Source organism: Ambystoma mexicanum, chromosome 1p (genome assembly GCF_040938575.1).
Source record: "Ambystoma mexicanum isolate Mex_15411 chromosome 1p, UKY_AmexF1_1, whole genome shotgun sequence".
In the NCBI taxonomy this organism is placed as follows: Eukaryota; Metazoa; Chordata; class Amphibia; order Caudata; family Ambystomatidae; genus Ambystoma; species Ambystoma mexicanum.
The window spans coordinates 193,149,129-193,423,394 of NC_090921.1; the positions used below are offsets into that span (position 1 = coordinate 193,149,129).

General features: G+C 44.5%; 1 protein-coding gene across 1 annotated transcript; it reads right to left on the reverse strand.

Annotated features, from left to right (window-relative positions):
* Positions 1 to 47,537: 47,537 nt before the first annotated feature.
* Positions 47,538 to 217,124, reverse strand: LOC138463764 (extracellular calcium-sensing receptor-like). Its single transcript, XM_069607213.1, has 8 exons — positions 216,976 to 217,124; positions 216,459 to 216,753; positions 211,187 to 212,002; positions 196,535 to 196,762; positions 174,558 to 174,681; positions 172,559 to 173,465; positions 108,997 to 109,291; positions 47,538 to 47,615 (listed from the first exon to the last, which is right to left on the reverse strand). The coding sequence occupies exons 1-8, from the start codon at positions 217,122 to 217,124 to the stop codon at positions 47,538 to 47,540; spliced, it is 2,892 nt and encodes a 963-aa protein (XP_069463314.1).
* Positions 217,125 to 274,266: the final 57,142 nt, after the last annotated feature.

A 274,266-nucleotide genomic window follows, 5' to 3' on the forward strand; every position in this document is an offset into this window, starting at 1 on the left:
CTTTAGGCCCCTTCGACATCAACAACACAACTAAGAGGCAGTCCAAACCCTAAGAAGAGAGGAGCCTTATGCTCAATAGTACATGTAGTGCAATCGCACCCGGTTGTTCCAATGGGCAAAACAGGGTATCTTCAGGGGTCTCTAGCAGCTCAGGAAGGTGGATGAGGTGATGAAGAATAAGTTCCCACTATTCAGGGAGGACCTCCACTTGAAGGCAGAGGCAGTTCCAGAGTGCGGGATGGAGTCGCTAGTTCGCAGTAGCAGTGGAAAGGAGAGGGACCCCCAGGGGCCACTTGTGCATAATAATGGATGGAGACGCTAGGGGACACCGGTTAAGGTTAGGGTTACTCACCGGCCCCAGGCGCACTCTGGACCAAACCTCTCCAGTCAAGTCCACTTCGGTTGCGGGTTCTACTGCGGCAATATGACGGCTCTGCGGCTTTCAGTTCCAAAGCTACAGTGAGGATTCCCAAACGGGACAGTGGTGATTTCTCCGCTCCGGGTGGATGAATCCCTCTAGGTTCACTGCAGCACGCTTAAGGGGCAAGAGGGGCACAAATGCAGCGCACCTGCAAAGGTCATTGCCGCGGCAGGGCAACACGGTAACCGCGTATGCTCCAGTCCTGGCGCACTCATCTCACTTCATAACTGGGAATGCCAAGTGTACACAATTCGGTGTGAGGGTGCCGGGGACTAAGAGCTAGCAGTATACCAAGTTTCGAGGGCCTCCTCGAAATGAGTGCGGAGACAGAGCAAAGTTCCTGCATAAGCTCGTCAGACTACTGGTTGGCCCAGGGACACTTCCGAGAAGGCTTACTTGCAGGTTTTGTTGAAGGTGCCAAGAATAGTTGGTCCCACTATTCTAATGGGTCAAAGTGTCTTCACAGACCTTCTAGGATGATCAGATGCAGAGGGGTCCCACAGGACGAAAGCGGGCTCAGGGTGCCAAACCTTCCAGCGATTGCTCGACTCAGCTTCGTAGTTTCAGGATACTTGGACCCTATCCTTCGTTCAGTGAGAACTCCAGAGAACAACATGGTATGGGTGTTTTTGGCCTCCTCTTATCCAAAGTTCCCATTGCGCCAAAACGAAGAGGACCCAACGGTTGATTTGATCAAAAACACACGCTCCATACATAGACCAATCACGGACCACGGTGGTCCCAGGCATTCACAGCACTCCAGACTCTCTGGCACCCAGGATGTGTATTGTAGACAGACTCCCCAGCCCACATCCTGGAGGCACACACACAAGGCATGCAGAAGCCCACGAAAGATTGGCGTTTCGCGGGAAACTGCATGTCCAAATAAGGGCTGACCTGGGTTGGCTCGCCCTGGGGAAGGGGCAAGATGCCCAAAGGACAGGCGAAAGAACCTTGTGGCATGGCCATTTTGGAGCCAGGCCACCTATTTGTGCCAAACGCGGTTAACATGGCAGGGAAGGGTTAAAAATAATGTGAAAAGATAGCTGCCACCAGTCCTCTCCATGACACATCAGCACATCTCACAAAAAGTCCATTGAGAGTATCTAGGGTCATTGTAATTGACTAGGAGACGCAAGCACACTGTACTGAAAGGTACATTGTGTACTTGTTACATGTTGCACGAAAGGTTGCAACATTGGAAAAGGACCAAGATAAACAAAGTCTCCCAGTACTGACTGTCTTAAGGGCATGTCAGTGTCCCCATTAAAAGTGAGCGAAACCCCAGAGGAGTTTAGCTGAAGGCTGTGCTTCTCTGGCAAAGTCAGTCTATGGTATCTAAACAGCAGCAAAAAGTGTGGGGGTGTACAACTGGAGGGAAAATTACCTACAATTATGAAATCTTTCCTAACCCTAACACACAGAGCGTGCCTATGCTGATAAGCAGGACCGAGGGAGATGCCTGCTACCATGGTACTGGTCTTGACTCCCGATGCAAGGAAAGCCAAGCGGTTCAACACAGCTGGTGAGTTGAGGGGAGAACCGATAAGAAACCGAACTGTGTTGAATGAAAATCGCAAAGTGGCACATTGAGAAAGGTTAAAAGAACTGCAAATTGTTAAGGGAAGACTAGCTGCAGAGGGGAGCAGCACCACGTGGGTGCGAACTCGAGAGACTCTGTTTGGTCCTGTGTTGAATGAAACTACTGAAACCAGAAGGCCGTAGGAGAGCCATCAAAAATGGTCAAAGTGGTCATACAGGGGTCTAGCAAAATCCCTGTACATTCGAAAGTCTTTGACCGACAAACCATTGAGAAACGCAAGGGAAGTGAATCCTATAGCAAGAGAAAGCAAGAGGAATTGTGAAGTGGCAAGAGTGAACTCGGCAAAGGGATGCCAATAAAGAGGGGCAAAGTCTAAAGTCCCAAGAAACAGTGTGTTGATAAAGGTGAACCCGGTAGAGGGATGTCCACGTGGAACTGTTTGAAAGGACATTAAGATTTGTGAGTGCTAAAAGAGAAATTGATTTGTGAAAAGCCATAGTTGAACCCGACGGGAGTGAGTCTGATATTCAAGAGGGATCTATGCCCGGAAGAGGGGGACCCAGTGGTGAAGAATCATCACCTCAAGTGCAATCAGAAAGAACCTTTTGTTTGTCATTTGAACCTATCAGATCCTTGGAAGCAGGAGAGACTTAACCACTGAAGTTTCTGATACGTGAACTGGTACTGTTGTCTCGTGCTAGGAAAGCTTGAGAGTGTGCTGTGTTCAGGACTCCCGTCTTGTCCTGTGCTCAAATCGTGGGGAAGGCAGACCCCTGGCTAACGCATCCTGACTTATCATTTGTGAACACTTCTTTCTTTCTTGAGAACCACTTCCCACATTCTTATGTATTTAGCGTAAGGACTGGCAATAGTTTTTCTTATTATAGGCCCTTTTTTTTTATACAACGCCATTAAGACTGCCTTACTATTATTATGTGATGGTCGAAGCATGCTCCCATCTTAGATTTAGGTTTAGATTAGGCGTTTTTCCAACCTACCTATACAGTTTAATAAACACAGTTGGACTGTGATCACTTTTGTCTGTCTATTCTTGATACCATGCATTCCTTATACATTGGCACCCATTGGCCAGTGGCACGACAGGCCTGCACACTTATTTATTGGCAGTTGACCACTCTCACCAAGACACTTAATAGCTGCTTACTCCCTAGTACTTCCCCTGTGGTACTCCTAGCACTTACCCCCCACTCCGTCATCCCTTCCCTCTCTCTGCACTCGTACATTCTGAATGCTCACAAGGCCTAGTAGGTCTGCCTATATCGTTCATGGTTATATTTGCATTTCATTCCCATGTTCCCTCCCTGCTGCCAATTTACTTGATGTATAAGCCCCTTACAAATGCACAATAAATAAATACTAAATAAATAAATAAACATGACACAGGGGTCGTCATCAACTCAAAGCAATCAAATTAAGACAACTGTAACATACTGTAGAATGTTACATGCTATCAGAACAGCATTACGATTAACATGGCCACGACTGAGTTAGCTCAGCTTTGTAAACACAAAATGCACAGTCAGCGTCACATGGGTTTCTGCAGAGTGAGGATTCATTGCTTAGCAGCAGCAGACACTGGGTTCAAAAGTGTAAGATTTCAGTTTTTTAAACCATACACGATTTGAGGCCCCCTTGCTAAGAAGAGCAGAGGTGGTCATACATATGGCTTCCGGAACAGAAAGGTAACATGAGCCAGATTCCTGGTTTAGCCAGCCTTTCTCAGAGCTCAGGCATTCCGTTGACAGTTTGATTTAAACTACTGTTTGTTAGCCAATGTACCGAGGCACAGGTTATCTCCTTAAGGGAAGATTCAGAATGCCCTCCTTGTTGGTAGACCAGGCCGTTTCAGGCCGGTTGCAGCAAGATGCGATTATTTCAGGTTACATAGGTTCCAACTCTGATACAGAAGGGAACATATGACCTAATGACTGTTATGAATGGACATATTAATGTTCAAACTTACAGGGCAGCCATTTTCTGTTAGTTACCTAAGTATATGTAGGCTAAGCCACACAAACACACAGAAATGGAGGTTTAGCAGTCTTGCCAGCACGAGTCGCATCACAGTCAGGAGGACTGGGGAGAGGGAAAGGCGAGGAAGCAGGAGGCAGCTGTCCAGAGCTCATAGGCGAGGGTAACAGATGCCGGTGGAGCTCAGAGAGGACCCCATTGGTTTTGACACTGTTTTTCTTTACAACGTGAGTACAATGGGTTTTACGCTGTGTGTTAGACGAGGCGTGTAGAATAGGAGAGAAATGTTTTCCTTGCAGTTAAAGTAAAATTACTTTGTTCTTTGATTCATATTCAAAATGTTCCTCGCTTACATGATATTTTTTCTGATAGGATTGATGGTGTGCTTTTATTATATTTTCCTTCATGTGTGCTTGCCTAATGAGCATACCAGCTTCTAGGAAACAAGGGATTATATTAAAATGCATTAAAAATGCAACTCCTTGTCATTGTAATTTATGCAACAATCAGAGCTGTTATTGTCAAGTGGGTTCTGAACCATCATTTCACATGCTACGTGTGCCTGATCATGCTGAAAGCACTGTGAACTAGGCCTCACATGCTTAGCGCTGGCATTAGGCTTTCTGTGTTTTAGACATGAATGACTGATGAGCAGAAGGGATTCGTCACAGCCTCGTAAGGAGGTGGAGATGAAGGACTACTGATCACACCTAGCAATAGGTAACCAAGACACTATAAAAAGCATATACATTATTAACAGATATATGGTTATCAATCCAACATGACCATTCTGGTACACTCCTATTGTACCTTTTCCAAAATACCCCTATGAGGAAGAGGAGGAGTACAAACAACACCAATAAAAGTTCCTCTGCATAAAATTCAAAAAAACATTTTGGGAACATTAGTATGCTCCTAAGATATTATCTATCTATCTATCTATCTATCTATCTATCTATCTATCTATCTATCTATCTATCTATCTATCTAACTAATAAAATGTATTGTATATAGCTTTCTCATCTCCATAATGCAGATCTCACAAAACAATATGTTTAAGAAAACCGTGCTCAATTGTTGCATGGATGTTACGTAAATTAAACATAAAATGTATTTGAACGTGTGTGACAAAATAACTAAATGCCATGTGCACTATGCTTTATGCATACTTAATTACATTTATTAATAAGGCCTATATTATCAACTGATTAAGTAAAAGTACACCATAGCATGTCTTTCCAGTTGCATGCCATGTACAGAAATGGTCAAATGCAACTGAAATCTGGCCATGCTTAGTCAACCTAGTTCCCAAGACAAAAGGTTTGAGGCCAGTTCTCTGGTATAACACATCCTACCATTAATCATGAACAAATCCATTAGCTTAACCAAACAGGTACAGATTGTGTATATAAAGCATATGGTAATTCTTGAAATACATCAAAATAGTGCCTTTTTGTATCATAGAGATATAGGTTTTGTCCTGTTTCACAGTTTATGAGGGACGGTGGGTCAGCTTGGATCAATTAAGCAAAAGACCCAATTTCTATGCAGCCCTCAACCTGTTGACAACAGGCAGAGTCATATCCCATTAGCCAGTGTGAGATTCCTTCATGGCCTGGGATTTCAGAGGCCTTAGTTCAGCATTTAAGTTAATTATTAATTCCTATAAAAACATGCAATGCACCCCTATGGAAACACAGAGAAAAAGGTTCTTTGATTTAACTGACACCAAAATTAAGTTACATTATCAGGCATAACCTCTGAATGGTTTGCTTGATTTCAAAAGCAAAAACAGATTTGAAATGAGCAATGCGACCCCCATTTTACACTTGTACACATGATAAATTAATATGTGCAAATTATTATAACTAACATATTTTAATAACTGTCTCAATGTTACATGTTAACAGTTTTCTTGCAATTTCGGGTATGTAGACATGAATAATGGTACAGTTCCATAACAGAAATTATGGAAAAAATAGTTTTCAATACAACTTTGGATGGGAGGAGAAAAAATCCTAATGTTGTTACATGGAAAAAATACCTTGGACCATTTAAAATAAAGAAGAAGATAATTGGGAGAGTCAGTAACCCAGGGCAACATATCGGAGGCACCGTCCAAGGAGCAAATGTTGTGTAAAATGATGCTGCCTGGGTGGAGTTCATCAAGTATTTAAGGCCAAACATGCAGGAAATAGGATGCATTCTTGTGAAATTTGCTGATGAAGGGATTTTTTCTAAAAGTTCTGATTTGGGATTCCACCTTGGACATAGCTGATGTAAATCCTCCTTGAGAAGGCTTTTTCCTAAGGGAGCCTGATGTAGAAGCCAGGCCCAAGATAGAACCAGACTGTTTCAGAGGGATTTTGAACGCAGGGGCCAGGCAAAGAGCAGAACCTACTTGGTGGGCTGCATGGGGCTGTTGAGTTCCTAGCTGACCTCCGACTTTAAATGAACAACCGAAAATGAGTACAATATACCCCAAAGCTTTTAAGCTATATGTCACACAAACTAGTTCATGCATGATAGCACCTAAATGTATTTTAGGGGGATCCTTTACAAGCTATACCGCTGAAAAGGCTCTGGGCTGTAAGGAAAATATTTTGGAGGTATATTTAAAATAGTATACCTCCGAATTAATAATTGCACTGGGTGAATAATATTGTCTGACAGTAGACACATTAATTAATGAGTTTTCACCAGGGCATTTAATGCCTGGATTTGTGATGTGGTGTTCAATTTGTTTCACATATTTGTAGGAATTGTTAGACTTCTTGACCTATGGAAACAATAGTTTACATAAATAAGAACTCTTGAGTAGAGCTATACCTATCAAAGTGAAATAGGAAGGAGGTTAGTTTGTACACGCTATACTAAAGAAGGTAATGTTAGTTTAATAACCAATGTTATTTTTCCAAATAGTTTCAGGCAGAAAAAAAAAAGACTTTGCCTTAGGTTGCCACCTAACACCAAGTAAAATGTAGTGTTGATTCCTTTGGAAGCATAAATGTATACTCTCATGTTTGAGCAACCCTTTAATGAAATAAAGACTTTGTGCTCACCAAGAATAAAAGCTTCAATCCTAAACCAAAGCCTGTAGACTAATACACCAACATCTAGAATACTGTGTACGTTATATACAAGTGGAAACTAAAAACAAACAGTACCCTACATGTAGAGTAGAATTACCCTCAGAATAAGCAAGTTATATGTGAATCCATTTTTTTTCTCCCATGGCAAATATTGTTGATGGCATTAGAAACTATTTAGTGAAATATATATTGCCAATTTCTGATGAAAATATTTGATGTTTTTATTAAATAAATTATGATGACAAGTAGTCGTAATTAGAATGTTTGCATTGAAAACATAGATTATTGTCTAGAATAGCTTTTCAGGCTTGATTTGCAATGAATGGAAGTGCAATGTGAATGTAAAATACTGCTCTCCAAGACTACAGCATTTGAATCTAATCACCCACATCTAATTGTATCTTGGGACCAACTACTACGATTTGAACAACACATAATCGAAATGGAGAACAATGCTAAAACAAGACATTGAAGAAAATAAGTTGGGTTCAGATTCAGCAGCTAATGTTCAGAGACTGATTAGTTTCATGGAAGAAGGGAGACTGTCTCCTATCCCCAAAGCTACCTCTCCACTCTCCACAGATGAGAAACAGGAAAAAGAGTGTAATCTCTAACTAGCGGTTTATGAACTCTACATGAGTTATCTAGGTTTAATAAGTACTTGTATTTGAGTGAATTTGCCAAATTGTCAAGGCATGGAGCTTGTAATATTTCGAAGTCCCAACCAAGGACTTTATAGTATCCTGTGTAAAAATCAAGGCTGCTAGAGGGAACCTCAAGAAATTCCCCTTCCCTAGATTTCAGTGCATACATATTACCCATGTATTCACCATTAAGTCAAATAGAAAAAGAAAATGTCTGAATAGGTAATTTGCTATAACCAGAAAGGCAGGTATCACATAGACCAGAGGCAACTCAGAAATAAAAAACATATGCTGAAAATAGTAGTGCCTATTGGAAAAATGTAAACACACGGATCTAGAGACCCATGTAATCATATAATAATGACTATTAGCACACATGCCCAATACAGACAGCATGGCAGAAGTGTTATCTAGAAATGATAAGATTAAAGAAATAGGAACACTGTAAAAACACAATTGTCACAGAACTATTGTGCACATAATTACATTGAAACACCAACAAATGAACAATACAAGGTCAAGAATACATCTTGCACATGATAAGAAATTACATCAAAATAAACAGTCAGTTTGATAGAAGCAAGTGCACACAATCAGAAGTGCAAACAAAAGATAATGCAAAGTTAAGAATGTAAGCTGAAACTGAATGATGAATGACAGCATCTAATATTGGAGGGGTTTATCAATATATCGAACCATTTCAAATAACTTCACTGACATCTCTGAAAGAGAGATGTAGGGGACATTAGGGCTCCTTATGGGTATGCCGGTACACAGTTAAAGTGGCAGTAATCCCGGTTACCACCACTTTTACTGAACCAGCAAATCATGAATCGCTGACAATACCATTGCCGGGAATTCCAGTGCCGGTAACACTTGTGCAGGTGATACCAGCATCGGTATATCCGACGATGGTATAACCAGAGTTGGTGTTACCGGCACAACTGTATTAACGGCGCATTACGAGTTGGGAAATGGCAGTAACACTGCCGTTTCTTGCCGGTAATACCAGCAAAAGCAAGGTGGAGATACCTCCTCCTGAACACAGGAGGTAAATGCAAACAGGTGATGCAAATGAAGCCACAGGTGCACACAATGCATCCAGATGCACCCTACAAAAGGGCCACACCTTCCCTAACCACACATGCTGCCACTGGTGTGTGGGAGCAGAGACATGCAACTGCTCCAGCTGAACCCTGAGCTGCAGGGGCTGGAGGACCAACACAGGGAGCAAAGGAGATGAGCAAAGATGGTGAGAAGGAGGGTGAGGAGGAGACACCATGCAAGTCGAGCACTCATCACCTGTGTCAGGGCGCCACCATGGAACCTCACATACAGCCAGATAATCACACTGTATCGGCTGAACAGGGAGACAATCGCTGAGCAGCTGACCCTGATCCAGGAGGAAATTCGAAGCAGGATCAACATTTGGACAGCCATACCACCGCTGGTGAAGCTGGTGTCGGTCCTGCACTTCCTTGCAACAGGCACATTCCATAACACTGTGGGCACTCTGTATGTCATCTCCCAGGCCACATTGTCGAATGTGCTCAATAAGGTGGAAGCACAACCTGCGCAATGTGTCACGGCATATCGCCTTGCCCACCACCTCACCACAGGTGAATGCCATGAAGGCATTGTTTTATGCCTTGGCACACATGCCCAATGTGCTAGCAGCCCCGGACTGTACCCATGTAGAGTTGGTGGCACCCCAGGCGATAGAGGAGGTCTAATGGAATCGCAAACAGTTCCACTCGCTCATGTCCAGGTTACCAGTGATCCAGAGCTCATCATCATGCACTGCTGTGCCCGCTTCCCAGGATCGACCCATGATGCCAGGGTCCTGCGGAACAGCCTACAGGCTTTTTTGTAACTGGAGGGACAGCCCTGGTACCGGACAGGATATAGTGGGCTGAAGTTCAAAATGTATGTACACAATGGGTGGTCCTGTCCTCTGGAGTTTTGGGGTACTGCACGTGGTTTAAGGCAGTAAATTCTTTTACCTTCCTGGGTTACCCCTGTGAGGCTAAATTAATCCCTAACACGAGGGGAGAAAACAACCGTAAACATTTAGTAGGTTTTTTGTGGTAGCCTTTTTATTTCTTAAGTGGCTTTTTTTCTTATTAAAGATTTTTAAAGTACAGATCAAACATTCAATTCAAAAAGTGAACAAGCATGTGAAAACATGCATAGTGAAGTGCCAGGATTTGACATTTACATAATATGTCTAAAGGCTGGTCTAGAACGCCTTCCCCATTCCCATTGAGCCCTATGTGGCAAAAATGGGAATGGGGAAGGGCCCATGGTGAATGGGGAATTACCGCCCCGCCAACCTTGGAATGGGGCGGTAATTCCGCCATTCACCATGGCGGACCCCGGCATGGACCATGGTGCTAATAGCACCATGGTTTAGCGCCGGGGTCATAATGAGGCCCATTGAATCAGTTGGAATATATTTTTTTGTGTAGAGGTAAATTGACCTTCCCCAAGACGTCACCCACCCTCCCACACTTCCCAACAACTCCCCAACAACCCCACACCCCCACCAAATTCCCTCTCAATATGCCCTTGCACTGTCCAACAGTTATTTCCTTCCATTCTTGGGTATGGGGGCCTTTTTCTGCTCCTTGGCAGTGAGGTGGTGCTGTGAATGGCACCTTGGGGTGCTGTGAAAGGAGCCCAGTGTGGGCATCCCAGCAGTGGAGGTCTCTGACCCCTGGGCCCGGGCGAACTGCAGGGTGAGCTGGATGGCCTGGCTGAGTGACACCTCCGCAGGCAGTTGATGTGGGAGAATGGAAGAACAGGCTCCCGCCAATCCCCTCTCGCGCTTGGCCTAGAGGATCACGGCCTAGACACCCGCCACGAGAGGAGTTTGCCTATCTACCAGACAACCAAATACCCTGGTACAGGAACATACGGATGTGCCCACCCACCTGCCCAGCAGCCCGACCTGCCCATGACGACACCTGCGGCATAGATCAACTCGACTAAACCAACACATCGTTAGAGATGCCATGACGACCTAGCCAACGGTCAGCACGCCTGTGCAAAACATACACACCGGACACTCCCACACCAATCCACATGAAGAACATACTCAGTGCTATGACGTAGGCGACGGACACACCCACGGACGTGCATCTTTATTATTTTCCACATAGGCTCTCAAAATGCAGAAACGCAAGATGCATAATAAACGTATCTAAAAAGGCTTGCTCACGCTTCTTCTAAAACCATGTACCATAATGAAGAATATAACGAAGACACGATACTGGGGATAGAGCAATATGATACCGTAACCTAAAGCGCAGTACACCAACGGTTCCACCTATGCACCAGGCCCAAGTAGGCCGCAAGCAAAAGCTCCCATGAACATTAAATGAGCAAGAGCTCAGTTGCTGACCCTGCAGAATGAGCCCGGCGAAAGCACACCACTAAGGGTACAATGTTGCAATCTCGCACGCCGCAAGCCGACGTCAAGGTCGCACCTGCAAACTAAACCAGGCACACAGTGGAAAAACAATATTAATTGTGCAGAATTCTGCCTCAAACTCGGTCCCACCTCACGTGACAAAGCCAAACCTGACAGGATGCCAAGCCCAGGAGGAAGGAGACGCCTGAATCCCACGTTTCAAGACACAGGCAGATACAATTAAAAGACTCAATGGACATCTGCGACAGTGGGAGTAGTCGGCCTTCCAGCATATGAATAAATCCTCACATTGTCTGCACCTACCCATAGTGAAACATTGTTGCAAATGACAGGTACACCGCAAGCTGGGAACAGCGATGGTCCCAGACTGGGAGGCTAGCGAGCGGACCAATCAGAACATGGGGCTCTTATCACTGACACCATTAATATTGACCAATCCTCAGGGGTCTTCATGTAACAATTTTCATGTATCAAACTGAAGGGACAACCCAAGTATATCACCTGACTAAACCTCAACCACTAACACCGTTCTCTATACGTATGCTATACTAACCCTACTACTCGAGTAACCAATCCAGAGTGGAGATAGGTTTTTTGCTAACTTTCTAAGGTGACGCAAGTAGCGCGTCATACTAAGGTAAAAAGGGCCTGCGAGCCCCACGATTGAGTGTGTATCAGGACGGACGCGTACGATCCTTGACCCATCCCTGCCGTTTTGTCTAATAAACAGCAGAATCACCTTGCTTCTTGCGTGTGTCTCATACTCTATCTCTTTTGGGATATACGGGAGGAGTTGGGGCCTCCCTGCCCGGAGGTCTGCGGACGGCCCGGCCAACCCCGGCAGAATTTCCCCCCGACAAATTGGAGGCACTGCTGAGATCTGTTTAAGATCTGCTTTTTATTTTTTATTTTTCCAGGTACTCCCGTTGCGAGGAGGCCCGGCGGCGCGGCCCCCTCTGCCGCTGCCCCCTTCTGAGGACTACAGGACCATCGCGGAACTGTGAGAAGACCGGACAGCGCATTCCGGATATTGGCCTTCGGGAGCCGGTTGAGAAGTATCGCGCCCGCGGTTGGCGAGTGTCCAGGCGCGGTCCAGACGAGGGGAGGTGGCGAGCCGCTTGGAGGGGTGCACGCAGTCGAGCGGCCCCGCATCAAGAGAACTTGGTGAGCATGCCACGCACAACAAGCAATGTGAAATTGTGAGGGAGGGGGGAGGAATTAAATACGGGAGGTGGGAGGTGTTGCACAGGTGCGCGGCGAAGGTTTGACAATTTAGTGTTGGCAATGAAATGAATGGTAGCCGAACGAGTACGAGAGCAGTCGGCTACGTTACGCGAGAGAGGGGGGCGGAGCACGAAAACATCACGTGCGGCCGCTCGTAGACACTGATTGGCCTAGGTCGCGACTACGTGTAAGGGTGTGTGCGTGTGGTTTCCTACGATTTGGCATTTATTGATCAATGAGTAGATGAGGATCCCTATTGTTCGAGCAAGAAACTCGATAGGTAGATGACGTTTCCCTGTAGGCGGTAGCTAGCTAGTTGCCCAATACGGAAGATAATTGGCTGGTTAAGCCCTCCTGTCGAGGGGCGTATCACACGCGAGGCGACGCAGCGTGCGCAGTCCGATTATATTATTGATTACCTTGTTCCAGGCGAGACAGGAAGACAGTGGCGGGGTTAACGGGGGTAGATTGAAAGTGTATTAAGAACTTATCAGTAGTTTTGAAGAAATCGGTGACGTCACCAGTAGGGCTTTCATAGGATATCCCGAGCACAAGGCATCTTTCTTTCTGAGAGTGGTGGGGAAGAGAATTGTGGTAAGGGAGTGGAAACGGAGATAAACGGTAATGAGTTGATCGGGGGACGGCGAAACGGGGGACGTGGCTGCGCACGGAGAACGCCGGCCACGGCAAGTGTAGAAGAGGGAGGAGGAGCAAATGAAAATAGGACGGCTATATAAGAACGTCACAAGGGGTATGCAGCCGCAGGGGGCTACGTGCGCCTCGGCCGCAGGGGGCCGTAAGGGTGTTCTCTAAAGGAAGAAAAGAAAGAAAAGAATATACAAATGTAAATACTATATTTTAATAATTTTCCTCAGTGGACTATCGCAAGTCCCCAAACTTACGGGGCCAGGAAAAGGTATAAGGCTGTGTATCGTAAGTGTTAGTAAGATAATAGCTACCAGATAGGGGAAAGATAACAAGTGGAGCGCTGCTATGTCATACGGGGCAGGATCGGGAGGGTGGGGAACACCCTCACTACCCCACTACAACACATATGTAAAACACTGCCACCCCATAGGGAGAAACTGATCAAGTATAGTATAGAATGGACACAGGGGACGGACAACAAAATGACAACACCATGGCCGCCTAATGGTAGCTTCGATCCATATACCCAACATTCACTATTAAACCATCTGCATAACACATACAAGGGGAAGAAGTTGACACACCACGTGGATGTGTTTAACTTATGGAGGATGTTCCAAGGGTCCCGACCAGGACCAAATGGAATGTTCACTGTGGGGGAAACACCGGAAGAAAAAGAGATCAAGGAGGAAGGAGAGAATGGGGAAAAGGAGAGTGAAGGCCCAAAGAACACGGGGAACGGACAAGAGGGAGGAGAAAAGAATAATAACTCAAAAGAAAATGAAATAAAAAAGGAACAGGGTGACGATATACCCCTAGCGAAGGTAGTGAAAACAGAGGGAGGGGGGTTGTTCCCTTTAAGAGAACTAGGAGACATAGAAAGAAAACAGTTAAGGGCGGCTGAGGGGTATTCGAACCCGGCATACAGCCCGCCACCATATGCAGCTCATAGGAAGATGCCAGCAGGGGAGGGGAGGACTGGAGAAGAACAAACTGCAGAAATAGGACATGATGAGTGGGTAGCTGCGCAGATACTATTAAAACTACGAGGTTCATTAACGGGAGAAGAGAAAGAGGTAGTAAGGAAAGTGGACGAGGATAATACCAGGGAGAGTGAAATGAAAGGGGAAGAGCTGTTACGACAAAAGGAAGATATTTTGGAGGAGCGACTAGCAGACTTAAGGAATGAGCAGAATGAACTGATCAAACAGCTCGAGAGGGAGGAAAGAGAGAGGGCGAGGGCAAGGAAGGAAGGCAAGGACGAGTTGGAAAAAATAAGGGAACAAACTGAGGAGCAAAGGAGAGAAGCCGAAAGGGTAAAAGCAGCAGCAGAAAGGGTATCAAGAGCAGTACTACGAGAGAGGAAAAAGGAAGAAGAAGAGAAAGAAAAAGAAATGGCAATGTGGAAGAAGAGATTACTATCAGAATCGACTAGGAAATACGAAGAAGGAAGGGTGATAGAGAGTATATTAGAACGGGAGAGGGTGAGATGGGAAAGGAAGAAAGAGGATGAAAGAATATTAGAAAAAATGAGTAGTGAAGTAATGGAGGAATTAAAAAGGAAGAGGGAGGAAATTGGTAGAGAGATGGAGGAGAGAAATGAAGGGGAAAGAGAAGATAGGAGAGGGGAGAGTGAAGTAAGAAGGTATGTATATAGAGACACAGAAGTAGCAACAACGTCAGCGCAAAGGGGAGCGGTTGGTAAAGAAGAAAAGGGAGAACCGGACCTAATAGACTTAAAAACGGTAACGATCAAGGGGAAAAAGACAGAGTGGGGGCCGCCATTTACAATTGACTTTTGTAGTGAGGAAGAAGAAGGAATGGAAAAGGAAGGAATAAATAGTGAAAGAGAAAGTCTAGATAAACTATACACCACCCGGACCAATATAGACTCACCATGGATTTGTAGGAGAAAGGATGAACTGGAGAGAAGTGAGGAGGAAGAGGAAGGAATAGCGGAAAGACAGACACATGAACCCACACCGTCACCATCCCACCCTACATGGTCAACCACCTGACGCCCATTACGTACAACCAAACTCGCGGCCTTTACAAAGAAATTAACACCCTATGCAGGTAGGCTTAGAGACCTCCCTAGACGCAGGCAGGAAGGACGAATACACACGCCCACACTAAATACAGGAAATGATGAAAGAAGGGGAAAAGATGGAGAAGAAAGAGTTACGAGCAGGGGAAACACGGACGAAATTGACGATGTAGGAGAGACGGAAGAAGAGGAGGGATGTGGGGACTCGATTGTATGGAACCCAAGGGGTAAAACGAGACACAATGTAATGCCACTTCTGGAGAGGAGAGGGGTTAGACCACAATACGTCCCTTGGAAGCATACAGACAAAGAAAATATAAAGTGCAGGCTCCCATCATTAAGTGGAGGTGCGGGTAAATGGATATATGAAATGGAAAAACACACCGCAGGACAGAAACTGGCAGTGGGAGATGTAAAGGGCCTTCTAATATCCATATTAGGGGATGCAGAGGATGACATTTGGAAGAGAGCGGGATTCACTGGGGTAACAATAACAAACACATCGCATGATGGGGCACCATTCGCAAACTGCAGACATGCACTATGGCAGGCACTGAGGGTACAGTACCCAGACACATCAGACATAGGAGCAATTACCTCACGCAAGATGCGTGAGAACGAAGATCCTGTTGATTATATCCAGGAAATCCAAGAGAAGTGGCGCATGGAAACTAGAGAACAATGGGACAAAACACCAGCAATATTCTATCATATACTAGTACAAGGGCTCCCAGAAGGAGTTCAAAAACAACTGAAGAAAGTAGTGGGAATGGAAGCAAAAGCATGGCCAGAAATACAACTAACAATAGTGCATCATTGTAGGACATGGCAAGGAAAAATGAAACAAAAGGAAGAGGACAGGAAAACGGAAGAGGCTAAACTAGTACAGAAAAAACGTACTAAATACACAATGGAAGGGGCACTAATAACTACACCTACAACAATGACCCAAAGCCCCACACAAGTAGTGGCTGCACAAGATCCCTCCCAAGTACCATCCTCACAGACTATAACACAACAGGTGCCGCCACTCCAACCATACACGACCAACATGGGAGGAGGATACTCAATGCCAGGAGCTGGGTATTATAATTACAACAGGGGAAGAGGAGGAATAATGAGAGGGAGAGGATACGGATATAACACAAAACAGCAGGTGGGAGGACTTAGAAATTCCTACCCCACCGCGCAACCAGTATACCAGGACAACACAGGAAGCTTTCCATGGCAGAGTAGGGAACCACCGGTGTGTTGGAGTTGTGGATTAGTAGGGCACATGTCACGCACGTGTAGGGTAAGACCAGGAACACCATCATGGAGCGAACAGGGACAACTAAGGCCAACACAGGAACAGCAGGGCATACAGCAACAGCAGACGTTGCAACAGGGAAATGAACAGCAACAACTAGTATCACAACAACAGCCACAGACATATTCACCGCCACAACAACAGGTAGCGATAACACAACAACCCCAAGCACAACAAACACAACTGGGAAGGGTGACGGTCCTGGGACATAACCCTTACACAGGAAATGGTCAATCATTGTACCCTCAATAGGACAGCCCACAGACGGCCTTGGTGTGTCCCATCCTGTCAGTAACACCTAATAGTGCGGAGGAACCACGCATAGAGGTAACGATAGGTGACAAAAAATGATCATTCCTTGTTGACACCGGGGGGACCCGGTCTTGCATAAGGGAAGGTAAATTTAAGATGTCAGGCGAAGCCATGAACACCCAAGGATTCTCTGGGGCTAGAGGGTTGGTTCCCTTTACTGATAACATTCCCTTATCAATAGGGGATTACGACATGTCAGTCCCACTTTTATATTCTAGTGCCTCACCAGTAAATATACTGGGGAGAGACATCATGAACAGGTTGAATATGACGATCTCCTCTACGGAGGACGGCATAATTTGCTCTACTCCAGGAATTAACATGCTCACAGCACGACAGATTATGCAAGCATACTGCGGACAGACAGCGATTAGGGCTGAGCCAGTAGATGGTGAACTATTCCAGTACGGGACAGACATGGCATTTGCATGGATGCCAGGGATAGAAGGAAACATCTGGAGGAGGCCAGCAGCCTATTTGTTCAGACCAGAAACACCAGCCAATGAACCAGAAGGAAAGGTGATTTCAGTTGACATAGAAAGCATTATAGCAACAGCTGATTACATTGCGGTGCATGCCCAGGACAGAGAAGGAAGAGCATGGAGGGCAGTGATAGCACTAGCAGAGGGATGTAGACTCACCCAGGTGTCAGATGAGGAGCTGTTCTCAGAAGAAAAGGAGGAAGGTGAAATGGTGATTATGATGAGTGTGGAAATACGGCTAAGAGTAGCGTACAAACAAGTGGCACAGAAAATGGCAATGGCACTTGAGGCACCCACTTCCACCCCAGTTCCCTTCTTTAAGGAGGATATGTCAAAAGTACCCACATCATTATGGACTACCAGCCCCTATGACGTGGGGTGCATAAAAAGTATAGGGGGAGTAAGGATAAAATTGAAAAAAGGTGCAATACTCCCCAGAGTGAAACAGTACCCACTACCAAAAGAGGCAGATGAAGGTATATATGAAACAATAACGGCCCTTATAAATAATGGCATATTGGTCCCCTCAGAATCACCATGTAACACGGCTGTATACCCAGTGCGCAAGGCTAAAGGAGGGTCTTGGCGCTTCATACAGGACCTCAGGCCCTTAAATAACATAGTGGAAGCAGAATATCCCATAGCCGCAAACCTGGCCACAATATTGTGTGGCATTCCAGCAGAAGCATCACGATTTACAGTTATCGACCTCAAAAATGCTTTTTTCTCAATACCATTGCACCCAGACTCACAAGATCTGACAAGCTTTACTTACAGAAACACAAAGTGGAAACACACCAGATTGCCACAAGGGTACTGCGAATCACCCTCAATATTCAACAGAGTAATACAGATGGATTTGGGTAACATTGAAGTGGAAAGCACAGTGTTGCAGTATGTCGACGACATAATAATTTGCAGCGCAAACGAAAAAACATGCAGAGAGGACTCATTAAAGATGCTGACAATATTGGCTGAAAAAGGTTACAAGGTAGACATGGAAAAGTTACAGTACTGTCAGGAACAGGTACTTTACATTGGTCAGCTGATATCCCAACATGGAAGAAAGATTGCACCACAAAGGGCACAGGCCATTTCAAAAACACCAGTGCCACAAACAGTGAGGGAACTGCAGCAATTCCTAGGTTTGTGTAACTACTGTAGAGCATGGGTATTTGATTACAGCTCATACATAGGACCCCTGCTTGAGGCGTTAAAGGAAGCTAACAAAGGGGAGAAAAAGTTGGGGTGGACAATGGAAATGGAAGAGGCTTTTGATGAACTAAAAGATGCGATATCAACTGCTCCGGTACTGGCAACCCCAGACTATTATATTTTCACATTGCGACTCAGCAGTAATGAAAGCAGTGTTGGCTCAAAAAACAAGCATGGGCTACAAACCAGTTGCATTTTACAGCGGCCACTTAGATCCTGCGATGTTAGGTCATTTCCCTTGCGAACAAGGTCTCGCCGCAGCTGCTTTTGCGGTAGAGAAAGCGTCAGCAATCACCATGGGGTGCCCAACCACGCTATTTGTGGAACATGCACTATTTGCTATATTGAATAAACCTAAGTCCACCCTAACCACGCAGAGGGCATCAGGCTATGAGATCATCTTATCTAGAGCTGAACTATCAATTGTTAGATGTAGCACGGTCAACCCTCCAAGGTTTTTAGCAGAAGTAATTGAGGAAGGAGATTATGCACACGATTGTACACAAATCATTGAAATGTACTCATGTACTAGAAAGGTTGAAGAGAACGCACTAGAGGGTGGTGAGCTACTGTTCATTGATGGGTCATCAACAATTGACCAAAGGGATGGCATAAGGAGGATTGGGGCAGCGGTGGTAAAAATGATGGAGGTACCGGTGTGTGTGGCAATGAAATGTGTACAACTACCACAGCATTACTCTGCCCAAGCAGCGGAGTTGGTCGCACTGATTTTGGCGTTGAAGGAAAGCTTTGACAAACGAGTGACCATATATTCTGACAGCGCATATATTACGTCCACTGTCCACTCAGGGCTGTCGAAATGGAGAAGAAGAGGGTTTAGGAGAGCTGACGGCACTCCAGTGCAACATGCTCTCTTATTGGCTGAACTAATTGAAGTCATAAATGACCCCCAAGAATTAGCTTTGGTCAAATGTACCGCACACACTAATGGTGAAGACCACATTTCGAGAGGGAATGCAGCAGCAGACGCACATGCGAAGTATGCTGCATATTTTGGTGAGATATGGAACCCCCCAGAGTCAGAGAGAGGGAGAGGGAGGGGAATGGCTAAGGAGATGTTGATAAGAGAAGGGTACACCCATCTCCCAGCCACACAGATAATGGAGCTACAAGCGGCTGCACCAATGGCAGAAAAAGAAACATGGGTAAAAAGAGGATGCACAATGTCACCAACTGACGCACTATGGCGCCAGGGTAACACTGGAAAGATTGTAATGCCACTGGCACTATTGAACACCGCCTTGAGCCAACTACACCACCCAGCCCACACAGGCAAGGAAGTAATTGCAGCACGAATTAGAGAAGATTGGTTCTGCCCCGAGTTAAATTCCCATGTGTCAAATTTTACCAGCAATTGTCTCACATGCCAACAGTTCACGGCCGGTCACACGCTGAAGGTGATAAAAGGTACTATACCCCGGCCAGAGGGACCCTTCCGACATCTCCATATTGACTATGTTGATATGATCAACGTATGTCAAGGAAATAGGTATATGATTGTAGTAGTATGCCCATTCTCAAGGTGGATTGAAGCAGGGCCCTGTTCACACCCAGATGCATTCAGAGCAGCTAAGTTCCTAGTGAGGGAGGTCTTCCCCAGGTGGGGAGTGTGCGAGGTACTGCAGTCAGATAATGGCCCACATTTCGCAAACGAAATGTTCCAGCACATCACATCCTTGCTGAACATCAAACATAAATTTGCATGTGCATACCACCCACAGGCCAACGGTATATGCGAACGCCTGAATGGCCTACTAAAGGAGGCAATTGCAAAAATACAGCAAACAACAAAGAAGAGTTGGTTGTATTGCCTTCCGCTAGCCCTATTTGAGCTAAGAAATAGACCAGGTTCCGACCACCACCTCACTCCTCACGAGGTGATTACCGGACGTCAAATGCACCTTCCCCTAACACCAACATCAAGAGCATTCACCGATCACGAGAATACTGCAACTGTTCTTGGTGATTAAATGTACCAATATGTGTCTTCTTTGATTACTAGTGTAGTGTTTGTGTCTCAACAGCTCGAGCGCACGCGGGGCGGGTCTAACAGCGATCAACGAGAAGACGCGGACAAAGAACTGGAAAAGGAAAGACTGTGCAAAGTTGCTAAAGGTGACCACGTACTACTTTGCAATTTCAACAGGAAGTGGAACAGCCCACGCTTCACTGGCCCTCATCTGGTAGAGGAGGTATCAACAAGAGCAGTAAAGCTACAAGACAAACGTGCCTGGAATCACCTACATGACGTAAAGATCTACAAACTCCAGACCCGCCCCAGCGCCACCGACAGGGCCACTGGAAGAACAACAACAGCGTCACCAACGGAGGAAGAGACTTCTACCACAACTAACGGCCAAAGTGTCCCCATACCCTGCCACCCCCAGATTCCCCAGAGACAACTACCAGAAAAGAAAGGGGTGATCCCCATACCGCCCACCCCATGGTCACACGATCAAAGAGTAAAGAAACTTCTGTCAGTTGAGCCCAAACCCTCTGTCCCAAACCCTCTGCCCATTGCCCCCTACCCACTGCAGTAATAACTGAACTGAAGGACCCTGTCTTGCACGTATACACATGTAAACACTTGAATGTTCTCTTTCTTTTCTCTCGCACATGCAGGTACAGCGTATTATTGTACTGCTAAGAAAGTAGATAAATAACAAATTCACTGCCCAGGAGTAGATGGTACCCTCAGATGATAACTACCCAGAAGAATTGTCACACCAATTTGTATATGAAATAAAAAGGCCAACGTACCTGAAAAGAAGGAGGGTACGTGTCTACTACACAACATTCCTCTTGGCCATAGAACATTCAATGCCCCACCTCCACCCATACTTGCCTGCCCTAAGAGATAGATCGCTTAGATTGGCGTGGGAACAGCTCTTCGCCTGGGCACTGAATGACTATTTGATAGGGAGAGCTTAAAAAACAACAACTAACACTAATAACAAGCATATTGAGAATTTTCAGGCGGGCAACTTTAACGTCGCAAGAATAAGCTGCCGGACTGCAGCAAGGTAAGAGCAAAATGCCGGTGAAATTAGCATATGTAATAAAGTTGATAGGGATTTTAATGATCACCGGGTTCTTGGCTGCCTCTGTATGGCAGTACAGCTATGCTATCAATATTATTGCTGTACCCAAACCTAATGCACCCCCACCCCCAGCTGCAACAGGTGTTACGTCAGGTGGTACTAGTAAAATCCCACACAAGGGAAATAGAGTTAAACGCAGCACATACTCAGATAATAAAGGTATTGACAACTACATACAAGATTCAGCACACATCTCAAACAACATATGGTACCAACACATGACCCACATAGGTAAGCAGACAACAGAAGACAGCTGCTACGTTTGCTCATTGATCCCATACGCCATGAGCGCTTCTCGAACATTCGTTGCCACGGAAATAGATGAAAAGGTAGCACGATGTATAATATACCTGGCACTGTTCCAGACGAAAGGAAGATTTCAAGGGACAGTGGTGCAGCTGGTGTGGAAAACACGAGATAAATATCCATATGAAAACAACTTCCTCAAGACTTATTTGAGTTACCACAAGAGCAGTTTACATGCTGAAGCATTCAGATACATAACAAGTGGTCCTGAAAAAGGAGAAACAAAGAAAGTAACACTACAGTACCTACCATGTGATTGGTACGCCACTGAAGTTCCTGGTAAACAAGGATGTTGGGAAAGACCACTGGTGACAATAACAGGGAAGGTGTACATGGACAACAAATGGGACATAGGAGTGGTTGGCAGCAACATGGTAACAAGAGAAAATATTTCAACTATTGATAGACACAACCATAGGTGTTGGATGACTTGGGTCAAGTACGTACCCATGCTCACGTGGATAGAGAAGGATGAAGACCCAATAACAATACTGCCGCTAACTGCGCCTAAGGTATGCTACCAACATAAAGGAGAGGTGGACGTAGGATACAACACCAACTGTGCAAGCGTGATGGAGTTACCTGAGGGGGGAGCAGGAACAGCAGTAATAATGGACCATTACTGGGCCTGTGGAGAAAAGGCATACCACACACTGCCCCCTCTGTGGAATGGTATATGCACAATGGTGCACATTAATGTACCATCACTAGTGGTACCCCAGAAACATGTCAATGTGGCGAACTTCCCCAAAATGGATGAAGGGAACAAGAGGAAGAAGAGATCTGTACAACCTCAGAAGGGGCCAGAAAACAAAAACAACGGCAATAATACTGTCCTGAATAGAAAGAAAAGACAAGGAGAACCTCTGACAGGAAATTACCTATGGGGAAGGTCGGAAACAGCACTCACTTCAATTCCGCCAGAACACAGACTATTCAGCAGAGCAGCAATGTTCTTCTCCTCAATAATACATCCAGGACTGCAGGCTTACGCAAACGCAAAGTGGCTCCAGATAACTCGATGGGAACTAATGATGACTATTAATTCTACAGTAAATGGATTCAACGCAATAAAAGAGGAACTGTGAGCTGTGAGGATGGTAGCACTTCAGAACAGATATGTACTGGACCTCCTCACAGCAATGGAAGGAGGAGTTTGCGCAAAGATAGGACAATCATGCTGCACATTCATCCCTGCCAACGATGCTGACAATGGTACACTGACAGAAGCAGTTTCACAATTGGCCCAGATGCACTCCAAAATGATGGATGAAAGTAAAGGTGTGAAAAAGGATGAGAGCTGGTTTTCAATATTATGGTCATGGATGCCATCTTGGCTGTCAGATGGACTGAAGATTATAGTTGGATGTACTATTTTGGCTGGAGCTACACTGATCATAATAAGATTTTGGAAGGCCCGGAAGGCACGCACCACAGACGAGATGATCGAAATGGTTGGTATGCACTCCTTGATGCCAACAGATGACGGCCAGCACACAGGCACTATCATAAAAGAGAGAGAGAAGTTGCGCAACCAGATCATCACCAACCACCTGGACCCACCATCTGTGAAGCTCGAAAACCCAAGAAACCCAAGGAGCTACATAGGGAAATGGGTATACTGCACTCCTGGAGGAACCTGTGCATATATGTATTGGTCATTTGAAGACCATGTTAACCACTATGGACATTTGGGAGGAAAAACTAAAATATGGAGAGTGAGAGGAGATAAAGAAAAGGATATCTTTGTGGTCGACAGGTCGACCAGAGGGGGGACTGAAGTGGGAGAATGGAAGAACAGGCTCCCGCCAATCCCCTCTCGCGCTTGGCCTAGAGGATCACGGCCTAGACACCCGCCACGAGAGGAGTTTGCCTATCTACCAGACGACCAAATACCCTGGTACAGGAACATACGGATGTGCCCACCCACCTGCCCAGCAGCCCGACCTGCCCATGCCGACACCTGCGGCATAGATCAACTCGACTAAACCAACACATCGTTAGAGATGCCATGACGACCTAGCCAACGGTCAGCACGCCTGTGCAAAACATACACACCGGACACTCCCACACCAATCCACATGAAGAACATACTCAGTGCTATGACGTAGGCGATGGACACACCCACGGACGTGCATCTTTATTATTTTCCACATAGGCTCTCAAAATGCAGAAACGCAAGACGCATAATAAACGTATCTAAAAAGGCTTGCTCACGCTTCTTCTAAAACCATGTACCATAATGAAGAATATAACGAAGACACGATACTGGGGATAGAGCAATATGATACCGTAACCTAAAGCGCAGTACACCAACGATTCCACCTATGCACCAGGCCCAAGTAGGCCGCAAGCAAAAGCTCCCATGAACATTAAATGAGCAAGAGCTCAGTTGCTGACCCTGCAGAATGAGCCCGGCGAAAGCACACCGCTAAGGGTACAATGTTGCAATCTCGCACGCCGCAAGCCGACGTCAAGGTCGCACCTGCAAACTAAATCAGGCACACAGTGGAAAAACAATATTAATTGTGCAGAATTCTGCCTCAAACACGGTCCCACCTCACGTGACAAAGCCAAACCTGACAGGATGCCAAGCCCAGGAGGAAGGAGACGCCTGAATCCCACGTTTCAAGACACAGGCAGATACAATTAAAAGACTCAATGGACATCTGCGACAGTGGGAGTAGTCGGCCTTCCAGCATATGAATAAATCCTCATATTGTCTGCACCTACCCATAGTGAAACATTGTTGCAAATGACAGGTACACCGCGAGCTGGGAACAGCGATGGTCCCAGACTGGGAGGCTCGCGAGCGGACCAATCAGAACATGGGGCTCTTATCACTGACGCCTTTAATATTGACCAATCCTCAGGGGTCTTCATGTAACAATTTTCATGTATCAAACTGAAGGGACAACCCAAGTATATCACCTGACTAAACCTCAACCACTAACACCGTTCTCTATACGTATGCTATACTAACCCTACCACTCGAGTAACCAATCCAGAGTGGAGATAGGTTTTTTGCTAACTTTCTAAGGTGACGCAAGTAGCGCGTCATACTAAGGTAAAAAGGGCCTGCGAGCCCCACGATTGAGTGTGTGTCAGGACGGACGCGTACGATCCTTGACCCATCCCTGCCGTTTTGTCTAATAAACAGCAGAATCACCTTGCTTCTTGCGTGTGTCTCATACTCTATCTCTTTTGGGATATACGGGAGGAGTTGGGGCCTCCCTGCCCGGAGGTCTGCGGACGGCCCGGCCGACCCCGGCAGAATTTCCCCCGACACAGTCATGCATGGTCTGCATTTCATGCAGGTGCTGGCTCACAAGTGCCATTATTAATGCCTGGTGGCACTCAATGGCCTCCAGCCCCCCCATACTGTTGACATGTTGGTCATGGGAAGAGTTGGTGCGCTGTGTGCGGTTGTGGGTGGCCCTTGGCTGAATCATGAAGATGCATTGGCCATGCTGTGTTCCTCCTCCCTGTGTTCCTTGTCGCTGGTAGGAACATGGCCCCTGCCATGAATGACTAGTGGCTGTACTGCATGTGATGGAGATGAGGGCGTGCTGGAAGCCTGATGACTGTGCGCCACTACTGGGATGGCAACAGTGTGTGCCACAACAGGTGGTGGCTGTGGCATGGCAGTGGTGACTGCAGTGACGGCTGTGTCACCTGCGTGGCTGTTGGATGGGCCCCTGTGCATCACTGTACGGATGGTGTCCTTCTAAATAGTAGATGGTGTTTCCACTGTGGTATTGGGTGGATGTGGCGGAGGTATTGGTGGTGGCCTTGCAGCCCTGCTGTGCTGCTTGCCCCCACTGGCAAGGGGTCTGGCCTATGCAAGGGTGGTGGCAACTGATGTGCCTGCAGTGGAGAGTACTGCCTCGTCACTCTCTGTGGACTGTGTTCCTGTTGGAAATAGAATGATGTGCTGTCAGTCATCTTGAGGACTTGTTTGCGGGCTTGCAGGACACTCATACAACATTTCACGTGATTGGCATTTTGTGGTATTGGTGCAATAGGTGCTGCCACTCAAATGTGATGGTAGTGCCTGCTGAGGGTGTACACGGTGCATGCATGTGCTCACTGTTGGATGGCCTGCAAAGGTGGCATGTTGTCGTGTGTGCAGTGGGACATCACTTAGCGATATGGACTTACATGGCACGCACAGGTGCTTCTCATGTGCCCACAATTTGGTATACATGTCTCATCTATAGTGCATGTACATGACTACGTTTCCCCGCCTTCCCTGGGACATGTTTGTCCTCACTGCGCATTTGCTGTGATGGCCATGTGGTGACCCATTCCCTTGCCCATGTTACATGTCTCTGCTGGGAGATGCATGCTCATGGCATTCACAGGTACATGGGGCCAGATGGACTCACTTGCATCGCTGTGGGTCCAAACTCCTGCCTCCATACTGACAAATCATTCGATGCCCTCAATGTGGAGGATGAAACTGGCTGTCACCTCCTATGGCATGAGTTTGAGGGGTTCCACCTTGCCATCTACTGTGGCAGAATTCTCCCTCCTGTGTCGGGCTATGATATTGTGCACCTTCACCTTTAAATCATCCCAATGCTTGTGGCAGTCCCTGGCAGTGCAGGATACAGTGCCCACTGCTGACACCCTTGACATGATCTCGAACAAGATAGCCGTCTTCTTCTGTGTCCCAGAATGGGGCTCATTATGAGTATGACTGTAAAACGTCAGTAATAGAGGTTTGGCAGAATAACCGTTAACGGCAGAGTGGGGTATGGCCGTACTTCCGCCGGTTACCCAGCTGGTAATCGTAACACCACTGAACTGGTATTACCACTGTAATGAGCCCCATTATTTTACATGTCCTCAAAATAACACCTAAACCACCAACTGGTTTCAACGTGTACAGCAGATGTTTTGCACGCCTTTGTCATGGTGCAAAACAACTATACGAAAAAGAAGAAAACAAAACAAACCTTAGAGAAAAGCCAATCTAATTTGCACCAGCTATCTAATAATCCATCTGCTAGAAATTAAGGGACATCATTTAAATACTCACAGTCATTCGAAGTCAAACAATTTAATTATTGCCTGTACAAAAGAATAATAGGAAAAATAGCATCAATAAAGTGTACAACTACCAAGGTACTCATAGCACGGCCGAATGGCTGAAGGCTGCGAATAAGGTACAGAACATAAGCAATAGTCAGTAAGAAAAGCTAAAAACATGTTTTGGTCAATAAATAAATCAAATACATACTTGAGAATAAACTTGGAAGTGAAGTTAAATGAAACAGATCCAATATGATAAAAAGCGTGCAATGGCATACAAGCTTTGAAACCATGTCTTAGCACATAGTAGGCTGGGGCAGGTGTAGTGAACTCTGAAGATTGGTGATGTAGGAAACGCATAGAGATAGAAAGTGGACCACGAAGCCTACCTTAAGTGTGCAGCCATAAACAGCGGCCATATTGGCATTGGTAACACACCTAGAATTCAAAACCGGTTGGTGATTTTGGTGTTCTTTTGAGAATGTATAAAATAAAGCTCCCCTTATCTCACTTTCAGAGATGGCATTGAAGTTATTTGGAATGGTTGGATATATTGAGAAACCCTTCCAATATAACATGCTGTCATTCATCAATCAGTTACAGATTAAATTTTTATTTTTTGCATCATCGTATGTTTGCAGTTGTTGCGATTGTCTGTACTTGCTTCTATCAAACTAACTGTTTATTTTGATGTAATTTCTTATCCTGTGCAATATGTATTCTTGACCTTGTATTTTTTCATTTTTGATTCTTCAATGTAATTATGTGCACAATAGTTCTGCGACAATGTGACAATTGTATTTTTACAGTGTGTCTGCTTATTTAATCTTATAATTTCTGGATTATGTTTATGCCACGCTGTCTATATTATGAATTGGTTCTAATATTTATTATAATATGATGAAATATTTTGTTATAATTGTGCGTTTGCATTTTTCCCATAGGGACAACTTTTTTCAGCATGTGTTGCATAGGTCATTGTACAATATTTTGCAGCATTCCCGGGCTTCCCATTCCCACTCATTCTGGTCCATATGTTGTAGAGCTGGTATGTTTCTATAATCATTATTTTAAAAACCCTATACTGGTTAAAACATTTTGCATACACTTGGAGCATGGTTGGCAGCCCTCTTGTGCAATTTTGAAATAATGAAGAATGAAAACTATGCAGATAGGCACTGTGAGAGGCCTTGTTAGCTCAAAACTCCAACAAATATAGGCCCATATTAACTATTAATCTGACTGTACCTGAATAGAAATAAATTGTACTTTTTTCCCTAGATTTACTATCCGGTCTCCTGCCTCAGATATTCTGTTTTCTCGGGCTAGTATTCATTTTGTAATCTCTTTCTTATCAACCTTCACGTATGTTATGGCCTCACTGACCCTGTTCATGGATAGTTGGACTTCTTCCATGTTTGCTACCAGTTTGCCTTGATGAGACAGATGGCCTCAACACGAGTTGGGCCGAGAGCCCTTATGCGGCGGTAACGCTATTACCGTCGCATTTAAGTGTCTGCCCAATTTCGAGTCTGGCAGCGTTTACCCTCAGTTCCAATGCCAATTTTCAGGCGCAATTAGTGTTGCGAAATTAGCGTGCGCTAATTGTGCCGAAAATGCCCCATTGGGTCTAATGGACCCAATGGGGACTAGGGAATACCCATTACCGCCCAACCCTTGATCCGGCGCTAATAGCGCCAGACCGGGTGGCGGTAACGCTATTAACACCAGTGGTTTCCCGGCGGTAATACCGCTAGGATACCATCCAACTCATGATGAGGCCAGTGTCTAAAATCCCTTGCTCTCTATTAAGGTCATCCTTTTATCTTTTAGCTGTATGAGTCTATTGCTCCCGCTCAGGTCATGCTTTCTCTGTTTTCTCTGAGGTAGTTGTAAGTCGTACACAAGGATGGTTCTGACCCAGTGGTGACATGTTTGTTGTTATACAGTTTTATTAAAGTAAAAATGAGGGTTTGGAAAAATGCCTCTCTGTCCCTCTGTACTAAGAGGGGTTTCCCTGCCCCAAAGGGTACCAGTGAAATTGTCAGGATGTCAACATAAAGACCAGTTACTGTTGTTTCCCAAAACCCTACTTCTGACCCCAAAACTAATAACATGAATCTAAAGTGCAAGGATATGTATGATCCTTCGTAGTGTTTCCTTCTCCCTATTTCCGTGTCCCTGAGCCTCTGATTCTCTCTTTCAAATGTGAGTGCGAGTCCCAGCCTCGCAATACAGTTATTTGACAGCTGGGTTCACTCTCCTGCCAAGGCTGTGTTTCTCCCGTATTTACTTCTTTCTTTGTTAGGGTCCCTGACCATCTTGCTGTCAGGTTTAAATGTGGGTGTGAATCCCAGACTCGCAATATAATTCTTTGACAGCCTGGTTAACTCTTCTGCCAAAGCTGTGATTCTTCTATATTTCTGTCTCTTCCTTTTGGGGTCTGCAACACTCTTATTCTCTGTTTTATATGTGAATGTGAGACCCAGACTCGTAACTCTTCTTTTGGATAGCTTGGTTCACTCCCCTGCCAAGCTAACCTTTCTCCTGCCATTGTTTCACTGTTAACTAGGATATCTAACCCTCTCTATGTCCATCTTTCTCTCAGGGTGTCAGCCTGTGGTATTTTATGACTTCCAGGCTTCCCAACCCTCTCACTAGATTCTCTGCGTGCTTCTTCCAGCTTCCCCAGACCTCCTGTCCCTTCCACCATCCCACCATCCCACCTACCTTTGCTTTCGGTTTACGTCTTATGGGCACGGGACTCCTTCTCAAGGCTCCGGTAGCGTTCAGGTTTATTTTCTAGTCCGTCACCTGTCAGCAGCGTTCTGCATCCTTCTCGTGGTCTGCTCTCGGCTCAGCGTGAGACGCTCCGAGGGTCTACTCGTGAAGCAAGTCTCATAGTACCCAAGTCTTGGGCTACGCTCTCTCCTTGATCGGTAGACAGCATCTCCGCTCTCTGCTTCACGGTTATCGGGTCAGCTCCCGACAGCTCTTGTCCTGAGTATCTGTTTGACAGCTTTGGTTTTCCCTCGGCTATTTTGTATCTCATTGACCCAGTGAGATACCACAGAGGACTAGATTGCTCACCACATCTTAGCGGAATGATCTTCGTACTCCTTAGCATCTTTCCTCTTCCCAGTAACTGAGTTAAAGGTATATGCTTGGAGAGTCTGATTTTCCTGAGGCTCTCTGTTACAGATGGTGTTAGCTGGATTGACCTCACAAAAGTACATAATTGGAAGTGAATCTAATGGGTCTGCTTCTGTGTGGGCAGGAGAGATGGGCAAATATGTGGTACAGTACATTATCTGGAGATGGTCCACCCTCATCCCATATGAGGCTCCCTCTGCCATGCGATCCACCCCTGGTGCACCACTTCCATAGGGCCATGGCAACTACTGTACTGTGGACTCACTGCCCTGGCCCCCTGAGAAAGGGCTCCCCCTAGGGGAGAAGGTACGACATCCGAAGATTCATCATTTTCCCCTTACGCTGGGTTTCTCTATGTTCCATCGGATTGTGTGACAGAAAATCCATGTTAACTTGTTTTTTGCCTTAACGATGATTGACCGAAAAACAGTAAGGTTGAAGATCGCGAGACCAGTGCATAATTGAGGGGTTTGTATCTTTGCAAAGGCTCATCCGTGTAAAGGGGGAGTGATCAGTAATTAGTCAAATTTTCCAACTAGTTAGATAGTATTTTAGACCCCCCCAGCACACTTTATGGCTAAAGCCTCCAATTCCTATGGTAGCGTAGTCTTTCTCTCGGGGGGGGGGGCAGAACTTCTCACTGATGTATAATATAGGATGCTCTACCCCATTATAGCCTTGTGATAAAATGCCCACTAGGCCGACCTGTAAGGCGTTTGTTTGGAGAATGTATTTATTCATTTTTATTTTTTTGCATTGATGTAGCGCCCAAACCTGGAGGTTTCACTGCGCTGGTACAGCATAAGTAGGTACATACAGACACAACAGATATCAGATTGTATATATTTGTTAAATAGCCACGTTTTCAGGTGTTTGCTGAAGGCAGTGTGTGATGTTTCAGTTTTCATGTGGCCAGGGAGAGCATTCCAAAGGGTAGGCACAGTGGCGCAGAAGCTGGAGTCCCCAGCTCACTTACAATTGAATCTAGGCATACACAGCTGAAGACTGGAAGAAGAGCAAAGGGGCAGTGCCATGATTTGACCGTGGACAAGGTAAAAGGGAGCATTCTAATACAAGCATCAGTGTGTAATCGTCAAAGTTTTAAAATTTTGATTCTTGCTTTGATCATAGCCAATGTACGTACATTGGCTATGATCAAAGCAAGAATCAAAATTTGTGGAAGAGATGTGGTCTGAATTTTTTAGGCCCAATGCCACCCATAATGCCTTAGTTTGTTGAAGTTGTAGTTTATCAAGGTTCTTGGCGGAGGTGCCTGAAAGAAGTACATTACAATATTCAGGTTTGCTGCCTACAATGGCTCATGTGAATCAGGTAATTCTTTGGGGAAATACATTTTCTGCTCAAGTTGATGAGTTTAGCCGTGTAAGCACTGGCAGAGGTGTGAGCATTGAAGTGGCGGGACATGTTGAAAATGGCATCGAGGTAGAATCCCAATGTCTTCACACACATTCGGAGACTTTGATGTGAGTTCCGTCAATGGGGAAAGAAGAATAGGTCAGGTCCAAGGCGTTTAGGCGGTGAGGGGAGCCCACAAGTAGTAGCTTGTAGTTTTCGTTGTTGAGGCTGAGTTTATGGGCGGACATCCAATTCTGAAGGAGGACACTGTATGTTTGGTTAATTGTTATGACATTCTGATTGTCGTTCCCTGAAATTGGTAGTAAGGTTTGGGTGCCATACCCAAATACCAAATTATTTTTATAAGAGATGCCCAAAACATCCAGGTAATCAAAAAAGGGGTTTAGTATACATTTTGCAGAGGGCAAGGGAGATGCAGGAGCCCTGAGGGCCCCCTTATAGGACTGGGATACGATCAGCTTTAGGGGTTCAAATGAAGACCCCTGAATTGCGCTCCCTCAGGAAGGATTTCATCCAAAGGGCAGCATCCCTGGTGAAGTAGAAGTTTGACACAAGATGTTGGCAAAGGGTGTCATGATAAACAAAGTCAAAGGCTGCTGAGAGGTCGAGGAGGAGTAGGGTGGCAATGTTGCCAGAGTCTCTGAAGCTGTCCAGTTGGGTTTTGAGTGCTGTTTCTGTACTATGCTTTGGTCGGAAGCTAGATTGTCTGTACAATGGAGTTGGAGTTGTTCAAGATAGATTGGGATCTGGGAGTAGGCAATACAGTAAAGGCATTTCAGAAGCATGCGCACTGTAGGTATGGGTTTGGTAATTTGTGAGGAGGTTGGGGTCCAGGGAGGGTTTCTTGATGATTGGGGATACCCATGCAGCTTTGAGGCAGGTATGAATGCTATCGGCCATAAAAGAAGCATTAACAAAGTCGACTACAGCAGGTGCCAAGGTGGTAGCACAATGTTTGATCATGTCTGCTGGACATTCGTTCCCTTTGCATGATTATGCTAGTCTGGCATGAGGAATCACAAGTGGATTAGTATTTTTTGTTAACTTTCACATGAATTCTCACAATAACTGTTGGATGTGTTGGTTTCTTGGTGGCAACTGATAGACCAATTGGTGGAGATGAGAGATAACACACAAGCTGGAAATGGTGAATTACAGCACTTTTGAGATTAGTGCTATTTACTTGTTTTGTAAAATATTGCATTTGAATTTTCTTTTCTTTTTCTCTGTTTTGCTCCGAAACCTCAAACCATTGTTTGGACCAGCATTTGGCTTGTTTTATTTTCATGTTTTATCTTGTATTATCTTTTATGTTTGTAACAACATATGTAATTTGTGTATGCACATGTTACTTTGGGCACATAAAACCGTATGTAATGACTAGGGTATTTGGGTATGAAACATATGTGGACAATGTGATCATGTAAATGTACATATGCCTTGTGCGGCATGTATTATTTGTGTTTAACATTATGATTTTGTTTGATTGTTATTGTAGCCCTGAAGAAGACCTTTTTGGGGAAGTCTAAATATGTGTCGGCGGCAAAACCAGTAGAAGATACATGTCAAATCTGAACCTTGTCAGAAGTTGTTCATTTACTATATTAATTACTCAATATTAATAGGGTAGGGCACAACTTGGTCTAGTGTTTGTTGGTACGAACATAACAATGAGGTGAATTGCATGAAGGCCTGTAACATTTATCTTCATACTTGAATACCGAATACCGAACTGAAAGAAAACTGTTACATATGAACATTATTAATAAATGGAGCTTTAAAATTCGAATAAACCCATCATGTTCCAAGCTAAATGAAACTTTAAATGCAAGAAAAATTCTTATACGTTGAATCTACAAGTCAACAATGCTTTGAACCAAAGAAACCAACACACATTGAACCTTAAAGTGAACAGAACGTCAGCAATATAAATGAACCCAATAAATATGGAATTGTACCAAAATTTCGACCTGACAATTGCGACAGGCTGAAAATCCGGATTTTTTTTTTACCCCCCCTTACACCACATATATATCTGGGGGGTATATAATATAATATTAATATGGGCAGGGCTGCGGGGGGTCTCCCCGCCTATATATGTGGAGTGAAGGGTTAACAAAAGTCAGCATTTTCGGCCGTCACAATAATCACATATATCCATAAATATTGGACTGCCAAGTGAATGGAACATTGGAGATGAATTTTAACAAATGAATGACTTGCAACTTTCAGTCAAGACATTTTAGTACAAAGACCAACCATATAAAGAGGACACAAGTGTTTCGCAAAACTTTAAGAAAGCAGGAAAATATCCTTGTAACATTGAATGTGAATCCTGGGGAAGGGAACCCTGAGGTTTGACCCACTTATTAACTTGAAGACTGAATCTCAAGATATTTTGCGTTTGGAACTGTGCTTTGAAACTTGGGGAAGGGTACCAAGAGTGTTGGTTAATTCTATATAATGTCAAATTTAAGGCAGTCCTGAGATCTTTGTTTGAACTGCTTTAAACTTGGGAAAAGGAGCTTGAAGAAAGCTGCGACGTGGGTCAAAGCTTCGAACTTTGTGTTGAACACTGTTTTGTTGGTTGCTAACATCCCTACACACTGTATAGATTAGTTGGCTGGCAAGTATAGGTTTTGGACACAGACAGATTCCTAAATTGAACTCTTGGACTTTGACTTTCCTTAGTTTTCATTTGGTAAGGAAAATCTACTATAGTATAGGGCAAGATAGGTGTTTTTCTATCCTGACTTTTAAGTTAATAACATTTTTTGTCAATTCAGAATCTGTTTTATGTGTTTTACTCCATGATGCCTTCCCAGTATGCTCCAAAGAATTTGAAAAATGGGCATAGGACTAGGTCCATTCATCTCTGAAAGGTGGCTGGGGCTCCGTGTAGGCCAAATGGTAATACCTTAAAGTAAAATAGTCCAACTGGGGTGGGGAAGACATTTCTTTCTTCATCCTATGGGTTCACTGCTACCTGCCAATAGCCCTTGGTTAGATCACATGTGGAGAAAAATACTGCTGATCCGAGTCGATCTATAAGGTCATCTATCCTAGGAATGGGATAATGATCAAACTGGGATAGTGCGTTGACATTTTGGAAATCAGTTGAAAACCTACACAATTGATGAGGTTTAGCCAGCAGGACTATTGGGGAGCACCATGGGCTCTGTGGAGGTTCTATAATATCTAAGGCTAACATCTTCTCCAACTCCTGTTGGACTATCTCTTTAAAGGCTTTTACGAGCAGTTGCTTTCCGATCATAATTTGTTTTTTTTTTTGGTGTTCTTGAGATTTGCTATGGTGGGAGATTACGATGGGACGATCTGTGGCCATATATTCTTTTAGATATTGTGCGATTTGGGTTAGAGGTAATATGGCTTCTCTCTCTTTCCAAGTTTCTTTTAACATATCATATCAAGAACATCTTGGGTTCAAAAGGGGAGAAACCGGGGGAAGCCTCTGGAAGTTTACGAACAGCAATCAGGACCCATGGTAACATCATGCCCCAATTCTTCCCATTCTCGTCTAACAATTTACTCAGAACACTATTTTCAGTTTAATCGAATTGTTCTACTAACCCATCAGTTTGGAGATGGTAGACTGAAATTCTGAAAGTTTTTATCTCTAAAACTTCTTTTACATCTGTGATAAGTCATCTCATAAAAGTGCTAAAACAAAAGGGGGTGAGGTGCACACTCCAAATCCTGGCCAATATACTACCTGAAGAAAGAAAAAGAATAACTGGGATAAATCCCAAAGTGTCCAATTCACTGGGTTAAATCCCATTTGTTGCAAAAATGTTCACATGGTTGGATCCCTTCTGCTGCATTTGTACTGCTGTTCTCCTCCTCCTAGCGCTTTCGTGTCCCAACTCTCTTCAGGGAGGCTGTGTTGCCATTTTTTTCAGGTGAATCCAATTAAATTGCTAATGCAGTCTTTATGGATTATGGGAGCTGTAGTGAAATCAATTGTTCAATTCAGGTGACCAAGGAAAGACACCCCTCCAGGAGCACACATCTTACCCTTAGCAGGGGGAGTGGAAAACCATAACTGTGGTTCTACACTGTAGGGCAAAATATCCCCACTGCTGCAGCCCCTGGAGTCCGGATCTCCACAGATTACATGTAAAAACAAAAGGGGGTGAGGCGCACACAAGAAAAAGAATAACTGGGTTAAATCCCATTTGTTGCAAAAATGTTCACAGGGTTGGATCCCTACTGGATACCATTTTGTAACCTGGCTTATTTTACCCCTTTCCTATGCCACCTGGCAGCTACTGAACTGCATCAAATCGTTCCATGTGAGATTGTGCAGCTACCCAGTTTATGCCAAAAGATTGTTTTTGATAGGAGTACACAATCTTGACATTTTGGAGAGCCTTTTGTTAGGCCCTGAGTCTAGAATGTGCCCTTTTCTCTGGTTGGCTGTTGCAAATCAATAGTCAGGCAGAAAGAGTGAACAAACACTCCAGCAGTATTTACAGTGTTTTGTCCAATACCACTGGGACTAATTGGAAAATATTGTTACCAACGGTAACATTTGCATATGATGATTCTGTGCTTTCTGCTATTCTGATATATTGTTTCTTTTGTTTGTATAGTAAGTATCCTAAAATGTTCAAGATAATCTCCCACCCTACCTGTCTCTGCCTATTTCTGATATTTCCTTCTGTGTGTAACTTGATACCTGCAACATGTCAGTGGGTGACCTTAATATTGCAACAGATGTTTTGAGAGGTCTGCATTTACTTGTTCAGTGGTAGATGTTGTGTCGCGGCACATAGACAGTAATCAGCCAGGGAAGCAGTGGCTCATGTAGGTGATTTAGAAGGAGCAGCGAATAGGATTGTGCCATTCATACGCATGGGTGTTGGCTGGGGGAAGTGAAGGAAGTTCAGTTTGTCATGCAAGAGAGTAATAAAGCGCACCTATGTATTCACGTCTCTGCATAGTTATTCAGTAAAAGTACGAACTGCACTCGTACACAAAATGGGTAGAGAACATCTGGCAATGAGGATGGGAGTCTGTCATGAAACAGCGACGGAACAAAAGATCCTCAAAAGACACGAAGTGCAGATGAAATAAGAGGGCAAATGCACACATTGATTGATTCCCTCTTACAACATCACAATGCTAATTCTGCATGTGCATCTCTACCACAGTGTTGTAGAGTGCAGTCCTCAGAATGTCAGACACTGAGAATGTGGGAGATGAAGTGGCAGGTGCTGCAACATTCAGGCGTCCTAGCCCCATCAACATGGCAGATCAGAACGTCTTGGACCCCTCTTGGGAATGCTCATTGAGATGTTTCACAAATCACATAGCAGCCTACAGTGAAAATGCCTCTGATAAATTTGCCAGAAAATTACTCTTCAACTTGGTAGGAGATAAAGTTGAAGACCTTGTACCCATGTTCCCTCCAGACCAGATTGATTCTTACGAGGATCTGAAAGGAGCGTTAAGTTCCTACTTTGACCCACACTGCAACATAGACCATGAGTGACACACTTTCAATACTGCCACCCAGCTGATACGAGAATCCATGGACACATTCGTAAGCTAGTGGTTCACTGTGACTTTTAAAGTACACTGATGAGTATGCCATCTGATTCAGTATTATTGGTGGATGCTCACCATCCTCAATGAGAAAATAATTGCTGAGGGAACCCCTTCCACTTGCCACCATACTAGTGATGGCAAGAATAGATTTTGTGCCGAAGCTCAAGTCACTCAATTATAGATAGGGAAAGAGCTCAAAGGGGAACAGGTATGTCAAGTGTTGCATGAAAGGAGAAGCAGATATTGAGCAGCATGGTAGCAAGAAGATACCGATGGAGAAGAAGATGCTATCAATGTAGTTTACCATTTCCACACGAAGAAGGTGTAAAGTGTCCGATTGTAGGCCAAATGTGCAGCAACTGCGAAAGGGAAAAAAAACTTTGCCGGTGTGTGCAGCTCAATACCAAAGACATAAAGATGGCAAGTACTTTCCCATTGGTCAGGCAAGATATGCATTCCTATGAGCTTACACCAGCAAGAAGAGATACAAATGCGAGAATAAACCTGGTCAATCATGTTCGACAAGTGACTAGGAGGTCTCTGTCACCTACACCATCCCAACATGAAGGGAGGGATGATTAGGCATACATGATGGCTGACCTCGTGGACACTCCTGTGACTGACGTTGGTTGACTAGTTGGAAATCACCTAGCCAAGGTCGCCATTGATATGCTGGCAACGCTGAACTTCATGTGTGAGTCGAGATTCAACGAAATGTCTCCTTCAGCACTGTTGTCAACATCTGAATTGAGTGTTTCAATGGACTGCTAAGGGACCTGTGATCTTTCATGGAAAGTTTCATACAACACTCCAAAACAAAGTTAAGAAAACAAAGGCAGGAATCGAGGTTCTTCAAGGTAAAGTGCCAGGAAGTAACCTGATAGGGCGTTTGACAGCCATGACAATTGCGGCCATGGTGTACACATCTGATAAAACATTAGGTGCCTCATTACAACCTTGGCGGAGGACCATGGTGCTATTAGCACCATGGCCCATGCCGCTAAGGTTGCAATTCCGCCATGGTGGATGGCGGAATTACCGCCCCATTCCAAGGTGAGTGGGGCGGTAATTCCCCATTCACCAATGGCCCCTTCCCCATTCCCATTTTTGCCCCATAGGGAATAATGGGAATGGGGAAAGGTGATAATTACGGCACCGTAAATTACGGTGCCGTAATTATCGCCAAGGTCCCTTTGCGGCATGGCTTTTAACGCCTGCAAAAAGCAGGCGTTAAACAGCCATCCCGCAAAGGGAACCTTGCAATCAGGCGTTAAGGGTCGGTGCCGTTTACGGCGCTGTAAACCCCTTAACGCCTGAGTCGGAATGAGGCCCTAGATTTCCAATCTATTTCAAGATTTAGGACGGCTCAAAAGAGAGCTGGCGGCCCTTCATATTGATGAGTCAATCACTCCAGTAGCACAGCATCCTCGGTGGAAATCTATTCATCTTCAATCACAAGTGGAGAAAGAAATACAATGCCTGCTGGCAAGTAACATCATTGAAATAGCGTCTGGTCCCTCCCCATGAGTCTCACACCTAATGGCCGTCCCGAAGAAAGGTGATACCTGGAGAACAGACTATGAGTGTACAAGGGACAAGTCAACAAATCAATGGGTCATGAGAGACACCAGGAATGCACCTAGATGACATGATAGGACTACTGAACCTTGATCTAAATGAGGGCTACCATCAGCTAGAACTAGAAGAGCACTTCTGATATGTCACCATGTTTACCACGCACCAAGGTCTATTCTGCTACAAACGGTTAAGCCTTGGCATCTCCTTGGCCGCAGAAATATTCCAAAAGAGCATATGAAGAGTGTTATGACATGTTCAACACTGTTTCAACTACAGTGACAACATACTGGTTTTCAGCTGCACAAATGAATAGCATGATTGAGCACTAACGCAGGTATGTACTGTACTACAAGAGGCAGGACTGACTCTCAATCTGGAAAAAGTTGCATTTCACAAGTCGCATCTGAAGTTCTTTGGGCACATTTTCTCTGAAAGAGGAATGGGTCCTGATCCTGGGATGGTGAAAGCTATCTCGGAAATGTCACCTCCGGAAGATGTCAGTGATGTTTGTTCTTTCCTAGAATTGGTCAGTTATTGCAGCAGATACATCAGAAATGTTGCCACCAAAAGCATGCCACTGCAAAATCTTACGAAGCAAGGCAGTCTGTTTCTATGGTCATGAGCGTGTGAGGAGGCGTTCCATCAGATCAAAAGTGACATCACAGCAGCGATTGACATGGCGTACTTTGAACGATCACTTGACACAGAGCTGATGGTGGATACCAGCCCTGTTGGAGTGGGGGCCATAATCACACAACTCAAACTGGGTAGAGACTCCCCAAGAGCTGTGATGGCATACGCCAGCAGGAGTCTTTTGGACATGGCAAGATGATATTCGCAGACCAAAAAACAAAGACAAGTAGTTGTCTGGATCTGCAAGCACTTTCACATATTTTTACTTGGCAAACCCTTTACGATTGTGACCAATCATCAGGTGTTGATCAACATATATGGCAGCCTCAAGTGCAAAATGCCTTCAGAGAATTGAAAGATGGGGTCTGTGGCTACAAGAGTATGATTTCAACGTAGTACACAAGCCTGGTAAAGAATACAAACCGGACAACTTCTTGCCTCAACACCCGCTCCCCTATCTAATGAGTCACTCGTCCATTGCAGAGGAATACATCAACTTCATCACTCAGATGCTCCGGTCGATCCTGATTACTTTGAATCTCATGAGTGAACATATGTTACATGACAGTACATTACTTGAAGTACAAGAACTGATTGAGTCCAGGAGATGGGGGTCTGTCTTTCCTGCAAGAAGGCACTGTTTCAGTGGCAGATGTGTGTGCCTTCTAGCTCTTCCAGCTGGAGAAAAGTGAACTCCTATCGCGGGAGGGCCTCATCATTAGCGGCACCGGAGTAGTCATTCCCCCTAAGCTTCAACAATAAATCATAGCTGTAGCTCACAAAGGTCATAGTGGTGTGGTTGACACTAAACGTCGGATAAGAGACACCATGTGGCTTCCGGGCATTGATACAATGGTGGAACGCACCATTAAAGCATATCACTAATGTAAAAGTACAGCTGGATAATTCGGAACCCGTACGAATTTCTGATCTGCCAGAGACAGTGTAGGGCCATCTGGCCACTGACTTCTTCAGGCTATTCACAGGAGGTCATTAGTGGCTTGTGATCATGGACAAATACTCACGATTATCCAATTTGCAGATGGTGTCCTTTACTGCCACTATCACAATAATACCTGAGCTAGATAGTATGGGGAATCCCTGATGTGCTGAAATCTGACAATGGACCCCCGTTCAGTAGCATGGGGTTTGCTCGATTCATGTAACATGTAGGAACTCGACACAGAAAGATAACTCAACTGTGGCCCCAGGCCAATGGCATGATCAAAAGGTTCATGGGCAGTCTCAAAAAAGGATTACAGGAGAACGAGCTAAGCAACATGTCACTCAATAAAGTGCTATGCAAAAGGTTGCAAGACTATCGGAACTCGCCACATGGTACCACGGGCAGATGTCCTGCTGACTTTATGTTTGGGAGGAAAGTGAGAACCCGTTTTCTACATCTGCCTAACAAGGATAGTGAATCTGATCGAGAACTGGCTTGTGTGCATCAAAGCCGGAAACAGAGTAAGAGAGAATATACCGATCAGCAGAGTCATGTAGTGAAGTCATCAATGCAGAAGGGAGATCAGATGTTGGTGTATCAGCGACAAGAGAGAAGAGCAGAATGCCGATTTTACCCAACACCAATGACAGTAATTCACGTGAAGGGATCCATGGTGACAGCAAGGTCTCCCCATTGCGTGATCACTCGGAAATGTGTCTCATTTCAAGAGGTATCAGAAGACAAAAACCGAAGAAGGTAAGAACAATGCACATGATGGGATAAGGAAGAGCGAGAACAGGTGATCTTGTCACCTCAACCTGTCAGATGCATTAGAAGGCCAGTGCAGCTCGTTGAAGAGATATAGAACCAGAGACTATACACAGGCATGTTTATGTTTTTCGTTTGCCAGGGGTATATGTCTTGTCCTGGCATGCAGGCAGTTAAGGGAAAACAGTGGCTGACGTTGGCGTATTAGGAGGTGTGGCGAATAGGATTGTGCGTGTGCGTTGGAAGGATGAAATTAAGGATAGATGTTCCCTTCACGTGCAAGAGAGTAATAAAGAACTCCTATGTATTCTCGTAATTACCCTCTGTAGCAGTACCTTTTCACACTGGTACACAAAAGAGGGACAGAACCGTAGATGGGTGTGGTTCAGCGCCTGCTAACTTTTTGTCAGTTTGTTCAAACGTCATTTTTATGTCCCATTTCTTGCTGATCAGATTGCAAATTTTGTTGCGTGTGTTTGCTGGATGATTAAAATGATTATTTTTCACATTTCGCAAGTCAAACCCATTCGATTCCTCAGATCAACTGGGATCCTTTTGATCATTACCTTATGCTCGCATGTCTTGTTGACTATCGAAGTACTTGGTTTATTGGAAGAACTTAAGTCATTGGATGCCTACAGTTCCAGCACTCCTCAGCAGGGCTTCTGTACTTTTCCCAATCCAATACTGGCCCTTGTTGGCAGTCTCAGCGGAGAGTCCAAGATCAAATGGTCCATAAGTCTGTACTCCTCCACCTGACCAAGCGTGTTGCACACTGGAGCCAGAGGTACAAGGAACACTGGTGACCACTGTGAAATGCTTCCATTGCGGATTGGGTCTCCACCAGGAGAACGCCACTGGGAGAAAGATTTGGCGGTGGCCTTCCCTTTCCAGGAGCACCAGGAGGAAAGACTGGGAGTCTAGATGCTAGCTGAGGGAGGACCCAAGTAGTTTGGTACGTGGGGAGGACCGCCTGTGAAAAGAAAGTTGATGCTGGCACATGCTTACTGGCATAAAAACTGGGGTCTGAAACCTCTGATTTTCTAGATGTTTCAGACTACAACTCCCACCAGTCTCATCGGCATAGTAAAAGCTGAGGGTTCATGGGAGTTATAATTCAAAATATCTGGAGAGCCTCTGGACTACTGACGTAGAACGTTCCATTGCAACAAATCTGCCGTGTTTCTTGCCTTCTTCATCTACAATGCATGAGTTCAGTCTCAAATATTATCCAGAGTGAAAGCCCTGTTGTCTAAAGAAATTCTGAGCAGTGTCTACGGAGATAGTTCTGAAGTTTGCGCATTTCTGAGATCTGTGTAGCTTGAAGCAGAACACTGAAGCCATTAACAGTTGTATGAGCTACCTTGTTTAGAGGAAGTAATATTTGTTAACCTACAAAACATGAAAGGCTGTGTCAGCACAGCCATCATTTCAGCCTGCACTCTTGTAGATCGTCTCTGCCAGTCTCAAGAAGAAAGAAGGCAGCACAGAAGCACCAGCGTCCCCCAGACATTTTTACCCCCACAGCACACTGAGGTGCTCAGGGTATCTAAAATGCCCGCGACAGTTGCAACAGTAAGGAACAACAACAGTCTGCCAGTCTCTGTCTGTGATGCCCAGATGAACCCCCCTACCCGCAGCACTACCAACAAGACTATACATGGTCCCAAAACAAGAAAGCAGCTGACCCTCAGTCATGCTTGCAGCCTCTAAGCCCACGCCACCCCTGCCCATGTCCCTTCACCCTCCAGTGCTCTACACGCATCTCGATCCCGCCCCCTGATGCCTCCTGACACCGGCCCATCTCCCACCCCCAGTAACACCGATCGCAGCACCAGCCGCTTTCCTATGTCCGGAGCCTCACACTGCAGCGGCTCACCACAAAAAAGCACAGGCCGTTGTTCAAGCCCCCCATCCGAGCACTCCAGCTGCCTCAATTCTCTACCCACAACACTGCCCCGCCCCTACCCACTTCAAAAAATCATCAGTAGCCCACACCCAAGCAAACCAGGCCCGCTCTCAACAGTGGCACCCCCAACCGGGACCCACCGAGCCAGTGGAGTAACTTTGATGAAAATGTTGGGGGGGACATGACAACTGAAAGAAAGGGGCACGGTGGAGGAAAGGCGGACAGTGGCTCTGAGGGATAACACTAAACTACTACACCACAAGAGTCCATTGCCGTCGCTCTGTTATAGCTTTCCTAAAACTGGTGGCGTAGCTTTAAAATTAAATTCTAAAGACATGCCAGTCTTCTGAAACTTATAACACCACAGTTGGTCTTTAGAATTCACTGCATTGACAACAGCAAAAACGCCTGCTCCCCCTCTACCTAGAGAGGGCCTGAAAGTAGGCTGAGGGGAGCTGGTGTTTGATTATTGTCACTGGGGCAATGACTCAAACAAGCATATAGACATAATACAAAATGGATGCCTGCAAGATTTAAAACAGCACATTAGGTTGGTTATTCTGATTTAATGAATTACTTGCAACATTCAGACTCTAAAATGAAGGTATGTTTTCCTGTGTTCAAATTACCCCAAGCAGTAGCATACTGAGTGGGAGGCCAGACCGGGACATTTGTCATTGGGACACCAATCCCATTCAGCACCTAAAATAGGGTGCACAAAGAGGAAAGGTGTCCCACTGGCAGGACAATGTGTGCAGAGCAATTCCTACTCAGCACGCCTATTGTCCTGGCAGCAAGACACCTTACCCTTTCTGAACGGCAGAAGTGTCCCACTGCCAGGACAATGTCCCAAGGGGCTCCTGGAAGCAGAGGGTCCTCACGTCGCTCTGTGTTAACAGAGCATTACACTGTGAGCCATTAGACACTGATGCAGGGGGAGTGACTAGTAGCAGGGACTTTTGTCCCTTTAGAAATGTGTATGGGAGGGAGTGATCAGAAGTGAGAAGGGTGCATAATGTTGCATGCTTTATGAAATAATGACTCTGGCTTTAAAACCCAAGGGGGATTTGTTAGGCTCACATTATTCTGCATGATGCTGTTGTGACTTTGCATGCAGGATGGGGAGAATAAAACTAAACCTATGCTCTCATTCCTCAACATATTTCTATGACAATGTATATAGTGTACAGTTATTTTACTACGAAAGACTAGCGTATTATGTAATGGGGTTTGCTTCCAAGGCATTGCCAGAAATAAATATTTAAGCACATGAAATGTAAAGCAAAACCTTAATGAATATCTATATCAACTAAACCTGGGAAGATGTGCACAGTTGCTTAAATTGTCCACATCCCAGTTTCACCATTTAAAACAAGTGTGTGATCCTGGGCAAGTCATTTAATCACATTGTCTTATCTGAAGCTCTGTACTTGATTCTTATTAACTTTCAAAGCTTAGGTTAATATATGATGCTATTATAATTAAAAAAAAACTAATGGCTATAGAGTTGCTCCATATAAAACAATAGTGGAATTTAGGTATTTTGCGTCACAAAGTCATTTGCCACTTGGCTTACTTATGGCAACTTATTCTAAAGTCACTTCAATGGTGCCTCCACGTATCAAATACTGGTGATGCTCATTGCAATGTCCTTTTCTGTAAAGTCACTTCTGTTGGTGCAATCCATATTCAAATTAGGAGGTTTCCAGGGATTTTGCCCCAGAGGGCTGGCCAGAGCTTTAATAAATGAGTTTCCTGCATCTGCAACGATCTTGCAGTTTTATTCATTTTATTATGTGTAAAAATGCCATCTTCCACTAATGTTACCAAAAAGGTAAATTGGGGCAGGGGTGGCCAGTTTGGGGGTGTGAATGACACATACTGCATTTCGTGGCTCACCTCACCCCCGCCTCCAATGTTGCAATGCTGGATACTCCCCTGAACCCAAATGTGATTGTACAAATGTGACCCCTCACTAGCGTCAGCCTGCAGCCCAGCCCTACAACAAACATACACGCAGCTGAGCGCAAGCTCAGCTTTATGCAATGAGACAGCGCAAGTCTGGCTGGGCACCTCAGCCAGGCTCACACTATCAAATTACATGATCTTGAATGCGGCGGTCACAATGTGCCACCCCTGGCCCTCCCACAAAAAGATGGAGGGGACAAAAAGGCATGCCTCATAAGTTGGGGGGGACTTATCCCCCTGTCCCCCCCTATAATTACGCCCATGCACCGAGCACCGACCATTCAAACCCCGGCATTCCCACCAGCTTCCGTTAATGCAGCAGCCTTGACTCGGCCATCCATCTGGCAGCTCACTCGAAATTACTCATTGAGAGCACTCACCAGACCGCTTGACTACACCTCCATACAACAAACACTCACCAAACACAACCTCCTGCTAAGATTGCGCTCCACACTCATCCCCCCGCCCCATAGCCAACTGCCCCCCGGTCGGCTCCAGCCCATCTTCCAGCATAAGAAACACACCTCTGGTAAAATCATCTGGCCTGATCCACAAAGTAGATGCTCAGGAAAGCAGCTCCCAGCCACCAATGACCAACAGATGCCCCACCCTCACACTCATCAACGAATATGCACATATGGTACCTTCCTTTATGCCCAAAACTAAGGTCTCCTCAGGTCATCCCGCAGCCACATCCCCGTCCTCTCCAGCGTAGCAAAACATCAGAGGCACACTCACTACCTTGCCACCTACCATCAAGGCGAACATTATGACTACAGCTACCTGCCCAGAGAGCGCAATGCTGTGCACTGTTGCCAAAAATGGCTCTAGAAACAGAAGTCATAGCATGCCTAGAGAGGTCACACCACCCACCAAATGTGTCCTTCATGATACAAATGTCTTGGCTTTAAACTGTATCATGCATTTTGTGAAATATGTCAATACTGCATAAACCATTCCTAGTCATGACATCACGCCCACGAATACCAGCACTAATAAGGCCCTTTGCACTATAAATGACCCCAAAACTAGCTCCTCCTTTAACAGTTTCTCCACCCATCGATACTATTGGCTTTACTGCCTCTCCACTTTCAATCTCCCCAATCTCTCCCACCAAGGACTCCTCCATCCTCGTCTCCAAAGCCACTTCGGTCGAAACCTATGCCTCTAGCACCCACAACCACCCCCACCCCTGCCTCTACTTCCCTGCACCCCAACACTAAGAAAGTACAGGAACAAACCCCACCACTACTGAAATGTTCCCTCACCAATGCCTGTTCACTCCCAGCACATACACACGAACATCAACAATCTCCTCATCGTTCACGACCTCATCGCTCTTGCCATCACAGAGACCTGGCTCCAAGATTCCTCTGGCCCCACACTAGCACTAGCCCTCCCCTCCTGGCTACACTATCTTTCGGAAAGTCCAATTCACGGACAGAGGCGGCGGAGTAGTGCCTATTGCCAAAGTAACCCTCCTGATTAGACAAATCAACACCTCCCCCGCAGAAAACAACAACATTATGTCCCTTAGACTGTCCACCACCCCCTCATTTACCTTCACCTTTCACATCAACTATCTCCCTCCCAGCTCGCTAGTCAGCTTCCAAGAAGATCTCCTACACAATCTGGGAGAAAATATCAAGAATACCTCCAAAATCATCCGCATGATAGATTTGAACCTGGGCTTCAATGATCCAGAGGACATGAAGGCCTCATCACTCGCCAAAGCCCTCGAAACCCTAAGGCTCAAACACTGCATCTACAATCCCATCCACTCCAAAGGTTGCATCCTGGACTGGATCGCTGACATCAACTGCCAAAGCTAAATCACAGCCAACACTCCATGCCCTTGGTCGGATCACCATTTGATCCTCTTCTCCATCCCCCAACCCACAAAACTGAAGCTCCTGGCACCATCCCTGCCTCCAGCACTAACTCTGAGCTCTCACAAACTAATCAAAGAACACCTACTGCCACTCCTGGACACAGCCAACCTCAATCCACCCTTCTCCAAGGATCCCAACATCCTGGCTGACCTATATACCTCTACTTTAGCAAAGGCTGTTTACACCATCGCTCCCCCTCACACCACAATGCCAAAAAAGTCAGACATACCAACTCATGGTATACCCCTGAAATCCAAGAACTACGCACCATAAAACGCTGAGCCCTAGCAACCTGGCAAAAATCACCCTCCGACTCTACCAGGAGGGAATTTATCAAATCCTCCAACACCTACAAGCAAGCTATCATAGCAGCCAAATCCGCCTCCTTCAGCCTAAGAATAGCCATGGCCAAGTGAAATATTAATGAGATCTTCTACATCTTCAGGGAACTTGAATGCCCAGCACCTTCTCCACAGCCTCTCACCAAAGACAAAGACTGGTGCACCAATATCCAAACAGCCATGCTCACTAAGATAAAACATCTAAACAGAAAAATCCTATCCAAACAAGCAAGCCTCAATGCACCCAGCTACAAAGCAGACACAGCCACCGCTGCTAACTCACCAGGCCTAATCGCCCACCGATTCATATTCAAGGAGGGCACAGAACTGGATGTACACTCTTTTCTGAAAAATGTAAAGCCCTCCAAATGCCCTGATACCAATTATTACTGCATTTATAAACACCTCATTCACCTCAGGAGTCTTACCCTCCAGTCTCAAAGAGGCCTGAGTCCTCCCGCTCTTAAAAAACCCAACTCTGGATCCCACAATCGCAACCAACTACAGATACATAATGACAGTCCCATTTCTACAAAAAATAGACAGAGCTGCCTATCTGCAAGTCCAACAATACCTAGAAGCCACCGACATATTTGGCCTGCGCCAATCCGGCTTTCGTCCAGGCCACGGCACTGAAACCGTGCTGTTGGATCTGAAAAATCAAATGGATGAGATTAGAAATGAAGTCAAGCCTGCGATCTCCTCCTACTGAACCTGTCAGCTGCCTTTGATCTAGTAGATTACCAGATCCTGTGTCACCGCCTCACCTCTTCAGCCGAATTCTTGCCAGAAGCATCTAAATGGATAGCCTCCTTCCTAGAAGGCAGAGGTATTGGACTCTTGGCAGAACATGCCAGTGCCCATCCCACCCCCATTCCCTGCAGGGTACCATAAGGTTCCTGCCTATTCCCCACCCTCTACAACATATTCACCAGACCCCTCTTTGACATACTGGACGCACTCGACATAGTCTACACCAACTATGCCGATGACACGCAAATCCTTCTCCTCCTCACAGACACCTACGCAGACAACTCTAAAACCCTGAATGCAGTTTACATAATTATTCAGACATGGGTGGCCTCCAACCGCCTCTGTCTAAATGGAGATAAAACAGAAATCCTGCTGGTTGGCTCCCAAGGGGTACTAAAAAAGCAAAACTCCCAATACACAATATTTACCATTGATAAAATCCAGATCCCAGTCTCATCCTCAGTCAAAACTCTGGGAGTTCACATGGACGCCACCTTCTCCATGTCACAGCAGGTCAATGGTATAGCTTCCTCAGCAGCATATGCTACCAAACTGCTGAACGCAGCCAAACCGTTCCAGTCCACCGACAGTTGGCTCACCATTGCGTGAGTGGTGATAGGATCTAGACGAGATCACTGCAATCTCTCTTCACAGGCACCTCTGTAAAAAAATATCCATAAACTACAAGTCATTCAGAACAATGCACAAGTCATTCAGAACAATGACCTATGAGTAGCACTAAACATTCCAAAGAGGGAACACATCACGGAGTCAAGGAAACCAGTCCATTGGCTTGCCATAAAAGAGAGGGTGTTATTTAAAACCCTAGCCATTACTCACAAATGCCTCCCTCTCACAGCACCCCCTAACTCTCTCAGAAAGTTACAAAAGCAAGCCCCCCAGACCTACCAGAACCCCATATGCTCACCAACTACTTCAACCTCAAGATAGCCAAAGGTGGAGGGCCTGCAGCCAAACACTTGAACTCATTGCCTCCCTCCCTGAGAGCCGAACCTTCCTACTGGACCGTTCGTAAAGCACTGAAAACCTGGCTGTTTAAATAGCAACCAGTACTGTCTGGAACCACTTGTGTATAGGCGCGTTACAAATGCCATATCATATCATATCATTATTACTATTGTCGTTGAGCCTCCATGCAGGCCTCTGTAACCCTTGCCATTTGTAATCTCAATTAATGTTTGCAACGTACCACTGAATGTATGTAACTAACTTCTACGACAGCGCCACGATGCCCAAGGGCTGATTGTGCACTTTACACATGAAATAAATAAATAAATAAACAGATGACATGCAGAATATTCTCCTCTCCTAAAAAGCAGATTTACCACCCTCGTTACTTGATAAAACACAACACACCAAAAAACAAACTACATAAGCAAGTACGAAAGGCACGTTTTCATATTCAAATATATACAGCTGTATGGAGTAGTAGAGCTGTATATGATAGCAGTTGTTATTAACTATTTCATTATTTCAAGACAAAGACATTCTCTTATTCTTGGAAGGATAAAAGGATGAGCTGGCTGATGAGGATTCATCCCAGGCTGCACACGTATCACTGAACTAGGTTATTTTGCCATGTTCATAGCTATTAGGTGCTGCCTATAAACTACAACTATTGCCATGGGAAGTGAACATAGTAGAGAGATGGGATGTGGCCTGTAAGGTAGCTCAGCAGGTTGTGCACTTACTGCAGTGATTTATGTGTGATCTGTAGGTCACAGGATTTAGTCCTAACTTGGTCAACTCAGCCTTTCACCCTTCTGAGGTTGATAAATGAGTACCAACTTCTGTTGAGATGGTTAATGTTTGCAAATATGTTTTATGTACAGCGCTTAGGCGTTAAGTGCTATATAAATAACAAATCATGATCTTCATTATCTTTAATTGAGGAGGGACACACAACCTGTGGGGGTTTAGAGTTTTTACTAACTCATTTAACACCCATGGCTATTTACACCACTGTCTGGGATCCATGTGTCTTCCCCAAATTCCCCTAAATCTGCGCATGCCACTGATGCTGTCCCCCCAGCCCCCGAATCCCATCCACCAATTCTCTTTTCTGCGGTCCCTCCCAGCTAATTAAGGTTGACAAAGTGGCTCTTGTCTACCGCGTCATCTTCTGCGACCCATTTGTCCTTTAATGCAGGGCTCTGCCCTCCATACCGACATCCAGTGCTGTGTGTAGTCGTGGACCAGGAGGGCGGTTGCTTGGCCGCAGAAAGGGGAGGGGCACAAAAGAGGCAGGTGTCAATCTGCCCCCTGGCGTGCCAGAGAAGGGCTCCCCATAAACACATGCACCATTGATGTGCGGTGATTACGGAAAGCGGGCAGCACGCTGGCTGAAATGTCTGATGGGAAGTCAGGGCCTGGTTGGGTTTGAAGAGGGTCTAGTGGACACACAGAGAAATAAAGCTGCACACTGTGAGGCCCAGGCTCAGCAGCTTACAGGAACGAAAACGTGTAACTGTCTGCACGATCGCTCCAATCGCCTTATCTGCTTCCTCTTCATTCACTGTTCCTTCCTGCTCTCCCATTTTCGCGGCATGAAACACCTCTGGGAATACAAAAATGCATTCAAAACACACACATATAAAGCACCGTCCCCTATTTTTCAGGAGGTGAATTATAGTAGCTGATTAATGACATTGTTATTTTGTGTTCGTTTTCAAGAACAGGGGCTGAAGGGTGATGGGGCAATGCATTGGGACTAAAGGGGAGAAGAACAGGGATTAAAGGGGGCAAGAACAGGGGCTGGGGGCGACAGGAAGAGGTTAAATGGGATTGGGGTCAAGAAAAGGGGCAAACGGGTCTGGGGCAGCTAAATGGGTTAAGGAGCAAGAAAAGGGGACAAAGGGTACTGGGAGGAGAAACAAGGGTGCCGATAGCACTTACAGGAGCACCCATGCCTGACTTCCTGTCCTGCTGTCAGTATTGCACGAAAGATCAAATAAAAAAGACTAAATGCACAAATAGTGTGCATTCAGTCTGGTTAAAAAAACTGAATACCGAGGGTCGTGGGTGTGTCCCCCACATACATTACTTGTGTGATGGGGAAAGCATTTTATTTTTAAAGATCGAGTTACAAAATGCGAAAAAGTGGTGTTTGTAAATTTGTGACTTAATCTTTTGGTTATCGATTTTATAATGTACATCCCCTGCTGTCTAACTTCATGTCCTGCCCCAGCTAATCAATGAGTGTCTTGGGAGGGACCGGAAGTCAGACAGCCGGGATTCCACCTGTAAGTGCTTAAATCTAAGGAGTGGGCAAGCATCCGGTGTGGCTCGTGGCCGGCCCCTGCTTTGCCCGGCACTGGCCTGGGGGTCCGGAGGGCTTTCAGGCCAGAGCCCTAGCTGTGGCTCAGGCCAGCCCGAGATCCGCCAGACTCGCCCAGCTCTACCCCTTTCAAGGCTGCATAGTTAACACCACTTTTAAATCCAAACCTGGCCCTGCTTTATGCTCTTGTGGATACTGGAGTTGTGCACAGAATTAACAAAATAACCAATTGCAAAGACAATAGGCTTTGTCAGACATGGGTCAAGTGCCACCTTAAACTCTCTAATGAATGCCACCAGAGGCTATGGTATAACCATCACCTGTGCAGGCGCCATCTGTGAGGGAGGCATGGTATCACAATTAAACACTGATGCAAGAGCTGCAAGTTTCAAAACCTTTATTGATGGGTTAAAAGGGTTTGGAAAACTCCTATCTTGACCTATAACTAAAAGGGGAGTATTCTCGACCATCAAAGAAAGAGGAAATACAAACCTAGTCAGTCCTTAGTCAAAATAAAATCGCCTGTACTAATAAACCTAATGCCTGCCCTCTTTTTAATACAATAAATGTGTAAAGGGAATATGTAATGCAAAAATGAAAATCAGTGTTCAAAAGAAATGTCAGTGTGGCTGAGTAAACTTCCTTCCCCATGTTTTAAAGCACAGGTTAAGGTGGCACACTATGACCTTGCAACAAACTCTGGCTCCGGACTGTGGGCTACATTGACCCACTCAGCAGAATCCCCAGCCATAACCAAGCTGTGCTTCTGCAGTCAACAGCAAAATGGCTGCGCTGGCTCCTTGGAGCACCATTGCATCAAAACTGCGTTTTGCAGCGACAAAAGGATGGCTGCCCCATCTTGCCAAACACCATTAGGTGAGTTGGAACACCCTCTGGGCCTGTCAATTTCTGTGCATCTGTGGTTCAAGCAAATTGCTGTATAACAGGAACTGACTATGGCTGCAAAACAATCTTGGGAAGACAGATGGAAGAACCGAATTTAAAAGGGAAATCCTAGCAGCTTTTACCATGTGTCAAAATGGGCTTTTGCAAACCAAAAGAAAATGCCTGTTTTAAAAGTACAATGTTGAATAGAAATGTGTCCTTGCCTAGCAATGTGAAGGGGGTTTTGCTGGGGAACATGTATAGGATGTTTTATTCAACAAGCTTGTTTTTGATTCAGAACAAAATATCAGAAAATAAAGGAATTAAAATGCATTGGCTGGATTTGGCAAGCTCCAGAACAGTTCTTTCTGCTGGCTACACAAAGGTTTTCCCCCACGAAAAGAAGCCACCATAAACTTCTAGGACACAGCAAGCTAATTGCCACCTTGAAAACTTTGAATGGACCAAGAGCACTAAAACATCTGCTGCCAAGTAGACTTTTGTCTGTGCTTCGCGCTCTGAAACACCTGAGTATTAGCGCGATATAAATAAAATATCATATCAATACACCTGGAACACCTACGTGCGAAGTGGCAATAAACATTCAAACTGGGAAACCCCCTTCGCCACCCTGGGAGGAGCTGACAGTTGGTGGTAGCTGAAAAGAAAATGGTCCCAGTTAAAGGACAAAGGCTGTCTCAAAATACTATTTGATGAATACACTTTTAAGACTTGTTGGAACAGGGGGCACACCGAGAAAGGTGCCAGTGTGTTCTTGGGATCACCCAAAAGAAACGAATCAAAGCAGTGCTGCTCTGCTGCTTGCAAAAAGTTCCCATTGAAAAGGAAATCTTTTACACTAAAAAGGATGCTGCCCTGATGCTATTTTCACCAGAGCTATTTTCATAAAAGCATGTGATTCCACATCACATTGCTTTCATCCAAAAGGCCCTGCCATGCCCATCCATATCCACATTGTGCTTCAGCAGAAGAAAGCATGATCCCTGCATGACAGGCTATGCCAGCCAAAAGAAACTTCACTTTCAGCAGCAGTAAACTCTTGACATTTGAGTCACAAAATGGCAAAAAGATCAAGGCTTCAAAGAAATTCTAGCTCTCTGGGCCTATAATCAATTTCTGTGCATCTGTGGTTCAAGCAAATTGCTGTATAAAAGGAACTGACTATGGCTGCAAAAAAATCTTGGGAAGACAGATGGAAGAACTGAATTTAAAAGGGAAATCCTAGCAGCTTTTACCATGTGTCATAATGGGTTTTTGCAAACCAAAAGAAAATGCCTGTTTTAAAAGTACAATGTTGAATAAAAATGTGTCCTTGCCTAGCAATGTGAAGGGGGTTTTGCTGGGGAACATGTATAGGATGTTTTATTCAACAAGCTTGTTTTTGATACAGAAAAAAATATCAGAAAATAAAGGAATTAAAATGTATTGGCTGGATTTGGCAAGCTCCAGACAGGTCTTTCTGTTGGGTACACAAAAGGCCTTCCCCCACGAAAAGAAGCCACCATAAACTTCTAGGACACAGCAAGCTAAATGCCACCTTGAAAACTTTGAATGGACCAAGAGCACTAAAACATCTCCTGCCCAGTAGACATTTGTCTGTGCTTCGCGCTCTGAAACACCTGAGTATTAGCGCGATATAAATAAAATATCATATCAATACATCTGGGACACCTACGTGCGAAGTGGCAATAAACATTCAAACTGGGAAACCCCCTTAGCCACCCTGGGAGGAGCTGACAGTTGGTGGTAGCTGAAAAGAAAATGGTCCCAGTTAAAGGACAAAGGCTGTCTCAAAATACTATTTGATGAATACACTTTTAAGACTTTTATCTCTGCAACAGGACAGCTCAGAAATGTAAAAGTTGTACAGTTTAAATGTAATTTCCGTTGCTTTCAAATAAGACATCTTGGCTGTCAATATCATGTATGGGACACAAACGCCAGAAAAATGTGAATCATGGGGAAAGGACATACGATGGAACGTTAAAAATTAACAAAGGTTTGCCCTATGATAATATGTACACACACCTAAAGTTATAGAATTTTAAGTAAAATATTTCTCACTAAAAAGTGCAAAAAACTGGTAGAAGGGCGAAACAGCCTGATAAACTGTAGAGTTGAACTGCCATGCTCAGCGTGAAATATGTAACCAGGTAATTTGTAAAGATGCCAAAATTGTGTAAATGTGTGATTTATGTGAAAAATGATTTTAGTTAAAGTAACTGTTGGATGATCCTATGCATAGTAAACCCACATCATAAAGCTGATGTCAGGTTTCTAAAAGTCCAGTCAATTGACAGGGAGGCGGTAACAATCACCCCTGACCAATCCAGTTGTGAACAGGCGTGTTCAGCTAAGCCTGGGCTACCTTATAATTCTATGATGTCACCACACTTTATATAAAGGGTGGCTGACAGAACTCTAGACAGACTGTCTCCTAAATTTCCAGTGCCTGCGTTCCTGATCTTCTACATCCATCTTGTCAGATTCCAGATTCCACTGCAAGGCCAAAGCAAAGCTGACCCTATCCCAGCAAGGCCTAGATTCAGAAAATCCCACTAAAATCCCATTAACCAGGGGAAAAACTGTGGTACCCTTTTTGGGGGGGGCACCCTGAGACCAGACCGGCTTGTTGCCCGCTGTATGCATGCCACTGCACCTCTGCCATCCAGCTGTACTTGTTATCCAGTGACCAGAATTGCCCAGATGTTTGCTACCTGGTGACAAGAGCTGTGCAGTGACCAGATCCCGTTTGACTGTTCCAAAATCCCAAATTCAAGCATGGACTGTGAGTATTTCCCATCCCATAGAACACATAGCCTACCTCATATTGACCCTTTTGTCTTTATTCCACTCTCTAAGCAATCCTATCCATGCCTTGGTAACTTGTCCTACTGATTCCCTAGTGTTAGCGACCACTCTTTCATTCACCCCATCTTGTAACTCCTTAGCAATATCTAGAATAATTTTATTAATTTCCAAGCTAAGAGAAACGCGGCATGGAGCAGGTTAATGCAGCCGACTTAACCTGTTTCATGGGCGGCGCTATCTAGCCTTGATACTCTAACTTAAGTACAACTTGTCTTTCTTTCCCAGCCGATTCTCTCTCTTTCACAGCAGCGTTTTGCCAAAATCGAACCTCCTTTTATCTTGCAAATCTCATCCAAATCTTCAGCTACAACCCTCCTTTCACTTCTATATTGTCCTTGTGATGTGCATCTATCCCCCAGCCCAAAGACTGCATTCCAAATCTGAGTATTTCACCCATTTTTCATAGAAATCGTTTGTGTTATTTAAAACGGCAATTGAGGAAAAAGGAAAAAAAATGCAACATTCCAACATGTGATTTCGGCTGCATCGTGTTCTTACTTTCAACTTGTTTTTGAACTGTATGCCTTTTGTTGAGAACTTGCCTCGTGGTTGCCAGTGTTTATATAGTCCTGCTATTGTGAGAAATCATATTTGCTTCATAGATTTAACCACACATTAATTATTTATTTGTCAATTTCCGAGTGTCATTTTATGCCATTGCAAAAGGTTTTATGCCTTTTATTTTATAAAGGGAAAGTCCGATTTTGATTCTGTTTGCTGCACAATATCCCTGACTCCCCGCTGCTTCTTTCTGTCTATTCCAAATATGATTCCCAGGGGTTTGGGAGAGCATAGCAGGGTAAAATCTTAACTCAGTTGCTATCTACCCAAAGTGAAAAGGTGCTCCTACTCATTTGTGCTTTATATATGTTCTTGTAGGAGGTTAACCAAGTGTGTTGCTTCAGTTTCCATTGTAATTATCACCCCATTGGTGATTGCTGGCCAATAATAAAATGTGGATGATTTTCTTTGAAATTTAAAAATAAATGAATTTTGCATTTTTCCCAACCGGCCTGGGTCATGGTCCATGGTGACCCAGGGTATTTGAAAAAGGGTGTGTGAGACAGGTTGTGTGCCATCTCAAAATGAATTCATAGAATATCACGAGAAAGCATTCCAATTGTGCATTACATACTAGGCTAATACCAAGGTGTGTCGCCCAATTGAAATCCTTAACAGAACACAAGGATGCAGTTCATTTCGTAGACCAGGGCCCACTTGGTCATCCACGAAAAGTCATTTGTTTATCCGCTGGACATCTCGGCTTTCTCTCACTCCAGCCCAGGTCACCTTTTAGCTTGTAATACAGTTCAACTAAAGTTTTTTTCCTTCTAGTTACCACAATTTAGTACAGGGTTCCCTCTGCCAGGCCTAAACCATTCAATCACAATGTGTGGGGGTTCCCTTCCCCAAGCTTCAATCACACCTTCATAGGTTTCCCTACGTCGGCTCAAGCCTCCTTTCACTGTCTTTCCTCTGTTGAAGACTTTTGAAACTGCAAGTCTTTTGCTCTTACCTCGGCATGTCCACTTCGACCTTCTTTCCTGAAACGTCACTTTTCCTCTCCTACACCAAGGCCTCTTGGTAAATGTAGTTTCAAGCATAGTACTTATTTCAAAGTTCAAAGATATCTCTCACATCCAGGTTTCCCTCTGCCGGGATCAAACAGAACAACCTTTTAAATCTTGCATCTCAGTTTCTTTCTCTTCCCGTCACTTCTACGGCATCAGACATTTCACAGATACTTTAGATTGGGCAATCTTCTTTCATTGGACTACTCTGTTACTTTGTATCTATAATTTACAGTTCTTTACAATGCTTTGCGTTCTCTCGCCTCTTATCGGTACTGGCACAACTTTCATTCATTGGAAACTGTTGCCATCAAGTTTCATTTAACACAGACCGCACTTTCATTGATTTAATCAACTCACCGGCTGTGTTAATTCTTTTTTGCCTTTTGCAGCTTTGATCCTGAAGTCAAGGCTGATACCACAACTGCTGCTGCACCTCCCCAACTCTTCCATTCACCCAGGAGGTTGGCTGGTATCCTTGAAACACGAAAGAGGTTTGTATCTTTTCCCTGGCCTGGCTTTCTTGAGCAACCTTCAAGGCTCTTCAGAGGTAACAATCTCTCGCCGGGTTGTCCAAGGTTTCTCCGTACCTCGGTTCCATCCCTTCGCTTGTCGCTCTGCTCCGCCTGGGTCGCTGTTGCTTTGGAAGAACTACTCCTTTGAGTGCATCGCCTTGTTTGCCTTGCTCAGAGTGTGTCTGTGTTCCACCTTTTAACCATGTGGGGAGAGCTAATAGATACCAGGTGTATTGTATTGTATTTATTTATAATGCGCACCTAACCCAGGGGTAGCCAGGCGCAAAGGCAGCAAGAGGGTTGCAAAACTTAGTTACATACAGTGGGGTGAGGTTCAGCTGCGGTTACAGTGTCACGCCGAATAGGAAGGGTAGAACATATACATTATAGGCAATACTATATACATATTTACATTCAATGAGGTAAGGAGCCACATGGTAGTGGCGCATCTGGGCATCGGAAGGTCGTTATGAGTCGAGAGTTCTGAGCCAGTGGATAGTCCTGGCTCTGAACTGGTGGCAGGGTAGGTCCTCCCTGCAGGTAGGAGGAAGGGAGTTCCAGAATTGCGCTGCTTTTACTGGAAAGCTGTTGCCTTCAGACATTGTACGTTTGAACCTGGGCACCAGAAGAAGGTTGAAATTGGCCGTTCTTGAGGGGCGAGAGAGGGTGGGTCTAGTAAATCTGGAGATGAGGTATTGAGGGGCTGCTTGGTGGTGGCATTTATGAATCAGAGACACCGATTTAAGGAATATCTTGTCCTTGGTGGATAGCCAGTTGACAGATCTTCTGGAATCAGAGATATGGGCTTTCTTCGGGATACTGAGGGCCGCTCTACGGCAATTATTTTGGAGGATTTGGATTTTGTTTGAGATATATTTGTTACAACCTACATATAGAGCGTTGCAATAGTCCAACTTGGACAGGATCAGCGCCCTGGCCAGGGTGGTACAGTTGGTGGGGGAGAGAAAGGGTTTGGCTGCCCTTGTTAAGGAAGGATTGGATCCAATTGGTTGCTTCTTGAGAGAAGTGGGCAGCTTTTTGTAGGTGGTTGCACAAGATCACATGGTCAACCAGATGGAAGGCCACTGAGAGATCAAGGAGTAGCAATAGTGCTGTCTTACCCTGGTCTCTCAGCTCGTCTATCTGTGCCTTGAGATCTATAAGTGCAGTTTCGGTTCCATGCTGTGGCCTGAAGCCCGATTGTCGGACGCCTAGGAGATGGAAGTGCTCAAGGTAATGTTGGATCTGTTGGTATGCTATTTTGTCGAGGATTTTAAGAAGGAACGGTACTGTGGTAATGGGGCGGTAGTTAGTTGGAGTGGATGGGTCTAAATTCGGTTTTTTAAGCAGAGGGAGGACCCAGGAATGTTTTAAATTATTAGGTACGGTGCCTGATGTGAAAGACGCATTTATTAGTTTGGTAATAAATGGTGCAATATCACAGGCTGCATCCTTAATCAGTTGAGCGGGGCATAGGTCTCCGTGACAGTTTGAAGGTTTGAGGGTGAGAATAGTATTTTCTACCTCTTTGGTGGATACTTTATGGAAGTTAAAGGGGGGGGTTGTGCGCTGTGATTGAGTCAGGTGAACCTTTTTATGGGTGACGGTACTCGGCTTAGTAGAGGAGAGCAGAGATTCTTTTTTAATGCTTATCTTAGTCTTAAGGGAGGAGATTTTGTTCGCTAGGGCATTTTATATGCCCGTGCACCAGTTTTTATCTTTGATACACGAGTCGGGCACTTGGATCGGGGATTCAACCTCTTTAAGTATTGTGAAAAGCTCTCTAGAGTTAGATTTAGCTTGTGAGATTTGCATACTATAAGACGTTTGGCCAATATAATTCCTTTTATATATTGGGAAGTTAGACTGTTCAAATTTTTTTTGTTATTTTCTGAGGGGTGAGCTCGCCAGGTTTTTTCACAGCGTCGCTTTTCCTGTCTGAGGGCTTTAAGATGAGGCGAGAACCAGGAGTTGATGTGTTTCCGGGGCATGCTCTTTTTTAGCTTCAAAGGGGCTATGGCATCAAGAGATGAGAGCATGATTTTATTATAGATGTCCACCATCGTGAATGGATCTGTGTGATCCTGGGTGGCATTCAAGGTTGGTGTGATTAGCTGGATCAAGTTTTCGGGGTGATGTTTTTTTTATTTCGGGATTGGACAGCTGGAGCTATGCTGTTAGCTTGTGCTGGGGTTGCCTCTAGGGTGAACGAGATCAAGTAATGGTCTGTCCAGGGCTGTGGGAGTATGACAGAGATCAGAACTGGGCAGTTGTGCACAGCTAGCCAGTCCAGAGTTCTCCCTTTGATATGGGTGGGCTCAGTGATCTTCTGGGTGAAGCCCAGTTCCTCTAGGGTGTTATTGATTGTACTGGCATTGGCATCTACGGGGTCGCTAAATCCGAGGTTAAGGTCTCTAGTAAGATGCGTTGTGAGGAGTTTTTAAGATTGTTTGATAAGATGTCTGTGAGGTCTTCTTCAAATGACCCTAAAGGGCCCGGTGGTCGGTAGATAAGGTGAATGGAGATGGATTGAGTATTGGATAGTGTTAACTTGGCAGTTAGAGATTCACAGGAGCTAACATTGGTGGGTGATTCGATTGTAATAGGGAATTTAGTTTTGGCTATGATGGCAAGACCTCCGCCTCTAGAGGTGGTACGATCAAGTCTTAATAGCGTGTAGTCATCTGGTACCGCTAGCATAATTGCAGGGCCTGCCGTGGGGTGGCGCCAAGATTCAGTGACCGCTAAGAAGTCCAGCTTCGTTGTGTAGCAGGTCGGCAATGTCTGATGCATGGGCTGCCATGGAGTGGGCATTTATTAGTGCACCCTTGGTCCCAAGATCTACTGGGTTTAGGGGTGGTGGCACATATTTGTACGTACTTTTCTGGTCACGGATGGGCTCGCGGTGGAGTCTACTGTTCAATTGAAGAGGGTGTAGGGATGGATTCCTAGTCACCTTGTTTTGGGCTGGTTTAGATAGAGGGTCATAAAGCCTTGGGAGCCTGGCACATAATCTAAGGTTCCTCATGAGAACAGGGCAAGGTGTGGAGGTCATTTCAATTAGTGTGTATGGGTTATGTGCGGGCTCAAGCACTGGTAAATTGGGTAGCATGGTTGGGTATTGACTGTTCAAAATGTGCAGTATTGATTTCAGTAACACTGTGTAAAGCGCATGGAGATACATTGTGATATTGGGCAAGAAAGGGCTAGTACAGTGTTGTTGTTGTCCGGTAGCTTAGGGTCTAGTATCATCTAGGTGGTGGTGGGCCACAGCAGTGTAAGGGATGGCAATTCAGAGGCAAGGTAATAATTCCCTAAATTCGATGTTAGCACTAGGTCTACCGGAAGACAGTCTGGTACAGTGATGTCCCATGGGGTAACACGCCTAGTTTCCGTTAGTTGTAGCAAGAGAGTCTAAGATATAGGTGGTGGCCTATCACCAATGTTCAGCATTGATTAGCATTAGAGCTGGAAGCATACGAATAGAGGGAGGCAGCAATCAACAGTGTTAGCACGTGGGTACTAGGTAACAGCATAGGCTAGGCGGCGCACAGTGCATGGGATGCAAAGGTGCGTATGTGAATTACACACTGGATAAAGTTGCATAGCGTCACTAGGATTAAACATAGCTAGGCATGATCTCAACAATAGGTAATGACCAGGCGGTGCACAGTGCGAGAGTTGCAGGAGGTCAGGTACTCACGGTTAGAGTCAAGGGTGTAGTAAATAGCCTATCACCTAGGTTTAGCATTAATTAACGTTAAAGCTGGAGGCATACGAATAACGGCAGGCAGTAATCGACAGTGTTAGCACATGAGTACTAGGTAACAGCATAATCTAGGCGGCACACAGTGCATGAGATGCATAGGGTCTGGGATTAGACGTGGCTAGGAGTGAACACAACAAGTCTTGTTTGTACATCGTAGGCAGATTAAAGCAGTTGGGGAGTTTGTGTGGGTGTGCTAAGCACGTATCCACGAGTGGGCTAACTATGTAGACCACTGATTATGTGGCCTCGAGATGCATTTCAATAGCGCTGCTCGAGTGAGAGCGTAGTATGTAATTAAGATCAAGTGACTGACCCTGCCTGATCTTATTAGTGGCACATGTCCAATGTATTGCACGGGTGTTACTCCTTTTAGTCTCAGAACTGCTCTTCCTCCGCTCAGTGTTTGTGTAGGGTGGGGGGAATCTGGGAAGTTGGAATATCTTATAAAATAGGAAGGGGCAGGGGTATTTGTAAAGGGGGATACCAGATCTCGCCTACAGGCGTTCCTCCCCCACCCCGAGGACCACTCAGCCAGATGATCCTCGTGCACTTGTCCACCCGCAGGGTCTGGCTCTAAAGGGAATGGCCATGCCCATGTCACCTGAGTAAGGGATCCCTGGGGTCTAGGCAGTGAAACATTCACACATTGCAATGCAAAGTGCAGTCATGAACTCACCGGTAATGTCTTAACATGGCCTAGTAAGTCACCAATGAGTAATGTGTACCTTCGCAGAAGCTGCCATCATGGGCCACAGCCAACCTCTAATGCCCTTATGTCATCACGTTCCCCCACATGTCCAGGTGCGGTCAATATATGCCACATCGACCGTCAAATGCCCCACCAAACATATAATTTTCCAGGAATAGACACCCATGTGCAAGATGGACTTAACCATTAATTTTTTCATTTATTGAGTGCATTCTATAAATTAAAGCACTGCTTACTAATAAAATCCTTCCAACAACAAGCATTGCACTCTGACCCAAGTTTACTGATGGCATTAACTGATCCTGTCAGCTCAGCTAAACTATCAGTGATTCTTCAGGAGTGCATTACAAGAGAACATTCAGCTAAAGGAAACAAAGAATACTAGTACACTTTAAGCCATTACTAAATCACAGCAAAGACGCTTACACCACTACAAAGTCATAACACACATTGATCATATTTAACACAAAACATGCACAATAATCAAATAAAAAAGGTGCAGCTAAACAAACCCTATTCTGCCAAGTCTTGGGCATCTAGCACTCTTCATTAGCCTGCCATCACAGGCAACCAAGTGCACCCAATGTGCACACAGTCCATCCATTTGTTCAGAAGAACTCAAAGCCCGAAAAATACAAAAGGAGACAACAATGGCAATGTATTGATGCACATTTGCCACTCAGCAGCCTACACATTAAGCTTGTCTAAAGGGTGAGCCACAAATGAATGAATGAGCGGGTGCAATATTTGTCACTGTCCCTGGGCACCACATTGTCTAGAAACTGCCCTGCCCACATCTGCTCGCTTCTTTTTTGTCTGCCTCCCGTAATGGGGAGATCTGCCCTTCGTAACACCATTCCTCTTAACCTCACTGGACGGCCGCTCTTACCCCCCTAGAACCTCATTCTTTCTACACCAACCCCTCGACTCCTGGTGCCACCACCTCGTAGACCGACCCCTCATCACTTGTCCATTCAACTCCCCGCCCGCGTTTCCTACTTCGACGTAGAAAGCAATCAGCGGCTATATCCTCGGCGAGCAAGTGGGGTGTTCGCAGGCAGCATTGACAATCAGCGGCTACAATCCTCAGCGAGCAAGTGGGGTGTCCGCAGGCAGCGTTGACAATCAGCAGCTACATTCTCACCGAGCAAGTGGGGTGTTCGCAAGCAGAGTTGACATTGTCTCACATCGACCTTCGAACAAGGGAAGTCGAACAAGGTCATTAACCCTGTCAGTGTTACTGCTAAGCAGTCTTCTGAAAGTTAATGGATTCAATGCAGCTGTAAACCAGCTCCCTGTTTTAATAAAATTGTCTTAACCAAGTATGCCTTCTTCCACTTGCATTATACACAATATGAGTGTCTGCACATCTTTTCCTTGCATTTACCAGACACTGCCATGTTGTGCCCAGCCCATATGCTAACACCATTCGTCAGCTATGACCATCTTATGACCAAGTAGTACTATTATGGCAGTGCCTGTAAAAGGTATCGCGTCAACAAACCAAACTGCGAAACAACGAGGCTGAACATAACACATTTCTTTATTGCATTTTTGCGGGATTTTTGCACATTGTTTCTAAAAAATAGATGGTGTTAGGATAGTATACAAAAAGGATTGGGGGGCGTTGGGGTCTGCAAGGGTTCTGCGCCCGAATTTAAATACAAAACAATTTGCCCAAAAAAATCATTGTTTTAAAATTCGATGAAGAAAATCATTGTTTAGGCCTCTTTTTTTTTTGTTTTTCGTGTTTATAACGTAGAACCCCTGGAAAATGCTTATGACACCCCTACACAAATACCCAAACGTTTGTCTCCACCCATCCTTGTCTCTTTAGCAATAGCTGGATTTGAGAGAAAAACGTTCTCTTTAGCCAGACATGCAAAGGAAAAATTCTACGAGACTCTTTGAACCCATGTTAAGGCCCTCACATTTTAATAAAAAACAGGAGCATGATGAAGCCTACTTACTTTGTTTGGCCTTCTCCATAGGTGCTGTATTCCATGACAACCCTTTCCTCAGAAAACACCATCTTGGACACGTTGCCTCCGACTTTATGATCGGCTGTAGCTCTGTGCCTTCATGTAATGAATGGGGGTGTCTGTTAGCTCTGGAAGCGGATTAGGAGGTACTTTAACCGGTGCAACCCTGAACTCATATTGTTATCCTTTCAATCGACCTCAATTGCACTTTGTCTGACAGAAACTCAAAAATACCTAGAAACCGTTTTGTACACCAACACAATAGGGAGCAGCGCTGACACCTATTGTTCTCTTTGTATGAAAGAGAAAGCAAAGTGCTCATTCCGATCAACATAACCACAACCTTTGGAGCAGGGAACATTTTAAAGTCACGTCCGTGTTAATTAGTCACCTCTCCAGAGGCATTTCAAAGACTCCAATTCCTTGTGTGCCTTCTGCTAAATAACGTAGAGTCGAACTCCAACGGAGGACTCGTGAATGATGAGCTGTTAGAGAAGATACAGATGGTTTGGACTACAACCCCCATGATCCCTCGCCCTTGACCTTGAAGGCTAACATTGATAGGAATTGTATTCCAAAACCTCTGGTAAACCAAAGGCTGCAGAAACCTGTCTTAGAGTAACATTGCAACACCCGCAGAACACAGTTGCATTCTCTGTCAAGTTTGGAATGAAAACACGAGTATTTCCCTGCTGTCAAGTGGGGGAAGAATACATGTGTCATCGTACAGCTGAAAATGAGTGAGTCAGTCGTGCGTTCACAAGCATTCATTTTTATACTCTCGAGTCGTGCATTCACAAGCATTCATTTTAATACTCTCTTCATAATATTTTGTATTGTGTGCTTTGGGATCTCTAGAAATCAAAATTTGGGGAGAGGTCAAACTAGGGGGCGCTAATAGAACAAGGGGTGTGATGGCACATCAAATAAGGGTCAACAGGCCAAAACGGTTCAAGTAATCACATTTTAACAAGTTGATTAAAAAAGGAGACATCAGACAGGTTCAGAGTAGGTTTGAGACTATTCAGGGTTTGAGTCAAGTTAATATACACTCTTAAAAGTTAACACACGTTCAACAGTTTCAAAAAAGCCCTAAAGAAACTTCCAAAGCCATGTAGTTTAACAAGTGTTTTACTCTGTGTTTTTCATTCAACACATTTTATCATAATTTGTTGTTCTAGCTTTAATACAATGAATGAAAAATGACATAAAATGAACAAACCCCCTACACCTGCTCTTATCTTTCATCGAGGTCCTTCAGGGTCCAACTCACAGTCTTTATCTAATGCTTAATTAGGATATCACCCTCTCTTCAAAGTGCTGTAATAAGTGTTATTATATTCCAAATTCATGGTAATGTAGTATAACTTAAAGTTGTCTTGTATAGTGCATCTATAAATTTGTGGAGACCTTTGGTGTGTGGTCTTGCCAAAACAAAAGAGGTTTACCTATAAAGGGTTCCATGTGTTAATATCCCCGCAAAAATATTGCCATACAAAAAATTTGCCATATTTTTCAGCAATATTAAGGCATGGAACCATCGGGAGACACCCCCACAACCCCTGTATTTATTTTAAAAGGAGCGGGGCCCACCCCCGTAACCCCTGCTCCCAAAAACCCTAACATTATCCCCCCGTTCCCGACGACCATATATACGGCAATATTTTTGGTGGGGATAATATTACCTGATACCCTATAAAGGATACGCAGGTATTAAACATGTGGCATTGGTGAGTGTCGGACAGAAGTACTTGAGTCCTGAGTGCTGGTATGGTTCTTTGTTGTTTATGGCATGACACTATGTGCTCTATCTGCCTAGCGCATGTTGTTGAACGGTGCTAGCAGGCCTTACTCTACCTTGTGTAACATAGGTCTGTGTAGTTCAGAGGTGCTACTAGATTGAATGGTTGGCGAAGGGTGATGTGATCTGGGGCTCCTGAGGAGTGCTATTGGAATTTTAAGGATAGACTTAATCAGTAGAGTTCAGGTAGTGTCATTATCCATTTAGATGAGGTGTTGTTACTGTTCTTGGTTCCATTTTATGAGCACATGACAGTGATGCTGTCCAGAATGGGCAGTCTCCATTTTGTCATTTTTGTGAGAGTAGTGTTCTTATCAGTCTTTGTGTCCAGATTTCTGATGGCTTATGTATTGTCTAAATGCAAGTGGTCCATTCCTTGGGAGTCCTGGACCCTGTTGTTTAATCTGAGCGGTTCTGGTGGATCGTGGAGTGCCTGCCTGGCGCGACTAGAGGTTAAAAGGCTCCTTGCTCCCGTCTTTACAGTGTGCTGCATAGGTTGCTATTTTGCAGTCTAGTGAACAGTCAGGTTTTGAGAGATTTTCTGAGGACTAGGTGCTCATCCTCTGTGCGGAGACACCTGGGAATTGAGGTCCATAGTTTGGTTCTTAGGAGAGAGAAGGAGGATTTTCAAGGCACTCAGTTTATCAACCTATGAAGGGTGGAAGGCCAAGTCCACCCTGCCAGCATTTAAATATGTGACTTCTGGTTCCACTCAACTGTTTGTCAGAGACAAACAATTAATTAGTCTGAAATAGGGCAGCCAGGGATCCTTGGTTTGAACAAATATGCCCACACTACCCCAGCCCCTCAATCCCTATACTGGCTATGTGACTAACTCACAGGGGATACTGGGCTCAGGGCCCCAAATACCCATTGATTCTACAACCATTCTCAGAATCTGAGGTCCACGTTGGAAGAAGTAACTACTCTGGCATCATTCAAACAAACATTTAGGAGTAGATGTCTTCAGTGTAGATGAGTTAGCGGCATTGAAAAGAAATGCTACCAAATTTCGAAAGTGAAATAGAGGTGATATGATATATTTTATTTATTTCGCGCTCGTACACAAGTGTTTCAGAGCGCGACCAAGCAAAAAGGGAGGGGAACAAGGAGTACAAAAAAAGAAAAGAGCGATCTTACTAGGCCCCAAGACATTTAATAAAGTGCAAGTGCATGGAAAAGGGAAAAGGGGAAAAGTGCATGGAAGGGGGAGTGGAAAGTGCAGAGCAGAAAACAGAAATAAATATTAAATAGATAAAAAGTGGGTGAGAGGAGTGAGGTTAGCGGAAGTAGAGGGCAGAAAGGGGAACGTGTAGGTTTAGGTATTGCTTACAACCTATTCTGTATGAGAGAAGCTTCCACTTCTGCTGCCCATGCACTCATACTGCCCACTACGCACTAAACCACAGTTCTTTCATTTGGGAGCAGTGGGGGTTAATGCAATAATCATGACTATGCAGCAATTAATATTACCTTTTGTTAGCCGGGCCCTTCTACCCTCAGCTACCCTCAGAGGCTTCAGCTTAATTTGCATGTGTATACTGATTGTTATAACCAGTGGCCGCTGGTTATTTTAATTGCATGTCTGTAAATATTTCCAGCAAATATGCCAGAGAGACCGAGCACAGTCTGGGCAGTAAGGGAGCCTGAGCCAACCAATAGGGTATCAGGTGCATTCTCCCCTGAGAAACCTTTTTGAAAAATGTGTTAAAATGGTGCATTTTGCAGCACGCTTTCTGTTGAAATTTGGGTGAAAATCCAGACCGTTTGCAATTGGTTTTATAGGGTGACTTATTAGAATATCCAATAGATGCAAGTCACCAACAGTGCATAGGAGCATTTCCCAATGTATTTTCATCTTGCCCTTCTCCACAATACATGCCAGTATAAACACATTTTCACTCTGGCTGTTCCCATACATTTCCATGTTGGCTGCATCAATATATGCAAGTATTTCCACAAAAGGACATACTCATGTTTGTGTCAGAATCATATCCAGTACCCTTTGGGAACACCACACACAATTAAGACTACAAGTGCAAGTACAAATTCACCTTTGGTGCAATCCTGTACTACACAGTAAAGTGGTAGCGATGGCTGAGCAGCCAGACTTATCTCAAGAGCAAGTGAGCAGTATCAATAGTTACACAAAGGACAGCAATTACTATGGTTCAAACAAACACTCACTCAAGGTTTCTGAGTAAAAGAATATACATTTATTTACACATCAGTTGTAAAACATTTCACTAAAGTAAAGCAGTAGAAAAATCACACTCTTAATATACTACACACCAACCAATAGATTCTGGACAAGTTAAGCTCAAAATGAAGTGTGAGCAAAATGGCACTCCAGCAATTTAAAAAGGAGGGAAAGACAAGGTTAGACAAAAATTGAGCAGCACCAACAAGTAAGTAAGCAGGGCAATCTAGAAAGGCAACTACGGTGAAGAAATCAAATCAAGAGGCCTGGGCCAAAGTCAATGGACCAAAGTCGCTGCAGAGGATCACACAGTTCAGAGTAGTTTGCGGTTAAGTCTTTGCCAATAGTTTGGAACGAGTTGGTTGGAAGAAAAGTTACTTTAAAGGATAGAGAAGGACAAGCCCTCGGATTGGCAAAAGATTTCAAACCCTTTCACCGCGGTGGGACAAAACAAACATCCAGGTTTGAACAGTACCTTAAAGGGAGAAGAAGGCTGTACCTGAGGCAGACGTTCCTGGCAGGTCCTGCAGGTTCACTCACAGTTCCTGAAGCGACTGTTGGACAGACACGAAGTAGGAAGACTGGAGGGTCCTGCACTGCCCTGGGAAGAAACCAGCAGCAGAGCAAAGCAACAAATAAAAGGTGTGCTCCTTAAAACCCAAGCAGGGTCCGGTCCTCCTCGCTATCCGGTTCACTGTTGCTGTGTACAGCAAATTCAACCAGAGGAGGGAGGCCTGGCTTGCAGTTTGGCAAACTGGTTGGTCCCACCAGCTCAAGTCAGAAGATTCCTTGCACATCTTCCCTGTCTTCGAAGTTTGGAGATTCAGACCCGCAGCAGGGCTTCGCCAGGAGGTTCAGTCGTGGTAGAGGTCCTTTTCTGTCAGCTTCTCTTCGGTTCTGTCGATCCAGTGGAGACTCTGCCTTCTTAGTCCCAGAGACCTGATTTTTACGCAGTTTTCCCCATTCACACAGCCTGGCTGTCAATCACACAGCAGGGTGGGTGTCCCGGCGGGACAGTCACCACAGTCAATCATACAGAGTGCGACATGGGTCTCCAAGGAGACCCTGTACAGGGAGTCTCAAACCCCTCCCTCACATCCTGTCCCCCTCAGACATTCAGGCGCCTAAGGAGGGCTTCTGTACAGTGGCCTGCCAAAGGACGGCGAACAAAGGAACCAAACCTGGTTTGGCTGGCAGAGTAAAACATGAGAAAGACCTTTACAAAAAGAAAAATTGCAAATAAACCCAGACGGAACCAAATAAAAATAAATGGGGTCCAGCGAGTTTAAGTTCGAGGCTGCTAACTTAGCCTAAACCAGTACCATGCCTATTTAAATAGACCACGGTAGGAAAAACAGGGTAGATACCACTGCCACCAGCCAAATCTTAAAGAAAGGGGAACAAAATAACGTTGCATGAGAAACACACAAAAAGGGATAACTATTAACCCTTTCCAGAACTATATGTAAGATAGTTTGTACTGGGGTTGTGAATTTAAAAAGACTAATCAAGTCAATGGCAACTTTACATGTTCTGGGAGACAGTAGTCAGTCCCAGAAAATGGAGTTTAAAGTGGGAAGTCTGAAAAAGACAGCCCTGTGTCACTGCACTGAAGGTGCTGTGTAACACACTGTAAAAAGATGATGCCTATGGAGTAGGTGAGGCTCCACAGTCTATGAACACAAGAATGTTAAACACACACAGCAAAACACATGTAAGAGTGGGAATAAAGGCTCACACTCTTACCAAGTGAAAAAAATTAATCCTAGAAATCCAGCAAAGCTGCTGAGGGACTCAGTAGGTAAGGGAAATTAGCCATTCTGGAGAATTCTCCCTAACAGTTTGCTATGTCCAAAATGCCATTAATGATACTGTGGGATGTTTTTACCCATGCATCCGAGCCCTACCTCAAAAACTGTGCAGTACTGACATGGAAAACATCATGATGGCCAGAGATTCCCAGAAAATGCCCAGGGAAGTGCATGAAGAATAGGCTGCCACCCATTTGTGTCATCACACCTTATCATAAGAACGCCAAGTATTCTGTTTGGGAGCACTTAGAGTTGTTTGAGCAAATGATGGAGACTTTCCATTTGAAGGACAGCCAAAGCTGTATTCAATATGTAAAGTGGACCTTCTCCCCGGAATACTCCAGTTTCTTTGCGGGGCTGGAGGACCAAAATCATTTAAGATGGTCCACCTATAAGGCGGCCATCTTGCAACATTTTTCTACTCATAGAAATCCTCAAGAGGCTCGCAAGGCAGCCTACAATTTACAATGTGGGGAGGATCAGGCCCCACAAGAATTTGTGCAGGAGTTAAAGCGTGCTTTTGCACAGACCACAAGAAGGGTGCGCACGGATAGCAGAGAATTTCTTAATACGTTTTTCCATGCCTTGCCCAAATATATAATGACCCAGCTCGTGAAGGATTTTCACGAGAAAAGATCTTTAGACTGGGTCATTGAACAGGCGACCCGGATCTATGAGGTGCAGAAGCCAATAGAAAATAAAAATAATGCGCCCAAAAACCCCAAAGCCAACAACACCCCTGCTGCTGCCAAGGTGGCAGAGGTAAAGGTCACCCCCGTTTTAGAGTTGGAGATGGGGGGGCCTAAAAACCTACCTGCACCTAATAATGTAGGCCCAGAAGGTCCTCGGGCCAGTCACAGACAGGGAGCCAGGGAGGCAGCCCCACAAATGGGGTCCCTCGCTCTCCTGATTATGTAAGCCCCCGTTACAAGGGAAACAGACCCATCCTGGGTTATGTGTGGACTCCTCCAGCCCAAGGGGGGGGATCCAGCCAAGCACCTAACCCAGAGAACTTCCCTCCCAACTTCTCACAGGAGGGCAGAAACTCACCAAACCCTGGGCAGAACTTCTTCCCCAGGTATCCACCCAACTTCCAGCCCCAAAATCCTCCACCCTTCTTTCCCCAATTCCCTGAGCCCAGACAACCGAATCCGGGAGAGGGGAGGCCAAGGGCGGAGGGGTATCAAAATCTTCCCAACCAGGGGTACTACCAAAGAAGGGATAGCTACCCTTCCCGGGATCAGCCCAGGGGAGAAAACAGGGCCCCGTATCAGCCTGAGCGGGTTTCCCAGTTAGAGCGCCAGGGTCAAAACATGGCGCGGGATCTGGGTCACATACTGAGGGCTCAGCAGAACCCTCAGATCGGCATTCCAGCGCAGAACCCACCCAACTCTGGACCTGGTGCTCCAGAACAATGACGGGGGCAGCACCCCGATAACTCACCGGTTCCCAGGGAGGAGGCACAAAGGGAAGGGGGGTGTAAAGCCTTGGAGGAAGCTTCCTTCCTCACTTGTAAACAGCCCCTGGAAACCCAGGAACCGGAAACAAAATCTCTTGCCCCTGAAAGTCTGCCTCCTAAGGAGCAGAGGGGGGGTAGGAGAAACAAAGGACCCAAACAGACCCACTTTGTGGAGGAGGTACAGGTCTTCCAATTTGAGGGAGAGGGATCCTCAGAGGATCCTGGGGAAAGGACCTTCTCCTTCAGAGATGGGGGAACTCCTCCCAATGAAAAATGGGTCCCAAGGGATGCCAATTCAGACTTTGGAGATATGGAGACTGAGCTACCGCCGCCCATCATCTCATCCCAGAACCCACAATACCAAAATCCCCTGGTTCAAACCCATCCTGATGACTTCCTCCAAAAAGGGGGGGGCGGCCCAGAGCCGGAACCCGGGGAACCCACAATGGCTCTGATCTCCTGTTGCCAACTTTTTCTTTCAGATTCCCAAGGCTCTCCACAGAATTCTGCCCAAATTTCTTCTCTTGCAATGTCCAAACCAGAAAGTTAACCCACCAGTTGTCCAGAAATGCGCATTATCTGTGCCCCCTTGAGGAGAAGGAGGGAAGATATTATGCCCCGGTACAAGTACAGGGGCAGGGGATAATTTTGGCACTGGTGGACACTGGATCTCAAGCTACCCTTCTGTCCAGAAGGGCCTTTGACGAACTGAATGCAGGAAGGGGAGAGAATTACCAAATTCCTCTCACCTCTCTTCCTGGACAACTGCAGAACTTTGACGGGAAGGAAATTCCCGTTGAGGGGACTGCAGACTTGGACATTAAGATCGGGCGACACAAGGTGAAACACCCGGTCATAGTAGTGACTCCAGAGGGCACCCCTTGTTTACTGGGGAATTACCTCCTGAGGAGGTTGTCACCCTTAATAGATTGCGTAAACAAGGTCCTTTGGACCCAGACTAGCCGACTAATAAAATTAAAACAGAGTGTCAACCATGTTAGTTTAAACGGCACCTGCCACATGGGTGAACAAAAATCTGACCAAGTAGAATTTCACTTCCAGAATAGCCAAATTCCAGACGTGACAGTAATAGCAGTAGGACAACAGACTGGTGATGGGGGGTCCTCTCTATTTCTGAAAATCAACCTTCCTTCCAGTTTAAGGTGGTATTCCACACTGGAAGGAAACACCCTGAAATTCTTTACTAATCCACAATCAGAAACTCCCACTCCTATAGTCCAGAAAGATGTGAAATCAGCTCAGAGCCTGGCTGATATTCAGCAAATTGGAGAGCAGTTGTTCATCCCTGTTCAGTTAAATGATGGGAAGGACTCTGTTCTCGCTCGAGTGTGCGTGAACAATGGTAAGAGCTTCATCAGCGAAGCCATGTTTCGTCAACTCCCAAAAGGTCCAGCCATTCCCACCTTCAAACTGATAGACAAATGGGAAATGGACCTGGAAGCACCCAATTCCAAACATCTCCTGCCAAGCAGGTGTATGCTCAAAATCTCCATTGGCAACAAGAGCATAGTCCACAATTGTTGGGTCGTGCGAGACGTCACTGCCGCCTTTTACTTAGGCAGTGACATTCTCAATCGCTTTGCCATTAGCTTGGACCTAATAAACTTCAAAGCTTGGTCCCGATTAGCGGATAATCCCATGGGCTTTGATGATCCAGAAAAAGCATTTAGGTCAGCTCAATTGCTACCTTATGCAGTTGAAATTCAGATCAAAGAGGAATTCACCATCCCAGAAAGGACCCGACAATTCTCCCTGGAAGTGAAAGTTAAAAGAGGACAATATCTGCAAAACCCTGATGCTTACATACATCTAAACGCTTCTCTCCAACAGCAAGGGTTGGGGGTAAACCCAACACCATTAGTCAACATAGAACATGACACCATTCTAATAGAGGTGGATAACAGCGACTTAAAGAGTATTACTCTAGCCGCAGGCACCATTATTGGAATGGCGGTTGATGACCGACATTTTTACATCGATTTAGGTAATGAACTGTTAGGACCAATCCCCAAGGACTGTTTTGACAGTGACAGTGAGGACAATACAACACCCGACAGGATTTTTACCCGGCATGGGGGGAACTTCCTGGTGTACACTTCTTGCCCTTATGGTAAGGAAGATGTGACTTGTGACTTCAGGAGGGATGAGGTGATTTTCCAGGTCCATGAGGGCTGCCTTTCCCACCTGAAGCCTCCAGTCCAAATCAGCACTCTGACCAGGGACTTCTCCACCCAGCTGGAGGAGGCTGCTGAGATAGCCAAACCAGAAGTCTTTCCAGGCTTCAGGCAGATGGTGGAAGAGAGAGTCAACCTAGCTGATGCCTGTGTGACTCTGGAACAAAAGCAAAAGTTGAAACAAGTTTTCTTGGATTTCCAAGATCTCTTTGCGGTAGACTCATATGACTGTGGTCGCACTGACATCCACACAACAACATTCCCCACGGACCCTGGCATGACTCCAGTGTTTGTGAAGCAATATCGCTTGCCTCTCGCATCAATGGAGTCCCTTACTGAAATAATTAAGAACCTTGAGTCCCGGGGAATAATCCGTCCAGTTCACAGCACCTTCAATAATCCGGTGCTGGGAATATTGAAGCCAAACGGCCAGTGGAGACTCTGCGCTGACCTCAGGGAGCTCAACAAACGGGTCCATACTTCCCGATGTCCTCTTCCCTACATTGACCAAGGGCTGGCCCAGATTCAGGGGTCACAGGTATTCACTGCAATAGACCTGACCAACGGATACTGGACCGTGCCGGTCAGTAGGGAGGACCAATACAAGCTGGCTTTTACCTTTGGGGGCCAGCAGTATACATGGACCCGGACTCCCTTCGGATACCTTAACTCCGGTAATGAGTTCAATATTTTCCTACATAAGGCCATGCCCGACTTGGGTGCGAGGGGTAACCTGGCTTATGTAGATGATGTCCTCATTAAAAGTTCATCTGTGGAGGAACACATAGCAGAGATCCGTTATGTTCTGACCCAGTTGAGGGCCGCCGGAGCAACACTTTCCTTTCAGAAAGCACAGTGGTGTAGAACCCGTGTTAATTTCTTGGGGCATGAGATTACTCCTCAGGGTCTCTGTCCCCAGGAAAAGAAGGTGGAAGCACTCCAAAAACTGAAAGACCCCACAACTCTGAGGGAACTAAGGAGCCTCCTTGGACTGACTAATTACAGCAGAAAGTTCATTGAGGGCTACGCAGAGATCACCAGACCCCTGATTCATCTCCTGAAGGGGTGGGTCAAGTGGGAATGGGGTCCAGAACAAGCCGAGGCGGTAAAACAACTCAAGAGAAGCCTCTCAGAAGCGCCTTGCCTAGCTTACCCTGTCAGAAACAAGGAGTTCTTCCTCGAGACGGGGTTCTCTAATACGTGCTTGACAGCAGTATTATACCAAAAGCATGACAAGGTCAATAAAGTAATCTCCTATGCGAGCAAAACTGTATCCTCTGTGGAGGAAAAATTCAACGATTGTGAGAAGGCACTCCTGGCAACGGTGTGGGCATTGAAGAATTACCGCCCGTTTATCCAGGGGGAACACATCATAGTGGAGACTCCACACCAGCCTCTGCAATATCTCCAAAGTGACAGAATCCGGGCGGGAAATGTGAGTAATTCCCGAATTACTTCCTGGATTCTGTCAATGCAAGGCTTTCCTGTGGAGGTCAGATATGGCCAAAACAAGAAGAGTCCCCTCGCGCAAGGTCTGGCTGACTTGCATGATTGTGCCAGAGAAAACTGTCTCGAGGACGAAAGTCTAAAAATAAAGGACAACACGGAGGCATACCTTAATTCCCCACACAAAGTCTTTGAAGAGGACAAGTGTGAGGGAATGCCCACTGTCTATGTGGATGGATGCTCTTACCATGTTGACAACAACGGGGAGAAAGAACTGGTGGCCGGCGTAGGGAATGCATGGGTGAAGGAGTTCCCAGAACCCTCCGCTGGATACAAAATTGGTCCCCGAAGTAGTCAGGTGGCAGAATTGATGGCTGTGCATCAGGCCATCCTCACTGCTGTCCAGCATCAACTCCACGAACTGGTCATAATCACAGATTCGGATTATGTACGGAACGGGTTCGTGGAGCACCTGGTTAATTGGAAAACCAGAGGCATGTTATGTGCTAACAACAAACCGTTGAAACATGGGAAGTTGATCCAAAACATTGATGATCTGGTCACCTCGAAAGAGATGACCATCTATTGGAAAAAGATCAAGGGTCATTCCAAAGTAGAGGGACCAGACAAAATTGGAAATGACTTAGCTGATCAGCTGGCCAAAACCGGGGCCATCCAAGGGGATCTAATTGAGATTGAGTCCCTGTTGGGGGAAATCCAGGTCACTGCTATCACTAGGTCCCAGACAAATGCTCACAACGAACTTTCAATTGCACAATGGAGTAAGGAGACCCCTGATGCTGATTTGATTACCGCTGCTCAGATTGGGGATCCAATTATTGGTAAGTTTTACCAGCACCTTGAGGACCCTGAGAACTTTCCCCTGATGGATACCGATTACATTGGGAAAGAGGACCTAAGGGTGTTGATGAAATGTCCAAAAATGTTCCGGATCCAAGACGGTTTGCTGGTAAGGAAATCCAAAGCTGGCCACGATCAGTGGGTGGTTCCTACCTCATTCCGAAGCCTGATGTTAAGTCACGCCCATGATGCGGCCACCGCCGGTCATAGGGGGTTTCACACAACATTGGAAATCTTAAGAGAGGTTGCATACTGGCCACACATGTGCCAGGACCTCAACCAATACTTGAAGGGGTGTCTTGTGTGTGCACAATTTCAGCCATCATCCCTCACACACCGCGCGCCTCTCCAAAAGCGGGGGATGACACTGCCATGGTCAGATTTACAAATCGACTTTGTAGGCCCCATGATTCGCTCTGCTAGGGGGAATAAGTACATGTTGACTGTGACATGCTTGTTTACCAAGTGGGTGGAATGTCTCCCAGCCCCAAACTGCAAGGCAGAAACGGCAGCTGCCTTGATGATTAACCACATCTTTTCCCGTTTTGGTCTACCTCAAAGGATTGAGTCGGACAGAGGTAGCCACTTCACCAGTGAAGTAATGACAAAGATGTGGGAGATACTGGGGGTCAAAAGAAAGTTGCATATTGCTTACCGGCCAGCTTATTCTGGGGCAGTAGAGAGATATAACCGAACAATTGTGAGCATCTTAAAAAAGTTTGTGGCAGATTCTGGGCCAAGTTGGGATATCCGATTACCTCTGGTCCTAATGGCCATCAGATCTACCCCTTCATCTGCAACCAAAATGTCACCATTTGAGTTGATGACTGGGCGCAAGATGGTGCTTCCTCAGCATTTGCTCTACAGGACCCAAGAGCAGACGTTGATAAATGCCTCCACAACTCATGAGTATGTGGAGAATTTAAGGAAACACCTTCAGCATGCTTTTGCTTATGCTCAGCGGAATCTAGAAAGATCAGCTGATAGCATGAAGACCCACTATGACCTGAAGACTTCCAGGAAGGAATATCAGGTGGGGGACCGGGTCTATTTATACAATTTCCAAAGGAACCAGGCCAAACAGCGAAAATGTTTGCCTACATGGAAGGGACCCTTTGAGATTATAGACAAGATCTCCCCTGTGGCCTACAAGATCCGCATCCCCAAAGGCGGTTTGGCAGAGGGGGAAGACAAGTGGGTCCACATTAACCAGTTGAAGTGTTGCCATCCCAGGCACACTCTGCAACAACTGGAGGAATCCTCTGGAATCCTAGAGGGTACTGTCTCAGATTAATTCAGTTCTAACTTAAAATATCCTACATATCGCCTATCAAATTCTGAGTTTCTCGATGTGGGTGTTTTGGTTTTTGAATGCAAAAAGAAATGTGCATGTTCATATGTTTTGACTATAAATTTATATGCCACCCCACTATATCAATGGTGGGGGAGAAATGTCCATGAATAGGTATTTCCGCTCTTCCTTTGTCGTCCTAGGAGAAAGAAAACCTGGAGACGGGCCAAGGAGGACAATCCGGAGACCGGGAGCAGAGACGCAAGGGGCCCAGTGTACCGCCCAATACTCCCATCAGGACCGGCGAGGAGAGCCGATCGATCCGACCGGATGGAGGAAAAGATGCTGAACTGTGCCATCTATTGGAAGAAGATGAGGAAACATCCCAGGTCTTGCGAGTTCCATCAGTGAAACAGAATGGCCATCGCAAGAGGGGGGCTTGTGGGATGTTTTTACCCATGCATCCGAGCCCTACCTCAAAAACTGTGCAGTACTGACATGGAAAACATCATGATGGCCAGAGATTCCCAGAAAATGCCCAGGGAAGTGCATGAAGAATAGGCTGCCACCCATTTTGCCGATGTTATGGGCACAGAAGGGCACTGCCTAAAACCACCATGGACTACCCACACAGTAGCCTGAAACCATTGGGAATGGCAATGCTGATTGCCAAAAGCAACCTAGAATTGTGGGGAATTCATTTTCTTAAATCCCAAAAATGGGTGCAGTACCAGTACTCACCACTATCAGAAAGCCGGCGTTTTAAAACAACATCAGACCTTTTTTTTTGTTGTGTAAAACTGAATAAATGAACCCAAAGCAGGCCAAAGAAAGACTTACTGAGAGGTGGATACAATGTAAAGTTATATTCTGAAGTGACTTGAAGGTTTATAACAAGACTGGCTGAGCTGTGGATTTCAGCAGTTTAAGTAAATTTGGACTGAAGGACACTAAAAATCTAAATGTTTAAAAGAAATGAGTGACCTACTTTTGAGTGTCACATAGGTTGCAATTGTTTAAATGTCATAGTTTTAAACTTAGAATCAGCATTCTAGCTGCATATGTAAAATGGTTAGTTTTATTTGAATGCAGAAAACTGGGTAACTAAAAGTGACATTAGCTGGGGGCTGGCTTAAGGAACTGAATTCTGCCTACCAGCTACCCCCGACAGGAGTTGAGACTTGCACAACAGCTGTGTTCCCAGGCCTAGCTGCCTTTTGCTGCTCCCACCAAAAGGGATATGACACTTCTCTGATTGAATTACCTGGGCTCTGCAGGAAATTGAACAAAGCCCTGTCCTGACTCAGGCACATGTTTTATTATGGGGGCCGTAAAAGTGGCTTCCTCCTGGAAGGAAAGGGGAGGAGCACTGCCTGTGAGAGCAAGCTGGCTTGGCAGAACTGGAAAAACCAGAAATTCAACCTTGTGCTGGGGGGAAACCACACCCCTTTGGGGCCAGAACATAACTCTAAAAAGATGGATCATTCATAGAGCGGACTTGTGAAAATTATTTAAATGATACCATAATTCTTGTGATTTTTCTGCCCACATTTTAAGAGGTTTTTAGAACCGGTGGCATGATCTGGGGGCAAACTAGCAGTTAAGAGGGTATTACTTAAAATGTATGCATGTTAAAAATCTGACACTTCATCAAATAATGTCCATACTCCTTGCGCACATGTGTATAAATTTGGGGTAATGTCCGATATTACGAAACCAGTTAAAAAGTGCAAATGTTGCCATTTCTGAATGCAAGCTACCAGGAAGAGCAGATTTGGACAGGGTATACCTCCTGTGATATGTGATGGGTGCATGTAATTTTAAACAAATGTGTACCTGTGCAAATATGTCTTTTGGGTCAAAATATAGATTGTGTGTAATTTGACAGAGGTGGGTTCTCTGTACCATAAACAGACCTCCTCATGATGACACTTCATTTCATTCCCCCAATAAAGGGGAAGAGGATGAAGTGGCCAATGACAAGTGGAGAGGGGTAGGGCCTAGGAAGCTAGCCTCTCCACCCATTTCAAAACACATAAAAGCAGACAGTCAGGACAGATAGGGACATTCTATTCCATCTGCTGCGGGACGCTCTGCCGGGAAAATCCATACTTTACCTCCATCAACCTCCAGAGAGCCAACATAGAGACTTCAATCTATCCACCTTCAGAGACCAAGACTTTACTTCAGAATTTGTAGCAGAGAGGTCAACTACAAGCTAAATCCCTCTTTAGCAGGCCTCAAATCATTGCCATTATCACAGCCAGGCAAGCTGTTGGAATTCTTTGCAAGAACTCTTGCCATTTGCCAGAGAGCAGTGTTGTATCCAGAGAGAGACCAGCTGAACCAGAGACCGCTGTATCCGGACCCACAGACCTGATCAGAACCAGAGACCCAGACCAGCAGAGTAGAGCTGACCCAGACGCTGTGCGCAGAGACCGTCCGTGGCGAGTGAAGAAAACCTGACCAGATCCGTGGCGAGGCCCATTCTATTTTAAAATATATTGTGAGTACCTAGCAGAACTGTGCAGAACCAATCTCTTAGTTAAAATATTATAATTCAATCTATTTTAATCTAAGTAGAACTGCCTCCTAACTGTCATCTGTTATTTTGTAAAGCTGTCACCTGTCATTTCTAGTTGCTAGCTGTCACTTGTCACTTTGAACTTTTAAAATTTCAAATCGGAAAAACGACCTTTACCATATCGCTCATATCTCCGTGACCGTTTGTCTTAGAGACTTGCAGTAACTTTCCTCTGAAAGCTGGGAATCTTGGCTTTTCAACAAACCTAGAACCGCATTCCTATTGCATACACTTTTGCAGCAATCGCGAAAAACGCACTCGCGAATTTGCCGCAATTTGCAAATTTCTCCACGTGGGAAAACAGCAGCTTCCTTGCTTTCCTTGCTAAAAATTCGTTTGCCTCTTAAGAACCATCCATGAATCATTGCTAGAGTGAGCCTGGACTAATATTAACTAGATACCACTCACCCTGAACCTCTAGAGGGAATTAAAAGCATTTTAGCATATTTTTCACTTCATTGCCAGCACATATAAAAGCATTTTGGGCCTGTGTTTCAAACATCTGTAGTCTAAGCTTGCTGGGGTGAACTGAATTACATTTGATTGCATTTCTGAGAACTCTGTGCTTTCCTTTCATTTCCTTGCATTGCATAAAGGGGGAGGGGATTGCCAGAGAAAAGTGATTACATTGTTTTGTTGAAATCATATTGAGTATTTTCTGTATTGCATTTTCATTCAACATTACATCCATCTGAACTTATATAAAGCATTCTCTACCACCTTATTCTTCTGTTCCTATTCACAAGTGTGCCAGTGCCAGACTATCCATTATTGATTACTGCTCAGATTCAGTGTGATATTCAATTATTAATTTATTATAAAGCGTGATATATATATATATATATATATTGTTTAAATGATCAAATAAACCTTTAAACTTGCAAAACAGAACTACTTCTTGGCTCAGTGGGGTCAGGGGGATTCCAAGAGAGGGGTGTTATATAGGGGTAGTCATCCAGAACGCATGAACTGGACATAAAGATATATCAATAAGGGTTTCCATTCAGTATCCCAGACTAGGCATTGACTTAGCTGTAGTGTTGAATTGAATCCTCTTACAATACTATAAGAAATAGATGTCCACACTGGTTTTGCCAATATATGGCAGCACCCCGATGTAAGGACATGTTTCTATTGGTTTTTGCCATTAAAAATGTCATGCCACAATATGAAAACAGGCTGCACTATTGTAGGTCAGTCTAGACACGTAATAACACTTATCATGTTTGCTTTACCCATGTTTGATAGTAAATAATGGTATGAAAAAGTGAGAAATTAGAGCCAGTTTAGCTGCACCAAAATATGCCAGTGACCAAAATACCCAAGTCCAGCCAGTCAATAACACATATCATGCCTGTTTAATCATTGATGCCCAGTAAAAAAAAATGCCATACCACAGCAAGAAATAATGACACTGGCTGCACCAAAAAGCCTGTCTAGACCCATAATACACTTATTGCTTGTCTTACATATTGCTGCCCAGTAAAACATATCATGCCACAGTAAGAAATCGCTAGACTGGCTTCTCCAAAATGCCAGTCTAGACACATAATAACACTTATAATGCTTGTTTTACATATTAGAACCATGGACAAGTGAATAACCCTTTCCCATTGGCCAATATGCAGGCTATAAGAACCGGTATAGCTTGTAGTTTCATTATAGCCTGCAAATTGTCCTTTGCTGTCTTCAGATCGGAAAGTTATGCATTAACAGTGATTCGCCCTCCTCTAGTGGCCAAAGTGAAAATTACATTTTCCTATGAATACTGTCTTTTTCCCTTTAATAGTTTGTTAGTTAAAAGAATAGCTTACTGCATGTCTTATTTTTTATAATGCTATTTTCATGTTTTTTTTTACTTAAATATTACACAAGGAAACTTTAAGTCCCAAAAAACAATATAATAATTTTACAAATTATATTTTTAAATGAACTTTGTTCTCTTTGGCCCTGGGTTCCAATAGCTTTTTGTAATGTTATTTTTCATTTTTTTAAACTGAAATATTGCATAGGGAATATTCAAGGCCCCCAAAAAACAATGTATTAATAAAAATATCATATTTTTAAATTAACTTTTTTCTTTTTGCCCATGGGTTGTAATAGCTGTATAGACCACGCCCTCGGCCGTACCGTCGTTATCGCTCCTGATACCTCGTTAAAGGCCCTTGCTGCGCTCAGGCGTTTAACCCTTGCCTTCAGGGCCCATAACACCTGGTACGGCCCTTGGGCAAGGTCTATAAAGCTATATTGAGGCCCAGTAAAAAAAATAGCATACCACAGTAAGAAATAGTTACAATGGCTGCACAAAAATACCAGTCAAGACATGTAGTAACACTTGTGTGCCTATACATATATATTCATTAGAAATAACACGCCAATTGTCCACCCCTGCTTGCCTACCTGCTAACAAATCCTTGGCCAGCACACAAACTATTGCACACACAAAACAGCATTCACAGGCTCATTAACTGACTCATTCACTCACTCATTCCCACATGCACCCATACAACATACACTCATTCACACAAGCATTCCGGCACACACACATACATTAAAGTACAGTACTTAATCCCAAACTGAACACCTTGGTCGTCAGTAAAAATATCCTATTTGGTTTGCCTATTTTTGTTTTACTGCATTATTTTACCTCAAATAGGTAGATGGGTGTTTGCGGTTAGGTATATAGTAATGTAGGATATGAGATGGGTGGGGATATTTTGCAGTACATAATAGGTAAAATAAATTGGGTTTTTTTACTCATGATCAAAAAAGTTCACTTTTCTGACATAGCAACCTTAATTGTACCTTTTGCCCCAGTCTGGAGGCACCTCACCACTGGAGTCTCCCGGAACCCCTCCGACTCACACAGCATGCACAGGAACCAGGAAGCCAAAACACTTCCTGGTTCCTGTACACGCGTACAGGAGCAAGAACGCTCCTGATGCAGCACCCCAGGCCATCTGAATATGTGGGGAGGCACATGAGCACCTCCTATGCACATTCAGAGGTTCATTTCCTCAGTAACCATCCACAATGGGACATGCAAGGCTGTGAAAGCAAAACACTCCCGGACTTGCATGATCCATTGGACATGCGTGCTGGGGAACAAAACTGTCAAAGGGAAACCTTGACAGTTCAAGCTAGTCCAGGAATGAACCCTCGACTGAAGAAAGCAGCTGAGGGAGTGCTCTGTGTTTAAATGTGGCTTCCATGGCTCATCCATAACAGGTGAGGGTACTGGCAGGTTGATGCCCCCTCACCCATCACAGATAAACCACCCCTGGAAATAACATATATGTTATTATGTTTCTGTGTGGGGACAGGCTTTGACTAGAGTGTCCACATACTTACAAGTCACTGAAATGTCTTTTTTTCCAGTCCCTTTTTTAGTCCTGGAAATATCCCAACAATCTGGAGGAATGGCAATGGGGACAAACAAACTAGTATAACCAAGAAAAAAGGAAATATTGAAGTTCCATCAGAACTAACAATCAAACATATAGAAATTACAACAAACCTTCTCAACTTAGCAGAAGAGGAGCCCAAACACAAGCACACAAAATAGAACCCACTGAAAATGACTTATAATTAATTAGAGCACTCAGCGGTCACGTGACAACATGTTCAACATGACTGAAATTGTACCAATTATCTAAAAGAACTATGGGAGCATTTTTCATACTATATCTGGTTCATTAAATATATCTTCTACTACAATAAATGTATAAATGTTTCGATAGTCGATTCTATCTAATCATTAACGAAAGAAATCACTATTATACATTGCCCCAATCCAAAATGGAAGAATAGCGGTCACGCGACATCAAAGTTCCACGTGAAGGTGATCTCGTAGCAAAGCGGTCATTATTTTCTCACGTGACTGCGATCCGTAGCAATAGAAAGACGGGAGTTCTCGATTCAGTACGCAGGTTATCATACCGCGAGAAGCACGTATTCGAAAGGAACGCCGGAAATAAATGAAGGTAAGGCACTATCTAACATGATTATAGAAATCTAAACATTAGCGTTAATGCCGCAAAAGCGATTTCTAATGAAGCATAACCTAATACGTGGAAAAAAACAAATATAGTGAAAAGAACAAAGATTCATTTCTAATTAGAAACCACTTTGGTTTTCATCCTTTCTAGACTGTGCCTTGAAATCACCATTTGTGAAGTAAGAGTGTGAAAGAAACAACCATCACGGCACGCAATCGTTGTTTTCCCCAAACAAACAACTACAGCCTACTCAGAAGCAAAAAACTGCAATCTGCAATAGTAAAACAGTGAGTGCACTTTTCGAATTGCATCACCATTAGAGTCCTGCGCATTCATGCTAGTATTTCGACAATATACACAAAGTATTGGTTTTTCTTGTCTGATAAATGCAATGCAAATCTTCTTTGAAAATCAAGAACCAACATTATTAACAAATATAAGTTGTGAAAATGTTAAAAAAAAACAAATAATTTTCTTTTTTTTCTCGTTTCGTTTTTTCAGACATATGTTGATATTATAAGTAAGTTCCCTCCTGAAAAACTGTCTGACATGTTTAAAAGACAGTGAAACATGTGCCGAGGGTCTCGAATAAGTTGTGAACAATCTAAGCAAAAATCCAGTTTTGAAGAAAAAAATAGAAATAAAAAATATTGTTCAATTCAGCAAACCAGAGTTCCTCTCTTCATTTTTGAAATACAACAAAGAGCAATAGCAAAGGGCACAAATACAGGTTTCATTGTTTTTCTATCAAAGAAAAATGACCAATTAATGGGGGACAAATCGTGGACACTACTTTGTCTTTACACGATGTAAAAGAACATACAGAAAGAAAGCTCTTGCGTTGTGTCCTGTGAGAGCTCAGATGCTCAAGTCCTTGCTTTCAGCACACTTCATTCAGTTTTCTTGTACAGTAATTGTACATTTAGTTTCAGACTATGAAGCCAGGTTTATAAATATCATAATGCTATGTAATGATGAGAAATGTTTTTGCATCTCACACCTGACATGCAACAATTTGAGATGTCTTTAATGTTCCCTTTGGGCTATATATGTGATAGTCACCTAAAGACCCCCACATTGTGACAGATTGGCTTCCAGATAACATCCTATCAGGAGGAGTTTGTTGGGATACACGTGCTTGGGCACAATAAGAGGGTTTCAGATGAGAGTAAAATATTGTTTGATGAAGTCATGCAGCTTGTTGTTATGCATTATATGCATAAAGGCAAGAGACAGCATAGCTTTGATGACAAGACCCCCGACCTCCATTTTGCCCCGCTGACCCCCCTTCCCACCGCATCCCGCATCCCTTCCCCGAGCGTGTCCCTGCTCCCTCCCGCCTCCCAACCCGCCCACCGCCCGTGATTGGTTACTGGGCTTCCGGGCCCAGGGTCTAGCGACCCGCGCTGCAGGCGCCCACTGCCTCCTAAAAAATCATCGGCAGGTGAGTGCTTGCGGCCTCCGACCTCCATTTTGCCCCGCTGACCCCCCTTCCCACCGCATCCCGCATCCCTTCCCCGAGCGTGTCCCTGCTCCCTCCCGCCTCCCGCCTCCAAACCCGCCCACCGCCCGTGATTGGTTACTGGGCTTCCGGGCTTAGGGTCTAGCGACCCGCGCTGCAGGCGCCCACTGCCTCCTAAAAAATCATCGGCAGGTGAGTGCTTGCGGCCCCCGACCTCCATTTTGCCCATTTTGCCCGGCAGCCCCCAGCGGCTAAGTGCCCCGAGGCCAAGGGCGACTCCAACAGAGGCAACTCCAGGAAGTGTCAGCAGGTGTCTGCAGGGGAAACCACCCCAGTGACCAGCCGTCAACCAGCGACTACAAGGACCAGTAAGGTAGGAGGGCCGGGGTTGGGAGAGGTACAGCTTTACACCATGATACCTAACCCTGTTGCCCCAAACTGCATTTGATAGAAGGGCCGCCGCGCCCAAATTGCATTGTCTATTCTCCAAACTGCATTGATGGGCTTTTCTCCCACTATACAGGTGTCTCAAACTTAGCAGGGCCGCTGTGCCCAAAGTGTATTGTCTGTTCTCCAAACTACATTGATGGGCTTTTCTCCCACTGCACAGGTGTCTCAAATTTAGCAGGGCCGCCGTGCCCAAAGTGTATTGTCTGTTCTCCAAACTGCACTGATGGGCTTTCTCCCACTATACAGGTGTCTCAAACTTAGCAGGGCCGCCGTGCCCAAAGTGCATTGTCTGTTCTCCAAACTGCATTGATAGCCCACTCCCACACCGTACGGGTGTCTCAAACCTAGCAGGGCCGCCGTGCCCAAATTGCATTGCCTGCTCTCCAAACTGCACTGATAGGCTTTTCTCCCACTATACAGGTGTCTCAAACATAGCAGGGCCGCCGTGCCCAAAGTGTATTGTCTGTTTCTCCAAACTGCATTGATAGGCCTCTCTCCCACTATACAGGTGTCACTCAAACGTAACAGATAAAAGGGCCGCCGTGCCCAATTTGCATTGCCTGCTCTCCAAACTGCACTGATAAGCTTTTCTCCCACTATACAGGTGTCCCAAACTTAGCAGGGCCGCCGTGCCCAAAGTGTATCGTCTGTTCTCCAAACTGCACTGATAGGCCACTCCCACACTATACAGGTGTCTCTCAAACGTAACAGATAGAAGGCCGCCTTGCCCAAATTGCACGGTCTGTTCGCCAAGCTCCATTGACGGGCCTCTCTCCCACTATACAGGTGTCTCTCAAACTTAGCAGATAAAAGGGCCGCCGTGCCCAAATTGCATTGCCTGTTCTCCAAACTGCACTGATAGGCCTTTCTCCCACTATACAGGTGTCGCAAACTTAGCAGGGCCACCGTGCCCAAATTGCATTGTTTGTTCTCCAAACTGCATTGATAGGCCTCTCTCCTTCTATACAGTTGTCTCAAATTTAGCTGGGCCGCCGTGCCCAAAGTGTATTGTCTGTTCTCCAAACTGCACTGATAGGCCTCTCCCACACCGTACAGATGTCTCAAACTTAGCAGGGCGGCCGTGCCCAAAGTGTATTTTTCTGTTCTCCAAACTGCACTGATAGGCCACCCCACACTATACAGGTGTCTCAAACCTAGCAGGGCCGCCGTGCCCAAATTGCACTGTCTGTTCTCCAGACTGCACTGATAGGCTTTTCTCCCACTTTACAGGTGCCTCAAACTTAGCAGGGCCACCGCGCCCAAATTACATTGTCTGTCCCCCAAACTGCATTGATAGGCCCCTCTCCCTCTATACAGTTGCCTCAAACTTAGCAGGGCCGCCGTGCCCAAATCTGCATTGTCGCTAAGGGAGACGGAGACTAAAGAGAGCCACTGTTAGAACCCAACTACATAACTATACAACCCTTAACTCCACCCTTACACCCCGACCAAGACAACAACTAAACTAAAACAACTCAGAATCGTACAATGCCGCGCAAACGTCCCACCCAGAGGGAAAGAAGAGAAGAAAGAACAAACACCCCGAAACTCCAACTAAGAACCGTAACAACAGAACACACCCCCACAGACAGGTTCAAAGATCGGACCAACACTGAAAGAAGAGACAAATCCCTTTACCTAACTCCATACCTCACTGAGACCTACTCACCAGATCGAAACAACGCGACGCCAAAACCAACTACACTGAACAACCTACCAACATCACGAAGAATGACAAACTCCACCAGATACAACATGCGCACAACTGAAGCGATAACACCATACATCACCAAAGCAAGAAGAACCCCCAACCCACAACCATGTCCCCTGGAAGACGAACCAGATGAAAACAAAAACCCTAGGCTAAACCTAGAAGTACTACTTGAGAACGCTGACAACCCGAAACCTGCTCCTGAACAAGATCAGAAAACGACCCTAACAAAAAAAGGCAAACAAAGCTACACCTCTAAACTCCACTGCAATCTAATAAATGCAAGATCCATGTCAAAACACTCTAAAGAGATCTTCGACCTACTCGACGACAACGGCATCGACATCCTCTTCATCACAGAAACTTGGCTAGACGACAACTACAAAATCACACTCCAAAGCTGCCTCCCAGCAAACTTTAAATGCCTTCAAATAAACAGGAAAAACAGAAAAGGAGGAGGCATCGCAATAGCATTTAAAGAGCAGCTAACAATAAGAACAGACGAACCACTCAACATCCCCAACTGCGAGTCCATGGTCATACACCTAACAACTAGCCTAAAAACCAACATAACATTCATCCTGGTGTACAGACCCCCAACTTATGATGCATCCTATGTCGACAACTTCATAGAAGCCATAACCAACATAGCCATCAACCACGAACACCTAATCATACTGGGGGATTTCAACATCTGGTTCGAAGACAGTCATGCCAACTCCCAAAACTCACTGATTGAACAACTCGCCACCATGAAACTACGACAACTAGTAAAAGGGGCAACTCACTCGGCAGGACACACCTTGGACGCAATATTCGCAGAGGAAAAACTCATCACCATGGCACCGCCGATACAAATACTGTGGAGTGACCATCTCATCATCCCATTCGTAATCACTCTGCCTACTCAAGTCTACATCCAACCTCCCAAACTCACAGCCACCACAAAAAGAAACTGGAAAGACGTCAAAAAAGGCAACCTATTCGAGCAATTGGAGTTAACCAAGCCCTCAACAACAGAACTAGACCTAGCTGACCTAGACGGGAAAGCAGAGATACTACACAAATGGATTGCAGATACAATCGACAAGATGGCCCCAGAAAAACCATTCACACCATAAAAAAAAAGAGCAATGGCAAAATGGTTTACCCCACTACTAAGCACCATGAAAAAGGAAAACAAAAAGATGGAAACTGAATGGAGGAAAGATTACAATCCAGACAAAAAAACAATGTTCCAGAAGCACATTCACGCATACAAGAAGGAAATTCAAAAGGCAAAGAGAAAGCATTATGATGACAGAATCACAAATGCCACCAACACACAAAAAGAAATGTTCCGTATCATTAAAGAAATGAGAAACCCACCAGGCTGTGACAACACCCCAGCCCTCTCGGAGAAACTATGCAACAACCTTGCAGACCACTTCAAAAAGAAGATCAATGACATCCGACAAACCATCCAACAGAGACCAACCAGCAGCAACTTACAACCAAACAAACCCAAATCAGAACCGCAGCACAAACTCAATAACTACCCTCAAATATCAGCAGAGGCATTCGCAATGCTAATAAAACACAGCAAGAAAGCGGGCTCACCGATGGATCCCTGCCCCCCGGACATCTACAAATCAATCCTCGGACAAGGAACACCAGCAGAATACTTCAGAAACCTTCTAAATCTATCACTGGCAACAGGGACAGTACCAAGGATCTTCAAATCGGCTTACATCAAACCACTTCTGAAAAACACAAGCGTGGACGTAGATGACCTCTCCAACTACAGACCAATCTCCAACATCCCCTACCCAGCCAAACTCCTCGAAACCTACGTATACAAACTAACCCAAGAATACGTTGAAGAACACCACCTGCTAGACCAAGCTCAAGTCGGCTTCAGACCCACAAGAGGTACAGAAACAGCACTACTATCCATCTGGGATGACCTAAAAACAAACGCAGACTCCAACACAACATCTGCCCTTATCCTGCTCGACCTCTCAGCAGCCTTCGACACAGTTAGCCATGACACCCTAACCAAAAGACTAGAAGACATAGGCATAACAGACACAGCGCTACGCTGGACTAAATCATTCCTAGCAGACAGAACTGAAACCGTCTGGATCAAACCCTTCAAATCCACCCCACGAGTCAACGTCTGTGGAGTACCACAAGGATCCTCACTATCTCCATTGTACTTCAACATCTACCAAACCCCTGTAATCAGAATCTTCAAGAAACGCAACATCAAATGCTACAACTATGCAGACGACACTCAAATCATCTATAAGATCGAAGACACCCAAGCCGATCATTCAAACCTAACCGACTGTCTAAAAGAAGTCTTCAACTGGATGAATGCCAACAACCTGAAAATCAACCCAGGAAAAACAGAAATCATGATCATATCCAAAGACCAAGAGAAGGAAACCGCCATCCCGTGGCCAACAGAAATGGGATCTATACCATCACCATCTAAGGTAGTAAAAAATCTGGGAGTCCTGATGGACAACATCCTAACCTTAGAACCGCAAATAAACGCAACAGTCAAGAAATGCTTCTTCCTCCTCCACACGGCAAGAAAAATACTACCTTTCCTCTCCTTCACACACAAAACACTCACCATCCTCGGCCTCATCATGTCAAGTATCGACTATGCAAACAGCCTCTACCTCGGTATACCGGAATACCTACTGAAGAAGCTACAACGGATCCAAAACACTGCAGCCAGACTACTCCTCAAACTATCCAGAAGAGACCACATCACCCCGGCCCTAAAAACACTACACTGGCTCCCAGTAAAACAGCGGATCATCTTCAAAACAATGTGCATAACGCACAGGGCAATCAGCGGACAAGGAGCCGAATTCCTACAAAAAAAAATAACAATCTACAAGCCAACGAGACCACTCAGGTCAACCAACGAAATCCGACTGGAACAAAAACCTTACATCAAGAAGAAACTCGGAGGCACCGCTTTCTACCACTTAGCCGCGAAAACCTGGAACAACATCCCAAAATTGATAAGGAACACCAAAGACCACCTTAAATTCAGAAAATTACTAAAAACCTACCTCTTCAACACCGGAGACTAAAACCGAAACAACAATAAGACAAACGAATCATCAAAAAAGGACAGTGACAAACCGCTAGAACCGACAGAAGTACCCTGGGACCAGCAGGACTGACGCTGGACACAGGGGTCCACCCGCGAGACCCGGAGAAACGAATACAACTACTCCAGCCAACCCTTACCATCCCCCACCGCCCTCACAGCCACAACTAGGTCCCACGAGGCTGTGGAACAGACAAGATACCACCAATCACCACACAACCGGGTGTATGGACAATAGCAGCGGCACTAGTCATGTGGAGGGGGGGAGGAGCATGCAAAGTTATCAAAGGAGCGGGCGGAGGGGACAGCTAGATCCTCAAACGGCCTCGAATGGAAAATCGGGCACCTACCTCCTGAGGCTCAGGGTGTACAAGCATCCCGTCGGGTAAGATTACACGAGCCCAACGGGTTTCAGTCCAGGATAGAGATGACTAACGAATACCATTAACAATTTCCTTCTCTGCATACACCTCTCAAACTCCAAACCAAACACAACCACAAACCTCTAGCGCAGCAAACCGCACGAACTTCACTACACTGCAACAACAAAACAAAAAAAACACATAGACTCGCACATCAGCACACGACGACTGCCGGCCGCATGCACCCCAGGCCCAGCCGACGGAACCACCGGGCTGAGGCTGCCAACAGCACATCACTGCAGTCTTGCACTTTTCCAGCCTCCACCCACTAACCCACCATCCCCCCCCTCTTTCAGAGCCACCAGAGCGCCAGGGGACCACTCCGGTGGTGATAGTGCGCGGTACAAATGACCTTTAACATTAACATTAACATTAATAGTAGGCACTCAGTAAGATAATTAAAACAGAAATCACCCACAGATCAGCTTCAAATAATATTTAGTTAGAGATGGTAGCAGATGAGACATCACTCCCAGCTCACCTACAAATAATATGCAGTCAAAAACATTCAGTATACTAGAAGAGATATCACTTATAGCTCAGTTTCAAATGATAGCTAGTGAAACAGTACGACGTCCTTTCATCGCCTGCGTGTTCATCCCCAGGCATTTTAACTTGCACATTCCATCGAATGTGCTCATACATTTTTTTATTTTAGGGGGGTGGGAAAGGGCAAATAAGGGTTTTGGCGGGTAGGCAATAGCAAAAATAAGTGTGGGAGAAGGGTTTGGGGGGAGATCCCCCCTCCAAAAAAAAAAGCAAAAAAACCTTATGGGATGTGCATGTTAAAATGACAGGGGATGAAATTACAGGCGATGAAATGACATGGAACAAGTGAAGCACAGTCAGTTTAACAGAACAATAGATCAGGCATAGGTGGCAAGTACAGGTTGGAAAGGGAGAACCTGCCCCCTTAGTTCTTTTGCTCTGGGACAGGAACCTCCCTTTTCCCCCTTAGAGATGCTTACAATTTTCAGTTTCTGTCTGGCCATCCTAAATTAGAGGATACTGAGTGTCAGTATGGCTGGAGATGAAACACCATTCACTTTAAAGTCATGTGTATGAACTGCACTGTTATTAATGCAGTGACTTTGACAGCAACCAGGGATCCATCGCTGATGTTGAATTCCTTGAAGGCAGAGGGACACATCCTAGCTACCAAGCTAACTCAGCAGGTTGAGAGACTGTTGCTGTGATGTATTAAGTCTTAGGGCTTTTTACAAATCCTGAAAAAGTAGCTGCTGTAAAATGAAACCTTTGGCCAGGGGATGGGTTCGCCTGGGTGCCTGCTAATATTCAGGGAGGTAGGACAGGTTGTGGGAATTTCTGATCTCAGCAGAATTCAAAATAAACTACAGCGCAGTTTCCTTATAAATGCTGTCAGGAAAATAGAAGCATTTACTTTCGATTGAGCAGTTTGACAAGCAAAAACACTCTTTAGAAATATGCCCTGCGATAACATTAAAACGAAGGGTCACAAATATCGCTGGGTATTTGTGGGGGGAGTCAGAAAGCAATGATCACAGTTTAAAGAAAACTTGTCGATTTAAGTTTAAGAAGCATATTTTACTTCGAAAAGGTTCTTTTTTTGTTTGAATGAAATTGTAAGATGCACATTGTAAGATAACATTGAGGGCCCTTGCCCCGATTATATTCATGGCCCATCTATTCCCGTGGTGTCTGGTCATAAGAAAGGATGGCTAAGCAAACAAAGGCACTGTTAAATGGATGCATGATTGGCTGATGTTCAAAGGAGCAACCTTTAGACTCCTGAAAGTGCTCTTAGATGGGGTGGGGTGCACGGCTTGAATTAGGGGGGCAAAGCAGCAATAAGGGGGACACTTGCCCTCCATGAAGGGACGCCTATGATTGTGTCACTACACACACTGACATATGGACATTAAACATATTGGAATAATGTGGCCCTCTGAGCAGAGGCCACCAGACCCATCAGTCTCCCTCCGAACAATTCTTCTGCGCTGACCTCTTCTATATCCGCTTCTTATAGCATTCACCACAGCTTCCTTTTACTTTGCCTGCTTCTTCACATTGTCAAGGTGGTCATGGATATGGTTAAGGTTAGCTGTAAGGATGGAGATGGGATCAAGTAGTGGTAGGGTGAGGACGATGGGCTAGATAAGATAGATCTTTAAGGGGATCACCCCCTGTCATGAAGCAGTAAATCTTAGAAGAAGTCAAAGACAGAAGAAGTAAAAGGAGGACCTGCCGACAAGATAGCTCGGCGGGTTAAGCGCTTGTTTCTGTGATCTGTGTTTGTTCTGCAGGTCCTACCCAGGTTGATGAAATGAGTACCAATTCCAATTGGATAATAATAAATATTAATACATGCAAATACGTGCTATGTAAAGCAATTTGGATAAAAGCGCTATATAAATAAGAAATTATGATAATGATTATTATTATAGGTAAAAGTGACTAAGATAACGTATGGTGAAGTGAATGCAGAAGAGGTAAAGACATAGAGCCGACCACCCTAATGCTAGTCTGTGGATTCTGTGGTCCCTAGTGCTGCTCTAGGTTACCAAGTGCCCTCCAGCGATGTCTAGTGCATTCTGCACTACCTACTTCTGTTATGCCCTATGCACACTTATTCAATGCTGCCAAGTGCAGGTGTTTCAGCCTCAGTCAGACAGGGGGGCATTTTGTTTTTTAAAGTACCTCTTGCGGGGATAACCATTGGCACTATGAACATTAAAAGCATAATACACCATGGCAATTGGTGGACTTTTAAATCGATTAGTGCAGGTGAGCAAGCCAAATGCGGGAGCCTGAAACTAATCAGGAGGTACCATTTTTACCAAGCCATAGAAATAGAAAACATTTATGTTGTGGAACAAATGAGATGACACAATACTGCAGATGCCAGTTTACCAACAATAAAGAGCATCACTTCATTGCACCACACCGTGGAAGTGGCCCTCAGAAAAATGTGTGACCCACCAACATCTGCCACGAGCACACTTATTAAAATGTGAACACGTTTGCTTTAGAATGGCTTCATCTTAAACTGCAACTTCTATTTTATTTTGTGGTGTAAGATTATGATTTGAGTTGTTCATGCATGGTACCTGTGTTAAGCACTTTCCTTGAAGAGGGTTTTAGGCGTGGCACCCTTGTTATTGTATGTTCCAGGCAATGGGGATGGTTAATAGGTCATTTGGGACACCTCTAAGCCAAAACTATTGCATTGGAATACAGATAAGGAGGAACAGGGGTGAACTGGGAACCAAAAGAGGCCCTGTCCGGAGTGACATACGAGGAGGGAGACAGAGGGCCTCATTACGAGTATGGAGGTAGCCATGCCCTTAATAATGGCATGGCTGCCTCCATACCGGGTCCCAGTACCGGGTTCCTTCAATGAGGAAAAACTGGGTCATTCCAACTTTGGAGGACCCGGTAATTCCTCCTTGAAGGAACCCATCCCCATTCCCATTTGAACCCCCATAGGGCTTAATGGGAATGGGGAGGGAGCTAATAACGAGCCCGTTATTAATGGCCCGTTATTAGCTCCCTGTTCCCCTCTTGGGACCCTTTAAGGATGCCTGATTTTACCAGGTGTCCTTACCGGGTTCCGCAAAGGGAACCTCGTAATAGGCGCTCCCGTAATGAAGGGTGCCGTTCCCGTACCGGCACCCTTCATTACGGGAGCGCCTATGTTATAATAAGGCCCAGAGTCTGTTATGTAATTCTGTGTTGCAATAACTTATAAAGCGCAACCTACACCTTAAGTCCTCATGGCATTAGGGAAATGAGCAGGAATATCGATTTGCGACAAAGACATTTAAAAAAGATACGTTTTCAAAAGATGTCAGAATAGAACATGATTTTCTGAAGCATGCAGAATTCGAGGAATAGAATTCCAAAGGTTTCCCGCAGCTATCGAAAAAGCTTGGTTACCAATACGAGTGCGCCGGAACCGTGGGTGGGGATGAAACAAGCGTCCGCAGACCAAACAGCACGTGAAGGGATGTAGGGAAGAAATTTGACCAATATTCTGCCTCTTTCCTATAATAGGCTCAGCAGACTAGACAGAGTGATTTAAAAAGAATCTGTTTCCGTACCCGGAGCCAATATAAGCCATGGACCTCAGGATCAGAGACACAACCACTGGAGCCCGTAGATGAGATGGAATAAAAGGAAGGACCGTCTGCAAGATTTTTAACTGGAAGTGTCCCCTTTGACACACTGCACTCAAGTGGGCCTCTGCAGATAGAGATGACAATATTTGTATGCCAAGGTCCTTCACGATAGACACTGGTGAGGGAAACAGACCCAAAGAAGAAGGCCATAAAGAGGGAGTGCAGAGGGCAGATGCAGAGGGAGAGCCAACTACCTACACCTCTGTCTTGTCCCCATTCAGCCTGAGCCAGTTGTTACACATTCATGTCCCCACAGGAACGTAACCTGGCACCTTTGTCAGAAAGAGAAAGATCAAGATGAACAATGATCTGCATGCCGTCTGCGTTAAGAGTAACAGAGGAAGCCTTGTGATAGGATGAGTTTGACAAGAAGCTGAACGTAGACATTAAATAAGACCGATAGCTGACCCTTGGGGGACCCGTAAGTGATGTAGGTTGGAACCAAAGGAAAAGGGGGAAGGGAAAGAGACTGAGTGCGGTCTGACAAAAAAAGAGTGGAACCAGGCCAGAACAACACCGGAAAAGCTGGCCACAGCAAGACCACATTTTCGATCGTATCAAAGGTGGGGGAAAGGTCAAGCAAAATCAGGGCTCACACGCCGCCTTGGTCATACAGTTGAGCTAGATCATCCACAACTGTGACAAGCACACTCTCCGTGTCATGTTCTGGCATGAAGCCAGATTGGGAGGGGTAAAAAAAGAGTATTGTTCCAAAAAAGTGTTATGCAAAGGACCAATTTAAGATTCCAAGTATTTAATCATGAAAGGAAGAAAAGAAATGGGGCAAGAATTTGCTGGAATGTTGGGGTCCAAGGTTGGATTCTTCAAAAGTGGTACTACCAAAGCGTTTCAATGCAGGGGGTATGACACAAGATGAACAGATGCGATTAACTGCTTAGGTCAGTTGAGTCAGTAGCGGAGCCAATTATGAAATTGACTCTTTCACTATCAAGAGGGGAATGGGATCAGTCGGTGAAATCGACCTCAGTCTAGTAGTGGCAGACATATGGGGTCATTACGACCCAGGTGCTAAGTACGCCAACTTTACCACCATGGTGTAAACTGCGTTTACACCATGGTGGATGGCGGATTTACCGCCCCATTCCAAGGTGAGTGGGGCGGTAAATCCCCATTTCCCATTTTCCCTTCCCCATTCCCATTTTTGCCCCATAGGGCATAATGGGAGTGGGGAAGGCGCTAATTACGCCACCGTAAATTACGGTGGCGTAATTAGCATCATGGCGGGTTAGCGCCATGGATTTTAACGGCTGCTAAATGCAGCCGTTAAAATCAGAATCAGGCGTTAAGGGTTAACGACGGCGTTAACCCTTAACGCCTGGGTCGTAATGAGGCCCATAATGTCCGTAGGCAAAAAAAACAGGGAAGGAGGACCAGGTCTGAGTATAATTATCACTAATAAACCCAATTGTTGGCACCAGGGGCCTCAGACCGGAGGAAGCAATATGTTCAAGAACAGTAGCGATTTTCTCAGTGATGTAGGATGAAAGAGAATCGAAAAGAGATTGAGAAGGCAGGATTCCTTTAGAAGGGACTGCCGAAAGAAAGCGTACCAGTTAAAAAAACGTCCTTAGGGCAGTTCACAGAGAACTGAACCTGCTGTGTGTAATCAACCCATTTCGCTTCCACAATCGCCTTACGGTTAATAGCGTAAGATTGCTTAAATGTAGCCTTATCTGCTTTGCTGTAGGTGAGGCGCCATGTGCGAGCTTGCCTCCGAGCCAAAAGAAGAGATCTAAGATGGCCATTGAACCGAGGCTCCGAAGGTCGGGACCTTGGCTTAGATACTTTAAGATGATCAAGAGAATTCACTGTAACAATGAGAGCTTGATTAATACAATTTAAATCAAGATCTTGGTGCTCCAAACAGTAATCTGACATCAGATTAGTAATATGGGAGCCAGAGATTGTGCGTCAATTACGACAGGGTACAGGCCGCAGCGTCCAATTCAAAAGAGGGCAGCCTATGTTCAAGGTAAAAGGAACTATAAAGTGGTCACAAAAGGAAGAATAAACAGTAACAGTGCGATATTATGCAAATGTAAGATCCAGGGTGTTACCAAGTTGGTGAGTGGAACCCACTACCAATAGAGAATGCGAGAGATCAGTCATGGATGAAATAAATCAGTGAGACAAAGCCTCAGGGTGAGTTTTAAGTTTAAAGTTAAATCACAAAGAATTATAAAATGGGATTAGCGAAACTGTAAAGTTGCTGCTAATTCTAGGAAAGGCTTCTTTGGAGTGTCTTTAGATATTGATGACAGTAGCCAGTTTGCAGAGATCTCAAGTTGCTCCTTTACAGGCGTAAGGTGCTGAGCTAGCTTTGTTTATGACGTTTACAAGACTTTGCATTCTAGTACTTGTACTCCTATAAAAGGAAACTAACACTACAAGTAAAGTATTACTCTGTAGCAGAATAGAAACATGTTCTACTGCCAATCAAGTGAATTAATCGCTTCGTCTGAGTACACACCTATGTCCAAAAAGAGACAGGCATTACATTGCTGTGTGTTTGTGCTTTCCTGTGTCACTTCCGGAGGTATTGTACAGTCATTATGCTAATTTGTCACCCCACTTACTAGTTTTGGCCATTAGGTGGTGCTTACGCACCTCATATAGACTGAACTTATGGCATAGAAATATGAGACCAGCGATGCTATGATGAGGGGATCACCCAGCTTGTTAGCATTGTTTGTTTATTTACTCACTCATTGGTTAGCCATGGCCATGCTAATTCCTATAGCTGTTCCCACTCCCAGCCTGCCACTCCCCACCAAACACTCATCTTAGAGCTAGCTCTACCACGTAGTAACATCAAACTTTGTGCTGCAAATAGACCGACAGTGCTATTTCAAAGCAGCCTTCTAAGAACAAATGGCTTAACTGGAGATTTAAATGCACTACTGCTGTAATACACTTGTCTTAAACAAGAGAGCCCCTTGCCACATGATTTGTAAAATAATGTGTATCCTTGCATCTGTTCCTTGTACCAAAGTTCTGCTAAACACAGGCATTGGAAAAACACATCATTTTTTGCTTTTGTGTAGGTGTTGTGTTAACACCTGCTAGGCAGTGCTATCATGTACCCAGTTACTCGCGGCTACCTATGGGTATGCAGTACCATTATGGCAGCACCTGGCAAATGCCTATGCCATGCCTACTCAAACCTAAAACAGTTGGCTTTGTCAAAGGTTGTTATTTATGGACTTCTTCAATAAAGGTGATTTTCTCAGCCGCATGAGGAGGAATGTTGCATCTCTTGACAAACTTGGAAGGAGGCCGACACAACCAGCTAGCTAGGAGGTTTACAATTATCCTAGTATAAGGTAAAGAGACCTGAGAGGAGAGGAGTTCTGGCATCACATGTTAAGCTGCCACAATGAGCAGCAGCTGACACTTCACAGTGAATTGAAATAATACTCTTACTTTTTCTGATTATTTTCATGAACAATTTCTCCCTGAAGTTCACAGTCATTGGCCAATAAGAAAACACATATATCCCACCTTGTGCATTTATTGCATTGCTGCAGTTTTACACAAATAAAGACCTGCATATAGGCGTGCATATTAAAATAGGTGGTCAGCTGGTGATGAAATAGATTCATGTTAAACTGCTAGAAATATGAGGTGGCCCCAAATTACGGGTTGCATATTTGTTGATACAGTTCCGACATACAGGTTCACGTATGTCTATATAACTGCTCGAGGACATGAATTGTCGTTGAGGGTCCAATGACGTCGAGTATTAAAGGAGGGATGTGGGAATTGGGGACTGTTCTGCCTAATGTGGTAGAAATAAAGTGCTCAGCAATGCAGAAAGATATGGAAAGTCACCTCAGAGTTCCTTGACCTTATAAGGAAAGCCTTTTGTAACTTGCAATTGCCTTACCAAATACAATGGTGGGGAGGCCGGGGGTTGGCTTACTTAAATATAATAAATAATCTAGTGCGTGGACAGTTTAAGGTATTTTGGGCTCCATTGAACGCTTGGTGTTAATGGTAAAAACTAAGCATACTTTTAAAATTCACTATTTTTAAAATGCAACCTATTTACAGGTTGAAATCATATGGGATATTTATAGCAACGAGTATATAGAACATATTGCTTGGGATAAATATTGGACATTTACCCCATGCATATATTCACATATATATGAACTCTACTTTAGACCGCAATACATTTCAATATCAACTGGAAAAATAGAACATGTGGTCCTATTAGAGCCCCCACATTAGAGCCCTTGGTCGCATAAAGCTCAAGGTGCATGCCTAGTGTTGCAATGCCTCCAAACCTATGCCCTAACAAGCATGTTGTGGACTCTGCATCCCAGTAACCAATCCTGGCTTTCCCCATTTGCATAAACATGGGCAATCACCTTATCTTAGAGAGTGCACTTAGCTCACTTATTTGGTCAAAATGAACTTTGGAAAAAAGGTGATTCCTAATACTAAGCACCATATTAAATCAAACACATATTTCACAAAGGTAAGTCAATTCCTAGTTACGAGAGCATATTAAGTCTTAACTGTGTTAAACCAGAATGTTTTATTTTATCCTTATGATTGATGGCATGCTGCACTTCAATTAATGACTTATGTTATTTGTATCTGATCCATATACATTTGAATGGCTCTGTGTACAATTCTAATGCAGTTGTTTAGAGGTGCACAAATGTCTGCAGCCCTGGGAACAATGGACTGGTGGTGGCGCTCAGCGGTAGCAACTCACCTTTTGAAGTGGGGAGGCAGAAATATTTCCCTAAATACTGTGGATGAGCAAAGCATGGATCTGTGAACCCAACAAGAAGGCTTGAAAGGGTATTCAACCATGATGTTGTTTTAAGAAAATTGAATGAATTGATCCATTTTATAGCCCATTTTCTTTGAAAATTTAAATAAAAAGCCTTTCTTGCAGTCAGTTCTGGTACAATATGTAATCAAATACTTGAGATGCAAGGTCACTCCTATGTGGTATACATGTGGATGCCTCAAACTATGTTCAGCTCTATCATAACGTTGTGTGCACAAAAGAAACCAAAGATGCACAGTACAGACATATATATATATATATATATATATATATATATATATATATATATATATATATATATATATATGTGCTACATTACTGACAGTGCCTGATACAGTTTGCCACTCCAGCACTTTAAAACATGTCCATCAAAAACCATATGCAAGTAGACATTACATCATTTTTAGTTTAGGCTATTGGTGTCATAAACATGTCTTACCAGGCCTTGCTTCAGGAACTCGATTGACAAGTGCCTCCGTGTCTTTCACTGAAGTCATTGGTAAAGCCACTGAAGTCCAGTTTAAAACATGCATTGACAAAGCCAACATTTTTGGCTTGTGCGTACGTTTTAAGCTTTTGCCAGGCACTGCTTTAAGATGCCCAGGCACCCGCACCATTTTGCACCAGCTGCCAACAATGGGTGGTTAATACAACTTCGGCTGTCCTCGCAAGTGCTTTTCCAATGCCTACACCAAAGGCCAAACTGTTGGCATTGCCAATGCTTGTTGTGTATCTAGTTGAGCGCTGAATAATTGCTTTCTCACTTTATAAAAGGTCCCAAATTCTTATAGTGCACAGAAACCTATTGCCATTTGGTTTTCGCTTAAACGAAAGTAGCTGTTTAAAGGTAAGGTAAGGTTTCTCTGTCTTCATTTGGTTGGTTTCATTTTCACTCGTCACTGTGGTGTCCGTCATGCTTTAATATCCCGTCCTTTTCGACTGTTTTTCTCTTATAGTTCGGTGGTGCTCCCAGACGATCTGTGGATAATCAGTTACCGATGACAGCAACTTCCTCTCACTGTGTGGAAACGGAAGTCTGCGGTGCAGCAGAGGGTCCTTTTCTTTGCTCTCCCCTGTCAGAGTCCTTGTGAAGAGTGTGATGAAGGGAGTTTAGGGGCCGGATCTGGCCAGCAGGCCCTATGTTTGACACCCCAGACCTAGAGCCATTCTGTGCTACTCAGTTCCAAGATGTGCTTCTGTACATAGTGACAGCCAATGGTATCACAATGATATGCTATCCATTGCATGTTATTTGCTACCTACTGCCCTTGTGTGTTCTTCCTAGCATAATTCTGTGGTGCCTGCTGCCAAGGTGTGGCACCTTACTTTATTAGATGCTACACTGCGCAACCCAGTGACAATCTTTTGCCATCCTGTGGCAGCTCTGACAATCGTGTTCTTCCTAGCTCCATGATGCCATATCTAGTACCATTGTGTATTACCCATATCATTTGGTAGTACCTGATGCTGTTATGTACTTCCTAGTGCCATTCTCTGCTTCATAGTGGAATTCTGCACTGATCAGTGCCATTATGTAGTACTTAGTGCAATCAATTCTTGTATCATTCTGTAATGCCTTCTGCCAATTCATGCCAAATAGTGCCATCCAGTGAGAACTATCTACTGGCATTCTGTGTTGTGACTGGCTTTCTGTGCTCCTAAGTGAGCGACTGAGCGTACCACTGAAGTTGGAAATCTGAAAGCGGTGAATGTTGTGGTATTCCGATCCATGAGAACATCCAATGTTCTCTGCCACTAGAGAGTCAGAATTTGTTTTTTTCACTATGAATCTAAATATTTCAAATTGCTGGAATTTAAATAATCTGAATGGAGCATATGTTCAACATTCACACAGTCTATGAGTAGTTTAAGCCTTCTACTATTGCCACCGCTTGGATTCCCATATGTGCCCCTCAGTGATGCCAACTCAGTGGTATCACACGTCAATTGCCATTCCTAGGGTCCCAGGAACTTCTCTATATTTTTTGTCCACCAGGGCTCTCTATCACTGTGATCTAGGTAGTGAGACTTAGCCAACACTACCCACCCTCCAATAGGATGCAGGCTTCCCAGTGTGCTTGCCATTGTAAATGGATACCCATGTGGTGGCAGAGAAAACTATCCACAAGTTGCATTAGAAAGTCAGTGTGGAAGGATCTTAATGTGTTTTAGATAAACAACTGTACACATGTCATCTTTAAGATACATCTTAAAAACCTCTGAAACAACTGTACACATATCATCTTCAAGATACATCTTAAAAACATGGAAACATATAAAAATCTATATAATTAAAATAAAATAAAATAAAATCATACAGCTTTTATAAGACCTATACAATTCTAGGTGATTCATTTCATACAATTCATTAAACAAATCAACTAAAAACTCATTCAATTCAAATTCAGAATCATATCATACATTTAGGAACAACTTCGGCCCCTATTACAAACAAACAAATAAAAAAATATATTAACAAGTGTTTCATTCAATCTCCTCAGAATACATACACCCATGCTTTAATTGTTCAGCTGCTGCTAGCCACACTCTATACAAAGCTATAGGTAGGGTTTTGCTCTTAGTGTTGAGACAACGCTTCCAAAAGGAGGATCCCCTAATTGTATCAAGATTCTGCACTTATTCACCAAGGAAGTTCATATATGTGGGACCCAAAGCACAACACTCAGTCAAAATGTGTTTCAGCGTTTTCTGACAAATTCGTCTAGTCCTTTCGATTGTTGCGATCAAACGTTCGGGCCCAATACAGAGATTGATATGGAACAGGAATACAAATCTCCTAACATTCCTGCTGGGAGAGATGACCAGATGACCAAATACGAGTGTGGGTTCTTAAATGTATGGATCATCTCGGTCACATACGCATAGCTCTTTAGTGTGGCCAGATGTGAGACATTTTCACTCTAGTCCCATAGAACAATCTTACTCTACAGGGTCTTTGCTACAATATGGTACTCCTCATCCCAATTCGATGTCCACCCTATAGTTTCGAACAGATTAGCAATGGAACTCTCATATTTAGTGGTTTCTTCAACTTCTGAGAGTTGACAATCCAATGAATATAAAGAATGCCCCTCTAAACTATGTTTGATGTTAAGATACAGCAGGGCACGTTTCTTCAAAACCAACGAGTGCAGGGGAATAAGTCCCAGTTCCAGACGAATAATGGATATAGCGACACAGGAGGGAAGTCCCAGTAATTTCCTCCAAAACCTCCCTTCAATTCGTTGTAACCACATTAGATCCATAATTGTAAGGCTTTCTAACCCGCGTGCGATAGCTGGAACAAAACATTGCAGATACAATCTACGCACACCCTCATATGAAAAGCCACCAGTTCTTCTAACAAACTGCTCAATAAGAGAGGTCATCTGGACGGCTTTCGTCTTTTAACAAGCAATACAGACCTTATGACCCCTCTGCTGGTCCAGCTCAATGCCCAGGTATTTGTATTGTTCATTATAGTGAATTACTATGGCCTTTAAACAAAGCCTAGGGTGGGCAACATTCTTTGAGGTAAACAATATCATCTGAGTTTGGTTATGATTAAATTCCAACAGATTGGCCTTGGCGTAATCCCAAAGGGCAGCAGCTACTCGAATTAGACCCCCAAATGTATGGTCCATGATTGCGAGATCGTCTGCATAGGCTAGAAACCGGCAGTGAGCGGAACCAACTGTAGGGAGACAAACCCCAGCCACAGCTACTTAAGTTAAATCTGCCGGGTATAAGTTAATTAGCAAGGGAACCAACGCGCACCCTTGCTTAACTCCATGCACTATAGGGATTGGGTCCGTGGCCATCCAACCTCACCCGAATCACCGTATTCTCATGCAGAAGCCTTAAAAAGTAAAGAATGTGAGTCGGGCACTGATATGGTTCAGTTTTACCCATACCCACCCTATGCAGACTGAATCAAACACAGATTGAAAATCTATAAACAATGCGTGCAGGCCCAGAGAGTCTTTAGTACGAGCATTCTCAATCAGATGATCCATCAACCTGAGATTATGGGTCGTTGAGTAACCCTGAGGAAAACCACTCTGGAACCTGTCCAAAAGCCCCACCTTATCAACCCATCTCTGAAGTTCCCTCAGTATGAATAACGCACATATCTTTCCTGTTGAGTCACGCATGGATAATAAGCGATAGTTACTTGGCAGTAGAGGGGATACATTTTTTTTAATACTGCAACTAATATTGAAGCTTGCCAGGAGGTTGGTATTCTTCCCTCCAAGAGAACCTTTAAAAAGAAAACTCATTGGGAAGTGCATTTGGGCCCAGAGCCCTAGAGGATTTTAACCTACTTATTCTCAACTGAATATCTTCCTTATCAATAATGAAATCTGAGTCCGGAAAATAGGTACCAACAGCCCCATCCATAGAAAGCTCAATTACTGGGGGGTCTCCTCCCCAAATATTCCGTCCATTGATTCTCATTGATGGGATTAAGAGTCTTCCATTCAACACAACCCTTAGCTTCCCCCAATAGTGCCCAAATACTCTTCGAATTGCCACTAATCAGGACCCAACCATTCTCTGCCAATGGAACCCCGTGTAAGAATATCGCCACTTTCGGACCCTGTTCCAGCATGAATTCTTTACCTTTTTCATCTCACGGAGTTCGTCCCCTAGGGATAAACATTTGGCCTTAATTCTGCACAGCACTCTGTGCATCATTCGCTTCCTGTCCCTAACTACCTTATCATAATTCTTACACTCTTTACCAGTTTTAACCAAAGCAAGGGGATAATAATTTGCATGTTGCTCGGAAAATTTACAGAACCAAGCTCCAATTTCCTCCATGTCTTTCAACCTAATAGCTGCAGGGAAAAGTAAGCCAGCAGCAATTGTAAACTGCTTTGCCCGGTCAATGTTCTTACTTGACCACCTAATTCGGTTACCAGAATGCGTAACTTTAACTCTATCTATACCCCTTTCATGGTTAAACGGGCCACTCATCTTAAGGTTTAACTGAATACACACGTGATCACTCCGATCATTTCTAATCACACGCATATTAGTCACATCGGATGGTGCCTCAATATTTGTGAAAACGTAGTCTAATTTAGCATTCTTTTTCAGAAATTCCAATTGTAATCCCTGGGGTTGTCATCTTCTGTCGGCACCTTAACCATTATCAGATCCCAGCTGTGAGTAAACCTCATCCACTCATCTCCTTCCCCATTAGAAACGATTGTTTCATCAAAGTGCGACTTTCCGATGAACCTTCCACCAACAGCGCTCTTAACAAATACAATGACAGTTTAGGTCACCAGCTAACACTATAGTTTCATTATTAGTTTCCTTAAACCATGACATAAAGAGAACCTGCAGTGCATCTTGAAATGGCACTGTGTAGGTAGCACTTGGGGGATTGTATATATTTACAATAAATATGCGCCCAGCCCCCTTCACCTTAGATTTTATGACCTCAATGGGCAGAATATGAGCAGAAGCAGCCACCTCTATTCTCCCGGAGTCAATACTATGAATGGCACCCGTCAGCAGACCCCCATAGTAGCAGCCCCTTTCGCCTTACTTTAGTGCCACTTGATAGATGGTGTAGCCTTCAATGAAAACATCTGTTATTCTAAAATTCTGAACGGCTGAAAAGTTCGACCAAATCACGGTGCTGGGGGCTGCAGGGATGTCCCCCGCACTCTTGCTCACTATATTGTGAGCAGTGGTTGCCCCCACAAAAATGCCATCCGCCCAAAAAAGTAAATGTTAAAAAGAATGGCTGCATGGGGTGTCTCCGGCAGCTGTCCCAAAAATAAATAAAAGGAAAGGACCCTGCTCTGCCGGTTCCCGATCACTGAAGTGAAAGGGAAAGATGTTGCAGGAACGCAAGGTAAGTAGGGGATTAGGGTGTGTTGTGGGTGGGGGTATGGGCCGGGGTGGGGTTGTTGGCTGGGGTTTGGCCAAGTTAGAAATGTTCAGGGGAGAAAAGACCTAAGGTTATTTTGAAAAAATGATCTTATGTTTTTCTCATTCGAACATTTCTAATTCGGTCTTTGAACCCCGATCGCTCACACTCATGGGTAGTTGGTTAATAGAAGGCAAAGAAGGATCCTCCATGTTAATATCCTCCTTAGCCAGATCCCTTATACTATTAAGACTTGACTATTGCAATGCCCTCTTTGCCGGAACTTCTTCCAGTAATTTAAAGAAACTTCAAGACCACATCTCGACTGCCAGAAGGAATGCCCACTGGCTCCCTATCAGAGAGAGAATCCACTTCAAAAGTCTCACCATCACACACTAATGCTTAGCCAATAATTCCCCTAAATACCTCACCAAGAAATTTAAGAAAATGCAAGCGAACAGACCAACTAGAACTTCCCTGGCGAACTTGCTTCTGACATCCAAAATAAAAACTCCAAAAATTGGAAGGACGTAGCTTTCCTCTAGTAGCAGCCAAACACTGGAATGCCCTACCTGCCCAACTCAGAGCTCATACCTCCTACTGGTCATTCAGGAAAAAATTCAAAAACCTGGTTGTTCACGCTAGACAATTAACATTAACATAGCCCATGCCCTGAGGATGACACCGGGATACAGTAACCTATTTTTACTTCCCCCAAAGCAACTGGTGCATTGTTCCCTTTGTGACCTATGTCTGTCTGCAACAGCACCCTGATGCCTACGGGTTTGGTACACTATACAAATGCACAAATAAATAAATAAACTATCCACATCAATGTCTACTCCACAGCTAAAGAGATGAGCCTGAACACTTCAGGGAAGCATGGCCATGGGCGCCATCCTACAATGGATAGCGGTAACATTCGGATATGCACATTCCAAAGGTAAAAAAAACTCAACATCTTCCAAAACCGATACTCGGAATTGAGGAATTTGCCTTACGAGTGCCGAAATGAAGAAAGACTGAGCCACATATTTCGCTTATTCTGGTTTAAGTTTTTACCACCAGCTTGGTATCTTTCAAATCAGTCTTGGTTTTCAAGTGTACCTTAGCCCATTCCCTACTCAATGAAATCAGCTTTTTCGCCACTTCCCTTGAAACTGGATTAGGGGTGGATGTGTCTTCCAGCTGGCCCCTACCCTGGGCACTTTCGTTGCGTTCCAGCACTGAGTTGGCTAAGTCAGAATCCGAATACACAACTTCCGTCGGCTCATTCTCCACTAACCAGCTTGTCAATGTTCCCAGATGTTTAGAGCAACATTTCTTGTCACGTGCCGCCTTCCTCTGTAATTTTTTTGATCTTTTAGTTTTTTCAACAGTTGGACTCAAAGCCTCTACCAGGGAGATTTGTTTGCTGGGCCGCCACTCTCTTGGCCAGGTGCCTCTGTTCCATTGAAAACATATTTCAGATGAGATCGATATACTGATTGGGGGATCCTGATTGGCCAGCTCCTTGTCTTCTTGCTCCCTTTGAACGTCCTCACTGCCCCCTCAGTAGTCATCTCAGCAGGCCTAATATCTGTGGGATCTGGAACAGTCACCAAATTGTTCTGTCCAACGGAAGTGTTTCCTTGGTTCCCATGCTGAGTGACAGTATCGTGGATTCTCCCGCATAATTTTAACATAATTTTCATTGCAAAGTAAAAGTCAGACAAAGGTGATTGAATTTCAGAGATTGAAACTTCCGTATGAACAGACTCCACAGATTGAATATTCGAAGAGGAGTGAGCCATCAGATTTGGGGAAGCCGATAGTCACTGTGAAACCTCTATTATGCCCGGGCTGACCTCCGTTCTTACCACCTGCGCTTCCACAAATATAGTTGATCCAACACTAGGCACCACCATTTCCTCCGTACCCACCATGCTCTGTAGTAGAGCAAAGCAGAGGTCTAGCAAAGAATTGTTGTCAATGTTGTCCAATGATAGAGGATCTTGGCTCTTTGACCCTTGATTGGAGACATTGGTATGACTTGTTATTTCCGCTGTTACAACTGCATTGGTAACTAATTCAGTGTCAAAGAAAGAAGTTATCTTCCCTTAGTCTTTGGACATATTGCTGACTGACCTAGTCGACAGTGCTGGATGACTTTTGGACAAACCCTGAGTAGGAGTTGAGATAATATTATTAGTCACCACAGCCCCTTTCCACAGATTATAACTTACCTATTTGGACTTCATTTTGCTAGGCATTACCATCAGGATTATACAATTGTGTAAATTAAGTCATCATTCTAACGTGCCACAGACTTGCTTCTACTGAATCTGCAAGGTCCGCTGATCGCCAGACCACCAGACAGCCTGTCAGCACTCACCCAATGTACTCTGTCGAATGCGCGCGTGCCGAATGCACGCGCTCCACTGTTTTTATGTGGTTCTGCGCTGGAACGGCGGACTTGGTCTTCTAGCCAATAGAATGAATGAATGCCGTTGTATGAACGTTCCCGCAGTGAATTCATGTTGAATTAGCTCTGCCGCCCTGTATTAAAAATGTAGATCGTCGGTGCTAAACAGCCTGGCAGCACTGCAGCCTGACCGCACTCACCCAATGCACTCCATCCAATGTGTGCACATGTATCTTTATGGAATACACTGCACCTTTCCAACAGAATATAATTAAGCCTAATAGACCAACAGAGAGGTCACCATATTGGGATAGTGACACTGCGTAACTGACACACCTGCCAAGTTATTGCTTGAAGCCAAGCCGAGGGGTGTAAATAGGTGAAGTGCTGGGTCATGACCCCAAGTAACAAGTGTTCACTACCAATTGTGCGGTCTATACAACTATTTGCACATGGATTTCTGCAACTTAAAAGGAAAATTAATGATTTTAGTTCGCTGCTCAATCTGGAAACTTGGATAATGAGGTCTCAACACGAATTCCGAGCATTCTGATTGGCTGGTTTGAGGTAGACAAGTAAATCCATGTGCTAATCGAGATATAATGCAGGCTGGAGGGCCGAACCTGTTGGAAATGGCCTCCTGCATGAGGAAAGTGAGGATGCTTTATGAGGTCGGCAGTGATCTTACCAACAGTGGCTGCTGCCTTCAAAGCACCTGCAATGAAAAGATGCAAGAGATAAGGGTGATTTTTGGAAACGTTTTCCTTTGATGCAAGCACTGCTATGCCTGATGTCACACGTAGGATCAAAGGAACTCACTGACCCAAGAAAAGATGGCTGCCACAGGGGAAGTCACAGGGCTTTGTGTGGAACCACATCTCACTTTCATTAGAGTTTAAAGGGGAACCAGATCAGAGATGTGAGACCAGAGGCCAGTGGTGGTGGGTGGGTGAGTGAGTGAAGTTGTCTTTCCAGTAGGTACGGGTTGGTAGGCATGAACATGATATGATATGATATGATATGGCATTTGTAACGCGCCTATACACAAGTGTTTCAAGGCGCGACAAGGCAGGGAGGGGAAACAAGGGGAGACAGACAAACGATCCTACTAGGCCAGGTGTCATTCAGATCGCGCAAGTGCATTGGTAGAGGGGACGGGAAAAAGTGCAAGGGGGAAAGGGACAGGGGAAAGTGCAGTACAAAGTGATTAGTAAAATACAAGATAAATAGTAAGGGCCAGCTGGTGGCAAGTGCAGTATAAGTGCAGACAAGTGCTGGGAAGGGGGCTGTAGGGATACAGAGACAGTCCCGCAGTGCAGGGGTTGCCAGGGAGGCAGTGCAGGGGAGAGTGGCTGGGCCAAGGACCGAGATTTGTGAGTGGCCCAGTTGCTGATAACATAACAGAGGCAGTGCCGTGACTGTGCTTTGTGAACTAACTCGAGTGTTAGACAGCTCAGGCTTGTACCGGTGAAGAGAGACCGCGTTCTCTAACACCTGATGGGCTAAGTACACCAACCAGCATGCTAATTTGATTTATGAATGTAATCCCGTGCCCATGCAGCCATTCATTTTACCTGTGGAAGCCTGTAGAGTCCCAAGAGTTGGGCCATGGCCACTGTTTGGGCCATGCCAGCATCTCCAATGATGGCCAACACACGTGAATGGTAGTGCTGGCACTGGTAGTTGAGAACAGCTTTCCCTTTGCCCTCTCTTAGCCGTGCGATGCCATCCAGTGCCCTTCTCACAGTGTTGCAAGAATCGATGATGCCAAGTCCCATGGTGAGGTTGGGCAGGAGAGCGGGATTATGGTTAATCTCGTCTATGGTAAAAAGCATGGAGAGGACCCAAGGGTAGGACCTGAAGCCAAAACTGGGAAAATAGAGAACAGTGCATTGAGAACTCCAGTATTGGAAAATGTACATACATAGAACAGTAGCAGAAGTGAAGACCATTACAGATAAGACCCAACCCTAAAACGTATTTTATATATTAAAAAAAACACTTCAACCACAGGAGCAAAACACTGCATGCTAAGAGTTAAGAACTAGGAAAATGAGAAATTAATTGGTGAGAAAGTGATACAGACTCACAAAGATCTGCCACTTTTAATCTTTCTTACATTTAAAACATACTCCTTTGTCTTTTGTTTTCTGTTTGCCACTAATATGCTTCCCCTCAAGCAGCCCCCCATCTATATATTTTGCAACAATGGTCAGATCTATGTAAAAGTGTTGCAGTTCACAAGCGCTTGGCATTTTCAACTCTAACTCTTTTTAGATTAGGCTGTAGGAATCCTTCAGCCCTCTGTATGCTCTATGTGGTTGTGCCCATGTCTGTCCTGTTATCTTTTGGCAAGTTGCCAAGTAATGCTCCCGCATGCGTGGACTATAACACCCCTAGAGAAAATCTCATGTCAGTAAGAAAGAAAAAAGGTACTCTCAGAAATGTGAACTAAACGCGGTTTTCTTTGCAATTTTTATTGGTGCTTGCCTCTGATAGAAGGGAACATCATGCATGAAGTAGTCATGTTGGATACTGCATCCTTAGTATATGCAATCCAGGCATATGATAGGAGAAACATGTTTACACAGTTTGTAAGCAGTGTGTCGGCCATGGAACCTTTGACGATGACACCTCACCAAAACCAACATGGAAAAGAGAAAATGTGCTTAGCGAGGCACAGCTTCACCTCACTGATGAGGCCCAACAAGGCTGAAACACGTGTATGCGGTTGCTGTTGGTACTCTTGTTCAGAGAGGAATTGCCATAGAATTTGGTGCTGGACTGGCCATGTGGGTGGGTCAAAGACTGATATGCAAATGGATATTTCCCATCTGTGAAAGGTACAGTGAGCAAAAAGCATGTGCTGCAAACTCTCATCTCAGATCAGGTTATAATGCCATGTTCTTTCTGTGGAGGAGCTCCTGCTACCTTTTTTTAAATAAAGCTCATTCATGTCTGCACCTCTTAGGATATTTCTTTAAAAGGGAATGGGGTAAACATGTTCCATGGTGACATTTGAACTACAAAAAGCAAATTGATTTTGTGCTTAACACAATAGGAGATCAACATCGTTCACCTATAACACACTGGTGGCCATTTTGCAGTTAGCGGTTCGTAAGAAGGCAGGCATAAAACATGTATGCATGCATTTGACTAACCGGATCATTTTAATGGATTTGCTTTGTAGAGTGTGGGCATAGATCATAAGTTTTGAATCTGCCACTCCCATCCACATCCCATGCAAATCCTATAGCATCTCGGTCAGCTTCACCTCTTGATGCAGGTGGAGATGCTATCGATTGCCATGTCATCTGCCAGCTTTTTGCACCTACTCAAGGCTAGCTGATTCCTTACTTATCCAGGCAAAATCCCTCCACCCATCCCTCGCCATATGGGTTCTTTGGCCAGAGTCATTTAAGAGTGCATGCATTAAAAGGTGCAAAAAGATGCACAGTAAATCGGACTGCGCAGATTTCTGTGCATTGTTTGCACCTCATATAGCAAATCACATGGCATTGCAGTGAGGGGGGTGCATTCAAATAAGTGCATTTATTTTTATTTTGTTGTTTAAAGCACGGACCTAGCTCGAGAACAGCAGAGCGCTGTACAGTGGGTTGGCCTGCGTTTGGTCTGACATATTTGCCTGTATTGCACAAGGACTTTCAAAATTAGTTCATGTGCAGTTTTTCACATTTGGAGAGGAAAGCTATATTTATTCGTTTTGTTCCTTGTTACGTAAACAGTCAAATAAAAGCAAAAAATCAGCTTGAGTTCATTGCCCTGTTTCAGAACTTTGGCTTTAGTCCATTTTTCCACTTGCATGATAAGAAATACAGGAAATAGTGTGCCTCAGAGTGAGCTGGTGCCACATTACATACTCATTTATTTTTTCCCTAGAGCAGCCATTCATATGTCATAAGGATTGAAGCAACACATGTTTGCCCTGGCTGGCCCCTTTCATGAAAACAGCATATAGAGGGCTATACTACAGAAACGGTGCACTGGTTCAAGTGCAAAGTTGCACTGTATTTGCGATAGGGCAACTAGTGCAAAAAACATTGGGGCCACATTAGAAATAATTTCCGCAGTAACAAGTTCCCTAGTGCTAATACGGAATATTATTAGCACTAGGGCAAACTTTGCCCTGTGGAAACATTTATTGAAAGTCCATGTTTTTTGCACTACGGCAATTTTTGCACTTGTGCTTAAACCATGAAAAAGTGCACTTGTCACTGTGCAAATGTTTCCTAAAATGGCGCCTTTTTTTTGCACTAGCTACTGCGGTACAACTTTGTACTTGTAACGGTGCAACGTTTCTATAATTCGGCCCATGGTGGTAAATGCGTTGGCTACATTCTTAAGCCACATGCAAACTATGTAATTGTTCTACTCCAAACATTCAGTCTACAGCTAACATTTGGCGAACTCAATGTTGTGTTGCTTCAGTGTTTTTATGGACCGTCACAAGAACTTCAATGCCACAGAGCAATATCTCTGTGAAAGAAACGCTAGTGGGTTCCTCAGGATTCTGACCTAACTCTGACTTCATTTAACGTGTATATTGAACAGTTCATGAAATCCAAGCATGCATCCGTGTCCACTGTTACGCCAATGACACACAACTTTAGATTCTCCTCTGAGAAAGTCATGTTCCCAGTACTGAATACCTAAAATGTATCACTGGCGTGTCAGATGGAGAATAATCAAATGGTCTTCTGATGCTTGACAGAAGGAGACTCGACTCTTTCCCCAATAAGTCAACACTATTAACTGTATTCAACATACAATCAGATGACATTGATTCTATTACATATCCCCACCCCTTGAACCAAGACACTGTAGAAATAATCATTCTATCTAGGTTTTTGAAAAACATAGTCTGGCATGAGAGACACAATTTAAAACGAATGGGTCTCTAACTGGAAGACATAAACCACCAACTCCCGTGCAGACCATCGCCCAACAAGCAGATCTGCAATGGCCTTTGGAGGCTGACGTCAAATCCCTTTTACAGCCTTCTGAGCAACATTGTTGCAAATGTACCAAAGCAAATGCTTCCACAACCCTGCAACCAATGCAAGTAACTGAACCTATATTAAAATGGCAGTGAATCAACACAATAACGAATCGAGTGAATATTGCTACCTCACACTAGCAGGGAGATTCACCTCTTAGTCACACTTGTTTGATGGCAGTCTGGAACACAAGGGGTTTCACTCAGCTCCTATCAAACAAGGCACCATTTTTGAACGCCTTTGATGTGGTGCTGTTACAAGATGCCTGGCTCACTATTCAACCAATCTGGGCTGACCATAAAACTGTGTCGATTCTCGCAATAAAGGCAGCCAAAGGTCACCCAGACTCAGGCCTTATGGCGGCAGTCAAAACAAACTCTCAATTCCATCTTGAGTCATGGTTATCGCCTGATCCAGGAATCCAAGTTCTAAAAATCTCGACTGTGAATCCAAACCATCCTTTCTATCGGACGACAGCCATTCTGAATATTTGTTGGATCCCTCTACCCCCAATGAAGCTCTTTTTCCTTCAAAAGTAGAAACAATACTAGACCTAATTCTTCTTGGCCTTATATTAAGACCACCATTATTGCAGGTGATTTCAATATGAACTGTATCTACATCATCAATAGCCAACTCAAGTGTCGAGCAGTAGAATGGATGGCATTGATGAAAATCAGAATATTTGCCATGCTCAATGGCTCAACATCTGATGACTCTCATCTGGCGCACACCTGGGCTAGAGGTTCAAGTGTTTCCACACTAGACTACGTTTATATCTTGTCTAATGCAAACATGAACGTTGCATCCTTTAAAATCTTATCGAATTTGGCAAGTGATCATGACATGCTGGAAACATATTGGACCCCTCATAATCTTCAAATTCCACAATAATATGAAGCCGCTCTTGAACGAAATCCTGATAGAACCCGTCTTAAATGGAATCCACCTCAAATAGCAGCCCTAATACACCATCTTAACCAACTTCTTACATTGATTGTATCCAAATGATCACTCAATCTATGTCACTTACATCATGCCCAATATTTAGGCACAAGTACAGCTGTAATGTATCCATCTATGATCTTAAAAAAGAATCATGATGGAATCTTCGACTTTTTCCCTCTAGCAGTCATTCAAGTCAAAGAAGCAAAATCAAAACCAAATATGAAAATAAAATAAAACAAATATTGTCAGCCCGAAACAAGCAGATCTCAAAAACATGCTCAGTTCCTTGATGAAGAAGCCTGCTGGTGAAATCTGGTGTATAATCAATAACCAACCTACTAATGCACATAAAATTCTATCAGTGAATTAAAATAAACCACCCATTTTCCAGAGCTTTTTAACCCAATTACTACAACAACACCAATTCCCTTTCCCAGTACCTCTGACCTTACCAAATTCTTGTTTGACACACTAGACATAGTTTTAATAATCAAAAAGCGGAGCTCTTCCAGAACACCTGGGCTGGATTACCTGACTAATGCAACACTTAAAACCCACCCAGAAGCCTGGGCTCAAACCCTTGAATTGATTTTTAAGCAAGTTATCACCACCTCCCATATACCTCAGTCCTGGAAAGAGTTGATGATCATTCAGATTTTCAAACAAGGTCATTGAAAAACCCCAATAACTATAGACCAATAGCACTATTAGATGCGCAGGGTAAGATCCTGACCAGCTTGATTTTCTACCTGATATTTTACAGTGGCAATCTTCAAACAACTTATTTGATAAATTCCAATCAGGCTTTGTAACTGGAATTGATACTCTTTTAAATCTACTAATACTATCGGCTATCGAAAGACAGGCAATTACCTCCAAGCAACTGGTATTTTTAGCACTAATAGATTTTAAACAAGCATTCGACTACGTATTCCGCAAAATTTTATGGACCAATCATTTTAAAGCTAATTGCCCTTTGCACATAATTTATCTAATTTATCAATTCTATCCCAATACATCGATCAAGGTAAAACTTACCACAAATGGTCTACTAACTGGAGCTATCCCGATGAGCCGGGGATTACAACAAGGGTGCGCTCTAGCATCGATATTGTTTAATTTTTATATAAATTACATATATGCAATCTTAAAGACTGTTCAAGCATTCTCACCAAAACTGGGGTCAGCGGAAATCCTATACCTTCTTTATGCTAACAACCTGGTCATCTCTGACAAAACCCCCATAGGGCTGCAGAGAAAACGTACGTGCTCTCAGCTCCTATGCAGATACCAAACACCTCACTATAAATACCTTCAAGTCTAATGTTCTCATCTTTCATCACCATTTGCCCAAATTGGGTTATAAATGTAACTGGTCACTTGCAAACATATCTGTATCTCAAACTTTGCATTACAAATATCTGGGTGTCAATCTTAACACTCATGTAAGTGACCAACCCTACAAAACTGAATTGAAAAGCAGAATGAGACTCCTTGCTACAAAACGTAAAGGGTTACAGGGGAAATATGGGAAATTCTCTATCTCTCCAGCAATAACATTTTATAAGCAAAAAGTCCCTATGATCAGCTACGGAGCCCAGACCAAATGGTTAATCGACCCGCCTAGGTGGGATGCCCTTGAAGGCATGTATTGGAAAAAAGTTCTATCTCTTCCACTCAGCACACCAATCGCTATTATTAGATTTGAGCTAGGCCTCAATTCTTTATCTACCATAGTAACCTGGCAAACGCTAGCAGCCTATAGGAAATGCGTACTCTCAACAAGCAAATTGGATAGTTTATTCCCCATTCTGAAATCCCTCTTGGAAGCATCGTCCTCCGGTCCTTTCCAGACATGGAAGATATCCTGTTTAAACATACTGGCAACCGCCAATATAACAGTGGAATTATCATTACAAAAATCCTGAAAAAGCTAAATTAAAACTCTCCCAATGGTATTGGATAAACACCTGGGAAAAATTGAATACCTATGCAGCTTTTAAAGCTGGTGCCTTTACCAACAAATCTAAGAACAATCTGCCACCTTACTTAGCTAAATTTCCAGACCCTATTTATGCAAATTTGACTCTAGCAACTTTTAAGAAATATTTAGTTTCTGATATCGTATGTCGATTCTGCAAACAAGTGGAACATCCTGAAACTCTACAACATTTGATAACACAATGTACTGCTCTTACGGATTCCAGATACCGATTATTTCATAAACATTTGAAGTGCATAACATCGGTACCCAAAGAATTACTCTGGAATACTATTTTTAATGCAACTAAAACTTTCCTAAATATCAACACAGTTCAGTTTCTCTTGTCGCTTAATCTTACACTCACAAAAAATTAGACAAGTATAACAGGACTGAAACTCTAAGATTCTCAAACACTGTGATTGGTAGGTTTGATATAAACAGCCCTTGTTTTTTACCTATTGGCTTATGATATGAATTCACACTATTGTCAGTTGAAGAATGAGTCCAAAAAAGACAACCGACGTTCTTTATCTATTGCTTTTTTAAGATACGATTGTAGAGTTGCCGGTTGATGAATGAGTTTTACATTCGTTTTTTTTTATAAAATTGAGTTTTAATTATTTCCTAGACATATTGCACATTGAATCATCATCTAACCTGAAACTTTCTCCTTGTACATATATTTCTAAAAGATAGTTAATCTAAAATCTCATCTATCATTGAACTTTGTAGTGTAATCGAGACTAATCATTGAACCCATTTACTGTTCTATCAAATTCTTCTATTATAGAATAGTTTTTAGTGAACTTAAATCTGAAATGGTCTTTCCAAATAACATTAATGATTCACCAGAAGACACAATCAATTTAACAAAATGCATTATCCGAAACTGTCATAGCTGACTTTAAATGGTTTAGATATTTTACAAAGGAATAACATTATTATGTATATGTCCTCAATTCTAACTATGTTAAGCAAGATGCTTCCTAGCCAACTTCATGACACGATTTGACACAAGTTAGCCATTTAACTAATTGGTCATTTCCATGTTTTATGTGCTAATGAATCTTTAACTACTGTTTTTCCTGTTTAATATGTCCAAAGTTGTACAAGGCGTTTTCTTCTTTTCTTCTCTCTCTAATTTGGATTTATTTTGAAATAATCATTGAACTTTTTGTAGTCTACTAGATGTTAAACATACCCTAAGTATGCTACTTGCTCATTATCGTTTGAATGGTGATCATCTAAATCCTGATTCTGTAACAATTGAATTGAAAAAGTTGAAATTCAACTTAACCAAATAAAATAAAAACAAAACATAAATAAAAAACAATAAAAAAACAAATGGTTTTATTACCTCTGAAACCAGGGTCAGAAACCTTTTGCTCTCCAGGAGTTTCGGAATCCAATTCCCATCAGCCCCAGGCAGCATTTTCAGTGTTGTGGGATCTTGGCAGTCATAATCATAGTCATAGTCCAAACCATGTGGAGAGCTACAGGCTTCGGACATTTGCTCTAAAATAACTCATGATATCTGACTATGAATGCAGGAGAAAATCTCTGTTGGGTGCTCCTTGCCCAGACTAGAGAATGACCCATTGCCATTGCTAATCCAACAGAGAGATAAGTCGCCAGTATGCTACTGCAATGACAACATCGAGAGAGGACCAATTGTACTTAATGATGCTTTTCTCCCTGGTGGACATCTTGAAACAAATGCCAATGCTATTTTAGCAACAAAAAGTGAGTGTTACAGCTTCGACTGTACAGAGGTGCACCAAAACACGCCAGAACAAATTCCAAAACATTGCATAATTCTGCCACAAGAACAAACACATTACACTTACCCTTATGCAGAAACGTTATTGGGTTGCAGTAGTAGCAAAAATTGACCATTTACCAATTGTAAAATGGTATAAGAGTAAAACAACTCAACAACTGAAATCTTTGGATGAACAAAGTTTACCTCAACACCCTGTCGGTGTTTGGGGGATAGGCAAACATCCCAGGGCCCTGCCACCCCTAGAGAGGAGAACTAAATTCACACTTTTAAAAAGAATCTGAAGACAGGTTGCTGCTAACTCAATACAAGCATCCATCCTTATACAACTGCCCTCATGCATTCTCCATCCCCATCTATGCCAAGCACGTTGGATAGAGTTGGGTTAAGATTCTCTACCATTATGCCCAATACATTGATAAATAAATAAAAAACAAAGTAAAAATAAACTCTTAAATTCGCCTTGCTGTCAAAGGAGTGAAGAGAGGGTCTCTGGAATGGCCCTCCTGTCCCCCTACAAAGACAGCCCAAAGAATGAGAAACAAGAGATGCCAGTACCTATTTGGCCAGCCCCCAGGAGGGCCAGTATATCCTACATATGTGAGCAGATATTCTTTTAGACAACCATTCAAACTCTATCCAGGAGACGTCTTCGCGGATACAGGCACCACATCACAGGACCAGGTTGACTAATGATAAATATCCAGCCGTGCTCACGTCATTAGTGACACCACAACATAGTAACATTAGCCACAAAACAAACTCGCATCCCGACATGATGTTACACAGACATGCACATGCACACACAAAGAACATGCATACACAGTTCTGTAGACAGAGGACCGATACATGTACATACTGTCAGAAGCTTTTTTCTTTCACTAGCCAAAGGCAGAAACGCAAGAAAGCAAGAGTCACTCAAAGCAAGCTTGCAGCTGCTTATTGAAACTAACCATATGGAACTGCACGGACGTATAAGGAACATGTTAGAGCATAATACTCCTAACCTCGAGGGAAAACAATGCAATATATACATATGTATACCTCTAGAAAAACCATTGAACGACTATAGTGAAATTGCATGAAGCCACAGACCTCAGAATAAGGCACGGAGAGATGCAGATTCTGCAGAACAAAGCCAAGGGCCAGTGCTCCCAGCCAAGGACAAGGGCAGCTGGAACATTCCTGAATCCAGGGGCAAGGAACCACCTGCAAAATAACAGAATAAATCCTCACTAATTGCATCTCAGTTTTGTGGTTCTCACCCATGTGACTAAGCCAAGCAAAACGATTGCCCTTTACCCATTTTGGGAAGAGAAGCAGTTGTCAGCGAAGACAGACAGAATTGTTACACATGTTGCCCAACAAAGTTTTCAATCTGCAGGCACTCTCCCAGGCTAGGTAGCTACACCAGTGGCAACAATTGGTACACACAGTCTTTCACATTACCTTGAGAAGGTACACTGAGTGCTGTGAACAGAGCAGTGTCCCAGGCCTGGGGGGGGCACTCCATTCAATCAGGGAGCCCAAATCCTGGGGTTGTGTGTAATGGGCAAGGGCCAATGACAGTCATGCAACCCTGCAACAATGTAATAGGTCGTTTTTTGGGAAGTCTCAGGTGAGACCACCTGATATGGAAGGACTAGTTAGGCCACTGATATAGGCGACATCTATTGCTAATACCACCCACTCCACTCAATAGATTGGGCTCTTAGGTTTTTGGGGAAGGGTTAACACTTGTGAGCCATTGTGTAATAAAAGCTCTTGACACAGTCTCAGGAGCTGTGATTACTGGAGGATTCTATTTCTCCTGTATGATCTCTGTCTGTTTGGAAAATAAAGGAAGAGTTCTAGCTTGCCCTTCGCTGAGTCCTCTGTCGTTGCCGGGGGAGGGTTTGTTGGGCCCTGGGTACTCTGCTGAGCAGTGACTGTGTAAGCAGGAGTAAGCAATATTCTAAGACTTTTATGTTGGGACTCTATTAAGAAACTCCTTTTCTTACTGTAATGATCATAAGCATTCAGAACAATCTTTAATGCTGATTAATGCCTACTCAGCAATCTTACATGCAGCAGACATTTTGGACTTGATTTCTGCCAATTATCTCAATGCTATATTCATTACTGAAACCTGGTTTACACCAATCTCCTCCCAAGTCATTGATGTCTTTGTTCTGCTAAGATACAGCATCCAACATGTTGACCGGTTAGGGAAAACAGGAGGAAGAGTGGTAGGCATCCACAAAATTGATTAGCTTTGTAATGTAGAGACTCAATCACTATTAGATTCAATGGAAACTCTCACTTGTGAATTTCATCTGTCACACAAGGACTCAGTAATTTTCCACATCATCTACAGACCACCTAACTGGTGCATACCTTTATCAATGAGGTTACTGACTTACTTTCTTCAGCGTCAGTCTCTCATGCAACCAACATCTCCCTTGGAGACTTCAACCTCCCTGATACATAAGCAACCAAACTGACCAGAGTCACATTCCTGTCCCTGGTAGAATTGCTGGACATAATCCAATGTGTACTAGCTCCCACACAAATTAGGGGTGATACCCTAGACCTTATCTTATCCCCTTTCCCTTTTTCAAAGCTGTATGGACGTGAACACATTTGACTGGGTAGACCATGCAGCCATCACATTCGCCTTATCACACTCAGACCGCCCAAGGGTCAGTATAAATGCTAAATGGTGGCACGTCACTCCTTCACAGAGCTTCCAGGGGAGGTGCTGGGTAACAGTTTCTCCAAATTCCCTACCCCTGAAAACATCACCTTGCTGTTAGAAACATGTAGGCAAACTTCAGAGGAGTTAGAAGATACTTTTGTTCCAGAAAAATTGGGCCATGCCAGAATGAAACCATCTGCCTTGGTATACTCAAGAGCTCTCTATCACCAAATAGCCTAATAGGAGCAAAGCCCTTTTGCAGCAGTCAAACATTGCTCGAAGCCCACATCAGTCTCAGAGGTACCAGTATCTCAGGACATGTGTAAGGCTACAGATAAGTTGTATATCAACAAGATCATAACCATCAGACTTTACATCGAAGGTTCCCAATCCTTTGACCCACCCGACCCTATATCACTCCATGAGCCGTTCAACCCTGGACCGAGTTCCATCCCACTCGGCTGAGGACCTTTCAAACACGCTTGCATCCTTAAAATCAAGCTCTTTCACCAACAACATCCTCCCTGCCACCGTCCTTAAAAAACATAATGGTCTTGCCCTAACAGTTCTTAAGATAGTCAAGGACATCCTAAAAACAACCATACTCGACCCAGAAGACCTAGCAATCTACCCTCCTATCACAAGCCTCCTGTTTATCGGCAAAGTCTTTGAAAAGGTATTTGCTAATCAACTGCTTTAGGATTATCAATCTTGGTTCCACCCCAAATAAAGCCCTGAAACAGCTACCACCCAGATGGTCAGCTATGCGCTTCTATTGTTGATCAAGAGGACACATGTCTGCTAGTCCGCATGGACCTCTTTGCTGTGTTCAACATGGTCAATCATCCCAAACTACTCACCCTACCCTCCTTGCACACAGGATGTGCTTCTCTGCATTGCACTGAAATAGTTCACATTATTCCTCTCTAATAGACACCAGCTGTCCAGATGGCTACCTTAGGTCTGAAGGTTGATCCCTCAACTGTGCAGTCTCTCAGGATCCCATTCTCACCCGCTCCTCTTTAACCTCTATATGGAACTGTTGTGCTCACTCCGGTCATACACAGTTGCACCTAATGGTCAAGGACCCACTAGATATTGCTTTCCTTAGCTCATCCAAGTGCCTACTTCAAGCTTAATCCCACCAACAGTCAATTCATACTCCAGGGCCACCCTTCCATGCAAGAACCTATTCAAAGATGGCTTGCCAAAATGTGCCTGCACTGGTTCAAGCCTCAACTCACTCAAAATCCCTAGCCTTCAATGTGGATCGTATTTTACCCTTCCAACAACACATCAGTGAAAAAGCTTGAGTGGCTTATTATCAGAACTCTATGCTCTGCAAGATCAAACCCTTCCTTCTGGACTTTGACTTTTTACCATAGTGATCTTGCATATAAACAGGGGAAACAACATCCATGCAGGGCTACTGGCTGCTTACTTGTTCCACATCAAAACAGCCCACTACGATGCAGTTGACCTCATTATCTACTCTAGTAAATTCGACTACATAACCTGCACCATGCACAAATAACACTGGCTACCCCATCCTGGGTGGGATCTGGTTCATAACTGCGTGCCTCATATATAAGGCAACCAGTGCTGGCATACTGACTTACCTGATGGCCAACCTAAAAACATTGGGTGCTACAAGGTGATCTCACGGTACAGCCATCACCAGACTGGAAACTAGACTGTCTAGCAAGGTGAAAGCTAGGCAACTGTGCTTCTCGTGCTGTGCTCTGATCCTCTGAAACGCAGAGTGCGTTGAGTGTTTCCTGTGTTGAGAGATTCGAATCTTGCTGCTGGAACCTTGCTGCTTCGAATGTTTTTTTGCTGTCTATCAGTGAAGGAGGAGTTAACATCATAAAACATCACTCCGGATGTGGAGCGTCATGGAGTGCGTTGAGTGTTTCCTGTGTTGAGGGATTCGAACCTTGCTGCTTCGAGGTTTTTTTTGCTGTCTATCAGTGAAGGAGGAGTTACCATTATGAAACATCACTCCCGACCCAGAGCATCGCGGATTGTGTTGAGTGTTTCCTGTGTTTCCCTAGGTTGCCAAGGGGTGACCAGGAGATCAATGGAAACCTGGACGGTATGAGGAAATCCAGGAAATCGGATTGGTGACTGCATGCAAGCTACAACAACTTCAAACAAGGTTACAGCACGAGCGTGGAACTTTCACGTTTTCCACTTTGCTCGACACGGGGTCTGTTAGAACTCATGTAACACAAAAAACAAGTAAGCACACTGCATGACATAATCTCTGTTGAAAAAAACATATTTGGCACAGAGGGTCAAGAATGTCACTTACCAGGACGCCTGTGGTTCTCCTCTTGTCTCCCACTAATGCTATCAAGACTCACGGCATCAGAAACGATGTCTGACACTGAAAATGGTGTAAGCAAACATACACGCTCACGCATGTTACAGTGTAGAGATAACAACGTTATTAGTGTCACAAGTGTTGATAGTTGTGACTGTATTGCACCGGTCCCTCTGCTCCGTGTACTGGATTGGCCTATGGTGGAATCCTTGGGCTGTAAACTGGGTGATGAGCATGTTGGAAGTTGGCTAATGGTCCGGAACATGACTCGAGACACGACACGGGCGTGATGACGGGCCTGTCCTTGGTAACATCTTCTGCAAAAGAACGTGTGAGTGTGGCAAATGTCACGAGGGAGGTGCTGTGGGAGCATGAAGAATCTGTGGCGATTTGTACCCCACGTAGATCATTGTAATCTGAAGTTATGAACGCGGATTGTGGGGATTGTGTGCCAGAACCCTTAAACTGCCTTTCAGACTGGTTGTCCCGGAGCCATGTGCGCCAAAGTGAACACTCACCATTGCAAAATACATCTCAACAATTTTGCCAAGCTTCAGAGGAAGGGTCAGAAGACTTATTTTTGACCCCAAATCCTTATGATGTGGAGGCTGCACCACTTAGTCCTCCCCCGATGCCACCACGTGTAAATCCGGGAGATTTGTCAGCGAACCTGGGCAGGCAAACATCGCTGTGTGATGGGCAAACAGATGTAGAGAAAGAGGGGGTTTATTTCACACAGCGGCGGAATTCCTTAGCTGTGCTGACAAATTGTTATCTGACCTGACATTATTAAACCAGGAAGTAAATCTCAAGAGCAGAGATACCATACATAGCTCTAGAATTAACATCTGAACCAGGCATGTCACGTACTGAACCCCTTGAGAGAATCTTGTTCACTCCAGAACGTAGTACTTACAGTGCCTTCAGTGCTCAAAAACCTAGAAGAGTGGACTCTAGCACATCTCCTGCTGTAAGATGCTCGCAACAGAGAATCAATGCCAGGCTGAGGTTCTTGTACAACTAGATGCAATACCTTACGTTCCAGTAATTGCAAAAATAAGAGAATTTGAGGAGCAAGCTCGCAAGATGACCAGGCAATATCAGACGAGTCATCCTTGGATTCATCCTTCATTGAGCGAGAATATCCCAAAGTGAGTCGGACAACTTCCTTTGGTAATCTGGGCTTGTTGACTGCAAGAACAACTATGAAAGAAATTGTAGAAAAGGTGCTTCAAGATCTTAGCCCCAACATCATGTAAGCTTTATCAATTGCTTAGACACCTTTCCTAAAAATCTATGAGCAGATTAACGATAATTATAAGGATCAAAGTACCCTAACTGCCACGATGAATCAAAACTTGTCAACATTGACACAGGTCTGAACCTGCTTAAAGCAAAAATAACAGAAAAACACGAGAGAGCTGAGCAATCATATACACTCTTGTTGGAACACTAAAAAAACAGCGAGGACAAAAGACTTCTCACCGAAGTAGTGAGAGAAGCACTGGCACTGTTGAAACAAAACCAATCGCCCATTGTCGCGGGAGCATTGACCGAACCTGGACAGGAACCTCAAGTAGCCGTGCCGCAGTCTTTACAACTGCATGATTACCATGACAAGAGCGATGCAATGTCAGGTGTAAAAAATAAATCTCTGGTTTCAAGTGGCGGGAAAGAAACTCCAGAACCTGCCATCACTAGCATTACTGAAGATCTAACATGCGCCCCAAGTGAAATAGTGACTGTGTCTGTTGACTCAAGCATGGAACGAGAGCCTCAAAGTGACCCAGAGGAACCATCAACCAGACCGTCTAGCTTGACCAGGAATAGTAGGGAATCCGCCCTGTACCCAAAACACTGCTATGCCCAACACAAGCAAGCACAATGGAAATTATTCAATCTTTCAGACTGACAAAAAACGTCATTATAACATGAGAGACGCTAGATCTACTCTAAAGAAAAATAAATAAAACCCTAGCAAAAGTAAAGAGCTATAAATCAAACAGCTCCAGGACATTTATGCGAAATACCAAGTCTTTAAATACTCCAACCGAACTAACTAATAAGGCAAAGACATCCTTTCCGACACTGAATCAACCTAAAAATCATGCACCGCAGAACCCCAAAACAACAGCGGCAGATGTTGTGACCTGCCCGATGATTTCTGACACAGATGAGACCTCTCAATTGCTAAACCTTTCAACGCATGAAACTGATGAGGACAATTTAGATAATCAGCCTCAAAGTGATGCACAGGAAATAATCTGTGCAGGTTCTGAAGAAGAAGTAAGTCACAGAGTATCAAAGTGACACACAAAGTGAACAAGTCTCTCCAATAGTGCACTTGTTTGATAATAACATACAAGGGACCCAAACGTGGAGATAGCACTGAAAAAGATATGTGCTTAGTACAAGATCAAAGGTTCTACCCCCTAGCGGAGAAGAGAGCGCAGATCGAAACATAAAGACATACAAATCGTGCTCTCAAGAAACAGGTGCGACTAGAACCAAAGAGAGGGCAATGTAAAGTAAATGAGGTGGGCCCGGACATACCACAGACCCAAAATGGTGTTCCACATCGACTTGATGAAAAACAAGCTGCCACTAATAAAAACTATAACAAGCACACTTTGGTGCTCAGTCATCGGAAAAGGCAATACACTAGATCTGATACCCCAAGGAGGAGTTGGAAAACTTGCACCAAATACTCTTTGATATTGGAATGTATATTATGGGCCAAATATGATTTGATCTTGAACAGAAAAAATATACCATGACTGTTGCACCATGTGCCCTTAATAAGGACCATTGGCTCAGATGACATTAAAATCGTTGAATTCCTGGAAGAACCTCACCACGACAGAGTGCGGTTGCACATTCAATTAAGAATGATATGTGACTTACTACTAAGTGCAGTGCCCTCTCTCCTTCCCTTGGGCTTTGACATCACGGATGCAAGTTCTGAGGTGATGGCTGGAACAGGAAACGAACAATTTCAAATTGTGAACGACTTCAAAGACGACCAGGTTTAATCAATGAAAGTGGGATGCAAGACGAAGCACCGACACTTAAATTCTCAAACAGCATCAGAATCACCAACACAACTGAGGAAAATGCATTAAAAGTCCCTCAAACACTATATGCAGGGAACACGCAGAAGACCTACTAAGAATAACTGTCACGTGTAACAACAACGTGAATGTGGGAAAAAATTAAACAAATAATCCATCATGAACAGAAGACAATGAAGAAGACTGGAGCTGGATCGCCGGTGCACTGGGTGGCTGTAATAACAGCTAATTCCCCAAAATACATCGAGGCAAAATACTTAATTGGATCGTGGAATACTAGGGGCTTTGTTCACCTATTTAACATCTTTGACATATTGGGGGTAGTCATAGAAATCAGCGCACAAGTGGTGCACGCGGCTGGCGCACAGTGTGAACGTGGGGCAGCCTGCGCCAGCTGCGTGCGCCAAACCCCATTTCAGCGCACAGCGTATTCATGGATTTCAACATCCAGAACAAGCCATGGCACAGAGTGGTGCTGCGACCCTGCAGCAGCGCCAGTTACGCCTCCAACCCCACCCTGTGCGCCATGAACAGTGCACAAATCCCATACATGGCGCACATTCCAGTGGACCAGCATACAGCCCCCCCACCCCTCCGAATACACGTACCCCTCTCGTGTTAGCGAATTCACGTGTAAAACTCCCCGCGCACCCCCAGAATACACGTACCCCTCTTGCGCTAGCGAATTCGCGTGTAAAACTCCCCGCGCTCCCCTCCGAATACACGTACCCCTCTTGCGCTAGTGAATTCGCGTGTAAAACTCCCGGTGCACCCCAGGAATACACGTACCCCGCTCGCGCTAGCGAATTCACGTGTAAAACTCCCCATGCACCCCAGAAATACATGTACCCCGCTCGCGCTAGTGAATTCACGCGTAAAACTCCCCGCGCACCCCAACGAATACAGGTAACCCTCTCGCGGTAGATAATTCACGTGTAAAACTCCCCGCGCACCCCAGGAATACTCGTACCCCGCTTGCCCTAGCGAAATCGCATGTAAAACTCCACCCTGTGGTGTGGGCAGCCTGTGGGCCATGCACTGGGGTGATGGTCTGCCTGTGGTGAATGTTGAGGATGGATGGGCTGCATGCGTGTATTCCAAGGGGTGCGCGTGGATTTTAACATGCGATTTCACTGTCCGAGCAGGGTACGTGTATTCGGAGGGGTGTGCGGGGAGTTCAACACGCGATTTCGCCTGGCACGTCAGCGTGTAATTCGAGTAAAGGCCCTTAGCGCGTAAGCATGTCTGTGATGTTAAGCGTGCGGGCATTCCTCTCGTGACGGGTGCGTAGTGAATCAGCACGTGAAAAAAAGACATGTTCGCGTGTGAATGCGTGTGATCTGAGGAAAGGGCCTAAGCGCGTAAGAGAAGTGACACGGACGCGTGTCCCTCAGCATGGGTTAAAGGTGAGTGTGTCCCGGCAGTTCGCTGTACGTGCCTTTCATGGAGAACGACATGTGTGTTGCTACTTCGTGTTGTTTTGCGCACCATCACAACTTCACAGCAGATCAAGGACGTATCTATTCTTTTGGCGGGGGTATTGGCTACGCATTTTTTTCATTATCACGCTAGTCTGATGTGAGTCGCGCACGCTATTTTTCCCACTGCGGGTGCCCTGTGTATCGCGTACCTGTTTTCAAGGTCATAGTAGCCTGCGTGTCCCACGCGTACGTGTTTTTCATGTCCCTGGGTGCCACAGCGTACTGCGGGAGGTTAATTCCACACACGTGGGCTACCGGGGGTTGCGTGCACGGTTTTACAGCAGTTTTGGGGTGCCTGAGTGTTGCGTGACCCGTCACTTCATCACCAAGGTCACATACAGCCTTGCAGGTGCAGGTGTGCTGTTAACATCTTGTATCCCACCCCTTCACCCCAATTGCCCAGGACAATTGTCATGTACACCTCCCATTGGCACTACTCCATCTGTGCCATCACTACTCCATCTGTGCCATGGTTGGGAGGTCACATAAGGTGAGGGGCTCCTCAGCTGGGTGTACTCCACATGGTGGGCGTGGTCAGGGATGTGGCCGGGGTGACCAGGGAGTGCGGAGACTCCAGGGTGTCCAGGGTGGCTGCAGAGGGGGAAGAGGCAGGGGTGCGCCAGCTCAGCACGATGTTGTGCCACATGTTGGTGCAGTCATGCCACCACCCCCTACGGCTCCAGGAGATGCAGTTCTTGCATCTGACACTGTCGCCCATGTGACCCGGCAGTCCGTTTCATCAACTGCCGCAGGCCCAAGGGTAGTGGTAGCTGCAGGTGCAGCTGTGGACTCCACTACCCAGGCTCAGGGTCTGCCAGCGCAGGCTGCGTTGGCACTTGAAGAGTCCATGGAAGAATTCCAGCTGGTCAGGAGGCGCACCGTAGGTGCACGCAGGGCTGCCCTGACCGAGGCACGTGTCCTTGGGGCAGCAATGTCATCTGCTGCCTGACCAGCCAGGTGTTGGCAAGTGCAGGGGCAGATGCAGCCGACACCACCCCGGTTGTGAGTCTACCAACCAGGACAGTCCCGGTCAATGACCCTGGCACAGCGGATTTTGCTGTGCAGATCGATTCCAGGGCACCCAGCAGCCACTGACGCAAGTCAGGGGCTTACTCCATGTTCCACCTGCCATTCCCTCGGCTCATTCCACCAGCGCCACTGCCCATACTGATCAGGGCGGCATTTGCCAGCCAGGGTCCAGACCAGCATCCAAGAGGAGGGTGGTTGCACCAGCAGTAGAGACTGGGACCCCAGACACAGCTACGACATCCAGCACGTCGAGGAAGAAGCCTTTCTGCAAGCAGGAACTTGACTTCCTTGTGGACTACATGCGGGAACACAACCGTGACATACTAGTGGGACCGACGGCTGCCCATCGTACTACCCACTGGAAGCAAGTTGCGGATGATGTGAGTGCATTCGGCCATGAGGTGCGCACAGCGCAAGAGTGCACAAAGCGTTGGAATGACCTCAAACGCAGCACTAAGGTAAAGCGTGCCTCTAATTACAACATGACTCTGGTGACTGGCGGTGGGCCACCACCTGAGGAGGAAGACCTAATTCCGCACAAGGCACTCGTTGCGGAGTTCATACCCACAGAATTGGTCAAAGGAGTGGGAGAGATGCCGGACTTTGATGCCCTGTCCAGTGAGTGTTGTTGCCTGTTGGTCGACAACATGTGGGTTTTGCTTGTGTGATATGTTGTGCTTGACTGCCACAGCATGTCAGGTATACATGGTTCTCATGTGCAAGTAATGCAATGCCTCTATGATACGTGCCTGCTGTGCAGGATAGTGGACATGTAGAGCAGACAGGGACTGTCCTCACCACCACACTTGCACCCTAATCACATGCTAGTCACCCATCTGCCCCTACAGTCCATGTTCCAGCTCAATGGCCCTTCTGCATGAAGCCTGGGGTGTGTTTCCTCTCTGCACTGGGACTATGTCATTGCATGACTGACGTGCATGTGTCCTCTGCATGCATGCAGGTACTCCACGTAGGTATGCTCCCTTGTCCCTCCACCTACCCTGCGCCCCAATTTCAACATTGCACAGGTGTGCATCACATTGGCGTACTGTAATGGCATGTTCCAGACTCCTGTGTACATGCAAACTTCCACCAGCCAACCTGCCAGACACATGCAGTGGTGTACATCCTCTGCACTTCATGCAGATTGTCTCACTTGGACTGTGCAGATGGCAGATGCTCCGCTGGGACATGATTTCCCATTCATGCTCCATGTGTATTCCATGCATGCCCCTATGTGTCCTTGACTGTATGATCATTGTAGTACGTGTCCAGGATGACCTACATTTCTTTGCATTTGATCATCCATTCCATGGCCAATCTGGCTCAGTCCTGCACCACACACATGTTTAGGTTGTCACAGTCTGTCCAGGGCACAGGCCTCCCCCCGTTTCAGGCCCACTGACTCTGTTCAACTGGTGTATGGTCTCTGGTCGCCCTTTCGCTGTCATGCAATGCATCCCTAAATTTTCACTTGGGGGGGGGGTTTGCTTGTAGCCATGCAACACATTGCATGCACATTGCACGTGATGCCTGGACTTGCCCTTGCACAGCCTTCAAGTCAATTGATACACATCATGGTGTACTTGTTCATGTAGATCAGGCTTGTCCAACCTTTTTGAATGTGGGGCCGAAGCATTAGCTTTTTGTCACCCAGTGGGCCGGCGAGCCAAAAGTCAACACCCTCACCCAAAGCAGTATATTAAAAAGCGATATTGTGTGACCTTTGACACAATAGCATCACAGGCAATGATGCGCCATGCAGTTCCAAAGATAGCTTTTGGTGTCAGGGAAAGTGAGTATCTAAGGGAGCCCCTCGATCAAATGATCCGAGGTCAGTTGCTTGTGATTTCTTTCAGTGTATATGTGTTCATATTTTCCTGAAATAGCGGGGGCGACCGAGCGTAGCGAGGGAGCTATAAGGATCTAGGGAGGGTTTGGGGGGGTTCCCCCTCCAAGAATATTTTTTAAAATATTGGTTCGAAATATGCATTTTACACCAGAAAAGGTGACTAAAAAGCCATAAGTTCGCAATCAGTTCTAAAGGGGAACATGAAAATTCCATGTCACCAACAGCAGACAAGAACATTTTACAACACAACACATTTCAATGATCTATGTGTACACGGTGTAAGACCGCACTGTCACTGATGTGACACATTGTCATGCTGGTTGTGCTCAAAATATGCCACTGTAGCAACATGTCTATCCTGGCTGTTCCCAATATTTAGGCCAGCATTTCCTGTACAGAGCATGATTGATGCTGCCTGAGCATGTGCAGTGTACCCAATACATATGCCAGCTTATCTCTGTAATACACATTCATTACTTCTGTGTTAATGATTGATGCCTGTGCAGTGTTATGGCAATACATATGCCATCTTATCTCTGTAATACACATTCATTACTTCTGTGTTAATGATTGATGCTGCCTGTACAGTGTGCCCAATACATATGCCAGTTTATCTCTCTAATACACATTCATTACTTATGTGTTAATGAGTGATGCTGCCTGTGCAGTGTGCCCAATACATATGGCAGCTTATTTCTGCAATGCACATTCATTACTTCTGTGTTAAGATTGATGCTGCCTGTACAGCATGCCCAATACATATGCCAGCTTATCTCTGTAATACACATTCATTACTTCTGTGTTAATGATTGATGCCTGTGCAGTGTTATGGCAATACATATGCCATCTTATCTCTGTAATACACATTCATTACTTCCGTGTTAATGATTGATGCTGCCTGTACAGTGTGCCCAATACATATGCCAGTTTATCTCTCTAATACACATTCATTACTTATGTGTTAATGAGTGATGCTGCCTGTGCAGTGTGCCCAATACATATGGCAGCTTATTTCTGCAATGCACATTCATTACTTCTGTGTTAAGATTGATGCTGCCTGTACAGCGTGCCCAATACATATGCCAGCTTATCTCTGTAATGCACATTCATTACTTCTGTGGTAATGATTGATGCTGCCTATGCAATGTGTCCCATACATATGGCAGCGTATCCCTGTAAATCACATTCATTACTTCTATGTTAATGATTGATGCTGCCTGTGCAGTGTGCCTAATACATATGGCAGCTTATCTACTGTAATACATTCATTACTTCTGTGTTAATCAAAGAAGCATAATCCAATTCAACAGATAAAATGTGGAAAAGCGATCACCCAAAGGTGAACCTAATTGAAGAAACGCAATGTGAGCACAATCTTAAAGTATGAAGAACTAGACATGGCCGGGTACCCTCCTTTCCCAGGGCCCAGGGGCGGCCGGTGCTCCAGTACTCAGATCACTCCAGCCGAGCTGAGGGCCATGTTGTAGGAACAGGGGAGGGAATTGACCTCATGGTGTCAGCTGTAAAGCCCACAGTGTCTTGGATCTGGTGGGCTACAGTGGTATGCGCTCTGAAAATTCACTCCCCAGCTGGCCTTCCTCCAACAGGACATGTTTATTGAATTTCATTTAGATTTATTTCAATGTGTTAAAACACAGAATTAAATAGCTTACAAAAATCTGCAATGCATAAGGTTATATCATATGATTTAAGAAAATAAAGTGCATACTGTGGTAAAGTGCTAATGCCAATTGTAAACCTCAGAAAGATATACATATATATCAACAGGAAATAAATCAATCTGAATAAATTCCCACAAATGAAAAGAACAGGAGTGAATGGGGGTTATCCATGGGTGAATGAAGGGGATCACTCAACCGGGGAAGCCCGCAGAGACTCAGGGAAGATTCAAATGTGCAAACTGCAAATGGATGTCAACGGCACATTCTTAAACAATACAAAGAAATCAAAATAAACTCAATTATAATGATAATCAAACAAGAGGACCAATTGAACAAAAACTCAAAACCAGAGTAAAAACACATCTAAAAGACATATGCATAAGAATACAGGGAAATTTATATACAAATTATGGATGCTGTGTGTCAACTACTGCGATGTCATGCAAAAAAAACCAACAGTAATCAAACGAGCATGGCATCATGAAAGATAAAGTAGTTTCGATGGAAGAAGTGCATCTTGCAGGAAGGTGCAGATGGAATCCATCTTCATCAGGACAGAGCATTCCCATAAATTCAATCTTTTCTGAGTCGTTAAACTGCATCATAATAAACGTACTTAGGTTAAGAAAAACATTTGCATCTGTAATAAAACATATTATGTTAATACTACCTACAGTGAGAATGTTGCAAAATACAGCAGCAAAGGAAACAAAATAACATCATAAGTGACAAAGTTAAAAATGGTTAAAAAGTATGGTGATCCACAGAAATGAACGGACAGGGTTATGTCCAGATACCCAGGTTAAGGCACGTCATGTGAACTGGTGGGGAGAAAAGGTAATTACCATGATCTCTACCCTATCTGGGGCTGCTCTCAGGATCCTGTCAAAGAGTCCAGGAAATAACAGCTCAGCCACGCCACAATAAGATCTCATAAAAATCAGACCTGTAAAACAAAGTGTCACAACACAACTCAAATTAAGGATTGCCTAGAGTCTTCGACGGCCGAAATATAATTCCAAAAAAGGGAAGAGAAAGACAATAAAAACAAACAGGTCCACTGGTCCAAAGAAAGTCAATCTGACCAGAAGTTCAACAGATGATAGGTTCATATGGGACCAGTATATAATCAAAACAAAGCTGTAACACTAGACAGCCCAATATCTAAAGGGAAGCACAAAACTCACCTCCATATTTAGTCAATTGTACTAATGTTCAACAGCTCGCAATGCCAGCAACTCTCTCAAACATGGTGCTGAAGTGTGGCCTGAGATATAATTAATCCGTATATAGACGGTAAGCGGCATCTCTAAGGTTCCAAACTCCTACAATGTAGCCTAATAGAAATGGATAATCAAACAAAAGAGAGAGGGGACACAAAGCAAAAGCTCTGTTAAGTATATAAATGCTTAAAGGCTAATTGCCAAGGTCGAGCAATCAGCTCTGGCATATGCAAAAAATGCAAAATAGCAAAATGGCATATCAGAGGGTGTACAAAAGTGGATCAAACCTGCTGCCTCACCAAAACGTGGAATTAGCCAATACAAGGGCTAAATGCAACATAGAAAGTACCAACTCGACAAGTGCATGTTAGCCAGGCTAGCGGTAGCCCGAGTGCGTGGCCGTGAAAGCAACCCGCCGGCACGGTGTAAAGACACTAATGCCACAATAACAGCAGCACCGAGCTCAATTCACTCCACGCTCCGCGCTGAACAAAATATCATGTCTAACTGAAAACCACCATCGGCTTACCTCGTCATACAGATGCTGGCGCAAACCTTGCCCTCACTCGGGAGAAACCGGAAATCCCGGAACCGCGACTGCGCAGTAGATCTTGGTCTAGATATACGTTGTCAACGTGTAATACGTAATGCGCCTCAGATAGAACGACGCGCATAGGAGGAGCAACAGGGCACCGCGTAGCGCAACTCGATGGTTGTCTTAATCAAAAATGTAGTCCCAATAGCGCTGAAGCGAATGCGGATGCCGGGATGGCTCAGAATGAAGTAAAATGCACTACCATGTTGGATCGTGCTGCTAAACCAAAAATAAAAAAGGAAAGAAAAGTAAGAGAAAAAAAAAAAAGGGGAAAAGAACAGAAAGAATCTGCAAAAAGGAAATGAATAATAATGCTACAAAAAAACTCTTGGTCAGTCTCTGAGGTATCCATAACGCCCGGGTAGGAATTTGTGGGTAGGCTTTGCATTCTGTTACGCTCTGGGCAGGAGCGTGGTCTTCCGTGTGTTGTCGCGTGGCCAAATTGATACGGATGATTTGGCACATGAAAAAACTGCACGTCAGCGTGTAATTCGAGTAAAAGCCCTTAGCGCGTAAGCATGTCTGTGATGTTAAGCGTGCGGGCATTCCTCTCGTGACGGGTGCGTAGTGAATCAGCACGTGAAAAAAAGACATGTTCGCGTGTGAATGCGTGTGATCTGAGGAAAGGGCCTAAGCGCGTAAGAGAAGTGACACGCACGCGTGTCCCTTAGCATGGGTTAAAGGTGAGTGTGTCCCGGCAGTTCGCTGTACGTGCCTTTCGTGGAGACCGACATGTGTGTTGCTACTTCGTGTTGTTTCGGCCACCATCACAACTTCACAGCAGATCAAGGACTTATCTATTCTTTTGGCGGGGGTATTGGCTACGCATGTTTTTCATTATCACGCTAGTCTGATGTGAGTCGTGCACGCTATTTTTCCCACTGCGGGTGCCCTGTGTATCGCGTACCTGTTTTCAAGGTCATAGTAGCCTGCGTGTCCCACGCGTACGTGTTTTTCATGTCCCTGAGTGCCACAGCGTACTGCGGGAGGTTAATTCCACACACTTGAGCTACCGGGGGTTGCGTGCACGGTTTTACAGCAGTTTTGGGGTGCCTGAGTGTTGCGTGACCCGTCACTTCATCACCAAGGTCACATACAGCCTTGCAGGTGCAGGTGTGCTGTTAACATCTTGTATCCCACCCCTTCACCCCAATTGCCCAGGACAATTTTCATGTACACCTCCCATTGGCACTATTCCATCTGTGCCATCACTACTCCATCTGTGCCATGGTTGGGAGGCCACATAAGGTGAGGGGCTCCTCAGCTGGGTGTACTCCATGTGGTGGGCGTGGTCAGGGATGTGGCCGGGGTGACCAGGGAGTGGGGAGACTCCAGGGTGTCCAGGGTGGCTGCAGAGGGGGAAGAGGTAGGGGTGCGCTAGCTCGGCACGATGTTGTGCCACATGTTGGTGCAGTCATGCCACCACCCCCTACGGCTCCAGGAGATGCAGTTCTTGCATCTGACACTGTCGCCCATGTGACCCGCCAGTCCGTTTCATCAACTGCCGCAGGCCCAAGGGTAGTGGTAGCTGCAGGTGCAGCTGTGGACACCACTACCCAGGCTCAGGGTCTGCCAGCGCAGGCTGCGTTGGCACTTGAAGAGTCCATGGAAGAATTCCAGCTGGTCAGGAGGCGCACCGTAGGTGCACGCAGGGCTGCCCTGACCGAGGCACGTGTCCTTGGGGCAGCAATGTCATCTGCTGCCCGACCAGCCGGGTGTTGACAAGTGCAGGGGCAGATGCAGCCGACACCACCCCGGTTGTGAGTCTACCAACCAGGACAGTCCCGGTCAATGACCCTGGGACAGCGGATTTTGCTGTGCAGATCGATTCCAGGGCACCCAGCAGCCACTGACGCAAGTCAGGGGCTCACTCCATGTTCCACCTGCCATTCCCTCGGCTCATTCCACCAGTGCCACTGCCCATACTGATCAGGGCGGCATTTGCCAGCCAGGGTCTGGACCAGCATCCAAGAGGAGGGTGGTTGCACCAGCAGTAGAGACTGGGACCCCAGACACAGCTACGACATCCAGCACGTCGAGGAAGAAGCCTTTCTGCAAGCAGGAACTTGACTTCCTTGTGGACTACGTGTGGGAACACAACCGTGACATGCTAGTGGGACCGACGGCTGCCCATCGTACTACCCACTGGAAGCAAGTTGCGGATGATGTGATGCATTCAGCCATGAGGTGCGCACAGCGCAAGAGTGCACAAAGCGTTGGAATGACCTCAAACGCAGCACTAAGGTAAAGCGTTCCTCTAATTACAACATGACTCTGGTAACTGGCGGTGGGCCACCACCTGAGGAGGAAGACCTCATTCCGCACAAGGCACTCGTTGCGGAGTTCATACCCACAGAATTGGTCGAAGGAGTGGGAGAGATGGCGGACTTTGATGCCCTGTCCAGTGAGTGTTGTTGCCTGTTGGTCGACAACATGTGGGTTTTGCTTGTGTGATATGTTGTGCTTGACTGCCACAGCATGTCAGATGTACATGGTTCTCATGTGCAAGTAATGCAATGCCTCTATGATACGTGCCTGCTGTAAGGGATAGTGGACATGTAGAGCAGACAGGGACTGTCCTCACCACCACACCTGCACCCTAATCACATGCTAGTCACCCATCTGCCCCTACAGTCCATGTTCCAGCTCAATGGCCTTTCTGCATGAAGCCTGGGGTGTGTTTCCTCTCTGCACTGGGACTATGTCATTGCATGACTGACGTGCATGTGTCCTCTGCATGCATGCGGGTACTCCACGTAGGTATGCTCCCTTGTCCCTCCACCTACCCTGCGCCCCAATTTCAACATTGCACAGGTGTGCATCACATTGGCGTACTGTAATGGCATGTTCCAGACTCCTGTGTACATGCAAACTTCCACCAGCCAACCTGCCAGACACATGCAGTGGTGTACATCCTCTGCACTTCATGCAGATTGTCTCACTTGGACTGTGCAGATGGCAGATGCTCCGCTGGGACATGATTTCCCATTCATGCTCCATGTGTATTCCATGCATGCCCCTATGTGTCCTTGACTGTATGATCATTGTAGTACGTGTCCAGGATGACCTACATTTCTTTGCATTTGATCATCCATTCCATGGCCAATCTGGCTCAGTCCTGCACCACACACATGTTTAGGTTGTCACAGTCTGTCCAGGGCACAGGCCTCCCCCCGTTTCAGGCCCACTGACTCTGTTCAACTGGTGTATGGTCTCTGGTCGCCCTTTCGCTGTCATGCAATGCATCCCTAAATTTTCACTTGGGGGGGGGGTTTGCTTGTAGCCATGCAACACATTGCATGCACATTGCACGTGATGCCTGGACTTGCCCTTGCACAGCCTTCAAGTCAATTGATACACATCATGGTGTACTTGTTCATGTAGATCAGGCTTGTCCAACCTTTTTGAATGTGGGGCCGAAGCATTAGCTTTTTGTCACCCAGTGGGCCGGCGAGCCAAAAGTCAACACCCTCACCCAAAGCAGTATATTAAAAAGCGATATTGTGTGACCTTTGACACAATAGCATCACAGGCAATGATGCGCCATGCAGTTCCAAAGATAGCTTTTGGTGTCAGGGAAAGTGAGTATCTAAGGGAGCCCCTCGATCAAATGATCCGAGGTCAGTTGCTTTTGATTTCTTTCAGTGTATATGTGTTCATATTTTCCTGAAATAGTGGGGGCGAACGAGCGTAGCGAGGGAGCTATAAGGATCTAGGGAGGGTTTGGGGGGGTTCCCCCTCCAAGAATATTTTTTAAAATATTGGTTCGAAATGTGCATTTTACAGCAGAAAAGGTGACTAAAAAGCCATAAGTTCGCAATCAGTTCTAAAGGGGAACATGAAAATTCCATGTCACCAACAGCAGACAAGAACATTTTACAACACAACACATTTTAATGATCTATGTGTACACGGTGTAAGACCGCACTGTCACTGATGTGACACATTGTCATGCTGGTTGTGCTCAAAATATGCCACTGTAGCAACATGTCTATCCTGGCTGTTCCCAATATTTAGGCCAGCATTTCCTGTACAGAGCATGATTGATGCTGCCTGAGCATGTGCAGTGTACCCAATACATATGCCAGCTTATCTCTGTAATACACATTCATTACTTCTGTGTTAATGATTGATGCCTGCGCAGTGTTATGGCAATACATATGCCATCTTATCTCTGTAATACACATTCATTACTTCCGTGTTAATGATTGATGCTGCCTGTACAGTGTGCCCAATACATATGCCAGTTTATCTCTCTAATACACATTCATTACTTATGTGTTAATGAGTGATGCTGCCTGTGCAGTGTGCCCAATACATATGGCAGCTTATTTCTGCAATGCACATTCATTACTTCTGTGTTAAGATTGATGCTGCCTGTACAGCGTGCCCAATACATATGCCAGCTTATCTCTGTAATGCACATTCATTACTTCTGTGGTAAAGATTGATGCTGCCTATGCAATGTGTCCCATACATATGGCAGCGTATCCCTGTAAATCACATTCATTACTTCTATGTTAATGATTGATGCTGCCTGTGCAGTGTGCCTAATACATATGGCAGCTTATCTACTGTAATACATTCATTACTTCTGTGTTAATCAAAGAAGCATAATCCAATTCAACAGATAAAATGTGGAAAAGCGATCACCCAAAGGTGAACCTAATTGAAGAAACGCAATGTGAGCACAATCTTAAAGTATGAAGAACTAGACATGGCCGGGTACCCTCCTTTCCCAGGGCCCAGGGGCGGCCGGTGCTCCAGTACTCAGATCACTCCAGCCGAGCTGAGGGCAATGTTGTAGGAACAGGGGAGGGAATTGACCTCATGGTGTCAGCTGTAAAGCCCACAGTGTCTTGGATTTGGTGGGCTACAGTGGTATGCGCTCTGAAAATTCACTCCCCAGCTGGCCTTCCTCCAACAGGACATGTTTATTGAATTTCATTTAGATTTATTTTAATGTGTTAAAACACAGAATATACAGGCCGATTCATGGAATAATTAGCGCGGCACAAGTGGCCAAAAACGTGCGAATCGCAGTGGAATAGCGAAAATCGCAGTGGAATAGCGAAAATCGCACGAAAAGCAGCGCACATCGATTCATGGAAGGCCGTGCGCGAGAAAACCATCGGACGTGCGATAAGAAAGTGCGCGGCGCACGTTGGCGCACAGGCCATCTAACGGCATGCGCCAGGTCACAGCGAAAATCGCACAGTCCCCAGCGAAAATCGCACATAGCGCGGCGCACGCAACAAAAGTAGGCGGAACACGGGGCGTAACACTCGGATTGGGGAACAACTTGCCAAAATGTGGGCGTCACGGGGGAAGCACAGGGTAAAAGTGCGCAGAACGCCCACACGCTCGCCTACAACACGTATTCATGGAATAGAATAGGTCAAAAAAGCGCACGCTCAAACCAGCGCACAGGCACAAACACGACCGCCACAAGAAAGCAGGCGGTAGCGTCTCAGCGGCTGTAAGAAATGTGCGCCAAAAGGTGCGCCAACAAATAGCACCCATATACTGCCATAAAGAAAGTCCTATACTGTGGCCCTCCAGGACACATGAGGTGCAAAGGGGTACCCACAAACACGGACACGCTGACAAAAAATACGTGTGCGCGGGAAGTCTCACACGCGATTTGGCCGGGTACGTGGATTTCAGGGGTGCGCGGGAAGGTCCACACGCGATTCCATCAGGGTAGGTGTATTTCAGGGGTGCACGGGAAGTTCCACACGCGATTACAGCAGGGTACGTGTATTTCAGGGGTGCGCGGGAAGTTCCACACGCGAATAGGCTGGGCGCGTGTATTTCAGGGGTGCGCGGGAAGTTCCACACGCGATTCCAGCAGGGTACGTGTATTTCAGGGGTGCGCGGGAAGTTCCACACGCGAATAGCCTGGGCGCGTGTATTTCAGGGGTGCGCGGGAAGTTCCACACGCGAATAGCCTGGCCGCGTGTATATCAGGGGTGCGCGGGAAGTTCCACACGCGATTACAGCAGGGTACGTGTATTTCAGGGGTGCGCAGGAATTTCCACACGCGAATAGCCTGGCCGCGTGTATTTCAGGGGTGCGCGGGAAGTTCCACACGCGATTACAGCAGGGTACGTGTATTTCAGGGGTGCGCGGGAATTTCCACACGCGAATAGCCTGGCCGCGTGTATTTCAGGGGTGCGCGGGAAGTCCCACACGCGATTACAGCAGGGTACGTGTATTTCAGGGGTGCGCGGGAAGTTCCACACGCGAATAGCCTGGCCGCGTGTATTTCAGGGGTGCGCGGGAAGTTCCACACACGAATAGCCTGGGCGCGTGTATTTCAGGGGTGCGGGGGAATTTCCACACGCGAATAGGCTGGGCGCGTGTATTACAGGGGTGCGCGGGAAGTCCCACACGCGATTACAGCAGGGTACATGTATTTCAGGGGTGCGCGGGAATTTCCACACGCGAATAGCCTGGCCGCGTGTATTTCAGGGGTGCGCGGGAAGTTCCACACGCGATTACAGCAGGGTACGTGTATTTCAGGGGTGCGCGGGAATTTCCACACGCGAATAGCCTGGCCGCGTGTATTTCAGGGGTGCGCGGGAAGTCCCACACGCGATTACAGCAGGGTACGTGTATTTCAGGGGTGCGCGGGAAGTTCCACACGCGAATAGCCTGGCCGCGTGTATTTCAGGGGTGCGCGGGAAGTTCCACACACGAATAGCCTGGGCGCGTGTATTTCAGGGGTGCGGGGGAATTTCCACACGCGAATAGGCTGGGCGCGTGTATTACAGGGGTGCGCGGGAAGTCCCACACGCGATTACAGCAGGGTACATGTATTTCAGGGGTGCGCGGGAATTTCCACACGCGAATAGCCTGGCCGCGTGTATTTCAGGGGTGCGCGGGAAGTCCCACACGCGATTACAGCAGGGTACGTGTATTTCAGGGGTGCGCGGGAAGTTCCACACGCGAATAGCCTGGCCGCGTGTATTTCAGGGGTGCGCGGGAAGTTCCACACACGAATAGCCTGGGCGCGTGTATTTCAGGGGTGCGGGGGAATTTCCACACGCGAATAGGCTGGGCGCGTGTATTACAGGGGTGCGCGGGAAGTCCCACACGCGATTACAGCAGGGTACATGTATTTCAGGGGTGCGCGGGAATTTCCACACGCGAATAGCCTGGCCGCGTGTATTTCAGGGGTGCGCGGGAAGTTCCACACGCGATTACAGCAGGGTACGTGTATTTCAGGGGTGCGCGGGAATTTCCACACGCGAATAGCCTGGCCGCGTGTATTTCAGGGGTGCGCGGGAAGTCCCACACGCGATTACAGCAGGGTACGTGTATTTCAGGGGTGCGCGGGAAGTTCCACACGCGAATAGCCTGGCCGCGTGTATTTCAGGGGTGCGCGGGAAGTTCCACACACGAATAGCCTGGGCGCGTGTATTTCAGGGGTGCGGGGGAATTTCCACACGCGAATAGGCTGGGCGCGTGTATTACAGGGGTGCGCGGGAAGTCCCACACGCGATTACAGCAGGGTACATGTATTTCAGGGGTGCGCGGGAATTTCCACACGCGAATAGCCTGGCCGCGTGTATTTCAGGGGTGCGCGGGAAGTTCCACACGCGATTACAGCAGGGTACGTGTATTTCAGGGGTGCGCGGGAATTTCCACACGCGATTTGGCTTGGTACGTGTATTTCAGGGGTGCGCGGGAAGTTCCACACGCGATTTGGCTTGGTACGTGTATTACAGGGGTGCGTGCGAGTTACACACGCGATTAGGCTGGGTGGGTCCTGTCACCCTCGACGGCCCCTGCAGGCAGCCCACAAAACAGGGGACTACCCTGCACACCTGCTCATGTCTCCCACCACCCCCACCCCCCCAGTCACCAGGGGTACCCTCCACCAGGCCCCCACTCATGTCTCCCACCACCCCCACCCCCCCAGTCACCAGGGGCAGCCTCCACCAGGCCCCCACACATGTCTCCCACCACCCCCACCCCCCAGTAGTGCAGGGGCAGCCTCCACCAGGCCCCCACTCATGTCTCCCACCACCCCCACCCCCCACCATCCAGGTGGGGGCCTGGTGGAGGCTGCCCCTGCACTGCTGGGGGTTGGGGGTGGTGGGAGGCATGGGTGGGGGCCTGGTGGAGGCTGCCCCTGCACTGCTGGGGGTTGGGGGTGGTGGGAGGCATGGGTGGGGGCCTGGTGGAGGCTGCCCCTGCACTGCTGGGGGTTGGGGGTGGTGGGAGGCATGGGTGGGGGCCTGGTGGAGGCTGCCCCTGGTGGCGGGGGGGTGGGGGTGGTGGGAAACATGGGTGGGGGCCTGGTGGAGGCTGCCCCTGCACTGCTGGGGGGTGGGGGTGCAGGGGGACATGAACAGGTGTGCAGGGTAGTCCCCTGTTTTGTAGGCTGCCTGCAGGGGCCGTGGAGGGTGTACAGGGAACACCTGTGAGGACCCACCCAGCCTAATCGTGTGTGACTTCCCACGCACCCCTGTAATACACGTACCCAGCCAAATCGCGTGTGATGATTCCCACGCACCCCTGTAATACACGTACCCAGCCAAATCGTGTGTGATAATTCCTGCGCACCCCTGTAATACACTTACCTGGCCAAATCGCATCCCTGTAATACATGTACCCAGCCGAATCGCGTGTAAAACTTCCCGTGTACCCCTGTAATACACGTACACAGCCAAATCGCATGTGATAATTCCCGCGTACCCCTTTGATACACATGCCCTGGCTAATCGCGTGTAAAACTTCCCGCCTACCCCTGTAATACACGTACCCTGGCCAATCGCGTGTTAAACTTCCCGCGTACCCCTGTAATACACGTACCCTGGCTAATCGCATGTAAAACTTCCCGCATACCCCTGTAATACACGTACCCTGGCCAATCGCGTGTTAAACTTCCCGCGTACCCCTGTAATACACGTACCCTGGCTAATCGCGTGTATAACTTCCCGCCTACCCCTGTAATACACGTACCCTGGCCAATCGCGTGTTACACTTCCCGCGTACCCCTGTAATACACGTACCCTGGCTAATTGCGTGTATAACTTCACGCGTACCCCTGATATGCACGTTACCCGCTTTGCGTTCCTTGTTTGGCAGCCCTGTAAACTGGTCCAGGGTTAGCGCAGCCCTTTGCGATGATTTTGCGATTTTGATGGATTTTCCTTGCGCGAGGGCGTTCTTGGGGGCGTTACTGGCGCTGCTGCAGGGTCGCTGCGATACTCTGCGCCACGGCTGGTTTGGGAGCCTAAAATCCATGAATACGCTGTGCGCGGAAATCGGTTTTAGCGCACGTGCCTGGCGCAGACAATCGCACGCGGACACTCTGCGCCAGCCGCTTGCGACACTTTTCTGCGAAATTCTATGAATTATCCTGTAAATAGCTTACAAAAATCTGCAATGCATAAGGTTATATCATATGATTTAAGAAAATAAAGTCCATACTGTGGTAAAGTGCTAATGCCAATTGTAAACCTCAGAAAGATATACATATATATCAACAGGAAATAAATCAATCTGAATAAATTCCCACAAATGAAAAGAACAGGAGTGAATGGGGGTTATCCATGGGTGAATGAAGGGGATCACTCAACCAGGGAAGCCCGCAGAGACTCAGGGAAGATTCAAATGTGCAAACTGCAAATGGATGTCAACGGCACATTCTTAAACAATACAAAGAAATCAAAATAAACTCAATTATAATGATAATGAAACAAGAGGACCAATTGAACAAAAACTCAAAACTAGAGTAAAAAAAACATCTAAAAGACATATGCATAAGAATGGAGGGAAATTTATATACAAATTATGGATGCTGTGTGTCAACTACTGTGATGTCATGCAAAAAAAAACAACAGTAATCAAACGAGCATGGCATCATGAAAGATAAAGTAGTTTCGATGGAAGAAGTGCATCTTGCAGGAAGGTGCAGATGGAATCCATCTTCATCAGGACAGAGCATTCCCATAAATTCAATCTTTTCTGAGTCGTTAAACTGCATCATAATAAACGTACTTAGGAAGAAAAACATTTGCATCTGTAATAAAACATATTATGTTAATACTACCTACAGTGAGAATGTTGCAAAATACAGCAGCAAAGGAAACAAAATAACATCATAAGTGACAAAGTTAAAAATGGTTAAAAAGTATGGTGATCCACAGAAATGAACGGACAGGGCTATGTCCAGATACCCAGGTTAAGGCACGTCATGTGAACTGGTGGGGAGAAAAGGTAATTACCATGATCTCTACCCTATCTGGGGCTGCTCACAGGATCCTGTCGAAGAGTCCAGGAAATAACAGCTCAGCCACGCCACAATAAGATCTCATAAAAATCAGATCTGTAAAACAAAGTGTCACAACACAACTCAAATTAAGGATTGCCTAGAGTCTTCGACGGCCGAAATATAATTCCAAAAAAGGGAAGAGAAAGACAATAAAAACAAACAGGTCCACTGGTCCAAAGAAAGTCAATCTGACCAGAAGTTCAACAGATGATATATGGGACCAGTATATAATCAAAACAAAGCTGTAACACTAGACAGCCCAATATCTAAAGGGAAGCACAAAACTCACCTCCATATTTAGTCAATTGTACTAATGTTCAACAGCTCGCAATGCCAGCAACTCTCTCAAACATGGTGCTGAAGTGTGGCCTGAGATATAATTAATCCGTATATAGACGGTAAGCGGCATCTCTAAGGTTCCAAAATCCTACAATGTAGCCTAATAGAAATGGATAATCAAACAAAAGAGAGAGGGGACACAAAGCAAAAGCTCTGTTAAGTATATAAATGCTTAAAGGATAATTGCCAAGGTCGAGCAATCAGCTCTGGCATATGCAAAAAATGCAAAATAGCAAAATGGCATATCAGAGGGTGTACAAAAGTGGATCAAACCCGCTGCCTCACCAAAACGTGGAATTAACCAATACAAGGGCTAAATGCAACATAGAAAGTACCAACTCGACAAGTGCATGTTAGCCAGGCTAGCGGTAGCCCGAGTGCGTGGCCGTGAAAGCAACCCGCCGTCCCGGTGTAAAGACACTAATGCCACAATAACAGCAGCACCGAGCTCAATTCACTCCACGCTCCGCGCTGAACAAAATATCATGTCTAACTGAAAACCACCACCGGCTTACCTCGTCATACAGATGCTGGCGCAAACCTTGATCTCACTCGGGAGAAACCGGAAATCCCGGAACCGCGACTGCACAGTAGATCTTGGTCTAGATATACGTTGTCAACGTGTAATACATAATGCGCCTCAGATAGAACGACGCGCATAGGAAGAGCAACAGGGCGCCGCGTAGCGCAACTCGATGGTTGTCTTAATCAAGAATGTAGTCCCAATAGCGCTGAAGCGAATGCGGATGCCGGGATGGCTCAGAATGAAGTAAATTGCACTACCATGTTGGATCGTGCTGCCAAACCAAAAATAAAAAAGGAAAGAAAAGTAAGGGGAAAAAAAAAAGGGGAAAAGAACAGAAAGAATCTGCAAAAAGGAAATGAATAATAATGCTACAAAAAAACTCTTGAACGGTCCCCAAAATGGTAAAACGAAGGTTATAGAATAGGCTTTCTGGCCAAATTAATAAATGATTAAGAAAACTCTAAAAGGTCAATAAAAAGGAAACTATTAATTAAATGAATTAAATGCAGATTGCCATTCTTCCTGGGCATTCAAACCTAAGGTGTGACTTTGGGTGTTATAAATCCACCATTGTTCACGTAAAGCAAGTCTGTTGGCTGTAGCATATTGATCTGGACCCACGACACGTTCCAAACACCACCATCGTAGATCCTCACAATTGTGGAGATGCTCTATGAAGTGGGCAACCAATTGAGAGGAAAGATTACGTGTCCTAATTCTAGACTTGTGCTCTGTGATTCTGAGTTTGATGGGCCTAAAAGTTTTGCCTATGTAAGTTTTTTCACATGGGCAAGTGGCAGCATAGATAATGTTTTTTGAATTGCATGTCGTGTGATTTTTAAATTTCCATGACCTATAGTTTATAGTGAACGTGTTGGTGGCAGAAGTGGAACTGCAGTTGCAACATTGCCCACACGGATAGTGGCCCGTGACCTTTTCCATCCCCCATATATCTGTAATAGTTTTCGCAGGTTGCAGGGCCTGGGATCTATCAGCTTGTGAGAGCCAACTCTTAAGATTCCTACCCTTTTTAAAGGCGTACATGGGGTGTTCCAAATCTGGCATATTCATTTGCAATAGATGGCAGTGTTTTCCAATCGCTTTCTTAATTTTAGCATGGTGTGTGCTATAGGTCATAGCACACACCATGCGCGATTTGTTTGAATCATTACAAGTATTCTTAGCTAGCAATACTTCCCGATGTTGATGTCTCGCCCTTTTACGTAATTGCCTTAATATATGGGAAGGATAACCTCTCCGGGATAGTCGTTCTTCTATAATGCTGGCCTGCAACATGAACATTTCTTTTCAGTACAATTCCGTCTGGCTCGTAGAAACTGTCCATATGGAATGCTTTCTCTTAGAGACTGGGGATGGAAACTGTCGAAATGCAGAATGGTATTGCGATCCGTGGTTTTTCTATACAGGTCAACCAAGATGGCTCCATCTTTAGTTTTTAACCGGAGATCCAAAAATGGAATAGATGTATTACTGGAAGACATAGTAAACCGGAGATGGTCGTTCTGGGAATTAATCTATGTTAAAAATTCATCATGGTCCCGCTCTCCCTTGGTTTTGTCCCAGATGATAATAATATCATCTATGTATCTCTTATAGAAAGTAACCGATTGCAAAAATGGATTGGAGTCATCAAAAATGGAGACCTTTTCAAAAGCCCACATAAAAAGGGTCGCATAATTCGGGGCAAATGCAGCACCCATCGCAGTTCCCTTTACTTGCAAATAAAAGTTTTCCTTGAACCTGAAGTAATTTTTAGACAGAGCAATTTCAAGTAAATCCACAATGAATTCACTCGGGACCAATTGAGGGTCACTTCTAAGGTCCAAGAAGAACTTAATAATCGGCAATGATTCCGCTTGGGGGATATTAGAATATAAAGACTCCACGTCCAAGGTTAAAAAGAGATTATTGATGGGATCAAACGGTAAACCTTCAAGATGTATAATGGCATCGGTGGTATCTGCCAAATAAGTAGGCGTGTCCGCGGCCAAAGGTTTGAGAAAGTGGTCGATGTACTTACCCAATGGTTCTAAGATAGACCCGCAGAGGGACACTATGGGCCTACCTGGGGTATTCTGCATAATCTTATGAATTTTCAAAAGGATGTAGAACAACGGGGCTCGAGTGCCTTTTTCTGTACGGTATAGAAATTCTTTAGTACTTAGAAACTCTGCATCTTTAGCCCGTGTAACTAGAGCTAAGATTTCTTTTTTAATGCTCTCTGTAGGGTCCCCTCTGAGTTTAAGATAAAAATTGGTGTTATTTAATTGTCTTAATATCTCAGTATCGTAGAATAGGGCATCACAAACCACTATCCCTCCACCCTTGTCAGCCTGTTTGATAATAATAGTCGGATCTCCCTTAAGTTCTTGTAAACATGCCCATTCTTTTTTGGAGAAGTTAAAGCAGCGATTAGGTCTTAAGTCTACGGGATCAGTCTTATTTAATTGTCTTAATATCTCAGTATCGTAGAATAGGGCATCACAAACCACTATCCCTCCACCCTTGTCAGCCTGTTTGATAATAATAGTCGGATCTCCCTTAAGTTCTTGTAAACATGCCCATTCTTTTTTGGAGAAGTTAAAGCAGCGATTAGGTCTTAAGTCTACGGGATCAGTAAAGATGGAATAAAAATCACGTAAAACTGCCCGTTTAAAGGTAATGGTTTCATTAGAAACAATTTGGGATGTAGGCGTAAAGGTAGACTTAGGTTTCAACTGAGTATTATTGTTGTCAGAGTAATCACTATTCCCTCCAAAGTGGTCTCTTAGCCGGATTTTTCTAAAAAAGCCTCGGAGCTCAATTTCAAGGTCCATTTGGCTGGGATTAGACATGGGAATAAACAAGAAACCCTTCTCAGGGACCATAATGTCGTCCTGGCAAAGTACCCGCTTGGAGATGTTGTAAACTGCTGACACATTGTCTAACGCTGGTATGACCGCCTCCTGGTCTGGAACATATTCTCTAAAGGTGGTGGTCCTGCCTCGGTGGGGGGAAAAGGGAGATTGGGGGGAGGGAAGGCCGGATAAGGGCCCTGTGGTGCATACATAGGCATTTGCATGTATTGTGGATGATGCCAGTTTTGGCACCCTCTTCTGCCTCTTCGTGAACCCCTGTTCCATTGACAACCTCTTTGGCCTCGATTATTTTGGTTGGGAAAGGACCCACTCCCATCTGAGGAATTATCCGAGAAAGTAACCCGTTTTCTATAGTATTGTGGACCCTGGTTGGGATTAGTTGGATCAATCCATAAACCAGGGCCCGCATAATCTGGACTCAAATAGGGATAGGCAGTCTCTTTGGAAAAAGTGGAAATATCTTTCTTTAATTTTTCCATTTTTTTAATGGTAGTAAGCTTGATAAAATCCTTAGTGTGTTTATCAATAAGATCAAACTTTTCTTTGATGTTCAGAATAGTCGTATCTAATGCATAGGCCGCCTCTGCTTCATCAATTTCATTGCCGATGAGTACACTTTTCTTGAGGGCTGTGTTGATGATCAAGAGCATCCAGTCTGGACTACACTTTGTCCCAATCCCCGAGAAAGCAGTCTTATATTCTGGGTCATCGACAAAAAGGCAAGGTTCATTCCTAACTAGGAGACCCCGAGGTATGATATTTTTTTTGAGATATTCTGTAAGCAGGTGCCCATGCATTTCAGTTCTGAATTTCTTTTTCTTTAATTTGAGAATGCCTTCACTAGTAATGCCCGTGGTGGATTCCTCACCAACGGTCTGTGCCAAGGAGTCAAAGAAGGAGGGTACACAAATGGCTTCAGCCAATTGTTCTTCACTGAATTAATAAATGTCCGAAGCAGCCATAACCAAAAACAGTTTGGGTCCACAACGGACTAAGAAAAAAGGAAAAAATAATAATAATGGACATTTTTTTGGGAAAAAACAAATAATAAAGATTATGAAATTGTATTGCTAACGAGTAAGTTCTCAACAAAAAATGAAAATTGTTAAACTACACCAATGAAGAAAAAATTATAATGAAGGATCAAAAAAAGACTCGACAAAACATAACACAAGAAGGGATGACACCTAGCGCTAAAAAAGCAGATAAACCCACGCAGTGAGAACACTGGACTAATAGCAAAAAACAATGGATGGGTATCCCCTACTTCGCTGACCGTGAGGAAGCACAATCATAATGAACAGAAATCAAGTCAGCGGGAAATATATAAGTTCACTTTAAAGACTTAGTCCTACCATTATGGAAATGGACACAGTACTGCCGGTCATAAAGCAGATCACCATACAACAATTATTATATACTAAAAATGGCATGTTTATTGAATTTCATTTAGATTTATTTCAATGTGTTAAAACACAGAATTAAATAGCTTACAAAAATCTGCAATGCATGAGGTTATATCATATGATTTAAGAAAATAAAGTGCATACTGTGGTAAAGTGCTAATGCCAATTGTAAACCTCAGAAAGATAAACATATATATCAACAGGAAATAAATCAATCTGAATAAATTCCCACAAATGAAAAGAACAGGAGTGACTGGGGGGTATCCATGGGTGAATGAAGGGGATCACTCAACCGGTGAAGCCCGCAGAGACTCAGGGAAGATTCAAATGTGCAAACTGCAAATGGATGTCAACGGCACATTCTTAAACAATACAAAGAAATCAAAATAAACTCAATTATAACGATAGTCAAACAAGAGGACCAATTGAACAAAAAGTCAAAACCAGAGTAAAAACACATCTAAAAGACATATACATAAGAATACAAGGAAATTTATATACAAATTATGGATGCTGTGTGTCAACTACTGCAAAGTCATGCAAAAAAAAAAACAACAGTAATCAAACGAGCATGGCATCATGAAAGATAAAGTAGTTTCGATGGAAGAAGTGCATCTCCTGCGCCTGGACACCGGAACTGTGACACTACGCATCAGTTGGTGCATCATCATTGTATATTTTATACAGAACATGGTACCCATCCTGTTGTGGCATTGTTGAACTGTGTTACATTGGTTGTTTTATCATTGTGCTTGGACATGTGCTTGGACATTTTCTGCTACTTCAAGTCATCTACTGGAGACTCTTCCAGGGTTTTTGGTTGCCTACAGGCTTTTTCCATGGTTTGTGGGTTTGGCTCCTTGGAGTTCTCTGTGATTTGTTTTTTCTGCCAGTCAAGGTGGCCTCTGAGGGGGCTGGACCCTATTTTCACACAAGGTGGAACATGGAGACCAAGGGGTAGGGTGATGCTGTGGCGAGGTATACTTAAAGGAAGAAGGATACATACCCCAGACACAGTTGTTCAGTAGGTCATGGTGATGTGTGAAGGAGGGAGGGCCTTTTGTTGTTGGACAGTTGGCTTTGGCTACAGTGTTTTGGGCACTCTGATATTGTAATTGTAAGGTACTATGTACATGATGAGTTCTGCTGGTCAATGCCTGTTCCTGTGTTGTCTTTACTTCTCAGGTGTGAGGGGATTGTTGTGGTTTGACATGCTGGGGTGTACACATGGGCAATGTTCACATGTGATGTGTACAGGACACTGAGGATCACTTGATTTCACATGCATGCATTGAGTGCATGTCCCTACTGACACACACAGTTGCACAATGATCCACCACATGTACAACCACCCTTCCATTGCCACTGGTGCACACAGATTGCCTTCTGGGGCCCCCTGTGTCCCTGCAGCACATGATCTATGAGCATTTGGGGATCCTGTACATGCGTCAATTTGTTATTTTTTTAATTTGTCCTTTTCATGTGATGCTCAAGGTGTATCTCAAACACAATGGCTGCTCACTGTGCTGTGTGCTAAGCAGTGTGTTGCAGGAGACACACACAGCACACAGGTTCGGGAGTAGGGATTTTGCCTTGCCCAATGTGCAGGTGAACAAGCATTCAGTGTTATGTTCATGCTACGACTGGTGACATGCATTTGTGTATGACTTGGTATGTGTGGGAGGTTGTTGGTCAGTCATTTCATGTGATTCCATGTCAGGCGTCATTGTCTGGAGCCACTTTCCATTTATCACATGTCACTTCGGATCTTATTGGTCATGTGTTGGCCTTTTGCTATTGCTTGCCATGTCATGGTGTGGCAGACAAGGGTGATGGGGGTTGGGAGGGTTTGGGTGACATACCAGGGATTGTCATGGGCCGTTTTGCAAGGGTGTGTGATACACACCTTGCATGTGTTTCTTTTGATCACACAGGATTGATTAGGTTTAAGTAGCTAGGGATGCACACAATGTAGCACTTCCATGGCAACATTCTCAGGGTGGTAAGGTTGTGACAGTTGACTGTCTCTTTGTCATCATCGATTGTCACCTGGTATGTGCCAGGCCTGTGTGCACTCCGCAAGGGTGGGAGTTTAGGTGAAAAATGTGGCCACAAGCTGGGTCCAGGCTGCCTCGCCACGTGCCCTATCCCCTTCCATGGGCAGCACCTGTGCCTTTGGTTGGGGATGTGGGGGCACCACCATGTCCACCGGTACACCCTGCCGTGTTGCAACATTGTGCAGGACACATGCTGCCACAATGATCCTGCACACTCTTGGGGGGACATATATAGTAGCTGGCCGCAGGAGCGGTCAAGGGAGCGGAAGCGTGAGCACTCTGAATGTTTGCTCCACTATGCCCCTGGTTGTAATATGGGCAGCATTGTATCTTACCTGGGGTGGTGCGGTGGGGTTCCGGATTTGCGTCATCATGTGGTTTCTCAGAGGGTAGGCACTGTCCCCTGGGGTGGTGATAATGGTTGTGATTATTAGGGTTTGTGTATTTGTCTGTGTGTGACATGCATGCATGTGCACAGACATTTGTACTCACCTAGGAGCTATGTGTTGCTAGGCTGCCAAGCTTCCAGTGCCCGGCTCAGGGCGGACATTCTGTATATCAAACTGTCATGGGTGGAGCCAGGGTAGTTTGCATAGACAGAGGTGATGATTCCCTTTGGATCGCAAACGACCTGCACATTGATGGAATGCCAATGCTTGCGGTTTCGATAGATGTGCTCAGTGGCCCTAGTTGTACGTAGGGCCACATGGGTGCAATCTATGGCACCGAGCACTTTGAGGAAGTCTGCCACCCTGTAAAATCCTGGACCATGGCCTGCCTTTCTGCAGGTGTTCTGGGCATGTATATGTGCCTGCGGACTGAGGGGCACGCAGTCATGATTGCCAACACCTGGTGTAGGCAGCATGACTGCGTGGCCAGTGAGACCCACCCACTATGGCAGTAGTCCGCTGAAATGACCCAGTGGTAAAAAAATACAGGACATTGAGCACCTTCTCCAAGGGGCTCAATGCTTGGGAGCACAGGGTGGGGGTTGTAAGGTCATCTTCCCACTCCCTGACCAGGTCTAGGATGATAGGAGGTGGAAACCTATACCTGCCATAGACCTGGTCGTCAGGCATCCCAAAAAGGCCGGTCTGGAGGGAAAAAATGCGGGCCCTGGCTATTCTCCTCCTCCTGCGGTGTCCCACTATCAGTGCTGCGACAAATGGTGCATTCATCGTAACTGTATATGCGTGTTTGTTGTTTGCGCGCACTTTTATACTGTGCGCGGGGACGCTTACGCCTGCCTTCCTGTGGCGGACGTGTTGACGCCTGTGCGCGTAGTTCAGCGTGTGCGTGTTTCCATATTCGATTCCATGAATATGTTTTGTTCACGTGCGTGTGGGCGTTCCGTCTATTTCCCTGCAGTACTTCCCCAGTTACGCCTTCTTTTTCACGCGTTGTTCCCCATTCCGTGTGTTATGCCCCGTGTCCCTCCCCTTTTTGGTTTGTGCGCCAGCGTTGTGCGCTTTCCCTGTGCACATCGCGCCGGGCGTTTCGGGATGTTGCAATGTCTTGTGCGCCCGTCAGCGCCACGCACGGATTTGGCGCACATCCAGGGGAAAACACGCACAGGCCCTTCCTTGAATTGCACGCATGCGTGTGCGCTTGCTTTTTCACGTTTGCGCCAGCTTGCGCTGAGATTTTCGGCGCACATTTGTTCCATGAATCGGCCCCATTGTGTTTTCAAGAAACATGGCTATCGGAAGTGGCCACCGTAGAGGGTTATGAGTTGACTATGAATCCTGCCATAAGAGCTCAGAAAGGGCGTCCAATGGCTGGCCTTTTAACCTTAATTTAAAAAAGGAGTGGATGCCGAGTTTTACACACAAAGAACATAACCCCCTACATTCAAACAACGATCATTGAAACACCAGAAGACTTTATGCTGGAAGGTAAAAAGCTTCACATCCTCAATGTATATTGGCATCACAAAGCAGCAGGCACTCATATTTTTACTGATCAATTAACGGATCAATAACATAGAAATTGCAGATCGATTTCCAAATATAATTCTGTGCGGCGACTTCAACATTGAGTGCTTAACCTCGACTAGCACAGCAAATTGCAGAATCCACAATATTGTTCAAAGTAGGGATCTGGCAAATCATTGGTTCCATGAAATGGAGGCTAGAGATATTTCCCTTCTCAACGGGACCACCAACAGGGCCCCCCCCCCCCCATGGCAACGTGGAAAAGGAATTCACAGGAATCCATGTTCAATTACTTCTTTGTATCCGAAAGCATAGCGCAAAGAATAGACTCATTGCATGTCATTAATATCACCCACGGGTTCTCAACTGTTAAGCCACTCCCTTGGAATGCAGCTGTAGTTATGGAGCCTGGTAGGAACAGATTATGGCTTAACACCTCCAAAGTAAAAAGCTTTGTCAGAGAATACCAAAATGGAATAGTGGAGGCTAATAACAACAAAGTAGAATACAGCCCTCTGTTGGAGCAATATATTGTGAGCAAACAGGGGCTGCATAACATAGGATTCAAGAGAAGACATGTGTTTGACCTTGAAATCCTCACAAGGAAAAGACAGTTATGAAAATAAATCAGACATCTTGCACACTTACCAAAACCAGTATTGAAAAAAAGCTAAATCAAAAGTACAAAAATTGGTTAATCTTGCATAGACACATTGTGGAGCGACATGATGCGGAAACCATGATGGTTACTTTAACACAAGAAAATTCAAGAGACTTCTGGAACCTCATAAACATCACAAGCGTGCCGCAACAAGCTATCGTAAACAATATGGTGTCAGACACCTTGTGGTATACCATTACAATGAGTTATATAAAAACAAGAGGTGTTTTGGAAAGTCCAGCATTACCAGAATTAACACATTGGGACATCAGTTTTGAGAAAGAAGACATCCTAAAGAACATCAAACAACTTAGCTCCTCCAGAGCACCCCGAACTGACGGCATTACGAACTACATGCTGAAGGAAAATCCTATGGAATGGTCCGAATTCTGCATGGAATTTTACGTAATGATAATGAAGGAATGTGCTATCCCATTGTCTTGGAAATCCACGATTGTGGTTCCAATGTTCAAAAAGGGGGTTAGAGCAGAGCCAAAAAGTTATCGGCTCATCACGCTCCTTGATGTTGTGGGGAATATTTTTGCTTCCCAAATACAACTCCAAATGTCATCATAAATCAACCCAGACATATGACTCGAGACAAACAGGCTTTGTAAAGGGCGTGGGGTGTGCTTTAAACCCGCAAATAATTAAGCTGCTTAAAATGGAGATGATACGACAAGGAACGAAAATCTTGCGTTCATCGATTTAGCACACGCGTTCGATAGCATGGATAGAGAGCTACTATGGACAAAACTTTGGAAATGGAAATGCCCAACAAGTATGGCTCTGAAGGAATTACACGCCAACATGGAAATAAGAATCTGCATAGATCAAGCGGGTACCCTATTAGCACCGATCAAGACCTTCAGAGGAGTTAAGCAAGGGTGCCCCTTGGCATCCTTGCTTTTTAACTTGTTTATTTCTAACATCGGCATGGCTTTCGGCAGTGTTCCTGCCTTTCCGGCTAAAATCAATGAACATCATCTAAGATGGATTCTGTTTGCGGACGATTTGGTCCTGTTAGATGTCACCCCGATCGGACTACAGCGCAGACCTCTGCTCCTAAAAAAATACGTAAAAGAGAATGGGCTCAACATCAAACCGTCGAAGACCGAAATACTAACTCTTCAAAATCTAAGAGGAAGAAGTGGCAACAATAAAAAGAAGTTCCAGTGATACCTTGAAAAGGAAAAATGTACCTGCGTACATCACACAAAATACCTAGGGATGTGGATCAATTCCAAGATCAATGATGCACCCTGGGTGGAAAGAGCGAAAATCAAATGTAAACAACTGACAGCGCAGGGTACCTTGATTGACTATAAGTTTCGTAAATTCTCATTGAAGGCTGTAATCAATTTCTACTGACAAAAGGTGGTACCTGCACTGATTCAGGGAGCTGAGTGTGCCCTAAGATGCCATTGGTCTGTATGGGCAACTCTGGAAAACAACTTCTGGCGAGCAGTCTTTAATGTTGCCAAAAGGCGCACCCACAGCCTGCATGAGCTATGTGTTAAACTTAACTTCTACAAATGCCAGAGTGGTATGGGGCATGCTTACAGTCTACAGAAACATGCTTGATAAAGATAGCCCTCCACAATTCAACATCTTACGCAGTCCTGGAAACAGGAAGAATGAATACATACTCACGCAATGGGTTGAACGGTGTGAAGGAATCTTGCGGGACGTCAATACCGACAAAGAGATGTTGGTATTAAACCCTGACTCTGTGAAAAAGAAACTATGCTTAGCAAGATTGGGTTGACTCTGCTGATCAAAACATTACACACAGATTGATGTACAAAATGGTGTGTGAGGCGTAAGCCCTGAATCAATTACCAAAATATCTGGAGACATTTCTGAGCTAACTCTGCAGGAATTTCTACATGAAATTCTGCATGAACTTATATACAACTAAAGAATTTTTGGATATGCAGGAAAACAATTAATTACCAGATCTCAAATGTAGATTCCCATAATATTGAATTTCTTTTTTCTTAAGCATTTCACCGCAATTTCTCCCTACTCCAATTAATACCTTTACCCCACCTCATATACATTTTGGTGAAATGCATGAAATGGCATTGGAACAAATTGGCTGTGATGTTTACCACCAGCATAATTACTGCATGGTAAATCCATCGATTTTTGGCAGTAAGGAGGACGATTTACTGAAGGTAAATCTACCATCAAACTCGTAGTATTACAGCGCAGCACTGTGGAGGTAAAGTGGCAATAATGGCATTACGGAAAATTTAACACCCATTTTACCCACACCGTTTACTTGTAATCAGGCCCATGACTATATATGAGAAACATTTGCTTACAGTGATTCTTTGGAAAGGCCCTTTGCATATGTGTTGGTGATACTGAAACCCCAACTGTATTGTGCTATTTTGTGTTTCACCAGCCTGACCCAAAAAGAATACTTTCTGCAGACAGCAGCAGGAATATTTGTGAATCTTGTTTGAACTTGCCTGTCTAAATGACTCTCTTGTTAGTTTTGGTCTATTGGAGGCTTATTGAAAACGGTGTCCGTTATATAGTGAGTGGGGTGGCACCATTCCAAAAGTGTATTTGATTTCCTGCAAAACAAATTATTTAAGGGCAATTTTCATTTTTTGCAGAAATCCTAGGACAACCTATCTAGGCCAGGTGTCTGCAACTTACATCTCTACAGATGTTTGAACTACAACTCCCATCAGCCCTCGCCCGCATAGTCATTGATGATAGATAATGGGAGTTGTAGACCAAAACATCTTAAATCTTAAGAACCATAGGTTGCACACTCCTCCTCTAGACCACTGACAGACGTTAGATCGATTTGCCCTTATATTGTATTACACATTAGCAACCAATATAGGTGTATTTTGATATGCTGCAGCCACCATCAAACATTTGCAAACTAGTTAACAACGACTTTCGAAGATCACCTACATGAGGGAAGACTACACGTATAAAAGAAGTTTAGTACTGGTGCACCTTAACTATACAAAATGTGTGCCTGACCCAATAAGTCAAGAAAGTATGCAACCGTCTAAGAAATTCTGAGAATATGCAATCTGTACTATTTATTCATCCTAGCACATTACAAATTTCCAAAAGTGGTCTCTATATTCATTATTATCCTAAATATTTCAAATTTCCAAGAGTTACAGACACATGTTTTGACCATCAGGTCTTTATCAAGGCAGTAAATCACTCTCCATGTCATTCAGCACTTTCAGTTATTTACAATATTGCAGTGGAACTAATTAAGGAGAAGATGTATTCAGCTTCACTGGCTTCTGCATTATGATCTAGTACTCATCCTATGCTTACTCCCAATGTAGAAATTCACCTGCTTTTAGCTCTTCAGAAATTTGAGTCCCAGCACGTGTTTTGACCATCTGGTCTTTATCTAGAAAGTAAATCTGATGAGAGTGAATACATTAATATTAATAATAATTGTTCTTTTATAACACGCTTAATACCAGAGATTGGTTTCTAGGTGCAGGATCGGGATCCGTACCTGAGTTGCGCTTGGTTGTCTTGTTTTCAACACTAACACGTTGCCCCTTAGCTATTCTCCTCACCAAATGAGTAGTGACAATGATTTAAGCAATGGGTATAGCATAGAAAGACAATATATGTTAAAAAAAACATATACACATTAAGATAGGGTATCAGTCATATATTGTAGTACATAAAAGAACAATATACAAGTATATAGACAAAAAATAAAAATGGGAACAATACATTTACAAAAAAGAGAAATTATTGGTGCTGTGTGTGTGAAATATTCATGAGCTATTGTAATCGTAATAGGAATCAGCATACCACTTTCCATGCCACTCAGCACTTTAAATTATGTATAACATTGCAGTGGAATTAATTAGTGAGAAGGTGTATTCAGCTTCATTGGCTTCTGCTATGTGAATGGATATAGATAGTACAAATTGAAAGTTGTACCCGAATTACTATGATTATTTTTAGGGATGAGAGTCTGCTTCTAGTATACAAATGGAAATATCGGGAATGGGTTAGAAAATAAACCTGGCCGCTAAATGACCACTCTTTTAACATTAAATGATTGACAGGCAGCATTCACCCTTCCACAAAGCCCACCCAAATAAAGGCCTTGAAAAGGTCATAGTGCGCAATTGGGTTGGATAATGGTGACTCGCGCACCGTATTCCTTTGGATTCTTAAATGTTCTCAAGATTGAACTGGATTAAGATATTCCAAGTAGATGATCTCCATATTTCAATTTATTTCTCATATGGTCAGCCGACACGTGTTTCGACCCAGAGGTCGTTCTCAAGGCCCTTCTCTTATAGATTTAGTATATTCGCTATAAATGGCTGCCGTCACTTGGTTGATTGCGCGAGTCATCATTATCCAACCCGATTTCGAACTAAAAATGGAAATAGTCTTACCTAGTACTCATCCTAGGCTTACTCTCAATGCAGAGATTCACATACCGTTAGCTGGAATTTGAGTACCCTGAATGAAAGAAATATAAAAAACCCTCATGCAATAGGGTAAAAGTTGTTGTACTCTGCTTTCTGCGCTCTCCACTTGGGTTTTATTTGTGTACTAAAAAAGTTACAATGTAGATTCACTTTCCAGTTTTCTGCCTGTGTGGCTTTGTTTATTGTTGAACAATGTATTATTATTTCTTGTGACAAAATCAACATAAATGGGAGTTTCCCAGACTGTATTTGATATTCAAAAAACACTTGGAACTACATCAACAAAAACTGGGTTTTCCCATGCTGTTTGTACATCCAAAATTTCTAAACATACAGCAATTTGATACATTTTCCTCAAAATGTCAAATACAAATAAAAAATGAAGGTGAATGGATAAATTGTAGTTACTGATAAGTCTCTCAGTTAAAGTCCAAAACTAATACTAGCATGAGCAATAATCAGAGGGATTTCCTCAAAATAGTAAAAATGAAAATGAGCAATTAAGAAGACACTGCTAACTGCCAACACGTGTTTCAACCTACTAAGGTCGTCATCAGGGCTGCACATTTGTCATCAACATGTTTATGTGTTCCAAAACATTAGAGCAACCTTCTACTTCTATTGGTAGACGGTGCAAATGGAGAAAGAAGTGCAAATGCATGGACGGGAAAGGAGAAGGAGGAGGGAGATAACAGGGGAGGGGGAGGAGGAGAGAGAGAAGAAACGAAAACAGATTGGGCAGTTGTAATTGGCACTTGGTTCAAATATGCTATCATAACATTGGTGTGCATGTTAGCCTTTTTCTAAAGGCTTACTGGGCATTACTTTGACACATTATCTGTATTTTGTTATATACACCTATTGACAGATACTTTCGCAAAGGCAATTGTCTGTTACATATTTCAAAATATTAAGAAGCAATTAATGCGTGCTAATTCTTCTAGTTTAAACCATGCAGGCATTCTATAAGGGAAAGGGCTATGGGCTTAATCTCTTGCAAGATCTAATGTTAGTAAAACCAGCAATGGTGTTTGGGCCCCAAATCTAGACCTATGGGAAGAATTCTGAATTTCATATTTTGTTTTCACGGAAACAATTTGAAGGGTATGTATAAGGCAAGTGCTTGTGTCTTTGAAAGGAGTTCAGAAAGCTCAGCTTCATTATCAGTTTCGAGTTCTCCCATTCAGGCTGACCTCCCACAACACCCAAGGGTTTGCACCAAGCTGGTGAAAGCGAGTCTCATGAGAGGGGGGAGGAAGGAGGGGGCGAGAGAGATCCAAGTCTACCCCAACCTAGATGATTGGCTGATCGGGGCACGTTAACCCGAAGAAGCCCAGGAACATCTCAGTATCACCTGCCACTCCCTCCACATACTGGGCTTCTCCCACAATTACAAGACGTCCCCCATGATACCATCTCAGAAACTCCAGTTCATTGGACCGGTCCTGGGTCCTGGATGCAGCATTCATTTAATACGAAGTCTGTTGGGAAGAGAAGGATGAATTGCCTTTATTTATTCACTCCCTCTTGTGTTGTAATAGGGCTCTCAAATGATATTGAGAAATAGGCATATGAAGTGTTGCTCTGTGACTAAATGTCCAAAGGCTTTATTTATATTATTGTTAGGTTGGATGAGATGCATTCCTGCTGCTATTCAGCTTGAGAGTGACATACTGTGTTCCTTTGCGGGCTGCTATTTTGTGAGAGAAGGTGACGTAATCGCGTATATGCGAGACGTCATCATGTAGTGACGTTCTTGTGAATCCATAAAGCGTCTATGAGGGCAGCCATGTCTGATGTAAGCCGTGCTTACGTGCATACGCCATAACTAGAGTATGTCCTCTCATATAGCTGGAAGACCATGTCACCCAAAGGAAAAAGGGAAAGATAATGATTTGCTAAAGCTTGATTTAATTTAATGCTAATTAGATTGACCTTTCACCACATTGTAGATACGGATTGACCCCTAGGATGTTATTAATGTAAAGGGGCAGAGAATAAACGAACTAATAAATTACCCATAGATCAGAGGGGGGCAGATGGTCGGAGGATGTCCGTCCCACCGAAGTCTTGTCAGGCTGGGTTGGGTCTGCTTTAGGCCTGCAGTGTTCCACAGCCCGTCCCTCTCTGCTCTGGGTCTGCAGCACCTCACTCTTTCCTGCGGAGCACCTCATGGGGTAAAATAGAAAAATAATGCACAGTGGCCATTTGCAATACCCACCTCCCCTGTGAGAAGGGGAAGGGCGTGTTGTGGGATTCTGAGCCGCATCACCCGCTACATGGGGTGATGGATGAAGAGAGAAAATAAAATAAATGATACCACCTAGTGTGGTGGAGCTCTGCTGATCGGGAATAAGCTAGTGGTGAAAGTGGGCGGGAGCATTTGGGAGCAGTGCTCCTCTACTTTTTAAAATGTGTTTTCTTGTCCTATACTTTTATTTTAGAAAGAAACCGCTCAGGAATGGTTTAGTTTCAAAATAAAATTGTAGGAAGAAGTTGCAACTTGCACTTCAGTGCACTGCACTGAATGTTCCCTTAAACCTGCTCTTAAAATGGAAATGGCAGGCATCAAGCTCATCCTCTGACAAACTGCCTACTCCAAAGGCAATATCATCTCACCATCTGCTACAAGAATAGGGCTCATGTCCAAGCCTGCATCTCTGGAGACACCAAAAACACGGCTGCACTTTTAAAATTCTGCAAGAAACTTGCTAATCCTACTGCAGTCTCCTCCGCCCTCCCAGGCCCTCTGCCCTGCACTGGCCCCCCACTTCTCCTCTAAAACTCTGGACATCCTGTTCTCACTGTCATCTGCTCTCCTCCCATGCATTTTCTTGCCTCCCTTGTGCCCCTTCTGCCCCCATACTCTCCAGTTGCACCAGACAATATCTCTGGAGTCATCCGCTCTATGAAAGTCTCTTCTAAACAGGGGCTACCCTGCTCTTCCAGAACCATCAAGGACAACATGGCCTCTATCGCCCTGACATTGCCTGACCTCTGCAACCATTCCTTTGCCACTGGCTCCTTCCCACAATCCCTCAAGCACTCTCTTCTGCACCCCCTCCTAAAAAAGCCATCTCGTGACTCTTCTTGCCCGACTAAATATCGCCCTATATCTATCACCCCTTTTTTGGGCAAACTCATGGAGAAGCTGGTTATCCCCAACTGACACAACACACTGAAATGGCTGGTTGCTTCCATGACCACCAGTCCAGTTTCAGGGCATCCAGAGGCACGGAAAATGCTCTCCTGAACACTGGTGAAGACCTGCTCTCTAACCTGGACACAAACACTCCCTCTGCTCTGTTCCTCCTTGTTCTTTCTTCTGCCCTTGACACAGTCAACCACTCCATCCTCATTAGTCATCTCCATGATACCCTAGGTATTGCGGACCTGGCAGTGGCATGGCTGACCTCCGTCCTTTTAAACAGATCATCCCAAGTGCAAATGCGTCCTTTTCTCTCCTTAGTTTTCTCTAGACTGGACTACTGCAACAGCCTCTTCCTCAATCTGCCTCTTTCCTCCCTTCACCCCCTTCAACTATATTAGAATAGGACTGCAAGACTTATCCTTGGCCTCAAGCCCAGGGACTGCATCGTTCGAGCCCTAAAAACTCTCCACTGGCTCCTTGTGCCCACAAGGATCAACTTAAAGACCCTTTGCATCACCCACAAGGCTGTCTGGGGCCTGGGACCTGTCTACATCCAGCTTTGCCTCCCCAAATACCTCTCTGCTAGAGTCCCTCGGTCCTCTGGCTCTAACTCTCTGCAGGCCAAACGTTTCTCCAAGCAGAGAGTGGGAGGTGGATCCCTTTCCTCGGTTGGTTCCTCCGTCTAGAACAGCCTCTCTGCTCCCCTCAGACTTGAGCCGAATCTTAGTTCCGGAACTTTCTCCAGCCTTTCCTTTTCTCCTCTTCTTTCCCTCTACCCCTCCTGTGCTAACATTCCCTCTGACCTAACCTGGTCTACCCTGTCCACCGCACTCATCCTCCCTTCCCCCTCTCTTTCCCCTGGCACTTGTGGTCTTGCCCCCCCAGCACTTGCTCACCCCCTTCCTTTGGGCACCTCAACCCTGTCCCCCCGCTGCAATTACCATCTTGTCGTGCACTTGCATGGTAGGATTGTCACAAGGTCAACATGACCGATTTGTTGTCCACTTTCTTTCCTATGTCACCCCCCGGCTCCAACTTGTCTTGTGGTGCCTCGAAACACTTGTGTATAGGCGCAATAAAAATGTCCAATAAATAAATAAATAAACAAACAGCAGGTGCATTTATTTAGGGGTATGTATGGTGCATGGGAGGAGGTGTGGTGATGGAGTTTGTGGGGCGGGGACAGGCCAGTAGTGAACATAGTTCCACTACTTCTTTTCATACACTTCGACCACTCGAACAAGCTCTGAAGGATCGTGAGCGGCAAAAACTCCCAAAACCTTTCACCTGGCTACCGTCTGAATTCGGGCCCAGGCTCCTGCCCACCCAGTTGCAGCCCTGCACTGGCTCCTGGCATCCCTTTCACTTGGGTCTGTATCTGCAACCCTACAGACCCCCTACCTGCACTTTTGGACACCTGCTGTCTGCACTTACCCTTGCACCTGCCACCCGCTGGCAGCACTGCTTGTTATTCTTTTGATACCATGTACACCACTGCCCCCTCCCCTTGCCCATGGCTCTTTCCCCTCCCCTACCCTGCACTTGCGCAATCTCATTGTCACTTGTCCTAGTAAGATTGTTGTCTCTGTCCTCCCTCTGTTCCCCCTTCCTTCCCTCGTTGCGCCTTGAAACACTTGTGTATAGGCACATTACAAATTCGTTATCATATCATATCAATAATACAAGCACATCAAATCTTCACTTTTTGATCAAATAAAATCATGAATGTCAATATGAAACATCCATATTTGCACATTATTGTCCAAACAATTCACCCATTTTTACTTTTGCCCACACGTGTTTCGCCCACTGAGCTTTTTCAAGGCTGTCTCAATTGTAAGTGATGGCTTCTATTACTCGTTCATTATTTCTTGCTTCGATTTTTCATAGCGATTGATGGGTGTATACTCCAATTGGGTGTCCTTAATTCAATATTGTTCATGCCAATCATGGGAAACTTGTATGTCTTTGGATTGTATGACTTCTTCAGCTAATTTGTGGCATAACACCAAAAGGAACGCTTAGCATGGTGGGGTTAGAGTGGTCCCCATGAATGAATATGGAGTGAAGGGACAGTCAAGACAGTGAACACAAACTAAAGAACTTCATGAGATGATAACAGGAAGAATTCATGCAATCCAGGGATATCCAGGTTTCAAAGTATTCAAAGGGCAGGGGTCAGGATACAGTGCACCATGGAAGCTGTTCCAGGTCTTCCAGACATTTTATTAAGCTGTTAAGCATTCTCAGCAAGACACGAAAGAGACAACGATGGATGATGTTAGCTCCAGCCCTCCCGTTTACAACACAGAGCATTTTTCGTACAATTTATTCAAGGGACTTCATCCTCCCTGGTATCTGGGAGCCACTGTGTCATCAGGCCCCTAAAACAATGCAAGGGCAGTCATCGGCTACAGCTCTTCAATGCTTTTTGTGTGCATGTAACTGTGTATGCATTAAGCAGGTAAACCTGTTGCGTTGAACTCAGTAGCGCCTGATCTTCTGCCGGCTCAAGACACGTGACCACCATGCATCCAGCTGCAGCATCTCCTGCAAGCCATCACAGCATCCAGCCGCAGGTGGTGGGTCTAGACTCGTAAGCCTGCTTTTGATTGAACTATTTTTGGCAATTTATTTTTGGGATTTTGGAAAATGTTGTGTTATTTGTATTTGGTTAGATGCAGCTACACTTGTTTACTAGTATCTTTTTAGACCAAGGTCAATTTATCAATCTTCATAAGCACTGATGAGCACAGAATAAGGAAGCCGCAATAAAAGTCTATAATAAAGGGAAAAAGAACTGGGTATGATAGCAGACTGCAGTGGAGGACTTTGCTGAGAGACATTAAAGTTATATAGGTTTATAAAAATCAGATTGTAAAGGAATATGAACTTTAATTAAGACGTAAACTCCTAGTGGTCTCTGTCCGATAATGTATTGATCATTTAAAACAAAATGGGATATTTAATAACTAACTACTATTTTCAGACATGTGTTATATTTATTTAACAAGTTATTACTCCGTAGCGGGACTGTTATTTATATATTTATTTATTCTAAGCCTTCTCTGTGGGAGGTGTTTAAATACACTTGCGAGAGGAACTGTTTATTCATGTGTTTCTGACCTTAATTGCATGACTTGATATCTGTGTACAGAGAGTTCTTTCATCTGTCTTTGCAGGTGGGGGACTCCCAGAACATGCCACACATGCAGTTCAGGGGAGGCGCTGTACTCACACATGTAGCAGAAGGCAGCACTGAGTTCCTTGGGCCCTGTCCCTGATCATAGTAAGGGAACCAGGCACTTGCATGTGAGTGTGGCCCATCTCCTGTCTTTCCACTTAGAGATCACGTTCACTGCATTTGCATTGCAGGGAACTTTCACAGCAACAACCACAAGTACAGAGAATAAAGGGTTACCAATAGCCCGCCGCTGGCCGATGCTAACTTGAGTGCAGGAGGTACACTTTCTACCTTTATTTGTTTGAACTTTTTGATTTCAGTATCTTTGAGACAAGTTGCGATTACAAATGTCAACATGTCACATGCAAGGTTTTGCCCACCTCTTGTACTTCTTCTGGTAGGAGTTGCATTTCATCAGACCAGTCCCTGATGGTCTCAGGCAGAGAAGGGTCTTGGAAGGTTATAGTCACACCTTAACTTCGTCCTATCTAGCCTTTCAGTCAACTTGTTATTTTTGATCTCGGATTCTCATCGGGATGTCTACAAGATAGCAAAGCTGATCCTTCACTTTGTATGGAATTGGGGTTAGAGTCTCATTCATGGTTGTATTCACTCAAAGCTCTCAGTTCCCGCCAATCAGTGGTGCACATTCAAACTTGAATCAAGCTGTTCTCATCTGGTCATGGCCGTTGGAGCCTTCATACTACCCAGCTGGCAGAGGATTGACCATATATGACAAAATCTGTATCACATACTCTCTCATGTAGGACCAGTGATCGGTTGCATGACTAAACACTGGATTTTACATATGTTCAGCTGACAGGCTTTCTATACAGAATACAGTGAGGCTTCAGATATGGTTAAATGACTTCATCAATCAGGGAGACTAGACACAGCCAGGGTAGATTGTGTACCTTAACATTTAGGTACATGAGTCACTCCGGTGATCATCAGGCTCCTCACATCTTGGATTTGTTTTCTTTCTGATGATGTGGGAAGCTTGCATTGAATGTTGTATTGTGCATTGGACCAGGTCTTGTGTTCTGGCTTGTCTTTGGTCTTGTGTGGGATTTTCTTTCACCCCTTTTGCTGTGTCTATTGTATTGTTGTATGCCAGGTCTTTTGTTGGGTGTTGTGCCAGCTTTTGTGTTGGATCTTGTGACAGGTCTTATGTGGGGTCTCCGGAAGGGTCTTGCATTGAGCTTAATGTTGGGGCATGTTCTTAGTCATGCGCTGTGTCTTATGTTTGATTTTGTGGCACATATTGTGGCGGACCCTGTGCCTAGTCTTTTGTTGAGTCTAGTGTTGGGCATTCCAACAGGTCGCGTGTCAGGCTTTGTGCCTCTTACTTTTTGGGTCTTATGCCTGATCTTAATAAGGATCGTTGGTTTGGCTGTGTGCTGTGCCAGCTTTTGAGTTAGGTCCTGTGTCATATTTTCAATGTTGTGCTGGGCCTTGTTTTCGGCCTTGTTTTGGATCTTATTGCGGGTCTTGTATTTCGTTCATGCATTGTTCTTGTTTTGGATACTGAGCTGATTTTTGTGTTGGTTCCTTTACACTGTGTTGTCTTGGATCTTGTTTTGGATCATGTGCTGTGTCGTGTGTCAGGTCCTTTTTTGGACCCTGTAATGTTGTTTTTGTTGTGTCTTGTGTAGGATCCTGTGCTGTTGTGTTGTTATGGGCCATCGGCAAGGCCTTGTGATGGATCTTGTACCTGGTCTATGTTGCATCTTCTGCATGGTTGTGTACAGGATCTTTTGTTAGGTACTGTAATTGGTCTTCAGTTGATTCCTGTTTCAAATCTTGTGTTGGGTCCTGTGCTGGTCCTGGTTTTGGATCTGGTCTTGGGTCATGCAAAAGCTCTTGTATTGATTCTCATGCTGGATCCTGTTTTGGGTCTTATGTTGGGTTGTGTACCAGGTTTTGGGTTGGGTTCTGCACCCATTTCCGCGGGAGTCTGTGCCATGTCTTATGGTTGGTCTTGTGCTTATTCTTGCTTTTGGTCTTGTGTTGGGTCTTGCATTGGCTCCTGTGTCTTGTCTTGTATAGGTTTTTGTGTTGGATCTTGTGTTAGGTCTTGTATTGAGTTATCTGCTGGGTCTTGTGTTGGTTCCAGTGATAAGTGTGGTGCTGGATCTTGCAATTGGCATTCTTTTGGGGCCTTCTGTTGGGTTTCCTTGTGAGTTCGGAGCTAGATGTTAGCTTGGACCTTGTGACATTTTGTGTTGGATCTTGTGCTAGTTCTTGTATTGGGCCATGTGCTGAGCCTTATTTTAGGCCGGGTGCCTAGTCTTTGCTGGCTCTTGTGCCTTAAGATGTTCCGAATCTTATGTGGGGTCCTATGCCCGGTCTTGTGTTGGCTCCCGTGCAAGCTTTGTGGTGGGTTGTGTCATAGGCTTTGTTTTTATATGAAGTGTTTGTTCTCCTCTTGGGTCGTCTGTTGGGTCATATGGTGTTGCTTGTGTTGGATGTTGTGCTGGGTTTTGCGTTTGGTCCTATGCTATGTCATATCTTGGGTCTTCTGTAAGGCCTTGTTTTGGTCGTGTGCTGGGTCCTGTGGTAGGTGTTGTCGTCGTTCTTGTCTTGGGACTTTTGCCCATGTGTTGTGTTGGGTGGACAGTCTAAATCTGTATTGACTCTCTTTATTACCACCAATTGTGAAATGTTTTTCTCATACATGCGCTGTTTGGTCTTTATATGGCATTTTATAACTCCTGTCAATCAATCCATGTATTTATTTTGAAGAATGTTTTTTGAGCCACACCACCCATACGAGCAGACATGAGATAACATGTCAATGGGCTTCATTATAAGATTGCCGGTCCGGTAACAACGGTGCCGGTAAGCTACTGGCACTGTTGATAGCGGACCGGCAAACTACGAGTCTGCGAGCGGGTGCAGCACCCACTCGCAAACCATGCCGGATGCACCGGCACCATTTACAAATGGTGACTGTGCATCCAACCTCCCTATTCCCATTGTGTCCAATGGGGCTCAAATGGGAAAGGGGACTAATATTTTCCGGCGCCCAGGAATGGCAATTACCTGGTCCGCCGGGGCTGTAATGCCCCAATAATTGCCCATTCCTGGGCGCCGGAAAAAAATGGCTCTGGCATAATGATTCCCAATGTGTTTGTTCTGTTGAATTTATCAAAACCTGCTGCACCAAATGACAAAAAAAGTAAATGCACAAAAAACTTTCCAGTAGATAAATAATGTTCTTATCACACTCAGACGGATGTATTTATTGGGTATTTATAAAGAGCCTATCTGGGTTTTTCACTAATCCTGGGTTCAGATCCTGTGAAATGTTGGCGATAACAAGCACATTGGAAACTGGAGGATAAAAACAACAGCAGCCTTTGAGATCTTTATCATGGTCTTGGGAAGTCCCCTAAAATGAGACACCAACAAGTAACTGCAAGTAACTTTAACTTACCAGTGACTTTTCAATTCCCAAAAGCAGTTACCATGAGTAACAATGACTTACCCATGACTTACTCCTGCAGAGGGCTATTCGATTCCCAAAAGCGGTTACCATGAGTAACACTGACTTTCCCTTTACTTTCCCCTGTAGAGGGCTATTGGAGTCCCAAAAGCAGTTACCATGAGTGACTCTGGCACACCCTTGACCAGGGACGTCATTTCACCAAAATGTCAGGGGTAGGCGGTCATGACATCACATGACCCTTGACCCCTGATGACATCACAGGAAGTGATGTCATTTGACTCCACCCCAAAGTGATATCACGGGAAGCGATGGAACACAATCTTTCACCCGTTGACAAAACAGGAAATGGCATGACATAGCATTGTACATTATCGTCATATGTATCGTTAAAATCAGGCCCATATTACCAAATTACTGTGAATGCAAGCAGACGTCCATGACCAAATGATAATGATGTGTAATTATATAGCACTTTCGCTTAAGCGCTTTATTTAGAAAAAATATACAACCAATATCACCCAACCTGTGTTGGTACTCATTTATCGGCCTCAGAAGGATGAAAGACTGAGTTCAGGCGTTTAAGAACACACTAAATCAGTGACTCACCCCCTGAAGTGTGCCTGAAATAAACCTTTAATGAGTCTAGCAATTATTGTATAGAATTCCAGAAAGACACATTATTTGGTATTCCTATTCTTTCTTATTTAGGGTCAGTGCTGAAAGTGTTAGACTTGTGGCACTCCTGTTCTTATTTTTCTTATTTTTTTAAGGGGCCTGAACAAGAAAGCCAGCCAATCCAGAAGTAAAGAGCCACATGGCACTGGCCACAGCCCAGGAGCTTGCATTACAAAAAAAAAAGCAAATTCACAAGGGAGACCACAGAGGTCGCAAGGGAGACCGCAGAGGTCGCAGTTGCGACCCCTGGTGACCCCTAAATGACTACCCTGCCCTTGACCCTTAGACAGCCCTGATGAGAGGTGTCCATAACCTGTGGCTTTCCTGATGTTTTAGACTAGTACTCCAATGATCCCTTTCCATTGGGTGTACTGGGGAGGGCTAATAGGAGTTGTAGACCAACACATCTGTCAGCGTCAAAGGTCTCAGGCCCCTGACGTGCGTCTGGAAGTTGGCCTTTATGTCAGTGATCGTAGATGCTTATGTAGCCAGGTTTGTGAGGCGGATTGGAAAACAAACTGTTCTCCCCCCTTAGCTCAGTTGCGTCTCTTTGATGCGGAACAGATGTGACTTGCAATCTAAAAGACCTTTCTGCTGCATGGGCAACGATTGTGAAGTCCGACCTATATTTTATAGAGAAAGTTCTGGGTAACACTAAAATCCAGTAATTTGTAGATCAAAAACTACAAGGCACAATGTTAACCTTATCAAATGTGCAGAGACTTTAAAGAAATACAATGAAATACATATGCACCATCTGCGAGGTGCCTAATTATATATAGCATCTCTAAAACTATTTATTTGACATTTTATCTCTCATTGGTACCGTACACCTGATAACTAAAGCAGTTATACAGATGGCAATGTGATCGATTTATTTCATTGCAATTTTCAATGGCAAATGGTGATTAACCACAGTGTATTGATCGCTTTTAGAAAAGGTAGGGGTTAAAACACTCTGAGAGTTCATGCAGAGCTGCCTTATTAGTAGGGTGACCAGATTTTCAAAATAAAAACCCAGGACAGGACAGGCCACCGACATAGAAGTAGGACTACAATTCCGCAGCTCACTGACACCAAAGTAGGACTACATATCGTAGCAGTGATAAAGACAAAAGAGGGACTACAAACATAGCACTTGTGACAGTGACGTTTCGGGGCAGCCACAGCAGATCATATGCTGGATTAATGTAGACATACCTGTGAAACCACTATGTGGCACTGTTTTCTGTTTTAGATTGAATTCTTGGGGATCCACCTGTACAGGTAGAGCACTGCAGTGGACTGGGGTTATTGTCAACCCAACAATATTTCGCTGTGAGATTAAAGCAAGCATTTTCACAATTGTACACACTTTATGAAGGACTGTTGGCCCCCCTTGCATCATAGAATGGCACAAAAGGAATGCACCCCACATGCGTATGGCAAACTTTATTGTGGAATTATTTCACCCGAAAAGGTTTTTGGTGATGAAAAGAACTAGACCTTTATTGCAAAGAATGCAAACAGTGAAGATTGAAAACAGTGAAGATAAAAAGCAAGAGAGAATTGCTGTACATGTTTTACTACTATTCCGAGTATTTTGCTGATTAATTAATTCTTTGTAGCACCAATTTGTCTTTCTGTAGCCTGCTATGGAATTCAGAGCAGCTCAGGCTGAAATTAACCCTAGTAACCAATATGGATTTCAAAGTCTCAATGTCTGTTCGGTTTCGTTCATCTGTCCATGTATTGTTAACAATTGAAAAGATTCTTTCCACTGGCGCATTTGTGCCGGGCAAGCACAAGACAAACTGGACCATCATGATCAAGTTTTTCATTGTTATGTTCTGCTGTGAAAAATAGGTGAAAACCTCCACCCACCGTTCATCTGCAGACTTTTTCTGCTCGCTCCACTGGGCCAGCCTGCAAGCTGTGTAATTACGCACACAGCTCAGCTCATCAAAAAGCTCTGTGTCATCGAGTTTGAGCCTTCCTGACGTAGACTGCACAAATTGTAGGGAGCCCTCTACATCTCCCCAAACAGGGACACTGTTTAGGAGGACCCAGGAAAAAGTGTTCAGTTCTGTGAAGTGAGCGCCCCATTCTTCTAGGTACTTTACACAGCAGTCATAAAAAGAGTACACATATTCATTGAATTGGGTTTCATTTAGTTGCCCTTGTTCACGGAGGTCATTTAGGAGGCCTTTTACTTTGTTACTCAAAATTCATGCATCACGCCGCCCTATCATTTTCTCTTATACCTCTCAGCATGTGGCTGAATTATGAAACATACAGTAAAATGGCTATAGAGAGAGCATCAAGGATGGGGTTCAAACCCAGCGCTCATGGCTGCTCTCTTCTATGGGCGAGTGTTCTTTCATCTGGTGCACTAATGCTCTGGCTATGACATGCACATGAATGCGTATGTGCTTGAAATGTGGGAGTCCACGTCTGTTGTGGACAGGGCATGCATGTGCAGGATCGATTACCCCCAATGAAATATAGCAAGATACCTTGTGGCGAAAAAACAGACATCACCTCACGTGGTGATCTGCTGTGGTGATTCGCCTCATTTCTGGAGATTTTGGAGCAAAAAATGTGCTTCTATTTTTAGATGAAATGGAAATTTGAGACAAGAGAAAAGCGCAATGAGTTCAAAGGTCACTTTTAACTTAAGTGCCTAGAACTGCTTAAATTTCTGTCAAAGGAAAGGAAGCCATCATGCCAAGTAAAGACACTTTAAACAGATCTTTTCCTGACTGCACACACTTATACTACTTTAAAGTTTTGCTTCCTTCCGGTGTGTCAGGTAAAACGATCATTTCTCCTCTGCCAATGGCCGGTGGCATCTAAAGCCATCGTATGCAACATGCTTATCAGAGGAAGGTTTAATAATGCCCATGCCTAAAGTGCCATAGAAGCAGTAAAATTCAATGTTTAAAAAATGTGGCACCCATCCAATTTCTTAAAATTCGGAATGCTCCTGCAGCTGCAAATGTGGCAAGAGATAATTTCCATAATGAAAAAAACAAGTTGAGGTGAATGGTCAGATGATGACGTTGGCTGAATTTCTTTCCTGTCTCTGAGAACAGAACCGTAGACAGAGCAATCTGATTCATGCGAGTAACGTCTAAGGCGCATGCTGAATGCAGAGGAAATCTTCACACAGCTTGATTTCATGCATTGTCTTCTGCACCCCCTCATTCCAATTTCCAGGACCATTCGAGGTCCTGAATCAAAACGTGAATCCAACGGGAGGACCACACGTGGGAGATACTCTCATGGTTCCTGCATCGGTGCAGGAACTCTGCTGCAGCCACTCATTGCAATTTTGACCCACACAGAATCGCCTGATTTCTGAGCATTGCAAAATGTTTCTTTTGCCTACAAATAAGTAGGTAATGTCCGGCAGAGGGACTCCCAGGACCCCTCCTTGTTTTCTGCAAATAAGTAGGTGCCATCCACTGAAATCGATGGGCCAATGACAGCCAGGAGTTCCCCGTTGGTTTGCTGCAAGCATGCCGCGCATCCCAGCTCCGTCTCTGTTGCATGCGCTAAACGTTACAGACTGATTGCATGGTTCGGCACTTGGACATGGATCCATCAACAAGACCAACATGTGCCGGACATTCTAGTCTCTATTTGTGTCTTCTCAGAAACAAATTTCCCTTCTGCACTGACCAGAGAATTCTGCTGCAGGTTTGGCACCAGGTCCAAAGCCACGTGAGCACTTATTTCTATGATAAAGCACTATTTTGATTGCTTCTGGAGAAGAACCTTCTGCATCTTCCATCTATGTTTAAAACCTTCCTTTAATCGACAGAGTCCAGTGTAATAAAGAAACAATACGGTAACATAGGCACATCATGTATTTTACGCCGAGCACAAAATTCGAACATATTGCTGATAAAACTGCTCTGTTTATGAAGCCCCCAACCCTCTATATCCCCCCTCTCTTCTGAGTAACATGTGTGTTAGAAATAAAGCAAACACAATGGATTCCATTGCCTGGACAGAAAGAGGTTCCCAATCGGCCAAGATAAGGCCGTGTTGAAGTTGTACAGTGAGTTTCAGCTGGCCATCTATATTTTTGCACTGATGCACCTAGTGGCAGAGGTCCCTGCATCTCTCCTTGCAGTGGTACACTGCAGATGGCTCACCGTCACGTGGTTACCACCAGGGGAAGACAGGCAGGAGGAAAGTGTCAATGTTGTTGCAGATCATATATGTGGGATTTCGTGATGTTAGCAGCCAGCTTCCCTTTTCCTGCACCCTCTTAACGTCTTACAATAGGAAACCAGACCAATAATAGTGTTGTCCTCATTGAATTTTAAACCTTTTTACAGCCGATAATTGTGGAGCATCCATTGAGAAGGTGGGGGTCTAAATCTGCCCTTACCAACCAACCTGATACCAAACAGGAGAGAATTTGGGGCTTATGTCCTACAGTCTGTAAGTGTTACATTTCGTGTTTCATTACCTCTTTATGGTTTTACTCCCCAGGAGGTACTCCTTGGTGTTCATATCTGGTCTCAATAGAATGATGTAACATTTGGGAACAAACATACACATGACCAGGCCAGTACTGGATGCCAAAATAGCAAATATCTCCACTGCAACCATGTGCTTCCCACGCGTGCTTACATAGGCTGGAATAAAAGAGACCCAAACACTTCCACACAGTAACATACTGAAGGTAATGTGTTTGGCTTCATTGAAGCTGTCTGGCAGCGTCCGAGCTAAGAAAGCAAGCACAAAGCTGACCCCGGCGAGGAAGCACATGTATCCCAACATGCACCAGAAGGCCTTGGCGGACCCTTCGTTGCACTCGATGATTATCTTCCCCAGCTGAGATGCCACATTCTTTTCTGGAAATGGTGGGGATGTGACCAGCCAAGATGCACAGAGGATGACTTGAAGAAAAGTGCAGATAAGGACCACACTGTTGGGCAGTGTGGGGCCAACGCAGCTCTTTAATTGGCTATTGGGCTTTGTGGCATTAAATGCCAAGACCACCACAATGGTTTTAGCCAACATGCATGAGAGGCTGAAGGTAAACATAATTCCGAAAGCTGCTTGGCGCAGCATGCAGGTCCAGATAGTTGGCCGTCCAATGAAGATGAGCGGGCAGAGGTAGCAGACCGTGAGAGCCAGCAGGAGGAGGTAGCTGAGAGCCCGGTTGTTGGCTTTCACAATCGGGGTTTCCTGGTGCTTTATGAAGATACATACGATGGTGACGGGCAACAGCGAACCTGTGACTGCCACACTGGCTAATAGCACACCCATGGGTTCGGAGAAGCCGAGAAACTCAACTTCCTTTGGTACACACTTGTCTTGATGTTGATTGGGCCAATGGTCTTCTGGGCATTTCAAACACTGTATTGAATCTGAAAGAATGGAAATAGGAACAGCTTATTTACTGGAGCGGTGCAGAAAGAATGGAAATAGAAACAGCTTATATACTGGAGCCATGCTGAAAGAATGGAGATAGGAACAGTTTATTAACTGGAGCAGTGCGCTTGCTGTTTAGATAGAGAACTGTCTTTCTTAGGATCAGAGAGTCTAGCTGGATGTGGGAATGTACTAATACTGACTTGTTGAATAGTAACTAAAGCACATTTTAGACTCCAGTAATGAGAATGTTTCGAAGCAGGGAGCTTGCATGACTGTGAGGCTTTCGAATGAGGCAATGGTAGAGGAGAAGACTTGCTTTTAATCGGGTTTAGTGCAATAAAGTGACTTGTTAGAATAGGAAACCTGTGGCTGCCAGTTGAAGTCATCTGTAGAAATGATCGAATTTTTAAAAAACGAATGGAGAAATGACCGATTTTTTTTTATCGTTTTCTTTTGAAATTTGGGGACACTTTACTAAAATATTGGGGTGGGGTGGGGTAAGGGTAATAGTTAAGATAGGGGGAGATGAGGAGTGGGGGTCTCCCACTGCATTATTAAAAAAGAAAATTGGTAATTTCTCCATTCGAGCATTTCATGGTAATCCCCTGTTGAATAGGTGCTCTCACCATTAACTGCAAAAAATGCTAAGTACTTTTGGGAACTATCTGTGGATTACCACATTTCGCACCTTTCAACCACATCGAGTATTTGAGTTTCAACCTCTGGTAGCCCACCACTCTTCCACAAGAAGAGCCTGGAGTACTGGGTGCTGCTCTCTTGGAAATGTCAAGTATGGCTCCAGAGAGGGCATAACATTACAATGAAGACTTCTCTTCCAAGGAGCCCAATAACCCATTGTGGAGTAATTCTACACATCTGAGGCTTTTCTCAGTGGATTCTAACACTCCCATTCAGGATATGACCTGATGTACAAAACAGCAGAGACTTCTCCCCACAGAATGTCAATGTCCTACGGCCCCAGAGCATAGAAACCAAAACATTCCTCCTTGGAAGGTCCCATTACTAGAAGCACCTTTAAGAGCAACTCCCACTCTTGGCTGATTTGGCTAACAATTCCCACTCACCAGATTGGTTGGAAATTTCTCCATCCGAACAAGAGAGGCAATCAAAGCAGCAGGCTGGCTCTCCACTGCGCTCAACTTTCCTGTACCCTGGGGTACAACTTTCAGAGCACACTGAGCGAGGGGGCTGCAGGAGAAACATAGTGCACAATGTAAGGTCTTCTGATGAAAGGTTTTGAGGGAAATACATGACACACATTGTTAATATTAGGGTGAGTGCAGAGATGGGTGCTGGGTATAAGTTCTAATATAGCAGGGATGACACGAGATCGATTTCAAGTTTATTTTCGCTGCTTTGTTGGTTGACCTGTTTTACCATAGGTCTGAGAGTGGCACATGACCCAAAAGAGGCGCATTAACAGACTGGTGGATAAGATGCCATTAATAGATTTACCACTACTAATTTAGGGGGGGGCTACATGTACCATGGACACTGCCGGTGTGGCCGTCGGTGGAACAGCCCAGGGTTTTGTGTGGGATTATAAACTAGGAATATTGACAAAGGGGTTGTGAGAACATACCTCTGACAACATCTCTGAACCTGAGCATGAGTGTTTATGTGCCATCATTATCCTCATCCTCATCATCATCATCAATATCTTCATCATCATCACCATCATCCTCACCCTCATCATAATCCTCATCATCATCAGCATCATCATCATCAACGTCTTCATCATCATCACCATCATCCTCACCCTCATCATAATCCTCATCATCATCATCATAAACGTCTTCATCATTATCACCATCATCCTCACCATCATCATTATCCTCATCATCATCATCAACGTCTTCATCATCACCATCATCCTCACCATAATCATAATCCTCATCATCATCATCATAAACGTCTTCATCATCATCACCATCATCCTCACCATCATCATTATCCTCATCCTCATCATCATCATCAACGTCTTCATCATCACCATCATCCTCACCATCATCATTATCCTCATCCTCATCATCATCATCAACGTCTTCATCATCACCATCATCCTCACCATAATCCTCAGCATCATCCTCACCATCATCATAGCCCTCATCAACAATCTTTATTTCGGTCACTTTCCCATACATGTCATATCATATAAAGATAATTACCTCTATATTTCCCCAAAAGAAATGTATTAAGGTTGAAGTGACAAGTTCTGAGCCATTACTTAATATAAATTATAAGAAGGTAGGCCTGCATTGAGTAATACTGCTTTATTTCAGAATAGGTACTGTTGGGGTCTTCCAGACATCTCTTTAAACTACGCATAAAGACAGCAGGTGTATCCTAGGCTCAACTGCAAATGGACAAAGGGGACAAAACAAGTCTTCAATTATGCCCGTCAGCGTCATTGTGCAGAATGTGTCAATGTGTAGAATAGTTCTCCTGCAAGTCTCACTGGACTGTCTTTAAAGGACACGTTAAATTAAAGTAAACGTAACGGTAACGAATTTGGAACAAGCTGGGAATATAATCGATAGGCAGGAATGATGATCTTATATTATGCTTAGTAGCAGTGTTTTCCTCCAATACCTTGTGTACGCTGAAGAGACAAAATCTATTAGAACTTTAAAGTAAATGCCTTGTTTTAGGCTTATTGATTCACAAGATCTGGATCAAATCAATCCATATACCTTAATAGGCTGGACAATGTTATTATACATGTCAGATCAAGAATTGTGTGTAACATGTTGTTAGCAGGAGGCTTGAATGCTGTTGTGCTGTGACTTGCTTACTTACAAAAAAAGCTGGTCACAATTTAAGTAGTATAGAAGTAATTGTACTCACACCTCGATCAAAACTCAAAACAACATGGGTGGAAATTTGAACATGGACTCTAGAGATAGTAATAGTGGTAAAAAGATCATAACGCTTGCACACGCTGATAAGGGGAACGAGAGCAACGACATGGGCTAGACATGGCTTCCCAAATCACTGCAATTTACTTATGTGTTGCGGGGGGCAGGAAACATTTTGCGTTTAGTCATAATCTAGCTTTCTTGTCATGGAATACAAGAGGCCATAGTCATTTATTTAGTACAAATGTGTCTTTTCCTGGTCTGCATATCTTTGATATTATATTCCTGTAGGATGTTTGGCTTCTGTAGTCTCCATACCTAGACGGCTACATTGTAATACTACAAAAGGCCATACAGAGCCCTTTGGGAAGACCCTGTGGTGATCTAAAAATCGCATCTAGAAACACCTTGCGAGACACGATTGAACTAATGTCTGTAACCCCCTTTGGAGTCTTGGTGGCCCATCCATTTTGGCCAACTACTAGTATCGAACTCTCATTAACCAATGTGTTCCGGAACATGCCACACCTGGATGGGGTCACTCTCTTCGATACAAGGAAAAATATCACATTCTTAATTTGATCATAGCCAGAGATTAAAACTGTAAATGTAATGAGTAAAGCGAACATGTAGGTTCACACAAAATAAGCATTGCAATAGATACAACTTTTACTTCTAAACATCTTATTGGTCTGTGGGCAGAATTAATTGGCAATTGGAATCTGAGAAATACAAATGGTAATATACAGAGTGATATTTCGACCCAACTAACATGGCATAGGGGAACATCTCACTTTATGATAGATTATATATATCTGTCGAAAGGCTTCTTTGATAAATGTCACTATGTCTCTGTAATCAACACACACACAAGTTATCACCCTGTCTTGGTAATGCCCTTAAAATGGAAGGTTACTGAAACATACTCGAAATTGCACTAATATGGCTGTAAATTCCCACAAAAAATAAAATAAATAAGGTTCAATTCTCGACCCAACAGGCTGACCTCAAAATGAATCCGGAAATAGAAAACGTTATGTTATACAAGATATAAAGGAAGCTCTGAGAAAATCTAACAAAAATCTGATCAGGCACAATGCAAAAGCTTTTGACTTAGAAATTAAAATTGAAAGAAGTGCGCTGTGCAAACAGTTACGGTTACTGGAGGGAACACATTTGATGTAGTCCAATCCGCTCATAGGAGCAGCTACAACACAATACCAAAATTGGCCTAGATCACATAAATATGCTGCTGCACAAAAACAGAGCGAAAGGATGCTCAGTGCTGTCTGTAAGGGTGTTCCGCTCCTCTTTGGCAGATGGTGAATGAGGAAACCACCTTGCAAGTTTATATACAATGGAACCCTATTCCTCCAGCAGAGTGGGAATTAGATCACAAAATATTCTATGCATCTACAAGTGACAAGTTTTCAATTCCTCAAAGTCAATTCTATGAAAGATGGCAGCATGAAATCTCAGTTGATGATGTAATCTCACTGATAAAAAAGGCTAGGCCATCAGCTTCAATGGGCTCGGATGTTATTTCAATATTAGTTCTGAAGGAGAACCCTGAATTATGGGGAAGGCTATTATTAGACCTATTTAAAAATATAATGAATACAAATAAAATACCCATTTTGTTGATGAATAATATCATATATATAAAGGGTGAATGATTGTGTCCCAATGGCCAGAGACAGATTTATTGCAGTGATGGATTGCTCTAGCAAAATATTTGCAGCTCTGGTCTGATAAAACCTGTCCATTGCATAAATACCAAACTGGCTTCATTAAATAAATTGATTCTTACTTTCATCACTTCAACAACAAGTTTATACCAAGGGGAGTCCACCAATTTACACTGCATACATACACCTGACACATGCATTTGATTGTATAAATAGAGATCTATTATGGAAAAGGTTACAAGCCTGGAGCTGCCCCTGGAGCTGTGAGTTCTTGGCATCACTACATAATGGAAATCGCAAGTTAAACATTAACGGTCTATTATCAAATAGGAGTAATGTCTTTAACAATGAAAAAAGTCAAAGTTTGTTTGGTACTTGGATGGTGCACCTGTAGAGGTAATATAAGTTACCTGGGGCCCCCCACACATAAGCGACCAAAACCAACAGTAGAAGTAGAAGAGTGCTTAAGATTGAAGATCCCAATGTTTATTTCACAAATAAAAACATTCACAATAAGTATGGGAGATTTTTGCATATTCAAAACAAAAGAGGTGATGGCTAGAAAGTTAAGAATAATCTTAACCTCTGGTGTTGCTCTGGGCAACCCCCAGACCATCATTCTTCGCCTGCCACGCCATTATAAAACGGGAAAGACCATATGCAAATCAGGCCTGGCCCTAACCCAAAAGGGGTGGTCCAGCCCAAACTGCTTGGTCACATCCCTTCTGCACTAGACCACAAGTGTCCCCAGATATGTTTCGGCATCGATTTTTGCATATACCTCTGATAACATTATACACACAGAAAAGTGGTTCCAAGCTTATTATATTGCTTCGAATCAATTTTAAACTCAGATTGTTTATTTCTGAATATAATTGAGGGAATTATCTGGAGGAGAGTATTGTGCCTTCCACTAGGGGTCCCAGTCACTATTTAATATGAACTTGGCTTAGTATCACTGGCGACCCCCTTAATGTGGTATTACAGATCTATTCAAAAATAGTATGCCCAATTAAGAACACCCCATACAAAGACTTACATTGCATATTTTTAATTAGCACCCGGCGAGGGGGTGGTGGGTAGCAGCCTCCCAGCCAATCAGTAGACTCCAAACTGGGGCTTTGCCACATGGTAAAGCCTCCGTTCTGAGCCTACCCAGAGCAGGAAGCTGCCATCATCCCCACCAGGACTGAGGTAAGTGTGCCTCTGTGCTTCCCCGCATCTCTTTACCCCACCCTTACCTGCTGCTCCCGTGTCTCTAGCTAGTGCTAGTTTTCCTGGCACATCCCGTCACGGCAGTGGCCACTATGGAAAGGGAGAAGGAACTACATGTAGTCCCCATCTCCCTCTTCCACAGCGTCCACCTTGGATTGTAGTTTTTTTCAGGATGTGAAAAAAAAGTAGCATCCCGCTATAACATGCCAAGATTCTAATAGCAATAAAACCCTCACTGGAGTGGGGGCATTACCTATCAGGTAATGCCCCGGGGCTATGGCTTGGACCTTTAACCTGACCAATAATGTCCACCCCAGTGAGGGGTTTATTGCTTATTGCTTAAATAAGAGTTTGAAGGCATTACTAGAATATCAGTACACATGTAAAAGCATGTTAGAAGATCTCAGTTTGGAAGCAACTTTTTTCTTGGATCACCTGTTAAAAACGAAAAGTTTATTATGAATTTGGGACTGTATAAACACCCATAATAACCAACTAAATACACATTTTAACTAAACATTGCAAAATCAGGAAAACACTGCATACTGTTCAGATACCTGCAGGAGTGGCAGTGCATCCAGAAAGAAGGCACGCACCACGGGACACTGGAGTAAACGGAGGAGCCGACGAGGCAAAATAGGATAATGAACCCTGAGTGAACAGAGGCCCTGGAGAACCGGGAAGCCACCGGGGAATCATTATGGGACTGCTCATACTCGTCCCAGATGAGTTTGCAAGAACGCAGTGTGGAAAATACGAAACTGGAATGATGATATTGAGAGGAACTCAAATACAATAAAGAGTGAGAGAGAAACTAAGACTGAAGACAAATGCATGGGAAGAAAGGCAGAGGACAACATTTGTCAAAAGACAGAGACCATATATTAGCAAGGGAAATAACTAAGGAGAAAGAATGCTATGAATTAAGAAGAGGAGAGGAAAACCCCAAAAGGGCAAAGTGTAGAGTCTGGATATCAAAAAGTGGGAAACCAAAGTTACATAACACACATTAATACGGATCAGATAATTCGTCCAAGGTCAAAGAATGCACATTTTTTAGAAGGAAGAAAAGTCTCCTAAAATCTTGAAAGAGTTACATGACAAGTGATTACGCATGTCACAAAAGACTAATTAAAAACCTGAAAGAAGACAACTTTGCAAGAACCAAAGCCAAAGAGAAGGGAGTCATTTTCCTGTCTGTAGTGGTTAGAATTGTGGTAATGTCAGTTAGGGTTAGTTTTGGACTGAGGGTATTAAATACACACCTTAGTTAGTTTCCTAGATAGGGAACACCCCAAGGCATTAGGGAAAGTTAGGCCTTACTTTTAATTTAATAAATATGTATTAGAAATGTCCTCAGTGTATCTGCATTATTCTTCTCACCCACCACAGTTCTGTAATATTCATGGAAAAGTAGAGACCTTGCAACATCTCTTAATATCTGGTAACTATATCATTTTGGTCAATTTGTATATTCACCAATGCCAATTTCAACAGAGCACTTTTGGGATAGGATCATGTCAGCTAGCCAAATATCACTGTCCTTAGCTGCAGTGAGATTTGTCTATAAAATATTTCCGATGGAAAATGTAAATAACTTTAATAGGAGCTAGGTCAATTTGGACATTTCAGTCACAATCAAAACAACAGATTTGAACTCATAAGTGGTAATGTTTTAAATGATTTGGTATCTTTAAGTGTTTGTGAAGGGTCTTATCTAAATGACTTTTAATATGTAATATTTGTAAAAGGTTCAATTGTACCCAAAACACAAATAAATCAATACAAAAAATAAGACCTCTGTTATGCCCTTCTTCCATTTTCAATTTGTGCAATTTAACTAAAGATAATTAAATCTCAGTTTTGTGATCAAAACAGGGCCCCATCAAATCTGGAGTTTGGAAATTCTGCCTGAGGACCTCCAGAAGGCATGAATTACTCCAGATATTCATAACATAATGAGATTTTAATGATTTGATAAACTTCCCTACTATCTGTTTGTACAGGCAAGTACAATTTTCCAACCTTTCTGTGTTGCCAATCGTTTCTAGATCTGTCCATACATGCTTAGCTTAAGGAATTAATGATCTTGTAACATGTTCCTAAATATGACTAAGTAGTATTTGAGGGAGCCGTGCTGTTTTGGTGATCTTTTTAAGAATGAAATGGTGGTGCTAATCTATCTGTTTTCTATAGGAGTGAGGCTCACGTCTCTATAGGCAGGTAGGTGCAGATGAGGGAAGAATCGAACGATCTTTACAAAACCTCTTTTCTATTATTTGAATGTTGGTATAATGTCCATTACCATACACACCCAACCCATCTAAAGCAATTACCTTTGATTTAGATTCATATGCTTTCAGCAGTCAAAAAAAATGTTGACGGTGACATCTTGCTGAGAACCGGTTCACTCCCTCTATGGCCTGCATCATCTTCCAAGACATTCCCTTCTGTTTAGTTCCTTTCAGGTCTTCCATAAAGATAACACACCCACACTTATAAAATGCCACTCTAGGATCCCATTCAGAGTTAGAATTAACACAGAAAGAGGGGTAAGGTTTGGACCCTGGCCAAAGGCCATTTATTTTCAAACCCCCATCATTCATACAATTCATATAAATGGTTATCCATTTCTGAAAGGGACTGGGTGTATTAAAACAGAATCATCTGCATAGACAAGAATCTGAATCAATACCTTGCCAGTGAGAGGGCACTTGAGTAAATAGCTCACTAAGTAGAACATTTTTTTAAAAACAGTAGGTCCAAGACAACATTTCCTAAAACATGTTCAACATGAACGTGCTGGGAAAAAGATACTTTTTTGTCAAGTCTTTCCACAAATCTATTTTCCGCGTATAAAGGACCATCACCATCAATAACTCAAATGACACCCCAAGCCTTGCCGAAATGTTCCATGGTTTTAGATAAATCAATGAATCAAAGATATAGATACATCCATAAAAGCCACTCAGATCACCTCTGTCTTAATTCAAATTGACTTGGCTAATATTACATACAAGATTATAATTTGCTGGGGGTTTCCAACCCCTTCGATAAAATATAATTGGATTATGGATAGAATATTATTAGGGTTTCTGATTTTCAGTTTCATCCAAAAAAGCCCAGCAAACTCCCCCGAGGCTGTTTGCTTTCCCCTTGCGGGAATGCAGAAAACTCTGATTTCTCTTGAGCGTTGAGCTCTGTGCTATAGTCAGCCTGTAAAAATAACCTGTGTAGATGGAGATGTGGAGCCCTATCCTAATGTACCTTTATCCTTAAGAATTAGAAACAAACCCACAACTATGAAAACAGCAGTAGTACCTGGTCTACCAGAGGAGGTAATTATAGGAACAGACTGGGGTCTGCATGTCTATCTAAGCCCATTTCAAAATCCAGCAGCTTGTTTGGCAGAAGCGCCACAATCTCAGAAGTAGCTGATTCCCATCTAAAATCTCTTTGACTAGATGCCAGATCATGTTCCAGCTCGAAGGCACTTGTGGATTTAATAGGAGACCTCCCAGGAATATTTATCAACAACATCGCCATGGAATGGTCGCTGTCATTTCTAGGTAGGATTCAAAAACTGGAGTAAAATGGCAGTTATTCTTTTAACGTCACTTTACCTTCACTTTCCTACACCAAGTCACACGTTTGTTTGTAAACTAGAGGAGGTATGCCCATCACTTGCTTGGAGGTATTCCCTTCACTATGTCACCAAAAAATAAAGGGAATACCATTACCACGAGCAGAGTTGCCACCAGCGGTAATATCTCCACATGGAATCCAAGATTAGGAATCAACATCACCATTCTCCCATAATTAGGCAGGTTTCAGCCTCATTATGATTGCCAGTAACACTATCATAGTTTGGCAGTAATTCCTAAGGGGTTACCACCAAACTCACCAATCGTGTTGTTTTTTTTTTTAAACTTTATTTTTGAAATTTTCAGAACAACAAAAAACACAAGCACACCATCAGGGTGCGTTAACGTAGCAAGGCGAAACTGAGAGGAGAAAAGGGACGAATTGAGGAAAGGGCAGGGAAAGGAAAGGAATAGAATAAAGCGAAAAGATAACATAACATTTCCCGCTCACGGGTTTGACCACGGAGCCGCCCCACCCCACTCATGCCCACAACAACAAGCATCAGGACTTTCCTGGTTAATTGTCAATTACCATTAAGGCACAAATATATAGTGTCTTTCAATCTCACAGATCTATTTCGGACTCAGGAGCTCTCAGTAGCGGAAGGAGCTGCGCTGTTTAGCAGATATGTAATATACGGCCCCCAGATGTCGGGGGGTCGAGCATGCAGTGGTAGGGTTCTTAAAAATTCGCTCTCTGCATCCTGACAATAGGTAATGTCTTTTTTCCAATCTTAAATTTTGGGTAGGGGACCCCGGCTCCAGGCCATAGCTATCCGCCTACCGGCCAGCACCAGGAGGAGAGCTGCCAGTCTGCGGGATGCGGGACGTAAGTATTTTGTGAGGCAGAGGAGGGCCGCCAACAGTAGCGGAGCTACTTGTTCCCCAATAATATCGGCGACGATCTGCAGGACTGAGGCCCAGAACTGCTGTATTCCGGGGCAGTCCCATGCCAGGTGGAAAAAGTCGGCACGCGCCGCTGTACAACATTCACATTGGGCCGATACTTCAGGGTGATGTCGGTGTTTCTTGGCAGGGGTGTAATACATTTGGTGCACGTAATTAAAGTATATCGTGTATTCACTGCGACTTTCTGGGTTTGATATAGAATGTAGGACCAGTCCCCAGCATCTATCGACATCTGGAGGTCCGATTCCCATCTTTGTTGAGTTCTGGCATTGGGTGACCCGGTGTCTGGCACCAGGGACCTGTAAAGTGTCGAGACCAGCCTCCCCTCTCCCCCAGCCTGGACGGTTTTGTGCAGCAGATCCCATATTGGGGGTTGTTCAGGAAAAGAGGGCAGTATTTTTTGCAGGGTATAGCGCAGTCTGAAATAAAGAAAAATATCTAGTGAGGTGCTTCCACCCCTTTCTTTGGCCATCTGAGGCATTAGGAAGGTGCCTCCCGGGAAGACATCACCGAAGGAGTGAATATTAAGCTTGTTGGCCCATATTAAAAATACTTTTTCATTCGTGAGCGGAACACCCGGGATGAACCTGATCGGTAGCAAAGGGGAGTATCTCACGGTCACCCCATACTTAGCAGCCATTTTCTTCCAGACTGCGTACGTAGAGAGGACCGTCTTTAGAGTGTTGTACGGAACTGGGATTTGACTAATGATAACGGCACTGAGCAAGTCGGGAGAGGCCAGAGCACATTCCACCTGCACATGTGGACGCACGAAGTGGATCGTGTACCAGTGGCTTAGAAACTGTGCCTGAGATGCCCAATACTACTTCTCAATGTCAGGGAGTGCAAGGCCTCCTTTTGATGTCGGCAGAACTAGGGTGTCATAAGCCACGCGCGCCGGTTTACCGGCCCATAGCAGCTCCAGGACTGCAGCCGTGACTTTCAGGAGGAAGGATTTGGGGAGGAGTAACGGGATATTGGTAAACAAGTACAGAAGCTTGGGGAGTATAACCATCTTCGCAAGAGAGGTCCTACCCCACAGCGTTAGTGGTAGCGTTTTCCACCTGTGCACCCGTTCCTGAATGGAGGTGAGCGTGGAGACATAATTGTCTTTATATATCTCGTGATGGATACGTGACATAAATATACCTAAGTAGCGTACCCCTGAGTTCTCCCATTTAAAGCTATGGTCATCAGCGAATTGCACCGTGTGAGGGGTCAGGGGGAATATCACAGATTTAGAATGATTGATTTTCAATCCCGACATTTGCCCAAATCTTAATACCTCCCGCATAACTGGGTTAAGGTTCTCCTGGGGATTGCTGACAAATAATATAACATCGTCAGCATAGAGGGAGACAATCACTTTGTGGGGGCCTAATTTGAGGCCTCTGTGTATTTGGAATTCGCATAGTCTGTAAGCCAGGGGTTCCATAATGAGAGCAAAGATCAAAGCTGAAAGTGGGCATCCCTGCCTCGTTCCACGTTCAAGTGAAATGCATGTGGATCTAGTGTTCCCTAGTGTAATATAGGATCGGGGGCTGTTGTACAATAATGACACCAATTTAATAAAGAAGTTGCCAAAACCCATTTGTCTAAGCGCTGCTAGCATGAATGGCCATTCCACAGAGGCAAATGCCTTCTTGGCATCAAGAAGCACCGCTATTGCCTGTTGCGATGGGTCCAGGGCCTACATGACGCCAAACAGACGCCTGATGCCATAGGTGGTGCTGCGCCCTGGGATAAATCCGGCTTGGTCTCCAATCACTAGTGCTGGCATAAGGGGGAGGAGCCTGGATCCAAGAATTTTGGCCAGGATTTTATTGTCCAGGTTGATCAAAGAAATCGGTCTATAGGATGCACATTCGTCAGCGGGTCTGCCGGCTTTGTTTAAAAGAATTATATGGCTTCCTGTAGTGTTGGGGGAAGGCATCCGCTTTCAGTGGATTCTTCATATACGCGTAGCAAGAGAGGGGCAAGGGAAGTTGCGTAGGCCTTGTAAAACTCTCCGGTAAGTCCGTCCGGACCTGGTGCCTTGGAGCTCGGGAGGGATTTTATTGCTTCCAGTATTTCTTCTGTCGTTATCGGAGCATTAAGAGGTTCTCGTAGGTCTGCTTCCACCCAATACAGCTCAGTGTCGTCTAGGTATTCTTGCAGAGATTCAGAGTCCGAATTGCCTCTAGAGCTGTACAGGTCCTGGTAGAAGTCCCGAAATGCCTTGGCGATGTCCACTTCTGCATAGAAACGCTGCCCTTGTGCGTCTTTAACACATTCCACCCGGGTCGGGGTTTTGTCCACCGATAGTAATCGGGCGAGCAGGGCTCCTGGCTTCTGACCCTCTCCATATTGTCGGATCTGGTGTTTCCGCCCTAGGAATTTTAGCTCCCTTTCGGCTGTTTCCCTGAACCTCTGAAGCTCCTCCTTCAGTTCTGCCTGGATTTGCAGGCTTGGAGCTGAGATAACCTTCATTTCTAGATCCTTCAGACGGGTTTCGCTGTCGGAGAGTTCACTGTGGATCAGCTTCAGTACACCATTTTCCTGACCCAAACATATTCCGCGCACAAAGCACTTCAGCGTTTCCCAGATGATGCTGGTCGCCTTGACTGAGCCTTGATTTCTCTCAATGAAGGATGTTATTTCCTCGCGCAGTTCTTCTGCGAAAACGTTGTCCGAAAGCGCACCCAGCTTGAATCTCCAGTTCAATCCGGGGACTGTTGCGCCCACCATGGAGGCGTCAAGTGTGACCATTGAGTGGTCGGATAACGTGCGTGGTAGGATTTGGCTCGTTCCCCAGGCAAACGGACAATGGGTGGAGGCCATGATGTAGTCTATCCTGGAGCTGGTGTTGTGAACGGGCGAGTAGAATGTGAAGTCTTTCGCATCTCGGTTGTGATGCCGCCATGTGTCAGACAGGTCAAACGCTTGACATATCTCGCGAACTTGACCACTGGCTTTGGACCGATTCCCACTGGTGTTATGGGATTTGTCTAGAGTAGGGTCCATCGGTGTGTTAAGGTCAGCACCCCATATAATTGTTTCTGCGTTGGACCTCCCTAGTAGGGACATCACCCAGTTGAAATTGTCGGGTCCATCAGTGTTGGGAGCGTAGGAATTTACAATCACCACTTGTTTCCCTGCAATTATTCCCCTCACCGGCAGGCCCCTACCTTCCGTGTCCTTCACCGATTCAATGAGACTGAAGTTTGTTCTCCTATCAATCAAAATGGCGACCCATCTGGCAAAGGACGAGTACGATGAAAAGTACCTGTGACAACCCCAGGACCTGGCCCACTGTGATTCCGATGCCGGCAGGAGATGGGTTTCCTGGAGAATGGCGATGTTAACCTTGTGCCTATGGAGACACTGAAGGATTTTCCTGTTCTTTGCCGGCTGGTTGCCGCCACGGATGTTCCAGGTGGCTATTCTAAATGTTATGGCTGGCATTCCGAAGGCCGGGTGAATTCTCGCCTCTCAGGACGTGAAAGTGATAATGGTGCCTTGAAGTATTGGAGTGGCTAGTGGGCTTGGCTTCCGGGTTATCAAAGTTATATACCATCAACGTTGCGGAATGAGAGTGGGGTGAGTAAAGCGGCCGCGTCTGGCCCGAGTCCCTCCCTTGTGTGGGCAACCCCCAACTGGCCCACAGTAATCCCCCCATATAGAACAGAGTTGCAAGCATAGCCGCGCTAGGGGCACTAGTAGCCTGCCAAGAGGGTACCGGGCTTCCTATAGCGACGTGATTTTGTTCCTATGATGTACATTGAGCATGGAAGAAGGAGGCGTGCTGGTCACAACCGCCAATTACTGGGATTGTAGATTACGGAGGGTCTCTTCTCGCTCACTCTTCCCGACGGGGTCTCGGATTGTTCCCGCCATGTCTGCAGCCAGTCCGATCCAGGTAGTCATTGGCTTCTTCGGGGGAATTGAAGAATTGGGCCTTCCCCTCATGTTGGATACGCAGTTTCGCTGGATATAGCATGGAATAAAGGATCTGATTGCCCTGTAGGCGTCGCTTGACCGCTGTAAAGGATCTCCTCTGCGTTTGCACCACCTGTGAGAAGTCTGGGGAGACTTGAATGGAGTCGCCGTCGTATTGGAGTTTCCCCTTATCTCTAGCTGCCTGAGCATGACGTTGCGATCCTTGTAGTTTAAAAGTCTTGCAATGATTGGTCTAGGTTGCGCGCCGGGCGCCGATCTAGTGTTCGGGATTCTGTGTGCTCTTTCTACCACAAATAGCTGAGACAGCGTTTCTCTACCGAAGAGAGCTATGCAGATCTGTTCCACAAAGTCTTCCATTTTGCCTGGGATTTGTCGCTCCCTCACCCCTATGATCCTGATGTTGTTCCTGCATGAGCGGCCTTCCAAATCCTCATTCTTGGTGCACACCACCTTCATCTGGGTTTTGAGCGCAGAGACACAGGATGTCACTGCCGCTGATCCATCGTCCAGGTCGGACACGCGTTGTTCGACATTGTCGAGTCGATCGGCTTGTTTATCTAGCCTGTGCTGAAGCTGGTCTACCTTCGTCGATAGGGTGTCCAATTTGCATCCCAGGCCGCTGATACCAGCTTTCAGGTCCATCAGAATCTCCCTTATATCCAAATGTGGGGCCTGGTCCTCGGCTGACATTGTGTCAGGTGGCGGGGAGTTGGGTCTGCTGCTGGTCGTGGCCTTGGCCTGTTAGCTGGCTTCGAAAGTCAGTTTCTTCTAGTTCTTGTCTACTTTCCCCATGGCAGCTTGGGGAGAGTGTCCGTGGAGCCCGGCTAAGTTGTGACTGTCTTGGTTTATGGCGGTACCCGGTGGACCCAGACGGCAGCCGCACTGCGTACTTTTCCAGATGTTAGCATGATGCCTTCGGTGCTTGATGTGGCGAGTCTGTGCACCGAGCATGGGACCTGCCGGCACACCGCTGCTTACACAGCCGCACTACTGTAACTGTGGTTGTTTTGGAGGAGTTTGTATGCCAGTATTTGCCACAGGCCTTTTATGCTAGCTGCGCCGAGGGGCGGCGGCACACGGTGCAGTCAGCGGCGTGTATCAGAGCGTCAGGCCCAGCCACCTCGGGTCGGCTGCAGCTTCTTGTACCCAGGATCAATGCCGCCGGGATTTACTAGCTTTCAGGTATCCGGTTAACTAAACCAGGCCACTCCGCACCTGTAGCTGAACGGATGGGTGCCGTGGGAGGCCTCGCCGGGACGGGTGTCGTGTCTCAGGTATCTAGGAAGCGGCCTTGAGTGTGGATTGCTCCTCCGCACTGCACATCAGGTCTGTGCCACAGAGCGGCCAGCCGTTGCCGGGGGCCACGCGGTTTATGCCGCGTCTGGCGGCGGGACAGGGCGGGCCCACTCAGCGGCCACGCCGAGCCCGCCGTGCTGCAGTCTGCTCCTACCTGGGCTGTCTCAGGACTCCGGCACCCCGACACGTTGCTCCTCTGGCCCCATGACGGGCCGCTGTGGGGGACGGAGACCACCTCGTCTCACGGGTGCCAGTACGCACACGTCCACCCTGCTTGCACGGCGCTGCTCCTGGTCCCGCCGCCAAGACTCCCGCCAAGTGCCCGCCTCCGCCGCTCCGCACACATGCAGGGGCCGCAACCACTCAATCCGTCAGCCGGCAGGCCTCAGATCTGAGAGCGAATATCTCGGGCTGTGGGCAGGCGTCTGGGTTGAGATTTATCTCAAAATGATCAGTGAAGCTTTGTGAGTGTGCACAGCTGTAGGATGGGTCATTCCAACCATCACAGGAGCATCAATGTTACAGGATTCATTAGAGCCCTACGGAGCTCTCTCAGGAAGCGGCCATCTTGGGTGGCTCTCTAGCGCCCTCTCACCAATCGTGTTTAACAACTGGACCGCAAGTCTGTCCTTTCTGCCCATTTCTTTAATATAATTTTCTATTCTACCGTTAACATCGCTTCAGGGAATTGATTGCTTGTAATCAAATCGGGTCATTACTTTTTTACTGGTGTTTGTACACCAGGACCACCTTAGGAGTATAGTGGTAAGGGTAAAAACGTGGAATGTTTGAAATACCTCCTATTTTTAGAATACCACCTAATTATGAGTCAAAATTGCATGGGAAATCTACCGCATGGAATATATATACCCATGCGGGAAATAATCAATGGTTACCGTATGCTGTACTTTCCACGCATCCAATGAAGTAAAATTCCCATGCGGTCACAATTCATACTTAGGTGATGCATGTAAAATAGTGCACGCAGTACTATGTATCCCATTCAGTAAATATCCCGGGCAGACATAGCTCTAACTGTAATTAGTTAATATTTAAAATAAATTGTATTTAAAATACAACATGTTTTTACTATTACTCTGGAAATAAGGGTTCTTGGAGGGAAGGGGTCTTCGGAGTAGCAGTAATTCCTCTCCGTGGGTGCCTGCCGCAGTTGCATAGGCTGCCCGGCCGCAAGAGGTCTGGGTACCAGGAATGACCTATAAATGATTTGAAGGGAAGACCATTGGTGCTTCATGCTACGGGGCTCCACCCTCCTTGGAGTTCAACGCTGCAATGGCTATTGCTGACCTCTGGTGCGCAGGAGTGTTTATTGGGATTCTCAATTAACTGGTCTGATGGAAGCATTTTTAAAATTGTGTAGGATATTGTCATTTTGGGCACGGCCCACCTGCGGATGAATGTCCTAGAGCACATAAACGTGGTAAGGGTTACATGCTGGAGAGCTGTTGTCACAGATATATGTAACACCCACTTTTCCATTGCCCTGCAAGCACCACTTCTGTGAAATAAACTTATCAACCACACAGTAGCTCCTCCACAATAGGTACTACTCACTCAAATGTCTTTCTGAGGTGGTTTGAGTGCCATGATCCCACATCACAGATTGTCCTAGTACTTACAGTGGTGTATCAGAGGGGGTCCTGCAGACCCAAGGCTGTCCACATCAGTATCTGTCTCCAGATAAAGGACACGATAGGACGTGCTTGACAGTTTCCAAGGGAATATGGAATTCAATGCATTTCTCTCAGACTGCAAAACAATCCCCCCATGTTTTGTTTGCATTGCCTATGAGGTTTAAGTTGACCTGCAATTAGAAAGTGTCTGTTTCTTTTGAATAAACATGTAACACGCCATGAAGTGGACATTACTTCGACAGTTTGCATGGAAATGTATTTATTTATGAGTTAAAGGTTAAAAAGGGGGTGTTACGAGCCCCTGTGCCTTTATGGCACAGCCAAGGTAGCAGGACGGAAGCAGGAGGAATACGAGGAAGGGGAGGAGTCAGTGTTGGGGGAAAGTCAGTTCCTGTTTGTATATCGTGCATGAAGGAGGCAATCAAGTGAAGGTCCTCCGTAACCAGTGTCGCGTCCTTATTGAGGCTGAAGCCTAACAACTGGCAATGAGGTGTTTACCAGCGCACCGACTCCTCTAACTCCAGACCGGTAATCCCACTGCCCCGCTCCTCTGAAAGGCGATCCCGCCTCTATGCCTACATCCATCCTTCTAGGGCAATCCCGTCCTGACTCAAATTCCTTAGTGTGCCCGGTGACCCCGCCTCGCACCGACTCCATGGCAGTCCGCTGCCTCAGAACTTTGGCTATCAGCTGTCCCACAATCTCCAGCAGGGACCCGCCGGTTGCATCCTGAGGGACAACCCACATGTCGATCCCGCAGTTCATGCAAACCGTGCAGCAGGAGCTCTTCAACCACTTGCACAGCTCCTAAGAGGAGCCAGGGAAGGGACACAGAGCACACAGCCTGCTCCAGTCTGGATTACCCACACCCGGTGGCCAGAAGAAACAAAGGACAGACCTGCGCAGTGACACCACGCAACAGGCAGTCCCAGAGGTACTGTGCACAGACCTCCCACGGCCTGTTACACACCGCTAATACCATGCTAGGCCCAAAACCTCCTAGTTTTCACTGCAGCCGTCACAATGAGCAGTCCAGGTTCCCCGGTTCACCCTGGGGCACAGGCCCCTGCCACGCCACTCGCCTCCAAAGCGGCCCTACTCTGAAAACCACTTCTCTTCACACTGATGTCACAGAGTGTCAAAGGGCCAACATTGATTGAGTTGGTGGAGGACTTTAACCACTTTGTCAAAGGGGCCGGTGAAGACAAATCCCCAGCGCTGAGTGACATGTTCATCAACCTGGTAGGAGGGGAAATTAAAACCATTGTAAAGACAATACCCCAGAAGAGAAAAATGACTACGCTTCCCTGATCAACACCATCAACAAAAAACTGAGCCTAACCGGTACTATGAGCGCTATGAGTTTAACCAATGCAAACAAAAACCAGAAGACACCATCGTTGATTTCATCACACACCTCAGCTGAAGAGCGCTAAGTGCCAATTTCACCTGTTTTCCACAGATGAGGCAATAATACTACCCGTAATTGAAGGTTGCACATCACTCGCTTTCTGGAAGCAACTACTCAAAAAGCCTTTGACAATCGATGAAGTGAGCGAATTGGCCAGAATATTCAAGAGGGTCGATGCGCAGGCTGCCTCCATCGAAGGCAACCCAGGACCCAAACAGGAAAAAATTAAACAATTGCAGCAGTTCAACCACAGAGACCTAGAGACCGGGGGATGCCCATGGGAAGACCATGAAGCTACCAGTGTTGTATGAAATTCCCGCACTCTGGAACCTGCCCGGCCCTAACCCAAAAGTGCTCCAACTGCAGGAGGGGAGGACATTTTCAATGTGTCTGCAGGGAAGGGAAGCCGTTTCCCACACCCCGAACGAAAATCCAACCACAGGGGAGACCCTACAACTGCCAGCGCCCATTTGCAGGATACCCGCCAAGGTTTCACCCAGCACACTACCAATGCCAAAGAAGATACGTACTGGCACTAGAAGAGACGCCATTCCAAGACCCGAACCAGGGGTATGACCTGCACGCCAGTTACGGTGATGAATATGACGAGCCCCTGCACACATATCAGTTCTATGGGGAGCAACAGCACAACTACCAATATGACTATGGTGCTGAATATGACCAGACACAACCTGATGAATATGTTAACCTCATCCAAGATGATCGAGAAGCGGGGAAGCATCAAGGATCTACGTCAATGTGGGGAACAGACTCTGATCATTTCGGCCACGACGGTGAACATTATGGGGGAACAATAATTCCTACAGATTGCCAGAGAGACAGGAACTCTCGAAGAACAACACAAGGATATTCCAGTGGGGCGCAGCACTGCCCCTACATTCAATCGGACCGTTCTGGCGAACATTGATGCACAATGGGCTAAACCTTGATGCCACCATCCATGTCATAAGAAGCCCAGCGAAAGGCTGCTGCCTACTCAGTTACCACACAGCGAGTTGCCTTGGACTCATCAACATCTGATTCCAGGAGAGCGAGGTGATCCAGTTGACCACAGCACCCACAGGCAACAGAGAAAGCATACGTATAATCTGCAGAAGTCCTGAGGAATATGGCGCTATCACGAAAGTGGTCATCCAAACTAAATTTCCTGACCTATGCAAGGGGCTCAGGAAGCTCAAAGAAGTACTTGTTAAGTTACATGTCGATGAAAATATCCATCCAGTCCCTCAACGCCCTAGGAAAGTGGGTTTCCACCTTCAGAATGCTGTCTCACAGGAGCTGGACCAGCTACTCCAAAAAAGAGATCATAGAACCTGGCACCAGACCCACCCGGTGGGTCTCACCGCTAGTAATTGTCCCAAAGGGAGAGGGCCATATTAGACTCTGTGTCGACATGAGAATGGCCAACACCGCCATCCAGTGAGAATGACACCAAGGCCTGTTTATCGAGACATGATAGTCCAGCTGAACAGAGCAACCACATTATCCAAGCTAGCCCTTGTGCAGGGATACCACCAGCTCAAACTACACATAGTCGAGGAGTATCACCACTTTTGTCACACATGAGGGACTTTTCCGCCAACGCCGAATGAATTTTGGCATCTCCCTCGCAGCTGCAATTTTCCAGGAGGCCATCAGACAAGTCATCTGCCTGATCAAATCGGCACTAAATTACAGCGACGACATCCTGGTCTTCGGCACATCACAGGAAGAGCACAATACGGCCCTACTGGAGACCTGCACCGCTCTGCACAACGCTGGCCTGAATCTGGACAAGTGCAGTTTCAGCAAGACGAAACTCAAGTTTTTCGGCCACATCTTTTCAGGTAAGGGGATGGCTCCAGATGCAGACAAGGTTAACACCATCACCGACCTTCAAGCTCCAACCCAGCTGGCAGACGTGAGATCATTCCTTGGCATGGCGGTTACTGTGCCAGATACATCCCGCACTCTGCGACCCATACCTAGCCTCTGAGAAGGCTACTACAAAAGGACACTGACTTTCAGTGGTCCGAAGAGTGCCAAGCCGCTTTCGGAAACATCAAAAAGGCACTTGCAGAAGCTCGACGACTCGCATATTTTGATTCCACTTGGCACACGGAGATCATCGTAGATGCCAGCCTGGTAGGACTGAGCGTCATCCTCTCCAAAACCAGTGGAGAAGAAACACACTGCAGGCACATATACACCTATGCTAGCAGGGCCTTCTAGCACACAGAGGCTACTCACTCCCGGGCCAAAAAAAAGAAAGCCTAGCTGCAGTCTGGGCATGTGCGCTTTTCCACAATTTCCACTTCTCGCACCTTGAAACACTTGTGTATAGGCACGTTACAAATGCCATATCATATCATATCATATCATATCATATCATATCATCATCGGCAAGAGGTTCACACTAGTAACCGACCATCAGGCTTTGCTCTCTCTGTTTGGAAACCCTTGCACGAAAATGCCACCCAGGATTGAAAGATGGGGTCTTCGCCTGCAGGAAGGGTGACTAGCGGGTGACCAAAACCCACCAGACTACATCTCGCACCACCCAACAAGCACCCCAACGACAAGGAAAGGGGACACAGAATATATCAATTATGTCACGGCCAATGCTTTGCCACCCGCACTTTCGCTGGGTTCCATTGCAGCTGAACAACTGCGTCGGCAGCTGACCAACCCATGGCCCTGGCCATCACCCTCACAAACAACAACAAGTGGAGGAACTATCGCCGCACCATCAAGAGTCACCTGGGGTGAGCAAAGAAGGAATAGAGAGACTAGCAAAAGTACATAATGTACTAGCAGTCAAGGATCACTCAATACTGCTTAGAGGTTGCAAGCTTGTCATCCCCACCACAATCAGAGCTGAAGTCATAAAAATAGCACACGAGGGACATCGGGGTCCGAAAACAAGAATAAACAGTTACGATGCAACGTGTGGTTCCCATTCATGGACTTGCTAGTGGACTACTGGGTAAAGAGCTGCCTACCATGCCAATGCACCACGAGGGCAGAAGCCCCCACGCCACTGCAAACTACACACATACTGGATCGACCTTGGAACTGGGTGGCCGTCGATTTCTATGGACCCATGGATTCGGGACACTACCTGTTCATCGACGGGTACTCGTGATTCCCCATCATAAAGAAAGTGGAGACAACAGCATACCCCCAGGTAGCCGCCGTCTTTGACGAGGTAATCAGTGAATGGGGCATACCCTGCACAATCAAGTCAGACAATGCGCCCCCGGTCAACAGGCACAATCTCACAAGCATTCGCAAAGCACATGGGTTTCACCCACCAGAAAATCACGCCCAGGTGGCCCGAGCCAACACGATGGCGGAGCGCTTAATGGCATAGATTAAGAAGACCATCCAAAGGTCATACATTGAAGCTACGAACCCACATCAACCGTTGTGGTACACCCCATGAACCCACCAACAAGCCACCGGCGAAAATAAATAGGATCTGCAAGGTCCACACCAGACTTGCGAGCAACACTGATGACCGGGAGAGAGATGATGAAGAAGTCATACTGAGAGACACCATTGGGAAAGAACGGGCCAAGCATGACACCGACATCAGAAGTAGAGCAGTATGCAAAGAGTTCCTGATAGGGGGTGAAGTCCTAGTGAGACAGACAATAAACAGGAAGATGGATGCAAGGTACTCGCCAAGCCCCTTCAGGGTATTAGCCCTCAAAGGATCCATAGTGACAGTGCAAAATGCAACCCAGGAAATAACAAGAAACAGCTCGCAGTTCAAGCACCTCATCAAAAGTAAAGAGCCTGATGCACCCTTGGTGGATTGCGAGCCAGAGACGAAGGAACTCTGTGATGACCTGTGGAACCCCCCGGATGGAGTGGTAAAAACACCAGTAGGCCTGCCGAGAGACCCAGAGGTGGCGAGACCAAGTGAAACGTGCTATAAGAAAGCCCATGCGCCTAGTGGAAGAATGCTAAACCTGACCTCAGAACATTTGTCTGGGGTGATGTAACGAGCCTCTGTGCCTTTAAGACAGGAAGAGGAGAAGTCAGTGTTGGGGGAAAGTCAGTTCCTGTTTGTATGTGTTGCATGAAGGAGGCAATAAAGTGAAGGTCCTCCCTAACCGGTGTTGCGTCCTTATTGAGGCCGAAGGCTAACAGGGGGGTGGGCATGGGTTGGGGGTAAGGGTTGCAGTGAAGGGGCAGTAAGGGGGGACCCGGGGGGGACCCTCCCATAAAAAAATACATACATTTCGCTGTACACTGGAAATGACATGGAACCGTTTTCTCAAAACTCTTGAAAAACAAAAATATAAACAAGCAGGCCGACCCGTGGTGTATACTGTAGTGAATGATTGAGTTTTCCACAATATAGAAGAAAAAAACGTTAACAGTGTTTGTTGGTTATTTCTCATTACATTCTACTAACCTGCTGATCTGCGTTCTTCCACAGGATGGCGCTGTTATTGATAACAAGATCCTGCCCTTGGGGGGCCGATGTGTCGAAAGAGCCCACTTTGATGAAACTGACCGAGCCATCGGAATTCATCTTCCAGTTGATGACATCATATAAGGGGGGGGTGTACCCATTGGAATCGAAAAAGATCTCATCGTGTATGTTGGCCTCAAAACGGACCACCCTTACATAGTGCGCAAGCTGGGTGGGAAACAAGGATAATGGGTTAACCATGTGAGAACTGTAACCTTGCACAGACGATTTAGCAAACGCAGGTTCTCTAGCTGCAACTGCATGACACATAGGACTGCATTCATGTCACAATCCAGGAGGAATTTAGCACCAGACTCCACAATTAAAAAATGTTCCAGGCATATTGATAAGGCTACACTGTGATCCAGACAGACACATACACATGCATCCAGAACCCCCACTCCATCAACACACACCGACATACACACAAACACACACACAATGTGGAAGAAGCACAGAGTAATGGACACCTTGCAGTTTGCTGTTTCTGTGCATTTCCTCACTATCAATGTGGTGGGGAAACTTTTGCAGAGCCGCAACCCAGTGAGCAAAGAGGGGTTTGCAGTCTCCCCAAATCAGCTGTGCAGGGTAAGCCCTCATCTATGTCACCTAACAGGCGTGCGTCATTACACACACCACCATGGCCTACGTCACAGTCCTCACCACCTGGTGGTTGGAGCTGAAAATATACGAATTAAAAAAAGTGGTGATAATGCTTAGTTACATAATTTGTATGCATGTAAACCATTGAACACTATGTTAGCACTATGCAGGGTGTAACTCTAATAAACCAAGGCACAAATAAATTCATTTTTCTCCAGTAATACATCAATATTTAAATGGGCAAAGGTATCTTGTCTTGCTGTTGAATTGTGGTTTTCTACAGGCAAACGTTGCAGGAAAAGTATTGATCTAGTATCAAATGAAATGCTAAAATATCAGATAATGATGGTTTCACTGTAAGCAGCTGTGTGTCAGAAGACAGCTGCCACCAGCACCATTGTCTTGAAACAAAATGAATGTTGAGCCATGGTATGTGGCCAAACTATACCAACGTGCCTCTGCATTTGATTTAATCCTGGACAAGGTCAGACACATGGGTGGCCGGGGTAGGATGAAGCAGAAACCAGCAGTGGGCAGGATGTGGAACAGTCTAATGGCATGAGCAGGGTAGGAGAGATTGGGCAGAACCCTGAATGCAGGGATACAGGCCATATACTGAAGCCAGACAGCAGGTGATCCTGTCCCACGCCACGAAATGGCCCACAAGTAGTTTATTTGTTGAACAGAATATCCCTGCATTTAACCAGATTGTTTTCTACTTACCTGCATTGAATATTTGCATGTAAGTGTTGGACAATCTGTTTCAATGTCGAGATTTTCTGTTCAATGGATATAATCATTGTGGGCCAATTCATGGTGTGGGACATGATGACCTGCTGTCTGCATTGAATGTTTGCGTTGGAACAGCATTGTATCATTGCCCGATATGGCTCCAAAACAGAAGTGGTCCAGCTGAAAGTACACTTTCATAGACATATTGCTGTTACCAAATGGGATAGGTCTTCTACCTTTTATTAAAGGCAGCCCCAAGATGTTAGGTTGCCTTGAGAAATTATGTGGGCTGTCAACATTGGGTTTATTATGACAGACATAGCACCCCTCCATAGGCCCATTCATAATAAAGTTGGAATATAAGCAGGAAAATGTTCTGGTGACAAGATCTGCGGGCTATCTAGTGCATACCAAAATGAAATTAGACATTTTAACAGTGTTAGTAAGCAGCAATCGTTTCATTTGATTCCCAAAAATGAGTCCTGGCAAAATTGCCACATTATATGCATCGTTTGGACGGGCAGAGAAGCGTAGTGGAGTTCACAAAATGTCAGACATTCTGAATACAGTATTTGGGTGGTTGAGTTTCATTGATGACCTTTTCATTATATGGGAAGGCACTGTTGACAATCAACAATGACATAAATCTACACCTTACAAAGAATAGCTGTCAGCAAGACGCAGAAACATTGTTTTTTAATTGATATTCATCCATAAGAACCAAGTTCAAACCAAGTTAAGTAGGAAAGATTTACCCGGTTTTTAACTGATATATGCCAAAAAGGGCATATCCTCTATCAATATGTGGAACATAATGTATGTTGAGTTGGTTAAATAGAAAATAAATATTATCTATAATCAACACCTCATTGAAAAATGTAAAGTTATTGTCCAAGGGTTTAAGATGAGAGGATATGTATGACAATAATTGGGAGAGAACACTAAAAAAAAGAACAGAGTTAATCGACCCACAGGAGGTAGAAACATGTGAGTCTGATCAATAACAACAACTACAGTGACAGATATCATGGGGAAGCCCCAACATATCTTATGTACAGCACAAATGTCAGACTTTTCCTACCAAACCCTCCACTTGTACCCGATTATCAAAGGTTAAGAGTACACTGACCTTGTCTTCATTGCAGCCAGAAAAGCTCTCAAGGCGCTGAGAAAAACAGAGCCAAGAGGGTAATCCGGGACACAAGTCAGGGAAAAACCCTATTTGGGAATAAGAAGCCCTGGTCATGGATCTGGTGGTGTCCTGAGATGAGTGGTGGACCTCATAGTGCAGAGAAGACTCAACAGGCTGCGGAATCTTCATACAATGGAACTTCAGCGAAGTAGGAAACTGCTCGCAAACCTCCAGGCAGCCACGCAGTGGTTGACAAGGCAGGAATACAGTGGATCAGAATATAGCCAGAAGGAAAAGAGAGGGTTTCAGATGCCGGAATGGCAGTGACAGGAAGAGCTGAGAGGAAATATGTTTCAGGACCGGAGACACTGTTAGTAAACAGAGCCAGTCACAATGGGAGCTTAGAAAGAGCAACCCATCAATCGAGCAATAAGAATGAGCGCATAGTGTATTAGTTCAGAAGGAACCGGGAGTTCTGGAGATGAAACAGCCCGCGAAGAATCTTGGACTGAGGAGAAGGGCTGCTGAAAAACAAGACGCTGACTGGGAATCGCTGGAGGCTAAAGAGAGAAGCTCGAGATGAAAGAGAAGGGGGAACAGAGAGCTAAACAGCGTCTATGCTTTCAAGAAAGAAGCGATGCCTCTGCTTACCATGCCAATGCTCTTTAAATATAAAAGCTGCCTTCTGCAGTGAGGTGTTCTCTGATTCCGTCCGAAGCACCATCTGGAGGAAGGATTAGACTGTCACTTGTAGAATGAGGATGTTGAGTTGATGAGCGCCATCTTGGGAAGGGACGAACAGTTCTTCTCTGATGTCTCTTCCATCCCTGACAAAGAGACCATGAGGAGGGTGAAGGATTTCTGACAGCGATTGCGGTCTCTCTTGGCCACTCTCCTGGAACCCTGATGCACTAAAGTCCATATCACATTGCACAATGCTAAGGGTGTTGGGTTGCAGATTATCGGTATGGAGAACATCAGGGGGCTGCAGGAGCCAGTGAAGATAAGTAGTCAGAAGCAGGAGTGTGGCGGATGGGCAAAATAGTGGGAAAGGTGTGAGAGGGGTTTAAGGAACCAGGTGTAAGACTCAGACACAAGAGCAGGTGGTTGGCAAAGACTTTTATTAAAGTAAAAAGAGGGTTGGAGAAAGTCCTATCTCGCCCTAACTCTAAGAGGGGTTTCCCTGCCTCAATGAAACTAAAGGATGTCTATGTCAGAATGTCCATGGTAAAGTTCTCTGTCCCGTGCCCAAATCCTAACCTGACCCTTACACTCGAAATTCAAGATAAAGTGAAAAGGCAAATTAGTCTTTCAACTGGTCGTCTGCAGCTCTTTTCCAAAGTTCCAACATAAAGTTCCAAAAGGTGGAAAAAGAAATAAACAACCAAAGTTCTACAAGTCTCAGGAGATGGTTCCCTTCCCCTGAGTTTCTCTTTCACAGTTCACAGTTTCAAAGGGGTATAGTTATTCCCTTGGTATCTTTCTCACTTTCACAATGCACAATGCCAAGATGTTTCTTCTCTTCTCTTGACTCGTCAGAGTTTTCTAACAATACCAGAGGGAATGACTCCCTTCCCCTGGTTGCAATGTTCACAGTACACTATTTCCAATCACTAGGGGAATGCCTCCCTTGCCACATTCACAATGTTCAAGTTCCAACTCCAGGGGGAATGGCTCCCTTCCCCTCGGTTTCACACCCTCAAGAGGATGAGTCCCAGACCCTTCTCTGTCAGTCTGGCACACTCACCTCCGCTTCCAAACACTTTTCTTAACAAAATTGGGTGCAGGTCCCAGACTCACATTCACTTTGCCTGGTGTAATCTCCTACCAGTACTTTCTTAACTTGCTCACTTGTATTTGTGTGCAGGTCCTAAACTTGCAGTCAGTTTGCCTGGTGTAATCTCCTGCCAGGACTTTCTTAATATGTAACAGTTCCACTCCTTTATATTTTCTTCACTCAACCATTGGGTCCTCGACCCGCTTGTATTTGCTTCATTGAACAATTGACTTGGCATCCCAGCTCCCCAGCTCAGGTTCATCCAGTTCATTTAATTGTCCTTCAATGATATATTCAACAATTGCCTTGGCGTCCCAGTTTCTCTGCTTGGGTTCACCCAGTTCACGTAACTTCCCGTCAATGGCATGCGATGTACACCACAAAGTGCCACGGTGTCCCAACTCCCCTTTCTGGCTTCAACGGTATCTCATGGCTGCTTTAGCATTGACTGCGGGCTGCGGGCTGCAATTCTCCCAGCGGCTAGCTTCCTCCTCTTGCAGGCATCTCGTTGGCTCAGTGGTACCCGCAATGCCCCTGCCTTCATTCCACAGCTTCCTCTGCTCTTGGCCTCTAGGCTGCAAACCTCCAGCTCCCGAGCCTCTCGTGGTGGCGCCTCCATGAGCTTCCTTGCTCCCTGCTGCAATTTGCTTCTTCTCGGTTTTCGGACCTACGTCAGGAGTAGTGGTTTTCCATGTTTCTTGACACTTGATGTTTTATGTAACAGCACCTATCGAATCCTTCCAACAACTAGAGCGTAGCTCTGGCTTTCCAGCTTAAGCACTCTGCATTGCTCTAGTGCTCTTCTTCATATCAGTCATTCTATTACAAGGGTATGAAAGAGCCTTATTGTCAGCCCGGATTGGATGTTCTCGCTTCATATTACAGTATGCCATGCAGGACTGGGAAATTAATGGGCTGGTGTCATGCCCTGAGAGGAAAGGGGAATACCATGTTCCAGCTTTCGAGTCCACCTCCCTCTCATGAGGGCTGTCTTACCCCATATGTTCCTCCCTCAGACAACCACCCCCAGGGTCAGCATGTGGTAGCAGCTGCCTTTTCCCTGGCCACATGGGGAGAGAGTTTCCTCTGAGAGGCAGTGATGAAGTGTTTAGATTCATCACATGGGACTCCACTATACAGAACGGGGAAAGGAGGCTGGAGGCAAAAGACCAACCTTGTGGTGCAAGGGGAGCCTTCAAAGCCTTCTGTTTGCAGGGTTTGGACCCTGAACCCCTGTACCATAAAGAGGCCTGTATAAAGATACTATAACCTATCATCTTCACAGACAGAAGTTATGAGACAGTCATGGCTTACAACTAAAACCTGGAAAATATGTGATTATCGCAAAAAAGTTACTGCGTTGCTAACAAGAGGAAACATGAAAACTAGCAGTTTCTGATTTTTATAAACTGCAATGCAAGGCAGACTGTGGGCCTCATTACACGGACGGCAGTGGACCAAGGTGCTATTAGCACCTTGGTCCATGCCGGTAAAATACCGGCACCGCCTTGGTGGAAAGGGGAATTACCGCCCTATTCCAAGGTTGGTGGGGCGGTAATTCCCCCTTCCCCCATTGCACTTCCCCATTCCTATTTTTCCCCTATAGGGCATAAAGGGAACGGGGAAAGTGCTAATCACGGCACCGCAAATTGCGGTACCGTAATTAGCTCCCTAGTCCCTTTGCGGGTTGGTTTTTAACACCTGCAAAAAGCAGGCGTTAAATTCTCCAACCCGCAAAGTGACCTCGTAGTAAGGCGGTAAGGTTTTACCGGTACCAGTAAAATACTGGTACCAGTAAACCATTACTGCCGTCCGTGTAATGAGGCCCTGTGACCTATAATATGTCAGATCTTGCACCCTAATAAAAATGACAGAGGAACATAAAAGAAAAATGATGACAGATATCATGTTGTTGTCTATTGCTTTGGGGAAAACAGCAATACAAAACAAGAAATCCAACTTTATGGCATAATCAAGTTAGTGATGCACTGGTGTCATACCCCGACACCAGCCTCATAGGGCCTCATTACAAGTCTGAAACACTTGTGCATAGGTGAGCTATAAATGCCATATCATATCATCATATCATATTTTTGACAGTGGAATATGATCTAGAACAGTCATTTCGAACAAATATATTTTATGCATGTCATAATCCCTTTTCTTGAAATATTTTCTACATTTTAATTTCTCATTTCACCTCTCTGAATACTTTCACTTTTGTATGTTTATATATCAAAAGAGCCTACGTTATTCACCCCATAGAGAAGGAATCAGCAGGGAGGAAGGATACATAAAGAATCCCCAATAAGATGTTTTGGTCTGAACAAAATAGCTCGGTTTTATTCGGAATTTCAGTTGGCACGTATTTGTCATCATCCACTGACCAACTGCGGTGGTGCATCATATTATACCATGCTGTGACTCCACAGATGTATTAACCTCAAATATATCTGGGTGTCATCTGGATATGAAAGATAACAGAGGAGATTGTTATTGAAAATTGCCCTAAGTGGTTGAATAAAAAAAACAAAGAGAATAACGACGAGCCAAGAAATCCCAATCTGCTCCACTGAGGAAAGAATTCCTCTTCACTGCCCTGCATAAATGACTGCACTGTACGGTGCATCTCTCTGCATTCTCTTGCCTCATTGTAAACTATCACGTTTTATGTTTCTGTATTAGCACCAGAATGGCTTGATACTGTATGTGAGTGCAAGCATGTCTGTTGTGAAGGAACATACCATTAACATGTTGTATGTTTATTTCCTTTACCACCGACACCTCTGTTAAGCCTAGCACTGCAGGAAATTGTCTCGGGAGGATAGCTCAGGGGTAACAGGTTCGATCCCTGTGTCCACGCCTAGAAACCTTTGGTTATTAAGCGCGTCATAAATAACCTATCATATCATCTGGGACGAGGCATTCCCAATGGGCGACACCATGGATTGGGAGAAAAATCAAGGGCCAGAGCAATGTGCGTATGATCTTGTTGATAGAGTGGAGGTGCACGGAGTGCATAGAAAACCAGTGGGTGGCACAATCATGTGTAGGAAGGATCAGAGGTTAGAACCTAACCTTATGAAGATACCGCTCTCCTCCAAGTCTGTATAATTCTCATGTGTTATAGTTTATAAGTTGTATTATGCCTGTCTGTACCTACCTTATGCTGTTTCCAGCGGCCAGTTGCCCTTGGGTTCGGGGCACTTTACAAATGTCAAAATAAATAAATATATAAACTAAAATCTTAATGAGGCGGCAGATGAACAGGAAGTGCAGGAATGTCATCCATATGAAGGACTTTTAGGTGTACACAAAATTCCAGCATCGGCAAGGTTGTCCCCGCTGTTAGGGAGAATTCTCAAGAATGTGCTAATTTCCCTTACCTTTTGAGACCCTCAGCAACTTTGCTGGATTTATAGGAGTTGATTTTTTACCTGGGAATTTTGACGTGTGTTTTACTTTTGTGTTCTTTGGATATGGAGTTTTAAAACAACTCTATAGGCATCATATTTTTCTGTGTGACAGGGGTATCTTTCAGACTCCCCAAGTTTAAATACTTTCTCTGGGACTGACTACTGTCTCCCAGAGCATGTAAAGTTAAATTGACTTTACTAGTCATTTTAAATTTACAGACCCAGCCCACACTATCTTCCTATAGAGTGCTGGAGGGGTAGCCTAGCTTCCCCTGAGTCTAAACACTCATCTAACAGTCAAATGTTACCTTTTCACACTTGAAATGGCTGGTGGCAGTGGTTTTAAACAAACTACCATGATTTTTCCCGACTGCGAACACCGGTAGCTAAAAATCGGGTCAGCCATGTTTTCCAATATGGCGCTCAAGACCTATCTGTAACTCCGGTACACTTTTTTCGCCATTTCTTTTTGGAAAGGTCCTTCTTGTGTTTGTCTCGAGGCGCCAAACCAGGTTTTGTCCCTTTGTTTGTTGGCATTTGGCGGGCTTCAGTGCTGAAGTCCACCTCTGGCGCCTGAGTGTCTGGGATGGACAGGATGTGAGGGAGGTGCCCGAAACTCCCTGTGCTTAGTCTCCTAGGAGACATGAATGCACTCTGGTGTGATTGGCCGGCTGGCTGTCCGGCAAGGACAGCCACCCTGCTGTGTGAATGACAGCCAGGTTGGAATGAATGGGGGAAAACTGTTTAAAAGCAGGTCTCTGGGACTTGGAAAGCAGAGTCGACCACTGGAACGAAAGAACCGAAGACGAGCTGCAGGAAGGCGACTGCTGCAACTCCTAGTCCACCAGTGAAGCCCTGCTGCAGGTCAGAATTGCCTGAAACTCCATCGACAGAGTAGCCCTTCAAGGTTAACTTCTTCCCTTGAGTTTGGTGGGAACAACCAACTCGTAAGCTTCCTGGACACCGTCCCCAACCTGTTGAAAATTGGATAGCCAGGGGGAAGGAAACCAGCTCTTGATCTTTAAGGCTCTCACACCTTAAACTGGCGTTTTGCCAAGCTTGTGGCCTCTTCCCTGGGCAGTGCAGAAACCTCCCGACGTCCTCCTTCTTGTCCCCATGACTGAAGCTCAGGAACAGCGAGATCTGCAGGAAATGCCAGGAACAACTGCCACAGCTACTGCTTTTCTTCACTTACAAGGTACTGTGCAAGTGCGGTGCAGAACTCAGTTCGGCTGCGGTGAAAGTTTGTAAAACTTTCCCGACTTTGAAGGCTTGTCCTTCCCTAAACCAACATCTATCTTTTCGTCTGACCAAATTCTTCTAAGCTCCGTGGCAAAGACTTAACCGTTTACTACCAGAACTGTGGTATCCTAAACAAGACTCTGAACCATTGACTTTGGCCCAAGCCTATTGAATTGAATTGCTGGTTGTAGTGAACTGAAACCCTTTGCTCTGCCTATGAAAGTATTTGTGCTGTTGATTCTTATGACCTTGTCTTTTTACCCCTTTTTAAAGTAACTGAAGTGTAATTTTGCTCCCACTTTAGGGGAGCTTAACTGTGTTCAGAAACTGATTGGTTGTGTATTGTATCATATTAGATTGTGCTATTGAGCTGCTCTTGCTAGTGGAATGTTTTCCAAATGACTGTGTAAATAAATGTATATTCTTTTACCAAGAAACCTTGAGTAAGTGTTTGTTTGAATCCGTGTATTTGCTGGTCCTTTGTGTAACCTGTTCTACTGCTCACTTTACTCTTGAGATAAGTCTGGCTGCTCAGCCACTGCTACCACATTACTGTGTAGTACAGGCTTGTACCAAAGGTGACATTGTACTTACACTTGTAGTCTTAATTGTGTGTAGTGTTCCCAAAGGGTACTGCATGTGATTCTGCCTAACACCCGCACACTACACTCCTGGAATTAGTGCATTTGCATCCAATTGCCAGAAGCTGCATTTCTGCCTCCTTACGTACAAAGTGTGCATGTTAAGAAGTAATGTGTATTGTACTGTAATGCATTGCAGCCAAACAAGCATCAGCTATGTGGATTGGCTGGATTGCCTGTGGTGGCATTCTGTCCATCTTCAAATTGTTACATACAAATGCACTATTTTACACTCTATACCTTACAGCAAAGCACTTTGTTCCAGTTAATAGGAATTTGCTTTTAATAGCATGTAATAATAATTGTTCTTTTATAACGCGCTTAACACCAGCGAGTGGTTTCTAAGCAGAGGATCGGATTCGAACCTGGGTTGCACTGTGTTGTCTTGCTTCCAAGAAGCGTTGCCCCTGAGTGATACTTCCTCACCTTCAATGGACTACCCCCAATGTACCCCGGAACATAACATTTCGCAGAAGCGGGAGCAGCAGAGGATTGCACTTCAGTGATATTATTGAGCATCAAAAAATTGTGCAGTTCAATAATGCTAAGGTCCAAAAAGGCCTTTTTTGAAGAAATAAATGTGCACCCGTTGGGGCTGGCATGGTGACAGCATAGGGACACCACTGTGTGAGGTTCTGCTCTGGATGTGGGATCTGCACCCACACCGCGAATGTGGAACCTCACAAGCTGACATGCACAAACAACCATTATCCAGACATGCACTGTAAAAATCAGGCACACACTTGTCTTCCATACAAGGTAGGCAGAATTCACCAGTTGTAAAGATGCAAATACACCGAGGGCACCAGGACTGATGTACCGGATGCTGTTCAAGAGATGAGCACGTGACTCATTAGCCAAGTGCTACAAGCAATAATGACATCACACCCTAAGACAACACACACACTGGCCCTTAAAGAACGGAATGCGCCTGACAATGCAGGCGAGAGGGGTGGTCCTGGCGCCAAATGATTCAAGTGAAAGGGATTATGCAAATCAGCGCTGTCACCTGAATGGCTTCCAGAAAAACAATAACGCAGACAATACCGGCAATTATTGTTTGCCCACAGACAAAAAGGGCATCGGTTTTAAGGGGGCTCCGAACCAGGAAACCTGAATACCTTCAATGGACTACCCCCAAAGTCATTGCACAGGTGGCACAACATTTACTACAAAGGTTGAGGCTAATTGCGACGCTTAACATATATTAGCTTCAACTCCATATCGCCGCCGTCCTTGTACTATTTGTCAATAGGTAAACAAAAGAAAACAAAATAATAAAATACGGCCAATTCAAAAAGGGATTGGAGGAGGTGTGATTTGAACCCTGCTCCCCTTTTGAAAGTGAACCTCCAGCCCCCTTCACGAACAATGCAGCGACTTGGAAGGCCATGGAAGTGTACACACGCTTTAGCACAGCCCGGCACATCTCACAGGTCACCTTACACACGGGCCAGTGCGCTTATCGGTCAGGCGCCCCCTTGTGAGAGAGGTGGAGAAGCGCTATTACTGTCTCTTTAGGCCTACTGCGATGGGTAACAAGAAATACATTAGGCAGTAGCTGACACGGACAACGGGGCCCCTATCCGGGAAAAGGCTGCATTGCACGTCAGGTGATTTCACCTCACAGAGATCTATCGCTATTTCAGGGGCAACCGAGGCGCAACTACCCAGAGGTTTCCCAGAGCTCGGGGAACCGTTTCAAAACTGGGAAGCAATAAAACCACAGAGCAAGATGGCTCTACATACACTGATCAGCCCACTGATCAATCAGATGGCTCTACATACAAGATGGCTCTGCATACACTGATCAATCAGATGGCTCTACATACAAGATGGCTCTGCATACACTGATCAATCAGATGGCTCTACATACAAGATGGCTCTACATACACTGATCAATCAGATGGCTCTACATACAAGATGGCTCTACATACAAGATGGCTCTACATACACTGATCAATCAGATGGCTCTACATACAAGATGGCTCTACATACACTGATCAATCAGATGGCTCCATAAGAACCAAGTTCAAACCAAGTTAAGTAGGAAAGATTTACCCGGTTTTTAACTGATATATGCCAAAAAGGGCATATCCTCTGTCAAAATGTGGAACATAATGTATGTTGAGTTGGTTAAATAGAAAATAAATATTATCTATAATCAAAACCTCATTGAAAAATGTAAAGTTATTGTCTAAGGGTTTAAGATGAGAGGATATGTATGACAATAACTGGGATAACAACTCCTTCTAAAGAAAGATCTGCTGCCCCCCTCACCCCATGTTCCCGCGCTCTTACCCTTCCCCTGTGATATTCAGATTTACTTTGGGGTCTTTTCAAAAGTAACGTGGAGAGATTTGAAGACCTTTGGTTCGGGGGTGGACTGGGAAGCAAAAGAGGCCCTGGAAATGGTTTTCAAAGTGGCCCCATATTACACATTTTCAGGATGCCCAGCCCTTTTCCTATGGGACATGGGAAAATACCACACAAGGGCCAGGGTGCATAGGCCTACCGGGAAATCTCCAGAGTTCCCTATGGAGCAGTCCACCCCTGCTTTGGTTACTTGCTTTCACCAAGGGCCTAGGGTGGGTACGATATGTCATGGTATTAGGTCTCACATAGCACCTCTTCTGACATTTGCGTCCCTGCTTGTTGCTTTAGTTGAGTTCCTGCAAGGAAGCATGCACTGGGGTGGCATGTGGGATGGCGGAGTCGAGAGTGCTTGCTTGGAATGGTTGGCAAATGGAGAAACTGGCCGCTACTAGGGTAAGTCTCCGAGTATTGAGAAGCCTGGGGCACTGAGCATGTTGCATGCTTTGGTATCTTGGTCAGTGTGTCGTGTTAAGGTCAAGCAGAAGGATAGGGTGAAGGGTGTCGAAGGGAAGAAACTACATTTTAGGGTAGTGTGGCATGATGTTGGTGGTGGGTTCTGGTACTGGGGAACATGTGCGTAGGTTGGGAGATTAGGCTGAAAGGTAGTTGCTAGCCCAGAAGTCCTGAGCATCCCATTCAGGGCAATGGAATGTATTAACTGTGATCTTCAATCTTTGTTTGTTCCTTGGTGGGGTCAGAGGGATAATGGCGATTGTCTGCTTGGTCGTTTTTTTGGGGAAATCGGCTTTGCTTTTCTTCCAGTTAATTTTATAAGGAGAACAATGTGAAAAGTTATCTATAACCGTAGTTAGTGCTTGTGTTGAGTGTCCGAGGTCTTTCAAGGTAAACAGAACCCCACCTCTATATGGGGCCTCATTTTGAGTTGGAGTTAACGCTAAAATCTGCAGTATTAGCCGAATGCAGGCAATTTTACAGCACTCGCAGTTCTAATTTTGGGCCGAAAACCCTCTGCTATTTCAGTAGGATGCCTCCGGAGGTATTGCGCGTTGTAATTGTCATTGAAAACTCTTCCAATGTTTACCCCCACCACAGAGGTAAGGGCAGAAATTGTAACTCATGGCCAGATTATTTATTTATTAATTTTTTTGGTGCACAGAGGGAAAGAGTATGTGCTTCCCATCAGCACAGGAAACAGTTCGTTAAAGGGGTCATTGGAGGCGGTGAAAAGGCTGAAATCCATGATACAAACCCTCTCACCCCTTGACGCATGTAATGCACACATGGTATGAGCCACTAATGCACATTTTCCCCATCTATACATTGCTAGAAATGGATAACAAAGCATCCATTGAAGTTGGTATTGCTGGAATAATGCTGGGAGTATTCCGGCATACTGTTACCACTGCACCAGTGGAAAACCTGGAATTTGTTTATTTATTTATTATATACAGGAGGAACAATGCTCTTTTGATCACAAAAGAATGTACAATAGATAAGAAATCAGAATTGACGGGAAAGAGTGAGCTTCTCACAATGGGGTGAGTTTGAGGGACATTCTGACCAAGTTGTGGAGGGGTGTAAATGGAACAGTGACCGGGGACAAAACATAAGTGGACATACATAGATTAAGGACAATAAAACATTGGAAATTTTTAAGTACAGATAGGCGGTAGAGCCAGCTGTGCTTGGGATGTGCCCATGATGGGTGAAGTGCTAGAATGGAGTAAGAGGAAGTGAGGGTCGGAGGCAGGTTAGAAGCAAGGGAAAAATGTTACCTAGCGGGCAGATGTGAGGTAGGTCCTTTCTCAAAAACCCTTTGTATGAACAAATGTTTGAGAACTTTGTAAGTGGGCGCCCTTGCTGTTGCAGATTGAGAAGTCAGTGGAAGGATCTTGATAAACAGACCTCTAGAAAATAGCCTCATTTTCTTGCCTTTTAACAGGTTCAAGGAACCATACAAGGACTTTGAAAAACCCCAGCTGGGTTATTAATATTGGTTTTATGTATTCATTAAACAATGATACTTGATCTTGCCCTTAATGATCCGGAACACAAGTTACAGGCCCAAGTGCAGTGAGGGCCTTAACAATGGGCCCCGGTGCTGTTACAACCCGAACTAGACTTCCGGATCGGGTATCATTGCTATTAACAACACAGGTTCGCAATCCACAAGCCCGGGGTGCTGACAGCAATGTATTTTGTATGAATGAATGGGGCGCCTATTCATACAAAATACTTAACTAAGCTGACTGCCACGGAGCTGGAAGACAGGGATCCAGGTGTAGCCCCTGTTCCATTTCCATGGTGGCCAGGAAGGCCGAAGCGCTGGCAACAGTTGAGCCGCCGCCAAAACAATAAGGTGAGTGGGTTAGGGCATGGGCAGGGGAGTGAACAGTGACCGAGGGAAGGGGAGGGTGGGGAAGATGGCAGGGTGGACTAGCAGCCATCCGGCTGCTTTGAAACGGGGCTTGTATCGTTAGATTCAGCCCGCAATCCTAGTCACCTTACTAGCTGGCTCCCCCACCCTGGCTGCTAATTGGAATTATGTTCTCAATGCCTAGGAATGTTCAATCTAGGAGAAAGCAGAAAGCCGGCCTACCCGGAACTGTGATCAAAGAGGATGATAGACCACTTAGATACATACACATGAACACTCTTACCTTCCATCACCTTTCTGACAACATTGGCAACTTTAAAAAATTATATTCCTACCTGCCACGGTTTGTAATTGCAAAGGCTGGCACAGGAGCCTTCAGCAAATGGACCATTTCCTGGATGGCATGTCAGAAGGGCATGCAAAGCATGGGCCACAGCGTAGGCTGACTTGTAAACATTGTATGTCACTCGCAAGTCATCAATGTCAGGATATATTCCCACGTCTCTCAGTTTCTCCGCACCTGAGCATGGTTTGGGTCTGATCCCCAGAGGGCGTGTTCCTTCAGGAATCTCAGTCCACTGGCAACCAAAGGCCTCCTCCCAAAACATTTTCACATATGGGTCATTTGGAAACCTGGATGTCTTCAGGCTGAAAACAAATTCTTCGAAGCCTGGCATCTTCCCATTGCGAATCACTAGCCCCAGCGTGCCATCAACAGCTCTTGCAAGTTTTTCGTTGGAAACACTAGGGGCCTCCAAAGATATCCAAATCCTCCCGGTGTGGTCTAGCATGAAGAGCTCTTCCATGAAACGATTTGTATAGACTTCAAAGGACAAAATCGCAATCACCTTTGCAGAAGATCTTTTGATGACTCCTAAAATGTGCTCCGTCCTTGTCTTTGAGAAGCTGGCAGGGATGACCTCTGAGAAGGCAACACAGGCACCAGCCTTCATTATCTCATCCCTGAAGATCTGGCTGCTGAGTCTGCTTGGGTCACCGTCTTGGCTGAGAATCCCTACCCAGGTCCATCCGAAGTGAGCCACCAGACGGGCTAGTCCATAGGTCTGCAGATGGCTCGCAGGGGCGATGCTGAAGAAGGACGGGAAGAGATGCTTGTCATTCGAGATAGGTATGGCATTGAAGTAGCTCACCTGTGTAAAAGGAGATTATTTTCAATCAAACATACTTTCTGATGTAACATTCCAATTCTAGCCATCTGCACGTTCCTTTTGATCACTTCTACACACTTGCATAAAACATTGGAGTGCACCACCTCCACACCTGCTGCAAGGGAGGCATTGAGCTCTGTTCTACAGCACTGTGCAGATGCCAGTCTTACCGGAGTGCCCGCCTTTACACCTGCAAAGCATAGTCAGGGGCTTGTTCGGGATTCATGGGAAAAGCCCACATGCAAGCTGAGATGCTTTTTCAGGCTTTATTTTTTACTCGTAATGATGGGAATATATCCCATTCCTAAGTATGGGCATTCCTAAGGTGGATATTGTCCTTTTAAGCCTTCCAAGTGTGATGGAAAGATTAAAGTCTTGAGTATCTGAATTTGGAAATGTTCTGACTTATGTAGTCAAAGTTACAGTGGGAAGGTAAACAACAGCACTGGAAAATGTTGCAGACCAGCCCAATATCACTCCAAGTACATGTTGGGAAGCAAGCCCACTAAAAAGAGGTGTGAGCGAGGGTTATGAAAATAATTGGGCCAAATGGGATTTTAGCATCGCTTTCTGTACATGTATACTTCATTTGGTTTAGAGCGCAGTTTATGATCTTAGATTGAACGGGGTTCTTCAGTGGGACCAACAAAGAGTGAGCTTAGTCATTCATAATCTTACCATTGAAGCCGGAGACTGATGTATATAAAGTAGCATTCCAATGTTTGACAATTAGGTCAGTCAGTTGTTTACACCAGTATGTATTTAGCAGTGCAGGTCTAGGTCTGCCGTGATTTATGGATCAAAAGAGGATTGAGGACTCGAGAAACGTGATTCTAACAGAGCTTAGAATACTCTGCATAAACAAATCAATGGACCACATTACAAGTGTGGCGATCTGTAAATAAGGGTGCTGGCCGCACCGTATTGGCACCCTTTCCGGACCACCACACTGCAACTCTGGAGGCGGGGGCCGTTGCGCCCAACAGGTCTGACCTGCCAGGCGTAACAGCATCCGCCTGCAGAGTTTTCACAGAAGCACTGGCACCATTAGCAACGGTGCTGGTGCTTCAGTGTCCTCATTCTCATGGAGTCCTATGCGACTCCATGGGAATGGGGACTTACACTTTCTGCAACCTGATAAACCGGGCCGTCGGGACTTGTAATGGCCCGGTGGCACTGGGATCTCAGGCAGCGGAAACGGTGGTACGAGGCCGGCGTCAACCCGGCGGTAACATCAGCGGGTTACCGCAGGACTTGGAATGAGACGCAATGGATTTCAAAAAGGCCTTAAAATGAGTGATTATGGTTATTTTAATTGTGGTTTCTGCAGTCAGAATTCATCTTAGGTGCTCCTCGTCACCTGCCACACCTGAGTTATGTGTCCCTAGAATCAATGGGTCCAAAAAGCCTTAGGTAGGCACCCCAGAGAACTGGCTTCTGACATTGGCACAGGCGATGCCAGCACAGTTTGAGTGAGGGCTCTTTTTGCACAACTACCCTATTCACACCCTCAAACTCCTGGGCTAATGTCCTTGCTATTGCACTTCCTCCTTCCTGTTCTTGCTTGATGCTCCCCAATGGTCCGCCCATGTTCCCTCTTCCCATAGCTTCCCATCTCTTCACCTCCTCCAGGTAATTCTGGCTTTTATGCAGTATCTTTGATCCCACTGTTGCCTAATTCTCTCCTGAGGATTCTCTGTTCTCCAACTTCTAGGTCACTCAGTTCTACACCAACTACTCTGCTCCTCCTCCCTTTTTTCTCTATTCCACCTCTCTTGCAGCTCTCCTCTCCCTTCTTTTTTCTGTTCTCTCCTCTCAGCTCTAGCATTGCTCCTGGCCTTTTCTTCACTCCTCTCTTATACAACTGTATGTCTTCACCTGTGTTTACTCCTCTCCCTTCCAGCACCGTTCTACTCCTGCACTCTCTTTCTCTATCCTGCGTCCTCTCCCAGCTTCACCTGTTGCTTCCAGCTCACTCCACCTCCCGCCTTTTCTTTGTCCCTCTGTCACACTCAGCACCTCCAATGCTGCACTCCTCCTGTCACTCATACCTTGCTGTAGTGGTGTTTTGTTTCCCACGGACCGACTCCACGGTCCACGAACGTCTGATTCCAATTAGCTGTTTTATGTGGGCGTCCTGCATGAGGATTGATGGCTACATTTCACATTTAATTCTACTGCGATAGTGACTGGTGCCCACAGTGGCAAATGGCTATTCATTCCTTTTGTGACACTTTTCGAATAGTAACTAAGGGGGAGTTTTTTATTAAGTGTGATGCAAATTGTGCCTTTTAAATAATATTTATTCAGCAACAGTGGTCAAACCTACCAGCCACAGAGTGAATTTATTCATCAGACTGGCCCAAATTGGCCAAGAAAGTGGCCCTCTGACCAAAAAAACTGGGCCACACCAGCATTGTGTGTTTTTGATTCGACCGTGGGTCTAATGCTCTAAAGGCCAGTCTGAGCCTGACCACTGGGCACGGTTCCTGACTCTACGCGCCTTCATGACATGTCACGGTACGACCAGGTATTCTCCTTTTCCATGGACGAGCTTCCTGCGCATCGGTTAACCCACACTGCTTCTAAAGTGAAACAAATGTTGAATGTTTGTTCTCTGTAAATAGGGGGACAAGCTCGGAATGGCCTATAGTCTGCAGCTCTTTTCCAATGCCTGAATCAAAACTGAGATTGCTAGTGCGGGCCACTTTTTTTGGTCAAAGTGGGCCACTTTTTTGCACAGTTTGAGGAGTTACTTCACAATGCGGCTAGTAGTTTTGACAATTGTTGCTGAATAAATATTCTTTAAGTTGCACAATCTGCATCACATTTTATCAAAATCTTCCCCCTTGAGTACTACTCAAACAGTCTGCCACAAAAAGAATGAATTCCCATTTGCAACTGTGCACCACTTTTTAATTTGTGCCCAAGGCAATTTTATGCCCCAGTCCAACCCTGTAGGGGTGCTGTGGGCAGAGATTCTCTTGTGGGTGGTGCTAACACATTCCAGTTGTTTGTTGCGTAAGATCCGTGGCCGCCATCACAGGCCCATCCATGCTCAAAAAAGTCTGCTGTTTCATGGCCAGTTTGTAGGGCAAAGGGCACTGTTGTTCCTGCAAATGTGGTAGGTGACGGGCTTTAAGGGAAGGGAATTGGGTAGGGGAACACCACATGTTAGAGGTAGACTTGGAAACAAGGGGGTGGGGTCTCACCATAGTCATCACCAAGGCCCTATCACATGTAGTTCCATCTATTAACCTAAGACATAGTGCAGAAGTTCGATGAGGTTTTGAAGGGAATGCTAGAGAGCATGCAGTGAACAGCGACCCCTGCTGCCATCCAGGACGCAGGGCATGCATGCAGTGACTTCCTGAAACGGCAGTAGTCGAGTTGAAGACCAAGTGATAGCGGGAGGGAGTTCCAGAGGCAGTGGCCTTGATGGCAGAAGGATTTACTCCAAAACCTTTCCTACCTTGGCTAGGAGAATTCCAGCTGGTTTGGGGATGTCGACCTTTGGTGTCTGAGGCGATGATACTGTGGGGAAATACGCCCATACAAAAATGCCTTATACGATTTTTATCAATTGCTTTTAAGAACCTATGAGAAACTAGTGGGAATTTAGAAATATTCATTGAATTCCAATAAAAGGCTATACATTTGAAGTAGGATTTATGTAAGGTCTTACAAGATTTTGATAAGATGCTTTTATGACTGTCAATAAGAAATTGATGTCTGGGTGGGTGAGGTAGAGTGGTGCCAGGCCACATGCTCTGTGTATTGAGCAGTTGGTAGCAATTGCACGCACTTCCGGATGCGCGTGGCACGGCCTGATGGCTACAGCCCATTAATTCGCTCAGTAGCAAAGTACGTGCTCTGGAAGGCTTCGAAGTGTTTTTGCATGGATCCTGCCAAATGACCCATTACAGAAATCTAGCAGGACCTTGACTACTTCTGCAACCGTCATCTAGATGTGGCTTTGGGATTTATTTGTCAATTTGAGGTTATTTTGATTTGGATAGCTATTCAGCGCAGACCTAGCTTCAGGATGCAATGGGTGCCAAACATCCGTAGGGGTTACAGGCAAGCGTTAGAAGGGTAAGGGTCAAATCGACCTACCACTATTTCATGCCCTAGTCAAACCACCTCTTCACTGTAGACCAAAGAATACAATCCGTCGTAGATAACCGTCCTGAACAAGGCTCCCTTGAATTGCAGCACAGCATACTAAACGCATCTTGTGTTGAATTTGCAGCAGAGAAGTTATGTTCCACAGTCACAGAGCAACATTTTCATGGGAAACCTATGCTCATCTAAATGGAGTCTAGTAGCAACCCTCTGTAGCTAGAATGCAAAAATCTTCATGAGAAACATGCGTCCATCCATTACTAAGGTGATGTACCCTGGCACCATCGCATGACCCCTGTATGAGTAGTCTTACCTGCGGTAGCCAGTAGAGACCTAAGAGTTGGGCCATGGCTACTGTCTGTGCCATGCCGGCATCTCCGATGATAGCCAGTAGCCTTAATGGAGAGTCCTGGCACTGGTAGTTGAGTATAGCTGCTCCCGTCTCTGTTGTCAGCCGTGTTGTCCCTTCAAGCGCTCCATTCACCTCATTGCAGGAGTCAAGGATCCCGAACCCAAGAGTGAGGTTGGGCAACACAGCTGGATTGCGGTTTATCTCATGGATCGAGAAGAGCATGGAGAGGACCCAGCGATAGGCCCTCAAGCTAAAACTAAGGGAAAGACAAAACAGTATCAAACCCATTCATTTTATGCAGAGCTGTACTACTCTCTAACCAGAACTTTGTAGATTTTTGATAAAGAAATACAATATAGAATTTATTAAACCTTTGGGTAGATTTATGTTCTTGAAAAGTGGGCATAATTTCCACTATCACATTTTTCGCATGCGTTGAAGTTCTCAGTCCATTATTTAAATGGAGCCTCTTGCTTACATCTCACAGCTCGGTCGTCCTGGAGGCTCAGTGAAGGAGATCTTTGTGAATGCTGTCTTGTAGTGGATGGGGAAAATCCCTCCCAATATAATGTCGCCATCTTGAAAAGATCCCTGAACTCCTAGCGGCTGCAGATGACATCCTGGCATGGACGACCAGGCCTTCTGTATAGATAGCAGGAGCAGGCCGAATAAGAAATGCGCCATGTGCAGTGCATACTCAGTGCCGTAGGGTCTCAAGGTTGTGATCTCTGCGTGGAAAACAAGCAGTCATTGAGCACAGCATGAATCGGTTTAAATTGTAATTATCGCTCTCTAGCCATGTGATCACGTTACTCTTTGATTAGTTCACTAAGGCGTAACAAGCACAAACCTTACTTTGAAACATTATTATTATTATTACTATTATTATTATTATTATTATTATTATTATTATTATTATTATTGTATTTATTGAGCATGTACCTAGCTTCGAGAAGCAACACTTTTCAGAGATATCCAACAATACAGATACATAACGGAGCACTTCACAAGGGTATACAACAGTACAAATGCATAACGGAGCACTTTTCAGAGGTAACAACAGAACAGATACACAGCAGGGATAGGATACAGAGCGGCACAGAGGAGGGATACAGGTATATAGAGTTACGTGGAGGAGAGGGGCGCATGGCATCTAGCAAAGCAGGTGGTGTGAGAGCAACATGATGGACTAGGTGTCGAGGAGGAGACACTCCTTGAAGAGGTGGGCCTTGAGTTCTTTTCTGAATTATAGGAGAGTGGGGGCGTGTCTGATGCTGACGGGGAGGAGGTTCCATAGTCTTGGGGCATCGGCAGAGAAGGCTTGTTTCCTGGTTCTTTCCTTTTTGCAGCAGCAGATTTCAAGTAGCATAACGTTCTCTGAGACACCTGACAATCTAGTCCTAACTTTTGCAACTGTATAAAATGGATAGTTCTGGGGAAGATCAGACTGGGGACGGATCAGGAAAGGGGTGTGGCTGGCAACCCTGAATAGGGAGGAAAATGGAAGTATACAAGTAAAAGGGAAGGGCAGACAGGCTAACATTGGAGAACTGTTATTAAGATGTGAGAGGGAAGAGCTGCAAGCAGAGACTAAGGTCAGAGAAAGGAGTGACATGATATGATATGACATTTGTAACGCACCTATACACAAGTGTTTCAAGGCGCAACGAGGCAGGGGGGGGGACAAAGGGAGACAGACAACGATCCTACTAGGCCAGGTGTCATTCAGATCGCGCAAGTGCAAGGGTAGGGGGACTGGGAAAAAGTGCAGGGGAAGGGGAGAGGGGAAGTGCAGTACATGGTTAGTAGAATACAAGATAAATAATAGGGCCAGTTGGTGGCAACTGCAAGGAAAGTGCGGTACATGGTTAATAGAATACGAGATAAATAATGGGCCAGCTGGTGGCAAGTGCAAAGGTAAGTGCCGGGAGAAGGGGCTGTAGGATACAGAGACAGTCCCGTAGTGCATGTAGGCAGTGCAAGGAAGAGTGGCTGGGCCAGGACATGAGATCATGAGTGGCCCAGTTGCAGATTTAGTGCAGGTTCAGTGATTTTAGCAGGGGAGAGAGGGAGAGAAAGCGGAGGCAAAGAGGAAGGTTTTGAGGTGCTTCCGGAACTGGAGATGGTTCTCCTCAAGTTTCAGGGAGGCAGGAAGGCTGTTCCAGACGGAGGCCACTGCTGCGGCGAAAGATCTACCACCAGCTCGTTGCTTGGAGAAGCGGCTGACCCTGAGGTAGTTGGAGGTGGATGAGAGAAGGGCTCGAGAAGGAAGATATTTAGGAAGAGAGAGTTGCAGGTATTTTGGCCCAAGGCCCCAGAAGTCCTTGTGGACAATGCAGAGGGTTTTGAACTTAATCCTTGCAGCCACTGGGAGCCAGTGTAGTGATTTCAGTCCTGGAGAGATACGGTCCTTGGGCTTGAGGCCCAGGACAAGTCTCGCAGTCCTGTTCTGGATGAGTTGCAAAGGGCGGAGAGTAGAGGCAGGAAGATTTAGATAGAGGCTATTACAGTTGTCCAACCTAGAGAGAACCATAGCTCTGGAGACAGTGAGCTTCTGGGGGAAGGAGAGAAAAGGAAGGATACCTCTGAGGAGGTGTAGCTGGTAGTGTGACTTCTTAGAGACGTCAGAGATATGAGGAGAGAAGGAGAGTGTGGAGTCGAAGATGACCCCAAGGTTTTTTGCTGTGCAGGTAGGAGCAGGAAGAGGGCCAAGGGACGCCGGCCAGAGAGCTGCAGGGAAGGACGGAATGGGTGTGCCGATAAGTAGAATCTCAGTCTTACTGGCATTAAGGCAGAGGTCGTTGGCGGCACACCATTCCTGGATAGCAGAAAGACAGTCACAGATGAGGGAAGTGGAAGAGAAGGCCGAGGGTAGCCTGAAAATGAGCTGGGTATCATCCGCGTAGCACTGAAAGTTGGGACAGAGAGCGGCTATGCGGTGAGCAAGAAGTGCAAGATACTGATTGAAGAGCCAGGGGGAGAGGTTAGATCCCTGGGGGACACCACAGGTAGAGAAAAAGATGTCAGAGAGGAAGGAACCCAGTTGGACCTGGGAGGGTCGATTGGAGAGGAAGGAGGACAGCCACGCCAGAGCTTGACCAGTGATACCCAGGTTATCACAGAAACGGTTGAGCAGGATGGTGTGGTTAACAGTGTCAAAGGCAGAAGAGAGGTCGAGCAAGATGAGAACACAAGGGGTATTAGAGTCAAGGTTTGAGAGCAGGTCCTCACGGATGTTCAGGAGAGCAGTTTCCGTGCTTCTGGCAGCTCTGAAGCCAGACTGATGGTCATGAAGACTACCAACAGATTCAGCATGGAGATTAAGCTGGGAGATGGCCAGTTTCTCCAGGAGCTTGCCCAGGAAGGGAGTGATAGAGATTGGGCGATAGTTAGCTGGGCAGGAGGGGTCGGAGGAGGGTTTCTTAAGAAGGGGGTGTACACGGGAGTGCTTGAGGGGGGATTGGTAGACTCCAGACATGAAGGAGTGATTGCAGAAGTCAGCCAAGGCAGGTGCCAGGGAGTCGATGTGGTCCTTGATAGTTTTGGAGGAACAGGGGTGGCCCTGTTTTGACGAGACTTTCATAGATCGGACTTGTCTCGAAACCTCGTCAGCAGAAAAAAGGTGAAAGGCAGAGAAGGAGGGAGGAGGGGTGGCTGCCGAAAGGCCAGAGGGAGAGCAGGGAATAGGGGAGGGGAGGTGATAGGAGGAGAGTGAGGACATGATGTCTTGAGTTTTTGAAATGAAGTGAGAGTGGAAAGAAATGAAAGCAGCAGCAGGGTGATGCGCAGCCTCTTTAAAAATAGTAACAAATGGGCAGAAACAAGGTGGAGGGATATTTAAGGAGGAGAGGCATGGAAGGTTTGCATCCTTCGGAAAGATGAAATTATTGGAAACAAAATGCAGACAATGGAGAAAAGCATTATAAAGGAGAATGTATTTAAATTGAACATAAATCAAGGAAATAATTACTAAATACATTTGAACTATATGAAGGCGGCTCTATTAAAAAAAAAAATGTCTAACTAACTGTTAGGGTAGAAATATGTAGATATCAAGTAATCACTTGGAACCTATCCACCTAGTCCATGAGTCTGCAACACACATGCACTGGACTACTACTCCCATCAGCCCTTGTCAGCATAGCCATTCCTGAAGGTCATGTGAGTCATATCCCAAAACACCCGCTTTGGCGCAGGTTGCAGACCATTGATCTAGGAGGATTCCTCTGTTCTCCCAAATATAATAGCAGCGTCTATTGTGTCCATTCGTCAGCATCTGCTCCAGAGCTTGGAAAATGACCATGATAAAGAGTCAAAACTGTCAATGTCTCAATGGGGCAACACATGCATCTAATCAGCACAAAGGGGTCATCATGCCACCGGCTCACACCAACAGATACTTCATCAGAAGTGGCCAGGAACTGGAACTTTCAAATTATGAACTCGTACCCGCCAGGCCCCTAACTCATTTCACAATTACTGTCTCATTGGGTGGTTTCAAAAAACAGATTTCATCACCAGCCGATTAAGAATTCTCAAATATCAAAATATAAAGAAATCGATAAATGTGTTTGCCAGCAACCCCATGACCCATGCTTAATCACTCTTTCACTACAGTCATTGGGCCTCATTACGAGCATGGAGGCAGCCGTGCCTGTATGGCAGGCACGGCTACCTCTAGGCTCGATACCGGCACCCGCGATGGAGCAATAACCGGCCCATTACGAGTTGAATGGGCCGGTAATTGCCCCTTCGCGGGTGGCGGTATTGCCGGGCTCCCGATCCCCATTCTGCCCCATAGGTCAGAATGGGGGTGGGGAGCATGGCTGTACTGGCACCGTTGATAACGGTGCCGGTGCAATCACAAGTTCTGCTCGTGGGTGCAGCACAGCCCACCAGGTAAGACGTGGCGGGCTGTCAGGATCCCGTGAGCAGAACTCGTAATGCTGCGGTCCGGTATGAACGGTGCTGGTGCCTTACCGGCACCGTTCATACCGTGACCGCCACATTTATAATGAGGCCCATTGTGTTGTTGTGGTGTATTTCCAATATCAATTTGGTTTAAATCATTGAAGAATAAACATCTACATACCAGTCAAAAGTAACACACTAAGCAGGAAACACATTTTAATAACAGCAGGCTTGTTATTTCAACAATATATGCTACAACCGTATTATATTAGTACTAATCTCTTTCATTTTTTTAAGAGAGTTCACTGACACATAAATGCCTTTATGTGGCACAATAAATAACATGTCACATGTCACTTCTCTAACTTAAAATGAGATACATTTTTGTCAGTCTCATAAGAATAGCTGTCAATGTTGGTCCAGCCGACTCCGGGAAGTTACCGGCAGATTATAAACACACGTCAGCATCAGACACATAAACCCACTAGGCTGTCTTCCAGGCTAATCTAATTTCACCCATGTGACCCATTTTTTCATTTACCATTAAGAAACATTCTCTCATGGAATGTATACTTGTAAATACATACACAAATATACATTCTTCTAAGCTTGTACTCAAAGCAACCGCTACAATACAGACACAGGCCTCATTACACGGAAGGCGGTGAGCCATGGCGCTATTAGCGCCATGGCTCATGCCGGTAAAATACCGGCACCGCCTTGGCGGAAAGGGGATTTACCGCCCCATTCCAAGGTTGGTGGGGCGGTAAATCCCCCTTCCGCCATTGCCCTTCCCCATTCCCATTTCTGCCCCATAGGGCTCTATGGGAATGGGGAAGGCGCTAATTACGGCACCGCAATTTTGCGGTGCCGTAATTAGCTCCGAGGTCCCTTAGCGGGTTGGTTTTTAACGCCTGCAAAAAGCAGGCGTTAAATCACCAACCCGCAAAGGGACCTCGTAGTACGGCGGTAAGGGTTAACGGTCACCGTTGCCATTAACGGTGACCGTTAACCCTTACCGCCGTCCGTGTAATGAGGCCCAATGGACTGAAAAGAAACGCATTACAGACTAGAATCTATTAAAAAAAAAGGATCAAACATTCTCTTCTCCTTCCACCCTTTAAGAATGTGGTCAGTAAATCTCAATTTTTATTTTTTTATTTTTTATTTCGGCTTTTAGCTTGCACAAGCAAACCTTTAGCAAGTGACATCTTTCTCCTATATACCACAATTAATACATGTGAACAATTTTCCATATAACAAACACATCTAAAAAGCCAAACAATTAACATAACAAATGACATACAAATGTATACAATTGAAAGTTCTATTCTTGCAGTTCATTAAATCCTAAATTATTATTTATAGATATAAAATGGTATTTTTTTACACTGTATTATTTCACCTTTTGGAGTATCCTATTTGGTATAAAAAGCTTGCTTTCACCTTTCCTTACAAATGCATTCCAAAAATACTTGGAAAAAGAATTTGCCTGTTGTTCTTACATCTAGTGACCCCTAAATATGCTTAATGCATGCTATCAGCAAATAGGGGTTACATGAATTGCTCACATGCATTTCTTTCGTTCATTTGGTTGCACCATTTCTAGGACAATAATCCAGTGAAATCAACCTCTGATCAGAAAAAGGCCCCCTTTCCAGCCACTGAGCCCTATTTTCAGTTGTCTTCTGCTAAAGTGTCTACCCGTTGCCTATTCCTGGTGGCACGCACTCCGTGGTGAGCCTTCTACTACCTATCCCCAGAAGGGAAGCTTAAGAAAAGACAATGATAGCAATCATTAAATATATCAAGTGTTTCATTTTAAAATCTCTGTGGTCATCACTTGATTTAAGATTGCCCATTCAAACTGTCAGGTATGTAGCAGCGGCACATTTGTGTCTCCCACATCTGAATCTCCCACACAGCAACTTTGCAAATGACAAACATATGATGCACATTTTTTCTAGCAAGAAATCCTTTCACAAGATAACACTTTTGATCTCCTATGAAAGTCTACTATGAATACTGGTCCCTAAATTCAGGTGCTGTTTTCAATAGTCTTGAGTGTTTATTGGTTATATTTCCACTCTCCAAAACCACACCCATTTCATCTTCCCTAAGCATAATCATCACTGCCAGTGTTCCTTCAGAGTCAATCATTTTCATGGAGGTCTCTGCTCTTAAACCAAGATCATTCATCACCTGGCACCATCATTCACTCACCAAGGGCATTTCAGAAGGGTTTTGATCACATCAGGTTACATTCTCTCCTACATTTAGATCTGCTTTAGTATCTATTATATTTCACATGGAAGCAGGATACCCCAGGTGTAGTCCTAGCACCCCACTACCCCAGATCATGACCAAATATGGAAATACTTAGAAAATGATCAGCTTACTAGCACTGCACATTATAGTAATGTGGACATTTGCATGTATCTCCTACTCAAAACTGTCTAACTTTAAGAGATATACCCATACTTGGCAAATACTGAAAATGAGTCCTTACCCGACTGTGCTGCTAAAGTGTCGTCTTGGAGTCTGGGCCCATGTGTTCACTCATCCTGCTTTTATCTTTGTCTTTTCTCTTCCATTCCCTGATGGATACTCATTAGTGATCCCCAGTGATGCCCATCTGTGGATGTGTGCGCATGCTGTTCTCACTGTAACTTTATTTTGCTACTCCAAAACCCAGGGGGATGTCGACCATATGTGGACCGAACAGTGTGAGTCCCATTACTGCCTCTGTTGATGTTGTTGCACAGGATGGGGGCTGTTCTTATTTTTAAGAAGCTCGATGTGCTCATGAACCCTTGTCAGAAGGTGGGAAATGCACTCTGTTGTACACCTGTATCATTTGATTTGAAAAAAATTTCAACTCAACAAAATCAGGCATTGTCAAAGCCACTAGCTTTGGCTTCTTCGGCAGGTTTTGATAGCCAATTGTTTGGCACTGGCATCATATGTCCAGGTACTGGCACCATTTGCCGACCGTTGCCATCATACAACCAGGCATTACCAGCTTTTGCCAGATAATGCAAAGGTATGCTCTGTTACTGTCAACACATGGTATTGGGAAATGGCAGAAGCGGCACTGATGAGGTAATGTGTAGCTGGATACTAAGTGACATCATGATGAGACTGCTGAAGAAGCAGCAAGTCATACGCTGGGGCAGGGAGAGCAGTCTGCCAAAGGAAATGGCGGGTACCACCCAAAGTAAAATAGAATGTGGCTGGAGTCAGACGGAGCAATGGGGTAGATTTATCACCATGGCGGAGATTATGCTAATGAGCCTGTGAATAGTGAATGTAATATTTTGTGCCCGACCTGAGGGACTCTCTGCCCACAAAAAAATTACCTCTGTCCTCTGTGTAGGCTGTAAATGCTGGCCTGCACCATATCCACCTACCATATTATATAAGCACTTATGCATAATATAGCAACAACTGGCAAATTATGGCACTGCTTGATCCTGCCCTAATTTCATGATTACGCTAATAATAATAAGCATTTGTGGTGGGCTGGTGTCTCTTTCATTTAGCAATTTAATTGAAAGCATTTGAACCAGCCAGCCTATTCCCATCAACATTTCAATAATCAGTGTTTGTGGGCGGCTGGTTAGCTGTAGTTCGTTAAGGAAGTTAAGTATAGGCCTTAAATGCTGCTAGGGCTATTCCATCACAAAGTAATCAATAAATAACAGACAGAGGTTTAAGGTTTGAGGTGGGCTAGACATGCCGCCCCCCAACTTTAAACAAGTATAAATATTCAGGATGGGCTGACCCTGCAGAAATCAATGCATCACAAGAACCACTTATGGAGGGCATGTCCCAAAGCTACAAGCAATGGACTTCACATCAGACCCTTGGCACATCAGACCCTTCACATCATAACCCTTGGCCTACGACTGATTGTGAAATTGTCTCCTGGCTGTTCATGCCCAGACCTTCAGCTCCACCCGACACATTGTGTAAAATTTCCTGGAGCTAACTGGTGCCAGAGTACTGAAGACAGACATTCACATGCTCGAAATTCTTCCCTATATTGCCCAATAGTGCTCAATTGCAAATCTCTGAGGACCTGGTTATCAAAGATCTTAAAAAGCTGGAGAAATTGGATAAGGATTTTGGAGGTTTCAACTTTAGTAAGAGGTAATGGGAAGCAATACATGCCCTGCAACAAGATGAATCTATCATTATGAAACCTTCGGAGAAAGGTGGCAATATGCTGGTCCTGGATACTATATTTGGGAGACCCAGCATCAACCGAGTGACAGAGATTGTTACAAGAAACTTGAATGCAATCCTTATCCAGTTTTCAAAATTGAATATGACCGCATGCTATCTGTGTGTCTAGACAGAGACCTTACTGAATTCTAGGAGAAATCATTTCTTACCACTAAACATCATTTAGTCCTATCATTGATTTCCTCCCTAAGTACAGTGGGAATTACATAAATCCCTGGGGAGACCCAGAGTTGCTTCCTATGATTCTTTATTGGAAAGAACACCTATCTTCATTGACAAATTCCTATTCCCATTTGGGGAAACATTACCTTCTTAGGTAAGGGACACTACTGATTTCCTCAGCAAGATAGACTATATACCTTGATGTGACGCATATATATTAGTAACCGTGGACGTTGTTTCACTGTACACTTGTATTAAATATGACCAGGGTGTAGCATCAGTCAAGCACTTTTTATCTATGAGATCCATGAGTCAAAGGGAAAACTGTTTGATGATCATCGATATGCTTGTGTTTTTTTACAGCATGTGTTCCTTTTTAAAGGTCAGCATTATCACCGACTGTGGGTTACTGCCATGGGCACATGCTTTTTGCCCCCTTATTGCAACTTATTTATGGACAAATGGGAGGAGGAAATATTACATTCCACCATACATAAAGTACATACTGATAACGTTGTCTTGTGGTGCAGATATATAGATGAACTTTTTATCATCTGGGATGGCACTGTGTCAGAGCTTTTGGAGTTCAAAACTATACTTAATGATAATAACATAAATCTACAAGTTACCTCACAGTGATAAGGAGATAATCTATCTGGATGTTAGATTCAGTATTGGTGAGTACGGTATTAGGAGTGAAATGTACAGGAAAGAATGGAGTACCAGCTCTGTCCTACATGCCAAAAGCTTCCAGCCAAGAAACCTGAAGTAGAGTATCCCCTTGGGGGAATGTTTTCACTCTAGGAGGAACTGTTCACAGGAATTAGATTTCCGCCAACACTCAAGAGATATAGCAGAAGCTTTTGTAGAATGCTAATATCCTAAAGAGGTTATTAATGTGGTATTTATTAAATTGAGTACATATGCTAGGGAAGACCTTCTGGTTAAAACTACTGCCAAAAATAAGAAAGCAGAAGGTGACCTTATTAGATTTGCTACCACTTTTGTGTCAGAGAAACCACTTGGGGAGAACAGAGAGAAACATCTGAGACAAAAGCAAGCAATGTGCATTGTAGACTATGATACTAAAGCTCATACAAGACATCACAAAGATGAGGAGTTGCACACCTTTGTTGTGGAATAAGATAGGTATGTTGTCAGTAATTATATTGCATTGAGATTTCTTGATGTCTATTATGTTAATGTTGCTGTCTGCGTTAGATCTTCAATGGTTTATAATTTTTTTAATTATATTTTTTAATTTTGTTTTATGATTTGCACAGTGAATCGACTTCTATTCTCTTTATCTTATTTTATATATGTCTAGCATGTGGTTGTGTGACCTATGATGCCTAAAGGCGGCATGGCTACCTCCATACTCGTAATGAGGCCCTTTGAATTTAAATCTCTCTGCGGCGTCCACTGGGCCGTGTAATGACTGGGAGCAGAATATCTCCAGGCTAAATTTCAGCTTTATGTCCCTACCCAGGCTTTTCATTCACAGGATGGCTGTCTGCTTGTAATTCCATGTTACAAGTTGGTTAGAATTGGCGGACGTTCATTTTCAGTAGCAGCAGCCACATTTTGGAATGCTCTCCTACGAGCAGTTAGAGTGGTATAGACCCATTTTATGCTCGGGTGCATTCTAAAACTCTGTTATTTTAGCTGCCTGATGGTCGCAGTCAATTCTTGTCAGTCAATCAGCATCATGATGCCTCAGCGAACATGCGCTTTAGAAATTGTGATAACATAACATACACACTATTGTAAACTATTAGAAATGTCACGGATCTATGTTTAATTAGCACTTGCATAAAATGTTGCTAAGGTCCTGATTACCAAACTTGTTATTCTCTTAATGTATATATGAAATAAAGGACAGCGCTGTATTCGAACAGCATGCTACCTAGGCAGAATTCCTATGAGAACGGTTGTATTATACTGAAATTCTGGTTGAGTCTTAGCAGAGACACCACATTGTGAGCACTTGCTTTATTTCTGTTGGAAATTGTATTTCTCCAATAGTGCATTATTTTAAGCACTGCTGCTTAAAGTAAAAATAACTTTATCAAGATGGGTATGTGCTATGTTAGTATTTTAAGCACTACTGCTTAAAGTAAAAGTAACTTTATCAAGATGGGTATGTGCTATGTTAGTATTTTAATATGATGTCATTTCTTCTTTTCTTGATGCAAACTTTGCAATGTTATACAATCTGAAGGCTGCTTGCACTTGCACGTTATTGCGATGTTTGCTCTTGTAATGATTACCTTTTTGCCTATGTATCCTGTATGGACCACTTAGGATAATTGCACTCGCACTTTATTTTGCCATGAGTTTTTGCTGTGATAATTCTAGGTGTGCATTTTCGTATAACCATCTATGTTATACTTGGGATATGTGCACTTGTACTTTATTGTCATGTTTGCACAAGCATTGATTACTTACTGGTTACAATGAATCCTCTATGGTCCATTTAGGTAATTTGCACTTTAGCGCTTTGTTATCAACATTAGTCATGGCATTCCGTTTTTGTGCCATGTTGAAATGATTATTCATGTAATACTTGGAATATATGCACCTGCACTTTATCGCGACGTTTGCTTTTTTATATTTTAATATAGTGCCTTTTTTACATATGGTCTTTTATCATGTTATTATCTGTATATGTATTATTTTTGCACTTTATTATGCTGACCGAAGGCCTTACTTCCAAGACTGTAGGCCCTGGCCACAACCACCGCCGCATGTGCCACCCATGCATACACCCGTAGTGTTGCGTTTTGATTGGCAAGTTGTGGGGAGTGCGTGCAGTCTTGGGTGCATGACCGAAGGCAATGCAACCAAGAACAAAGTGGTAAGTACTAGGAGAGAAGCCTCTGGGCAGAAGCACTGAAGGATAACACACCTATAGAATAACCCCCACTACCACTCATCACTGAGGTGGTTGTGGGGAGACCCTGCACTCTTGGGTGCATGGCTAAAGCTCATGCACGCAAGACTGAAGTCATAAGCAGTGGAGTTACAAGTCAAAATGGGTGTGGGGGAATACGCTAGTTGTGTTGATGCCTAGTGTCTTAACTTCATGCTGCAGACGATGGTCCGAAAAGTAAATTTATAAGCAGCTAATTTACAAGGACCATGGTTTTCATATGCAACGATAGTTGTGGATAGGAACTATACTCCTTGTACCTTGGTTGTAAGGCATAGGTGGTAGGTTACTCACCGAAGATGAAAGGGCAGCCTACAGGCACTGCAGCATATTAGTATCATAGATTAGATGTGTAGATTCCCATGTGTAGAAAATGCCTGCCAATATACTTACTCCTTACTTTGTTCAGAATCCACATACATTTTTTTATTTGGCTATCGTACTTGGCGGAAGTATCACTTTTTCCATTTCTGTGATGAAAGAAAAAGGTGTGTTAGTGTTTGCATTTTTTTTAAATTTACTACATTGCATAATAGACAGTTAACCTTTTTTTTTAACCCTCATTTTACAAGCCAGTGTACTGTGCATTGCTCACAGTTTCTGTGTTTGCTTTTCTAATCCTTGGGTCTGGGAAAAAAAAATCGTTGTCAGATTAAAAAAAAAAACTTCATTTCCTATGGTACTAACTACTTCCTTTTTTCCTTTCAGTGTTTTCTTCATCTTTCTGATCAATGTTATGTTTGTCGCCTTCTTGCCCATTTTTAACAATAGTTAGATACCTGTAGGTGTATTCTAACTGTGCATTTGTTCCTACAGATTTGTGATACTCATTCATTTGTGTCCTTGTTATATCCTGTTTCCTTCATCTTTCCCATTAATGTTTTGTTTGTTGCCTTCCTGCGGATTTTTAACAACAGTTAGATACCTATGGGCGTATTCTACCTGTGCATTTGTTTCCAACGATCTGTGATAATCATTTATTTGTGTCATTCTTCCATCCTGTTGGGTAGTTAGATACCTGTGGGCGTATTCTAACTGTTTGTAGTCTTTCACATCATTTGTTGACAATCTTGAAGTGAACATTATTTCGTAAATTTTGGCTTCAAGAACATTAAATACGCATTTGTTAGGTTAGCTGGCAACCTCTGCTTTAGAGTAATGGTGCTATCATTACATTCAAACCATCCAGAATTCGTTTTAATGTATGCAGTGTAGTGCCCTGCATTGCTTGTAGCTCCTGCGTGGTAGATTATTCCTACTGTTGTAAAGGTTTTCTTTCCAAGTGACACTTGACCGTGTGTGAATCCAGTCAGTTTGCAGTTGTTTTTGGTGCCATCTGCATTATAACGTAGAAGCATAAGTATTATGTAGGCACTATGTGATTGTATCAGTAAGGTGGAGCGATTGTCTGAATTGCAAATACTACATAATCTGCCATGGTCTGCATTTTGTACAAGTTGCTGAAATGGAATGCGCTCACTATTTGGTATGGAAACATGCACAAATCGCTCATTTGGGATTTCTTCCTGTATCACTTTGCTACAGAGAGTGCATGTATGTTTCCACATGTACGAAATTTGGAAGATTTCATTTACAGGTATGCTTTTGTTTTCCAATACTAATAGTATGTACATTAGACATTCTTGTGGATCTTCTTGTGAGTTCATAGTGAATCTCACCATTCCGTCCAATTGTTGCCTTACTCCATGAACACTGTATATGTTGTCAGGATTGCTTGTTGCATTTCTATGCAGCACTAACATTTGCAAACACAATTGGTCTGTACTGTGCAGGTAAATATTGTTAACAATTGGTGGGAATTGAAATAGAATATTCATTGCTACATTTGCATAGCAACTTAACCCGCTTTCATTTGCAAATTTGAATGGGCCAGCAAGTTCAGTATCTGACTGCATTTTTCGTTTTTTCTGTTGCTTCTTTTGCCGACGTCCCTGGTTTACATTCCCTAATAGGTTCTTCTATTTTTGCGGCAATTGATGAAACTTTAGCTTCTTTTCTTTTCTTTGCGGAATTTGCTGTTGCGTTCTGTTGCATTTCTGTTTCATTTACTTTTCTTTTACCACGTTTCACTTTATCTGGAACAGGGTATTGTTTCAGATGAGGGGTGTACAGTGAACACAATCTATTGTGTTCTAGAATGCAAGGAATATCAGCTTTGACTTTACGTGAATCAAAGTTTAATAGCAATAGACCGTCAAGTGTACGTAACCGTGATAATGCTACGTAGCTCATGCCTTCCTTAAACACTGTGTTTCCTATATCTATCAATGCTTTGTTTAGGGTAAGACCTTGGGATTTATGAATGGTAACTGCATATGCAAGAGTTAGAGAAAATTGCTCTCTACGTATATACATGTCTTTGAAGAGAAGGAATCAAGCAATTGAGTGCCCTGAAACTTTATCAAAGCGAATATTTACAAACTGAATGTTGCTATCACGTGGGTATGATTGAAAGCCAACAACTGTGCCCAGTGCTCCATTAACTAGCCCTTGCTCTACATCAAGGTTACGTTTAAGCATTACTCTACAATTTAAGGATAATTTCAATATTTTTTCCAACCCAGCTGTGTTGGAGATTGAATTTTCTAAACTAATTAGTCTTGTTGTGGCTTGCTCACACATGGGTACTGTCATACCATGTACGTCTAGTTTGTCTGTGGCGCTAATTTCTATTATTGCTTGCATTTCTTTCTTTAACATTGTTTCATTGAATTTTAAACAGCTTGCAAGAGTTGGCATTAAGGTCATACAATTGACATTTTTGTGTGCTATTTGTTCCATAACATCAGTTGCACATGCATTATCGCCATAAAGTACATGTATATGCCGGTTTTTCAATACAACTTGTGCTTCTTGCGATATTACACCAACTCTCATACTTTTGAAGATGTTGGCATACGTGAGATCTGCAGATTGCTGCATGTTCTCAGTTAATTCTCTGTATTGGAAATGTTGCCAAAGGTTAACATTACCTATGCTACCAACAGTTTTCCGGCAGAGTTTGTGGCCTAAGATTTTAAAAATCAGTTCACCTTTCACTGGTGTCAATTGTAGAAGATCTCCGAAAACGATAATGTGTTTCCCTGCAAAGAGTTCTTCGTTATTATTTTTAAGTACTTCTTGCAATCTGAGATGAATCAAAGCCAACATTAGGTTGGAGACAATGCTCACTTCATCTATTAGTAGCATTTTCATTTGTTTCAATGCTCTACGTAATTCCATTGCAGCTTCTGCAGAAAGTTTGTAGTAGCCTAATTTATTTTGATGCTCTACTGGAAGCAGTAGTAATCAGTGTAAAGTTACACCACCTATGTTGTAGGCAGCTAAACCTGTGGGGGGCGTTACAACAGGTGACAGTTTGTTGTTTGTCAATTGTTGAAGGAACTTGCTGATGATTTTGATTAAGAATGTTTTCCCTGATCCAGCTTCACCACTGACGTACAGCAGTATAGGTTTGTAATTTTGGCAGGTACATTCTTTATTTTCGTGTTGTACACCATGTACAATTTGTTTTGTCTTCAATAATGGTGCGCTGATCGTTGTTAAGTTTTGCTTGTTGTACAGTTAAGTCTTCTGTATCTTCTTGATACTGATACATGGTGTTTTCTACTTCTGCCATAGCTACTTCAGCCTCATTTGCTATTAGTGGTTGTCCTAATGGTTCTTGACTTCCTGTTACAGAAGGTTGACTACTGTCGGAAGAGTCTTTATCTAGTTGGGCTTGAAGTTCTTCTTCCTGTTGCTGCTCATTGTGTAACAATGTTTTGTACTACATAAAGTTCACATCGGTGATAGTGCTTTCATTTGCTTTGAAAGCATCTTCATAGCACTCATAATTATCTAGTATGTCTTCCTCTTTTCTCCATGGTTTCAAAAGTTGTAACAGAGGCATGTAATATAGTTCTTTCTGTTGAGTTTTTAATGACAATTTTGCATGATTAATTAAGCTTCGTTTGTTAAGTTTCACTAAGCTCCCTTCCCAATCGGTCACTCTATATCTACGTTTGCTTTCATCGGGTTTTACATTATTTTTTTATGCAAAGTTATGAGCTATGTGGTATACACACATGCTTTCCAGAGTGGTACTCCTGTTCGGATAGTATGTGTCCAGTAAATTATTTTTTAGACTGTCTTGGCTGTTGGGATCATTTCTGGCAATTTTTTCTATGTCCTCATATGATTTTAGTACTCTTTTTCTAGATTTTGCAGGACCAAGACTGAGCCATACTATGTTGTCTGATTTTCCATACAAAGCAGTGCCGGTTAAACGATCTGCTGCATCATAGGCCCCACATTCTCTATGAGAGAGCACTTTTATGCCTAGGCTGTACAATTTCTGTGATAATGTTTTGTTTGATGCTGGGTCATCCCAGAGGTCTTGAAGCTCTGTTTTGTCTGCTTTTGTTAAGTAGACTGCAACATATCGTGCAACAGCAGTTGAATTGTCTGCAATGTACTGCACATCTATGTTTGTATTCCATAATAGGGCAATGATTGCATTGTCATCATTGATATATTTTGATTCGTCCCTTCTTTTTATGTGATACGTGTTTTTAGGTGATTTACCTTTAACAATATGTCGAACTGAAGACATGAAGTTGTTTACTTCACCTGTTTCTGTAACTGGTCTAGGGAAACCAAAGCGGCATTTGGTGTAGTATTTACCTTTTTTTTGTATTTGCAGTGACAATATTTGCCACATTTGTGTCTTTGAAATTGTAAAATCAGCCCATGCAGCTTACAATGTGTCTGTTGTGAAGGGATTTCACATGTGACATATTTTTGGATTAACTGCAAAACAGTGCTATCACTGTCGTGCCCAAATTTCGGTGCACCTTTGATCCATAACAGCATGTGAATATGTGGTGCTCCTCTCGCTTGATATTCTTTTCTCCAAAAGAATTGTTGCACTTCTCCAAGGGGAGAAACAGTTTTATTGCAAATAAAGTGTAGCATTGCAATGAAACGATGATGGATATATCTTGAAACATTAACTGGATCTAGAGAGCAAAGTTCTCCAGGTGTTAATATATCTATGTTATTTTTGTTGCTGTTTGATATGCCTAGGAACTCATGTAAATCTTCCGATGCATATTCTGCACAACTTAGCATAACAAACCAAGTTCGTGGTCCAAGGTTTCTGATCATGCAAAGCACGTCTCCATGCTGTCTGAACCAGTATTCCTTTGTACCACGCATGTTTGCAAACAAATTTGTTATACTTGATTGTAAAACCTCATCTTTTTCTTGTACTTTTTGTATTAACTGCATAGCTGACATATTTTGAAAGTGCGTTCCAGATTTAAGAATGTGTACAACTCCATAACATAGTGTTGCTAATTCACTTTCATAGAGTAGGTGGAATATGTATTCCACATTTTGTCTAAATCTGGGATCTTGCGAATACATTCGTAATGAGCGGTATTCTGATACCCCAATCTGAGTGGGTCTATCATCGTATTTTCCACCTTTGCCAGTAGGAAATAGCAGTGGAAAAGCATGTGCTTCTATACTTTTTTCCCCAAATATTCATTGGTGACCCTTTGGTTTGTCGCATTTGGTAAGTTTCTAGTGCATCTTCTATTCTTTCATTGGAATGCAATGGATGAATTGTGTAATGGCCCAAAAGAGTCCAGAAGAGTCCAGAAGTTTGAATTGTCCAGTTTTTGATGGCTCTTGAAATATTTCAGTTGTTTCCCTTAAGCTTTCATCAATATTTATTTCCTTGTAGTACTCATTATTGTCTTTTAGATATTGCAATGCTTGTCTAACTTTGTGTAAATCCACAAATTGTTGCCACATTTTTTTGTCCTTTGTTGGTACTCCATTTACCAAGACTATTAAAGAATGGTCTACTGAACATTCCACTCCTAGAGTGTGTACATTTTCCGTTAGATCTAATGGCAAGTAAACTACTTTGCCATGAATGCTTTTCACCAATTCAGAGGAAGGTAATTTTGCTGTTTTTGGATGAAGGCCTATTATTGCTTGAAATGGGTGAACTGTTTGAATTATTATGCTCTCATACAAATTGAGCTGTTGCAGGATTTTTGGTAATGGAAACAATTCCAAATTATTTGTAATAACACGTGAAGGAGTGTAGTTGTTGTCTAATTTTGCAGTACAGTAACTGCAACATATTAGGCGTTCAGTTATTTCATATTTGTTTTCAGCTAAAAGGTACAAAGCTAATTCAAACCATTTAGTCTTCATTGTCTTCTATTTTGTATGCTATGTCCACATCTTTTGCGTTCCTTTTGTAAAACGTTCTGCGGCAACACACACACACATGGTTTGGTACTTCAGCCGATGACCTTTTAAATTGTACTATTTCTTTTCTGTATGTGTGTAATAGAAGGTTGCTATGTGCAGAATTGTCGCTACTATGTTCTAAAGCTGTTGCATTTTGTACGTGGCTCTCACTTCCAAAATACTTTTTCTGAATACGGTCCATTTCTTCTTGTAAGTATTTGGGTGTACCATGCAGAAGAGTGGTATTTAAATTGCCTAATTCTGAAGCTGGACTTTTTGCATAGTATATTTTATACACTAAATTCCTTACCTTGGAATGATGTACTGATATTCTTTTGATATCATGGAAGGTACTTTTGCAAATAGGCCCAGAAATACAGGCTAATGAATGTCCTTTTAGTCCTGTGTCTTTCGGCACTGGACAAATATCCATATTTTGCAGCACTTTCATTTTACTTTTGTCTTTACCTTTTACATATTGATTAAGGAACTGACGTAAAGTTTTAAAAGCTTTGTTTGGAATGGCACACATTGATGTGCATAGCCATTTGTATACTGGACGGTGTGGTTCTGCTAAATCGAGAGGTAGTTTGTTTGTTTTTGTTTGTATGCTTCTTCATTAAAATATGGCTCTGTGGTTGTTGTGTGACTCCATTCACCACCACAAACATGCAAGAAATTATTTTTGTTCACATTCCGTTTATTGCTGAGTTTCTTTTGTAGTTTGGTACTTAGTTTTGTTAGTGCTTTCATCCTATTTAACACTAATATGAACAACTTCCTTTTAAGAAGGATTGCACTGTCCACGAGTGCTTGTAGAATTAATTTTCTATGGTAGGTTTTAAGGGGTGAGGATGATTTTGGTCCTCTTCTTAGTAGATTCTGAAGGACTCTGTGACGAAACATTTTTGCTAAAATACTTTTTTTACTATGGGTTCTTCATACACTATCAGGATTATTAGGAACATTGTTAGCTGTACTGGCAGCCATTTTTTTGACAACATTTCTGTGTTTTGTGACACTTTTTGATGGAGGAGGTACAGTTTCCGTCGTTGAGACTTCCTTTATTTTGTTACCCAACTGCATTAGCTGGTTTGTACCAAGATTCTCTACAAACTCTACAACAGGTGGATGCTTACATTGGGCACCTTTATTTTTATTCGCTCTAATTCTGTGTTCCTTTCTACGGAGTTGCTTTTTGGTAGGCATTCTTTGGTGTCTGTTGAGAAAAAAAATATACTTTGGTCTGTTGTCCAATGTATGTGTGCAGTGTGCATGTGTGCATAAGTCTGATGGGGAAGTTCTTTGTCATGGTGTGTCAACGTACAGTGAACTCTAACAATGATTTGGTAAGGCTACTTTACTGTTTGTATACTACTACAATGTGCTTCAGATGAGAGTACAAAGTGGCCTACTTGTGACGAGAACCATTATTAATAACTGAAATGCCAAAAACTTGCTACAGCAACTTCTTTTCACAATCTAACCTTCTAAGGATTACGTGTGTTATTTGAGTACCAAACACACAGGGATTTGTCAGCCATTCTGCCTGTTATTCTTTGTTCAATAAATGGATATTTGTAGGTAGAATGGTTTACAAATCAATGCTTGCTTTGGTGCCCAAAATAAACAAATTACCCAACCAGCATCTTTAAGGAGTAGTTACATTATAAAGGTTGTACTGTACTTACTTTTTTGTGCAAGATGACCAGGTTTCTTCGGATATGTCGTCTGCAGTGTAGATGCTGTTGATTCGCAGCAGAGTAGTCTTCACTGCGAATTAAAAAAACAAAATGAATTACTTTGTGTGTTTGCAGCAGTGATGATACTGCAGACATTATTTGTGCTTCTTTCGTCAGAGCATTGAACTTTCATATTTCAACCCAGTGCACGTGCACATTTCACTTCACTCTGTGCAGTCTTTGCATAGTACTTGCAATATGGAACTTGAAAGTCCTTCAAAATAACTAAAACTTTTAAGGGTATGGAAATGCCTTGTTGTTTACAAAATGTACTATGCATAGGAGAGAGGTTTGTAAGCGATAGGGCATAGTACTAGATGGGGAAACATTTTCTACTTGTTAATGAAAAGCACGATGTCGAAAAATCGGGAGACCCTCAGAAGAAAATGTCACCACCACAATAGGGAGCGCTTACTATTCTCATACGATCACATTGCAAGTACCATTACTGTAGGCCGTACAGAGTACACAACTCCGACATTTTCACATACAAAATTGAGGTCTGCCCTAAATAGGCATGCTTGCAACTTATGTACAGGTTATGCGGAAGACAGTAAGCAGTCGTGCGATTTGTGAATGACGAATCAGCAATCTTGCACTTTAAAGGGGAGCGTTGTTATGTATTCCCTATGGACATTTAGCAGCATTATTTTGTCTAAATTAAATCATAAGGCTTCCACATGTTCTCTGATTAAAATATACATACCTGTACTCTATACTGATGCATGTGGACATGCATGGAGCTGTACGTGGAAATTCGCAATCCTTGCACAGTAGCTTGTGAAGTAGGTGCTTGGCAATGGTATGCGACTTCCATTCAGAATCATCAACAGTAATTTTGAAGTGCGCCATGTTGATGACGGAGTTTAAATTAGCGATGTTCTATGTGATTGGTGGATGATTGTGCGACCGCTTAGTTGTGTCCAATGAGGGACTTGCTTTGGTACTGCTGTAGAAAGGGTGGAAGGACTGGGTAAGAGTTACGTGCCGCACGTAGGCAACGCTTGTCCGCTGGTAGGGCGTGTCACATACGGGTTTCTACAGCAAATCCTGCATGGAAAGGCGACTGTAGGCATCAGCCAATCAGATGTTCACATTACTCTTTTGTGTCGAAAGACGGTGCGCACACTGAAGATGGCAGAGGTGGAAGGGGTCAGGGTTTTGATGCTTGGAGATATTTTTGTGCAAAGCTTACAACACTATGCCGAGAGTAGGCATGTGGCACACCATTTCGATGTGAGAGGAGTGGAGGTGGTGTGGAGTGCTGACACTGATGCCAATGCTGCGGCAATTGTGCAAGTTTGTAGAGACATGCGTAGAATGACCACTCCTCATGTGGTAATTTTGCACTATGGTGCTTGCCATTTGGGATACGTGAAGTCACGTACTTTGTTAGCAGATTTGGCACAGTTGGTTGTAGCACTCATGACCATCATCCCAACAACGAAAGTAATTTTTTCTGCTTTACTCCCGAGAGTACAATGGAACAACACTTCTGTTTTCTGTCCAGATCAAAGCATCGGGAGGTGTATCATCAATCGCGGCATGCGTGCATTCATGCTACAAGTTGGTATGATTTTTTGCAGCCACGAAAACATTGCTCCAAGCAATTCACATTACTTTGAAGGAGATGGTGTTGCGCTATCTTCTTTGGGAAATGCGATGTTCTTTTGGAACGTAAGGCTTGCTTTAGAGAAGGTTCTGTAATGTTTTCAAGAGTAAAGCAAGGACAAAAAATACAAAAAAATACATAAAATACCAGATGTCTGTACGGTATCTGGCCAAAAAAAAAAAACGGCTCTTTTCAGAGCCTACCTTAAAGAGGAAAAAGGGGAATAGTACTTTAATGTACCGTCGTCACGCTCTGATCCTGTACATGTCCGCAAACAGGGCGGTAGTTAGCAGCCAGCACATACCACCACCGGGGATTCAAGGGTGGAGCCGCATGTAAATGAGAATGAGCGGAGCTAGGGATTCGTCCATAAAGTTCAGTAGGTGTGTTCTGACCGACGTCTTCTCCCTCACAGGAGACCAAACAGCCATGGCTTTCCATGCTCGAAAACAGATTATCTGGATTTTTGGAGACTCATGGATACATTGGTTGAAGGTGCATGCAGAAAGCTGCAGTTTATCTACAAATCTCGGATTTCCTCATGCGGTAGTGCACTGGCATGGCATGCGTGGCATGAGATGGCTGGACTTGGTACCTCTCTGTGTTACTTTACTGACAGTGATGTCATCAATGATATTTGTGATGACATCTTTGATGTCCTGGGTGTTAATCTTAGCAATGCACATAGATGGTGCGAGTTATGGTTGCTTAGCTTACTATAATGGGGGAATGTGCAGTGGTGTTTGGTTGCACTGTGAAGTATAACATTCCTTTAGTACATTTTTTTACTGAATGCACATATATATGTATGGCAGGGAAGGAAAAGAAAGAGGCTAAACAAGTGATGTCGTCATTGATGTCAGCATTGACATTTGAGATGACACATTTCATGGTCTGGGTGTTAGTGTTAGCAGTGCACATGGGTGGTGGCAGGGTTGGGGGCTTAGTTTACCATGACTGTCGAATTTCCGGGGTTTTTCGGTTTTAATTTGAAGCATAAAGGGGAGGAGGACGTTTTTTTTTGGTGAAGTGTACAGGTTTTTGTTAGGGCAACTTAACCATAACGTATGTATAAGGTGTACCTAAGAAAAAAATATTGTACTGCATGGCACAGATTTTCAGTAGTGCAACATAACCAAAAGTTTCCTTTAGGAAGGGTTGTTTGGTAAACAATATATAGCTTCCGAAGAATGCCACATGAAAATATACTTTCCTACAGCACCGTGACATGTCCCAGAATCAGTACACACTTACCTGAACGAAGTATGCCTGTTGGGCAATGGGGAAATAGATTTTATATTCATGTAGGAACGTCCACCTTCAACATTTGCCTTAAACAACGCCAACACGTACTGGTATGCACCGACTGCAAATGCACTACACACTATATGTTGGTAGGGAAAGTTGTACTTATCTGAAAAAGATATCAGCTAAATGCAGCCTTCCTCCCAAAGAAACAGCAGCAGTGGTGTAATACAAAAGCATAAGAAACTGTGTTGCTATCTTGCACATAACAGACGGAAAAAAATGTGTTGCCACACATACAGTCACTCGTAAAACCTTTTGATGCCATTTTGCTCAATGCCGGTCGCATATTACCTTATTGCCTTCCGTGGCAAAAAATAAAGCCACCCGTAAACAAAGTTAATAATGGGTTACCAACGACCTTTCACAGTATAATTGAAAAAAAAAATAAAACTTGAATACACTCCACGCACTCCTTATTTCTCTGTAAAGTACATAGGCGCAATAATCTTTGCCAGCAATAGTCTAAATTACGAATGCAGTAACATGTGCTACTAAAAAGGACGTGTACTTGTTGTAATCCGAGGCGACTTTGGCAGTAAGGATCACAAAAGAAAATCCTCTTTCAAGATGGCTGCCATAGAAAGGGATACATAGCCCCTCTTCCCTTTCCATTGTAGGTTGCAAAAAGCACAAGGACGTGGCATGACGCAGAACCTGTAAATAAACATTCAGCGACGTACAAGCAAATAAATTACATTTGCAAATAAAACAGAGGAATGGTAAAGCGCACGTGACCATTTTATAGGTTACAAACTAGATTTATTTAATAACAAACTGGCAGAGAGCATCGGAATAATCGCATAATCAATGCAATGATTACAATGCTGGTTAGGGAGGCATTGCAAATGTTGAAGATAAGGAGGCCGTTGTTTTTGCACAAACAAACATTTTGGGGTCTTCGTTGAAGCAGTCGCTTTGTTTCCACAGTTATTTCCCAAAAGTCATCATGACGTTGAGCCTACAGCACCATGAATGATGTCACGTTGCTCCGAATAACGAGTTCAGCGAACTGACAGAGCGGGCTTACAGTGTCATTCCACATTATTGTTATGGACAGGCAACCGCTCACCAGCAGTTGTATTTGCCGTCTGAAGAAGCCCTCACTCGGGATTTGAAAACCATGGCACGCACAGTACGGCAAAATATACCTAGTCGGGAAAAGTTACAAAAAATAAGTGTCAGTAACCAAACCTGTACCAAACTTTTTTGTAAGATCAAATAGAAAATGTGCAAAGTGGTACACAAAAATACGTGCTCAAAGTTGACATTTTAGTACTATGTTACTAATGTCCAAATGTACCTATAGGTGGAGGTTAGAAACAGCGAGATTTTGCTTGCGCCGTAAGAGAAAACAAAATGGCAAGTACACAGAAAGACGATAATTTAGGTATGAAACAAAAAAGTGGGGACAAATAAAAAAAAAATTACATCTCGTCATTTCAAAGAAGACCAAAAAAACATGCAAAGTTATGTGGACAAAGTAAGCGTTTCAAATTAGAAATATAAATAGTAAAAAAGGTTGAGTGCAGTCATACCCTGCAAATGAGCAACGTGTGCACTCTGTAACATTACAGGAAAATTGTACAAGGCAGAAAAATAATACGTAAATTATATTAGCACAATTAGATGGGCAGTTATGTAAAAATAAAGCACGGATTGCTGTACATTGGGCCAAAGTAAACTTACAAAATATTTACAGCCTCCATTCTTTTTCAGCAAATCAGTCACAAATGTGTTTGCAGCGAAGAATCTTCCTTGACTGATATGCATGTCACTTACAAACTTATTAAAACTTAACCTTCTCAATTGAGTTTTTTTTTACCCTTTCATTCCGTGAATAGCGCGCAAGTTTCTCTTGGGCTCAAGGTCAAAAAACAATTGCCCCTTTACTTTCACTCGGATGCGCAGGCGTACTGAGCGGTCAACCAAAAAAGCAACTTGTGTGGCCTTCACTCAGAAGGCAAATACATTCTTGCTTTGAAGCAACATAATGAAATCTAATTATCAGAACATGTACTCCCATACAGCTTCAGAAGCTCTGTTTCAAGCAAACAGTGCAGATGATGGCCTTAGTTCTCAAAACTGTAGAGGCCAATCTGAGGGAAATGTTAGTGTAAAACACATTTTAATCCACACACTGTAATTGGTCGTGGTGCAGTGAGCACGAACTTCCATTTAAACGTATCATTTTGCAGACAAGAAAACTGCACTTTTTCACTTTGTGCTTCCACAGCTCATTGGGCCCCCTCAAAGGTCACCTTGTGAAATACTATTACTTGAGTGTGAGAAGTCTAATGCTCTCTTGTTTTGGAGCTGTTTCTGGCGGTATCCGCGCACACAAAAACATTAGTAGAAGAGAGGGGGCCACCGAACAAAGCTACCTTACTGCCCGCTATTTTGCAAACAATCGGGGAAAGAGACAAATGGTCGTGAGCACGACTTTTTCCCCCCATTCAGTGTAAGGGGAAAAAAGACGTTTTGAGAACCCCTCCCCTTATAACTTTCGCCCCCCTGCACCAAACATGACCAAACTTTCCAACCAAAGTCAGAGAGTGGGCGAACTATTTCTTTTCCAAAGTTTGGCGACGATTAGTCCAAGAGTAGGACATTTATAAGGCAGCCAAAAACAGTTCTTTCTATGGAAACAGCCACTCCACCAAAGCAACACAGTCACTAACGTCCCTCTCCAGTGTGCTGCAGTGGGTGCCGGCAGGACCTAGAGGTTAATATATATGTCCACGTACTTTTGAATGTATAGGTGTACAATGACTTATACCTCCACCGCTAACAAGGTTGTTACTGGGTGCATGGGCTTCGGCCATGCAGCCAAGACTGTACATCCTCCCCAGAACCATCTGACATGCTAACCTATAGGACGAGTGTATGCACTGCAGTAATATGAAGTGGTGTTTCTGGGCAGGGCCTAGGGTTTTACGAGTATGATGTATGGGCTACGTGCTGCAGCCATGGAAGCAAAACTCTACATCCTGCCTACAATCACCTCAGTGATGTACAGTAGTACGGGTGTATTGATAGGTGTGCTATTCTTCACTTATTCTGGCCAGACACTGCACTCCTACCTGTTTGTACATAGATATTATGGCAATGTGTTGATGTGCACTGGCTTATAACTCCAGTGCTTATAACTTTGTTGTTGGGTGCATGGCCGTTGGCCATGCACCCAACACTGTACACTCTCCCCTCAACCATGTAAGCGATAATCAATACTACACATGTAGCCATGGTCGTAACATGCAGCAGTGATTGTGGTCAGGGCCTACAGTCTTGGAAGTATGGCCTTCGGTCTACGGCCATGCATCCAAGACTCTAGGCCCTGTCCACAACCACTGCAGCATGTCATGACCATGGTGGCGTACTAAGGAATAACACATCCATAGGAAAATGTAATGTAATCAGGAAATACACTCAAAATTAATGGTCACTAACGCCACGCCTGTCCTGCAAACATTTTCAAGGTGCCTGTACACAGCACGGACTCAAATAGTAGCCTTATTAGATACTTCATTTTCTGCACGTACAAACATCCTGAAGAAGGCGCCAATGCAGGTTATCTAGGTCCTGCCCACAACCACTGCAGCATGTCACGACCATGGTGGTGTACTAAGCAATAACACACCCATAGGAAAATCTAATATAATAGGGAAATACACTCAAAATTAATGGTCACTAACGCCACGCATGTCCTGCGAACATTTTCAAGGTGCCTGTACACAGCATGGACTCAAATAGTAGCCTTATTAGATCCCTCATTTTCTCCACCTACAAACATCCTGAATAAGGCGCCAATACACAATATATAATAGACAATTGCCGGCCAAACAAGTACAGTATTTCATCCGTCTCTTACTCTCTGATCCTCCCCACGCATTGTAGGAGAGCAGAACTGTTTCGAAAACAGCATTTCGCCTCTGGTAAGTAGCGCGGCTTCTTCGGATCCAATATGTCGGGCGCATCCACACATTCTGACGTACATCACGGCTCACTGTAGCCAATCGGCGCAGATGTCGCGTGTCCGCAGTGATGACGCCACCCCCCCTGGCCAATCGGTATCATGTCCGCGGAGCGAACAGGGAAATGTGACCGCGGAGCGGACATAGATATCACTAATTTATTCAGACATATTTTTTGGTCGAAAGTACTAGACGGATTGTCACCAAATTTACTAAAGCACACTTTCGGGTCCAAGCCCCTGCCCCTGACACAAATTTGGTGCAAATCCGTCCAGCGGTTTCACCTGTAGCTGTGCGCAAAGTTTTTCCCCCATTCAGTCTATGGGAAAAAGAGACATTTTGGGACCCCCCAAATAACTTTGCCCCCCCTGGCCCAAACATCTCCAAACTTTGCAAAACAATTCAGAGTGACCCATATACTTTTTTTGCAAAGTCTGGTGAGGATTCGTCCAGGGGGAGCGGAGTTATAAGCCACCCAAAAAAGTGCTCTTCCTATGGAAACAGCAACTTAACCATAACTACACGGCCACTACCGTGGCTGTGTAATATATATATATATAACAATGAAAACACGTTATTTAGGAATCAGTTAAGGTGAGAAAGTTATCACAACAAAACTCCTGAAATTCAACGCATTAAGGAACTCAGGACCCGCTGAACTCGACACATATCTGTTGATCTCCCCTATTATATGACATCCCCCATAATGCCATTTTCTATGGCATTGTGTGTTGGGTAGATTTTCATATTTTATGCACAATCTTCTCTACATGTGAGTCACCAAGCACTTTTTGCTGGACCTGTGAATTTTTGGCCTGTATATTTTAAAACACTTTCAACCCAATGGCCATGTCCTTCAGATATAGCAAGTGGACACTATATGCACCTTTGGCCGTGGCCAGTAGGCATGGTCTTTGGTCTTGCCTCCTGCATATTTTAAAACACTTGCAGCCCTCTGGCCATGGCCTATTGCGGCCATGCCCTCTGTATATCACGCCCACTCATCCATGCCCACTCTTTACTTTAAAACCTATGGCCAGTGATATTTCACCCCTGACCTCACTGTATATATCCCAATTACTTTTTTTTTCACACTTTTTTCCCATCACCGTGGGTACAATTTTAGTGCACTACAGATACCCAAGGCTATTATTGAAATGTTGGGTAGCTGGAGTTATACCACAAGTTATAGCTGAGGGTTTGATAAAATTGTTTGTGCCTCGTGTTGCCAACTTGGTCTCTAGCCCCCCTCCAGCTCCCAGATTTCACTTGGTGTCTTGCCTCCCCCTACCCTAGCCTGGTGGCATTTGAAATTGTTTTGACCTGCAAATGGCATTTTTCTGTGTTTTATTTTTGCGCTACCCTGTTCATTTATTAACACTCTAAAACCCAGCCTCTCAATGTATCTGGGCAGATATAGATATTTATTTTGCAGAAGGGGGCACCCCCTTCTGAGTCAAATATTTAAAAAAGTACTGCACAGAATAACTCCAAACAAAAAAAAGGATCGTGGTTCAACGCTTTGTGCCCAAGATGTTTCATACCTACTCCAAAACAGTCCAGCGGTGTTGGCTGTGCAGTCGAGCAAAAACAGACCTTTTTATGGCTATGGGAAAATGAAAGGGGAGTAGGATGAAAGTGCTAAGGGATCTTTCCCAAAGTTTCCAATCTGGTGGGAGGTATGCGTTCATACATAATTGTCTGCACACCTTCAGACAAATCCGTAGCACGAGTCAAAGGTTATTAGCAATTCGTTTTTTTGGATTTCCTAGGGAACTCTGACACACATCAACTATGGGGGAGCGACTGCCATCTTACAATATCTGTATATATGTCCCATCTGTGACATCGGGGACAGTATGGGGAATATCTCCTGGTCTTACCCCAACCTGCAAGGGATAATCACATTAGACTAGTAGCCCCTTAATGGTGACCCTAAGAATTATTTGTCTGATGTGCCTGATGCTTACCAATATGTTGGATCCTTTTCATTATTGTCCACCTAAGGCCTTTGGAAACCCCAAGATATGAATATTACCCTGGCCCTTGTAGAGATGTTTGTTGATATGACCCTCTTTCACTATATGGCAACTATTAATCTAATATTCCCTGGTGTACACTTCCTCCCCACACATCTGGGACAAAAGATGTATGATCAAAACATGTATGTATTTCAATAAAAAACAGAGGTGGTATAATTTATGCAAGGGAAATCACTTCAATTGTATACATGAATGTTGAAAGCTTATATACACAATTAGAGTTAGCCTGCCTGTGACAATCTTGCTATGAGGTTGTACACCTATGCAGTCTGACCATGGAAAATATTTCAAATTCTAAATAATACAATGCCACCTCTACGGTTCCATGTAATAATGTTGCCACAAAAATCTCGCCATGCAAAAATATCGCCGAAAAATGGCCGTTTTTTGTGGCGACATTATTGCATGGAGCATGCGGGGGACACCCACGCAACTCCCAAATGTTTTTTTTTTTGTACATATTTTTTTTTTTGCCCCTGTCCCCATATATATGGTCACCTAAATAATATCGCCAGGACATTTTCCCGGCGATATTATTTACGGCGACCATATATATGGCGATATTATTACCTGATACCACCTCTACACAGCATCCTCCATTCTGTGACAGCCTTGCCTTGCTGGTTATCTTTCAATATATTCAAAGCTTTCTCTTCAATCCAAACATTGCACTTCATTTGGTATTTCGTGACTACATGTTAAGCGCCTTGTTTTCCCCAATATCACCAACATGTGTAAGTAAAAGGGAAGGGTTACAAAAGTGAAAGTATGCACATTCAATAAAATCGATCACCCCTTTCTGAAAATGGTACTTTGGTTTGCTAACATGTGTATGCCTCATGCATATAGTCTTATAATGATTTGCCTCAGAATTCTGCAGGTTTAAATTACGGAAGCAGTGTTATCGATTCACTCACTAAGCATACAAAAATTGTTTTGGGATTTTCTGAAGCAAGGATGAGTACTGCTCTCCTTTTCACTTTTCAAAAGATCACACTTTGCAAGGCCAAGCGTGAGTGGGTGGATAAAATGTATATGAGAGTAATTTTCCATGGGTGTGGAATTCACAGACTACACTCCCTCTCATTCTCAAATTCTTTTCAAGTATCGATATATTTCTCAGATTTCCCATTTATCAAGCATTCCTTCATTAGGCTTTGGTGCATGCTCAATCAAACCACAGCCCTATGTAACTGCACAGAAGTGATACCAGTTTTACACTGCGACTCAGCTCAGAAATGAATTTTTGGTTTGGGTAGAAATTACACCGTACTTAATTTTAAATGCAGTGAGTGAGAATACAAGGTGTATTTCCCATTGCAACATCATTGTAATTAAGTGCCACCCTTTCAGATCCCCACTCCTGGGACTTAACAGAAAATTGGTTCCCGAGAGCATATATAATTTCATTTGGAGGATTGTCATAATCACTTTGGAATATTCCTTTCAGTTCTCGGGATAAGCATGGACCTCAAATCTGTTAGATAAACTCCAAGTCAGCTATTCCCAACCGTCTCTGCTGCCATGAAATTAGAACTGCCTCAGGTTGCCTTCTCTTCTGGTCCCCTTCTGGACAAGGCCCATCACCTTTCGGAAGCCCTCATTGAATCACAGCTCTGAATATTTCCATCCATCTCTTCATTCTCTGTATGTTCCCTATTTATTATCTGTGATATTCCCACACGTTGTCATCAATGACCATGTACATTTTAATTGGTCAAGTCCCTGCATTGGCTCACGTAATAGTCAGACACTCCCAAAGAATATACACCGCAAATATTTGTTGGATATTCATATATTTGAATACATAAAAGGTAGATGCTGATATGCTCTATACACCTCAGAATGCAAAACCAGTTTTTTATATATATTTAATCACAGCAATATGATATATTGATAAAATACAGATTTCTGTAATCCTCCAGCCCATACACACACATCTGGATATGCCATATGCATTTGTGATTTGTGGAGTTCATTTTCATAAAGTTATAAAACGATATACTTGTATTAATGTCTAATGATCTTTCAAATATTTTTAAGGATTAATTTGATAGAGGTTGCCTGCAGGATCATAACATTTTTTTTTAAATGGTATGGTTGTTATTTTAATATGCAGCCGCACAATATTATATGCTGCTAAATAAATGAAAGGAAAACATATACAGGACTGACCTAAGCTAATAATTAGCATGGATTAGTTGATGTATGGACTCCATTGTTGGAATTTCGATTAGGCTAACCATCTGGTCAGTTTTATTTTCTTAAGTGATGTAAAAGGTATCACATTAAGCGCAATAAAGTCTGTTTGAAGCTCAGCACTAGGAGAACTGAGTGGATTGTTGTGGGTGCAATTCTTAGGCTTATCAGCCAGAACCATGATTTTCGTCGGGGAGGAATTTTAGGCTCTATTTATAATAATATCTTTTGCCTGGTATGAATTCAAATAGGTGGGGATCTTAATACAGATAACACTTTGTATTTTTGTCCTGATGGGTTTTCTGATGTGATAAATGAGCCTTCACCAACAGGGGTTGGAGGTCAGATGACTGTCAGGCTTTAATGCACATCATGGGTTATGGAAAGTTAAAACTTGTTGTTCTGTCAAATTTATGATCCACAGGAATTTAAAATTGCCATAGCCACATTGAAATCCCCATCGAGCCATGCAGATTTAAGACAATAATGGATTCTTGCATGAAGTCTAATACATGGCTTTAATAAAAAAATCCAACTGTTGTTGGGAAAGGGTACGCTGTTTTCATTTATCTGTTTCACCTGCTTTAAATAAAATACATTGTCACATTATAGGAGAACTTTATCTAAAGTGTTGGTTTGTCTGAATTATCTTGATGCGTAACAGGAAGCAGCAGAGGTGCGCCATTAAAAACATATGGCAATGGCCTATGCAATTACACCATATTTCTCTTCACTAGTCACACTTTAAAATGAATATTTCTGTAGCACAGGCCATGTTCTCTTGCTTGCTTTATCACATTTCTGACATATTCCGGCTTTTACATTTTTGATATGCAGTTTCATGATTTGTAAGGTCTGAGCTTTCAGCATGTCTTCTTTTCAATTCAAACTTGTTCAAGACCCGGTGTTCTGGCAAGTTCCAGTTCTCTGTTATATTTGTTTTCTGTGCCTCAAGTTAGCAGAAAACTACTTGTATCCCATCAGCTGTACCCTTGTTGTGGAAGCTTATGAGATGCGCAAATCAGGTATGAATGAAGCAATGCTTTATACTGGCACCGCTCCACTGTAAACCTAAGGCAATCTTCATGTCCATCCATTTCTTTTTCACCGAAACATGCTCACTGTGCTTATCCAAGGCATTTGAGTGAACGAATCGCAGAATGAAGCCCTGTTTGCTTTACTCCCAGTTCTAGTCGTGCATGCATTTGCACATATGCTCAATACTCCAAAATCTAAGCTGGAAGATCATCCTGATATAGGGGCTAATTACAAGTGTGCCGATCTGGTAGAAATGGCAGAAGAAATGCCAGTAATACAGGGTCCAGTATTTTTATCAGGCCGGTACACTCAGAGTACTGGTAGGGGCTCTGAACCACTGGGACGCCTGACCTGCCGGTAGTTCAGACCTCTACCAGCGAATCATTGCCACGATTACTGCCACCGGTACTACCGGAGCCGTGATTGCTGCAAACCCATTTCATGGAGTCCTAATGGACTCCATGGAATTGGAACTTACTTCCGTTGCCAGCACTATATTACCCCAGTAATACCGGGATATTGGGTGCCAGTAATGGTAAGGGGGTTTGCTGGTAACCCGCCGGAATTACCGGCGGGTTACCAGCAAACCCATAATGAGCCCCATACTCAGTGCACAGTGCCACACAAAGCTGAGGAAGGCATTTGCACACACCTGATCTACCTATCAGCTCACCCATATGTTGATACCCATTGAGAACCAATTATAATTCCCTGGTGACACACATTAATTTAAGCCTAGCCGAGGCGAGCATAACTGAACTAGGGCAGAGACTATATCGAGGTGTATATTTGGTGTAGCTTTGGTGTAGCAGGGCAGAACACAGTAAAATGTCATAGGTGGAGAAGGAGTTGAAGGTGTAGGAAGAGGAAAATATTCAGGAGGATTGGAAGCACAGATGATATGGAGATGCAGAAGGAGTTACAGGCATAGAAGAAGGTGGAGATACAAGAGGAGCTGAAGTAGCAGTAGGAAGTAGAGATGCAAATAAATTGAAGGGGCAGGAAGAGGAGGAGAAGTAGGAGGAGTTGAAGTTGCTGGCGAGAGTAAAAGTACAAGAACAGATGAAAGACAGGAGGGGGAGGAGAGGAATCAGGAATGTTTGGAGGGGGTGAACATCCAGCAGGAGGAGGAAAGAAAGTAGTAGAGGTTGGAGGAAGGTATGAAAAAATAGAGTTGATAAACCACCTTGTTAGGGGAGGGCCGAGAAATTGACGGAAGGAGGGAACAGTAGTTTGAGAAATGGAGAAAGAGCAGGAACCAAGAGTTGAGAATGGTAGAAGTCCCCTGGAGGAACAGGGAAAGCAAAAACCATAGAGCAAGATGACAAGCGTACCTGTTGGTGGGGAGAGGTGGGAGTAGGTGTGATGTTTCCAGTTGCGCAAAGCAACCCATAATAGAGATAAGCCTGACCTAGAGCCCGGCCCTGTAGCCACTATAGTCCAACTGTGGGTCTGACGCCTCTGTCAATGCCTTGAGGCCATGGCACCTGAGCACACTTCCTGGGCCATGAGAGTCAGCCAAGATGTCTGCCCCACGCAACAACCCACTATATTCGTTTGCCATGACCTGTAGCCTGGCCCAGTCATGTTGCAGGCCCTGCTAGACATCTCAGAGTAGACATTGGCAGTTGCGACTTGTTATTGTGGGCGTCTGGGGTGGAGCCCCTCCTTTCCTTTCCCTGCTCTTCCCCATAGGCCTGATTGCATAAAGAGGCTCTGCCAATGCCAGTGAGTCTGCAATGCGGATTGGCAGAACCTCACTCATTTCATTTGATTGACTGTGTATGAGGGGTTAGAAGGGACTTTTCTGACAGCACCTCCAGCTCCACAAGCACAAATCAGATTATCGGTGACCCTGGGTGGGCAGACATGAGAAATCATGTTTTAGTGGGGCAATTCAAGGCCTCTCCCCGCCGCGTTGAGGGAGGAGTCATGGGCCTGCCCTCTATCCCTGCCTATCATTATTTGGGGTGGGGGCAGGAGCTGCTGCCCCAACCCCAGTATGTGAGGGGCAGGCCAAAATTCCATAGGTACGCTTTCATGCCACACGAGGCAGCAGCAGGATTATCATCTCTCAACATGCGCAGCAGGACTCAGGACATGACAGCAGGTCTAGCTGTGACCGTGGTTGCTGGGCTGCCGCTCCAGATAAGTCGGGCAACTCTAAGTCCTCACTCAACTTACTGAAATGTTGTTTTAAGTTTCCTGCGTTTCCCGTGCTGGGGGTGCCCAGAAAACTTACATTGAAAATCATGGCAATTATGAATAATGGCCTGCGTCTGCCGCAGCCAGAATTGCGGCAGAATAGTCATTAAATGCCATGATTTTCGTTTTAAGTTCCTGTGCTCCTCCGGGCCGGGAGAGCCCAGGAAACTTAAAAAGAAAATCATGGCAATTATGAATACTCTGCCGCAACCAGAATTGCTGTGGAGTATTCATAGCTGCCATGCATTTCATTCTGATACCTTTGACCACTCCCCGCTGTACGGGTTGCCAATTAGTAAAAGGAGTTCCGTACAGGGTTCCAGTTCACATGCCAAAATCATGAGTTGGGTAATGTTTTCTGTGACACTGATCACTTTACGCAGAGTTCCATGAAAAATGGCCTATTCGCACTGCAGTCTTTTTTCTGTGGTGCGAACGGCCAAAGGCGTGAACAGCTCAGCAATTCACCAAACATACCCATAAGGACTTGCTTCACTTGGGCTAATGTCTTGGGAGGCCAGTTTGAGCAGCTGCTTAAAGCAGCACTTGTCAGACGTGCACCCGAATGCCAGGCGGCTGACAATGTGCAACTAAGCAAAATCTCTGGCGGCTGCAAGTTGCTTTAAATCTCACTTCATTTGGCTTTCGTAGTAAATTCGAGAATACATACATTTAGACATTAATTTAAAAACATATACAATTCAGTCAGATACAACGAGCCCTCGGCGAGCTGATCATGAAAAAAACCTCATTAAAGACGATTTCAAACTGTGAGACGCGGGCATCATGAAAATAAAATAAGAACGTAACATACGTTCATCAAAGGGAATACAAACTTAGCTCAAGGATTTATTTGGCCGTATATGAAAACTGTTGCACTTTTTTCCATCTATTGGATGGGCGGTTTTTTCACGCTCTGTAAAAGAAGATGGCTGCAGTCCTTAGTCACTGCAGGAGAACAATATGTTGTGGTCTCCCCAGCCCACGAAACAATAAAATGCGACAATAAAGTGAATTATTGCGACACAAAACTAAATTTGGCAGCAACTATTCCTGTTTAAAATAGTGTACATACCTATTAAATGTGCACCGGTCTCGTGAGGATAGCTCAGGGGCAACATGCTCGCCTTGGAAGCAAAACGACACTAAGCAACACAGATTCGATCCCCTGGTCCGTGCTTAGAAACCTCTGGGTATTAAGCATGTTTTAAATACCATATCAAATGACATGTCTAGTCTTTTTGTTCCAAAATGGTACTGTAAAATGCATACTTTTAACCCTTTTTTTCCACATTTTCTTGGGGGGGGAACCCCCACTAGTGTGGTTTCGGCTCACTCGCTATGCTCCCTCACATGCGCTTAATTGCCCCATGATTAACGCCCCACCACTTGAAACTTTCCCCAGCCACCACTGGGCATTGGGTATTGCCAGAGACAAGCCTATTGCCCACAGACCATGCTTCAGTCACCAAAGTTATCTCACTAACTTTGTGTACCTACATTTTAGCACTTTTTGAAAAATAAAACACAGGACATGGCTGAACCTACTTGCGCAAGTTTGGCTTTAGCCGTGAGCGATATTGTTTTCCCATTTATGTCTATCTGGATTTTCAAAATGTTGGGACCCCCCCGCCAACTTTGTTCCCACTCGAGAAACCACATCAAACTTTGCAAAAGAATTCAGACTTGTGTCTATATATTTTGTGAAAAAGTTCATTTTGTTTTGTTGAACAGCACCAAAGTTATAAGCCACTCAAAAACTACTTTTGGCGGACCCTTTAATGAATATGTAGGTTTACATATGCATAAATGTCTTTGAGAATTTTTCAGGTGCGTGCACGTCATAGCAATGTCCTTGAACATCTGAGGCGTTTGTGGACTTTGGAGATGAAAAAAAAAAAAAGATTTTTTGCCTTTTCTGGGCCTATTTCACTGTATCCTCCCCACCTCCCCAGAGGTTGTTTCATTTGTTAGACAAGTGCAATGTTGTGTTCTTGACTATTTTCTCACTGCGATGTTCGTGAACTACGGGTGTAGTTCACAAATCCAACATGGCATCTGTTTAAAAAGTTCTGACATGCCCCATGTTTCTGAATTAACTAACCAGCGACTTTACATAATGGCTGTGAACGTTACGCAGCTACCTCATTGTTCCAGAGGCATCAGCTGACCAAACTGGAATATCACTATGTTTTTTTTAACTACAGTTTAGGCATTTAAAAGAAATCTACTGGACGAATTAACACCAGAGCTCTGATTCACAGAGCGTTTTCCAATGGGAATTAGCCATTATAAAACACTTCTGTGAATTAGGCCACAAATGTGCAAAACCATGCTTTCGGCACCAGTCTGCCGCTCCTTGTGCAAGTTTGGTGCAAATCCGTCCAGCAGTTCCGGCTGTAGTCACGGGCAGAATTATTTTCCCATTCAGGCATATCGGGATTTCAAAATGTTTGGGCCCTCCCAGCCAATATTCTTACAGAGTCTTTGAATGGTAGTTATAAGATGACCAAAATCTGCTCTTCCTATGAGAAAGCCAACTTAACCATACCTACAGGGTCACTATCACGAACCATATACTATTTATATACGTATATGTATATCCCCACCATGAGAAAAAGCAACAAAAAAGTAAATGACCACACAGTCATTTTATTTGACGTAAACATGGAATACAGATATTTGCCTGTCATCCAAAACAGAAAAGCTCTACAGAGGTTACATCAAAAAAGCTCCCAGAAACATATCAGTGGATTTCAACTAAAACATAGTGTGTGGAAGAGAAGACGGTGAGGTCGGTGACTGGGGTGATATTAGTCAAATGAACAGCTGCTGTGAGTTTTGACACGCTAAATGTTAAGTATGTGCTCCATACTTTCATTTCCTGTTTTAATTGTTTTAACGTTTCCTCTTTTTCCCTATTTTTGCTGTGACCACGCTTCATATTAAAACTTTGGTAGTCACTAAAAGGTCATCTAGGTCTATTTTCAAAAATGAATAGAGAAGATAACAATAATTCAAATATGAATACATACAAGTATTTTATATAACACATCATCAAAGCAACCACATAAAAACTTTGTAAAGAAATAAAATAAATAAACTTAATCAACCTTTACCAGTACGAAACAAAACCTTCCTACATTATCATAGATAATATATACAAAATCTAAATGTCATCATACATATTTTCAATCTTTCCCAGTAACGAAAACATAAGAATTCATAAAAGCATCACCAATCTATCAATAGCAACAGTTCCAGTACAAAAAAATATTGTTTAGGGAGTAATCAAAATGTACCCAAACGATCAATTTATTGGTTTGACATTGCCCCCATAGAGTAGCTATCCCGATATCTGCCCCCAAGATCAGCAGCTTACATGTGTTGGTTAAAAAACTCACCACAGCAATCTGCAGGGTTACCCTACGTCCATACATCATTTCTGACCATAATCTGTTTAAATCCACATAACCTGTGTTGGTAACAAATTTACTACAACTTTTAATGCGGTCAGCTCTCAAAACCACACAATTAATTAGTGGCCCTCCTCCTGCTCCTACCTTTGAGGCTGAAAACCTCGGGGTCATCTTTGACTCCACACTCTCCTTCTCTCCTCACATCTCTGACGTCTCTAAGAAGTCACACTACCAGCTGCACCTCCTCAGAGGTATTCTTCCTTTCCTCCCCTTCCCCCTGAAGCTCACTGTCTCCAGAGCCCTGGTTCTCTCTAGGCTGGACTATTGTAACAGCCTCTCTATCTAAATCTGCCTGCTTCTACTCTCCGCCCTCTGCAACTTATCCAGAACAGGACTGCAAGACTTGTCCTTGGCCTCAAGCCCAGGGATCGTATCTCTCCAGGACTGAAATCTCTGCACTGGCTCCCAGTGGCTGCGAGGATTAAGTTCAATACCCTCTGCATTGCCCACAAGGCCTTCTGGGGCCTGGGGCCGCAATACCTTCAACTCTCTCTTCCTAAATACCTTCCTTCCCAAGCCCTTCGCTCATCCACCTCCAACTCTCTCAGGGTCAGTCGCTTATCCAAGCAACGAGTTGGTGGTAGATCTCTCTCTTCGGCAGGGGCCTCCTTCTGGAACAGCCTTCCTATCTCCCTAAAACTTGAAGAGAACCATCTCCGGCTCCGGAAGCACTTCAAAACCTTCCTCTTTGCTTCCTCTCCCCCTCTCCCCTGCTGAATTCGTGGCTGAAACTGCACTGGTTACCTGGCCACCCTGCCTGATCTCGGGCCCAGGCACCGACAGCCGCACACCTGCACCGCCTCCCTGGCAATCCCTGCACCTGGGGATTGTATTCTGCATCCCTTCAGTCCCCGTACCAGCACTATATCTGCACTTACCTTGCACTTGCCACCTCCAGCTGTTTATTATCTTATTTTTTCTACTACCCCTTGTATTGCACTTTCCCCTCTCCCTTCCCCCTCGCACTTTTCCCTTTCCCCCTTCCCATGCACTTGCGCGATCTGAATGACACCTGGCCTAGTAAGATCGATGTCTGTCTTCCCGTTGTTCCCCCTCTCTTGCCTCGTTGCGCCTCGAAACACTTGTGTATAGGCGCGTTATAAATGCCATATCATATCATATCATAGATGGCTTCATGTTTCCATTGTGTCTGCCAGATTACAGAATCAACATAATTGACGAGTTGGCATTCTGTCTATTCCTAATATCCTTAACTTTGCCTGTCTTCCAGCACGTTGAATCTGAAACGCATGAATTCCTGCCTCCAGTGTTTATCCGTAAATGTAACCAGATAGGGCTCCAGTTCCCCAATTTTTCTTATAATTGGATACTAGCTGGCCATATCATTTAGATTTAAGGACCTTTTCTACAGTGTTATTCCAATCAGAAAATTGCAATCATTTTTTTAGTTTCAAAGGATTGAAGATCAATAGGTCATGGGAGAACCCTAATTTATGAAGGATTTCATGACATTCCGCTTTCAAGGTGCTCAAATATGTTGAAGCAGGCTCACCATAACGCATAGAATTCCCCATAATATCATAAAGGGTTGATTTCTTACAAGTGAATAATTTCCTATAAAGAGATAGCCGGCACCACTCCACCATGTTTTGACAGAGAGAGCAGGCCAAGTTTGTACCACACTGCAGCGAGTGGAATGGATTTAGGAAGACATCTTAGAGCAGATTTCAAAATTTTAGGTTTGGATTTAAAAATCTCCTCTCTGCACCATTTATGAGAAAGTTCTAAGCCAAAGCTAAACTGCGGTAAAAATGTGCATTTGTATAAACGCACACACGGTAGATACGAGAATTTCCTGTATGTATAATCAATTTTCCACAGTTGGGCAATTAGCGGACCAACCTTCTTTTCCAGATATTTTCCATATAGCCATTTTTTATTAGCCCCAAAAATCAGATATCCAAGATATTCAATAGCTGATCTTACTGCCAATTTCTCATGGTTTAAATACCATGTACATTTTATGGGGGATCTCCGGTCACACGGATGAAGAATAACTGTTTTTATGTACTGATATTAAGAGAATTTGCCAATGTGTACTCTCTAAAAGCACATAATAAATGCTGCAGTCCTTTTGGAGTATGATCATATAGCATAACATTGTCTGCGTAAGCAATTCAGCACACCTTATGTCCCTCCACTATAGGTGATGCAAAAGTAGCCTTTTCCAATTTGAAACCTGCATCTGCCACATACATATTAAAAATGGTAGGGGCAAAGATGCACCCCATTAAGTACTTGGATTGAGTGGGACAGGGTACCGTTGGTATTAAGCCAAATTCTAATCTTATATCCCTCATGAAGATGATATAGAATCTATAACAGGGGTACTGGCAACCCCGCCTTTGACAGTTTTGACCAAAGAATATTATGGTCAACAAGTTCAAAGGCAAGGGATAGGCCCATTGATGCCACATAGATCGGTATACTACCAGACCTCCATGCCTTTTCTTGCAAGATTCTAATAATCAGATCCCCAGCATCGGTCCCCACATTCTGCTCAGAACCAAACTGAAAGACAGAAAAAATGTTATTCCATTCAGCCCACTCAAGGATGTGCCCTAAAACCAGACCAGCAAAAATCTTGCAATCAGCATCCAGAAGGGCGATAGGTCTCTAGTTTGAAGGACAGCCCCTATTGCCCTTCTTGTATATTGTATATTGTAACAATATACGATAGGAGCCAGCTTCCTGGTAAACATCTGGTCACAATTATGTTGCTAAACAAGATAAAAAGAATTTTGGACCAGAGTACTGGATTTCCATTCAGAACTACATTAGCTAGCCTATTAGGGCTCGGCGCACGAGAGTTAGATGAACTGATAATCAATTTTTTAATGTCGATCTGAGTAAATGGGAAATGCCAAGAGGAAGATCGGACTGCTAGAGGTAAAGGCCATTCTGATGCATACACCGCACCAAAATGCCCAGCCCATAGCTCCTCTGAAATGGAGGCAGATTGAGCATTTGATTGGAGTAGGTCCCCTTTGTTAATCATTACGAGGTCTGCAGCAGGTCCTGCTCTGCATGCCTGGCCTGACCAGACGTGCAGAGCAGGACCCGCTAGCAGACCAGGATGCTAACAACGGACCAGTCATTAACGTGCCCGTTGTTAGCATCCTCCCCATTCCCATTTAGCCCTGTGGGGGCTCAAATGGGAATGGGGATGTACCGGGTCCGGGTCCTGCGAAAGGGAATTACTAGGCCCTCCAAGGTCAGAATGGCCCAGTAAGTCCCCTTTTACGGGACCCGGTACCCGGTTTGGGGGTAGCCATGCTGCTAAAAACGGCATGGTTACCTCCAAACTCGTAATGAAGCCCAATGACTTTGTCGCCTCCGCTAAAGACCTGGACAGAAACACATAATCAATAGTTGAATGGTAGATCCCATTTGTCCAAGTGTGGGAATCAGAAGAGTCTGAGGTAAAATCATTAGCACACCGCAGGCCCCAGTTTTTAAAGAAGGGGTACCACAAGAGCCCCTGTGTGTTTTTCCTAGTCAAGTTCTTGTGGCTTCCCTGGTAGAGGTTTGCAGCGGTAGCTGCCTAGACAGAGCCAGTCCGGCCATTCTGAGCCCCTTCCCTAGAAATTTCTGCATTCAAGTGGCAAGCAATTATGATAAAGAGCCCAGAGCACATCTCCTGGCAATCCATTATAATTGCATCTAGCATTTTGAGCGCTTTGATTAGATTATTCTTTGATGACCAATAGACATTAATAATCATAATATTAATCATAGACGTACCCAGTTTTAGCTCCAATTTAAGAATGTTCCCATCAACATCCATCCTAATTGCCAAAATCAGACCACCAGAGGCCTTACCTTTTGGACCCTTTACTGCTGCTTCATAATTCAGGGGAGTTTTTAAGATACTAGGAGCCCCTTGAATTCCAGGATAAATGGGAAAGCTCTGACACCTGGCTAGGAGTTTCCCTTAAACTTCTGTAGTTTCGATTAAGGACTCTCTAAGGCTCTGGGCTAGCTATCTCCGCCAGGGTCGGGCTCAGTCCTGAATCCCTGTGTTTGGGACAGCCCCTGCCAAGTGTCCTCGCATTTGGGACATCTCCGCAGGAGCCCCCACCCATGAATTTAGGAAGCCTGGACTATAATTCCGTACATCATATCCAAATTTATTCAGAGCCTCCACTTCAGATGGTACAGCATCATACCCCACACAGGAGTAAAAGCTATACGAACAAAATCAAAACGTTCCGGATGAATAAAGTGTACCGGTTTAATGTCTCCAGATGGAATGAGAGACAGACCAGGAATTTCATTAAACAGTGGAAGTATCCTCCACTTCTTCAATGACTCTAGGCCCCTGTAGGAGAGCATACAATGGAGAGTGACGCTTGGGCAATCAGGATGCTGTGGTTGTCTCCATTGAACATCCTCAAAATCTCTGTGATGTACCAAGTGGGAGACCCTCCCTAGCTCCCCCTCTGACTTTCTGCCTCACAAGGTTTGTTTGACATACCACCAGATCTACGACCCATATCTGGCTACTGAGTTGAATTCAAGTTCCTGATAGCACCAGCTTTGCCCCCTGCACAGGCATACCAGTAGTTTCACTAATATCACGAGAAGGCTGATTTTGCAGTGCAGGAGGCACAGCATTTCCCTCTAAGTATTCCTGATTTAGGGTCTTACCCCCAAAGCTCCTAAGGTCTGTGCCAGCATGGGCGCGGCCTTCGTAGTCATATGAAGAGCTGGCCCCACCATGGTTGTAAAGTGGGTTGTTCACTCGTTGTTGAACGTGTGTTGGTAAAATATTTGATGGTATTTGCAGAAGATTGAGATAAGACTGTCTCACAAGAATTTTAATATCCTCTGCAGGAGAACATTGCCAGAGCAGAAACGACCTTTGAGCCTATGTCAACACTAGGGCTGGCATAGCAGACTATTTGTCCTGTGCAAACAGACCTTGTAGTCAGAATGAACTCTCATTCAAAGTGTTATCTATGTCTACAAAACTCATCCTCCCTCAAACAGTGATATACAATGCATGTAAACTAATGCAGTGTGTTTTTGAAGGAATCCTTTGTACATTTCTTGAAACAGGATTTACTCTAAAAAGCTAAAGATCCACAAAGCTGACAACAACAAAGTTTGTCAGTATGTTTAAGGAACCTTGGAGCCAAAGTGAACTTCAATTTAAAGTGTTGTCTGCATCAATGGCCTCAGCCACATTCAAACATAAGAACTGAATGGTAGACAAACTAGAACTATGTACCTTATCCATAAGCTATTGAATTTGTTTCTTGAAACTAGGATCAACCTAAACTGGAGAACCAACAACACCATTGAATCTTCAAGGATGGGACAACATGTCAAAAGTACAAACCAATATTATATATTTGTTATGTGAACTGGGCACAAACCCAAATTTGTAACCTATTAGTTTGGAGATGGGCTGGGCTATGACCAGGACTGTGTATAAATACTGCATGTTTTGTGATGACCAGCAATCCCTCCCCTCACAGTGTTTCTGGTACACACTGCGAGGTGTTGGGAGCCAGATAGCTATCTGCTTTGATATTTGAATCTGTACAGAATAAATTTATATTTATGACTTTGTGACTGGCGGATCAAATTTTTGGTGGTACTAAGCCTCGATGTTCTTTATTGATCTTACAATCATAACCCCGATACGCATGGCCGCCCGGAGACTAAGAAACGGGAGATGCCAGTTACTGTTTGGCCAGCCCCCAGAACGGCCACTAATTTCGACATATGTGATCAGATATTCTCTTAGACAACCATTCAAACACTGTCCATCTGACATCTTTGCGGACACAGGTGCCTCAACACTGGAGCAGGTTGACGAACGATAAGTTAGAGACACCACGAAATAGTAACGTTAGCCACTAAGAAAACTCGCATCCCTGCATGAAATTACATGGACACACAAAGAACATGCATACACAGCTCTATAGATAGAGGACTGATGCATTTACATACAGTCTAAAGCCTTTCTTATTTTCTTTCATTAGGCAAATGTAGAAACGCAAGAGAGCAAGAGTCACACAAAACAAGCTTGCAGCTGCTTATTGCAACTAATTATATGGACCTTCGCGGGCATATAAGGAACCTGGAAGTACCGATTACTGCTAACCTCAAGAGAACGCAATACAATAACATATATATATATATATGTATATATATATATATATATCAGTGAACCAACGTTGTTTAAGGGACATTATGCTTTAGTTGCCTACCAAAAAGCTATCAAATTTAGTGAAAAAACATTGTTAAAGGGACGTTATGGTTCAGTTGCCCTAAGAAAAACCTATCAAATTCCGTGCAATCAGTTTTTTAAAGGGACATTGGGGACATTGCAGCTACTCTGTAGTAATACCAACCTATCCATATTATGGTTACACGTAAAACCAAAAAACCCCAGAAATTCGCTAGTTATGGTACGCTAAGCAACCATAACTCGCGCCACCACTGTTCACAGTCCCGGAGTCTTGGTGCCTGGTGGGTATGTCAGAGAGGGAGGCACTCACTGCAACAGGCCATCCTAGCTGACTAATAGGTGCACAAGGTCTGTACAAGCATTTTCAGGGTGCAATTTCCAAGCCAATGGGTATGCAGGGCTGGAAAAGGAACATTCCCCTGACCTTGCATGGCTCACTGGGCAAGGCAAAACACAGCACATCTGGCCTATGAGTACAGCCTCCACTGCATGCTGCAGCCGAGCCATTGCTCAGGTTGTCACTGGGCTGGCTTTGCCTCGCCCAGAATGGGCAAATATGGATGAAACACAGTGGGTCTGAATGGAATTTCAGGCAGCATGCAACCAGGAAGTGTTTCATTCCAGTCGTCAAAGTAATTAGGTGCAGGGGCAATGCTGAGAGGCCACAATAATGTCAAATGTTTTGCTTTAAAGAAACGTCTTAATATAACAAAGGGCTTATGCTTGATCGTGTTATGAGGGGATTTCCCGTTGTTAAATTGTGGACTGCAGAGCCAAGGTGCCTAGTTTCCAGTGTGAGGTTCACTACAAAACCAAACTGTATGATCCTGAACAAGAAAGAGAGGAAAACCACAATCGGGTAATCAACACTAATTCCAGCCTTCTCTTCTTTGCCACAACCCTTGCACTTGCACTTAAATGACTGTGGAGCTATGGAGGGGGTCAGGTGATGGGGCAATCCCGACTTTCCCCACTTGACCGAACTGTGCGGTCATTGGCGTTTCCTTTTATCTCTCTGGGCCTTGGTTCTCTGACACCATTGAGCATTCATGTAAACAGACTAAATACCGAAAATCAGAATCTATACCAAAAAACAACCTGTCAATTAACATTACATATTATGGAGTTGTGCTATGATTCTTATGCTATCCAGAAATAATACAATTCTGTTCATTTTACCTCAAACTTCCATCGAAAAATAGAAAATGTATTTTTCTATTCAAAGAAATGCCATTTCTTTTAGAATATCTCTTTATTGATATTTTCTGGCACAGAAACAACAACTGAGCATGATAAATGAGTGCCTAATAACACATGAGGATTATTTAGAAGAAAAGCTCTTACTCATACCAAAATCGTGTTTAAAATGTAGCAGAACAGCTGAAATCAATGTGCATTAAGTACAAATTAAATTAGAGCAAGTCCAGAAACCTTTCCCAAATGGGCAATGCTTTAGGTTCCATCAAAGGTCCCTTCAAAATCATTTGTTGTGACACTTGTAGCATGAGATCGATACATTCTTGATGCTGAGCTGGGGCTTTGTCTTTCCAGTGTCTCATAATTACTCGTCTGGCATTTGCCACGGCCAGTTTCTCTGGTTGCCGTTGTAGCGTAACTGGAAAGTGAGGGAGTCCAGTGTGGATCAGTATAGTGTCCTGGGAAGACTCTGGCCTCTGGGCTGTCACCTGCCTTGCCTGGTGCACCACTTCCTTCAATGTGCATATGCCTCTGATGCATTATGGTATGGGCTTTACTCAGCCCTGGTGTAAGGAATACACCCATTAAAAGGTGGTGGCGCTGCGCTCACTTTTTCATTGACTGCTGTTGTGTGGCGTATTTCTGAGATTTACCTCTGACTACATCTAGACGTCCATCCCTTTAGGCATTCAATTTATGTATGCCTGTGTTTCTAAAGTTTCTAATGTTCTGTACACTGCTTTGGGTGTGTTAGACAGTCTTCCTGAGATCTGGGTCTGTATGTACGCCTTGTGTGACCCTCTCAAGTGTAAATAGGCTGTAAATATGTTTACTCTTGTTGGGATACATCTATTGCAGGGAAAAAAGGTTCAGGCTGAGAAAGACATTTTAATAAACGCTGCAGTGTGAGCAGTTTCAGTTTTGCGCGGCAGAAGGCGCCTACATTACTTGTAGTTAGTTTTGACACACATTAGATATATCATGTAGCAGCACAGAAAGAGCAACACATGTATTAATGTTGCAACTGCAGAGGTTGTAGATTGGGCAGGATATTATAGGCCCAGTGTTTAGAAGAAGTAAAGGATGTGATGCCTTGCCGTACAGTGCAAGAAGGGAGATGAAGTAGGTGGAGAGAGAGAAGATGGAGTCAGAAAGGTGATGCAGTAAATGCGTGGTCGACCTGGCAAGAGTACCGCCATATTGCATCTCTAAACCTAGTACACAATGAGCAGGATGAAGGCCTGTATGTGGAGCGGCGGCTCTGTTTAGTTCAATCCCAAGACAAATCCCCTTTTCATCCGCCGAGAGAGAAGCTGAGGTCAGAGGCACCCGCGCTGCGCAGATAAATGGTAATTGTATTAAGCTGCACAGTTTGAGGTGCTGTGAATGGAATTTTAGATGTGGTGAGAGAAGGTACGAATGCACCTTTTTGAAGGAAAAATTCATGAGAACAGGGCAAAAGGGTTGTTGATGCCAACAGGCCAGGCAACGATTTAGAGCTGCACTGCCATCACCCAATGAGCAGTCATCCCGTATCAATTACAAGTAGACACACAACCAAAGCAAATAGATCCTTGGAATTCAGACTCAAGAGTGGTGCCCTGCTCATGTCAATACTGGGTACCTGGGGTTTAAAGGAGTTAAGGGAGAGCCGTGTCTGGAACATCTGGTGATTTGGGCTAGGAGGAGCAGAGGTGATGCCAGTAAATTCAGTACAAGGTTGAGGGCGCAGCTTATGTCTGCCGTGGTGTCTGGTATAATGAGAAGTCCCATTTTCTTATCAAAGTAGAGTTGGCCACACCATCTTTACTTTGATCGCACCTGGGTCAGAGGGGTGCACACCATGTGATGGTCGAGACTTATTATTGTAGCAGTGTACCTGTGCACCAATCATAGATTAGGATTCAATAGTGACTATGCGACTATGTACTGGAGCACGTATATAGGGGAATGGGCTCAGATAAGGTGTGGCCAATTGGTCCAGGGACTATAGGGGGGTATTAGCATGTCATACAGGTGGTATGCAATGAGGGTGGTAGGAAGACTTTTGTAGCCTGTGTATGAAAATGTGGCATTTTCTGCTATATGAACTGTAACATCTTGGGGCGTGACTAGCTCTGTGCCAGTTCAGGACCGTCTGAGACTTTTGTGTGGAATAAACCTTGTTTTCCCTTGCAAAAGATGCAGTGGTTATTTGGAATATGGAGAATTTTTGTTGTGCGGTCCTGTCTCTCTTTACACTCTGCTGCTGAATTCTACTTTGTAAATCACTTCTTGGACTCTTAAAGCTCATTTTTCATTGCTCATCCACAGAATTAGTGGGTCGGTTTAGTTCCAGTAGTTTTGAGATGTTGGGGGCTATTGCAGGAGTCCTGTAGTTTGTGCATAAAGTGTCTGTGTATCCCTTCATCGCTTCATGTCTGGTTTACCCCATCGAAGCGGAGTTTAAATTGAAAGGTGCCCTAAATCCGTCAGTGCGTTGTAGTCCTAGTCCGATCATTATGTTTTGTTATTTGCTAAATCCCTAGGAGACTACTTGTTTGTTAGGCAGAAACCTGTGCAGTTCCCTCTGGGACCACTGCAAAAAATTTAGGACTACAGGTGTTTGGCAGTAAACCCACTTGGTAGCAGCCTGTACCACACAGATTCACTTAGTAGCTGTGGCTGAGCAGTCAAACTTCCCTCAAGAAGAGTTAGGCAGTATAGAGAGTTTTCACAATAGGTCAAGAGAACACAATAGAACAAGTAAACACTGACGAGGGCTTGGTGTAAAAGAGATATAATTATTTATTTAAAACCACATCTAGAAAAACACACAGGCACTAATAGTAAGCAATTCAAAAACATGCACACCCTTAAAAAAAATATTAGACAAGTCTTAAGTAAAGCCCCACTTATTTTCAGACAGCGGTGAGCGCTTAACGTAGATGGCACTCTAATAATTCTTTTTTGAAAAGGGAGAGAAAAGCAGAGAACAAATTGAAACAGATCCCAAAACTTTTACAAGAACAGAACAAGAGGGAAAGGCAAAGTAAAACCGTGAATTCAGAGTCAGTAGGCTGGATCCGCTTTAAGAGGCTCAAAATGAAATGTGTCCATGGTCATACGGTTGCAGTGCACAAAAGTCTTGTAATGGTTCAAAAAGAAGTTGGATCAAAGAAAGGGACCAGTTAGAGGGTCAAGGCGGCCAGCCCAGTCCAGAAGGTTAAGGAGTTATTATTACCTTGTTGCAATCTTTAGAAAAAGAGGCCTGGCGGACACGGTACCTTAAAGTGGTGAGAACGCTCCAGCAGGGGCAGTTGTTCCTGGCAGCGGATGCAAGTCGGTGCTTCATCCGGGGGAAGAGAGGATCTCGTCGTGGAGGAAGACAGGAGTCCGTTGCTCTGCCAGGGAAGAAACCAGCCGCGGAGTTTCTCAGGTACAAGGAGCGGTCCGGTGATTCGCGGTTCAGTGGTGAGTGGCTATCCGGCTGCCGGGGTGCTTGGCACAGGCAGTTCGACCACAAACCGGGCTGGGGTGCGAGGAAAGAAAGGTAAACTGGTTGTGCCCACCAGTCAGGGGAAGAAGCCTCTCCAGCCGGGAGATCTTCTCTGTCGTCGGGAAGTGGTGAGTCGGTTCTGCAGGGCTCCACCGATGGTGTCATCGTGGTAGGTCGGCTCAGCTTCTCCCTCGTCGGATTCTCAGGTCCAGTGGCGACTTCTGAAGTTCCATTCCCCAAAGCCCTGCTTTTATGCAGAAAACCCCCATTCACTCAGCCTAGCTGTCACTCAAACATGCTAAGTGGTGAGCCCGCCGGCTCACCACTTGGGCCAATCACACAAGAGTGTGACTTGAGTTACCAAGGTAACTCAGTCCAGGGTGCCTAAACCCCCTCCCACCCCCCTGTGGTACCCAGACAGAGTGCCACCACTATGAGACCCTATGGAGTAAAGGACCCCATAGCCTATAAAAGATATTACCAGTCAAAGGAATACCATAATCATGTCCAAGAGTGGGAGAAAAAGAGTCTCACTTTTGGCAGGAGGAGACAAACAAACTCCAGAAATCCAGCAAAGCCGCTGGGGGACTCACTAGGTTAGGAAATTCAGCCTAAAGAGAAAATTCTCCCTAACACTCACCCCCCCCCCAGACTAAGGGACAGGAGGATTTAATCCACTCCTGGATGAATCTCATACCTCTAGTCAATGACATACATCGTAGAGAGACCATCAGCATTTTGGTGGTGACACCCTGACCTGTGCTCAATGGTGAAATCGAATCCTTGCATGCAGATTGACCATCTCAATAGTTTTGGGTTTTCCCCTTTCATTTGCATTAACCATCTCAAGGGTTGCTGGTCAGTCTGAATGACAAAAGTAGAACCATACAAGTATGGCCTAAACTTCTTCATTGCCCACACAATAGCAAAACACTCTCGTTCAATGGTTGCCCACCTTGTTTCAGGATCCTTCAGTTTTCTACTCATGAAGCAAATGGGGTGCTCCCTACCTTTCCCGTCCAGTTGACTGAGGACTGCACCTATTCCTACATTTGAAGCATCTGTTTGCACAATGAAAGTTTGGTGATAGTCAGGATTTCTGAGTACTGGGGCTTGGCAAAGAGCCTTTTTCAGGGTTTCAAAGGCCTGATTGCATTCCTCATTCCACCTAACCTTTTTAGGGAATTTAGGAGAGGGGATGACATTCAGTGGAGAAGCTATGGACCCATAGTTCTCAATGAAATTCCTGTAATACCCAGTGAGACCTAAGAAGGCTCTCACCTGGGTTTGAGTAGTAGGTGTTGTCCAATTTTGCACAGCTTCAATCTTACTGGGCAAAGGCCTTATTTCTCCACCTCCTACCTCATGTCCAAGGTAGACCACTTTACTCTGTCCAATCTGGCATTTACTTGCCTTTATGGTCAGATTGTCCTTTCCAAGAGCCTGCAAAACATATCTCAGGTGGTCCACATGTTCCTCACAGGAATTGCTGAACACTGCTATGTCATCCAAGTATGCCATGCAGAAGTCCTCCATCCCATTCAGAACCTGGTTTACCATCCTTTGAAACGTATAAGGTGCATTTTGTCAATCCAAAAGGCATAACCTTAAACTAGTATAAGTCAAAAGGGGTAGAAAATGCAGTTTTCTCCTTGGCATGGTCTGTCAGGGCTGTTTGCCAATAGCCTGACGTCAAGTCAAATGTGCTGAGGAACTTGGCGGCACCAAGTCTATCCACCAACTCATCTGTCCTTGGCAAAGGGTGGGCATCAGTCTTAGTGATTGCATTAAGAGCTCTGTAATCCACACAGAATCTAAGTTCTTTAGATCCTGCCTTTGGTACTAACACAACTGGGCTAGACCATGGACTAGTAGAGGGCTCTATTACCCCGAGTTCAAGCATCTTGCTGACCTCACCTTTGATGTGGGTTCTTACCTTTTCTGACATTCGATATCCTCTGTTTTTGACTGGCAGACAGTCAGCAGTGAGTATGTCATGCTGTCCACAAGGGGTCAAGCCTGGTGAAATTGAGAACAGAGAGGCAAACTGATTCAACATAGATTTGCACTCTTCCTGTTGCTCAGGTGTCAGATTTGAAGAGAGATTTACTCCTTCAATCTTTTCGTCTAAAGGTAAGCCTCTGAGGAGGTCAGGAAGAGCTTCACTCTCTTCTTCTTCCTCTGATGATGCTAGAAGCAAAACTCCTACATCAGGTCTGGAGACATACGCTTTTAGTCTGTTGGTGTGGAAGACTGTTGGAGCCTCCTTGGGGTTGCCCAAGTCCACCAGATAGTTTACCTCTCCAAGTTTACCCACAACTTTGAAGGGTCCCATCCATTTGTCTTGCAAGGACCTCTGCCTTGTTGGAATCATAACGAGAACTAGCTGGTCTTGAGTAAACTCAACCATGTTAGCCTTTTGGTCATGCCAGTGCTTGACCAATGCTTGTCCAGCTTTCAAGTTATCACTTGCTTCTGCCATCATTTGTGACATTCTCCTCCTGAGAGACCTCTCACATAGTCAGTCACTCTGACTGTCTTGGGGGAAGGAGCACTCTCCAACCCCTCCTTGATCAGGGCCAATGGACCTCTGACCGGATGACCATAAAGAAGTTCAAAGGGAGAATAACCTACTCCCTCCTGAGGGACTTCTCTATAAGCAAAGAGAAGGCATAGCAGTAGAAGGTCCCACTTTCTTTTAAGGGGGTCCTCTAAAGCACCTATCATGCTCTTCATGGTTCTGTTGAACCTTTCAACCAGTCCATTTGTCTGAGGGTGGTATGCGGTTGAGAACTTGTAAGTAACTCTGCAGGTTTTCCACATGGCTTTCATGTAGTGGGACATAAAAATTGACCCCCTGTCAGAGATTACTTCCTTAGGAAACCCAACCCTAGTAAAAATACCAAGGAGGGCCTTAGCCACAGCCGGAGCTGTAACAGTCCTGATAGGAATTGCTTCAGGGTATCTAGTAGCATGGTCTACTACAACAAGTATAAACCTGTTGCCTGAGGAGGTTGGAGGATCAAGGGGACCAACAATGTCAATCCCTACTCTCTCAAATGGGACTCCCACAACTGGGAGAGGCACTAAAGGTGCCATATTCTTGGAGCCAACCTTACCAGAAGTCTGGCAGATGTGGCTGCCCCTGCAGTATTTATCTACTTCGGCCCCCATCTTTGGCCAATAAAAGTAGAGTGAGAGCCTTTCCTTAGTCTTCTTGAAACTCAAGTGACCAGCCAAAGGAATCTCATGGGCTAACTGCAAGAAATGTGGTCTGTTCTCTTGGGGTACTACAAGTCGTTTGTTGTCCCCAGGTGTAACATATATTTTCCAGGCTCTTGCCCTTCAGCCTGAGCATCTGCCTGGTGGCGAAGTCCTTCCAGAGTTGGACATTCTCTCTGTCCCTTACTGAAGTCTTTCCCTGTTGGGTCCACCTTCTGCCAGTAAAGACTGCAGCTCAGGATGGTCAACAGGATCCAGATCTCCAATGAGTTCCTGGCCTTCCACTAGCTCTTCTTCAGAGTCTAGTTCAACCACACAGAGTTGTACCTCCCTCTCCGCCTCAGCTGGAGGGGGAGTTACTGGTGTAACTTTGGACAACCTAGGGGAAGTCCTTGTTGGCTGCAATGGAGTGCTGGCTGTGAGGTTCTTTTTAGAAGTTTTAGGTTTCCCTTTTTCTTCTATTTTCTTAGAGACAGCAGCTGACATCTCCAGTGGAGCAGGAGGGATCTCTTTCTTCATCATCTCCTTGGGAGTACCTCTCATGGTTCTCTCCCTTGCAGGTCTTTTGAGCTCCTGTAACCTTTTACTAGAAGGTCTGGGGACACTACTCCAAGAGTTTTTAAGTCATTACCCAGCAGAACCCTTCCTGGCACCTCACTTTGTATGCTGACAGGTATCTTCACAGTCATGTCATTACACTGGATGAGAACTGGTAATTGGGGAAGCATCTGCACAGGCCCTCCAGCTAACTTGGTGAGGCATTTGGGTGCCTTAGCAATATCCTCAGCCTGAAAAAATGATTTGTCCACCACAGTTATGCTGTCCCCAGTGTCCCTAATGGCAGGAGTCTCCTGACCATTCACCTGGACACTGTCCTTATAATACTCTTTAGTATTATCTGGGATAGAATTATAGACATCTAAGTTCTGTTGTTCCCACAGACCCAGAGACACTAAAGAAACACTAGCTGAGACTCCAATGGGTTTGTCAGCCAGTAATAGAAAGTTTCCACTTGACATTTAGACTTCCTCCTCTGGAGCGCAGGCTAAGGAGACAAGCGGGACCCCTGAAGGTTACCCTTACATCTGGGATCTCCTTTCACATGGTCAGTAGAGCCACAAACAAAGCATTTACCAAATGCTTTCTGGAATGGTGGATTGTTCTGACCTCCTTCTGGTTTGGCACCAGGAGGTACACTAGCCTGATTTAGTTTCCCTGGTGGCTTACCCTTTTGGTTCTGTTTGGGGCCCTCTTTGGAATTGGAATTATTAGAATTCTCTTTGGAGTCCTTTTTTGGCTGTTTTCCCTCGTCCTTTTTCTGAGTAGCCCCAGAATCCTTGTGAGTGGCCCTGTTGGCAACCCACAAGTCGGCAGCCTAAGCTAACTTCCTGGAATCTAATTGCTTTGAATCAGCCAAGTGCTGTCTGAGCTCAGGAGAGCAGGCATCATAAATTGACTCCAACATTACAAGATTCTTCATTCCTTCATAAGTGTTAACTCTGTAACCCTTAATCCATCCCTCTAAGCTTTTCAAACTTTCACTCACCCAGGTAGCCCAAGGGGTACCATCATGCTTTTTGAGTGTCCTAAACCTCTTAAGGTACTGGGAAGGGGTCTTCCCAAATCTATCTATCAAAGCTAGCTTCACACATTCATAATCCTTCTTATCCACCTCCCCCAACTCCATTACCACATCAGTTGCAACAGGGGGAAGCCTAGAGAACAACCAGGGAAGTAACTCATTCCCTGTGATGTCCTGGAGCCCATGATTATACTCAAACATTTTCAACCAATCCAACACATCCAATCTAGTTTCATACATACCCACTAATTCCTTAGGCATCCAGGGTCTTTTGGGACTGGAACTCCTAGAAGAACCAGAGGAGAGAGAAGCATTTTCCACAGACAACCTTTTCATTTCTAATTCATGATTAAGCTCTATTTCTCTGAGTCTTAACTCAGCTTGCTTCTGTTCAGCCTGGGCATTCATTCTTCTGAACTCTAGCTCTTGGTTTCTTTCAGATTGAGCTAAAAAACGTTTGTACTCTAATTCAAGCTTCATTTTTTCAAGTTCAAAATAAGCAGGGTTACATGTGTGACCTGGTATAGGCCCAGTAGGTACAGTAGGTAAGGCAGACAGAGGCTCAGAGTGGCTAACTTCATTAGGTTCACTTTCCTCTTCTGACTCATTAACAAGACTTTGATTCAGATCAATACCATCACTGTTTTCTACATTTGCTGGTGGGGGGGGGGGGGGGTAGATTCCTCTGTACCACCCAGACTTTGGTTTTCTAACAATCTTTCTATAAGTTCCATTTTCTTGCCCTTCTCAGAGAGATTCTTATGTCTACACAATACTTTTAAGCAATCAGCAGTTTTGGCAGTATTCTAGGGTATGACTCTCCATAGCAGACATGGTTAGAAAATCAGCTTTTTAGTGCTAAGCTCTGTGGTTAGTTGTCCTGAAGTGTTCAACAAGCACTCTAAAGTGTATAGTCAATACAAATCCCACCGCTGTACACCAGTGTTAGGCAGAAACCTGTGCAGTTCCCTCTGGGACCACTGCAAAATATTTAGGACTACAGGTGTTTGGCAGTAAACCCACTTGGTAGCAGTCTGTACCACACAGATTCACTTGGTAGCTGTGGCTGAGCAGTCAGACTTCCCTCAAGAAGAGTTAGGCAGTATACAGAGTATTCACAATAGGTCAAGAGCACACAATAGAACAAGTAAACACTGACCAGGGCTTGGTGTAAAAGAGATATAATTATTTATTTAAAGCCACATCTAGAAAAACACACAGGCACTAATAGTAAGCAATTCAAAAACACGGTCACTAAAAGATATACACTCCCTTAAAAGAATATTAGACAAGTCTTAAGTAAAGCCCCACTTATTTTCAGACAGCGGTGAGCGCTTAACGTAGATGGCACTCTAATAATTCGTTTTTAAAAAGGGAGAGAAAAGCAGAGAACAAATTGAAACAGATCCCAACACTTTTACAAGAACAGAACAAGAGGGGAAGGCAAAGTAAAACCGTGAATTCAGAGTCAGTAGGCTGGATCCGCTTTAAGAGGATCGAAACGAAATGTGTCCAAGGTCACACGGTTGCAGTGCACAAACGTCTTGTAATGGTTCAAAAAGAAGTTGGATCAAAGAAAGGGACCAGTTAGAGGGTCAAGGCGGCCAGCCCAGTCCAGAAGGTTAAGGAGTTATTATTACCTTGTTGCAATCTTTAGAAAGGGAGGCCTGGTGGACACAGTACCTTAAAGTGGTGAGAACGCTCCAGCAGGGGCAGTTGTTCCTGGCAGCGGATGCAAGTTGATGCTTCGTCCGGGGGAAGAGAGGATCTCGTCGTGGAGGAAGACAGGAGTCGTTGCACTGCCAGGGAAGAAACCAGCCGCAGAGTTTCTCAGGTACAAGGAGCGGTCCGGTGATTCGCGGTTCAATGGTGAGTGGCTATCCGGCTGTCAGGGTGCTTGGCACGGGAAGTTCGACCACAAACCGGGCTGGGGTGCGAGGAAAGAAAGGTAAACTGGTTGTGCCCACCAGTCAGGGGAAGAAGCCTCTCCAGCCGGGAGATCTTCTCTGTCGTCGGGAAGTGGTGAGTTGGTTCTGCAGGGCTCCACCGGTGGTGTCGTCATGGTAGGTCGGCTCAGCTTCTCCCTCGTCGGATTCTCAGGTCCTGTGGCGACTTCTGAAGTTCCAGTCCCCAAAGCCCTACTTTTATGCAGAAAACCCCCATTCACTCAGCCTAGCTGTCACTCAAACATGCTAAGTGGTGAGCCCGCCGGCTCACCACTTGGGCCAATCACACAAGAGTACGACTTGAGTTACGAATGTAGCTCAGTCCAGGGTGCCTAAACCCCCTCCCACACCCTCTGTGGTACCCAGACAGAGTGCCACCACTTTTGGTGGCTTCTGTGGAGAAGCCCGCCAAAAAGTGGAAGAAAGGGCTCGACTTGGGTTGGAGTCACAGAAGAGAACACAAACGCCATTTTAGAATCGAGTCTTGGCAAAAAATACCAACCGGAGAACTAATATTAATTAAATAAACCGGCGGTATGTTCGAGGCTATGAGAATTAAATAATTAAATTTGGTAGCCTCGAACAATGGGAAAATCCCATAGGGAAATATTTGCGGTCGAATATAAAAAGTAGTTTCCACTGCCACCAGCCAAAACTCGATCAGGGGGGATGGAGACGTGCCCCCTCGACTAACAGACCCCAGGGCAATCGAATTGCCCCGACCAGTACGTCCACAATATGATGGTTTGTACTGGTTTCTGTTAATAATGTGGGACTAGTAAAGCCAATGTTGACTTTACATGCCCTGGGAGACAATAGTCAGTCCCAGGGTATGGAGTCTATGGTGGGGTGTCACTATGACACCCCTATGTTACTGCACGGAAAGTGCTGTGTGACGAACATAGGAAAAACACATGAGACCCTATGGAGTAAAGGACCCCATAGCCCATAAAACACATTACCAGTCAAAGGAATACCATAATCAGGTCCAAGAGTGGGAGAAAAAGAGTCTCACTCTTGGCAGGAGGAACAAAACAAACTCCAGAAATCCAGCAAAGCCGCTGGGGGACTCACTAGGTTAGGAAATTCAGCCTAAAGAGAGAATTCTCCCTAACATTGTTTAACTCCAGGGTGGTCTAGAATACAGATAAAGAGGGCTTTTCTGCCACATGGAGGACGCTAGCCACAAGAGCTGTGTTGAAAAAGGAGCTAAACTATATGTTAACAGAAACTCTTCAGTTCATTTCAAGTCAGACATGGACCTAACAGCTGAAAGGAAAATCCTATGCATTACAGCTGCTACAAAGGGAATCCCTTGTGTTCATTTTGTATTGTAAATAAACCTTGCACTGTGAACTACATGTGAACACCCATTTTCTGCTTTGGTATTCCTGATGCATCTATACATGCAAATCTGCCCACTCTGTTCTGTCCTGTTTTGTACATACCTGTCACTAATTACTATTCTGATTTCTATTCATCTGTGCCATGTTGGTCATTTTCAGTCCAGCATTCCTTTTTCGCATTCATTTTGATGTGCCTGGAGTATGTGTTCTGAGCAGCGTTCCTGCTATTCAGTATGTGCTTCCCCATTCCCTGCCTGTCTATACCAGGCTGGCCTTCACCCTATTTTGTCGAGAACTCAGATAGCTTTCCCCAACACTACCCTTTGGGAGCCACACTATTATCATGATCCCCAAACTCTCTGATGCCAGTTACAGGAGCACTCCTACCTCTAGGTGCCCTATAAAGCCAGCCATACGCATATTTGTTGGGCATAGGCCCTAATACGAGCTTTCCTGATTGGGATCTTTTTATTAAATCCCTCATCAAACATCAATTGAATTCATGAAAAGGGCATCTATGCTCAGGAATTGGTTCAGAATTAGCAATGACATATAGGTACCTAGGATTTTAAGTTGCACATGGCTTTGCAGCTGGTCAAACACATCTACAACACAAATGATCGTGGGGATTGGGCCCCCGCGTCTCCCCTAAT

Excerpts from the sequence above, each read along its gene's own strand:
- LOC138463764 (XM_069607213.1), bottom strand. The coding sequence starts at position 217,124 with ATGCCAGGATGTCATCTGCAGCCGCTAGGAGTTCAGGGATCTTTTCAA. Across the intron at positions 174,682-196,534 it reads GGAAGAACGCAGATCAGCAG|CCCCCTCGCTCAGTGTGCTC; the intron begins GTTAGTAGAATG and ends TTTCTCCTGCAG. Across the intron at positions 47,616-108,996 it reads GACTCTACAGGCTTCCACAG|ATCCAACAGCACGGTTTCAG; the intron begins GTAAAATGAATG and ends TTGATTTTTCAG.